The sequence below is a fragment of the Balaenoptera borealis genome (assembly GCF_965194805.1).
Source record: "Balaenoptera borealis genome assembly, chromosome: 6".
In the NCBI taxonomy this organism is placed as follows: Eukaryota; Metazoa; Chordata; class Mammalia; order Artiodactyla; family Balaenopteridae; genus Balaenoptera; species Balaenoptera borealis.
Genome location: NC_138863.1, coordinates 15031077 through 15319434, shown reverse-complemented (window position 1 = coordinate 15319434; position 288358 = coordinate 15031077). Strand labels below are relative to the sequence as shown.

General features: G+C 40.1%; 4 protein-coding genes and 2 pseudogenes across 17 annotated transcripts in view; 4 read left to right on the top strand and 2 right to left on the bottom strand.

The window, feature by feature from the left end:
* Nucleotides 1-46369, top strand: part of SGPP2 (sphingosine-1-phosphate phosphatase 2) — a 142261-nt gene extending 95892 nt beyond the window's left edge. For all 6 annotated transcript variants that reach the window (XM_082396822.1, XM_082396821.1, XM_082396817.1 and 3 more), the window contains 4 exons: nt 36294-39776; nt 39883-43227; nt 43336-44791; nt 45468-46369. In XM_082396822.1, the coding sequence (XP_082252948.1) occupies nt 36294-36845 (552 nt within the window). In that variant the 3' untranslated portion in view covers nt 36846-39776; nt 39883-43227; nt 43336-44791; nt 45468-46369. The remainder of the gene's footprint in view (nt 1-36293; nt 39777-39882; nt 43228-43335; nt 44792-45467) is intronic.
* A 1493-nt stretch (nt 46370-47862) lies between these two features.
* Nucleotides 47863-113745, bottom strand: FARSB (phenylalanyl-tRNA synthetase subunit beta). Of its 5 annotated transcripts, XM_082396811.1 has the most exons (18): nt 113607-113683; nt 112030-112065; nt 106832-106887; nt 103282-103338; nt 101258-101327; nt 100558-100673; nt 96022-96172; nt 94752-94860; nt 93740-93810; nt 92186-92247; nt 91190-91241; nt 89576-89637; nt 89095-89302; nt 88498-88578; nt 84612-84704; nt 80554-80671; nt 67980-68135; nt 47863-48144 (listed from the first exon to the last, which is right to left on the bottom strand). In XM_082396811.1, the coding sequence occupies exons 2-18, from the start codon at nt 112063-112065 to the stop codon at nt 47993-47995; spliced, it is 1650 nt and encodes a 549-aa protein (XP_082252937.1). In that variant the 5' UTR covers nt 113607-113683; the 3' UTR covers nt 47863-47992. The 5 variants fall into 5 exon arrangements, with proteins under 5 accessions (XP_082252937.1, XP_082252936.1, XP_082252938.1 ...); XM_082396810.1 differs by lacking the exon at nt 112030-112065 and having other exon boundaries at nt 103282-103436; nt 113607-113745; XM_082396812.1 differs by lacking the exon at nt 112030-112065 and having other exon boundaries at nt 113607-113744.
* An 8891-nt stretch (nt 113746-122636) lies between these two features.
* On the top strand, nt 122637-134560 carry LOC309630953 (glycerol kinase-like). Of its 2 annotated transcripts, none has more exons than XM_082396815.1 (2): nt 122637-128226; nt 129224-134560. In XM_082396815.1, the coding sequence occupies exon 2, from the start codon at nt 131604-131606 to the stop codon at nt 133257-133259; it is 1656 nt and encodes a 551-aa protein (XP_082252941.1). In that variant the 5' UTR covers nt 122637-128226; nt 129224-131603; the 3' UTR covers nt 133260-134560. The 2 variants fall into 2 exon arrangements, with proteins under 2 accessions (XP_082252941.1, XP_082252942.1); XM_082396816.1 differs by lacking the exon at nt 122637-128226 and having other exon boundaries at nt 129055-133161; nt 133249-134560.
* A 193-nt stretch (nt 134561-134753) lies between these two features.
* MOGAT1 (monoacylglycerol O-acyltransferase 1) lies at nt 134754-256213 on the top strand. 2 transcript variants are annotated; one of them, XM_082396824.1, is made up of 7 exons: nt 134754-134983; nt 151164-151342; nt 151697-151901; nt 154075-154249; nt 154806-155005; nt 162186-169447; nt 256012-256213. In XM_082396824.1, exons 1-6 carry the CDS (start codon nt 134890-134892, stop codon nt 162338-162340), a joined length of 1008 nt encoding a protein of 335 aa, XP_082252950.1. In that variant the 5' UTR covers nt 134754-134889; the 3' UTR covers nt 162341-169447; nt 256012-256213. The 2 variants fall into 2 exon arrangements, with proteins under 2 accessions (XP_082252950.1, XP_082252949.1); XM_082396823.1 differs by having other exon boundaries at nt 256004-256213.
* LOC309630961 (oligosaccharyltransferase complex subunit OSTC pseudogene) lies at nt 134997-150638 on the top strand (annotated as a pseudogene). The gene has a single exon. The product of its transcript is annotated as an oligosaccharyltransferase complex subunit OSTC pseudogene (transcript).
* Nucleotides 256214-284891: 28678 nt separating the features above from the next.
* Nucleotides 284892-288024, bottom strand: LOC309630954 (dihydrolipoyl dehydrogenase, mitochondrial pseudogene; annotated as a pseudogene). The gene has a single exon. The product of its transcript is annotated as a dihydrolipoyl dehydrogenase, mitochondrial pseudogene (transcript).
* Nucleotides 288025-288358: the final 334 nt, after the last annotated feature.

Sequence of the window (288358 nt, the reverse complement as noted above, 5' to 3'; positions counted from 1 at the left end):
TCCCCACCTCCCAGCCTCAGGCAACCACCATTCTACTGTTTCTATGAGTTTGGCTTTCTTAGATTTCACTTATAAGTGAGATCATATAGTATTTGTCTTTCTCTGTCTGACTTATTTCACTTAGCATAAATGCCTGTAAGGTCCATCAGTGTTGTTGAAAAAGGTAGGATTTCCTTCTTTATTATATATATATTTTATATATATTCATATATATATGATGGTTCTCTTTTGAATTATGCTAAGTGAAAGAAGCCAGAATCAAAAGGCTACATATTATATGATTAATTTATATTATGTCGGGAAAAGGCAAAATTATGGTGATGGAGAAGATATCAGTGGTTGCCCGGAGTTACGGTGGTGACAGGGCTTGCCTGGAAAGGACCAGCGAAAGAGTTTTGGGAGTGATGGTGCCATTGTCCATATCCTGATGCTTGTGGTTGTTACCTAAGTCTATACATTTGCCGAAACTCATAGAACTGTAAATGAAAAAAATGAATTTTAGTGTATATAAATTTAAAAATTATACTCCTAAATATAAGAAAAAGCAGAGGGGTCTGGGGAGAGAGAGGGAGAGAAATACAATTTGTAGAAAAATAAAGGCTAAAAAGACTCCAATTTTAAGGAAAAAAAACTGTAACACAAAAATCTGCTACAATATATGATTGAGTGAAAAAAGCAGGGTATTTCTCTCTGGTGCATTTTGCACAATGCTCCTGAAAACAGTTGTCCCATAAGATTCCCTGGTGAAAATAAAAGGATTCCTTAAGCAGTTTGTGACAAGTGTTCTGCCCCTCCTCAACCTAATACACGGAAGTATATAAAGGTTCTTAAACATTTGAAATCAAAGAAACCAGTGTAATGTTGCTCACCCAAGGTTCTATCCCATTTAATCCAGTCAAGGAAATTCCGAGTGCTTACTTTAAAATGCACCATAGGTCTCTGGCCAACTCTTTATTATTCCCTTGGAGATTTCTGAATTTCAAATTGTTTTCTTTTTCCTGCTTTGTATGTTTCTGGACTCCTCCCTAGCAACTATTGATGGATGCTTGATAAATGCTAATTAAACAACAGAATTTTATTTAAAAACAACAAAAGCCCAAGATTCTACATGAGAGCAGAAAATAAAATCAACTCTAGGTATGTTAAGCAAAGTGGAATTTAATACAGGAAATGTGGTGCTTACAGAATGTTGGAAGGGCTTCATGAGCAGGGAGAGCCCAAGGCTCTCCCTGTCACCCAGAAGTCGAAGTGCTGCTGGCGACTTGTCACCACCGTGCTCACGGTCTTCCCCTCTGGGCACTCACCAAACCAAATGAGCAGATGCTAGGCTGGAGCCTCTGTGACCGACTTTGTTGCCTCTAGAAAACTAGGAGCTGGATTCCCCAACCTACTGCTGCAACTCACCTTCCTGTGATGTTGCAGAATCCCAGGAACAGCAGGAGGAAGGTAGCCTCCACCTCTTTTCCGCTTTCCAAATTCTGCAAGAATACATCTAAATGGTGGAACCTGATTTCCAAAGGAGCCAAGGGAATGTAGTTTTTTATCTTTCCCACATCTCAAGTTCAGGGGGAGGCAGGAATGGACACAGGGTGCTAGTTGAAAATTTCCATTGTGCTTTGGGATCCCTTCTCCCATTGTCATCTGGTTTCCTCTAAGCATACTGTGGGAAACTCTGCTTAGGATAATTTCCTAGAAGTGGGCATCCTAGGGAAAACTATGACATTTTACCAACAGAAAAAGCAAGAATGTGAATTTCCTGACATTTGTTTCTTTTAACATTAAATACAAATATTTCTATTCCAGTAGATAAAAGGACACTTGAGAGATTTTCATTCAAAGTCCCTCAGGTCACCTAACATTTTAATGTAGAAATATCACTTTCATATCAGTAAGAGCAAGCTATAATATAAGCATATGATTGGTTATATTCATGTCTGTTTTCCCATTAGATTGTGAGTGCCTTGAGGCTAAGAATCTTATTTTCTTCACCTTTGTTTGCCCCAGAGTTCCCAACAGAGTGCCTGACAGTAAGTTCACAGTAAATGTCGAGTGGATTGTAATGGATATCATCTGTTATCTGTTCATAAATCAGTCTTTTTTATTTCTTTGTACTTTTTTTTTCTTGTATTTAATGGAATGTAAAAACCATAGTGACTTTATACTTACCATCATTCATTAAAAAAAATACAATACATGAACAAGCTATTTTTTAACAGTTGCAAATTTACATTGTTCCTTCTTCTTGACATTGTATTTCCATTTCTCTTCCCCTTCAAAATTTTAAATTAACATAATATAGTTTTACACTTAAAAGGCTCTTATTAATCATCCCATCATATGTCCCTGCAACAAAAAGATGTACATAATTTGCAAGATAATTTGTACATTCCCTTAATTATTAAACTCTGAAGCATTAACATTTTTTTCTATATTGGATTACTGTTATAATTATTTTTAGTATGCAGTTTATCAGTATATATACATATGTATATGTATATATGCATAGCAAATTTGTCTACTTATTAACTAAATGTGAAAAGTAAATTTTACTGGGAGTTGTGTTTGTGAGATGGACCGGAATGGTTCATAGTGCCATGATTCAAGGGGACAATTAAGTGTTGCAATATCTCTTTGTTTTGTGCTCCAGAGGCAGCTTAGCATGGGGAGATTTCAGCTGGGCAAGAGGCACATCCTTGTTTTGTATGATGGGAGAAGGACAGATGTGAAGCAGGGGTGGGAGATGAGAGCCACCACGATGCCAGCCTCTACTGTGGCGTGTCTAGGACCTCCCGAGGCATCACACTTCAGCCTGAAAGCACACGGGTATGACTAGGTACATAAATGTCCCCCTGGAAAGAGAGGTGCTGTATTTATTGCTTGCTTTTACATCTCATTACCTAGTAGGCTTCTTTTTTTTTTTTTTCCACACACACACACACACACACACACACACACACACACACACACTGTATTTTATTTTTACAAGAGATAAATAGACTGACACCAAGCATTGTAAATGGATGACCACAACAAAAGCAACAATGATTGCAATTACCAAACATGAAACACACTCATACTATGTCATAATATTGACATTCAGTCTAGTAATCCTCCACTGTAACAGCTCCTTTACTTTGCAGTGAAAATTGATTTGTATATTCTTTGCCTCTGAGTCCTCATGGGATTTTTTTTTTTATTCAAACAAAGTCACAAAAATTATAATCATCCTCATCAGTTCACTCAGTCCCATGTAATTAATTTTTTTTTATCTTGATCTTTTGTTAGTACTTTTATGAGTTCATCAGTTTTTCATTAGAGTTCTGAACATGCTTATTCATTCAGTTCAGCAGTACAGTCAGTTACCAGAAACCTGTACTTGTCAGAGTCTTTTCCATGAATTCCTTGAAGATGAAACCCTTTTATAGGAACATATTTGCAAAAGCATCAGAGTACACCCAGAACTGTCTGTAAATGACAAAAGACTTAAAAATGACCACAGTTAAAGATTTGATGAAAGTTCATAATAATGCAATTGACAAGGAAATTTAGTTATTTGAGATATACATTTTAAAGTAATAACTAGAATTATGACTTATAACATTATACTAGAACATATAAGATTTTTAGAAATTTCATGTAATGTCTGAAACATTTATATTAACATATTTCCATGCAAATAACCCAATGAAAGTTTAGTATTGTTTTGTTTGTTTTTTTATACTGCAGGTTCTTATTAGTCATCAATTTTATACACATCAGTGTATACATGTCAATCCCAATCGCCCAATTCAGCACACCACCATCCCCCCCCACCACAGTTTTCCCCCCTTGGTGTCCATATGTCGGTTCTCTACATCTGTGTCTCAACTTCTGCCCTGAAAACCGGCTCATCTGTACCATTTTTCTAGGTTCCACATACATGCGTTAATATACGATATTTGTTTTTCTCTTTCTGACTTACTTCACTCTGTATGGCAGTCTCTAGATCCATCCACGTCTCAACAAATGACTCAATTTCGTTCCTTTTTATGGCTGAGTAATATTCCATTGTATATATGTACCACAACTTCTTTATCCATTCATCTGTCGATGGGCATTTAGGTTGCTTCCATGACCTGGCTATTGTAAATAGTGCTGCAATGAACATTGGGGTGCATGTGTCTTTTTGAATTATGGTTTTTTCTGGGTATATGCCCAGTAGTGGGATTGCTGGATCATATGGTAATTCTGTTTTTAGTTTTTAAAGGAAACTCCATACTGTTCTCCATAGTGGCTGTATCAATTTACATTCCCACCAACAGTGCAAGAGGGTTCCCTTTTCTCCACACCCTCTCCAGCATTTGTTGTTTGTAGATTTTCTGATGATGCCCATTCTAACTGGTGTGAGGTGATACCTCATTGTAGTTTTGATTTGCATTTCTCTAATAATTAGTGATGTTGAGCAGCTTTTCATGTGCTTCTTGGCCATCTGTATGTCTTCTTTGGAGAAATGTCTATTTAGGTCTTCTGCCCATTTTTGGATTGGGTTGTTTGTTTCTTTAATATTGAGCTGAATGAGCTGTTTATATATTTTGGAGATTAATCCTTTGTCCACTGATTCGTTTGCAAATATGTTCTCCCATTCTGAGGGTTGTCTTTTCGTCTTGTTTATGGTTTCCTTTGCTGTGCAAAAGCTTTGAGGTTTCATTAGGTCCCATTTGTTTATTTTTGTTTTTATTTCCATTACTCTAGGAGGTGGATCAAAAAAGATCTTGCTGTGATTTATGTCAAAGAGTGTTCTTCCTATGTTTTCCTCTAAGAGTTTTATAGTGTCCAGTCTTACATTTAGGTCTCGAATCCATTTTGAGTTTATTTTTGTGTATGGTGTTAGGGAGTGTTCCAATTTCATTCTTTTACATGTAGCTGTCCAGTTTTCCTAGCACCACTTATTGAAGAGACTGTCTTTTCTCCATTGTATATCTTTGCCTCCTTTGTCATAGATTAGTTGACCATAGGTGTGTGGGTTTACCTCTGGGCTTTCTATCTTGTTCCATTGATCTATGTTTCTGTTTTTGTGCCAGTACCACACTGTCTTGATGACTGTAGCTTTGTAGTATAGTCTGAAGTCAGGGAGTCTGATTCCTCCAGCTCCGTTTTTTTCCCTCAAGACTGCTTTGGCTATTCGGGGTCTTTTGTGTCTCCATACAAATTTTAAGATGATTTGTTCTAGTTCCGTAAAAAATGCCATTGGTAATTTGATAGGGATTACATTGAATCTGTAGATTGCTTTGGGTGGTATAGTCATTTTCACAATATTGATTCTTCCAATCCAAGAACATGGTATATCTCTCCCTCTGTTTGTATCATCTTTAATTTCTTTCATCAGTGTCTTATAGTTTTCTGCATACAGGTCTTTTGTCTCCCTAGGTAGGTTTATTCCTAGGTATTTTATTCTTTTTGTTGCAATGGTAAAAGGGAGTGTTTCCATAATTTCTCTTTCAGATTTTTCATCATTACTGTATAGGAATGCGAGAGATTTCTGTGCATTAATTTTGTACCCTGCAACTTTACCAAATTCATTGATTAGCTCTAGTAGTTCTCTGGTGGCATTTTTAGGATTCTCTATGTATAGTATCATGTCATCTGCAAACAGTGACAGTTTTACTTCTTCTTTTCCAAATTGTATTCCTTTTATTTCCTTTTCTTCTCTGATTGCCGTGGCTAGGACTTCCAAAACTATGTTGAATAATAGTGGTGAGAGTGGACATCCTTGTCTCGTTCCTGATCTTAGAGGAAATGCTTCCAGTTTTTCACCGTTGAGAATGATGTTTGCTGTGGGTTTGTCATATATGACCTTCATTATGTTGAGGTAGCTTCCCTCTATGCCCACTTTCTGGAGAGTTTTTATCATAAATGGGTGTTGAATTTTGTCAAAAGCTTTTTCTGCATCTATTGAGATGATCATATGGTTTTTATTCTTCAGTTTGTTAATATGGTGTATCACATTGATTGATTTGCGTATATTGAAGAATCCTTGCATCCCTGGGGTAAATCCCACTTGATCGTGGTGTATGATCCTTTTAATGTGTTGTTGGATTTTGTTTGCTAGTATTTTGTTGAGGATTTTTGCATCTATATTTATCAGTGATATTGGTCTGTAATTTTCTTTTTTTGTAGTATCTTTGTCTGGTTTTGGTATCAGGGTGATGGTGGCCTCATAGAATGAGTTTGGGAGTGTTCCTTCCTCTGCAATTTTTGGGAAGAGTTTGAGAAGGATGGGTGTTAGCTCTTCTCTAAATGTTTGATAGAATTCACCTGTGAAGCCATCTGGTCCTGGACTTTTGTTTGTTGGAAGATTTGTAATCACAGTTTCAATGTCATTACTTGTGATTGGTCTGTTCATATTTGCTGTTTCTTCCTGGTTCAGTCTTGGTAGGTTATACCTTTCTAAGAATTTGTCCATTTCTTCCAGGTTGTCCATTTTATTGGCATTGAGTTGCCTGTAGTAGTCTCTTAGGATGCTTTGTATTTCTGCGGTGTCTGTTGTAACTTCTCCTTTTTCATTTCTAATTTTATTGATTTGAGTCCTCTCCCTCTTTTTCTTGATGAGTCTGGCTAATGGCTTATCAATTTTGTTTATCTTCTCAAAGAACCAGCTTTTAGTTTTATTGATCTTTGCTATTGTTTTCTTTGTTTCTATTTCATTTATTTCTGCTCTGAACTTTATGATTTCTTTCCTTCTGCTAACTTTGGGTTTTGTTTCTTCTTCTTTCTCTAGTTTCTTTAGGTGTAAAGTTAGATTGTTTATTTGAGATTTTTCTTGTTTCTTTAGGTAGGCTTGTATAGCTATAAACTTCCCTCTTAGAACTGCTTTTGCTGCATCCCATAGGTTTTGGATAATCGTGTTTTCATTGTCATTTGTCTCTAGATATTTTTTGATTTCCTCTTTGATTTCTTCAGTGATCTCTTGGTTATTTAGTAACGTATTGTTTAGCCTCCATGTGTTTGTGTTTTTTACGGTTTTTTCCCCGTAATTCATTTCTAATCTCATAGCGTTGTGGTCAGAAAAGATGCTTGATATGATTTCAATTTTCTTAAATTTACTGAGGCTTGATTTGTGACCCAAGATGTGATCTATCCTGGAGAATGTTCCATGCGCACTTGAGAAGAAAGTGTAATCTGCTGTTTTTGGATGGAATGTCCTATAAATATCAATTAAATCTATGTGGTCTATTGTGTCATTTAAAGCTTCTGTTTCCTTATTTATTTTCATTTTGCATGATCTGTCCATTGGTGTAAGTGAGGTGTTAGTCCCCCACTATTATTGTGTTACTGTCAATTTCCTCTTTTATAGCTGTTAGCAGTTACCTTATGTATTGAGGTGCTCCTATGTTTTTTTTTTTTTCAAGACATTAAATTTATTTTTTATAGGGATAAATTGGAAACAAATGTTAACAATAGCACAGTTAAATGATCACACATCCATAAGTATTTTGCAGCCACTGATATTTGCTTACGAGAAATTTTAATGACCTAGGAAACAACTCACAGAGGGAAAAACCAAAATATAAAATTCTATAGAATGGTCAAATATGCTAATAGAAAGACTAATAGCAAACAATACCAAAATGTTGACAGATCTCTCTGGATAGTGGATTACTAGTATTGAGGTGCTCCTATGTGCTCCAATACTAGCTCCTATGCTCCTATGCATATATATTTATAATTGTTATATCTTCTTCTTGGATTGATCCCTTGATAATTATGTAGTGTCCTTCCTTGTCTCTTGGAACATTCTTTATTTTAAAGTCTATTTTATCTGATAGGAGTATAGCTACTCCAGCTTTCTTTTGATTTCCATTTGCATGGAATATCTTTTCCCATCCCCTCACTTTCAGTCTGTATGTGTCCCTAGGTCTGAAGTGGGTCTCTTGTAGACAGCATATATATGGGTCTTGTTTTTGTATCCATTCAGCAAGCCTGTGTCTTTTGGGTGGAGCATTTAATCCATTGACGTTTAAGGTAATTATCGATATGTATGTTCCTATGACCATTTTCTTAATTGTTTTGGGTTTGTTTTTGTAGGTCCTTTTCTTCTCTTGTGATTCCCACTTAGAGAAGTTCCTTTAGCATTTGTTGTAGAGCTGGTTTGGTGGTGCTGAATTCTCTTAGCTTTTGCTTGTCTGTAAAGCTTTTGATTTCTCCATCAAATCTAAATGAGATCCTTGCGGGGTAGAGTAATCTTGGTTGTAGGTTCTTCCCTTTCATCACTTTAAGTATATCATGCCACTGCCTTCTGGCTTGTAGAGTTTCTGCTGAGAAATCAGCTGTTAACCTTATTGGAGTTCCCTTGTATGTTATTTGTCATTTTTCCCTTGCTGCTTTCAATAATTTTTCTTTGTCTTTAATTTTTGCCAATTTGAATACTATGTGTCTTGGCGTGTTTCTCCTTGGGTTTATCCCGTATGGGACTCGCTGTGCTTCCTGGACTTGGGTGGCTATTTCCTTTCCCATGTTAGGGAAGTTTTCGACTATAATATCTTCAAATATTTTCTCTGGTCCTTTCTCTCTCTCTTCACCTTCTGGGACCCCTATAATGCGAATGTTGTTGCGTTTAATGTTATCCCAGAGGTCTGTTAGGCTGTCTTCATTTCTTTTCATTCTTTTTTCTGTATTCTGTCTTGCAGCAGTGAATGCCACCATTCTGTCTTCCAGGTCACTTATCCGTTCTTCTGCCTCAGTTATTCTGCTATTGATTCCTTCTAGTGTAGTTTTCATTTCAGTTATTGTATTGTTCATCTCTGTTTGTTTGTTCTTTAATTCTTTTAGGTCTTTGTTAAACATTTCTTGCATCTTCTCGATCTTTGCCTCCATTCTTATTCCGAGGTCCTGGATCATCTTCACTATCATTATTCTGAATTCTTTTTCTGGAAGGTTGCCTATCTCCACTTCATTTAGTTGTGTTTCTGGGGTTTTATCTTGTTCCTTCATCTGGTACATAGCCCTCTGCCTTTTCATCTTGTCTCTCTTTCTGTGAATGTGGTTTTTGTTCCACAGGCTGCAGGGTTATAGTTTTTCTTGCTTCTGCTGTCTGCCCTCTGGTGGTTGAGGCTATCTAAGAGGCTTGATGGGAGGCTCTGGTGGTGAGTAGAGCTGACTGTTGCTGTGGTGGTCAGAGCTCAGTAAAACTTTAATCCACTTGACTGTTGATGGGTGGGGCTGGGTTCCCTCCCTGTTGGTTGTTTTGCCTGAGGCAACCCAACACTGGAGCCTACCTGGGCTCTTTGGTGGGGCTAATGACAGACTCTGGGAGGGCTCACGCCAAGGAGTATTTCCCAGAACTTCTGCTGCCAGTGTCCTTGTCCCCACGGTGAAACAGAGCCACCCCCCGCCTCTGCAGGAGACCTTCCAACACTAGCAGGTAGGTCTGGTTCAGTCTCCCCCGGGGTCACTGCTCCTTCCCCTTGGTCCCGATGCACACACTATTTTGTGTGTGCCCTCCAAGAGTGGGGTCTCTGTTTCCCCCAGTCCTGTCGAAGTCCTGCAATCAATTCCCACTAGGCTTCAAAGTCTGATTCTCTATGAATTCCTCCTCCCGTTGCCAGACCCCCAGGTTGGGAAGCGTGACGTGGGGCTCAGAACTTTCACTCCAGTGGGTGGACTCCTGTGGTGTAAGTGTTTGCCAGTCTGTGAGTCACCCACCCACCTGTTATGGGATTTGATTTTACTCTAATTGTGCTCCTCCTACCATCTCATTGTGGCTTCTCCTTTGTCTTTGGATGTGGGGTATCTTTTTTGGTGAGTTCCAGTGTCTTCCTGTCGATGATTGTCCAGCAGCTAGTTGTGATTCTGGTGTTCTCGCAAGAGGGAGTGAGAGCACGTCCTTCTACTCCGCCATCTTGGTTCCTTCTCTACCTTGCTGTTTTGATTACTATCTATTTCTTTGTACTTTATTGAGTCAGATTTGACAAGATTCAGCCATTAGTCTGAATATTGCATTCACTATAGGAGACCAGGCAAGATCACATGTCTAATATTCTTTTTCAGCATTATTTTGTTTTGCCTATAAGAATAAACTTGTGAAAAATTTAATAGAAAGTGGCATGCAAAAGTAAGTACTGCTCAGGCACGGATGCTCCATTTTGGAGCTTCTAGAACTCCCAGAGTTGAATGTGGCAGGTGTCTTGACGTGTAAAAAGGGACCCTGGAACAGTGGTCTGCAGCATGAAGCTTTGAGGCTCTTTGAGGGACCATTTCTTAGGAGAAGAGTATCTGAAGACATGCTGCTTCAATGCTTCACACATTTCATTTTATAAATGTGTTGCTGATGTAGCCAGGGGTGGAGAGGAAATTTTTCAGTTCCTAATGGACTTGAGAATTTTATAAATAGAAAACCTGCTACCTGGTTCTTGGGTATAGGTGTGTAAGTTGTACCTAGAGGATAAGGAGAGATCAGTAAGCACGTCCGAGGAATCACCACCCAGGTTACTGTAAATATAGCATTACCAGTACCTCAGAAGTCCTCATGCCCTTTACTCTGCATCTCCCCCAAGGTACCCACTCCCCAGGTCTCTGACACCATACCTTAGTTGAACTTCACATAAATGGAATTATACCGTATATTTTCTTCAGCCCTGGGCTTCTTTTACTATTTCGTTTGTCATATTCACCGATATTGTATGTCGCTTTAGTTCCTTAACTTTTATTCTTGTATAGTATTAAATTATAGAACTATATCACATTTTACATGTCTCTTTTATTACTGATGGATATTTGTGTTGTTTCCAGTTTGAGGCTATTATGAATGATGCAAAACTTTCTTTAATGTGCCTTTTAGAGCACATATGTATGTTTTACTGTTGAATATGAATGTACAAGTGAAATTGCTGGATCATAAGGTATGTTCCGTTTTCAGATGTCCAGTTGTGTTTTCTGAAGAATTGTACCAGTTTATGCTCCTACCAGTAGTATATGAGATTTCCAGTTCTCCACATCCTTGCCAACCCTTGCTAATGTTAGTCATTTTCATTTTAGCCATTCTAGTGGGTGTGTAGTAGTATCTCTGTGTGCTTTTATTTTGATTTCTCTGATGAATAATGACATTCAGCCCCTTTTCATGTTTACTGATCACCTCTTTGGCAAGGTGCCTGTTTATCTTTGACCATTTTTTATTGGATTGTCTTCTCTTTACTGATTTAGTGGTGAGTCACTTGTCAGATGTATGTATTGAGAATTTCTTTCCCCATTTTCTGCCTTGCCTTTTTATTCTATCCGTGGTATCTTTAAGTGAACAGAAGTTCTTAATTTTAACATACTCCAGTTATCAATCTTTATCTGTGTTTATAACTTTTTGTGTCCTGTTTAAGGTATTTTTGCCTACCAGAAGATTGTGAAGATATTCTCTTAGTTTGAAAAGTTTTATTATTTTGCTTTTCTTATTTAGATCTACAATCTACTTGGAATTGATTTTGTGATCCACTTTTTTTTTTTTATAGACTTTTTTTTTTTTGAAGTGTTTTTTGTTTTTTGTTTTAATTAATTAATTAATTTATTTATTTATTTATGGCTGTGTTGGGTCTTCTTTTCTGTGCGAGGGCTTTCTCCAGTTGCGGCGAGCGGGGGCCACTCTTCATCGCGGTGCGCGGGCCTCTCACTGTCTCGGCCTCTCCCGTTGCAGAGCACAGGCTCCAGACACGCAGGCTCAGTAGTTGTGGCTCACGGGCTTAGTTGCTCCGTGGCATGTGGGATCTTCCCAGACCAGGGCTCGAACCCGTGTCCCCTGCATTGGCAGGCAGATTCTTAACCACTACGCCACCAGGGAAGCCCGTGATCCACTTTTATTCTATAGGAATACCCAATATACTCAGCATTATTTATTGAAAATTTAGATTGTCTTTTTTTCACCAACTGAAATATCAACTTTGTCATAAATCAAGTGAATGTACACTCTTTATATATATTAATATGTACATACACTCTCTATTCTTTTCTGTTAGTTTACTGGTCTATCTTCATGCCAGTACTGCTCTCTTATTTATTGTAGATTTGTAATAAGTCTTTTTTTTTTTTTAAACATCTTTATTGGAGTATAATTGCTTTACAATGTTGTGTTATTTCTGCTGTATAACAAAGTGAATCAGCTATAGGTATACGTATATCTCCATATCCCTTCCCTCTTGCGTCTCCCTCCCACCCCTCTAGGTGGTCACAAAGCACTGAGCTGATCTCCCTGTGCTATGCAGCTGCTTCCCACTAGCTATCTATTTTACATTTGGTAGTGTATATATGTCAATGCTACTCTCTCACCTCGTCCGAGCTTACCCTTCCCTCTCCCCATGTCTTCAAGTCCATTCTCTACGTCTGCATCTTTATTCTTGTCCTGCCCCTAGGTTCATCAGAACCTTTTTTTTTTTTTTTTAGATTCCATATATATGTGTTAGCATACGGTATTTGTTTTTCTCTTTCTGACTTACTTCACTCTGTATGATAGACTCTAGGTCCATCCACCTCACTACAAATAACTCAATTTTGTTTCTTTTTATGGCTGAGTAATATTCCATTGTATATATATGCCACATCTTCTCTATCCATTCATCTGTTAATGGACACTTAGGTTGCTTCCATGTCCTGACTACTGTAAATAGTGCTGCAATGAACATTGTGGTACATGTCTTGTTTTGAATTAAGGTTTTCTCAAGGTATATGCCCAGTAGTACTGGGTCATATGGTAGTTCTATTTTTAGTTTTTTAAGGAACCTCCGTACTGTTCTCCATAGTGGCTGTATCAGTTTACATTCCCACTTGTAATAAGTCTTGATGTCAGCTAGTAAAAGTCCTCCAACTTTGCTCTTCAAAACTATTTTTGCTATTCTTGGCCCTTTGGATTTCCATACGAATTTTGGAATCAGCTTGTCATTTTCTCCAATGCTAGACTTTTTAAAAAAATTAATTTATTTTATTTTTATTTATTTTTGGCTGCATTGGGTCTTCATTGCTGTGCGCGGGTTTTCTCTAGTTGAGGCGAGCAGGGGCTACTATTCGTTGCAGTGCACAGATTTCTCATTACGGTGGCTTCTCTTGTTGCCGAGCGCGGGCTTCAGTAGTTGTGGCTCAAGGGCTCTAGAGCACAGACTCAGTAGTTGTAGCACACAGGCTTAGTTGCTCCCTGGCATGTGAGATCTTCTCCACAGACCAGGGCTCAAACCCATGTCCCCTGCATTGGCAGGTGGATTCTTAACCACTGTGCCACCAGGGAAGCCCCAATGCTAGACTTCTTATTGGGATTATATTGACTCTATAGATCAACTTGAGAGAATTGGCATCTATTGCAATATTGAGGTTTTCAATTCATTGGCATAGTACATTCCTCTACTTTAGTTTATCTCAGTAATGTTTTAGTTTACTGTGTAGAGGTCTTGCGTATAATATATTAGATTTATTCCTATGTGTTGGTAGGCTTGTTGCTGAAAATTGCATTTGTTTCATTTTCTAATTATTCTATTTCTAATTATCCCATATATATAAATACAATTGATTTTTGTACATTGACATATCCAGTGATTTTAGTAAATTCAGTTATTAATTCCATTAATTGCTTGTATATTCTTTTGAATTTTCGACTTAACACAATTATGCAATTGGTGAACAATGCCAAATTTACTCCTTCTCCAATATTTATTTCTTTGGTTTGCCTTATCCCATGGGCTTAGATCTCCATTATGATATTGAATAGAAATGATGATGTGGTCATCCTTGTTTCTAAACTCAGGGAGAAAGTGTTTTATATTTCATCCTTAAGGATGATGTTAACTGTAGATTTTTTTTGTTGGTACCATTTATCAGCATTAGGAAGTTTACTTTTATTCCTGATTTGCTATGAGCTTTGTGGTTTTTTTATCCTAAATGGTATTGAATTTTACTAAATGATTTTTTGCATCTCTTGAGATGATCTTATGATTTTTCTTCTTTATTTTATTAATGTTATGATTTATTCTGATTGATTTTTGAGTATTACACTAACTTTGCATTTCAGGAATAAACTCAACTTGGTCACTATATATTACCTTTTTTTATATCACTGAATTCACTTTCTCCTAACGTGATTTTTATGGACTTTTATAACTATATTCATGAATGAGATTGGTGTGTGATATTTTTTTCTTGTGGGTTTTAGTATTAAGGTTAGGCTGACATCATAAACTGATTTGGGAACTCTTTTCCTCTTTTTCTATTTTTAGAAGAATTTGTATAAGTTTTTTTTTTTTTTTTTTTTTTTTTTAATCTTTGGAAGAATTCATCAGTAGCCCAATTGGATCTGGAAGAGTTATTTTTGAGAAAAGGCTTTTAATTATATTGATATATTTCATTTATATATAAAACTATTCAAATTTTGTTTTCTCTATATGTTATGTTTTTCTAGGAATTTGTCCATTTTGTCTCAGTTGTCAAATTAATTGCCATAATGGTGTTTATAACTCTCTCTATTATCTTTGTAGGATCTGTAATGATTTCTGTTTTTTCATTCTTTTTTTTTTTTATAAATTTATTTATTTATTTTTGGCTGTGTTGGGTTTTCGTTTCTGTGCGAGGGCTTTCTCTAGTTGCGGCGAGCGGGGGCCACTCTTCATCACGGTGCGCGGGCCTCTCACTGTCGCGGCCTCTCTTGTTGCGGAGCACAGGCTCCAGACGCGCAGGCTCAGTAGTTGTGGCTCACGGGCCCAGTTTAACCACGGCATGTGGGATCTTCCCAGACCAGGGCTCTAACCGGCGTCCCCTGCAATGGCAGGCAGACTCTCAACCACTGCGCCACCAGGGAAGCCCTGTTTTTTCATTCTTGATTCTATATTCTTTGTTGATCCCTTTTATAAGGGCTTATCAATTTTAGTCTTTAAAGAGCCAACTTTTGGTTTTGTTAATTTTCTCCATTGTACATGTATTAATTTTTGTTCTTTATTATTTTCATCCTTCTTTCAGCATTACTTTGCTGTTATCTTTCTAGTATATTTGAAGTAGATTCTTAATCATTGATTTTTAGTCCTTCTTCTTTTCCAATATATCATTTAAGGCTCTACATTTACCTCTAAAAATATGTTTAGTTGCATCGTACAAGTATTAACAAATTATTTTTCATTGTCATTTATTTGAAAATATTCCCTAATTTCCCCTAAGGGTCACTTAGAAGTATATTACTTAAATTTTAAATATTTGGGAATTTTCTAATTATTGTTTTAAATTTTATTTCTAGCCTAATTTCCCTTTAATCAGAAACGGTATGCTCTATGATTTCCATTTCTTGAAATTTGTTGAGATTTACTTTATTTCCCCACATATGGTTTTATTTTGTGTAATTGCTACATATGGTGTTTTGTATGTCAGGTCATTTTTTAAATTGTACTTTTTGACGTCCTGTATCCTCATTGATTTTTTTTTTCCCTGCTTGTTCTTTGCATTGCTGAGAGAGGTATACAAAAATCACTCACTGTGGTTGTGAATTTGTCTATTTCTTCTTTTAGTCTGTCAATTTTTCCTTCACATATTTTGAAGCTATATTATTTGATACATACAATTTTTAAATGGTTGTCTCTTTGATAGGTTAGCCCTTTTACCAGTATGGAATGTCCTTTTTGTCACTAGCAATGTTTCTTGTCTCAAAGCCTACTTTGTCTAATATTAATATCCCAACACCAGCTTTGTTTTGGTGAGCATTTGCAAAGCATTTTCCATCCTTTTACTTTTTGCCTTTTCTGTATCCTAATATTTGCATTGTGATTCTTATGAGCAGTATGTAGTTGGGTTTTGTTTTTTAATTTAGTTTGACAGCTTTGCTTTTTAATTGGTGTATTTAGTCTATTGTCACTTAATATAATCTGATATATTTGGATTTAAATCTGCTATATTGCTTTGTTAACTTTTCCCCACCTGTTCTTCTTTATCTCTTTTTTTGCCTTCTTTTGTATTAATCAAGTATTTTAACTCTCTCTTTTTCCCTCCTCTATTAACTTGTTATAAAGTCTTTACAATTCTTTTAGTGGTCCCCAAGAATTACAACATGTATCCTTGATTTATGAGCATCAAATGCAAATGAGTAAATTTATCACTTCCTGGGTAGAGTGGGTTATTAAATAAAATTTAATTCTACAAATATTTAAAGCCCTCAAGGACTTATTTTTATTGTTGTATACTTAATATACATTTAAGTTCATCCACATATTTATCCTTTCTGTTGTTCCTCATTCCTTCCTACAGTTTTGTTCTTCCATCTGGTATCTCATTCCTTCTGCCTAAATTTCTCTATTCAGTGTTTCTTTTAGCATGGTTCTGCTGGTAAGGAATTTCTCAGTTTTCGTTTTACTGGAAATGTCTTTATTTCACTTTCATTTGGCTGGGTTTAGAATTCTCTACGTCATTTCCTCTGATGTCCCTGAACTGGAATCTTGCCATTTCCCTTTGCCCATGGTATACACTTAAATCAATGTAGCCAGCTTGGTCAGACTGGCAGTGAGTTTTCCAGATCTCATACCTGCCAAGCAAGGACGACTGTTTTCAAAGTTATGGATAAACCATTGGTATAAGCTTTTTGGAGGGCACTTTGTAGACTGTATTAAGATCTAAAGTGTACATTCAGAGCCTTCTAGGCTCTTAGCCCATTCCCCTAACGCATATAATTGCACAGGTGTAAAAGTAAAAATAATAGCAAACACTTATAAAGCACTTACGATCTGCTATGCACCATTCCAAGTGCTTTACATGTATTAACTACCTCATCAGGGTAATTAACAGTGACCCTATGAGGGACCCTGTTGTTATTCCAGCCTTACAGATGAGATTAACTAAACTGACCAAGGTTATACAGTTGATAAGAGACTGAACTGAGATTTAAAACTAAGCAGTCTGACTTGAGAATCCATGCTTTTTTTTTTTTTTTTAACATCTTTATTGGAGTATAATTGCTTTACAATGGTGTGTTAGTTTCTGCTTTATAACAAAGTGAATCAGTTATACATATACATATGTCCCCATATCTCTTCCCTCTTGTATCTCCCTCCCTCCCACCCTCCCTATCCCACCCCTCTAGGTGGTCACAAAGCACCAAGCTGATCTCCCTGTGCTATGCGGCTGCTTCCCACTAGCTATCTATGTTACGTTTGGTAGTGTATATATGTCCATGCCACTCTCTCATTTTGTCCCAGCTTACTCTTCCCCCTCCCCAGAATCCATGCTTTTAATTACCATTCTATAGTGCTCCTCCAGGGTGTTCATTAATGCATTTAGTAGCAAACAATGAGAATAAACGTCCACCAATCAGATGGAGTTAAGGATGGTATTTCCATAGAGTGGAATGTGACATAGCCATTAAAATAATGTAGTTCTGTAGTCACAAAAAGATGTGTATGACATATAGTCTGTGAAAAACAGGTTACAGTATGGTGCCATTAGTTGTAAAATTATGTGTGTGGGAAGAGGAGTTGGTTATGGACAGAAGGCTCAGAAGTGCATTTTTAATAGTGAGCCTGAATTGCTTTTGACAAAAACAATAAAGTTATTTTTATTTAATGGACAGACACTATATCTTATTCTTCCTCTATCCGAGTATATTTTTTGATGTGTAATAACCAGTCAAAAATAAAAGCACGTGATAACTATTGAATGAACTAATAAAGAAATATTTGAGCTCCATTATTATTTACATAAGGATTTCCTAGAAGAGAAGGAAGTTTCTAGACTTTGCTGTGATGAATGATAATTCTTCATTGACTGGGTACTTGCATTTCTTATATCTTCCCTTGCACTGTGTCTATTTTTCTTTTTTCTTTTCTTTTTTTTAAACAGAACAACACTTAATGTGGATTTTGGCAATAAAACAAATACCTGCATTTCCAATGCTTTTGTCTTTGGTCCTTTTATTGTTTAGGAATCAATTTAAAAATTCACAAACCATTGATTTCCAAAATTCCTTTTAGTCGCTGTAACCCTACCTACCAAATCTGATTAAGAAAGGGAACCAAGTTCTCCACAGAATTAATATCCATCCATCTTCTCTGTGATGCTGTTTCAAAATAAGAAATACACCTAGAAGGGTTTAGAGAGTTGAGCTGGGCTAAGTTGCCTGTGGAGAGAAATAGCAGTATCTAGCTTGCCATACAGGGCAAATGGATGGTTTATCTATCACATAAACCATCCATATAAAACTGCCTGAGAATTGGTCTCATTACCAAACTGTGCTCTGTTGGTGATCAAAATGAACACTAATTGGGGCACAGCAGACAGATGTAGAGTAGTGAATTAGCTGCCTTGCATCTTATGCTCTGAAAATCAGCTAAAAGTCTAGAACTTAATTTTAATCGCAAAATACGACTGAGGTCTGTGTTTGTGTATGTCTGTGGGAATGTTCCTTAAACCATGCTCACTGGGGAAAGGAAATAACCACTTCATGAATCATATTTTTAAATGCACACAGGGCTTCCTATAAGTGCTATAATTTATTTGATTTTTTTCCAACACTGAAACCTCCATAAAATTATTCCACATGCATAGGGTTATGGCACAGTTTGGTTTCCACACTGCACCCCTGAGCTCTCACCACGTTTGTGAAAACAAAGGGTTATGCACATACCACAGTCTTGTGCTTCACTGTATCTTGAATCCCATTTCTCCATTTTAATAGTTACGTGGTGTTACTATCTTCTCACTTGACACCCAATAACAAGGAGGTGACAATCTCTGTGATTGAGATGGTCCAGCCTCATCATAAACATTGTGTGGCCATATCAGACACACCTAGAACAGTCTGCAGAGCAAGACTGATATTTTTTAGGTCTCCAGTAATCTCCAGTTCCTCGTGTGATATAAGGGCTGCAAAAGATCCCCTCAGGGAGTTTTGTTTCTGCACAGGGAGCCAGGACTCAAGGGTTTGAGCCAACATTCCCTGGGGTCAGTGACAAAGGGCTGGGCAGAATTATTTTTCCTCTAAATGTGAGCAGTCATGTCACCAAGTCTACAAAGAATTTTCAGATCTTTCTCTAGGACCTCTTTACACTCAAATGTTTCTTCATTGGAATATCACTCAAAGATTTTCAAAAACTATACTATCACTTTTTTACAGTACTGACTCAAGTATTATATGAGTATATTATACGGTGCTCATATAATTCAGAAGGTTTTATTTTTTTAATCTTTTTTTATTTTTTGGCCCGTCTTTTTTTTTTTAATTTTTATTTAAGTATAGTTGATTTACAATGTTGTGTTAATTTCCTCTATACAGCAAAGTGACTCAGTTATACATATATATATTCTTTTTCCTATTCTTTTCCATTATGGTTTCTCACAGGATATTGAATATAGTTCTCTGTGCTCTACAGTAGGACCTTGCTGTTTATCTATCCTATATATATAATAGTTTGCCTCTGCTAATACCAAACTCCCCTTCCTTCCCTCCCTTACCCCCCATCCTCCCTCAGGTGGTTTTATTTTTTTAATGTGTATTTCAAAAAAGCACTCAGGAAGCTCTGACCTATCATATTCAGCTAGAGGAGCCTGTGCCGACCTCTGCGATTTAGCAAGGTGAAATAGTCTTTGCCATTCACAGTGTGGTCCCCTGACCAGCAGCCTCAGCACCACCTGGGAGCTTGTTAGAAATGCAGACTGGGAACTTCCCTGGTGGTCCAGCGGGTAAGACTCCGCGCTCCCAATGCAGGGGGCCAGGGTTTGATCCCTGGCCGGAGAACTAGATCCCACAAGTATGCCACAACTAAGAGTCCACATGCCGCAACTAAGAAGTCCGCATGCCGCAACTAAGAGTCTGCATGCAGCAATGCTGCAACTGAGACCTGGCTCAGCCAAAATAAATAAATTAATTAATTAAAAAAAAAAGAAATGCAGACTCTCAGGCCCCACTTGGACCTACTGAATTAGATTCTGCATTTTAAGAAGTTCCCAGTGGGCTCTAATGCAAGATGCAGTTTGAAAAGCACTGAAACAGTCTATACACAACATCCCAGCCAATATGGGGACAATGCCAATTAAATTTCAACCTGCATGGGCCTGTTCAACAATTATATTACATTTGAATATGACTTTCTTCTGTTCTCTTGTTGCTCAGAGGCCCCTCTGCCCACCCAGATTTGAGAAAAATCACTTAAATGTTTGACAGTGTCTTTTGTGTCTTCTAGCAGATTGCCCTTCCCTATACTTGTCATTCTTGCAGGCTGCTTAACAGTTGTCAAAGACAATGTTATAACCTGCCTGTGAAGCTTGTTTGATCTAATGTCATAATCCTGTTGACCTGCCAGGCCCTGTGATTCATTATAGTTAGAGCTGCTCATATTAATGTGAATTATGGGTAGGGAAACTTTGTTTCATGAAGATCTCCTGTTTGGACTTGTTAGATTTTGTGAAACCAAGACAAGCAAGTGATTATTTCCCAAATCATACTGTATATGGACTAGAGTTTAGAAATATATAGTATACCTAAATCCTTTCTAGTTAATATTGATATTGTAAAAAGCATGCAATAATATCTTATTGTATCATCACATTAAGAAACATAACACCTGCCTTATTTACTTTTTGAGCAAACCAGTGCCATTTAAAGAGAGTATACAGAGGAAAGCAACATAAAAAATGCAATTTGTTACATGGGATATGCATATTCAATCATTCAAAATAATTAGTCATATGAATAAACATTGAAATAATTACTCGCTAGAGTATAATTTTTATTTTATTTTATTTTTAAATAAATTTACTTATTTATTTATTTATTTTTGGCTGTGTTGGGTCTTTGTTGCTGTACGCAGGCTCTTCTCTAGTTGCGGTGAGTGGGGGTACTCTTCGTTGCGGTGTGCAGGATCCTCATTGTGGTGGCTTCTCGTTGCAAAGCATGGGCTCTAGGCATGCAGGCTTCAGTAGCTGTGGCATGCAGGCTCAGTAGTTGTGGCTCACAGGCTCTACAGCACAGGCTCAGTAGTTGTGGCGCACGGGCTTAGTTGTTCCGTGGCATGTGGGATCTTCCCTGACCAGGGCTCAAACCCATGTCCCCTGCATTGGCAGGCAGATTCTTAACCACTGCACCACCAGGGAGGTCCCTAGAGTATGATTTTTAAATGGTAAAATCATAACTCTTGTCCAAATATAAATGTCAAAGATTTTATTCAACTGATTTATTAATGAAGGAACTAGTCAGATATAAAGAACTAAATATTTACAGACAACTTAATAAAGAAATATTACTTAGATTGCTAGGTTATACAAAACTAGTTACTGACCTACAGGGCAACAAGCTGTTACCTTTGGGGGTCATCATTTCCACTGAACGGGAATTATTTGCATTTCTACCAAAAAAAAAAAATCTGTCAGCTAGCTTGTCACTTCACAAGGTCTGAGACCTTTAATCAATAGCAAACAGTGACAGTACCATACTGTCTTGATTACTGTAGCTTTGTAGTATAGTCTGAAGTCAGGGATCCTGATTCCTCCAGCTCTGTTTTTCTTTCTCAAGATTGCGTTCGCTATTCAGGGTCTTTTGTGTTTCCATACAAACTGTGAAAGTTTTTGTTCTAGTTCTGTGAAAAATGCCATTGGTAGTTTGATAGGGATTGCATTAAATCTGTAGATTGCTTTGGGTAGTATACTCATTTTCACAATATTGATTCTTCCAATCCAAGAACATGGTATATCTCTCCATCTGTTTGTTTCATCTTTAATTTGTTTCATCAGTGTCTTATAGTTTTCTGCATGCAGGTCTTTTGTCTCCTTAGGTAGGTTTGTCCCTAGGTATTTTATTCTTATTGTTGCAGTGGTAAATGGGAGTGTTTCCTTACTTTCTCTTTCAGATTTTTCATCATTAGTGTATAGGAATGCAAGAGACTTCTGTGCATTAATTTTGTATCCTGCTACTTTACCAAATTCATTGATTAGCTCTAGTAGTTTTCTAGTAGCATCTTTAGGATTCTCTATGTATAGTATCATGTCATGTGCAAACAGTGACAGGCACAAAAACAGAAATATAGATCAATGGAACAGGATAGAAAGCCCAGAGAGAAACCCACACACCTATGGTCAACTAATCTATGACAAAGGAGGCAAGGATATACAATGGAGAAAACACAGCCTCTTCAATAAGTGGTGCTGGGAAAACTGGACAGCTACATGTAAAAGAATGAAATTAGAACACTCCCTAACACCATAAACAAAAATAAACTCAGAATGGATTAAAGACCTAAATGTAAGGCCAGACACTATAAAACTCTTAGAGGAAAACATAGGCAGAACACTCCATGACATAAAACCCAGCAAGATCCTTTTTGACCCACCTCCTAGAGTAATGGAAATAAAAACAGAAATAAACAAATGGGACCTAATGAAACTTCAAAGCTTTTGCACAGCAAAGGAAATCATAAACAAGATGAAAAGACAACCCGCAGAATGGGAGAAAATATTTGCAAATGAAGCAACTGACAAAGGATTAATCTCCAAAATATACAAGCAGCTCATGCAGCTCAATATCAAAAAAACAAACACCCCAATCCAAAAATGGGCAGAGGACCTAAATAGACATTTCTCCAAAGAAGATATACAGATTGCCAACAAACACATGAAAGGATGCTCAACATCACTAATCATTAGAGAAATGCAAATCAAAACTACAATGAGGTATCCCCTTACACCGGTTAGAATGGCCATCATCAAAAAGTCTACAAACAATAAATGCTGGAAAGGGTGTGGAGAAAAGGGAACCCTCTTGCACTGTTGGTGGGAATGTAAAGTGATACAGCCACTATGGAGAACAGTATGGAGGTTCCTTAAAAAACTGAAAATAGAGCTACCATATGACCCAGCAATCCCACTACTGGGCATATACCCTGAGAAAACCTTAATTCAAAAAGAGTCATGTACCACAATGTTCATTGCAGCACTATTTACAATAGCCAGGACATGGAAGCACCCTAAGTGTCCATCAGCAGATGAATGGATAAAGAAGATGTGGCACATATATACAATGGAATATTATTCAGCCATGAAAAGAAACAAAATTGAGTTATTTGTAGTGAGGTGGATGGACCTAGAGCCTGTCATACAGAGTGAAGTAAGTCAGAAAGAGAAAAATACCGTATGCTAACACATATATATGGAATCTAAAAAAAAAAAAATTGGTTCTGATGAACCTAGGGGCAGGACAGGAATAAAGACGCAGATGTAGAGAATGGACTTGAGGACATGGGGAGGGGGAAGGGTAAGCTGGGACGAAGTGAGAGAGCAGCATGGACATATATCCACTACCAAATGTAAAATAGATAGCTAGTGGGAAGCAGCTGCGTTGCACAGGGAGATCAGCTCAGTGCTTTGTGACCACCTAGAGGGGTGGGAGGGAGACGCAAGAGGGAGGAGATATGGGGATATATGTATATGTAGCTGATTCACTTTGTTATAAAGCAGAAACTAACACTACATTGTAAAGCAACTATATTCCAATAATGATGTTAAAAAAAAAAAAGCAAGCAGTGAGGTGAACAAAGTATTATTCCTTCTATTATCCTCAGGCGCTTTGCCCCCAGAAGAGGTTTTCTACCTTACGTCCAAGTTGTATATAATTTTTCTTACACTTATAGAAAACCATTTTCTGTTAAAGATGTCAACATGATTTCTAATGAAGGTTTAAATAGGCTCACTTTCTAAGTGGGCATTTATTCTAATACAGCAGAAGGTGAAAGCTGGCATACCTTTTTCTACCTCCTATCTTTACTCCTGAGCTCCAGCGGGTTTTCGAAATAAGTGTAGATTTCCATGCCTAGTGATCCTTAGCCCTAGATTTGTGCTTGGATATCTGAGGTGGCTCAGAGAACAGGCAAGACAGAGCGTCCACTCAAAGAGCTGTGAATATCAGGAGATTCTGCTGCTTACACTTAAACCACGTGGCAAGGTAAATCTGCTCCCTGCTTTTGATTGATCCCTGTGGACGTTGGTGTGTTTCAATAGGAAATTAATATTTTTGAATTTAGGCATTCACTCTTTCTCCCCTATACATATGCTAATTACATAAGATGTAGGTTTCTCTCTGTAATCATTTATATTCATATTCATGAACAATGTTGCCTCCCCCTCTTACCATTTGGCTTCTATTGAATCTCATCTGCATTATTCTCAGAAATTGAATGAATTGTGAGCTAGCATGGAAAAGAATCAGTATTCTGAGTGTATTAACTAGGAAACGTTGATCTATAACTAAAAGTTATTTTCTAAAATAATTGTAGGGAGGGTTTGAGGGTTTTGGGTTTTTTTAAAGTTTGTTTTAATGTCAGGGTCTGCTTGCATTCAGAGCGTTCACTGCATCTACAAAGAAGTGGGTCTTGGCTTTTACTCTGCTCCTGGCTTCAGCTTGCTCTCTGAAGGCAGCCAAGGGCAGAGAGGGCCCTTCACATTCTCAGCAGGGGACCTGGCAGAGGGGAAGATGCCAGAATCATCGAGTTCTCGGCATAAATAGTTCCAAGATCTGAATGCATTCTTTCCGAACAATTGAATGAATGGGTTTGTTCTCCCCTTCTTTCTGGTGAGCTAACCCTGTGTTGTTTTGGTCTTTTCAATAGCATTCTTCAGTGAAGATGTTTGGAGATAGAATGTAAATTTTTCCCTGTAAACCGCATATAGGAATGTGATATAGGGTCAGAGCTCACAACTGCTGGGAGTTCTCAGGGTTAGGGCCTGCTGTTGAAATATCTAGAGATGTTTACCAAAAGGAGGAGTGTTCCTGTTTGACTCAGAATAAAAACACTATTTTATGTGTTTATATAGCATTCACTAAAATTTGTTCTGATGTTTGGGATAACTCCATTAGGATTCTTTCCTAAACACTTTAGATTGCCTGTCTTTATTATTATTTTTGGTAAAGAGGTATAATAAAGCTCAAGCTTTTATCTGTATACTAACTGTTATAACTGAAAATGAGAATAGGTACAAAAATGAAAGGCATTTAGATCTTTCTGCATTTTAACTTTAGAAAAGGTTAGGTTCATGTAATGATTTTTTTTCCCCAAATAATTTAAAAGGCTTCATTTAAACCTTGATGGTAACTTGAATTAAAGGTTTATTATGTTTCAATGTGATTTGTAGGGTAGCACTGGCAACGCATCTTATATGCTTTTATTTTACTTACTTACATCATGGAAGAATGGTATCTTGATTATCATGTAGATTCTTGGGCGTTTCATTTTTCTTTTTTGCATGATGTGAAAACTTATAAGCATTAATTATTTCCATGCTCGTCTATTTTGAAACATTCTGATTTTAACATCCTGATTTTTTGCCTTGATTGTATTTTTATTACAATAAAGGTGTTGACTAGAAAATTTAGAAAATATATGCAAAGCATGGGGAAGATAATCATCATCTGTGATATCCAAACAGATAAAAACTACTATTAATATTTTAGTCTATTTCCTTCCGATATTTTATCCATGCATGCAAGTGTATATTTATATAGAATTAGGATCATCCTTTATGTAGAGTTTGTATTCTGCTTGATATTATCACACTTATGAATACTTTGAAACCACAAAAAAAAGAGGTTGCAGAAATGTTTCTTTTCAAATGGAAAATGTTCCTGCTATGTTATTAAATAAGAAAGCAATATGTATTTTTAACTCATTTTTGGTGAAAACAACATTACACCATGCTTGATTTATGTCTTTCCAGATTCTTCCTTATTATGATGTATGCTCCATTCTTTATGCTCTTTTTGCTTATTTGTGTTTTCTGATTGTTCTGTGGTGGAGCATGTGTTAGTTACTTTTTGGACTTCATCAGTATAGGTTGAAATAACTCAACAAGAATCATCCCTATCCAAAAACATTTGTGAGTAGCTTCTTCACTGATTATTTTCTTTCTTTCTTTCTTTTTCTTGTGGGGGTGCTGTGTTGGGTCTTCGTTGCTGCACGCAGGCTTTCTCTAGTTGTGGTGAGCCGGGGCTGCTCTTCATTGCGGTGTGCGGGCTTCTCATTGCGGTGGCTTCTCTTGTTGCAGAGCACGGGCCCTAGAGCGCGCAGGCTTCAGTAGTTGAGGCACATTGGCTCAGTAGTTGTGACTTGTGGGCTCTAGAGTGCAGGCTCAGTAGTTGTGGTTCACAGTCTTAAGTTGCTCCACGGCATGTGGGATCTTCCAGGACCAGGGCTCGAACCCGTGTCCCCTGCATTGGCAGGCGGACTCTTAACCACTGTGCCACCAGGAAGTCCCTCTCTGATTATTTTCTTAGAATAAATTCCTAGGAGTGGAATAACTGGGTCTAAGTGATGAATATTTTGTGTGTGTTGTAGTCTAATTACATTCTTCTTGGAAAGGAGTTTTAAATGTGTTTTTTGCAAAGTAAAGCACACTTATTCTGCCATTTTTGCCCTCACTTCTTTTCTTTTTTTTTTTTTTTTTTTAACTTTTGGGTTGGTTTATTTATTTATTTATTTATGGCTGTGTTGGGTCTTCGTTTCTGTGCGACGGCTTTCTCTAGTTTTGGCAAGCGGGGGCCACTCTTCATCGCGGTGCGCAGGCCTCTCACTATCGCGGCCTCTCTTGTTGCGGAGCACAGGCTCCAGACGCGCAGGCTCAGTAATTGTTGCTCACGGGCCCAGCCGCTCCACGGCATGTGGAATCTTCCCAGACCAGGGCTCGAACCCGTGTCTCCTGCATTGGCAGGCAGATTCTCAACCACTGTGCCACCAGAGAAGCCCTCACTTCTTTTCTTTATCATGCTTTTTGCATCATTATCTTTTACCCATCTTCCATAGCGTTCCTACCTCCTTACAAACCACACACACTCTTCTCTCTTCCCCCCACCCCCCAAATCCACCTTTTCTGGACAGAATTATCCCAGGGCTGGCTAGTGGCTCCACACGTCTGTACTGTGCTCTGTACACTGTCCTCTGCCCCACAGCTCACCTTGGCCATTCCAGAGAACTGTGAACTCTTTTCCCTCTGGCCCCATGCACTGTGCCAAACACATGTCTGTGCAGTTCCAAAGAAATCACCTCCTCATTTAGAAGTTGCTAAAATCAAAACAGCAGATCCAATCCTGAGATGAAGATTTTGTGAGTTTTTCATTTCTGTGAATTTAGTAGCTTGAAAAAATTAGTGTAAAGAAGTTGTCCTTGAATTTTCAAGCACTCTGGTCCTTATTTTTAATTTTTTAAAAATTTATTTATTTTTATTATTTATTTTATTTTTGGCTGCGTTGGGTCGAAATTGGTGCACGTGAGCGGGGGCTACTCTTCGTTGTGCGCGGGCTTCTCATTGTGGTGGCTTCTGTTGTTGCGGAGCACGGGCTCTAGGCGCACAGGCTTCAGTAGTTGTGGCACGTGGGCTCAATAGTTGTGGCTCGCGGGCTCTAGAGTGCAGGCACAGTAGTTGTGGCGCACGGGCTTAGTTGCTCTGCGGCATGTGGGGTCTTACAGAACCAGGACCCAAACCTGTGTCCCCTGCATTGGCAGGCGGATTCTTAACCACTGCGCCACCAGGGAATCCCTGGTCCTTATTTTTTAGGAGCTGTTTAGAATAAGTTTATTATTAGAAACATAGAGCCCCAAATTAGAAAGTTCATTAGAAATGGTTCAAGTATTTTTATTATAAAAATACCTAAATTGTCTTTATTACAATGCCACCTTTTATGGCTAAAAATCCAACTGTGTGGCTAGAAGGAAAAATCTGTACAGCAGCAGCCATGTTGGCCAAAATTACTTTCGCCTCAAATGCTAGGGCTGTGGACCAAAATTGTCTCATCTCCTGATGCACTGAAGAGGAACAGAATTAGTTTATGATTAATATTCCAACCAGATGTCCGGGAATTTGGTGACTGCAGTTACAAAGGAAGACGGGGAAGGAAGGCACATTTTCTTTTATGTATGGTAACAATGGGTTTTAAATATTATGGATATTCCGGAAAGAGAAAGGCATTAAATTCTCCTAATCTGTGTAACTGAATATCTGCTACCTGTTAGGCACTGTGCTAGGAGCTTTGAGGAACAATGTCAATTTGCAAGAGAACTTCCTCCTTGCTGATCAGACTGTTATAATCAACTCAGGAGAAAAACACGTGAACACGTAACTACAGGAAAGGCAATTTAAGAGAGGGGCTTTTTGGATGGATCTAGAGACTGTTGTACAGAGTGAAGTAAGTCAGAAAGAGAAAAACAAATATCGTATATTAACGCATGTATGTAGAACCTAGAAAAATGGTACAGATGAACCGGTTTGCAGAGCAGAAATAGAGACACAGATGTAGAGGACAAACGTATGGACAACAAGGGGGGAAAGCAGCGGGAGGAGGTGTGTGTATGATAAATTGGGAGACTGGGATTGACATATATACACTAATATGTATAAAATGGATAACTAATAAGAACCTGCTGTATAAAAAAAATAAATAAAATTAAAAGAAAAAAAAAGGAGAGGGGCTTTTTGAGTGCTGTTAAGCAAGTGCCTTTACGTTCAGTTCAGGCACAGGTTATTTCCAACTGTGGAGGTACAGGAAGATATTCTGGAAAGGAAGTAGCTTTTGAGCTGAGCCTTAGATGAGCTGATAAGATCTTGATAGATAGAGATGGTTAAAATGTGCCGTACATAAAAGGAATGTAAAACTATGATAAAATTGTGCAAGGCATGTTTGGGAAAAGCAAGTAGACCTATCTGACTGGTGTGGAATGTTCAAATGGGAAAGGAGTGAGAGAAAACCCTGCAATGGTAGATTAATTAAACCCATATGAAGCAGGACTCTGAATCTGTCGAGAGGTTGGTATTTCTTTTTTTTTTTTTTTTTTATAAATTTATTTATTTATTCATTTATTTAATTTTTGGCTGCATTTGGTCTTCGCTGCTGCACGCGGGCTTTCTCTAGTTGCAGTGAGCGGGGGCTACTCTTTGTTGCGGGGCACAGGCTTCTCATTGTGGTGGCTTCTCTTGTTGCAGAGCACAGGCTCTAGGCGCGTGGGCTTCAGTAGTTGTAGCGCGCGGGCTTCAGTAGTTGTAGCACATGGGCTTCAGTAGTTGTGGCTCGCAGGCTCTAGAGCGCAGGCTCAGTAGTTGTGGCGCACGGGCTTAGTTGCTCCGCGGCATGTGGGATCTTCCCGGACCAGGGCTCGAACCCGTGTCCCTTGCATTGGCAGGCGGATTCTTAACCACTGCGCCACCAGGGAAGCCCCAGAGAGGTTGGTATTTCTCAGAGTTGTTTCTGTTTAGACTCACTACATCAGCATTATGTTGAGGTGTGAAAATGCAGGCTCCTGGGCCACACTGCAGATCAGAATCAGAGGGCAGTCCTCTGGAATCTACATCTGAATAATTGTCCTAAGTGAATTCCGCTGCACACTAAAGTTGGCCAACATTGGTTATTGAAACAGCAACCAGGAAGGCGGTGAGTGAATGCTGTGGACGGGAGACTGGCCGGCAGGCAGGGAAATGAAGCTCTGGGTGGGAGAGTGGGCGTTCAGAGGTGGGAGAGTGGGCGTTCAGGGGTGGGAGAGTGGGCGTTCAGGGGTGGGAGAGTGGGCGTTCAGGGGTGGGAGAGTGCGCGTTCAGGGGTGGGAGAGTGGGCGTTCAGGGGTGGGAGAGTGCGCGTTCAGGGGTGGGAGAGTGGGCGTTCAGGGGTGGGAGAGTGCGCGTTCAGGGGTGGGAGAGTGCGCGTTCAGGGGTGGGAGAGTGCGCGTTCAGGGGTGGGAGAGTGGGCGTTCAGGGGTGGGAGAGTGGGCGTTCAGGGGTGGGAGAGTGCGCGTTCAGGGGTGGGAGAGTGGGCGTTCAGGGGTGGGAGAGTGGGCGTTCAGGGGTGGGAGAGTGCGCGTTCAGGGGTGGGAGAGTGGGCGTTCAGAGGTGGGAGAGTGGGCGTTCAGGGGTGACAGCAGGAGCGGGAGCTTGTGGATGAAGGAGGGGGCGTCTGTGACTGCCGGTCACAGGTGGTGAGAGGGAGGAGCAGTCGTTAGGACTCTGAGCTTCTGCCACCAGGGAGCCTGGGGGGTGGGGGGCGGGTCCATCAACAGAAATACATATAATTAATGAATTTCTCTGAGCCCTACAGGGTCACTCTGAACCCCTAGTCCTCTGCAAAACTGTGTTTAACCCCTACAGAAATGGGGGGGTTAAACACAGTTCAACCCTAACAGAAATGCCCACATGAACAATGTCTTGACTTTGCAAAAGGAGCCTCACATCTGCTCAGGAACCAGTCCGAGCCCCTAGCGCCACTGTTGGCCTGTCGGACGCCATGATGTGAAGATAACATTGCTGGGTCTCTTGCTCTCTGCCCAGGCTGTGACATTGAGCAGCTTGGTCTTGCCCACTGCTCTCCAGGCCCAGCAGCTTTCTGATGTTGTCCCACCAGCTGGTCTAGGATATGCTGTTGGTGCTCTGAGTTCTGCAGTTCCTGCCCCATCAGCATCCTTCCCTGCTGATCTGCGTGTCAGCAGTAACTCTTCGGCTGCTTCACCAGGCAAAGCAGATCTGTGCCCATGACTCTAATTCAAGGGCCACAGTGGATGATACAGATGCTCTGCCTTTGTCATGGTGTCATAAAGTGCCCACATGGGGCACTGTGGCCTGGAGGTATGAGGAAGAATGGGTTCTCCCCTTTGGAGAGCCCTCTGCCAGAAGGGTCTCCAAGCAGCATTCTTTAGCTCTGTGTTTTGCAGATGGAGGCAAAATGACTCTTCCATCCTCTCTGACTTCCTCCGGGCTCAGACTCGAGTTCAGTGGGGCTGCCAGAGACACTCGGAGTGGCAGAACCTCCCCTCCCCACTGAGAAAGCAGAGGCTTGTGCTGGGTATCGAGTTCATTGTGCCTGGCCCTGCTCCTCCCCGCAAACTGTGTGTTCCTTTAAAACTCACAGAAAGACGCCCTCAGTCCTCAGCAGGTGATGCTTCGGCAGGACGGTCGCACGCCCCCATCACCACATACGCCCAATCCCCTGTGGAGGACACCACTAGACTCACCTCAGATCCCCACTTCATATGGGCAAGTGAAAGGCAGATCCTGTTTGGAAGAGGAGAGATGGAATTATTTTCACTTAATTTTTTAGAGTAGGCAGTACATTTATAGGATATAAAATCCAAAAAGGGGAATCCCCTGGTGGTCCAGTGGTTAGGACTCCACGCTTCCACTGTAGGGGGCCCGGGTTTGATCCCTGGTCAGGGAACTAAGATCCTGCAAGCTGCGTGGTGTGGCCAAAAAAAAAAGATTCAAAAGGTACACACGGGTATCCTGTGAAAAGGCTGCTTGCCAACTCCATCCCCTGCCATTCAAGTGAACCTGCTTGTGTATCAAGTAAAAATGTATCCATATATTCTACCACCGTTGTAAAAATGGAAAATGGTAGCATACTGGACACACTGTTCAGTACCGTGCGTTTTAAAATTCCACATCAGAGTCTCCTCATCCTTTTTACAGCTGCAGAGTATTCCATTGTATGAATATACCACGGTTAGATTTAACTGGCCCCTCTAGGTAGAACTCGGCATTTTTCCAGGGTCCTGCTATTACAAACAATACTACAATGGACAGCTTGTAAATACTTCCTTACAGACACGGGCGGGTGTATCTCTATGGTCAAGACCTAGAGTGAGATTGTGGGTCAGAGGTTATATGAATGTGTCATTTTTTAAAATATTGCCAGGTTCCTCCACATAAGGGTTGTGCCATTTTGCATTCATGTGATTAAGAGACAAGAGTCCCTTTGCCCCCAACTACTGTTTCATCAACAGAATACTGTCAAACGTTTGGATTTTGTTAATGCTGATAGGTGAGGGGTACATTCTCAGTGGTTTGTGGGGCAGGGGAGGGAGGGCGGGGTCACGTTGGAACCTCTGGGTGTCCAGAGCACTGGTTCACACACAGTACGCATGACACTGTTATTTAGAGAAAACAAAAGAGGCCACCAGCTTTTTTATTTTTCTTTAAAATGTCATTTTTTATTTTATTTTTTAAATGAACAAACAGTGAAATTGACTTTGCTTTGGGTGTATAGTTCTCTGGATTTTAACGCCGGGATAGATCTGAGTAACCACCACCGCAACACAGAACGGCTCCATCACCCCAAAAAAGTCCCCCATGCTCTCCCTTTGTAGTCGCACCCTCCCCCTGCCCCTAGACCCTGGCAACTACTGATCTGTTCCCCATCCCTGTAGTTCTGTCTTTTAGAGAATGTCATATAAATAGAACCACACAGCATGTAACCCTTGGAGACTGGCTTTTTCCATTCAGCATAATTTCCTGGAGATTTCATCAAAGCTGTTGCCTGCATCAGTAGTTTGTTGTTTTTTATTGCTGAGAAGTATTCCATTGTATGAAAGTAGCACAGTTTGTTTACCCCTTTAATGACACTGGGTTTTTTTTTCCAGTTCTGGGTGATTATTAATAGAACTGCTGTAAACATTTGTGTACTGATTTTTGTGTGAATGTAAATTTTAATTTCTCTTCAGCATAGCTTAATTTCCACTTCTTATTATGAGTAAATTTAGGTATATTTTATATGTTTAAGAAGCATTCATATTTCTTTTCCTATAAAGTGCTCATTTCCTTTACTCATTTTTCATTTTGGTGACTTTTATCTTAGATAAGTTGGTTTGGGGGTGCTGAAAGGACATCTGAATGAAAATGTCTAGCTTTTGGTTTAAAGAGGCAGGACTAAAGTTTGAGAGAGATGCCTGGAGACATAGTTGGGTTTTTTTGTACTTCGCTTTTTTACTTTTTTATTGTTGCATAGTATTCCACTCAATGACTATACAATAGCTTATTCGACCAATTTTTTAAAATTAATTTTTATTGGAGCATCTAAACATGGGCATTTCCACAGACTGTGTCTTCAGGCTCTGCATGGTTTTCTCTGTTGAAAAGTTTGTGTAGGTCCATGGCCTCATCTCTCCATTCTCTAACAGCGTGGCACTCAAATCTGTGTCTCCAATGTTGTACAGCAGAAACTAACACAACATAGAAACTACACAAACTATTCAACAGAGAAAAACACGCAGAGCCTGAAGACAGAATCTGTGATCTGTGAAAATGCCTGTTTAGGATCTATTAGGATCTAAAGGAGGAAACCAAGAAAGAGACTTCTTAGGGGTCAGAGAAGAGCCAAGATGGTACAGGGTAATATTAATAAAAGCTGAATATTAAAGGTCTGCTAAGTGAAGGGTGTCAGTCCACAGGGCCCAGTGTTCAGAAGGAGAAACAACATCTCTTTCCAAGAATCCAAGCAAAACCCGCACAATTTTGTCTGATTGGACTGGTGTAGGTCACGTGACCACCCCTGCACCAATCACGGTGACCAGGAGATACAGTACACTGATTGGCCTACCTAGGTCATGTGCTCCAACTCCATAATTTTCCAGAACTTCATGGGTCCCCAAGGGGAGGTATGAGGCTATTGGGTCAAAGACAGATGCTGAAGAAACAACCAGCAAATGTCTAGTAAGTGGCCTTTGAGAATGGTGTATCATCTAAGTCTAGGTTGGCAGCACTTGTGTTTCAAGGTGCAGAAGTGGAGATGACAGGTGTAGAAAATTCAAGAGTTTGGCTCAAGTTTTGGTAACCAGGAAACTTAAATGAAAGATTGCTCCTTTTTTTCCCCAAAAATAAAGTAACATCCGTGCATAATCATAGCACAGGAGAAGGTCATGGGGAGAAGGATCATGGAGACTGTGAAGCCTGAGGGATATTTGAAGAGAAGGATGATGGCGGAAGTAAGAACAGGTAAAGCCCAGGTGCCACGTGAAGGACATGCAGCGACACAAGGCTTCCCCCCACTCTTGCCCCTCTCCTATCTGTTCTCCTCACTGCAGTCAGAAACTCTTGTCATGTTGGTACCCAATGAGAGCTACGTCAGTGGCTTCATGTTGCTCCCTGGATGCAGGCTTTAGGAAGCGGACTGGACTCTAGAGCCCTGTGGGAAGTGTTTTCTACCTGTGTTTACTCTTTACTCTCCAGCCCCAAGGGACCATCGAGATCCACAGGCTTATCCCTTTCCCTCTTAAACAACAGTAATCCTCTGTCTCTCCACTAAGCCGTAAGCTCCGCCTAGGTGTGGTTGTGATTGTTTGGCTCAGACTGGATCCTCTAGCACTGTGTCTGGCATATAGCAGGTACTCACACATGGGCTGGAAGGAAGAATGGATGCCCTCTAATCTGTGAAATTTGCTGTAGCCTCAGTGTTTATTTCTAAGGTCTGATTCTCACCCATTGTTCACTCAAATCAGATGTCATTTTATTAGAAACTAAACAAGAGAAATAATGAATGAAGCTATTAGGGAGAGAAAAAAAAAAAGACCTAAGCCTTTAGAATTCTATTTTATGTTTATATGGAAAAAAAAAAAAAGAGTGGAAGGCAACATGCCAAAATATAGACAGCGTTAACTGTAGGTGGTGGAAATAAGGATCTATTTATTTTTTCTTATACTTTTCAGTGCTTTCCAGTTTTTCCACAATGCATGTGTTTTACTTTTTGGTGTTTCCCAGATTTTCCAATACATTGAGGAAAGTGTTTCAATTTTCCAATGGTAAACTTTCAAAATAATCCATGTGCAACTTTGTAACAAAACCACAGCAGAGCTCTGCATTCTCTGACTTAGATGTATTCATCTATTGGTTACATTAAGAATTCACCTTATTTGTATGGAAATATGTTAATATAAATGTTTCAGACATTACATGAAATTTCTAAAAATCTTATATTTTCTGGTATATGTTATAAGTCATAATTCTAGTTATGACTTTAAAATGTATATCTCAGAAATAACAATTTCCTTGTCAATTGCATTATCATGAACTTTCATCAAATCTTTAACCACGGTCATTTTTAAGTCTTTTGACATTTACAGACAGTTCTGGGTGTACTCTAATGCTTTTGCAAAAATGTTCCTATAAAAGGGTTTCATCTTCAAGGAATTCATGGAAAAGACTGACAAGTACAGGTTTCTGGTAACTGACTATACTGCTGAACTGAATGAATAAACATGTTCAGAACTCTAATGGAAAACTGATGAACTCATAAAAGTGCTAACAAACGATCAAGATACAAAAAAATTAATTACATGGGACTGAGTGAACTGATGAGGATGATTATAATTTTTGTGACTTTCTGTTTGAAGAAAAAAAAAAATCCCACAAGGACTCGGAAGCAAAAACTATACAAATCAATTTTCACTGCAAAGAAAAGGAGCTGTTACAGTGGAGGATTACTGGACTGAATGTCAATATTATGACGTAATATGAGTGTGTTTCGTGTTTGGTAATTGCAATCATTGTTGCTTTTGTTGTGGTCATCCATTTACAATACTTGGTGTCAGTGTATCTCTTGTAAAAATAAAATACAGTGTGTGGGTGTGAAAAAAAAAAAAAAGAATTCACCTAATGAATTTTGCTGCGAGAATGCTAAAGGAAGAAGAAAGTGGATGACATTAAGGAGTTAAAAATATTTTAAACAGGAGTTTAAGGAAAGAAGCAAGGAGGGAGGGAGAGAAAGAGGAAAAAATAGGGAAGGCAGGAGGGTCAGAGGAAGCAAGAAAGAAAACCAGAATCTAAAATGTAAAGAAGAATTGATTAAATCAAGCATGGTGCATGCACCCAGTGAAATATATACAGTATTTGAAATTCTGTCTCTGAAGACAGAGTGGTAGTACCCAGACGGGCATGGCGGAGCTTCGGCACCACCACATCTACAACGTCTTCTCAAACCACCCCAAATAAACGCGCTCCATAAGTAATGACGGTGTGCTTGCTAGGAAGGTGGCTCCCGAAGAAGCCAGCTTCCTCCTCCAGACAGCTGCAGCCCCGACCCCTGCCTGCCAGGAAAGGATGATGCCACCTCTGTGAAGATCATGACGACCCTTGTGATATACTATGAAATCAAAAATAATAGATTAAAGGGAATTACCTGGCCATCCAGTGGTTAGGACTCAGCGCTTTCACTGCCATCGCCTGGGTTTGGTCCCTCGTCGGGGAACTAAGATCCTGCAAGCTGTGTGGCGCAGCCAAAACAAAAGTTTTTTTAAAGTACAGAATTCAAAACAAAAAATAATAGATTGAAGGAACAGTATGATTATAGCTATACATTAAGAAAATAATTTATTCCAAAAGACAGAAACACTGGAAGAAAAGACATAGCACGAATAGCGTGATTGTGGTTTGTATTTTTCCTATTTTCAAATGTCTACAACTGTACCTTTTAAAAATATGTATTATAAATTAAAACAATATAAAAATTGTATTTTAAATGTCAAATCAATTATATTTGAATCAAAATTATACCTGTATACAGGGGAGCACTCGTTTGACTTACATCGTCCTTTTCTCTCCCGCAGGATGTGCTGGGTGGCATCTTGATCACCGCCATCCTCATCGTCCTCACCTACCCCGCCTGGACCCTTATCGATCTCCTGGACTCGGCCAGCCCCCTCTTCCCTGTGTGTGTCCTGGTGGTGCCATTCTTCTTGTGCTACAATTACCCCGTGTCCGATTACTACAGCCCGACCAGAGCGGACACCACCACCATTATGGCTGCTGGGGCTGGGGTGACCATAGGATTCTGGATCAACCATTTTTTCCAGCTCATGTCCAAGCCCACGGACCCTCTCCCTGTTATTCAGAACATCCCGCCCCTCACCAGGGACCTGTTAGTTTTGGGTCTGACCAAATTTACGGTGGGAATTGTGCTGCTCCTCTTGGTTCGTCAACTTGTACAAAATCTCTCGCTGCAAGTGCTGTACTCCTGGTTCAAGGTGGTCACCAGAAACAAGGAGGCCAGGCGGAGACTGGAGATCGAAGTGCCTTACAAGTTTGTCACCTACACGTCAGTTGGCATCTGTGCTACCACCTTCGTGCCAATGCTACACAGGTTTCTGGGATTACTGTGAGCCTCAAGTGGTCGGAAATTAGCTCACTGGACATGAGAGCAAGACATCAAAAAGTTGTTGAGTGGGGAAGTTTTGACAACACATTTTTCTTTAAAAAAAAAAAAAAAAAAGCCCTAAGTCACATGTCTGTTTTGCTGGTACCTGAGAGAAAGGTTGCTGCTTTATGGAAGGAAAAATGGTCTCACGGTGACCACTAGCCTGTAAGCGTAATGTTGCAGATGAAGCCAGGCAAACCCACAGCTGAGTTCTTTAAGGCGCCTCACCCTGTCCATTACTTGGACTTTGGACCAGTCCTGGGCTGGCAGGAGCTGTGGCCTGGCTTAGGAACGGCCACAAGCCCCCCTGGGTTCTGGAGAGCCTAAGGAGACGGGCATGATCCAGGAGACTGGACGTCGAGCGTTCCTTTTCAGTTGTGACCTTGCCCAGCACTGAGTCTCATTTCCAAAACTGCAATGTTGGTCCAAGAGAAAGGGTGGTGCCACGTAAAACTGCATTCCTTGGACAGGGCGACTTTCTTGTCATGATGATCACATTAGACAGTGCCTGCATGGGGGGAAAGAGCACTGGGAACCTCGCTGGGAAGCAGGAAAGGCGGGGGCAAAGCTGGCGAGGTCACGGGCAAGAGCCTGCTTTCCTTATGCATCCTGGTCTCTGTCGGGTGCATATTGAACCGGGATCCACTCCTCGTTTGTACACTTTGCAGGATTCCAGGCACCATTTCTGTCCTCTTCTGACCCATGAACCCAACTGGCTGCTCCCATCTCACCTCATCTGGGTTCCTCTGAGTGTCCTGCTCTCTCCTGCGTCAGAGTGACTTGGGACAAGCCCTCTGCTCTTCTTCAGCTTTCTTGCTTCCTTACAAACTGGGAAGCCAGTGTCGTCTGCCTGGGAAAGTGGATCAATAGAAGAACAGATGAACACAATCCTTCCTGGGGCCTGACAAAGAGGGACTAGCCCTCCCTCCCTGACACTCGTCCTCCACTTCTTAGTTACTTTTCCTAAATCTGTTTTCTCATCTGCTGAATAGAATCAGCGGCTCCCTTTCCATCTTCCCACCTCTTACCTCTTGGCAGTTTTAAGGGTAATTAATGCAAGAACGACATCAGCCTCTCTTAGGAAAACAAGCCAACAAAATACAACACCTTTAAATCTCGGGAGAGTCCTTAGACTTAGGAAGGTGGTCATTATGCAGACCACCCCCTGCAGGGGTTCCTCTTCAGTTCTTAAGAATGAGGAGGAACAGGTATCAACAGTGTTCTTAAAAGTGAGTATCAGCTTGTAATTAACAAAGTGTCTTTTGCGTGTAGTGCCTGAGCTGCTGAAGCCAATGATCTATAACCCTCGTGCATCCTCACCATGCACACACTTTGGGGGAAAATTAGCCTGCCTGGAGAGTTAGGCTCTTACCTCTGCATCCAGTGTGAAAACCGAACACCCGTTTCTCCTGATTTTGAATATGCACCCTGGCCTTTTGGTTGTGATGATCTTTAGTATTTGATTTAATGCTCCAGTTTATTGAGAAGAATAATTGTTAAGACATCCTGTTTTTCCTTCAAATTCTTCTGACATTTTTCATAGTTAGAAGGCAGGGGTCAAAATGACCTGCCGTTTACCTGTCTTTAGATCATACTCTGACCAGTAGTTGTGGCACCGTGATGGGGAGATGCCCCAGCTCATGGGCACCCCTGCCCTAGGCCGCCCCACAATGCAGTGCATGGGGCACTTCCCTGTACCTCCGTCCCCACAGGCTGCCAAACCCGAGGTCACAGTGCTAGCTGATATTTACGCAAAATGATTTTAGTTGAATTCTCTGAAGCCAGCTAGCAAAAGGATCAGCCTTTTCCACTTGTATCTTTTGAGAAGAAGGGCCATAATTATTGTCACAGCAGTGGGTGTGGGTGATTCATTTGTGTGTGTGTAAAGTTTACTGCCGTCCCTTCGTTTTAAGTCCCGACAATAGGATTGCGATCAGCTGTATTATATATTTAAGGCTGTATTTACACGATTTGGATTGAGGATGAATATGTTAGCCACAGCTCATTAAAGAAAGACCCATGGATTTGTCATGGTTGGTCGCTTTTCAAAGTCTCTTGATATAGCATCTGAAGAATAAAATGTGCATATTGGTGAGGCCAAGCTTAGTTTTTGAGCACTACAGCTCTGTGGCTTAGAAACTGGTTGGAAAAGTCCTTACCTGATTCACACTGCAGCTTGGCCAGCCCTCTTCATTCACTTCACACAGCGCTTCACTCTGTTAGACCCTCACACCCTCTCAGTCTCTCTCTCTCTCTCTCTCTCTCACACACACACACACACACACACACACATGCCCCTTCAAAGACTATGCCTTCTGTCTCTGACCTTTGGATTTTCTCTCTGGGGAAAGACTGCCCCCTGCTGGCTTGCTTCAGGCTTGGTCCAGAGCCTCTCTCTTGAGCAGGAGTCTTGAAGAGTTTCAGAATCCAGCTCACCGTGATGTATCCAATCTAAGCTTAGGACCTGCGGTCTGGCCAGTCCTGAATTTGGAAATGGTGACACCAAAGCCCTCGGGGTCGTTGGCCCCTCCAGGCAGAACGGCATGCCCTTTTCCCGCCTGTCCTCATCCTGCTCCCAGCCCACCACCTCTCTGGACCAGGGCATCCATCCTGTGACTGTCATTTTAAACAGCCATCATTTCAGGCCAGCTTTGCTCAGACTTGCACCATAACAGAATGTGCAAAAGAAAAAAAAACGCAGACGAGACCATGAACTAAAAACCCTAAACAGCTGAAATCACCCCTCAACGTGCCTGCAGATCACAGTGTAACACAGGATTTTCTTGCCCAAATAGGCGACTCATGCTTCCCGAGTGTAACCAAAGCATGTGGTGTTTCAGGGCCATATGCTCCGGGTTTCTATTTTGGAAACTTTCAGCTGTCTTGCTTATGTACCGTATGTAAATTTATTCTTTTTAAAATAAAATCATTTTTGTTTGATTAAGATTTATTAAATGCTTTAAAAGCCAGTGTTCTGCTACCTTGGAATTTTTTTTTCCTAGATCTTTTTCCCCCAGATCCTCAGGGTTCACGCGACCTGAGTTGAAAAGAGGCGACAAACATAAACAGGAGGCTGTACAATTCTCTATCGCTGTCATGATTCAGTCACGTGCAAATGTTGGTGAGCATCATAGCAGCCACAGGTGTGATGAACAGGAAGTAAGTGGTAAGACTGCATGCTCAATTCCCCTCCTTCAACTCCTTGATACTAAAGAACATCCTCTTACCATACTTAGAGATAAATGTCACTGTGTGTTGAAAGGTGAATGTTAAAAGGCGAGGCTGGGAAAGGTAAGTAAAACAGATGAGACTATGTTGTCTGCTGAGCAAAATGGACATGACCGCATTTCACATTCACATCGTTGCAACAATATGCTCTGCCTTTAAGCGTCCTTTGCTGTTTGAAATGGTGCCAAAGGCCGATGACGCTCTTATTTGCAAGGCTGAGGCTAGGACCTATTTGTACCTTGAATGCTATGTATTTCATGATACCTAATATGCTGCCTGCTTGAGGCTGGATGAGACCTCAGCTGCCCTGTGGAGTTCTCTCCAGAGAGAGGAGACTCAGGCTCAGAAAATTACAACCCAAGACCCAAAGTGTTAAGGCTGTAGGGAAAAGACAACTTTGCAGTGTGAATTGAGAAGAGGGAGAGACGAATTCCAGCTTTGAGGTCTGTGACTCAAGGGAGGCTTGTGGGAGAAGCAGTGTGTGAGCCAGGCTTAAAGAACAGATGGGGTTTGCACAGGGGTGTGATGCACAGTAGGTACGAGATGGTACTCCATGGTGAGGGCACAGCTTGCCAGAGACACTTCTCCAAAAACCTCCAGCTCTAACAAGGAGAAGACAGACCACACCCGTGCTGGTGAGTGTGTGTGGGAATAACAGTGGTGGCAGGGGTGGGATAAACGGTGAGCAAGGGGCTTTGATGTTGCAGAACCGAATCACGAGAACAGGAAGGAAGCATAAGAAGCTCTTTAGTCCATTTCCTTGCCTCCACGTGGGACCATCCAGAGGAGTTGACATCTACAGGTGATTAGTCTCCTTTCATTGTTCCTCATTCGAATATTTACCCGTGGGTGCCTTCCCCTTCTGCCGTCTCTGAACCTGTCATTCCCACGTCCTCTTGTTCATCTCTCAGCAGACGTGACGGCAGCGAGGGACTCAGTCTGTGACATTGGTGCCCATGCCTCTTCCCTCTTCTCTTTGCTCAGCTCCCTGAAGTAGTCCCATGAAACTTCATTTTAAAAACATTTTACCATGATCCTGGCTCTTTCCAGGACCCGTAAATACTCCATGTTGCTCTTTGATGATCAAGAACCAAGCCCTGTTTCTCTAGTGAGAGGTTAACCAGAACCAAGTGGAATGTGAATATAGATGTATCTCGTTTTATGGAATAGATGTTTTCCTAAAAGCTGCCTGTGTGTTGGTTGTTTAAATGTGAATTTTAAGTGCACCGAGGGATTTGCTGTTTAAAAATCATATGGCAATTTTTCATTTCTGTAAACATAAGGCTCCTTAATGGATTATTTGGGATACACCACACACGCATTGTTTTCTTCAGGTGGGGCACACCTGTAGTGCAGACTTGACTATTTACAGGATGCATATTAAGAGTGAGAGCTGAATGTGGACCATGAATAGAATGTTAAATTCTTAAAACTGTAGCCTCATGAGACAAGGGAAATCTATACGAAGCCAAAATCCTTTTTCCTCTTCCACGCCTGTCTGTATAGCATGCAAAAGCCAGCAAGACAAGCAAGGATGTAGCTGGAGTTCCGGCTGGGACGCTTCTTTGCTGCACACACTCAACACACCTGCTGGCACCTGTTAGCTGGCTCTCTCTCGCTATGACATCAGGGTCCCCTTGGTTGGAGCACAAGCCAGATTCTTTCTCAATGGAGAGGTTCAAAGGATGGCAATGCCTCTTCAATACACACAAAGCCAGCCTTAAAGCATTGGGGGTGGGGCAGGGTGACGGTACTGCCATCATGCCATCTACCTGCATCCGTGAGCCTAAATAGGAGCCAGGACTTCCTGGGCTTCCAGTCTGCAGTGTCTCGTGGGAACCAGGTGGATGACCCTGTGACAGGGGACACTGTGCACAGGGCACACTAAACACAGACCATTTCAGCCGTCTTAATTAGGTACCGATAAAAATATTTGGCTGGAAAACTATTTTTGCTGTGGGGGAATAAAACCACAGCTTAACGTAAATTCTTCATGAAGTGAGTCAATCAATTCTGCTGCTATTAAATAGGTAATAGTATTTTTAGCAGGGTATCCCTTTCTACTTTATCTCCAACATCATAGTTTTTTCATTGATAGAAACTCAAAATATCCATCTTCCACATCTCTACTTGTTCAATCTTCGCTCTGGCTTCTTAAAGATATGGGATAGAGTTATAATATGCTGGTCTATTAATTTTACCAGCTATGTAATTTTTCAGTCTTCTTTATTCATTTTTCCCCTTCCTATTGGTTGTATTTGCCACTTTCTTTGCTTGTCTGATAATTCTTTTTATTGGATGCCAGATTCTGTGAAGTTTACAGTGTCGGGTGCTGGATATTTTTTTATCACTATACATATGCTTTGTTCTAGGATGCAGTTCATTCCTTGGAAATAGTTTGATTCTTCTGGACCTTATTTTTAAGCTTTATTCGTTGAACCAGAGTAACGCTTAGTCTAGAGTTGGTCTCCCCACTACTGAGGCAAAGCCCTTCCGGGTACTCTCCCCATGGTTTCCCAGGTTTGCTAGCTCCGGCCCACCTTGTGTGGGCTCCCGGGGCGGTTCCCTCACGTCTTGTGGATGTTCCAGGTGGTCTCCTCTACCGGGGCAGTTCCCGCACGTGCATGCACTCAGTGCTCAACGGAAGACTCAAGGGCAGGGGCCTCTGCCTATCTCTCCTCAGCTCTTTCCACTTCCCTGCCAACTCTAGCCGCTTCGGCCTCTCTGGACTCCCAGCTCCACCTCCTCAACTTCTGGAGACCTCCGACCTCCACCTGGGTCCCCACCGCTGCACCACAGCCTGGACTCTCTCCAGGCCGTAAGCTGGAGAATCACAGGCCTCACCTTGTTTCTCTTCTATCTCTCGGGGAATCACTGGCCTTCGTTGCCTGATGTCTAATGTGTTGAAAACCATTGCTTTACGTATTTCATTTGGATTTGTAGATGGGTAAGCAAAGGAGGAAAATGTCCCTTGGGAAGAAGGAAGTAAAGACCACATGTATGGATCAACTAGGATGCAAGACGCTGAGCTAACGTGAAGGCTGGAGAGGAGGTCAGGCCCAGCTGATCATGCTTATTATGCTCCAGAACAAGCCCTGTCCAGGGCCTCCCCGTGACAGGTGTGGAGCCCAGTGTTTCCCACAGGTTGTCTCACCTACCCGATCTCTCTCCTCCCTACAGCACAGAGGCATCTTTCTTTCTGGCTTATTTTGCTTCATCTGCTGCAGGCTCACCGCCAGGGCTCCGCGTTTAAATGTTGTGCCCGACGCTCACAGCTAAGAGATCTCCAGTGAATCCCGTCCGTCTCTGAGTAGCCTTTCACCCCACATGTATCCAGCACCAGTGTGGATCTCTACACAGCTTTGCCTCCGTTACAACTCGTTTCTTGCTGGCCCTAAGTAGGTACTCATTTTAGGGGTGGGCAGAATGTAGGAAATTTCTTTTTCTGCCAGGTTTGGAACCAAGCAGGCACATTTCCTCAACATCCTCACTTTTCTGTCTTAAAGAAAGGGCAGATTTGCTTCGCATGTCTTACAAGTCCTATAATTCAAATGCTGGAGCAGTTCTCTCATGCCAGCGCCTCCTAACACCTGGGAGGGGTGGGGGAGGGCTTTTTCAAAATGTGTTCTAATGCAGAACATGTCATGTTCCTGATTTCCTTAAACAGAGACAATCAAGCCCAAACCTATGGATGAGGAGTGAAGAACTTGAGTGTAGGCCTCAAGTATATTTTTACTGCACTGCATGGGTCACATGAGGGAGAAGAAACAGGGCTTTAGCCATACATAATTCAATTAAGCCCTCTGCTGGAGGTGTTTGTTCAACCCACAGTCTACATGTTTACAGTCATCCTTTCTGTTTACTAGAAAGTTGAAGGTGGGCAGGAAACCTGAAAACAAAGCAGGCGGTAGTGGAAATGAAAATCACCCGGATTGTTGTCAAGTACTTGCCACGCGGCTCCTCTGCCTTTGTCCAAGGAGGCCGATTGCCCCACGTGGACTTTGCCATCCTCTACTTTTTAAAAAAATTATATACATAAAATTATTCAAGCTCCTCATAATAAGTCACAACTTAGAAGATCAGATGCCAAATGCTTTTCTTATTTAGAGGAAATATTTTGCTGAGGGCAGTTGCATTGCTTTAAGGCCACCTGTTTGCTTTTGGATAAAACAGACAAAAGAGCCAAGTCAATACCCAGCACTGGGGTCAGTGACATTTACAGGAAACACCAAGCGCAGAGGCTAACACTGAGACAAAAGATTGTGTGTGCTAAGCCATCACTGCTGAGGGCAGAAGCAGTGGTTAGGCGAGCTGGTTCCCAGTTAGGCTACTCCTAGGTAAAAGGTGATAGGAGAATGTCATATGCCCTGCATTGAGAAATCTAACGTACTGAGACTATATACTGCTCAAGAACAGAAGTCACATCTAAGAAATATCTAAGATATTCCAATGTGGTATTCAAATATCTAAGACAATACCAAATGTGGACAGTTATAGTCTTGCATCTTTAGGGATGGTTTTTCATGGTCCCTAAGCCAGTGCTATTTTAGGGGGAGGCATATGGAAGTCCACTGGAGCACTCTTTGTAATTGCAGAGCTGGAAACAACAGAAGGTTCATCAACAGAGGAACAGCTGAACAAATTATGGACATCCATGCAATAGGATTTTGTATCATTTAAAAGGTAGGTAGGTCTAAAGGTACTGGCCTGGAAAAATGGGACATATTAAGTGAAATGTCATGATATACACTATAGAAAATAGAAACCCAAACTTACTGCAAACCAGTAAGTAAAGCATGACCCAAAAACTGTGAGGATGTGTATGGGTCTGACTGTCCAAACTAAGGAAAATGTCAGAAACAACATGAACCATTAACAATGGTTAGTTACTTTAGAGGATTGCGGGAGGAAGGGTAAATTAGGTTGGGATGCTCTTTGTACAATTTTTTAAAGTAGTGAAGTTTTAATTTTTTGTGTTTTTTAGTATTTTATATATAAAAAACAAAACTGGTAAAAAAAGGAAAACCTCAACATTTGGTTAAGTAGGTAAATGACGCAAAACATTTGAGTGATCCATGGGCTCTACGTCACTCTTACTAGGTGTCACAAACCCACTTTTTAGCCATGTGACTTCTGGGCACATTATTAATCTGTCAATTGTTCTCATCCTGTAAGTCAGGGAGAATCCCTATTCTAACTCCCTCCTACAATTGTTAAACCAAGAAATTAAAATGTTGAGACAAAATCACATGTGAAAATACTTTATAAACTGAAGAGTAATGCAGGAATGTCAGGCTGTAGAAGTTATCTGTAAGCTAGAACAGGAATCAATTATATCTAATTTCTCTTTTAATACGAGGGCTCCCAGTTTTTACTACATAGGTGTGTCTTCTCCAGTAAAAGCTTTCTGGCAGGCAGTGCCCACAGACTGCTCTGGCTCCAGTTCAAATGCCTCACGGGGACGAGTGTAAGACGATCTGGCTGTGGAGCCTCCACTCATAAGCCGAAGGTTCGTTTCTCCTTCTTCTCATGTACCCGATACTGTTATTCTTCCTGCTGTTTCCTGCTTCAGAGGGCAGAAACCTCCACATGATGGATGGAGTTGATCTTTCCCCTTTCATGCTGGGATATACAGTTAGGTATCACTGGGTTTTTCATTACAAGTTGTTTCTGACCATCCAAAAATCATCCAGGTGGCTGGCTGCTAACAGAACTAATGGCTCCACCCACTTCAACAACGGCTATCACATGACTCACAAACCCTGATTTCAATCATAGCGAACTTGAAACTAGGGGAGAATGTCTCACTAATGGTAGTGGACCAGTAAGCCATCATGAGCAGACATGCCGATTCTAAAATTCATGCTCTTTTACCCTATGTGTGCATCTGCTGGTGTTCGTATTAAAATACAACATGTTGCATTAATTTTTCTCTCCCAGCTTTACTGAGATGTAACCTACATCTTGACTACCTCCTTAATTAAGGTATAGATATTTCCATCACCCCAAAGAGTTTCCTCTTAACTCTCTGCAGTCAATTTCCCTTCCACAGGCTCTAGCCAATCAATCTGCCTTTGACTTTTCTAGAACTTCATATAAATGGCATCACTTGTAGTCTTGTGTCTGGCTTCTTAGTGTAGTGTTTTGAGATTCATTCATGTTGTTTCGAGTGTCAGTAGTTTGTGTTTTTTTTTTTGGCTGAGAAGCATTCCATAGTATAGATATACTATAATTTGTTTATCCATTCATCTGTTTGAATAACACTGCTGTGAACATTTGCATAAAAATCTTTGTATGGCCATATGAGTAGAGTAAACCTAGGAGTAGAATGGCTAGATGGCAGATGTATGTTTGTTTCATGATTTAACATATTGCAAAACTATTTTCCAAAGTGGCCGTATCACTTTACATTCCCACCTGCCACACATGAAAGTTCCAGTCTCACCAACACTTGGTATAGTCAGTCTTTTTAATTTTAGCCATTTTAATTCGTGTTTATTTTTTTATTTGCATTTCCCTGATGACTAATGATGTTGAGCATCTTTTCATGTGCTTATTTCATTTATCTTCTTTTGGGAAATGTCTGTTCACATCTTTTGTCCATTTTTTAAAAGCTGGGTTGTCTTAAGTTATAAGAAATCTTTATGAATGCTGGACACAAACCTTTTGACAAGCATTATTTTTAATGGGCATATCTCACTTCATTACTGAAATGTAAGGATCAGCTTACAACGGGATTGGGAAGGAAGAGATGGCAGTCTGTACGTTCACAAATCTTGCTAAGCTGGACACTGCTGCCCTGATGCAAGGTAGTAATATAGTCTTAGTATTAGGTGCAGCAAAAGCTCCATAAACATAATTCTTGTCTATCCTTATTAGCTATTTCTATGGGGACTTACTTTGAAGTTTTACAATTTATTGTGTTTCATATCGTCTCAACAGTAACTGAGAACTTTTCTCAAAACAAACATTACACCCAGCTTTTTTCAATACATGGTACCTACTGGAGGATTCTAGATGAAGAAAGTATTAAAGTAAATTAGGAGGTTAAGACAAGGCAGACTGGCAGAAGCTTAGCTTCAGAGAAGGAGAGACCTAATACCTCCCTGTAAAATAAGACAGAAACTAGTAGCTCTATTAATTATTTAAAACCATGGTTTTATAACACTGACAACAATAAAATGTATGGCCTAGGGTAAAAGTAAGTTTTTCATTGTTTCCTAATGTTCATAGTGCACTGGTACCAGTGTGTCCCTTTTAACTCTTCTAGCTGAATGAATCTGTGCTGTGTGTCCACAAACCCCATCTCTGAGTATCACAGACAGAGTAGCCAATACCGACGCACCCTCAAATATTTTGAATACGTGTGCATTTTTCTCTCACTTTAAGATGACTTCAAAGGCTGTTAACTAATAGACCATCACTAATTCTTAAAAGTTTTCTAAAAATGCTGTTGTTTCCCAGTGATGAACATGCATCAAATGTAGAAAATAAGAACTAAAAATTCTTAGTTAACTTCGTACGTGTGCTCTAATCAGCTATCTCGTTTCATCAGGGAAAAGAACAGGATTCTGTCCTGCAGACGTGGTGGTGACGGTGAGAGGCTCTGATGTGTGGAGAGCTTCTCTGTTTCTCAGAACAGCTCCTGGTCCCCCACTGGGCTCTCATGGACAAGGCAGCTTCAAGCAGATGCCGCATTTGTGCAGTACAAGCTGGCCTGATGCGGGGATGGCAGTACCACCCACGGAGCCAGACACTGCTTTCTACTTTATTCAACATTAATGCACAAGCACAAGTGGACTGACTTACTGTGGGGACAACTAAAGGGCACCTAGGAGGAGAGAGGGACCCTCGGGGCGAGAACCACACGACAGAGACCCGTCTTCACAAAAACGGCTCAATGTTGATTTCCACGCAGGAGCAGGGCATGGTCAGCTCGAATTTGGTAATAACATCAGGATGAAGGACCCCCAGCTTCCCGATGCTCTGACCCCGGGCAAAGATCTCAGCACATCGCCCGGGGAAGAATGCAGGGCCTGAAAAACAGGGAGAGAAAAATCAACGTTTCTCCTGGCAAAAATGTCAGTAGACATTTAACATTGAAAGCTCACTAGTCTACTTTAAAAAATAACTATTCTTCTTTAAACTACTGGCCATGAAATAAGAGTGCTCCCTCACACTTTCTGGTCTTAAAAAGAAGCATTTGAGATAGCTAGTGGGAAGCAGCCACATAGCACAGGGAGATCAGCTCGGTGCTTCATGACCACCTAGAGGGATGGGATGGGGAGGGTGGGAGGGAGACGCAAGAGGGAGGGGATATGGGGATGTATGTTTATGTATAGCTGATTCACTTTGTTATACAGCAGAAACTAACACACCATTGTAAAGCAATTATACTCCAATAAAGATTTAAAAAAAAAAAAAGAAGCATTTGCTATTATACCAAGACACTCTTATAAGGAAAGAAAAGGTTAGGGGCAAATATGAAAATCAGGGCTCTGTGTTTTTTATCACAGCGGTCCAGGCAGGATGAAGAAAAGGAGGCTGAAGGAGCAGAGGTGGGAGAAGACTTAGGAAGTGTGCAGACGTGGAACTGCTCTAAAGAGGACAAAGGGAAAAATGAAATGTAAAACCAACGACTTTGCCTGGGAAGAACCTGTTTTGAAACAGGTTTTTCCATAGTAATACTTGCTGGATTAAAAGCCTACACTGAGTTCATGTACTATTCAAAACATCACTCTTTTCTACCTCATTCCACAGAGAAACGCGAGCTGCACTGTCATCGGCAGGCGTAGGCCTCGTACCAGAATGTGACCCACATTCCTGTGGGAGAGAGAACTTCCTAAGCAGTTCTGGCACATCTACTGTAAACCCGCAGCAAAGGCTAGTCCCAGAACAGGGCTGGGCTGACCTCTGATTTACTCAAGACAGGCAGAAGGTTCCCTCGCCATCTGGGTGCCAAGGCGTGGATATGGCTTACTAACCCAGTAACAGTTCTTGAGGTTTAAACAGCTAAAAACAAGCGAGCAGACAAACGTACAGGCCCACTGCATAGTCACTAAGTTACCAGTGCCGCAGGGATGCATCAACGCTCCGTACTCTACGGAGGTTAAAACCAATGCTGACTCATTTCTCTCGTCACCAGCTTGTAAAGGGATTAGGTCCACAGCTCCTGACTGATTCAACCGAAACATCTACTGGCATGAACTATAAAATGCTGAGCCACAAGCCTCCAGCCCGCCATTTCAGAGTGAGTGCATTATTTATGAAAGAGTAAACTTCTGAGTCTCTACGAATGGCTCCAAGGTCAGCATAAGGAAGAAACACAGAATTGGTGCTGTGTGTGTGTGTGTGTGTGTGTGCTACCATGACGTCAGCACCAGTCATGCCACAGAGACACAGGACGACTATACAGAAGGATGTTTTCCTGAAAAATATTTTTAATTGTCATTCTGAAATAACCCCAAAGCAACCTGGTTGAATTATAAGGTGGCCTGTTTCTCACATGCCCCCAAACTAAATAATCCTGCTTCACTATTAAAGCAAAAATTTCAATGAACTGCATTTGAAGTTCATAATTGTTTGGCTATGTGCATTAATCCACACTTGGAGAGAGGGATCAAATAAAATAATACAGAAACCATACTGCATCGATAACATATAGCCTAAGAGAGAAATGAATATTGCTAATCTGACAAAGATGGCGTGTTTTAATTCTGTCAAAATAAAAAAACCTAACTTAAAAGATAAAACCAGGCCAAAAAAAACCACATAAGTTGTACTCCCTGGCGGGCCAGTGGTTAAGACTCCGTGCTCCTAATGCAGGGGGCATGGGTTCAATGCCTGGTCGGGGAACTAAGATCCTGCATGCCGTACGGTGTGGCAAAAAAAAAAAAAAAAGACCACTGCCCCCCCCCCCCCACCAAATAAATATTCACATGACAAGTCTGTAAAAGTGTTGGTGTTAAGTGCTATAACCAAGAATCAGAGCTGAAAGGGCTGCCCAAAAGTCATTTATTCCATCACCCCTGGCACCCCTTATACAGAATTACATCTGAATAAACTAAACTATCTGAAAAAGACACCAGATTATTTTTAAAGGCCATTCAGAGAGGAAGTTTTCAAGAACTTCCCTGATAACCTTGCTATGTTTAAGAATCCTCACTGTACCAAAATCCTTCCTTTTTATCTATCTTCAAATTCCAATTTGATTGGATTCATTTTAACTGAAGCATAAAACCAAACTATTTTAGAATCTAAGCCAGATGTGCTAGCTCTGACAGTGTTAGCAAAATAAAGCCTAAGAGATAAGAACTTAGAATTTTTACTTCATAAAGCAACTTTTTGAATCAGAGCTTTTAGCAAAATCCAGTCATGTTCTTCTTCAGCTAGCAAGCATGATAATGCCAGCTGGACCTCTCTCCAGAAGTGTGCACCAAACTCTGCTGAAGCTCACTAACCGGTTAAATACTTGGTCAAACAAAAATATTAATATCATTAAATAGAATTTTCCCCCTTTCCGAAGAAAAGCAGAAAGAACTGAAATTCATATTATGCATTATTTAAAACATATCCAGGTGTGGGAACATTCTAAATGACACAAATATCAAAAGCTCTCAGCCCAGCACGGACCCGTCCCAGTCACTACAGCACCCTAAACTGCCCCGGGTCAGAGGCCCTCCCCACAGAGGAGCTGCTTCCCAGTGAAGCAGGCACCAGAGGGGTCCGTCCTCTGCCCTCTCATCCAATGCTAATGCTCCCCTTCCCATCCACAGGTGAAAATTAAGTCCAATAATGCGATTTCTGTATAAACTCCACTTTGCCGAAAACTGCACATTTTAACCCGTGATGACAATTTTAACTTTCTTGCCATTTTTCATTTTTTCATTTCTACAAGGTCTTAAGATTTTTTGATGGATGCCTCTGTTGAGTTAGAGCAAGGCTAAAGGTCTCTTCTTCAGACATAAACCGAGAGGCACACAGAAGTGCCTTCAAGTTTGTAAGGGGAACAGAGAGAAACTGTACCACTTGACTGATGTTGTATGTGAACTAGAAATACTGAAAGACAACTTTAAGTTACTAGAACATAAGCATTTCTTAGTGCTTTTTAAAAATCTTTATGGTTCAAACCAAACTTTGCAGACAGAAGTGAGTGGCTTCAAAGAAGGGCAGATGAGAAAGAGAATTGCTTCACTAACAAAAAAAAGGGAACATACCCCACTAAGGCAGCAATTAGGCCCGAGTTCAAAGATGAGAGCATCTCCTCCATCAGCAGGAGGGGAGCTCAGCACATCAATGTGATCACAATGCTCTAGTTAGGACCAAGGCAACTTAAATCAGAGTCCTTCCAGAAGTAAAAGAAGTCACATCTGAATGGAACCTAAATATGGGTCTAGGCTTAAGAAAGATCAGACCTGGATGGTAGCCAGAGGCTACTTTTATCTCATTAGCAAACAAAAATATTTCTGGAGAAGAGCAGCCCGCTGTGTCCAGAGTCATAAAGCTGCCAATTCAAGGGAAATCATGTTGCCTTGTGAATGGGAATTCTAAAATTCAAATTCTACAAAGTACCTTCTTCTTCTTTTAATCACGCATTTAGGCCCAAACAGAGTTCTGGTTTACTGTTGTACCAAGGTACATAAATACTACAATTTTCAACCTGTGCCCAAAACACTCTCCAGCAAAAAGCCTCTCAGCCCACTTTTCTACCTAGTTTCTTACACCGTTTAAACCCTCCGCTTTGCTGGTATCCGTCACAGCAAAATGGCTTCGAATGGAAAACAGACTTGGGAAAAATAGTGTCCTCTGTTGAAGTACATGCGGAAACCCAGACAAAAGAAACATCAGTTAAGCGCAAACAAGAATTTAATTTCCAGAACTTAGTGGGGTGTAAGTAAGTCCCTTAATTAAAGCTTTTGTAGCACCTCCTCAAGGTCTATAATTGTCTCTCTGTGCTCAAACGGCAGGACCGCTTTGAGGACCTCGGGGGCAATTCTTGGGCCAGTAATCCAGCACAGCACCCAGTCTTCAGCACATTTTCTGGCTAATTGACCTTCAAAGAGTTTGTGAGCTCCCTCTCTTGCTCGTTGCCAAACACCTTTCACAGTTTCTTTTTGCCCCCGTCTTTCTTTTGGAGTAATATTATAGGCCCAAAGTTTGGATACGCTTTACACATAGAGTTATTCCTATAATTCTGTGAAGCATCGGAAGTAGAAGCTTAAGGCGGTAACTGAGCAGGCCCTTAATCTGAAAGCTCCAAGGTGTTATCAAGCATAAGGCTTAATTCCTTAATCTTTAAACCCCCTGCCATTGGCTGTTTTCAACTAATTCATTTGGTATTTTATTTAATCCATCTCTAAAAATCATCCACTCATACAATTTTACTTTTCCCTTTCTTCACATTACTAATACATACTTTGGGGTTCAAATCCACATACTGTAACTGCCTTCAATCTGGTACTTCATCAAATTTTCCATAATAAAAAGAACAAAATTAAAAGGAGGGTGGGGAACACTGGAAAAGGAATGTCAGTGTATCCCATATATCACAGCCAATAATAGAAGCTATCATCATGAGCTTTAATAAAAATAACCACACGTAAGTCCCCAAATTCAGGGATGAAACACAAAATGCAGAATTATATAAATATAGTAAGCCACTGGGCCAACAGAATGTGTTTTAAATCTGTTCTAAATGCCTGATGATGCATCATGGGGTGGGAGGAAGAAATAATCACTTAATAGGCTGACTCTAGGGCTGGCATCTACCCAAACCCTATCCTTTGCTCCCCCGAGGCCCTAATTCTAATACAATTAGATACATATAAAATTATCCATTCCATGGTCCAGTAACCCATCCTAGGAAATCACACAAAGGGAAAAAAAAATAAAATAAAAGCCAGTGTTCCATTCTGGAGTGAAACTGACAGAGTAGGTGACCGGCCAAGAGTGGAATGGGGCTGCAATTATAATTTCCCACGCAGGACTTTCTTCTGGTCTCCTACCACTTTCTGAAAATGTAGTAACCATAACTCACTATGCCACCAGCACATCAACCGCACTTTCCTTTTCTAAATAATGCTAATTTAAAGGAAGAAAAAAAAAAGACAAAATATAGGGCTTAAAAAAAACCCGACCACACATTTATAACACGTGAGTGGGGTATCATTCTTAAGGGTGGTTGTTCTCTAAGTTTTAGAACCGGGAGCTTTGGAGTGCCTCAGTGGAATGAGGGAGCACCCAGGGCGGAAAAGGCACAATGCAGATAAGACATGAACGTATAAAAAGAAAAGGTTTAGGAATATGAGGAGGCAAAATTGGCATTAACTACCATGATATAAACACACATTTTTTCAGATCTTAGTACACTCCGGATTGGAAGAGAAGTTCCCTGCAAAGACCATTTAATTTGTAAATGGAGAATGAATAGTTTCCAACTGGTAATATAAAACACCCATTTTTCCCCCAGATATAGACAAGTCTTCACCTCATATCTGAAGTGAAATATTTATGGTACCTAAAGTCTTTAAAGAGAGGGGACCTAATCCCTTGAGTTTAATGGCTATCTTTCATCCCTTTCTGAAGATCAAAAGAAAGAAAAACCCCTTACACAACTTTACAGTGCTAATCCCAACACACCTGCAGACTTGGTTAACCCTTAACGTGGAGGCAACTGGACGGGAGAGGAGCGCTGGGCCCACCTACACCCACAGCACGGACTCGGACAGGGAGCCTGCGCTCACAGGAGGGAGCCCTTAGGATCTATTTTAAAGTCTCATCTTAACCATCTGTCTCTCATACACACATACTCATATTTCAAAACCTGAAGAGGATCAAGAATGTTAGGAGAGGGGCTTCCCTGGTGGCTCAGTGGCTAAGAATCCACCTGCCAATGCAGGGGACACGGGTTCGAGCCCTGGTCCGGGAAGATCCCACATGACACGGAGCAACTAAGCCCGTGCGCCACAACTACTGAGCCTGAGCTCTAGAGCCCGCGAGCCACAACTACTGAGCCCGCGTGCCACAACTACTGAAGCCCGCGCACCTAGAGTCGGTGCTCCGCAACAAGAGAAGCTACTGCAATGAGAAGCCCGCACACCACAACGAAGAGTAGCCCCCGCTCGCTGCCATTAGAGAAAGCCCACACGCAGCAACAAAGACTCAACACGGCTAAAAATAAAAACAAATAAGTAAATAAATTTATTAAAAAAAAAAAGCAATACATGCCCTGAAAGTTTATACCTAAAAAAAAAAGTTAGGAGAACTTAAACGTGATACATCTAGTTGCAATTTTAAATCCGTCTCTAATTTGTGTAAAACCAAAGGATTTTTAACTTTAGGTTAAAAAGTGCCCTGTCTATTGGCTTGTTTTGAAAATTCCTATTCCAAAATAATGCCATCATCCTACATTTGTCTGGCACTTGAATCATTTCCTCCCAAATTTTCACATTTCTTTAATGTTCACAGGACAGATACAGAATAACAACTCAAAAATAAAAGGCATGGGCCATCATCCTGCCTTCCTGGGTCAATAAAATGGGTCTTTCCTAGTCTTTCATCTGATAAAAACCCTTAAACGACAATTTCTCCAACCAAATATGAGCAATTTATTATCAATACTTTCTCCACAGTTATAGTGAAATAATAAAAACAACAATAATAAAGAGACTATTCTAGGGCTAATTAAAGGAAAGAATGGAAATGTTGAGTGTTTGAGATTGCATCTGTAATTTCACAATTAGTTAACTTACTCAATTGAGACCTTTGGCCAGCATGGAATAAACATAACCTCAAACATGTCATTATCATAGACGTGCTGTAGTTTCAGAATTAAACTTCAGCAGACAAGTAGGGAGCGTAGAAGAAAAAGAAGAGAATAATGAGATCGTGAAAACAAAGTATGCTGCTTTCTACTCATCTCCTTCCACCCCCAGTAAAGGGAGTGACTTGGTCCCAGTGCAGCCCTGGCCAAGCCCCAAGGACAGGCAAGTTACAGATGGAAAAAGTGAAGCACAAGGAGATTAGGGGACTTGCCCGAGGCAAGCAGTAGCATAGGCCGGAGAGTGAGGACTTCTGTGTGTGGCCCCAAGGCACGGAAGGCCTAGGGAATAGTGTTTGCAAACTTTTGGTCAAGCTGTCCATTTCATGTTTGCAAACCTCCTCTGGTTTAAAATTAAATAAACAAAACCTTTAAAAAAAAAAAAAAAAAAAGACTGACAACCTCTAGCCTTAGGACATAACCAAGTATGCTCTACAATATTATTAACACAACATGATACAGACAAAACCTAGAGCTTGCCAGGGAAGACAGAACTACATTTTTTAAAATCCCATATAACACAGGCATCCTTAAAGAATAAGTTCCAGATTCCTGAAACAAGACTGGAATAATCTGAAGAGATAAATAAGCACCACAGTGACACCATCTAAAAAGGCGAAGAAAAAGAGCTGCTACATTAGACCCTGCGGCAGAGACTGCTTCTGAACCATTTAAAGTCCTGCAGAATCTTAAAACTAGAAATGACCCTGGCAGTGATTCTGTCCATGCCTTTATTTCTAATATGAGAAAATGGATACCAAAGAGGTTAAGAAAACCATACAGCCAGGTAACAGCAGAGCTGAGAACCCAGTTCCTTCTTGAACCCCAGTCTGTGACTCTTTTATCCAATGCTGATTTTCTGAAGGGCAGACCTAATATCTACCCGGAGGGTACTCTGGAGAGTGACCACCCATTCCAAAATGCTGTCCCAAATTCTTATATCTGCCTCTCCCAACTACCCTGCAGTACAGACAGGACAGACATTATCATTCCCATTTTACAGATGAAGAAACTGGCATAAAGGGATTAAGTCCTAAATCACATGGGCTAACACAACAGCAGGCCCTGACCCAACACACAAGAGTTACGGTTACTACATCACAGTTGATCATGCCTCCTAGGGCTCAACAAAATGTATTCTTCCCTATCATTTTAATAAGAGTCTGTACCATCTTAACATCTGCTTTTTCAACTTAGTTTATAATTCACGTTTATCATATGCCATTATATTTATATGTCGTAGTTTGCCAAATTGTTCTTTAAGTATTTTATGTTGGAGTTGTTTCCAATTATCCACTGTTATAAATAGGGCTCCTGTAACATATATGTTACTTGTTGCTCTTTTTTGGTTTCTTCCTTTTGCCAAAGGTAGTACCACACAAGTAAAACAACGCCAATTATTGTACAGTTCAATTACATATCAAAATGTTAAACAGTGGACTTCTAGCAATGGTAGTACCAACAAACCACAAATTTAATATAAGATTATACTGATCTTATTTTGTACAACACTGATTTTTTAAAAATTTTCCTTTGCATAGTACCAATTACTTACTACCTTTTTTTTCAGTTCCACTGGTGGGGAAAAAAAAAAAAATGCATCAAAGCAGTCCAGGAAAATAATTCCAAGAGGAGATCTTTGTTCAGAGAATGCAATTCACAAACAAGTTAGGGGCCTTTAGGGATTAAGAGAATAAGCAGAAACCCTTCCCTTCTGGAAGAAGAGTGTCAAAGTGTAGTGGCTGCGAAAACAACATTGATAAAATATTTAACAGCTACTGATGAATATTGGACACATCAAAACAGGTCTCACAGAAGAGACAACAGGAAGTTCTAGAGACATTTAGAGCACGGCATTTTATCTGATATTTCTGCTCAACTGTTTACTCTTTATGGGCTGGCTTCAACATCATTCAAAAGAAATAAAATTATTGTAACTACAGTCACACGGTTTATTGTTTAAAGAAAGGCAGGTAATTAATGTCTGCCTATGTGCTAATATACTGGGCCATGTTGCTGCTTCCCGTTTCTTCTCTCACCTCTTCCAAACACGCTCTTTTCACCTTTTCACATAAGGAAGTGTGTGTGTGTGTCTGTCAGCTGGGTGTGGTTTCAGGAGATGGAGAGGTTTTTCTATTCCACTAAATTTGCCCCACCCTTTCTAAAGCTAATAACCTGACATTTTCATAAAGGGACCAAATTTTTCTCCTTTCACAATGAGAAAGAATGCCCAAAGTTAAAGCATCTCTTAAGTTCACACTGATATGTATCAACTGAACTTCAAGTCAGATGCTTTCCTGAAAAGAAAAATTTTTTAAAAAGGGCAAAATGGGAACAATGAGAGTACAGGGTCCTGAAGGGGGAGGAGTGGAAGAAGGAACAACTAAGACGCAAGGCTGCAAGGCTGCAAGTGTGGAGGGCTGGGGTCTGAAGGCGCGCTGCTGGCCTCGTATGTGGCCTATTTGGCCTAGAAGAACCCTCGGCAGGAAGACAACGTTCCTGACCCACGACCCACCAGGGCCAGCAGGTGCTCAGAGGTATTTCCAGGAGGGGGATGGGTTGCCCACGTCTCCCAAGTGACTACTGGCATTTATTTCTCAAGCAGGTGGAGATGAGGCCACAGCTACTGAACACTAATGTAAAGCAAAATAATCCATCAAGATCAAAACCACACCTGGGACCTCAATGCAGTCAGATGGTCGGCCTATCATTTATAGAAAAGCAGCAGGAATGCTTTAAATGCATGTCAATCTGTGGGATTCCTGCAATGTTGTAATATATTGAAGACTGTCTCTCTAAAGGCAGCATAACGGGGAGGGAAGAAATGTGCTGGCAGATGAAAGACACTCCAGAGAAGACAGATACCAAATGGATGTTCGATTAAGGTTCTGCCTCCCCACTGCCCCAAAGTCCATAGTAAAATATGCATTTCTAATTTTTAAACAAAGCAGACTGTGAATTAATATAATATTTTAAAAAATCAGTGCAAGCATTAGTTATTTAAGGCTTCTACAGTCTTGCCTGATAAAAAGAAATACTGGGAATATGTTGGTCAAAATGTACTTCATTTTGTAGAATATTTTCTAAGTACAAAAAGAACTGAAGATAAAGCTTAAACTGTTTCTAACAATGTTATTAGCAATAATATTGATATTTTGAAACAAAGATGGATAAATAGGTAATAACGTAAATTCATTAGGAACCAAGATTTTCAATGTAAAGAAAAAGAGCTACTATAAAGACAAACATATTAAGTAAAAATCCTCTAATCCTGAACATAAATTGGAACTATCCATATGAACTCAAGGCTTTTCTTTTAAAAAAAAACCATTTTTTTTAAAAAAGGTTTTCTTCTGCATACTAAAAAGTCCTAGAAACAATGACTCGCTCAGTAGCAATGAGCAACCTTAGCACCTAGATTGTGATCTAAATTTGACTTCCCACTACAAGGAACCAGGGCCACTTGGCAATATAGCTGATTCCAGGTCTGAGGCAGAAACAATATAAGATGAGCCCAGAAATATATTTCCTATATTATCACCCACATCCAAAAAAGCATCACCATATACAACTATTTTCTCCCTTTCATTTTAATAAGAACCTCCCTACCAATAAAAGCTTCTCAAGACTTAAAAAGTCTTCTCCTTCCCTTCCAGAATAATCCAGCCCTAAAGGGGCTGAGGAAGGAAGAAATCCTCTCACTCAAGTGTGGGCACTGGGTGTCAGAGCTAAAGGGGGCAGGGAGGGCATCCACAGGTGGGAGGGGAACAGCCCCGAGAGGGCAGTCAGAGACTGAGAGTGAGTGATGAGCAGGGCAGACACGCAGGGGACAAGATGGAGTTTAGTTACCAACAGGAGCAATGAGCAAGTAAGTGAATAAATTATGAATCATGGGAACCAGGTTTCTCACTGTTGGAGAAGTGAGGTACAAATACAGAAGGGGAGAAAACTGGAATGAACCCTAAGGTGTTGGACTGGAATGGAGGTATTGCTGTGGGCTTACGGTCTTTAAAATATGTATAGATATAGGAGTAAGTTAGTATATGTATGTGTCTATGTGCAACTAGAACCCTACATCTTGACTTTTAGACACCATTCCCCACTAAAAGGAACCAGGGTGGAGAAATGGGACAATGGAAAGATCAAGATAAGCCTTGAATATCTTCTTGTGCCCAAAGCAAGAGAGTGCTAATAATAATAAAGAATAGTAGGAACATGTTAAAAGGATACAGAAGCCAGCTTGAAGGGACTCCCACTGGCCAAAGTGAGGACAATGTGAGAATCAGAATAAATAATGGATTAAAATACACTGAATAAAACAGGAAATAATGAATCCATACTGAGATAGATAAACAAATAGGAGGACTGATTAGGAACAGAGCGTTTACATAATTTCAAAGTTCCTCCCCACAAAATGTTTATTGATGATAATGGAGAAAGGAATAACTTGACAGTAAAGAAGCCTAGTAGATACTAGTTTGATCAGGTGATTGAAGTGAACATTATCAGCTATAAGTGGAAACTGGGTGCCACTGATAGGATGCATTGAGAAGAGAGTGTTACTTCTGCAACATTCCTCCAAAGTTGCCTAACTTGAATCTAGACAACCCCAAATTGAGGGACACACTACAAAATAACTGGCCTATAATCTCCAAAAGTGTCAGGGTCATGAAAGTCAAGGAGAGACTATTCTAGAACTCTCCAGAAGGAGGCTAATGAGACATGACAGCTAAAGGCAACAAATGATTCTTTGATATAAAGGATAACTGATAAAACTTGCCCAGGGTATAAGGATTAGATGGGGTTAACATTAACGTGAATAATATATTCCTGGTTTTGACGATTATATTTTGGTTATGTAGGACAATGTCCTTGTTTGTAAGAAATACACGCTAATGTATTAAGGGGTACAGGTTGGCAATTTACTCTCAAACAGTTCAGGAAAAGTTTTTTGTCCTGCACCTGTTTTAATAAGCTTGTAACTGTTTCAAAATTTTAAAAAGTTAATAAAATGGGGTTTACATTATATGAGTTTCTTCCATCAATTCTCAAAAAAAAGGGGGAGGGCTAAAAATTATTGCCCTCGTCCTACACCTTGAAAGAAAAGGAAATACTAAATGTGAATACATCAAGGGGAAAAGCACATTTTGCAGATAGGAGCACTTATTTATCAACCCTACCTACAGATGTATTCAATATGTGTACCTCTTTTTCTCTCCACCCATCCATCCTTTTAATTCTTCTGGATTAAAGCTGAATTGACTGCTTTGAGGGTTAATACTTAGTGTACCAGAACACATCATTCTCTAGGAATTCAGAGGAGAGTGGTCGCTGCAGCACACCAGTGTACCAAAACCAGGGTGCTGCCAACGTGTAAAGCTGCTCCTCCCTGAGGAAAGCCAAACTTATATATGTAAGATCAGAATTGAGTAGTGCATTCAGACAATAACACAAAGCTACAGTAAACAAAACAGCATGGTGCTGGCACAAAAACAGACATGTGGATCAATGGAACAGCACAGAGACCCCAGAAATAAACTCACACACCTACGGTCAATTAATCTTTAAGAAAGGAGGCAAAAACATACAATGGAGAAAAGACAGTCTCTTCAATAAGTGACGCTGAGAAAACTGGACAGCTACGTTAAAAGAATTAAATTAGAACATTCTCTAACACCACATACAAAAATAAACTCAAAATGGATTAAAGACCTAAATGTAAGACTGGATACTATAAAATTCCTAGAGGAAAAGATAGGCAGAACACTCTTTGACATAAATCCCAGCAATATTTTTTGGATCCATCTCCTAGAGTAATGGAAACAAAAGCAAAAATAAACAAATGGGACCTAATCGAACTCAGAAGCTTTTGCACAGCAAAGGAAACCATAGACAAAATGAAAAGACAACCTACGGACTGGGAGAAAATATTTGCAAACAATGTGACTGACAAGGGATTAATTTCCAATATGTACAAAAAACTCATGCAACTCAATAACAACAAAAACAAAAAAATGAATAACCCAAACAAAAAATGGGCAGAAGACCTAAATAGACACTTCTCCAAAGAAGACATACAGATGGCCAACAGGCACATGAAAAGATGCTCAACATTGCTAATTAGCAGAGAAATGCAAATCAAAACTACAATGAGGTATCACCTCACACCGGTCAGAATGGCCATCATCAAAAAGTCTACAAATAATAAATGTTGGAGAGGGTGTGGAGAAAAGGGAACCCTCCTACACTGTTATACTGTGGGAATATAAATTGGTGCAGCCACTATGGAAAACAGTATGGAGGTTTCTTAAAAAACTAAAAATAGAATTACCACATAATTCAGCAATCCCACTCCTAGGCATATATCCAAAAAAGACGAAAGCTCTAATTCGAAAAGATACATGCACCCCAATGGTCACAGCAGCACTATTTACAATAGCCAAGACATGGAAGCAACCTACATGTCCCTCAACAGATGAATGGATAAAGAAGATGTGACATATAAATTCAGTAGAATAATACTCAGCCATAAAAAGAATGAAATAATGCCATTTGCAGCAACATGGATGGACCTAGAGAATATCACACTAAGTAAAGTAAGTCAGACAGAAAAAGACAAATATTATATATCACTTACATGTGGAATCTAAAAAATAGTACAAATGAACTTATTTACAAAACAGAAACAGACTCACAGACATAGAAAACAAACTTATGGTTACCAAAGGGGAAGGGGGTGGGGATAAATTGGGAGTATGGGATTAAGAGATGCACGCTACCATATATAAAATAGATAAACAACAAGGATTAACTGTATAGCACAGGGAACTATATTCAGTATCTTGTAATAAACTATAATGGAAAAGAATCGGGGGAAAAAAAACCTGAGCAGTACAAATCACCCTAAAAATCCTCTCAACTTTCAGGATTTGGGTCCTTGAAACTGGAAATGAATTTCTTTTGCATCTCTTTTTATTTGGGCCATAGCCTTTTCTGTAGAACAGCGGAAGCCAAGGTCTAGTTTGGAAGCAGGAAAAAAAGGAGTACAAGGTGTTAAATAAAAATACCTTTCTCTCTCTCTCTCTTTTGCCCAGCACATACAGTTAAATTGAAACAACTCCAAAGTACGCATTAAGTCACAGCATGCATTCTCAAAGGGGAATGAAAACTGGTTCTTGGTTGGGGAGAGGGGGGTATGAAAAAAATCTTATATTACAGTGGTTTGGAGCCCTCCAAAGATGAACCCTACTTAACAAAACTGTACTCCTTAGTATTCAGTTCGTCTCACTGGGTTGTCTTGGGCTTTACAGGAGCAGCACTGACATGGAAAACATAGCAAATGTACGCAAGATCAGCGCTCCACGACTATGGCGACAGATAGCTCTGATCCAGTGACTGCAAGACTTTGTATCAAGTGCTAAATTGCAAGGTCATGTTGAGAGATGACCTGCATGTGCCAGGAATCACCATTGGCTGCCTTGTGGACTCTGTTCATGTGTGCTCTTGAGAGCTTCCCTGCGTAGTTCAGGCTTTGAGAATTAAATAAAAACAGTTTCTAATTTAAAAAGTTATTATTCAACACATCATTAACTACATCAAGTGCTGGAAAGAAAAAACATCAGCAATATCAGACTACCAGCTAATTAAAAGTTATCTTCTCTTATCAAGGAAAAGTTAAAATTCACTAAAAATGACTTTTTAAGAAATTAATTTTTCAATTGTTTTACTTTTGCTGGAAAAGTGGGTTTTGAATGGTTTTTTTAAATTTTTGGTTACAGTTATATATTTAAATTAATTGCCAATTGGCATATATAGTTTGATGCACTACAATTTATATAAGTATGTAACATTAAAACCTATGCAGCAGATAACAAAGTTAAATGTTAGTAGTTTTTTGATTTAACTCTCTCTCTCTCTTTTTTTTTTTTTTTTTTCTGTCTGCACCGATAGGCTTGTAGGATCTCAGTTCCTCGACCAGGGACTGAACTTGGGCCACAGCAGTGAAAACCTGGAATCCTAACCACTAGGCCACCAGAACTCCCTAATTTAACTCTTAACTTAAAAATGTTTACTTATTCTTAACCCTGAATTGAATTTTAAAAATAAGGTTTACACTTTTTATGTATAAAGCAAAGCTATACATATAGTACATAATAAATATGCAGTATACCAGTGGTATTAACATTTTATGGAGGGACAATTAGGAAAAAGATCTAAAAGGTTCCTTAAGGGAGAGATAACAAAAAGAAGTTGAGAAACACTGTGTTACAAGACCTATCAGATGGGAAAGTGAGCTGACCAAGTCATTCAAGTGGGACCTGCTGTGGAACACGCACTCCAACACTGAGTACTGAAATGTCAGGTGGGTACCAAGGCACACCAAAAGCACGAGGTGGTGAGCATGAGTGGAGAGAACTTTGCCTCATACATATAAGAGAGAGTGAGGCAAGGAAGTAAAACACACTCAGGAACAATACAGGGCTACGTGAATCACGATAACTGCTGAGGCTTTAACGGGCACTGTGGACCCATGTCATCCCGCTGTTCTGACGTGTGGTGATCACTGCAGACGTGTTTAATATTGCTCTTAATAAAGCCTTCAAAGAAGGTAACAAAAACTGTAGTATTTGAAAGCTTCCCTCAAACACCGAAAAAAACCAGAGAATCAGAGGATTAAGGACATTTTTTACACAGAGTAATAAGGTCAGAAGCTTAAAAACTTCCAAACCTTTTTTCTTTTAAACGTGGTGCCTTAACAGAGTAATGTCTTTGCTGATGGTAACTAAAAACGTGGAGACACTATACAGATCCCCCTTTTTTCCAGCCTAGACTTTTGTGTAAATCAGACCATAAATGGGAACACCTTTACTCCAGCAAGCTGTTCAATACATATTCTTCTCATATATTTCCAAGCTCATGTTACACTAAAAACCAGTATGAAGGCCAGGGAGACATCACAATTTCACCCATACTTTTTAGCATCTGAAATCTTTCACAGGTGTCCTGAAAGAGGAAAAAGGTCATGACCTACAGGTCAAGTCAATGATCATTAGGTGATGCTGTAACAGAAGGTATCTAAATAACCTCTGTGGGTACATATGGTGCAGGATTAAATGTGCCTATTACTTACAAGATTATTTTTCATTTCACAAAATGAATTCTGAGCAGCATGAAAATTAGAATTGTCAAAACTCAAAGTACTAAAACTTCTGTTTTTCCATCAGGAATCTTGTCTCAGGTTAAACTGACATTTTCCATAGATTTGTGAATAAACAAAACTGAAATAGTAACAAATTCAAGGGGAAAAAATACACACTCAAGTCAATGCAGCCAATCGCACACAAAGCCTACTACCTTCCCTAAGAAATTATTTTCGCCACTGATTTGACCAGGAACCACATAACTGTTCTAAACACAAAAATGCTGTGAATTTTCCTTGCCCAGAAGTGGTTTTGAAAAGGATAAATGCATTTTAACATAATTTAGTTTGCAACAAACCACAAAAACAAAGGGGAAGAAGTCTGAAAAAAAGCGTGTACATATGCTGTAATGATCCGATCAAATGCCACTAAAACATGAGTTGTTCCAAGCGCTCAAAATGCTCTACAGTCTGTTAAAAAGTTAAACGTTCTTCTACTCAACGACTGCCCTTATTCTATCAGCAGTTCGGCATTCTACCTCACCTTGTGTTCCTAATTGCAGGGGCGCTCAGCAAATAAAAACTCTGTGAGACTAAGTGACCATGGCTTCTAATTGCGGCTGCACTCACAGGACTTGGGAGTGCTTCTCAGAGACCCACGGGCTGCAGAGGGCTGCTGTCTGCATGAGAAGCCAGGTTACACAACTCCCTGAGATCAATGTGATGATCAGTGAAATGAGTTTCCAGACTTCTCTCACAGTGGACAGGGCCAAGTTTCTCAAGAGGGAATCAAGTTCTGTTCCACTCTCTACCACCAAACAAAGCAGCACAAAAGGAAGTCAGTGGTGTTCATTAGAAAGGACAGAGAGAGATTAGGTATATCTACCAATGGACTGACATTAGCAAGACTCTCTGGTGAACAGACTTAGCTCAATTATAATGGCAAAGCCACCAGGGACTTTTAATTATTAAAAGGTAAACCATATGCCAGAGTAATAGAAGACAACTCAGTAATCAAGAATGCCAGGAAACGGTAGCTCTTAATCTGTTTCTTCTTGACTTTTTTGATACTCTGAAGACCTTTTCTTGAAGCAGAAAAAGCCTTATGCAAAATAACAATAAATCTGAGGAAATGATGTAGCTAAACACGCCCCAGCAACCAAATTCCTGTGTAGAGATTTACTTAGGAGATATATATATATATACACATATTAAATTTTAGATGAAGAACTTACACCAACTTTACTGCTGACTTATTTTGACAAGCCACTTCCTTAGGTCTTGGTTTCTTTAACCATTTAAAAAAAAGGTAATCATATTTGTCATTACATAATCAAAATAGATAATCAAAATATAATATAACATTACAATTTCTATTATGAGATCCAAAGTAAATTCAACAGGAAACACAAGATGGCCTCTGTCCTCATACAAAATCCAACACCAGTAACAATCTGGCCTAAAAAACTGAACGTAAAGATCTACAACCACATCGTAAGTGGTTACAGTTTATGAATGTATTTTCTAATTTGAAAACACACACACCCACCCACACCCACACCCACACCCACACACTCCAAGCCAAAATGATAGACATCTACATATTAGGGAAATTAAGTACTAAGTATTATATTGTTTTGGTGCTAAAATATAAAAGGATTAAAATTATAATATCATAGGTCTAGAATGATGAAAATAGAACTTAAAAAAAAGATCAACACATATGAGCTGTATCATAAAAGGTTCCGAGTGGCATAAAAGGTTCCAAGTGGAACTTTTCCAAATGCTGAATGCTGTAGCTTCTACCTTCATAAAGTTTCTTAAATCAGTCTTCTCCTTGGTATAGCCTTGGCCAACATTCAAAGTCAAGTCCTTATTCTCACTATAACACCTTTCAACCATTCTCTTCCCCTCTACTCTCCATGCCGCCCAACCTACATACTGCTGCCAGATTAATCCCTTCAAAGTACAGATCTAATCACATCACTCACTTAAGGAAAAGAAAAAAAAGCAGCAGCAGCTTCAATATTTTCCAGCTAATTAGCTACAATTCCTTATTCTAGCACTCAGGACTCTAAATGTAGTCCCAAGCTTCTTCCTCACCCTGTAGTCAAACCAAACTGCACTAGGCTATGTTTCCCATCATTTTTGCCTTTGCTCTGGTAGTTTGCCTTGCTTCCCCTGTCTCCCACCTATTCCTTCGAAGGCCTATGTCACTTTCCAGAAACTCACTAACGCTTTCCCATATGCTCTTAAGAAACCACACCATCTCGCTCTTTGGAAACTTCAAGGCACTCGCCTTACCAGCTTATTGTGAAAGCTGGTATGCAGTGGTCATTCCCCCTGTAGGTTCCTTGACAGCAGGATCTGTGTCCTGCTTATTCTGTCTTCTTGAAGCCTGTCTCATGACAGGGGAACTTAGAGGCTTCTGAGAAATATGTCTAAGGAACTTATTGAGGCAGGAGAGTCATTATATTAAGACACTGGTTTATGGTTTATAGAAGCATCATTAATATAAAAGTTATATATAAAAGTATCATATCCACAACAAATTATGCTCCAATTTACCATTTCAGCTCTCTGCAACCTTTCAAATAAGAAAAAAAATTATATCTCATATATATAGCATAATCTGTTTCAGGAAACAGATTTTTATTCAGCTAATCTCTATATGAAGTAAAATTTCTGAGAAAAGACTCTGTATAGAAGGTTAAAAAAAATGTGTCACATCAGCTTTCAGGTTGCCATTAACTTGGATGACCAGATCTTAAAGCAGAAATTCTAGAAGAGTCAACTGGTGAATGAGTAATGTAAAGCCACTATAAAGATAGGCAACTTGGTCTTGTAGAAGGAACACTGCGAGGCAGGCGCCCTGGGTTCCCCATGTGTGACCCAGCCCAACTCACTTAACTTGCCTCTCCTTGGCTCCTTCACTTGTCAAATCAAGGAACTGGACTTGATGAACTCTAAGACCCAGTTCCAACACTCTAAAATTCTATAAGCATCACACATATCTTCACTGAATGATTACTAATGAGAGATGTGGTAGAAAACGATAACTCCCTGCAATATTTAATCTTTCAATTTTATTAAAAAAAAAGATAACTCCACAAATCTTCAACCTAAAAAGGCCATATATTTAGGGTTATTGCATTTTCAAAGAAGTTTCCAAATTAAAAAAAAAAAAAATTTGAAACAAACAACAATAAAAAACCATCTCTGAGGACTAAGAAAAATAAAACTAGGGGAAAACAAAACTATGTCCCCCCAAACCTCACGCCACTACAAGTACTGCTAAATAACACTTTTAAAAAAGTGAACGTTCCAATAGAAATTTAAGATGCCAAATAAAGTTATAAAATTGTCAGGTAAACAGTGGAAATAAAGTGCTAAAATGTTTCTTTGAAGTTGTTTCTGGATCTCTTGTCTAATACTGATTCAAGCTATAGGGATATGAAAAGCAAAAATTTCAGAATTCCTCAGACAACAAGAAACTAGCATTTTAGGGGTATATATACAATTTAGTTAGCCTAACTTCCAATGTCTCTCTTTTTTCTTCTTTTGCCTTAAAGGCTTCAGGCAGGAGGCTCTGAGCACAAGTCATGAGTTTTGGTTCTCTCAGCTTCCAGTTTGGATTGTGGGTTGGCCATGGCTTGATGTTGCCAGTAACTAGGGGTTACCAGCACTCAGCTGGAACAAAAGTATACTGTGTGGCACTACAAGAGCTCTGAAAAGCATCTTCTCAAAATGCTGGAGGGAAAAAGGATATTTCTAGAAAATACTGACAATTAATTGATATGAAGCTCTATCTCTCACCTCCCCCCTAAATCAAAACCAAAAAGACTTTATCACAAATAGGGCTTCGTCTCTTCATTACGGGATCATTGACTCTAGACTCGGCTGATCTGTCTCACCTTCTGATGCTTTGATCACATATCCTCCCTTCTTTTCGCCAGGAGGCACATCAAGTAGCTGCATGATTCTGTCCAGAAGCCCATGGATTATCTCAAACCCAGGATTCTTGTTGTAATAAACAGCACAGAGATGCCTGTAGTTTCTTGCACCTACATCTGAAAAAAATAAAAGAACTGGTCACAAGGCTACACTGACCATCACTTAAGAAGCTGATTTACCCCAAAACATAAACTCAAGCAAAATCAACAAAAAAGGAAACCAATTAGAAAACATAGAACCAATCAACCTCAGAAAGACAAGATAAGATGGTTTTTCAATCATTAAATTCCCTGAGGTGTTTTTACTTGGGGGAGATGTGGAAAACCCTCAGTGCTGGCCCAGGAACAGTAAGGCTTCATTGTGGTACGAATTGGTAAAGAATTTAGCAACATTTTTCAGAGCCTTAAAATTTCATACTCTTTTATTCACAATACTATCCAAAAGAAATAATTCTAAATACAAAAATGGATTCATGTAGAAAGATATTACTTCTACATAAAGCATTATTTCCAATAGTGATAATTAGAAACAACCCAAATCGGGAAATGGCTACATAAACTACAGCACAATCACTCAGCAGAATACTACGCAGCTAAAAGGCATCTTTATGAAGATTTATCATAATAGAGCTAGAATACTTACAATAGTAAACAAAACAAAAAAAGGAGGCCACAAAGTTCAAAAAGAGTCACAGCTAAATTATATTATCTAAAGAATATACACAGGCTGGACAACTATGAAGCAAAGAAGGGAATGACTATCACAAAAGTTAGGATAGTGATTGCTCTAGGTAAAGGGAAGGTAGTTTTGATGGGGAAGGGTCTTAACTTGGATGGTTACACTAGTGTTTGCTTTATAATCTTTTTAAACTGTGTATGTCATATATACACATCACAATTAAAACATGAAAAAAAAAGCAATTTATGAAGAATCACAGCTATGTAAATATAGCCACGAGCCAAAAAACTCCATGCACAGGAAAAAGAATGTAAAGAAATATACCTGAATGTTAATAGAGGTTCTGTTTGGGCAGGAATATTTTTTTTTCCCATTTTTCCTTGATTAGTATATTTTTTCTACTTTGAAAATCAGGACAAACCTACACAATGTAATATTTTTTTAAAAATAATTGCAATAATCCAAGTGAACTCTAACGGGTGACCAGATAAACTGGTTCACCCATACAATGGAATACTACTCAGCAATAAGGGAGACTTGATAACTTAGATGAATCTCAAGGACATGAAGGTGAAAGAAGCCAGTCTTAAAAGGCAATGTAAGTGGACAAAATAAGTCCATTTATATGACATTCTGGAAAAAGCAAAACTATACCAACAGAGAACAAGATAGTGGTCGCCCGGAGTTAGATGTGGGGGAAAAAATGTGACAACGTGGGGACATGTGGGTTTTGGGGGTGACAGAACGGTTCTGTATCCGTAGTGATGGTTACAAAAATTTAAAACTCATTTTTTTTAAACATCTTTATTGGAGTATAATTGCTTTACAATGTTGTTAGTTTCTGCTGTATAATAAAGTGAATCAGCTATACATATACATATATCCCCATATCTCCTCCCTCTTGTGTCTCCCTCCCACCCTCCCTATCCCACCCCTCTACGTGGTCAAAAAGCACCGAGCTGATCTCCCTGTGCTATGCGGTTGCTTCCCACTAGCTATCTATTTTACATGTGGTAGTGGATATATGTCCATGCCACTCTCTCACTTCGTCCCAGCTTACCCTTCCCCCTCCCCGTGTCCTCAAGTCCATTCTCTACGTCTGCATCTTTATTCCTGTCCTGCCCCTAGGTTAGTCAGAATTTTTTTTTTTTTTGAGATTCCATATATATGTGTTAGCATACAGTATTTGTTTTTCTCTTTCTGACTTACTTCCTTCTGTGTGACAGACGCTAGGTCCATCCACCTCACTACAAATAACTCAATTTCGTTCCTTTTTATGGCTGAGTAATATTCCATTGTATATATGTCCCACATCTTCTTTAACCATTCATCTGTCGATGGACACTTAGGTTGCTTCCATGTCCTGGCTATTGTAAATAGTGCTGCAATGAACATTTTGGTACATGACTCTTTTTTGAATTATGGTTTTCTCAGGGTATATGCCCAGTAGTGGGATTGCTGGGTCGTACGGTAGTTCTATTTTTAGTAAAACTCATTTTTAAAGAAAGAAATGCATAGCATACAAAGACAGACTCAAATTCAGTGGAGATCATTTATCTTTTTAACAGGTAGATACACTTGTGGCCCTTTAATAAATTCTGGAGGAGACCACTGCTCTACACAAACAATGAATGAATGTTGGCTTCGTTTTGCCTTTCAAATCAGGAAAAGAGAAAGAACAAACTAATGTCTATCTGGGAGAACAAACTGAAAATAAAAAGCTGCTTCATATTAGCATGTATTGAGCAAAAGTTCTTCCACAGACTTATTCCCGTACCATAATTTGCACAAAATATAGAATGTCTTTTGCCTTTCAGATATCCAAATAAACAAATGAGTATTTTAAAACACTGTACTTTACTGCTAGTAATATAAAAGTTGGCCAATAAATAGGGTAAAAGGAAAGGGAAACTTAGTTTCCCGAACTTAGTATCTTTCTATCAGCCTATCTGTCATCTTAATTCTCAAGACAATCATGTGAGCTAGGTTTTATTGTACCTATAAAGTGGATAGGGAAAATAAGATGGGGAAACAAAAGTTCAGAAAGGTTTTGCCCAAAGTCAAGCTAACTGCCTGGAGCTAACTGTAATTAATTACACAGCTAATAAGTTACAAAACCAGGATTTGACCAGCACTGTCTAACTCTAAAATCCATGCCCTCTCTACTATACAGTAGAAATCTCTAAATCTCTAAAGGATTTAGATGAAATCTCTAAATCTCTAAAGGATTTAGATGAAAATAAACAATATAAGGGCAAGCTTATGTATGAATATATTCTTAATATAGTCAAAGATGTGCATTCTTGAAATGTTTTTGATATGATACACAGATGTTTTCATTTTCAAAAGTTTTCATATTTAAGAATTGTAGTCAAGCAACTGAAATAAATTATTTTTAGAAGTCAGTTAACTAAACTTTCTAGCCTTCAACAGTATTGTAACTCATGGGAAGTACATTCTGAGTTAAACTTTGGACTGAACATACATAGAGAAATAACTGTTCTTGCCATGTAACATTTCTTAGCACCCACTATGCTCAAAGCACTCCACTCTAGGTATCCCTAGAGGGTAGAGGTCAAAGCCAGCATAGGCCTGCACAGACTAAACCCTCAACAATTATTTTCTGAATAAATGAACAAAGCCTGGAAAGGAAGCTAAGCATACACAAAAAAAATCATTAAACAAGGCCAGGACAAGACAGTGGCCACATTCTAAGTCAGCACAAGAGCCAGCTGGTGTCGGAAAGTGAGTACTGTGCCACTGCCGCTCTCCATCATTTCCATGTGCAAGAATAAAGTAATCTGGTACCTAAAAGCTATAATCGGAGGTGTCAGAATAAAGATTAATATTAAAACCAGGCAGGCATCGAACGTCACTAAATCAACCACGTGCATTAACTAAAATGAGGGGCCTGATTGCTCCGTAGGAGCGCGTGCGCACACACGCACACGCACACACACACACACACACACTCACTCACACTCCTCTCCCCCTCCTCTCCCTCTCCCTCCCTGCTCAACCCCTCTCCCCACCCCCCTTCCCTTGAAGGGAAAAAAATGAAATGAAACAAAACTAATTTATCCCTTTCATATTACGGACTTGCTCCTGGGTATCTCTGCCATGTGGTACCCATTTGTTGGTGTCACATGCTTTCACTTTAACACACAGACACGTATTGAAACCACTTTGTAGTCCCATTTGTGCTGTGAGAGAAGGGTCCAACAGTAATGCCATCATTCAGAGAGCTTAGCAACACAAACTGGAAGCTCTATTTTGGTAACCTTTGCCTTGGAATACTTCTGTCCTGATCTCCAAATTATGTAAAACTTGCCTTTCTGATAAGAGGAGCAACATCTGGTTTAAAGACTTAGAATTAAAAAAAAAATAATTAAGTGATTTTGACGATCAGAATAATGAAGTTACAATAAAAAATACAGGACTTAAAAAAAATTACACTCCATTCAAGAAAGGTTTCAGGATGTTTACAGCACATGCATATACAATAATGAGCTATATATTTTTAAACTCAATTTTGCAGTATTTTAAGGAAAGGCCACTGACTTTTAGGGCTTTATACTAAACCCACCATAAGAATTAGATTAAATACATTATTTAGGTGCCCCCTCCCAGCTCCCACCACTGATTGGCTGGTTTTTCACATCTCTCCCAAGTGCTACCATTCCCTCTAGACTTGCTTCCTCACATCTTGCTAAGACATTCCCTCTGAATTAGCTGGATTGAATCAAAAGAGAAAATAACCACATACTCAGTTCCACCCAGAATTTCTCCTTGGAGAAACTGCTAGGCATAATAAAATTCCCACTTCCTAGTATTTTGCACTGAGAGACCATATTACATCACAGGAAGTTCACTGACTGCATGCCGCAAAATAAGAACTATTTAAATTTCATGCCAAAACTAGGGTTTGTTGGAAATGCCTCAGTTCTTTATAACTCAGTTAACAGACCTCTTGTGTCATGCCATCAAACAATTCTGCTTTTTAAATAGGCCTGCCAAGTATGTCAGCCTAAATTACCAGTGTCTTTCACAGACTTCAAAGTACTGCCCGGAGAGGCTGATGTAAACCACCCAGAGAAGGGGTGGCTGGCTACAATTCTGGAAGCTGAAAGAACATGCCAAATGATTTTATAAAAGAAGAAAAAAGGAAAAAAAGTGATATGTGATGTCCCTTAGTAAATGACTATCACATACAACTCAAATTTTTCGAACAGCCTAGTGTAGATTCTCTCTCACCAAAGTACCAATGATTAAAAAGCAAATTAGGGGTGTTAGACAATGTTATCGTAGTGGCACAGAATGCAAAAGGATAAGAGTCTTCAAGAGAAGCTTTCCATCTCTATTCTCACATTCACCGAGAAGCCCAAATGAAGATGCTAGGAGAGGGTTTCCCTGGGGCACAGTGGTTAAGAATCTGCCTGCCAATGCAGGGGACACCGGTTCGACCCCTGGTCCAGGAATATCCCACATGCCGCAGAGCAACTAAGCCCATGTGCCACAACTACTGAGCCTGCGCTCTAGAGCCCAAGAGCCACAACTACTGAGCCTGCATGCCACACCTACTGAAGCCCACGTGCCTAGAGCCTGTGCTCCACAACAACAGAAGCCACTGCAATGAGAAGCCCGCAGACTGCAACAAAGAATAGCCCCCGCTCGCCGCAACTAGAGAAAAGCCTGCATGCAGCAAAAAAGACCCAACACAGCCAAAAATAAAATAAATAAAATAAAATAAATAAATTTTAAAAAAGAAAAAAAAAGATGCTAGGAGAAACCCTACTGGGGAAACAACAGAGCTCCCAGGGCAATTGGTGGCTGATACTGAGCTTGAGAATAATAGCCTGGCCAAGCTCAGAAAAGGAAACAAATCACCTTGATTTTTAGTCTATTCCATCTAACAAATTTCTTTAATATTGGTAGCCATGAGACTAGTATAGCTAATATTACAAATTTTAGTTATCTTCAGAAGAAATTCAGAGTAGGCCCAATGATTCACAAAAGCTATGAGAATCCTGTCAAGACACAGACCTTAAAAAATTAGATCTAATATGGGAGAACAGGAACCTTTACACACTCTTGGTAGGTGTGCAAATTTGTAAAAAATCCTTTTTAGAAGAGAATTTGACAAGGTAGCAAACATTTAATATGCATACCAATGGACTGACCAATTCAATTTCTAAAAACACATATTTGTATAAGGGTACAAGGATATTCATTACAATAGACATATTTTAGCAAAAACCTGGTAACAATCTAAACAGTCGTCATAATAGTTTGAGTCAATAAATTACAGTATATCCATATAATGAGATACTATGCAGCCATTAAAAAGAATGAGGTGGACAGAATGTGTTCATAGGAAAAAAGTACAGGACAGAAAAAGCATAATCCTATTTGTATAAACACTAAAAAGAATTTACCTGTATCTGTGGCTATATATAGAAATGTGAAACATACATTCTATGCATATGCATAGAATGTCTGGCAACTAATTCTAAGAGTAGGAATTGGGAGAAGTTGGATATGTGTGTATTTTTTTTAACGTGAAAACAACAGAATTACTCTTAATACATATTTGTGAAAGTTCTTAAAGATACTACAAATACATTTTCAATTTTAAAAACAAACATAATAAAACCTAAGAACAATTTTCCTTAAAACACTTCTATATTACGGCACTGAGGTAAAGACTTTTCTTTTTTTAAATAATGCTGAAAGCCAAGAAACAAATGTGAGGAAAAATCTATGACCTTCTCAATGCATGAAGGAAAAAGTTACATCCTTGTGGGTTGGCTTTTATTTCGTTAACATAAACCTGGAATGGATTTTTATCTATTAAAAAAATACGATATTCAATGCATGACAGAGCACATTATACTCATGTTAGCAGATCTTAACTATGCGAACCAAACATACTAAAATAACTTTCTACATTAAAAATGATGGTATTCACACAGTTAAGATGCCATCACATATGTGAATGATGCTACTTCAAATACTGTTAATGTCAATGTTCCTTACACCCATATTTTTTGGATTATTAATTGGAAATTCTACATGCCAAAAATATGAAGTAGTAAAATTAAACTAATCTAGACTGATGACATAAGCTCTCTTCAGAAAGCCACATTCCACATATGGATGTGAGATAATCTTCCACTATTTAATGGCTGTAGAATTAATGGACAATTTCTCAGAGCTGAAGTATTTTACAAGCTCATAATGAAAATGCTTTCATTGAGCTTTATATCAAGCAAAGAATTATACCAAAAACTACAAAGACTGGATCCCTAGAGTTTAGCAGGTTACAAAATAAGACTGATACATGAAAGGTACAAACCGACAGCAAACAGAAGGAACAAACCAAATCATAAAAGAACAGTGAATTAGCTCTGTTCTATGCGGCCATGGTGGTCCCAGGAGGAGAAAAGAACAAGAATCTTAAATATACTAAAGTTAAAAAAAATTAACTTTAAATTTAAAAGTTTAAAAAAAATTCTAGATTTCCATATCCAAACTAGGCAAGGTAAGAAGTAGATCTTTCAGATTTAGAAAAGCTTCAGGGAGAATGAGAAATTTTAGCAACTATTTAAGCAGCAATTTGGGGGACAGAGGAAAGGTGGCTTGTTCCAGGGCTGAAGCAACGCTCTGGAGACGCAGGAACGACCTGAGCAATACAATAATTATTAAAACCCAGCAGTTTTAAAATTATTAAAATGCAGTAGTTAAAACTAAAGAGCAGTATGATTATCGGGGTTCTCTACTGATAAATGTCAAACTGACAACTGGATGATTGTATCATGCTAAATTTAAAACACCCTATATACTTGCTTTACGAAACCAAAGTAAGTCTTCCTTCTTAGGCTATCATTCCTTTTAAACTTAGATTCAACCCCATGATGCATTTTCTCCTGCCATTTTTGTGAGCTTTTAGGCATCCTCGCAGTTTCAGTGACCACTGTGGAATAAACTGTGATGGCAGAATTCAATCTGCGTTTAATAAAAAGCCAGAATGCTGGACTTTGCAAAATACAGTTGCATTTCTGGGCATGAAGACTAGAAATTCACAACTGCTCCTCTGAAGTAATTTTTTACTATTTTGTTGATAGTTTCTCCTCCACACTGAAAAGACAAACAGAACAACTGAAACCAACCAGTTACTCACACAGCAGCCCGATCTGATAGCTTCAGTACAGCCTCTACTGGACTTCCCTGCTATAATAAAGCTGAAAATTTACCCCACAGCAGAGTCTGCATTCAACTTCTCGTTCCAAAGACACCGCCACTCTGCCCAACAAAAGGGATAAATCAGCTTAGTCCCTCGAGTCATGACTAATTTTTTTAAATGTTGCAGCAACTTCAGATCTCACAATTCAATAAATGCAGTGACTGGCTCAGCCTCTAAGAACAGGACTGTGTCTGACTCAGAGTGGAAATCCTCATACTTGAGGAGGAGGGTGCCTGAGTCCCTCACCGGGCAGCCTGACAGCCTCACGACATGGATGGCCAGTCAGAAAGTCCACATTAGCATAAGAAACTGTCCGATAAGGTCAAGCACAAAAACACGAGCTAGTAGACTTTTGTCTACTCTTACAGGAACGCAGGTCAGACAGAATCTGTGGAAGGCATATTGAAATCCAGTAGAGATTCCTCTTCCATTTCCACTTTGGAAGATACACTTGCCTACACAAAACCGTGAGGCTGAGAGTGTTGGCTTTTCCTTAATGTTACGAAACAAGTTAGTGGCAGCTGTCACTCCCCTCTCTGTGCTATCAGGGCACCTTGTACACTCCCTTGGCAACCTTTTCTCTCATGTTCCAAGCAGCCCCTGGCAAAGAAAAGGAACTAAAAGATACTTTCTCCCAGTACAACAAATGAGACTGTCTTGCCATACATCTCCACCCCTTTTAAACCAGCAGTTTGAGTACTGCCCTCACTAGTGAAAATTTGGGACATTTTCATAGTCCCTAGAAAACTGCTCTGTCATTTCACTTTTGATGGTCTAGATTTTTTTTTTTTCTTCAAAATTGTTTAATTATTTAGGAGGAAATGGCTACTGTAAATCCAACAGAGAAATGGTTCCTGGTGTGAGAGACGGTAAAAACATATACGCTCAATTCACTGAAAAGAAGTGGGTGATGAATTGCTCAAAAAACATTCCTGGACTTCCCTGGTGGCGCAGTGGTTAAGAATCCGCCTGCCAATGCAGGGGACACGGGTTCGAGCCCTGGTCCGGGAAGATCCCACATGCCGCAGAGCAACTAAACCCGTGCACCACAACTACTGAGCCTGCGTGCCACAACTACTGAAGTCTGTGGGCCTAGATCCCATGCTCCACAACAAGAGAAGCCACCACAATGAGAAGCCCACGCACCACAACGAAGAGTAGCCCCCACTCGCCGCAACTAGAGAAAGCCCACGCACAGCAACGAAGACCCAATGCAGCCAAAATAAAAAATAAATAAATAAAAAATTAAAAAAAAAAAAAAAAACCCCAACATTCCTACTTTCTTAAGTAAATTCCTACATTAGTACGTTTTGGTTTTCTTTTCCTAAAAAAAAAAAAAAAAAAAAAAAAAATAGTGCACAACAGAAGAAAAACCAATTAAGTTCAAAGTTAGGATAAAAATGAGCCCCAAGTGCCTTAGCAAGGTGATATTAACCCTTTAATGGCCAGCAAAGGTTTTCAATTCATTCTCAAAGAAAATTTCCAGAGACCAAGAAGCTATGTATTGGGCCTTAGGGATTGCTAATACCCTGACAGTCAGAGCAAACACCAAACGGTGCTTATTACGTGGCTGGAACTTTTCAAAATACATTTAATTTTTACGAGTCTACTGAAATAAGTGCTATCATTATTCCCATTGCACAGATGAGGAAACTGAGGCACCAAGAAATTAAATAAATTGTCCAAAGTTAAGCAGCTGGGAAGTGGCAGAACCATGACTCAAACGCAGGCGCCCCGGCTGCAGAGCCGCGCACGGAACCGCGGTGCTGGGCTGCTTCTCCTGCAGAGCCCTTTCTGTGCACCAGACGACAGGCGGGGAGACCGCAGGTCCATCCTTAGAGTAATCCATCAGGAGAGCTTCTTCTGTTACGAAATAAAGTCCAGGCCCACCTAAACAGGAAACACACTCCACATAAACTAAAGCAAACCTATGTTTTCAAGATGGTAGACTTACTGGGTGCATCTACCTCCTCTTATTCCTCAAATCCCACTGATAGGACAGAAAACTGTAAAGAAAAACAATAAACCATGACGGTGTAAGACAACAGGCAAAAGTAATTATCAGTTAAAAATGGATTGATGTGGAAAACAGAGCAGAATAATCACAACTAAAATCAGGTATAAAAGAGGTTTGCTACAGAGATAAGAACTACTCTTCCTGATGAAACAAAGTGTAGCAGAAAGACAAGTCTTTGAATTAAAAAGTATATGGATGGGGTTTCTGGAACTATCACCAGGGTGATCTGTTAAATGACGGCCGAAAGCACTTGTATTTAAGAACAGCTCTCTTTCAACCTCCAAGCATGGGCCTTCCCAAGAAACACAGAGAAAAAGAAAACCAGCAAAGGCACCTCTACCCAGGACTGCAATACAGTAAAGTGGTGTTCCATGCCTACAGTGAAACCCTCCCTGTGGCAACTGTGGGGACCGCAGCTCGCTCCTCACCCTCACCGTCCGGGCTCTGAGCTGCCTGCTTGTGAGCGTGCCCAGCCCCGCAGGAAGCCTCTGCCACTAGGGAAGAGTCCTGTTGCTGAAACAGTATTACAGAACTTTTGAGGAAATCTCGAGTAATTAACCTAATCCTATATTTAGAAATATGAAAGGATCACCAAGGATCAAAACAACATAAAACTCAAAGAACTAGGATGAAAGGTAACAAGTCAAAGTTAATAGAAAAAACTGACATAGGAATTACAACAAATTCTCAGTTATCTATACCAATGGATGATTTGAGGCATAAGAACCCTCAAAACTATTTGCAGCTGGCACTGAAAATGTTTTCTGATTTCTATTACAGATTTATCATCCAAGGAAAATTCTACACAGAACTTTTATTCTCCAAGGATCTAAGCACTGAGACCAAAATTCTGGCCCTAGCTCTAAGTCCCTTATTTTATGCAGCCTTGAGCAAATTACCACTTTTCTGTCTTAATTTTCCAATATATTAAATGGGGACAATATTTTGTCCCATTTGCCTCAAAGAGATGTTTTAACAATCAAAAAAGAAAAAGTACCTTAAAAAATTTTGGGGTGGGGGGAAGCAAAAAGCACCATACAAATGCAAGGTGACACTGTTAACTGAAGACAGGCTGCATACTGGGAGCAGATGGAATCCAGCCTAGGCTGAAAGGTTTGCAATGGACAGTCCACAGGGCACCTTTATAGAATCTATTTCCTAAGACAGGCCGATTTACAGTCAATAGTTCTTGGCTACTTTCTAGTCGTTAGAATGACGCCATGTTGTCCTCTTCAGGAGAAACTGAGGAAAAGGCCCCCTCTTTTGTCAACGGATTCAAAAGAACACATTCTGAATTCTGCAGAGTCTGGAGTAAGACTGAATAAATACTGCTAGGACTTCAACTGTTAAATCCAGGGAATCAAAGAAACACCGCCAGTAATTTAGTCATTTGAGGGCACTGCTCACCAAGAGATACCACATATGCAGCTCGAACAGTCAGTCGGACTTATATATAAGTTGAAGACATGAAGAAGTTTGAACGAGACAGGCTTTCTTGGCAATCAGCTTTAAGGACTTACTAAATACATAATATATTTATTAAGTAACAGCTACATTCCAAATATTAGACGAAGCAACTTGCTGTACTAACAAGTCCAGACCATCCTCAAAAGAAGCAAAAACTGGTAAAACACATTTACAATCACTGGTACAACAGTAATATGAACAATCATTGTTAAACTAGAATAGTAAGATATCAAGTACGTCAAAATGATATGCATATAAATCACATGACATAAGAAAAAAAGAAATACTCCACAGTGCTTTTCAAGTTGAGGTTTTAATAGGGCTCTTCATAAATATTATTAAATTCTCTGTTAAAATTTGCTTTCTAGGGTTTCCCTGGTGGCGCAGTGGTTGAGAATCTGCCTGCTAATGCAGGGGACACGGGTTCGAGCCCTGGTCTGGGAAGATCACACATGCCGCCGGGCAACTAGGCCTGTGAGCCACAACCACTGAGCCTGCACGTCTGGAGCCTGTGCTCCGCAACAAGAGAGGCCATGATAGTGAGAGGCCCGCGCACCGCGATGAAGAGTGGCCCCCGCTCGCCGCAACTAGAAGAAGCACTAGCACAGAAACGAAGACCCAACACAGCCAAAAATAAATAAATAAATAAATAATAATTAAAGGTGCTAATAATAAAAAAAAAAAAAAAATTTGCTTTCTATTAAAAGTAAGAGATATTGCAATCAAATATCTGGCCCTTGCTTGGATTGATTCACATAAATCAGTCATGAAAATTAATCTTATGAAATAATTGGGAAAATTCAAACACTAGCTGGATATTTGATGATAAGATATAATAATGGCATTGGATTATTAAAAAAAATAGTGGTAGCCCGTACCTTTCATAAATACAAACTGAAGTGTTTGTTAATAAAATGATGTGACGTCTAAGATTTATACTAAACGAATACGAGGAAGTGGGTTGGACTATAGATGAAAGAAGTCTGGCCATGTGTGAGTTGATAACTCTTGAAGGTGGGTGCTGGAATCACAGGAGTAATTACATTATTTCCTCTATTTTTATATACAGTTGAAGTTTTCATAATAAAAAATGCTTTAAGTATACAAATCAAAGGTGACTCATTCTTACCTCTGCTAGAATCTTGTATTACAATGTCAGAGATTTCAAACAGTTTCAGAGGAAGGGGCATCTTCCGATTCGCAGCTATGGTCTTTAGGAGGCCAGGAAGAAGGGTAGTGCGTGCCACCTACAGGAGAAGACATGAAATTGCACTGACCAAATAGGAACCAGACATACTTGGTTAATCCATGGCCTCACAGGAAGACACTTTTGGAAAATGCAATGCCTAAATATCCAAGTCATTTTTAATTTTTAATTCCAGTACTTCATATCCTGCTTCATTTCACAAAGTAATTGAGGTAAATTACAAGAAATACAAATATTTAAACAGTTTTAACATGAATTAACCAAATTTTTAAAAACTAGGACCAGGGAAAAAATGTAAATGCAATTAAAATACCAGGACAATGAGAAAAACAGAACACAAATATGTAGGCACTAAAAAACCACATAGCTGCTATGGGCAGGATGTGACTACAGTTTTCAGCTTAGTAGCCAAAACAAATAGGAAAACGTCTAGTTATTTCATTCTTAATATTCATAAGAAATACAAATACACATTCCAATTCTTAAAAAAAAAAAAAAGGCAAAACTTCCCCTGCTTTTGTCTGTGAAATAAATTTCTCATTCTAAGCTGTATGAGATATGTTAGCTTTCAACACATCATGTTACCAGAAGGGTTTTATGAGCGACGGTATTACATCTGCAGTCAGACTCCAACACCATTATCTTTTGCCCAGACTCTGCATGAGCTTCCTAGGATAATATCTCTGCTTCTGGGCTTCCCTGGTGGCGCAGTGGTTAAGAATCTGCCTGCCAATGCAAGGAACATGGGTTCGAGCCCTGGTCTGGGAAGATCCCACATGCCGCGGAGCAACTAGGCCCGTGAGCCACAGCTACTGAGCCTGCGCGTCTGGAGCCTGTGCCCCGCGGCGGCAGGGGCCGCGATAGTGAGAGGCCCGCGCACCGCGATGAAGAGCGGCCCCCGCTTGTCGCAACTAGAGAAAGCCCTCGCACAGAAACAACGCCCCAACACAGCCAAAAATAAATAAATAAATTAATTAATATCTCTGCTTCTACTTTGCCACCTTATGATCTATTATTCTCCCCACAGACGTGACCCTTTAAGACCTAAATCAGATCATGGAACGCTCCTGCTCAAAAACGTCCAATGGACTTCCATCAGATTTTGAATAAAACCCATGCGCTACATGGGGCTTTATGTGAATCTGGCCCTAGCCCCCTCTCCAACCCCGACGCCTGCTGTTGCCCCGGCTTACTGCACGTGCTCCAGCCACACACCGCCATCAGGATCCCATCCCAGGCCTCCACACGTGCTCTTTCCTCTGCCTCATACATTCTTCCTCTAGATTCGTATGTAGCTATCTTACTTCCTTCAGGACTCTGCTCAAAGGTCTACATGGTCCTACATGGGCCTGCCCTGCCCACCCTGGCTAAAACAGCAGCCCCTCTTAGATCCTGCATATGTAACAAGGACTTGCTAGATTGTGTTGAGGAAAGAAGAGAACACAGGGACTTCCCTGGTGGCACAGTGGATAAGACTCCATGCTCCCAATGCAGGGGGCCCGGGTTCAATCCCTGGTCAGGGAACTAGATCTCACATGCATACCACAACTAAGGAGCGCAGGAGCCACAACTAAGGAGCCCATGTGCTGCAACTAAGAAGCCTGCCTGCTGCAACTAAGACCCAGAGCAACCAAATAAATAAATAAATATTAAAAAAAAAAAAAAGAAGAGAACACCTCTCCTACTATATTCACTCTACCAGAAAGCTGCTATTAGCCTTCAACTCAGTGCTTTCTGAAATATGGGTCACTTTCCCAACCAGCGAGAAAGTGCCCAAACCATTCACAGAACAAAACTACAATGTTAAAAAAAGCTTAACTTATTAGAATAGAAACAAGCCACTTTTGTAGATGACTTTTTTAGGTTTTTTTTCACTTTATTTTATAGATAAGATTTATTTCTTTAAAAACTCACAGCAACACAAAAAATTAAACCTGAATCGGATCAAGCTCCTAGATCTAACTCCAATTTACTGAAAATATAGGGGACCACAGGAATATAGTCAGCAAAATCCTAAATGTGAGAACCCTACAGGATAGTGACCCAGTTTCTTCCACAAAGTGAAAGGGGGAGGGGGAGAGAGGGAAAGAGATGAATGGATGGAGGAGCAACCTGTGGATTAAAAGAGACTTAAGAAGCACATCAATCAACTTTAATGTATGAACCTCATTTGAACCCCAAATCAAATAAACTATTTAAAAAAAGACACCTGAGAAAATTTGAACAATAATTGGATATTTGAGGATATTAAGGAATACTATTGCTAATTTAGGGGGATATGGTAATTTTCTGTAATTGTGTTTACAATAATTATAGTAAAATTTTACATACTTCAGTAAATAACATTTCTCTTATTTCATCCATTCTCTAGTATAACTACTACCAGAAAATAGCCCAAAGTTAAGAATTATGCAAAAGAAAGAATAAGCTTAGACAATAAATTGAGATACAAGACCATGAACAACTTACACTTATTTTAACCATAAATAAATATAAACCTGTTAGCCAGGTTTGGTAATGGTAGGACGTTATCTGTTCATAAAGGAGGAGTAAAATAGAGAATCTGTCAAATCTAAAAGACAGACTCTCATCTCTTACGTATTTAATGCAGAAATATTGAATCTTACGTGTGCTGAGCCACAGCTATTTAGAGTGACATTTAATGTGTTTCTGATTTGTTTTCCTTCCACTAGTATAAAATAGATACGATGTAAACCCTAAAGAACATAACATTACCACATTGTAAGAAATCTATCAAGCTTGAGAAATAAAACTGGGAGAAAAAGAAATACTGGAAAAAACTCAAATAAAAATCCATTAAGATTTACTGAAAAATTTCTCTATCCAAATGAATTTGAACATCTCTTATTAAAGAGAACACTTCACACGTCTTAGAAAAGCTAGTGGGCATCAGAAATCAAAATATAAAAATTATCACAATCCTTCTAAACTAGCATAAAGATTCTTCAAAGTTCTGACACTGAATATGGAGAAAGAATTTATGTATTTGATGCATATTATTAGCAATTAGCTCTTTAGTCTAGCTCTAATCTGCCACATTAGTACGTAGCTCTATACATTAAATCTAACTTTAAAAAATCTAAATATTAACATTTTTAGAACTTTTAGAATTTTTAGAACTAATCCAGACACTACTTTTACAAAAGTGAAAACCAAGATCCAAAGAAACTATCTCAAATCAGAGTTCATGTATTATTTTATCATTAACTTTCTGAAAAGCATGTCCTTCCAATTCTAAGATTCCCCTTGATTCTAGAAGACATGATCTTCTCTAAAGCCTATTTAAAAAAACACTGAAATGCATATACAAGGAAAATAGAATGAGCTTATTAGTATGAAAGAGATAAGACGATTCAAAGTCATTAATAAGCAAAGATATTATAACTCTGAAATGCTCTCTTTTGATAGTTAAGGTCCGAATCTATCATGTAAATCACTTAACGTTTACTATTAAGGGAGTATCATTCTCATTTAAATATTCCTAACCTCCACATGAAACTGCCAATAAACTAGACAATTACAATGAAAGGCACAGTCAGCATGGTCCAGAACTGGCATAACGACTTATTTCAAAGTAAAAGACTTAATGGAGGTACTGGGAACAGGTGTAGTTTCACTTATTACAAATGGGTGGAAAAGAGATGAAACCTGAAAATAGTATTAAAAAAAAAAAAATCAACTGTGAAATGGAAAGTTCAGACAAGAAAGGCTGGGCTAGGTATAGGTAGCACAAAGCAAGTTAGAACCGCCTATAAGGTTAATCAAGAAAAGATTATAAAATGTTTAAAGAATTTTTGTCAGTAATGTATGTAAGAACCAAATATAAACCTATCCAAGAAGAAATTCTAAAGAAGCTCTGTGATTTTGCCATTTGAGATAAAATAACTGAAGAGACTTTTCATAACTCATGTACTGCCTCTCAGTTTTTACCCAAATTCTTAACTACTTAAAACTCTTACCTGAAATTCAGCTGTTTTAGGATTACTTATGAGGACTGCCTTTGTTGCAGAGATATGCAAACCCAGTTTATCAGCAATATCTTCTTGGGAGCACTAAAAAATACATAAAAATAGATCAATATGGAAAAGCAATGACTAAATCCAATATAAAAGGTATTTAACGCTGTAAGAACTTTTGATGGCCTCATGGCAATGTAGATTATATAAAGTAAACTAAGAATAAGCTGAGAATAAACATATATCAATTAAATTCAGGTCCACAGCAGATGCAATTTAACATTAATAATTCTCTTACAATGAGTTCTAACCATGATGCAGAGCTAAAGTACATTTTTCACATGGAGCTGGTGGTATAACCTGTACTTGGGCCCCCCTAAGCTAGCCTCCCATTGACCTTACCAGTCTAGTCTCCTACAATCCCCTACTCATTCCCTGAATTGTACACTTTTCCCTACCTTTACCTGAAATGCCCTCCCTGCCCGACTTGCTGCCACCCCGCCCCCTGCAAGATTCTACTTAAAAGACATCTCTTCCACCACTTCCATAAAAATAACCCTAATGACTCCAGTCGGAAATTCTCTCTCCCTCCTTGGTGTTCATATGACTTTCTGTTTTGACTACTATTGTAACCTCTGCAAAATCTGTACTGACTTGTGACAGAATGGTGCGACTAAGAGCAGAATTCAAATGACCTCAACGATGTCACTTAACTTCAGTGCATATGTGCTTGATAAAGCTCTGGGTAATGAGCAAACTCCTAAGCACTCACCCACCAAAAAGAGAAAGACGCCTGTCACCCTCAAGAACCAGGATGGGAGGCAGAATTCTGAAAATAAAACTCAATGACTATGAGATACAGCAAGTCTTTATCTCAATGACTATGAGATAAAGCAAATACACTACTTGGCACAAACTAAGTGATCAAAAAATATTAATGATGATAATTAATGTCATTATTAAGAATAAACAATTATCACATATATTAATGTTAACGTTTGAAAGAGTTTAAAACTTAACATGAAAACTGATGTACCATCAGTTACTCTTTTCTATTTTCCAACATTAGGTTGGAAAATAGAAAACTGTCCTCAAGGACTAGTGGTCTGTATCTCACTTAGAAAAAAAGAACGGGTTTAGATCCATTTTATGCCAATGCCAGTTCTAATGACTTCTGCCTTGTTCTTTCAGGAAGGATTCTGAAGACACATCCAGGCACAGCAGAAAAGAGCTCCCTGCACCGCCATAGCTGCAGCAGTGGAGGATGGCAGCAGGCACGCTGGGAATAACCATTTTTTCCTCCATAACATGGAGGAGTTTTAATAACAAGATTTAGACATAATGTGACCAATTAGGAAATGCAATTTACATGATGCAATCTATTCTCAAACAGAACTAGTACTGTCTGTATCAAAGAAAAAGGCCCCACAGACACATGGCTACACAGTTAGGTATCTGAGTGACCTTGCACTTTATCATGATGACGGACCATAAGGGATAGAGGTAAGAAGCAATTTAAATCAGGTATCCTGAAGTGGCAGTAGCTGGTATACAGGATGAAATGTTTATAAGTGTTCATATTTATGTGTTTATTTTAAATAAACACATTTACGTGTTAGAAAAAATAGAATAAGTAAACGAAGCCCATAGTTTTTACAAATATTATTCTTAAATAAGGCTGAAGTAGGCTTTTAGTTTTAAAAGTGAGCTAATTTAAATGAAAATATTAAAACTGGTATGCAGATATAGCAAAAATCATGATGATGATATGTGAATTACTTACACCTGGGAAGTCAAGGGCTGGGTTTTAGGAAGAGAAGGGCTGTTACTCTTGTGCAAAACTAGATATAAGGCTCAGTGATGTTTAGGTTTGCTTAGAAAGTATGTAACTTTATAAATACCTTTCATGTTGAAATTCCTATAGGAAAACTGTTACTACAAATCTGAGACTCTCTAGCACCTAACTCTGACCCCTGCCCTGCCCCGCCCCACTGTGATAAATGTGTTGAAGTGACCTTGGACAACTGAACAGACTGTTTCTGGCACTCCTGGTGGGACAGTTCAGTCACAGGCCTGGGGTACAGATAGACCTGTGCTGGAATCCCTGGTCCACAGCCAATTGGCTGTGCGAAGTGGGACAAGTTACCTCAATTAACTGCTGTGTAAGACAGAAACACCTACTTCACAGGGCTGCACTGAGAGATGGAATCATGTACATAAAGCCCTTTGTGGAAGACAAACTCTCTCTGCAGAGTACCTACTTGTCAGGAGGCAGAGCACGTGCTCCCCCTTAGATGCGTGGGGCTACATAGTTACAAAATCAACTCCTTTGCCACTTAATATAATTATAAAAAATAGAATACATTTCTAAAAAAACAGAATACATTTCCTTATGCTATTTTTTGTATATCAGTTCACATGAAATCACTGCTGCTCCTGACTGCATATGCATGTGTGGTACATATATGAATGACATGGTACTCAAACCTAGCATTCAGTCTGACATAACAGAAAAGCACTCCTCAAGAAGTCAAAAGGCCAGATTCTGGTCACGGTTCTCCTGCTGTCTGTGTAAACTTCGCTGGGTACTTATCCTCTCTCGGCCTCCGGCTTCCTCACTGGTACAGTGCCTGGCATATAACAGATGTTCCATAAATGTTGTTGAATAAAAGATTTCTAAACCAGAAAAAGGAAGGTGTTGGGACTTCCCTGGTCGTGCAGTGGTTAAGAATCCGCCTGCCAATGCAGGGGACACGGGTTCGAGCCCTGGTCCAGGAAGATACCACATGCCGCGGAGCAACTAAGCCAGTGCGCCACAACTACTGAGCCTGCACTCTAGAGCCCGAGAGCCACAACTACTGAGCCCGTGTGCCACAACTACTGAAGCCCACGCACCTAGAGCCTGTGCTCCGCAACAAGAGAAGCCACCGCAACAAGAAGCCCGTGCACCGCAATGAAGAGTAGCCCCTGCTTGCCACAACTAGAGAAAGCCTGCGCACAGCAAAGACCCAACGCAGCCAAAAATAAATAAAATAAAATAAAATAATTAAAAAAAAAAGATTAAAGAAAAAAAAGAAAAAGGAAGGTGTTGAACTAGATCTGGAAGGTCCCTTCCAGTAGGAACATCCTGTGAATTACAAAGGCTCAATAAAGTGATGTGAGAGAGGCTACATCTCCCCACCAGCCCTCTGTGTACTGGTCGTGATTCCCACCACTGTTTTCCGTAAACACCTTAAAAGACTGAGACGTTTAGAGCTGGAATTGTGTTGCGGGGAGCTTTCCTGGTTGTTTTGGTTTTTGCCTTACATCGTTAAGCTGAAACGGACTTGAATGGTCAAGAAGTACACTGCGGGCACCACAGCACAACTCAGCAAGAGAGAGAAAGAAACTACAAATTGCAGACACATTTCGATATCTTCAAATGCTCGATCTGCTGGGGGAGGGAGATTTCTGTCTGATTTTGTAATAAAACTCATTTCCTGACTTAGGCCTTTCATGTCAGCTTTTCAACTCAAAGCAAATGTCTGTGAACATGTTCAAAGACAAAGAAACAGGCTTAACGTGGAGCAGTCCACAAGCCCTTAGCCAGGGCGGCATCTAGTGGGTACAGCCACAACCAAATTAAGACTAAAAATTCTAACTTAATAAATTTGGTTACGAACTTCATTGTGAACCCTCCACAACTACATGAAACTCTAAAATTTAGTCCTTCGTGCTTTTCTGCGACTAAAAAAAAGAAATCTTCATTTCTTTACCAGAAATTACACAATCTCAGGTAACAAAGTGTTCTTCATAACTTTTTATAAATTCATACAAGGAATCACAGAACAAGTAATTTGGAGAGTCAAAGAAAACAATCAGCAGGGCACAAAAAGCATGTACAACATACCAGAGCAAAGGTAAGTGCCTCAGTGAATCCAGCAGCTGCCATGTCATGTCTCAGGAGTTCTGTGAGTTTATTTAGGGGAAACTGGGGGGAAGAAATTATTTCACCTCAATAAAATTTCCCACTTTTTTTTTATTAAAAAAAAGAGAGAGATTTATAGAAAACTTGTCACTTAAAGGAAACCACCCTTCCATCCTAATATGCCGCTCGTCCCACCATCTCCCCACCACACCGACCCCTCCCCATCACCTCACTACCCCAACACTCCTACCCAGACGTACAAACCCCCCGCTTCTACCTCTCCCACACGCCACTTCTGCCTTCAGGCCCAGGATCAGAAAATGAATCTCCTACTTAGAGATGCAAGAAGGGCTCCAAACTCGAAACCTGTCTTTCTTCAAAGAACTAGTCATCACAGGTTTTCAACGTGCTCTAATCAATCGGGCATCTGTTTTGCATCCTCTCCACAGCAAATGCCTCTCAGAGCAGAGCATGGCCAGTACTGCTTAATTCCTATGTTCTGTTTTTCTCGAAGCCTTCCTGGCATTCAATAATCAGTTTCTAACAATAAGGAGTGTTTATTTAAGGGTGCAATCCTACTTGATTAGCTATGGTGTATGTTTTCGGGAGAGTCATCTGAATGTTGTTATATCCATAAGCAATAGCTGCATCTTCTATGATATCACAGGCGTGGATAATGTCAGCTCTGGTCGGAGGGATTTCGATTTCAATCTGATTCCCATCGCCTATGACTTCTGACTTTAAACACATCCTGGTCAGAAGCTTGGCAAGATTTTCTGGAGTTTCTCTGAAATAGGAACGTACAAACCATAAACTTCACTGGATTACTTAAAACATGTTTATATTTTGTTTTAAAATATGCTACTACCTGAAACCTGTCTTTGTGAATTCCAATAGACACCAGACATCCTAACTGATGTTCTATCGTCACTTATTACTCTGAAGGGATATCAAAATTCTCTCCAAGCATTTTTTCAGGGAAAATTAAGCAGTCATATGTGTACTTCATTCTTGAATTCTCTTCAACAGTAAATAAATAAATGAAGTTTTCAGAGCATACCTGATCCCAACTTTTTTGTTAATTAGATCAGCTCTCACCATCTCCTTTCGATAAGCCAGTTCCTTAGAGAGAAAAAGAGTTTGAGAAGCTGAAATCAGTCCTGCCAGATACAGCATTAGCCTCTTTCTAATTCAATTCATTATTGTTGTGGTTTCAATACCCTCCCAAGAAGTTGTCATTAGAGCCAGATATCAAAAATAAACTCAGTGCGCTTCAGGACATTATTTGCTACATTATATTCATATATGAACATTCTACTTGCTAGACAACTGGAACTGCTTGGAAATATTATAAAATGCCAAACATTTTTCTCTTTTACTTGGTCCATCACCATTCTCTTCAGCAAAACACTAGGTGCATTACATCATTTCTAAAATGCTTACAAATCCTGCTGAAGATTTTCAATTTCATCTCATGCAAGTAGGTGTTTATGACCAAGAATAATTCATGTGTCATACTGTACTATCCATCATACTAAATCTAAGAGTGTTATGAAGTCATTCCTTTCCTATCATTTTTTTCAGGTGGGGAAAAGCAACTATGCCCCAGTCCTGGCTATCAATCTGCTCCAGGAGAGAGCCAGGCTGGGAGTGTCTCACGAATTAGTACTCACTCTCCTTCAAACAGTACGTAACTCTACCATGTGAGATAGGAACAAACACACATAAAATCCAGGCTTTTCAGCAACGTTGGAAACATACCTATGAGTATTTCTTATCACAAAATTACTCTCAAAACTGTAACCGCCACTAGCAAAAAGGCCGTAAATTTAAAAACCTGTTTGGACTCAGGTAAGGACAATGGGCTTGCTATGCAAAACGCAATTCTCAGAGCAGAAGCATCATTATCACCTGAGTGCAGCCGCCACCATGTAAAGAAGCCCAAGCTCGCCTGCTGGATGAGAGGCACCGGGCCTGTTCACCTCACTGCCAAGACGCAGACAAGTCAGTGAGGCCACCCCAGGTCATCCAGCCGCTAGCCTACCAACCAGCTGGAGCCTAGCAGAGATTAGCCCAGCCAGTCCTGACCAGAACTACCCAGCTGACCCCCAGAATCATGACATAAACAAATGATCGTTGTTTGAAGTTAGTAAATCTTGGGGTGGTTTGTGACATAACAAAAGCTAACTGATAACAGCAATTGAAATCAATTTTTAAAAAAACTGCTACTGGGACTTCCCTGGCAGTCCAGTGGTTTGGAGGGCTGACTAACCTTAAAAGGGGTGAAACTATAAATTACCTAGGTACCTAGTTAATAAGGGAATAAACCACAGGAATTATGGCCATATAATGCTGTGGTATAATGTAGTGGGTTGGGAGTGAAGTGTGGTATAATATAGTGTGTTGGGACTGTCTAGGCTTAAATCCTAGCTCCACCAGTGAATGGTAATAGGCAAGCTATTTAACATCTCAAGGTCAAGGGCCTAATGATAGCACCCACCCTCATAGGGTTAATGTGAGGATTAAATCCATGTAATACACACAGTATAGTGCCTGGCATGTAGGTGGGTGGATGCAGACAGAAAGACCAAAAAGCACTCTATAGCTATTATTATTAACGTCACTGCTGTTGTCAAAGTCATCATCATCATCAAGTCACTTCTTCTATACTCACTGGAAAGGTATGTAATTTTCCATTAGGAAAAACTACTTCAGCTGCTTCAACCCTGAAAACAAAAATAAACCAGAAATAAAATTAAATATAAATAAAAATAAAACTTAAGGGGAAAAAGGGCCATAAATTCTAAAAATGTGTGTGGTTAACAAAACTTTCCCTTGGTCTACAACTGCAGCCTCAACACATTCAATCTATTCACGTTCCAACACTGCTGTTTTGGATTAATCCTCCCATACACAACATCACTATTCCATTTCCGGTGGCTCCCATGTCTCTTCAGGCAGCACCCACTTGATAAGTTTATCTCCCAGTCCTGCAAAGCATGCATCCTTGATGAACACCTTGCCAATACGGACACACACATTCCAGGCTTTAACAGGGTCACGCTGTTACACATTGAAAGCTGACTGATACAACCACTAAAATGCAAATCAATTTAAAAAAATAACCAACACTGCCCATACAATTTCAGTCATGCTTTCTACAGTTATACATTTATTTTGAATTATAATACTCTAGAATAAACTATGAAGCTAGTACACAGTAAGGGCCATATAGGTTTGATAAGCAATTTTTTAAATAAAAAATTAGCTTTGGAACAAATACAGTAGTCTTATTAGTATATACAGGATATATGCTTTGCTCTTATATATGATTCTCTATCTTTGTTTAGCTGTTCCTTCTGCTGTTTCTCCATGTTCAGTCTCAAATCCTTAAATACAGCTTAAATTTCATTGCCTCCATGAGGTCTACCCAGATTGCCCCAGCTAGCAGTAACTTGCCCTTAGAAACGGCCAGAACATCACTGAAACTTTTTAAGGTACTTATCACTTTTTACTTTATACATTATTTGTTCATGTCTTAGCTCCCCAAAGAGATTATATATTCTAGTTACAGGAACCACATATTTCATCTTTATATTTAGCACAAGGCCTTAGTGCTCTAACTTCAGAACAACAGGCCATCATCGATAAAGATGCCGAACGAACTTACGTAAACTGATTCTCACAATATTCACTGAACGTGGTAACAATGATATCAAGAACTATTTTTGCCTGCAAAGGAGAAAAACAAATATTATGGTAACCCATAAATATACTTTCTTCCATCAGCTGGAAATGAATTAATATTTAATATAATTTAGTCTCCAAACATCTAAAACTGTATCTGTATATATAAATTTTAAAGAAAGAAGTGGAGTAAAAACTCTTGAGCTTGAGAGGCCCTGACCTTATGTTCAGGTGTTCTGCATTTATGCGGTTCTCTGACAGTTACGATCCATGACTGAGACAAATCATCTATTTCCCCACCCCCTCCCTTGGGTTGAGCAAATTTTAAGAAAGACAGATGGCTAACTATGGCAGTAAACCTTATCAGTCTCATAAGTTTCTGCAGCCAGATGCCAGACTCCTGGCCCAAGCACTTACTAGCAGTCTGATTTTGTGCATGTTACTTAATTACTGTCTTTGTACCTTTGTTTGTTTGTTAAGTAGAGATAATAAAAGTTCCTACCTCATTTGGTTAATATAAGGATTACAAGTATGAGTGTGTGTGTGTATAAAACACATAGAGCGATGCCTGGTACATAGTGAAGGCCATATAGATTTGTTAATTTATTTTTTTAATTAAAAGAAAAAATACAGTAACCTTATTGGGATATATGCTTTGCTTTTATACATACTTCACTCATATACAAGCTTCAGAAAAGATATCCAAGGTCTGCTAATGTGCAAATTTAAAAAAAGTTTTTAACAGGAAAAGCTATATTACCCTGACAATATTTCTGAAGGCACATATGGTATATAAAAGTTATAAATGAAATATCTTACAATGATCTCCAATCCTGTAAGATGTATGTGAATGCCATTTATCTGCCCTACTTCTATACTCCAGCCTTCTGCCATTCAAGTTTACCTTTCTTAATCTGCTTAATTGCCACCTCACTCTATGGCTTACTTAACATTTGTAAAGAAAAAATATGCCATAAAAAAAAGCTTTCATAACAATCCAATCTAATATATAGTGATGAAAAGTGACTGAACGATTAGTATTCTACATATTCTAGACATCTTTGTGTGTATAAACCCTTTATCAATTTGCTAAATAAAACTTGATAGCCAGTTGGTTTTATTTTTTTTTTTTTTACCAAGTACACAAAGGTACGAAATTAGTCAGCATTCAAACTAAGCCAACTAAGATGAACACTTTATACAGATGGCATTACAATGTATATCCCATTCTCTGTTTTACAGTAATGTATTTGGCTAATTCTCTCACAAGATAACAAGTTCCTTGAAGTCAAGAACATGTAACTCATTATTAAATTCATGGCATTGGAAAGATAGTAGGTGCTCACTAAACATTTGTCAACTGAATGAAAGCACCTTAACCAAAATACAGAAGAGCTACCTCTTTCTAATTTTCTAAATGGCTAAAGTATGCCCCCACCTACAAAATAAACATATTTTAAAGTTTAGCCACATGGTCTTGGCCCAGAAGTAAAAATCTACCCTGACAGTACAAAAATAGAAAAAAAGTTTTATTTACCTTAGTAAAGTCGGTCCCTGTGCATTCAATAAATATATTTCTAGTATTTACTGTTATTTTGGAATGATTTCCTGCAACAAACACAAAACAATAATGACAAAACAATCAGTTTCAGAAACAAAAGTGCAAGAAAAAGCTCTACAAAACAGAAACTACATTTTAATTTAGAACATAATATAAGCTGACACCTCAGAGGTAAGGAGATACACAACTTTTATTCTAAGCTCCCATTATAAGTTGGAGAATAAAGATAAAATAAAAACAAGGCTTTACTGAGTGCATTCCACACGTAGGGTGCTTAACAGAAGTTGTCTCATCTCATTTTCACCACGATCTATGACAGGGCTGCAGGCAGGACAACTAAGATTCAGAGATTAAGCTCATTGAACATGATCACAGCTATTAAGCGGCAAGGCTAAGATTTGGGTTTGGATCTGGCTCACTCCGAAGCCCACTATGAGTACTAGAGTCCAAGATCTTGAGGAGGAAAAGAGTCTCCTTCCCATCATGAATCAACTGAACCCCCTTCTCACCTCCAGAAGGGCAAACATCTATGGCTTTGACATCACTAAATTTTGTAAATACGTTCAAGTTGCGTCTTCAACAAAAGCTTCAGAAAGGAGTTAAGAGGGTAAAATTCAGTTTTAAAATTTTAATTTAACTATAAAACAGCAGGCCATACAGAATTTGACTTTAAGTTTAACTAAATGAATTACCTGCTAAAACCAAAATATCAACACCCTTTGGAGGAATATAACAGAATCCAGAGACTAGCACCAGAAAATATTTATGAACTTATAAATATGTATACATTTATAAATTACATTAAAATCACCAGTAAAATACTGAAAACTGAATGAAAAGAACTATTACAATAAAATCCACAAAAGACCTGAGATTCTCAGATTGAGTCGTCTGATTGATTCAGTCAAGTCTATTGAGAATTCCACAGAAATGATAAAGAATAAGAGGGAAACAGCAAAAAACCTATGGTGCTTAAGAAATAACTCACCATTGATGACTGGAGGCATTGAAAGGACGACACCATTGCTATCATAGATAACTGGATACAGAGGTTTATTTTCAATTATATGTAAATAATGTTTAAGGTGGTTGTCAGTCTGAAAAAAAATTAAGTCAAACAAAATTAGCTTTTTATTTCTGTCACTGTAATTAGTTTACATACCTACCTAGCATAAAAAGAGGGGGGAAAATCAGAAAAACAATAAAACAGCCCCCAAAGTTTTAAATGTATAATATTTTCTAATGTAAACTAATATCTCAGAATCCTTATACAGCCTCATTTCCTACTGGGGAAAGATAAGACCGCAACCGTTTTTCAAGACTGAAAACAGACTTGCAGAGTAAGCCTGAATCACCTTAAGCAAAACACAAACCATACAAAACTATTTAGATAAATAGGAAGAAATCACTTGCAAATGAGGTCAATGATAATAGCTTTTTCCAAATGATACCCACCTCTTTTACTATTTGTTAAATGCAATTTAAAGTGACTACTGAATTCATTTTCACTGCTGGACTCTAAAGTGCTAATCATGGGAGGCAGACGCTTTTTAATAGTGCATGCTACAAAAAAGCTAGCTAAATCTCATTGTTCCTTATATTTGAATGAGTGAGTTTTAGTTATACCTAAATACGAATATTACAATGCGGTATGACCTACTTCAATGGTTCTCAATCCTGGCTGTACGTTAAAAACATCTGAGAGGATAAAAGTAATAACAGGGCTTCCCTGGTGGCGCAGTGGTTGAGTCTGCCTGTCAATGCAGGGACATGGGTTCGATCCCTGGCCTGGGAAGATCCCACATGCCGCAGAGCAACTAAGCCAGTGCGCCACAACTACTGAGCCTGTGCTCTAGAGCCCACGAGCCACAACTACTGAGCCTGCGTGCCACAACTACTGAAGCCCACGTGCCTAGAGCCCGTGGTCCACAACAAGAGAAGCCACGACAATGAGAAGCCCACACACTGCAACGAAGAGTAGCCCTCGATCACCACAACTAGAAAAGCCTGCGCACAGCAACGAAGACCCAACACAGCCATACACACATACATACATACATACATACCTAAATAAAAGTAATAATAAACAAAACTATGCCCAGACCTCACTCTAGATCAAAGGAATCAGTATCTCTGGGTTGGAGCCCAGACACTGCTATTTTTTCAAGCACTCATTTTATTGCCCTAATTAAGACTTGATTTGAGAGGAATTTCATGATTTATCCAGAACTATTACATTAACATAAAAGAACGTTTACCTTGTATATGTTCATCAGTTCACAGGCTGTATACTCCTTGGTCTTATTTAGAGGCTTGAATTTGATATCGGAAGGTTTCTTCGCAGTATAAGTAAATGGGCCTGACAATGTGTCCAAGTCATGGGTACCAATAGCAACCAAGGCTCTTTTCCTAAATGTGGAGAGACAGAGAGAAAGAGAAACAGAAAACGATTTGAATATCTCAAAGCAGAAACTCTAAAGATAACATAGAGTACAGGTTTTTTATTTTTAGACACTTCCTTAAAATAGCCTGTTACTACTATATAGCACCTTTACAACCATTAAAAATTATGAGAAATATAAATATAAAGCTACTTCAAACACATTATTTCAGCAGCTGAAGTAAATCCCTTCCACTATGTTTTCCCTAGTACTATGTTATTAGGACGTTTTCAAAGTCAACATACCCTTTACCTTCTTTTAATCTATTTCCTCTAGTGTCCTCAAGTAAACATAAATCTTTTATTAAATTAGAATAAACTACCAAAAAACTCCTGTGTTTTTTGGCTTTTCCATATTTTCCTAAATTTCCTGTCACATAGCTATATTGCTTTATTAATGGAAATTATTTAGTTTTAAGAACTGTGAATTATATTTAAAATTTAATATGTAAGGAAATTTCAAGAGCTATTAATTTCATTTGTTCTACAGTTTACCTGTAAGGGATTTAAGGTAATTTTAGGAACTTAAAGCAAGATACAAAGTAGGAGAGAAAGAAACAGAAGTAGGGATATAAAACGAAGCCAGAAACAATGTTGATACTAAATTAGAATTTCAAAGCTTACAGTCTTATCACAGAGGGTCACAAATTTGGCTCTAAGCTTTCCAAAAGACAATTCAAAAAGAGAAACCTGGTCAGAATTTATGATGTTCTAAAGAATTCTTAAAACGTGTTTTAGACTATGTGTACATATATTCGAATATGTATGCATAACCACAATTAAATATCAAATGGATAAAATAATTAGTAATCAAGGAATGTGTTAAAGTCCATATTACATGAACTATGACATAGTTTTTAAAATTTGTAAGAAACAAATTTTGGTCAACCTCAAATTAACACAACATTGTAAACCAACTATACTGAATAAAATAAATTAAAAGAAAAATTTTTTTTGGTCAAACTCCAAGACAGGTGACTAGAACTTTAATAAATATGGGTAAATTGAACAGAGTTGGTGACAAGCCTAAAGGAGATGTTACTTTACTCAATGAGTTACATGTTTATATACTAGCATAGGTAGAAATATACATGGTTCAGTAAGTTTAGATAAATTAATAATTGACAAATTCATAGGTAAGAAAGTCCATGTTTTCTTGGACATTAATATTGGTTTCTTAATCCTGAAACAGCACCTCAAAATGTCACTAAATTTCAACTTCAAACCACAAAAAAACAAATTCCGGATTAATCAAAGAGCTATGCATTTTGAAAAACAAAAGGCAAACATACATACACATACACACACACACACACACACACACTGAACCATAAAAATTATTCAAAGAAAATATAGGAGAACAATGCTTAAAACTGTGGAGTAGAACATCCCTTCTTAAGACACAAAACATAAAAGTCATATAGGAAGACTGACAAACTTGACTATATCCAAACTGTAAACTTTATACAACCAAAAGACCCCAAAAGTCAAAAGACACACTGAGAGAAAAGGTCTACAACGTAGGTACAGAAAAGGATTAATATCCCAAATATAAAAAGATATGAAAACAAAAAATAGTCAGAAATCAAGATTTTACCTATTCTACTGGCAGAAATTTTATTAAAGTCTTGCTGTGAAAAAGCAGCAGCTCAAAGAACTGGGCAGAAAATTCTGCTGCTGCCAACTGCAGAGGTCTCATCTAGCCAAATGTTTCGAGTCTGAGTCAGGCTAAGTATTCAAGACCCTTTGCCTGCAACAGAAACCACTTCTCAGAGAAAAAGAGCAAAATAAGAGCCTCTTACATAACAAAATATTCTTTATGCAATCAAAAAGCAGTGCATATGAAAACAGAGAAACATGGCATACTCCACACGAACCAACCCATAAAAACCAATGCTAAGATGACTCAGATTTTCAAATCACCACACAGATTTTTAAAACGTTACTACTACTACCAAAAAAAAAAAAAAGCCACCACAAAAAACATTCAAGAATTATGTGGAAAATATACACATAATGAACAGACGGGGAAATAACAGCCAAAAAAAGAGAAACTTTTAAAAAAGGAACCAAACAGATTCTATAGAGATGAACAATAAAATAACTGAAGTAAAAAGTTCACTGGACCCTTCCAGCCAAGATGGAGTAACAAAGACTAGATTTACACTCTTGCCTGATACAATCACAAAAGAGGCAAAACATATAAGATGACAGTTTCCATGGCTGGCACTGGAGATCAGGCTATGAAGGGCAGATGACAGACAGGAAACAGATAAGGCGAGTCCTACGACTGCCCAGCTGACTGCCTGGAAGGGTTTCAAGCCACAGGGCAGGAAACGGGGTCTGGCTAGAGCCCAGGGGACTCCCTAAGTTGAACAGACACAGCTGAGAGTCTAGGGAGACAAAGACGGCCAGAGTTCACTGCACAGAGTACTGGGGAGGACAGAGCTACTCAGACAGAGAACTCTGAGATCTGCAGAGGGGCCCCCTCAAGAATTCAGCTGAGTATTAATCAGTGTGTGCATGTGAGGAAACCAGCCAAGGCCAGGGAAAGAACCATCCAAGGCAACGGTGCTCACACAGTCTGAAAACCTCACTCTTCGTATGGCAATGGATAAACAGGAACAAGGTCTTGCCTCAGTAGTAAGGACTAACTAGCCCTCGAGAGAACACTGCATGATCAACGAAAACAGAAAAATAGAGGAAAAAAGCAGAGAAAAGTCAATGAAACCAAAAGCTGGTTCTCTGAAAACTGATACACAACGATACACACTGAAGTAACTGATGTGTACACTGATCTCTAGCTACACTGATCAAGGGGAAAAAAGAGAGAAGACACAGGAATGAAAGAGGTGATATTGATACAGATACTACAGATATTAAAGGATAATAAGGGAAGATCATGAACAACTTTTATGCCAGTAAATTTTATAATTTAAATGAAATAAATATATCTCTTGAAAAACGCAAATTAGGATTTACTGACTCTGGCACACCAGAGTATTAGGATGTGATTCATTCTCCCCTTAGAAAAAGCTCATGATTTCCAGAAATACTGCATAAAACAGAGCTTAAAGTCGAATTAAGTAAGGAAATGCCTTCCAATATAGATAAAAATTAGATTCTTCAAATGACCAGAACAGGTAACTGGGCTTAAGCACTTCCTAGCTATATCAGTGCTTGCCAGAAATCCTCTATCTTGTCCTATATTTTGAAACTATATTTAAATTCTTATTGTTTTGCTTAAGAATAACATATCTGCAAGATGACAAATAGATTATTTTTATAAAAGAACTTGGAATAAGTGTTATTCAGAATCTGAGAAAAAGTTTCTTCTACGATGTATGCAAAAATGTTTCAAGAAAAAGAAACCTCGTGAGCTTAACCACAGGTATTTTATTTTTTAAATATTTTTCACACCAGAAGAAAACGCCCAGGGTCCCCCCAACCCTGTCTCTAGACCATCCCTTACACAAAAGCCTCTTTTAGTTTCCATAGTTTACCAAATTGCAACTACTGCAATTATTAAAATATAAAAAATTTTTTCCATTTTTACTCAAGACATATATAACTGTTAATCATATCTTTGACTAGCATAACTTTACGTTTATATATTTTAGTGCCAACACAAAAAAACTTGGTATGTTAGCTAAAGGCTGACATTTCTTATCATCAGTAAATATATATTTTCTATTAGCATTTTTGAAATACTGGAATTAGTTCAAGGACTCCCATTGTTACCTTCCTCGACCTTTAGGAGTTCAGCAATTATATAGGTTTGAAGATCACCACACTAAAGGGAGCTGTATGGGAAATGATGTGTAGCAATGCCAAAGACAGAATAAGAAAATTCAGTTATTTAAAAGTCTCAAGTTTCACCTGTCGATTTATAATTATATTCACTCAAAAAATTAGATCAAGCCAAAAATTTTTGTCTATTTTTAAAATAAGTCATACTTCAAATTACCATGGTTTAATATTTAGTAGTATAATCCACTGTTAATGATTTGAACCAAAAAACAAAAACCAAAAAAATCTCTAGGACTAGATATTTCTTCTCTGTATAGTACTCAAAATATATCTTTATTTCTCCATGGATACACTATCTATAAGCAGTAACAAAGAGCTGTTTGGTGAAATTTAAACTTATTTAAATTTAAATTTAGTTAACTTTAAACTCTTGTTACTCCCACATATGATTAATTTAGAAATGCTGTGAAAAAAGTCTACAGTGGAGGAAGAAAGAAAAGAGGGAGGGAAAGAGGAAGAGAAAAGGGAAGGGGAGGGAAGGAGGAGGGACAGGAAGGAGGAGGGAGAGCGGGAGGCAAGGAAGAGAGAAGATGCCGCCACAAACCTGCAAATGTTCTGATGTAACTTCTCCTGAAGTTCAATGAAGCTGTCATATCGATCTTTAGTAAACTTTATGTTTCGGAGAACCGCTGCAACAGCGTACGGGCGTATTTTAGCTGTCTGAAATTCGTTATATCATTAGAGATGGTAAATATTAAGGCTTTTCTTTGTAATATCATCTTGTAATAGAGAGTTAGCTGTCACAAATTTTCATTCAAACAAGTGTATATTCATTCATTCAATCAACAGTAAGATATAGTGGTGATAGACAAAGTCACCGTCCTCATGCAATTTACATTTCAGCAAGATCTCTGAAAATCTACTGAATTACTGAGAAAAGAATTAACCCTTAAGTAGTTTGCTCGTAGTTAATATTTCTACCAAAATAGCCTTTCCCCAAAAGATTTTTTCTAAATTTTATTAATATACCACAATTTAAACAATTATATGCCAAATGTATTTTAAGCAAACATTTGGATGTTACTTTCCAAAATTATTCATGGAAAACAGATGCTGTGTTCCCTTTCACTTCTTGGTAAAAAACGAAATGACAATTTTTAAGAGCTAGAGGCTAAATATACATCCATTTTAGCAAGTGATCAAAGAAAACTACATTTGGCAGAAGGGTCACCTTTGTCCCACCTTATAGAGATATACACGAAAGAGATGTTTTTAAAAGAAAAATAAGAATGGATCCTTATTACCTCTTCTGTGATGATCAATTTCTGGATTTCTCCATTAGGCATTACTTGTTTATACACTGGAGCCTTTATCCTAAAATATTAAAACAAACTTGCTCATTATTAACCAAAACATTCGATAAACTAATTTATTCTGTGTATAGAAAGTACACAAAATGAACAGAACTAGGACAATGGGTTAAAGTTACAGCAAATCAAATTTGGGCTGAGTATTAAAAAAAAAAACAACCCAAAACCTAACAAACTGTCTAACATTTCTAGATGTCTAAAAATGGGCTAGGGGTTTCCCTGGTGGCGCAGTGGTTAAGAATCCGTCTGCCAATGCAGGGGACATGGGTTCGAGCCCTGGTCCGGGAGGATCCCAAGTGCCGCGGAGCACCTAAGCCCGTGCGCCACAACTACTGAGCCTGCGCTCTAGAGCCCGTGAGCCACAACTACTGAGCCTGCGTGCCTAGAGCCCGTGCTCTGCAACAAGAGAAACCACCGTGATGAGAAGCCCACGCACCACAACGAAGAGCAGCCCCCGCTCGCTGCAACTAGAGAAAGCCCATGCGCAGCAACGAAGACCCAACGCAGCCAAAAGTAAATAAATAAATAACATAAATCTGTTAAAAAAAAATAAAATAAAAATGGGCTAGGATGCCTCGTGGTAATGCGTGTCCTATCACTGGAGTCCCGGCAGAGGCTGGAAAACCTTTAACTAAGCAACTGTATAGGGGGCATTTAAACATCAGCTGAGGGGCTGGATTAAATCACCTTGAAGTTTTACTACAACCATGAGAGTTTGAGCTTCTAAGAAAAGTAGGGCTTATGACAAATACAGATGGCCTGGTCCCATCTGGACCTAATGAATCAGGATATTCAAGGGAAAGGCCTGGTAAACAGTACATTCTGGAGGGACAGTCCAGGTAATTGTTATCATCAGAAGAGGGTGGGAACTACTGTTTTAAGTCAGTGCTCTTCAAACCTCAACGTGCCCACAATCAACTGGGGAACTTGTTAAACCACATATTCTGATTCAATAGGTCTTGGGTAGAGGCTGAAATGCTGCAGTTCTAACAAGCTCCCAGGTGTTACAGATGATGCTGGTCCATGGACCACACTTTGAGTAGCAAAGGTTTTAAGTCACTTTCCTAATTCAGTCTCATCATAAAAATCATACGAGGTGCCTATTAAAAACAGAAATTCATATCAGACAGGTTTGGGAAACACACTGTAAGGGCTTATCCCTGACCCTAAACTATAAACATCTGATTGTCATGCAGAGAAGCAACTGGGTCAACCCCCAAATTTTAACCACATTAACCAAATCCCTAATTATCAACAGCCATCACTCATCCGAAGGCCTCACAGTTCCAGAGTCTAGCCCATCAGCCTGAGGCTCTTACTCTTTTGCAACTGACGAGATAATGAATAAGTAATCAAAACAAAAAATAATTATTTTTGATAGCTTTACTGTTTCACCTCTTTTTCACTTCATATGTTCATCATTTTCTATATGTATTACATGAAGAGTTGGAAGAGGACTTAAAAATATTCTTCAATATAAATTAGGAGACTGAAACTAGAAAAGTCAATTAACTTGCCCACAGCCATCACAAGATCTTCAGTTTTCCAGTTAGGAGGCTCCAATCCCAAGCTTCCTCAGAATTCTTAAGAAAACAGCACATAGTTGTGCCACCTCTACTTTTCTCCCAGCCTTTAACAAACCCAACAAACTATCTATTCCAATTGGATTACTAAAGAACTCACATGAACCCATTAAAAAGTTTTTTAAGACACCATAAAATCATTAACCACTCCAGCTTTAAAATACGCTCCCAAAATGACAGGCTATGACTCAATATTCAGGCAAATTTTCAAACGGCTACAATCTAAAGGCTCCAGTCCTCCCTCTATGCAGACCTAAAGCTGTGTACCTGTCCAACAAGTTTTTTTCTAGAAACTTAAACAGGGTTGCTGATAATGACAGGCAAAGAAAAAAGAAACCCAACTTAGCCAGGTATTTAATGAACAGATTCCCTTACCTTTCTTTGAAGACCTGAAGTCCTCGAACCAATCCTTCCAGACATAGGAGATCATATCTATTGGCAGGGACATCAATTTTGTAGAGAACAACATCAGAGGCCCCCTGTGCCTTTTCATTACCTTGTTCCTTACTTATAATTTCCTTCTCAGATGTCTAAAACAAACCCAAAAATTAAAATAAAACTAAATAAATCCAAATTCTTTTGAAAAAGTAGCCCTATAAAGTAGTAACTACATTATTCATGTTCTTTCCAGAGCAGCAGAAATCCATCTAAAGCAAAGAGTGGGCCAAATCATGCCTGCCACCTATTTTTGTAAATAAAGTGTTACTGAAACATAGCCAAGCCTATTCATTTACATTTTACCTATTGTTATTTACAAACTGCAACAGCTGAATTGTGACAGAGACTATACAGCCTTCAAAAGCTTGCTATCTGGCAGAAAAAGTTTGCCCATCCTTTATCTAAAAGAAAATGAAAACACCGAAAAGAACATAGGGCAACAACAACAAAAGTGTCAATGAGACAAAGTAAAGAGAATTCACCAAATAAAAGCTATGTTGGGAATTCCCAGGCAGTCCAGTGGTTAGGACTCTGCGCTTTCACTGCTGAGGGCCTGGGTTAGATCCCTGGTCAGGAAACTAAGCTCTCACGAGCCACAGCTCATGGCCAAACAAAAAAAAAAGAAAAAAAAATTAAAAGATATGCAACTTTTTATAAGATAATGACTCTAAAAAGCTAAATCCTACGGGCACCCAAGCCTACAAACAACAGGAGAATGAGAGTAATACTATAAAAACAAGCAAAAACATTTGGAGAGGGGACTTCCCTGGTGGTCCAGTGGCTAAGACTCCACGCTCCCAATGCAGGGGGCCCAGGTTCGATCCCTGCACAGGGAACTAGATCCCTCATGTCACAACTAAAGATTCCACATGCCGCAACTAAGACCATCAGCGCAGCCAAATAAATAAATTAATATTAAAAAAAAAAAACATTTGAGGAGATCATCAGAAGCTGTGGTGTAAATTAGAAGGGATTATAGGTATGATGGGAAGCAATCTAATGACAGTAAAAGGTACAGAGCAGCAAGAATGAAAGCAAACAAGAGGGAAAAGAGAGAAGAAATACCACTAGAATAATTTTTAATGCAGTGGCAAAAAGCTTAGACTATCTCAATAACCACACTACAGAGATTTTCTTAAAAACAACCATTGCCAAGAAGTTAAATTCTGTTCTCTATGTTTACTACAGCAGGGAACTGTATGTATACTGAAGAAATTTTCAACCAAAATGCTTAAAAGCCATATTCCAACTGTTAATGTTACCCACTAATTATCTGGAATCCTCACTTAACTGGAACTCCTGTTATTTTTACCACCAATAACCTGTTAAAATAACTGATGAATTCCTATCAAAATATGTGACGATTTTTGTTTTACATGATGCTCTCCCTCTCCCACTGCCAAAATATGAGCAGTTCAAATTATTGCCCGAAGAATTATAGTCTACACTTGCACAGCATGCAGAAGAATTCACTTTCTGTCCATAAGCACTACGTGCCCGAGCCACACCCGAGGAATCACAGAGTCCATACGACGCTGGGACCGCGCAGGGCTCACAGTGCTCACTGACTCTGGGCTCCAAGGAACACCTCCACTGGCCATCTCAAACTCAGGAGGCAAATTTTTTAAATTAGGGAAAATTTAAAAATAAAAAAAAGAAGAGGATGAAGAGGAGGAGGAAGAGGAGGGAGCAGGAGAGGAAAAAAGAAATGGGGGGGGATGGGGGAGGATATGAGAAGAGGCAGGAGGAGAAATCAGAATGTAAACAGAGTTCCATTAAAGGGGTCAATAAAATTGCTAACGTTTTAGTGAAGAAAGATAAGTCACCTCATGCGGGTGCTGGATTTCAGGGGGGACCCATATAAAGAAGGGAAGAAAATGTGCGAACCTGAGAAAAGAGGGCATCCAAACAAAAAAATGGCCTAATTCCTTTGCAAAAAAGACACAGCTGCCTAAGCCTTCTTCCATTTTCAGTATCTCAGTTCATACAAAGATCGTATGTGAAGACTGGGTTTGTCAATGCTAACAAAAATGTTATGGCAATCAATGACCACAGAAATTTCAGAGCCAGAGGGATCTATAGGGATCATACAATGCAAACCTCTTATTTCACAGATGAAAAGGAGGCCCAGAGAGGCAATGTAATTGTCCATGGTTCCACAGCTAGTAAATGTGGGAGTTCGAACTATTACTCCATTTTTCTGACATCCAGTCCAATGCTCTTAGATATCACAGAGACTCAAGCATAATTTTGAGTTCTAATAAAATTAATAACAATTTAATATAAACTACAGAAATCTCAGCTGACTTCTTAAGCATATGGATGCTCATTAATATTAAAAAAAAACTTTCTGCAACATTAGTTAAGAAGCAACAGGAAAAACAAGGCAGAACAATATAGGTTTTTGTCAGTCTAAGGTTTTTTTTTTAACCTTATTGTGTTATAAAACACTGAACAGGAGTTTCCCTGGTGGCGCAGTGGTTGAGAATCTGCCTGCCAATGCAGGGTACACGGTTCGAGCCCTGGTCTGGGAAGATCCCACATGCCGCGGAGCAACTGGGCCCGTGAGCCACAATTACAGAGCCTGCGCGTCTGGAGCCTGTGCTCCGCAACAAGAGAGGCCGCGATAGTGAGAGGCACGCGCACCGTGATGAAGAGTGGCCCCCGCTTGCCACAACTAGAGAAAGCCCTCACACAGAAACAAAGACCCAACACAGCCATAAATAAATAAATAAATAAATAAAAATTAAAATGGAGATTTCTTTAAAAAAAAAAAAACAAAAAACACTGAACAGATCAAGAAGGCTTGGGGTAAAAAATAAAACAAATTACCAGAGACATATTAAATTATCATTTTAGTTACAAGTACAGTGTCTCTAGTACATAATCATTGTTAATAATATATTTGGTAAATAAAGCTATTTTTTAAACATTTTAATCATTATACAATCAAAAGACCAGGAAAATGTTTCAAAATCATTTTTACAAGCAATTCTTCAAAAAGTAGATCATTTTACAAGATCCATGTATAGAGTAATAAATGAAGAATGAATTAACGCTGGTTAAATAGGCACGAGGGAAGGTGGGGTGGGACACAGAGGAAGTGAAGGAGGGGGAGCCAGAGGCCAAGGAGACAGCAACTCTGGCTGAAGCACAGTTTCCACTGCTCCCAGACCCCTTCCATCTGGTTATCTGCAAATGGCACCTCACTGCGTGGGAGACTGCTTTCATTCTGGGGTTACCTGAGAGGGTCTATCCACCTCCACAGCACTAGCGTGATGACTTGAGGGTACTGTATCAGAATAAGGCATGAACCCCTTTTGAGATTTTACACAAAGTAACACTCTTAGAACCAGAGCTTAGCCCCTTAACACAGAAAGCACCACAGCCCACAAATGTTCCATCTTAGTCTAACCATAAGGTAACAAAGATAAAATATAATGAACTTATACACAGAATATTAGAGAAATAAATATCCAATACATACAATTTCATCAAGTTCCAGGCCAAATTCAAAACATAGTTCATCAAATTCTTCGTCAGCTAGAAAAAAAAAAAAAAGAGAGATTGCTAACTTTAATGTTAGTACAAATGAAAATAGCATATAAACTGCATTTTTTTAACCGTCTTACACCAAGCATACTAAATATCAGGCATCAGATATCTCCATTTAAAAACAAAAAAAGCTTGACCAAAAAACATTTTTTAAGAAAACCAAAACTATTTTAAAAAGGGCTGATTCATCTAATATCAGCTACAGAATTAGGTTACCTGCACTAGGGAGTTTACATTTACTTGGAAGAAAAAAACTTGCTAAGCAGGGATCCAACGTAAAGTAGGCTCCAAATCACAGATCCAACATAAAGGAATAATGTCATATAAATCCCATCATTTAAAATTCTCTGAGGTGGCCTGACAGTTGGCTTTGGAGCCAGGTCAATCCAAGTTCGAATTCTGACTGTTCCACTTACCAGTTGAGAGCTTGGCACTTTATGTAAACTTTCTGATTCCTATGCCTCATCCATAAAGTAGCATTTTACAGCCACTTATTTGTAGCATGCAACTGTTGGAAAGATTTAAATGAGTTCATGCAGATAATGGGCCTGGCATAGCGCCCTGAAACATAGTAGGTCTGCAATAATTAATAGTTCTCTTCCTTACTTTTAAGTTATATCCTACTTTGCTTTGCTACCTGATACAGCATTGTCAGGGTTTCCTTGTTACCAAAAACTGAACACAAACCATCATTACTAGTATATTCTAGTAAGAAGCTGGTCATGAGATTCCTGTTCCTGACATTGAACTTCAATTTAACAAACATTTATTGAGCACCTACTATGTGTCGGCACTGTACTAGGTGCCAGGGCTACAGAGATAAATAAGATACAATTCTTGCCTTAACTATGCCCTACTCTAGTAAACCAGATGTGTAAATACAGTTATGGTTAAGTGCAAGGTACCGAGTTGGCACAAAGGAAGCAATCAACTCCACTGAGAGTCAGCAAAGGCTTCACAGAAAGGATGAATTCATTAGGCAGGGACTGTGCAGAATGAGATAACCGCATGGCAAATTTGGGACGTTCCATATGAATGAAGCGTGAGGTTCATGTCAGGAAGAGATATGATGAAAAACGTAGAAAGAAGTCAGCTCAAGATGCCAAGGGATTTGCCCTCTGTCCTGCCTGAGGCAACGGGGAGTTACACTAAAGGATTTCCAGCTGGAAAATAGCATGATTAGACCTGCATTTTAAAGAATGGTGGTGGACAAACTGGAGCAGAGAATCTACTGCCACAGACAAGCGAGACAGTTGGGACTTGGTTAAAGCAGCCAGCAGTGAGTCTGGGGGAGAAGGAAGAATGTGCGAAACGTCAGGGGCAGAATCCGTGAGGCTCAAGGACTGACTGGGAGGTGGGAACAGTGAGTGAGCAGGAGGTGTGGGCAATGGCTCCCAGGCCCCTGTGCGGGTGAATGGGTATCACTAGGGCAGGAAGTAACAGAGGCCCCCAGGACCCCTGCCTCCTGGTACTCACACCGTTCACGTCTCAAGCAACCACATGAGTGAGCTGGGAAGCAAACTCCAGCCCAACCAAGCCTTGAGATGACTGCAGGCCCCGCTGACAGCTTGACTGCAACCTGGTGGAAGACCCAGAGCCAGATCACCCAGCTGTGCCACTCCTCCCTCAATTCCTCTCTCAGAAGCTGTGTGAGATGATAAAGGCTTGTTGTTGTACCCTCCTAAGTACTGGAGTAATTTGTTATGTAGCAACAGAAAACTAACACAGACTTTAGTCACTGGACGTAGAGTGCTGCCATAACAAAACACGGGGAAACATGGGGAAGGCTTCACAATCAGGAGGAGGTGGGCTTTGAGAGTGTAAATGAAAACCTAAAGTGCCTTGACAAAGCTGTTAATAGAAGCCTCAGTCTCTGATAAGGATGCCGGTGACGATATGAAGGAAAGTGAGGAAGCGTTATTGGAAACTGACAGAAGGGGTATCCTTCTTACATAGAGGCAAAGTTTAGCAACACTGTTGCCTACAGTTATGGGGACTGGAGAAAAGGTACCTACTCAACCAGGTGACTTAACTAACCTTTCCAACCAGTGCTGAAAGTGTCTCCTGGTTTAGACTGTGAGAGAAGAGATAAACTAAAGGAAAGACTATTAAACAAAAAGGAGCCAGGACCTAATGGTTTTAAGAATTCTCAGCCTCCCCAGATGTAAAAAAAAAAAATGCTAAGAAATGGTTCTGAAGAACTTAGGGGCAGGACAGGAATAAAGACGGAGACGTAGAGAATGGACTTGAGGACACGGGGAGGGGGAAGGGTAAGCTGGGACAAAGTGAGAGAGTGGCATGGACATATATACACTACCAAATGTAAAATAGATAGCTAGTGGGAAGCAGCCACATAGCACAGGGAGATCAGCTCGGTGCTTTGTGACCACGTAGAGGGGTGGGATAGGGAGGGTGGGAGGGAGACGCAAGAGGGAGGGGATATGGGGATATATGTATATGTATAGCTGATTCACTTTGTTATACAGCAGAAACTAACACACCATTGTAAAGCAATTATACACCAATAAAGATGTTAAAAAAAAATGACTTCTGATCAAAGAGCAAACCCAGAGCATTTCCAGGAAACGTGGTCAAAAGATGAATCAAGGGCATGATTGTAAAATCTTAAGACGCAGTAAAATCAAAGGCACTATTCATTCAGACAAAAGGCACTACATATAAAGAAAATAAGGGTGTGCCTCACAAATTTATTCAGTCACACAACTGAGCTTAAATAAGAGCACTGGGGCTTCCCTGGTGGCGCAGTGGTTGAGAGTCTGCCTGCCAATGCAGGGGACACGGGTTCGAGCCCTGGTCTGGGAAGATCCCACATGCCGCAGAGCAACTGGGCCCGTAAGCCACAACTACTGAGCCTGTGCGTCTGGAGCCTGTGCTCCGCAACAAGGGAGGCCGCGATAGTGAGAGGCCCGTGCACTGCGATGAAGAGTGGCCCCGCTTGCCGCAACTAGAGAAAGCCCTTGCACAGAGACGAAGACCAAACGCAGCCAAAAATAAATAAGTAATTAAAAAAAAAAAAAAAAGAGCTGTATCAGCAAAAGGTACAAAACAGCTTATTTCAGAGATCTGTGGGTGGTGTGGCTTTTGACTAATGAAGTGGAAACCAGCAAAATTGACCAAAGACCCACAAAGTTAAAAAAAAAAAAATATGCAGAAACATGGCAAGCTGGAGCTGAAAGGGACAGAGACAGGACAAAATGAAGTCTTTGAGCCCCCAAAATTCTATTAGTGGGAAGTAGACCAAGAAAACTAATCAGCTGTAAAGCATGTGCTTTCTTTCACCAAAAAATAAAATAATGAGGATCACCCAGAGGGTGGAACCAAGAGCCTAGAAGGTAGGGCAGAACCATGGACAATGATCCCAGGCCTTGAGATCTGATCAAGAATATGCAACATTTGCCAGCTCAGTTTCAGAACTGCCATGGACTAATAACTCCTTTGTGTCTCCCATTTTCCCCATTTGAAGAAGAATGTCCTATGCCTGTCCTACCACTGTATGTTAGGTGCAGGTGGGGCAGATAACCCGTCTCTTTAGTCTCTCAGGCCAAGAGTAATTCTACTCAAGCAGCTGTCCTTAAGGAACTATACCCAAAGAGCCTCATCCACAACTGGACCTGATTTAGCTGATGAGACTCTGGATTCTGAGCTGCTTCTGTAATGGGATGACACTTCCTGGGGCCTTGGGAGGGCGTGTATGTGGCATGTGGGAGGAACATGAATCACTGGGGGCCAGAGGGCAGACTGTAGTAGTCAGTCCCCAAGATGGCCTCCAAGAACACCTGCCTCCTGGTATTCACACCCTTTGTAGTCTTCACCCACACGGTGCCAGAACTGGTCTGTGTGACCTAGAGAATATGACAAGGGATGGTGTATCCTTTACGAGATGTTAGTAAAAACTGTGGCTTCTATCTGGAGCACTCTCTCGACTACCTGCTCTCTTGGACCTCTCACTCTGGGACAAACAAGCCGCCATGTTGCAAGCAGTCCTATGGAGAGGTCCAGGTGGGAGGCACTGAAATCTCTGACCAAAAATCAGCAAGGAACTGAAGTCTGCCAACAAGCACTTGAGTGAACTTGGAATTGGACTCTCCAGCCCCAGTTAGGCCTTGAGATGACTAGAGTCCTGACACTTTCACTACAACCAGGTGAGAGTCAGAACCACCCAGCTAAGCCACTTCCCAATCCTTGAGCCTCAGAAACATATAACAAATGACTGTTGTTTTAAGCTGCTAAATTTGGGGGTAATTAATTATGCAGTAATAGATAACTAAATGGTTACTTACCAAATTGTACAGAATCATTAAAATATACTGAATCCTCTACTGAGTCCTAATTATCATACAATTTGTTTTATTCCTTTCAGCTGTATTTCATGCACTTAGACGGGCGAATCAACAATGAAATCATGATTAATGATTCCCTCTAACAAAATGACACACCTAAGTAACTACATCTTCAAGGTTCATGATATACACAGGTGGCTCTGGCCACATTGCCAGCAATTACACCAAGGCAGAACAGGGCCAGAATTGAAGAACAGTGAAAACAAACCAGTTAACAAAAAAACGAGTGGCAAGAGGAAAACATCTGAGCAGAAAGGCGATAAAAAAGGTAGACTAAGGAGACAAAACTGCCCCAAAGGAGCAAAATGAACAGAATAAAAGCAGCCTGAAAAATATCCTTTGCTTATCCTTGATAAGCAAATAAGTGGTGAAAGGCAATGACTGATGAAACAATGGAATTTAGGACAGACAAAAAGAAAGCCCTAGAGGGACTGAAAAAAAAGAGGGAATGGGGATAGAAAAGAGTGAATGAGACATTACCTGTAAACAAGAAAAAAAGAGGAAGACAGAAAGACAGAAAAGGGGGGAGGGGGCAAGAAACAAGCCGGATCCACGCTGCTTGCAAACGAGATGCTTTGCCAAACATGTTTTTCCAACTTTGACCTCAACCTAATTTACATTTAAAAGATTTCAAGAAAGAACATGTGAAATATAAACTAATGATAAGTATTATTTCTGACCCATGTGAAGTACACTTCAACATCAATCTTCCTGACTGAAATTTTAATGAGTCAGTAGTCCACAGATATTTATGGATAATCAAGCTTACCTGATCTCTCTCAATATGGAAAAGGGGAGGAGGCATCTAGAGAATATATTAAAACATCAGATGACAGTAAACAGGTAATAAATCATCATTTCTTAAAACCTGACTTATTTCTTACTTTCCCAGATATGGATACACAGGTGGGAACTGATCATAGATGTACTGAACAAATTTTTGCTACACACCATCTTGTGTAATTCAGGTATATCATACACAGTTAGTGAGAATATGGTTTAGAAGGATGGATAAGAAATATAAAAAAGCATAGTATGAAATAAAAAGTATAGGGAATTAGAGCCCTGTTTAGAGGACAAGAGTATTACCTCTATTTTTAGGGACTTAGGGCAGAACCCTAGGGAGAATAACACTTTAAGAACACAACTGACCCTTGAACAAGGCAGGGATCAGAGGTTCCCAGCCCTCCATCAAGTCCAGAATCTCTGTAACTTACAGTTGGCCCTCCTGGGTTCCGCATGGGAGGATTCAACAACCATGGATTATGTAGTACCTTAGTATTTACTGTTGAAAATAATTCCTTCTATTAAATGGACCCACCCAGTTCAAACCTGGATTGTTCAAGGGTCAACTGCACATAGTATCCAAAAATGCACCTTAAGAAACGTTTTAAAAAGCTAATTTTATTTTCACAGTAATATCTTATTGGAGGAAGCAGTATCTGTTAAACCGACTAGGCCTTTGTTATACTGAGCCCTAAAACCAAAAACAGCTCTCACAAACCAATTATCCCTGCTGTCACACAAGCTGATGATATGGAACATGGCAGATGTCACTTCAACTGCTACACGTATAGGGTAACTGATAATCGTACTTAATATTTCTCCCCTTTTTTTACTGGTAGTGTTTTTAAAACTGAAGAGATGAAGCGTAGCCTGAAGACTAAGCCCACCAAGTAAAGACTCCTTGTCACTCTGGGCTCAGCCCACGTTACCACCCTATCTAATGCTGTTCTTAGCACAATATCTTTTTTGTTTCCCTGCTAGCACTTAACATTATCCGAAATCATCTTATTAATATGCTGGTTTTATTATCTGCCTGCTTCATCAGAATGTGAACGTGGACCTTATGTGCCCTGTGCACCGCTGTGTTCCCAAAGCACTTAGAACAGTGCCTGGCACATAACAGGCGCTCAGTAAACGTGAATAAAAGTAAAACTAAGAAAGAAGGCCGCCCTCCCACACACACACATCCTGTTGCTCACAAATGGACTTCCCACAGCGCTCCTCTTATTGCACTTAATGAACTACACTCGGGAGGCAACCCGGAGCTTCATTCCTATTCTATCCCCTGGCATCAGACACGCAGCAGGCGCTCGATATCGCTGAATGAATGACACAGTGAGCCCAGCACGTGCGGTGATGCAATGGCACCCACAGAGACACCGGCTCCCAGAGGCTACATCGGCCCAGCAGGGCCGCCGGGGACTTTATGCCCTATCTAGAACTCGAACGCCCAAGGCCAAAACCTGCGGGGCAGCATGAACGTTGCCACGATGCCTTTTTGCAGGGGGTCCCAGACTCTGAGGAGAGGCGCAGAGCCCAGGCTACGGGACGTGAACTCACTGTAGGTCCGGCCCAGGGCTCGGAAGAGCAAATCCCGCTTCAGGCTGACAGTCGGCATGGCGAGTCCGGCCCACTGCGCCTGCGCGGCGAGCTGGCCTGGGCGCGGCTAGCTGGCCCGGGCTTGGCGACCGAGGTGTGTAGGACCCGGCTCTTTCGTACGGGCTGTCTTGAATAGCGCCAGTTTTCTTCCAAAAGCTCCGCCTCTCTTTTCTCAGCTGAAAGCAGGTAAATTGCGACCACTAACCTCAGTAAATCTAGCTTCGTTGGGTGAATAAACTATAGGGTGAAAAAGGAGACATAATTGGATAAAATGGGCTAGGATTTGATGGGCAATAAAATGAACAGCCCGCGAAAGCCCTCACGCCTCCAACACACTACGGACGGAGGACGCCAAGCTAGGGGGGCGGGGCGAGGGGCGCGTGCGTAAGGGGGCGGGACCTCGTGGTGGAGAATCCTCCTGGGAGGGGGTTAGACTGTGAGTAGGCGGGGTCTGAGGCGGCCGGCATAGAAGGAAGTGCAAAACCAAGTAGTGGGAGCGAGAGAAACTGTTAGTAGATCTGCTTTTATCTCATTCCTTGATCTCCTACGCCCTGCTACGTGTTACAACTGTGCTTTTTTAAACCTTACAGCAGTCCTACTAGGGAGGCTTTCTTAGAAACGTCTTTTTAAAAGCGGAAACAGACTGACATTTACTCGTTCTGTACTGGCAGATGCTGGGCTCAATCCTCTGCCAGCCTTAGCAGATCTCCTTCTAACAACCCTCAGTGTAATAGGCAGAATAACAACCCACAAATATATCAAGCCCTAATCCCCAGAACCTGTAAATGTTACCTTAAATGGGAACAGTATTTTCAGATTAAGTTAAAGATTTCCAGATGGAGCGACTCTTCCGGATTATCAAAATGGGCCACTAATATGTATAAAATGGATAACTAATAAGAACCTGCTGTATAAAAAAAATAAAATTCAAAAATTAAAAAAAATAAATAAATAAAACTCAAAAATTAAAAAAATTAAAAATAAAATAAAACTACCAATTCAAAGAAAAAAAAGGGGGGGCCCTAAATGCAATCACATGTATCCTTATAAGAGGAAGTTAGAGGGAGATTTGAGAAAAACAGAAGAGGGGAAGCAGTGTAACCACTGGAGCAGAGATTGAAGTGATGCAGCCACAAACCAGGGAATGCCAGCAACCACCAGAAACTGCAGAGGCAAGGAAGGATTCTCTCCTAGCCTTCTGGAGCAGCCCTGTAGTGTCTCTGGACACATTGACTTGAGCTCAATGAAACTGATTTTGGACTTCTGACCCCCGGAGCTGTGAGAGAATAAATTTCTTTGTTTTAAGCCACCAAGTTTGTGGAAATGTTACAGCAGCCATGGGGAACTAATACACCAGGGTAGGTGCTACCATTATTCTCATTTTACAAATGGTAAAACTGAGGCCCACTCTGAGTCACCCAACTCAGAAGGCAGAGCTGACACAGTTCCACGAGGGAGCGTTGCCCTTATCCTCTCTATACTGTACAGTAAGGGCCCCAAGGCCATTCAGGTGAGGGGACATAAGCTGGGAGAGATTTAGGTCTCTCTGACTGCCATTCAAGCAGTTTTTTACTATATTAGCTTCCCTCTATGGCTTCAGGCAATCCCTCCCCAGTGTGCAACATAATAGATTGGCAGAGGCCACATCAATGGCAAATATCTCCAATGCCAAATAAAATTCTCTGCTCTCAGACTGGTACTCAGTGAAAAATGAATCAATGAATAATGGACTTCCTGAATTATTGCATGCTGACCTTCTCTCCTTTGGGCACCCCAATATGTTCTGTGGCCTTTAACCTCAGTTTCCTTACCTGTAAAGTAGAGATGATAATAATGTACATCTTAGAGAATTATTGTAAGGATTAGAAATAATACTCATAAATGACAATCATAGTTCTTGTGTCTTAAGTCCTGGAAATTGGGCATTGTCATTATTGTAATCTTCCTAGTCAGTTTCTTGCTATTCTCAGACTACCCAGAGGCATTCTGTTCCCATCTCCCACCTGCCACAACTCACCCATCCTGCTTTTTATCCTTGCACATGCACAGGTACCCTGTGCCTTCTCTATGACTAGCTAAACTGTTAGGATAATCTAATGGAAAAGGTAAAACTAGGCCACAAGTACTCATCACAAATGGCATTGGCTGACAGATAAGGAAGATATTTGGAAAATGTTGAAATAGTGTATCACAAAGTGTAGATATGTGCTTCTCTTGTCTAATTTTAGAGCCAGCCTGAGAGCAGGAATGAGATGGCAGCATTTCCTAGAACCGAAAGATGGGCTGGCCAATAAACATGAAAAAAGCTCTCCACACATTAGAAATTAGGAAGATGAAAATTAAAATTATAATGAAATACATTTTTATACCCACCAGATTGGTAAAAATGTGAAAGTCTGACAAAACCAGATGTTGGCAAGAACGTGGGAGTATAAATTGATACAACCAATTTGGAAAATTATGGCCTTACCTACCTAGAAAGGCAGAGCATGTGTGTACCCTACTACCCAGCAATTAGGAACCCAGGAATATTCCCCAGAGAAACTCTTACCCATGTGCACTGGAAGACCAAATAAGAATGTTCCGTTACATTGTTCATTATAACAAAAAAGTGGAAACATCCCAATGTCTATCAATACTAAAACAGGTAAACAATTATAAATTCATACAGTGAAGCACCATACAGCTATGAGAATGAATGAACTACAGCTGCATGTATAAACTTGGACAAAAAAATAAATAAACCACAAAAGCATATATACAGTATGGTGCGATTTATATAAAAATGAAAAACAGGATAACCTAAAGAGTATATTATTTAGGCATACATAAATAGATGGTGAAACTAAAGGAAAAGGAATGAGAAACACAAAATCTGAGACTAGTCAGTTCTGAGTGGGGTGGAAGGGACGAAGCCTAGGGAGTTGAGATACCCAGAGGGTTTCAAAAATATTGGTAGTGTTCTGCTTTATCTAGTATACCTTTAAGGAAGTTAAGATGAAGTTGAGAAACGAGATGAATGTGGCCCTCTTTTTACGGGGTGAGGGAGACCAACGCTTGGTGGCCTGTAGCTGAGTAGAAACACAATCGGAATACTTCACATTTGATTTTGTTTTAAGTTTTTTTTTTCAGAAGGGGCATTTTTAAGAGTTTTATTTAAATTAGAGTCTAATTTATGATTCTTTTTCTTTATAGATTCTGGGTTTTATGTTATGTTTTAATAGGTCTTTCACCACGCCAAGTTATTTTTTTTTTAAATCACATATACTTCTTAGAGGACTTGAATGGATTCTTTTTTTTTTCTCTCCATTTAAATCTCAGATCATTCTGAGATTTGTTTTGGTTTTGAGAGACAGTGAATTAACCAGCTTTATTTTGTTTTCAAACAGCTCTCCAGTGAGCCCAACAAAATTTATAAAATAAACTTCTTTTTCCCCAGAGATTTGAAATACCTTCTTTAGCACATATTAAATTTCCATGTATATTTGGGTATATTGCTGAACTATCTATTCCATTGCTAGTACAAAACTATTTTAATTATTATAGCTTTATAATACATTTTAATATTTGAAAGTGTTCAGTGCTTTTTTTTCAAAAATTTCCTGACTATTCTCTCATGTTACTTTTTCTACATGAGCTTTGAATTCTGTCAAGTTCTGAAAAACATTCTTTTGATGTTTTACTAGGAATCAAATGTAATTTATGGGTTAATTTAGGAATTTTTCTACCCAAGATCCGCAGCCTCCATGCAAGTTTTTGAACATGTCAGGCAGTGGTCCACCTTAGAACCAACAGTTTCCTCTGTTACAATGTTTTTGCCCCCAGACTCCTGCAGGGCCAGCTTGCTCAGCTCCAACAAGTCTTCTCAGAAAGACCTATCCCTGACTATACTATTCATTATGGTTATTAGATATAAATGTCTCTCCCTGATAAAACATAAATTTCATAGAGCAGAGACTTTTGTGTACTAATATACGCCAAGAGCCTTAAACAGTGACTGGCACAGAGCAGACCCTAGATAAATATTTGAAGTTCTCTTTTAATGATAGGAATATCATATATTTATATAATTAATAATATATGATTATATATTATATATATTTTCTTTTTTAAAATAGATACTTCAATAGAAAAAAATGGGCAAAGAATAGTAACAAACAATTCAACCAATAGAAACAAAAAACAAAAAGTGAGGGCTTCCCTGGTGGCACAGTGGTTGAGAATCTGCCTGCCAATCCAGGGGACACGGGTTCGAGCCCTGGTCTGGGAAGATCCCACATGCCGCAGAGCAACTGGGCCCGTGAGCCACAACTACTGAGCCTGCGTGTCTGGAGCCTGTGCTCCGCAACAAGAGAGGCCACAATAGTGAGAGGCCTGTGCACTGCGATGAAGAGTGGCCCCCGCTCGCCGCAACTAGAGAAAGCCCTCGCACAGAAACGAAGACCCAACATAACCAAAAATAATAAATTAATTAATTAATTTAAAAAACATAGAGTTCTATTGTAAAAATAGACCAATATTCCAAAAAAAAAAAAAAAAACCAAAACGTGAGGAGGGGAGGATAAATGCAAATTAAAACAACAGTGAAAGCAGGGATATTTTCTCCAAGGAGACGGGCAAAGATTAAAGAAATTAATGATCCGCCCTCGTGCTGACAAAGATTTAGAAAGCTGCCACTCTTAGGCACACCTGTCAGGAATATAAACAGTAGCTTGACAATAAGAATCAAACTTTTACTGAGCCTGCGCATCTGGAGCCTGTGCTCCACAACAAGAGAGGCCGCGATAGTGAGAGGCCCGCACACCGCGATGAAGAGTGGCCCCCACTTGCCGCAACTAGAGAAAGCCCTCGCACAGAAACGAAGACCCAACACAGCCAAAATAAATAAATTAGTAAAAAAAAAAAAAAAAAAAAAAGAATCAAACTTTTAGATATGTATACTCTTTGATCCTGAAATTCCACTCTTGGGATTATTCTAAGGAGGTAATCAAGGAAGTATTCTTCTGTTTGTAATACAGAAAATTTGGAAACAACCTGAATGTCCAACAATGTGGGACTTGATTAAATAAATTCTGATACCTCCATACAATAGAATACCATGCAAACATTAAAAATGATACTACATTTTTTAACATGAAAAAACATCTACAACATATTACATGAAAATGAGTTACTAAACAATATACTTAAAGTGATTTTTTAAATGCATGTATGTATGTGAGTGTGAAAAAAAGTAAAACGGCTGGTATGGTATACATCAAAGTGTTAAGTGGTTATCTTTGGATGGTGAGATAATTTTTGTCATTGTACCTTTTGTATTTTACAGAATTGTAATTAGCAGGATTATTTCTATTGTGAGGAAAAACCAATCATGTATGGTTCTTCTCCTTGCCTAATAAAACGTTGGTAGACAACCTCACTCTTTCATCATCACATAGGTTGTGTAGATCCGTGGGATCCTGTTTGCTTTTGTCTGTAAAACATGTAACACAGAGAAAATTTCTGAAATGATTGGGCCACTTTCCTGTAATGCTTGTGGGTTAGGCAACAGTTGAGAAAGAGATGTTGTCAGATCTGAAATTCTTCCTACATAGATGCTGAAAATACAATGCTGTGTTTGATGACATCTCACACTAGAGCAGCAGATAGTGGCAGCCTGGTCCATCAACAGATGAATGGATAAAGAAGATGTGAGATACACACACACACACACACACACACACACACACACACATATACACACACAATGGAATACTACTCAGCCATTAAAACAATGAAATTTTGCCATTTGCAACAACACAGATGAACTTGGAAGGTATTATGCTAAGTCAGACAAAGACTGTATATCATTTATATGTGGAATCTAAAAATTAAAACAAGTGGGTAGACCTTCAAGATGGCACAGGAGTAAGACGTGTAGATCACATTCCTCCCCACAGATACATCAGAAATACATCTACATGTAGAACAACTCCTACAGAACACATACTGAATGCTGGCAGAAGACCTCAGACCTCCCAAAAGGCAAGAAACCCCCCACATACCTGGGGAGGGCAAAAGAAAAAAGAAAAAACAGAGACAAAAGAGTAGGGATAGGACCTGCACCAGTGGGAGGGAGCTGTGAAGGAGGAAAGGTTTCCACACACTAGGAGCCCCTTCGCGGGCGGAGACTGCGGGTGGCGGAGGGGGGAAGCTTCAGAGCCACGGAGGAGAGCGCAGCCACAGGGGTGCGGAGGGCAAAGCGGAGAGATTCCCGCACAGAGGATCGGCGCCGACCAGCACTCACCAGCCCGAGAGGCTTGTCTGCTCACCCGCCGGGGCGGGCGGGGCTGGGAGCTGAGGCTCCGGCTTCGGTCGGATCGCAGGGAGAGGACTGGGGTTGGCGGCGTGAACACAGCCTGAAGGGGCTAGTGCACCACAGCTAGCCAGGAGGGAGTCCGGGAAAAGGTCTGGACCTGCCGAAGAGGCAAGAGACCATTATTTCGCGGTGTGCGAGGAGAGGGGATTCAGAGCACCGCCTAAATGAACTCCGGAGATGGGCGCGAGCCGTGGCTATCAGCGCAGACCCCAGAGACGGGCATGGGATGCTAAGACCGCTGCTGCCGCCACCAAGAAGCCTGTGTGCGAGCACAGGTCACTCTCCACACCGCCCCTCCCAGGAGCCTGTGCAGCCCGCCACGGCCAGGGTCCCGGGATCCAGGGACAACTTCCCCGGGAGAATGCACGGCGCTCCGCAGGCTGGTGCAACGTCACACCGGCCTCTGCCACTGCAGGCTCGCCCGGCATCTGCACCCCTGCCTCCCCCCGGCCTGGGTGAGCCAGAGCCCCCGAAGCAGCTGCTCCTTTAACCCCGTCCTGTCTGGGTGGGAACAGACGCCCTCAGGTGACCTAAACGCAGAGGTGGGTCCAAATCCAAAGCTGAACCCCAGGAGTTGTGCAAACAAAGAAGAGAAAGGGAAATCTCCCCCAGCAGCCTCAGGAGCAGCGGATTAAACCTCCACAATCAACCTGATGTACCCAGCATCTCTGGAATACCTGAATAGACAACAAAGCATCCCAGAATTGAGGAGGTGGACTTTGGGAGCAAAGATATATATATTTTTTTCCTTTTTCTCTTTTTGTGAGTGTGTATGTGCATGCTTCTTTGTGTGATTTTGTCTGTATAGCTTTGCTTTTACCATTTGTCCTAGGGTCCTGTCTGTCCGTTTTTTGTTTTGTTTTTTTTTTGGTTTTTGGTGTTTTTTTTGGTATAGTTTTTAGCGCTTGTTATCATAGGCGGATTTGTTTGTTTTTTGGTTTGTTTGCTCTCTTCTTTCTTTCTTCTTTTTAAATTACTTTTCAATTTTTAAAATTTTTATTACTTATTTTCTATTTTAATAACTTTATTTTATATTATTTTATTTTATTTATTTATTTTTTTCTCTCTTTTCTTCTGAGCCGTGTGGCTGACAGGGTCTTGGTGCTCCAGTCGGGTGTCAGGCCTGTGCCTCTGAGGTGGGAGAACCCAGTTGAGGACATTGGTCCACCAGAGACCTCCCACTCCATGTAATATCAAACAGCGATAGCTCTCCCAGAGATTGCCATCTCAACACTAAGACCCAGCTCCACCCAATGACCAGAAAGCTACAGTGCTGGACACCCCATGCCAAACAACTAGGAAGACAGGAACACAACCCCACCCATTAGCAGAGAGCCTGCCTAAAATCATAATAAGGTCATAGACACCCCAAAACACACCACCAGACGCGGTCCTACCCACCAGAAACACAAGATCCAACCTCATCCACCAGAACACAGGTACTAGTCCCCTCCACCAGGAAGGCTACACAACCCACTGAACCAACCTTAGCCACTGGGGGCAGACACCAAAAACAACGGGAACTACCAACCTGCAGCCTGCGAAAAGGAGACCTCCAAACACAGTAAGTTAAGCAAAATGAGAAGACACAGAAACACACAGCAGATGAAGGAGCAAGGTAAAAACCCACCAGACTAAACAAATGAAGAGGAAATAGGCAGTCTACCTGAAAAAGAATTCAGAGTAATGATAGTAAAGATGATCCAAAATCTTGGAAATTGAATGCAGAAAATACAAGAAATGTTTAACAAGGACCTAGAAGAACTAAAGAACAAACAAACAATGACGAACAACACAATTAATGAAATTAAAAGTTCTCTAGAAGGAATCAATAGCAGAATAACTGAGGCAGAAGAACGGATAAGTGACCTGGAAGATAAAATAGTGGAAATAACTACCACAGAGCAGAATAAAGAAAAAAGAATGAAAAGAATTGAGGACAGTCACAGAGACCTCTGGGACAACATTAAACACACCAACATTCGAATTATAGAGGTCCCAGAAGAAGAAGAGAAAAAAAGGGACTGAGAAAATATTTGAAGAGATTATAGTTGAAAACTTCCCTAATATGGGAAAGGAAAGAGTCAATCAAGTCCTGGAAGCACAGAGAGTCCCATACGGATAAATCCAAGGAGAAACATGCCAAGACACATATTAACCAAACTATCAAAAATTAAATACAAAGAAAAAATATTAAAAGCAGCAAGGGAAAAGCAACAAATAACATACAAGGGAATCACCATAAGGTTAACAGCTGATCATTCAGCAGAAGCTCTGCAAGCCAGAAGGGAGTGTCAGGACATATTTAAAGTGATGAAAGGGAAAAACCTACAACCAAGATTACTCTACCCAGCAAGGATCTCATTCAGATTCGATGGAGAAATTAAAACCTTTACAAACAAGCAAAAGCTAAGAGAATTCAGCACCACCAAACCAGCTTTACAACAAATGCTAAAGGAACTTCTCTAGGCAGGAAACACAAGAGAAGGAAAAGACCTACAATAACAAACCCAAAACAATTAAGAAAATGGTAAGAGGAACACACCTATCAATAATTACCTGAAATGTAAATGGATTAAATGCTCCAACCAAAAGACAGACTGAATGGATACAAAAACAAGACCCATATATATGCTGTCTACAAGAGACCCACTTCAGACCTACGGACACATACTGACTGAAAGTGAGGGGATGGAAAAAGATATTCCATGCAAATGGAAATCAAAAGAAAGCTGGAGTAGCAATTCTCATATCAGATAAAATAGACTTTAAAATAAAGACTATTACAAGAGACAAAGAGGACACTACATAAAGATCAAGAGATCAATCCAAGAAGAAGATATAACAATGGTAAATACTTATGCACCCAACATAGGAGCACCTCAATACATAAGGCAAATACTAACAGCCATAAAAGGGGAAATCGACAGTAACACAATCATAGTACGGGACTTAAACACCCCACTTTCACCAAGGGACAGATCATCCAAAATGAAAATAAATAAGGAAACACAAACTTTAAATGATACATTAAGCAAGATGGACTTAATTTATATTTATAGGACATTCCATCCAAAAACAACAGAATATACTTTCTTCTCAAGTGCTCATGGAAGATTCTCCAGGATAGATCATATCTTGGGTCACAAATCAACCCTTAGTAAATTTAAGAAAATTGAAATCATATCAAGTATCTTTTCCAACCACAACGCTATGAGACTAGATATCAATTACAGGAAAAATGTGTAAAAAATTCAAACACATGGAGGCTAAACAATACAATACTTAACCAAGAGATCACTGAAGAAATCAAAGAGGAAATCAAAAAATACCTAGAAACAAATGTCAATGAAAACACGACGAAACAAAACCTATGGGATGCAGCAAAAGCCATTCTAAGAGGGAAGTTTATAGCAATACAATCCTACGTCAAGAAACAAGAAACATCTCAAATAAACGACCTCACCTTACACCTAAAGCAATTAGAGAAAGAAGAACAAAAAACCCCAAAGTTAGCAGAAGGAAAAAAATCATAAAGATCAGATCAGAAACAAATGAGAAAGAAATGAAGGAAACAATAGCAAAGATCAATAAAACTAAAAGCTGGTTCTTTGAGAAGATAAACAAAATTGACAAACCATTAGCCAGACTCATCAAGAGAAAAAGGGAGAAGACTCAAATCAATAGAATTAGAAATGAAAAAGGAGAAGTAACAACTGACTGCAGAAATACAAAGGATCGTGAGAGATTACTACAAGCAACTATATGCCAATAAAATGGACAACCTGGAAGAAATGGACAAATGCTTAGAAAAGCACAAACTTCCAAGACTGAACCAGGAAGAAATAGGAAATATAAACAGACCAATCACAAGCAATGAAATTGAGACTGTGATTAAAAATCTTCCAACAAACAAAATCCCAGGACCAGATGGCTTCACAGGAGAATTCTATCAAACATTTAGAGAAGAGCTAACACCTATCATTCTCAAACTCTTCCAAAATATTGCAGAGGGAGGAACACTCCCAAACTCATTCTACGAGACCACCATCACCCTGATACCAAAACCAGACAAAGATGTCACAAAGAGAGAAAACTACAGGCCAATATCACTGATGAACATAGATGCAAAAATCCTCAACAAAATACTAGCAAACAGAATCCACCAGCACATTAAAAGGATCATACACCATGATCAAGTGGGGTTTATCCCAGGAATGCAAGGATTCTTCAATATACACAAATCAATCAATGTGATACACCATATTAACAAATTGAAGAAGAAAAACCATATGATCATCTCAATAGATGCAGAAAAAGCTTTCAACAAACTTCAGCACCCATTTATGTTAAAAACCCTCCAGAAAGTAGGCATAGAAGGAACATACCTCAACATAATAAAGGCCATGTGTGACAAACCCACAGCCAACATCGTTCTCAATGGTGAAAAACTGAAACCATTTCCACTAAGATCAGGAACAAGACAAGGTTGCCCACTCTCACCACTATTATTCAACATAGTTTTGGAAGTTTTAGCCACAGCAATCAGAGAAGAAAAAGAAATAAAAGGAATCCAAATCGGAAAAGAAAAGTAAAGCTGTCATTGTTTTGCAGATGACATGATACTATACATAGAGAATCCTAAAGATGTTACTAGAAAACTACTAGAGCTAATCAATGAATTTGGTAAAGTAGCGGGATACAAAATTAATGCACAGAAATCTCTTGCATTCCTATACACTAATGATGAAAAATCTGAAAGAGAAATTAAGGAAACACTCCCATTTACCACTGTAACAAAGAGAATAAAATACCTAGGAATAAACCTACCTAAGGAGACAAAAGACCTGTATGCAGAAAACTATAGGACACTGATGAAAGAAATTAAAGATGATACAAACAGATGGAGAGATATACCATGTTCTTGGATTGGAAGAATCAACATTGTGAAAATGACTATACTCCCCAAAGCAATCTACAGATTCAGTGCAATCCCTATCAAACTACCACTGGCATTTTTCACAGAACTAGAACAAAAAATTTCATAATTTGTATGGAGACACAAAAGACCCCGAATAGCCAAAGCAATCTTGAGAAAGAAAAACGGAGCTGGAAGAATCAGGCTCCCAGACGTCAGACTATAATACAAAGCTACAGTAATCCAGACAGTATGGTACAGGCACAAAAACAGAAATACACATCAATGGAACAGGATAGAAATCCCAGAGATAAACCCACGCACATATGGTCACCTTATTTTTGATAAAGGAAGCAAGAATATACAATGGAGAAAAGACAGCCTCTTTAATAAGTGGTGCTGGGAAAACTGGACAGCTACATGTAAAAGAATGAAATTAGTACACTCCCTAACACCGTACGCAAAAATAAATTCAAACTGGATTACAGACCTAAATGTAAGGCCAGATACTTTAAAACTCTTAGAGGAAAACATAGGCAGAACACTCTATTACATAAATCACAGCAAGATCCTTTTTGACCCACCTCCTAGAGAAATGGAAATAAAACCAAAAATAAACAAATGGGACCTAATGAAACCTCAAAGCTTTTGCACAGCAAAGGAAACCATAAACAAGATGAAAAGACAACCCTCAGAATGGGAGAAAATATTTGCAAATGAAGCAACTGACAAAGAATTAATCTCCAAAATTTACAAGCAGATCATGCTGCTCAATATCAAAAAAACAAACAAACCGATCCAAAAATGGGTAGAAGACCTAAACAGACATTTCTGCAAAGAAGATATACTGATTGACAACAAACACATGAAAGAATGCTCAACATCACTAATCATTAGAGAAATGCAAATCAAAACTACAATGAGGGGCTTCCCTGGTGGCGCAGTGGTTGAGAATCTGCCTGCCAATGTAGGGGACACGGGTTCAAGCCCTGGTCTGGGAAGATCCCACATGCCGCGGTGCAACTAGGCCCGTGAGCCACAATTACTGAGCCTGCGCGTCTGGAGCCTGTGCTCCGCAACGGGAGAGGCCGCGATAGTGAGAGGCCCGCACACCGCAATGAAGAGTGGCCCCCACTTGTCACAACTAGAGAAATCCCTCACACAGAAACAAAGACCCAACACAGCCATAAATAAATAAATAAACAAATACTTAAAAAAAAAAAAAAGGCAAAGCCTTCCTCTAAAAAAAAAAAAGAAAACTACAATGAGGTATCACCTCATACCAGTCAGAATGGCCGTCATCAAAATATCTACAAACAATAAGTGCTGGTCTAGAGGGTGTGTAGAAAAGGGAACTCTCTTGCACTGTTGGTGGGAATGTAAATTGATACAGCCACTATGGAGAACAGTATGGAGGTTCCTTAAAAAACTAAAAATAGGACTACCATACGACCCAGCAATCCCACTACTGGGCATATACCCTGAGAAAACCATAATTCAAAAAGAGTCATGTACCACAATGTTCATTGCAGCACTATTTACCATAGCCAGGACATGGAAGCAACCTAAGTGTCCATCGACACATGAATGGATAAAGAAGATGTAGCATGTATATACAATGGAATATTACTCAGCCATAAAAAGAAACGAAATTGAGTTATTTGTAGTGAGGTGGATGGACCTAGAGACTGTCATACAGAGTGAAGTAAGTCAGAAAGAGAAAAACAGATACCATATGCTAACACATATATATGGAATCTAAAAAAAAAAAAAAACAGTTATAAAGAACCTAGGGGCAGGAGAGGAATAAAGACGCAGACATAGAGAATGGGCTTGAGGACATGGGGAGGGGGAAGGGTAAGCTGGTACGAAATGAGAGAGTGGCATGGACTTATATATACTATCAAATGTAGAATAGATAGCTAGTGGGAAGCAGCCACATAGCACAGGGAGATCAGCTTGGTGCTTTGTAACCACCTAGAGGCGTGAGATAGGGAGGGTGGGAGGGAGATGCAAGAGGGATGAGATATGGGGATACATGTATATGTATAGCTGATTCACTTCGTTATAAAGCAGAAACTAACACACCATGGTAAAACAATTATACTCCAATAAAGATGTTAAATAAATAAATAAAATAAAATGAGTGACTATAAGAAAAAAGAAACGAACTCACAGATATAGAGAACAAGTTAGCGGTTACCAGTGGGGAAGAAGGAAGGGGAGGCAACATAGGCGTAGGGGATTAAGAGGTACAAACTACTACGTATAAAATAAATAAGCTACAAGCATATATTGTACAGCACAAGGAATACAGCCAATATTTTATAATAACTATAAATGGAGTATAACCTTTAAAAATTGTGAATCACTATGTTGTACATTTGAAACTTATATAATATTGTACATCAACTATACCTCGATAAAAGAAGAAACATATGCAGAAATTCTTATTAGGGAAAAAATAATAAAGTGGTAAGCCTTTATGTCTGTAATTTCTTCTCCAAAAACAAACATTGTCCACTTCCTCATCCATAAAGTGAGGGTAGCACCTCTCCGGATGGTTTGGGGATAAAGTATGTGGAACCAATTTGAAACATGCTAAATACTTTTGAATATTAGACATTTATATTCCAGGTAACAATCCAAGTGATCTGAGACTATTAATTCGCTCCGGTATTAAGGTTAGTAAAAGTGGAGTTGCTGCTCTAAACTGAGGTGATAGATGATACAATTTACAATAACTGACTTTGTTGTAATTGCTATGTATCCAAAATGAGTTCTGTTCTGGCTGAAATCTTTTATGCGTTTCCTGTAAGTCTCCTGGGGCATTCTAATCCCTTTGTAGATTACCCTGAAATTTTTAGGACTACATTAGAGTTTGGACTTTATCTTAAAAAAGATTTTAAGCAGAGAAATGACATGATTGACTTGGTATTTTGGAAAGGTCACTTTGGGTACATTGTGGAGAAGGGATTAGGGGTGGTAGTTCAAGGGGCAAAACTCAAGGCACAGAAATCACTTAGGAGGTTGCAATAATCTAGAGGAGAAATGATAGCAGCCAGGCTGGGGAAATGGCATGTGTTGGGGAAAAAAGTAATAATAATAGATCCGAGGAATCAACAGGTCATATACCAAGTAGCCATAAACAACCAGAAAGATACAAACATGAGTGAAAGCCCATCCATTGGATTGGACCTTCTTGGAAACTGGAAGTAAATGATGGAGCCTGCTTTGCCACGCCTCCAAGGACACTGCTGTTTGAGTTGCTGACTGCTTCATTCAAGAGCCTGCCCTGGACCCAGGTTGGTTGCAGTGGGCATTCCCAGTCACTTTCCCCGAGTTTTTCCCTTGTTTGGGTTGCTGGGGCCCCAGGTAGGTTCCCAGGCCAGGTGCAAACAAAAGGGGGGAGAGGTTCATGGGAAGAGAAAGGACATTTCATAAATATTAGTGATTACCGTAATAATTTCTCAGAGTAATTGTTCATAGTGTTATAATAGTTTAAAAGAGCAGCTATGGAAGCACCTGTTTTGTAGAGCAAATAACAAATATTAACATTAACTAATGGAAAGATAATAATTGAACCTATATCAATGGAGCTTTCAAAGGGGAATGTGAAAAGAAAGCATAGTATATAGAGTCTGAGAACTTGTATGTGCCTACAGCAACAAGAAAACACAGAGGAAAGGTAAACTTTGGACCATTATCATGGTGGCTACAAAGTCTCACTCTCTTGGGAAAGACTCCTGAAACTTTGCCCAGAACAAACATACTCCAGCCCTGTCAGATTGATAACATAGTTCATTGAGAAGAAAATAAGAAAACAGAGGGGCCTGGGCAAATTTCTTGAACTTTGTTCAGAAGAGCCTTGAGAATAGAATTTCTTGAAGGACATTCCATCGAAATTACCATAGTGATGGTCCTCTATTTGACTTTAACCCGAGCCAGTCACTCTCAATGAATTATGGTAACTGTGATGGTTGGGTTCCGTGTATGTGGTGTGTGTGTGAATGAGAGAGAAATATTTATCTTTATGACTAATGCATCTTATGAAAACCAGAACAGTGACCTTTGTCCTAAACTGTCCCCTTTAAGGACTCTTAATCTAGAGAGAATGCTGTTTCCTTTTAAACTACAGTAAAATAGTAAAACGTCATCTTCTTGTTAGTAGAAGTTAGCTATGGTAAAATGCACAGGAAACAAAATAAAACAAGGAAGTGATTTTTAGTTATTCATTTCCAAGGATAGGGTTTTGTAATCTATAAGGCAATCTAAACTATCACCTTCTCATTCCTTAATTAGAGTTGAGAAGTGGAAAGAGGAATCACACTCGGTTGCCAGAATCTCAGATCTTCAAGCTGGACAGTGCTGATTTCCTATCACCATGGCCACTTCAGGACTTAACCACGGCAGAGGTGCTTTATACATTTTTGTTGAATTATTGAAAAGTTACGCATGTTTTATTCACTCATATGTACCCAAAGCCAAGCATATAGTATATGACTGGTAAATATCAATATTTGTTGACTGAATGAATAAGTAACCCCAACCCAAACCATGACAAAGTTGGTCCTCTGTATTCTTCTACCAGAGGTTCAGTGACCGGTTCCTCTGTTTCAACGTCCCCTTCCTCCCTCGTGGCATCATTTGAGGAAGAGCTTAGTATGGCAGTTACTTGCTCAGGCTCTAGAAACAGACAAGCCTATTTTCAAAAAACAGAAACTTAGTTTTACTACCTACTAGGTGAACAATTAGTTTGACCTCTAGCCTCACTATCTTTACTGGCAAAAGGAATAATAGTACCTACCCTGGAGAGTTGCTGAGAGGCTTAAATCAAACACAGCACGGAAAGCATGTAGCCCAGTACCTGGTAGATGGTAAGCACTGAGTGAAGTGGACATATCACATATAGTTTTTTAACTGCAGCCCTGTTTAAACTTTGTATTTCTCCAAATATTAGCCTACCCACCACCACCAAAAAAAAAAAAAAAAGTGGTTTTCAACCTGGGTTTTGCCGATCCCTCAGAGGTTCTGTAACTGTTTGATATCAGTTTCATTTTGCTAAAGATACACCTTGGGAAGGAGGAAGATACTGAGAAGGTGGGAGTCAGGATCCCCATTCATTTCCAACAAGAGCAGTTTCACTTTGATTTCTTTTATAAATTGGAGTTATTTGAAGATTAAAAAAAAATCCCCCTGCTAAAGTCAAAGTTTGAAACCATGATTCTACACGACATTGCTTCTGCTCATCTGTTTTAGTACAGTTGTAAAGAGATCTAGGTCTACTCCTTGCCAGTAACTGGCTGGGGTACCTTGGACAAATCCCTCATCTTCTCTGCTCTAAGCTCCCTATTCCACAAAATGTGTAGTTTGGAAAGAAAATGTGTAAGGTTCATGTTTTCCTATTAGTTTTAGTTCTAGAGATCAACAAAACTCCTACAGAAAAGTTGTTTTGAATAGCTTGTTGAATTAAAACTTTCTCACCATTTAACTCCAATAATCATTTAACTCCAATAACCTGGTACACAAATAAACATGTGTTGACTGTTAAACAAATGAGTGAATGATTTAGTTGCTAATTAAAATGGTGATGGACCCTCATGGGTCCCTGCTTTGCTTAAAGGAGCTGTGATGGGGTATGACAGTTCTTTTCTACCTGCTGAGGGCACGGGGAAAATGACAAGAGCATGAATCAGACGAGTTAACTCCAAGTGAATAGGAGTAGGACTTCTGGGTATGCTGCTTTTCTTATCTCCTAATAGATTGTGAATCCAATTAATCAATCAGTCCTGCCATTTACATCTCCCAGGCTTATGTCAAATCCATCTCTATTCTCCTTTGCTAACACAGTAGACCAAGCCACCATCCTCTACTCTCACCCTACAATAGCCTTCTTAGGGTCTCCCTACTTCCACTCTTGTTACCTCCAATCTCTTCCAATTAGGTGCTCATTCTCTATCACTGGAACTTGCATGTTTCTTTCAAGGCACTACCACACATTTGGTTTATTTTCTGTTTCTCTCACTAGACCGTGAACCCCATGAGGACAGAGACCTTTCTTATTCATCCCATCTTATTCATCCCATCTCCACTCCCCACCTAGTGCTTAGCACATACCAGCCTTTCCATAAATAATCAATGAATGAATGCGTGTGAATTCTCAAAGGCTCAGAGACCCTGTCTTAATTCACCTTTGTGCTATCAGCACTCAGGGCAATGCCCCGTGCAAAGCAGGCATTCCCTACATATTTGTTTCACGTGTGGGTCCAACTGATGAAGGGATGACTCCTTTCCACGTTTTAGACGACAAAACCGTATTTGAATCTTCACTCTGCCAGCTGTGTGACTTTGAGCCTGGCCTTCATTAACTGCCGAATGAGCTAACAGTTATTTCGCAGGGTTGCGCCAGGATAAGCTCAGGCTGGTGAAGGGCTCTGCACAATGTCTGACACGGTGTGTACTCAACGCATCCCCACTACCAGTGGGGTAAGGTGCAGGAAAGAAATCTAGAAGAATCTAGAAGAGAAGAGGGAGGGGCGGGGCGAGAAACTCCTTGCCGATACTGCGTTCTACGACCGCGCGCCGGCTGGCCCTCCCGGCTCGCCGTCCGCCCCTCCCCCGCCCGCCGCCGTCACCCGGGAAACGGGACGCTATCGCTCTCCCGCCGACCTAAGCGAGTTTCATGGCAGCCACGAAGAAAGCAGTTTTGGGGCAGTTGGTGGGAGCAGTGGACCAGGGCACAAGCTCGACGCGCTTTTTGGTTTTCAATCCAAAAACAGCCGAACTAGTTAGTCATCATCAAGTGGAAATAAAACAAGAGTTTCCGAAAGAAGGATGGGTGGAACAAGACCCTAAGGAAATCCTGCAGTCCGTCTATGAGTGTATAGAGAAAACGTGTGAGAAACTTGGACAGCTCAATATTTCCAACATAAAAGCTATTGGTATCAGTAACCAGAGGGAGACCACTGTGGTCTGGGACAAGTTAACTGGAGAACCTCTCTACAATGCTGTGGTGTGGCTTGATCTAAGAACCCAATCTACCGTTGAGAGTCTTAGTAAAAGCATTCCAGTAAATAATAACTTTGTCAAGACCAAGACAGGCCTTCCACTTAGCACTTACTTCAGTGCAGTGAAACTTCGTTGGCTCCTTGCCAACGTGAGAAAAGTTCAAAAGGCAGTTGAAGAAGATAGAGCTCTTTTTGGGACCATTGATTCATGGCTTATTTGGAGCTTGACAGGAGGAGCCAGTGGAGGCGTCCATTGTACGGATGTAACAAATGCAAGCAGGACGATGCTTTTCAACATTCATTCTTTGGAATGGGATAAAGAGCTCTGTGAATTTTTTGAAGTTCCAATGAAAATTCTTCCAAGTGTCCGGAGTTCTTCTGAGATCTATGGCCTAATGAAAGCTGGGGCCTTGGAAGGTGTGCCAATATCTGGGTGTTTGGGGGACCAATCTGCTGCATTGGTGGGACAACTGTGCTTCCAGGATGGACAAGCCAAAAACACGTATGGAACAGGCTGTTTCTTACTATGTAATACAGGCCATAAGTGTATATTTTCTGAACATGGCCTTCTGACCACAGTGGCTTACAAACTCGGCAGAGACAAACCAGTACATTATGCATTAGAAGGTTCGGTAGCTATAGCCGGTGCTGTTGTTCGCTGGCTCAGAGACAATCTTGGAATTATAAAGACCTCAGAGGAAATTGAAAAACTTGCTAAAGAAGTAGGTTCCTCTTATGGCTGCTATTTTGTCCCAGCCTTTTCAGGGCTATATGCACCTTATTGGGAGCCCAGTGCAAGAGGGATCATCTGTGGGCTCACCCAATTCACCAATAAATGCCATATTGCTTTTGCTTCATTAGAAGCTCTTTGTTTCCAAACCCGAGAGATTTTGGATGCCATGAATCGGGACTGTGGAATTCCACTCAGCCATTTGCAGGTAGACGGAGGAATGACCAAAAACAAAATTCTTATGCAGCTACAAGCAGACATTCTGTATATCCCAGTAGTGAAGCCCTTGATGCCTGAAACAACTGCCCTGGGAGCTGCCATGGCAGCAGGGGCTGCAGAAGGGGTTGGCGTTTGGAGTCTCGAGCCTGAGGATTTGTCAGCTGTCACGATGGAGCGGTTTGAACCTCAGATCAACGCCAAGGAAAGTGAAATTCGTTATTCTACATGGAAGAAAGCTGTGATGAAGTCCATGGGTTGGGTTAGCACTCAGTCTTCAGAAAACGGTGACCCTAGCATCTTCAGTAGTTTACCCTTGGGCTTTTTTATAGTGAGTAGCATGGTAATGTTAATCGGAGCAAGGTACCTCTCAGGTGTGCCATAAATAATACCAACTCATGGATTTCAAAGATGCGAGCTCTTTACCTAACAAGAGAATTCAGTGATTCTGTCTCTTAATGTGCTGACACTATTCATAGACTCTGATCTTATTTATGATCCACTTGCTGCATGACCCTCCAAGTAGACCTGTGGCTTGAAATAAAGAAAATGCGGCACACACAAAAAAAGTGATTTCTCAATTAGGAACAAAAAAAACAACCGCAAGTTTTGCATACAAAAAGTCACAAACAACTCCCCTGAACTACCCAGTGGTCGTTATTTTTATCCAACTTTCTATTAAAACGTTGAAGGAGAAAGGGGCATGGTGGGGGGATGGGTAGTCAACTCTGTTGTTTTGCCCTCTTCCAGATCCCTTCTAGCAATGACTTGACAGCTACCTGCCACTTGGTGTTGGTCAACTATACAGGAAGATTTACAAAGAAAAAGTAGTGGGCGCTCACAGCATGAGGCACAATTTAGAATCCATCCATTTATTTAACACATCATAATTGAAACCCTTCACTGACAAATCTTAGGGTAAAGACTTGAACCCTAAACACAGCCTGCAAGGATCTGGTCCTTGGCTACCATTTTTGACTCATTTCACTCCATTCTCCTCCTTGTTCCCTGAGCTCCCACTATATTGGTCTTCTTTGAGTTTCAGCCACAGGACCTTTGCACATGTGCTTCCCTTTGCTTGAATTAGAGTCACTGTTATAATTAAAGTCAAGGTCACTTCTTCTGAGACTGACCTTCCAGTCTAAGTCCTAGAACCTTCTCATTCATTTATAGTAGCGTTTCACTTTGCAATTACACACCCAATTGTGTGGCTATTTTCCTTATGTTTCTCTCCAACCCCCCCCCCCCCCCCATTATTTGTACCCTCTGAGAGCAGAATCGATGAATGACTTGGTTACTGAGTGTATTCCCAGCGCCCAGAATGGTTCCCGGCACGTGGGAGGTATTCAATAAATGTCCTTTGAATGAATAAGCGAAAGTTTTCCAGGATTCGGATAGAAATCTGAGACACAAAGATGAGGAGGCCCCAGAGTTTGGGGGTGGTGTGGGGAACACAGACCAACAAACAGATGGGTACCAAGCTCCAGAGAAGCTAACTCCTGCGCCTTCCTCCAGCTGGTGGGAGATCCTAACCCTTTCGCAGCTGCAGACACCCTCGGAGGAAGAGGTGGGTTTAAAGGCGGATGCTGAAGCCTAGCGCACAGTAATCGACCAGCTGAACAATGGTCAGAGCCCGGTGGAGATCCCAGGTCTCGGGCGAGGTTGCAGGAGCCCGCGTCGCCGAGCTCTGGCAGGCTGCCAGGTGACCCCTCTCGTCCACCCTTGTGCCCAACGCGGCGCGCTCTCCTCTGCGCCCGGGCGCGCCAGCCAATGCGCCCCGGGCGCCGCAGCTGCTCCCGAGCCCGGGCGCGTGATTGGCAGCCTCCAGCCTCAGCCCCGGCGCGCCCTCCCACCCAAGACTAAGTCCAGTCCGCGCCCACTCCGGGGCGGTCGCCGCCTCCTCTGCGCCGGGGTGCCGGGCGCTGGGCCGGCAGGCAGCGTACACCCGGCAAGCGCCGCGGAGCAGCGAGGTCCCAGGCGGCAGCGCTCGGCGCAGTCCTCGCTCCGGCCGGGCCATGAAGGTCGAGTTTGCGCCGCTCAACATCCCGCTGGCGCGGCGGCTGCAGACGGCGGCGGTGCTGCAGTGGGTCCTGTCCTTCCTTCTGCTCGGTAAGGACTCCCGGCCGCGCAAGATCCGGGCGAAACACCGCGGTGCCTGGGGCTCCGTCTCCCCCCTCCCGGACATCACTACTTCCCTTGTCAGCCAGAGCAGGCAGGTCACAGAGGGCATTTGTAGCTAATTTAGGACTCCCCTCTTTGATTCATCTTTCCACGTGAACTTTGTAGCAAGCCACTGATTGCCGACTTTATTTTCCCCTGTGCTGTTTTTCAGACTCGAGGTGTACTTTACCCACAGTAAAAGGCACAGATTTTAACTCGATGAGTTTTGACAAATGTATACATCCAAGTGTAACCACGACCCAATCGAGCTATAGGACATTGCACTTAAGCCCCTCAAAAGTAGATAAACTTGTTTCTTGAATTATCGATTCATAAATGGAAAAACAATGCCCAAGGATTTGAAACCTGATTCCTTCCTTATCCCCACCCTCATAACAAATATCTGTGTTAGCTTTTCCGTGTTTAAGATTTTCCAGATGCAGAAAGGTACCTTGCTGCAAAGAAGACTGCACCACACGTTAGGTTGGGTTGGATGGCCTCTGTCTGTAAATAATTCGACCCAGGAGAGTGTGTTCTGGCCAGTTCCCAAGTTACGCTCATATAGAAATGCACAGGAGCCAGTCACTAGATGGGGCAGGGGGCTAATCTGCGAGCTTTTTCTCTGGATGTTTGTTCTGCTCTTGGTGGGGGGGCATGGGGAGAGTCAAGGAAAAGGAGGGGGTATAAGAGGACAGGAATTACTGGGAACTTAAACTCTTCAGAAGGCTAAAGTCATTTGTGTGCTATAAGACCATGGGTTGTACACTGTCCAGGCCACAGTAATAATAAATTCATTCCACTGTAGAGGTTTACAATTTTGAAACCATTTTACATTTTGAATGCCTGGATCAGTGGTTCTCAACCCTGGCTGCACATTAAGATCACTGGAGGAATTTCTAAAAAATAAGATACCCAGGCTCTATCCCTAGAATTTTGAATTCATTTGTTTCAGAATGGAACCTGCACATCGTGATTTTTTTTTTTTTTTAATAAACTCTCCAAGTACAGCTAGAGTTTACTAAAAAAGGACATTCAAATAATTAACTCATTTAGTCCTCCTAGGCCAAACTGTTGAGACAGCATTGCACTTTGTTTTGCTCTAGGCCAAAGTACCATTGAGGTAACAACTACACTTATCTAGGGCTTCGTGTGTGTCAGGTACTGTTCTGCCAGCTGCAGCTTGGCACTTGCCATCTACCTCTACAGTTCTAAGCACCATACACTATTAACCATGTAATCTTCACAACAGCCCTATGAGGTATGGACTGTGTCTTCCTGCGCTCATTGTACAGATGAGGGAACTAAGAGGTGAAGTGAACTGTTCAAGGTCACACAGTTAGTAGGAGGTGCAGGAGCTACGTGCAAACCCAAATATTCTACCCAGAGTTCCTGCTTTAACCACTGCGCTGTCCAATTTAATGCCTTGAACCTGGAGGCTGACTTTCTTGCTCATCAGCCAGCACATCTCTGATAGCCCACTGTCCTTTCCCTCTATGGCCCTTATCATTGCTTGTATTTGTGTATGTCTGTGGTTACTTGAGAAAGGTCTCTATTGCCATCTGTAGGAGAGCAGAATTTGCCATCCCAGAATATGTCTCTTTGGTATATTAATTATTTTAAGCTGGTTATTTTCTAAGAAGCAGCAGACATGGGAAAAACTCTGAAAACCTAGTGGGAGTTACCCTTTTGTAAGAAACATTTACATTTATAAGGGAAATCTCTATTTGTAAGGGTGTCTCCCTTGCGGTACCAGGAAGAGGATGATGACCAAATCTCTAGAAACCTACCAATGAAGAAGGCAGGGACTTAAATTTGCATAAAACCTTACCCTTCCTGACTGTGCTTTTCCTGATAACCTCCCATAACTGACTCAACCCACCTTCAATATCCTTTTTTGTCTTTAGCTGAGGATGGTATTTAAGGGGAGGGTTTTGGCCATTTTGGCAAGTTACTCAGTTTTCCTGGGTCTCCCCCAGGCATACATATTATTAAAATTTTGTTTGATTTTCTCCCATTAATCTGTCTCATGTCAATTTAATTCTTAGATCAGCCAGAGGAACATAGGAGGGTAGAGGAAAATTTCTTCCTCCCTGATACATCCTAGTTCACAAGCTCAGTGAGGGAGTACCCAGCACGTGCCTGGCCCATGGAAGGCACACAATAAGTACTGGATGAATGTCTTCACTCTGTTACCCAAAAGGGAAGTGGTCCACCCCACATGTCCCTATTTGTATCAACTCTTGTATGTAAATCCCCACAGCGACCTTAGAGGTAGGGGCTAACCCCTGTACTCATTTTCCAAAGATAGAGCTTGGAGGTGTAGTAACTGCTCAAGGTCACAAGGTGGGTGGTAGAGCCTTATGTGTCACATATGAATGGACTAATGACTTAGACATGGCCCACCAGTCCTAATTTGAATCAAACTACAGTGGCTTGACAGACAATTCATTTAAATGCTCTTATTGCATGCATTTGACACTTGTGTTATTTTGTATTATCATATATTTTGGAAATTTTATTATGAAAAATTCCAAACATACAGAAAAGTAGAGAAGGGTATAAACTCCCATATACCCATTACTTGGATTTATAATTATTTTAACAATTTGCTATATTAGTTTTACCTATTTTGCAAAAATATTTTAAAGCAAATCACATTGTATTTTAATCCCAAGTACTTTAGTATGCCTATTATAAAATTGTTTTACATAATTATAGTAACATTGTCCCATGTAGCATAATCAACAGTAATTGCTTAAAATCATCTAAACCAAGTCAATATTCATATTTCCTAATATTGAGCCCCAAATACACTTTTATGTGTGACTTACTTGAATCAGGATCCAAAAAAGCCCCCTGGGTTGCATTTAGTTTTTAATTTAGAACAGTTTTTCCCCCATTTGTTTTCTTGTCAGTGAAGCATTGAAGAAGCCAGGTTATCTGTCCTGCAAGATGTGTCACCTTCAGGAGTTCTCTGATTGCTATTTTGTATGGTTAACTTGTTCCTCAATTCCCTGTATTTCTTCTAAAATGGAAGTTGGAGCTAAAGGTTTGATTAGATTTAGGTGAAACCTTTTTGCAAGTCCTTTTCCAAGGTGCTGCTGTGTGCTCATGTTGCATTATGTCAGAATGCACATAATGTCTAGCTATCCCATTATTAGTGTCTAAGAGTGGTCAGTGGGTCCAGGTAGGAAGAAATGTGAGGGGTGGTAATTGACATGCTGCAAATAAAAGTTCCCTATTGACCGTTGACCTTTCACCTAGTCTCCATTAATGATCATTGACCAAATTAACTGTTTTATTTGGGACTACAAAATGGTAATTTTCATATTCTATCATTCATTCTTCACATATTAACTAGAATTTATGTCAGGAATAATTTTTCCTCATCATCTAGGGCCATTGATTACCCTACAATTCAATTCTTACAGTAAAGGCAGGATAAACGCTTACCTATTTCTTTCCATTTTAATTATTTTAAAGTAAGGAGTTGATGTAGTATCTCCTTCCAATGGTGATAAGAGAAGTTTTATTAACTATGTATTTTAAAGTCTCTAAATCAAAATCTTGGAATGCATTTTTCTTTCCACCATCAGGAAATGAGTTTAAGCTATTAGCACTTGGGATATATTTAAAAAAAAAAAAAAAAAAAAGCAGAATGTTTCATTTAGTCATGAAATCAAATACTGTTTCCTTGAGATAAATGTTAAGTGCCTGTCTTCCAATCTTATAACAATGTATTATTTTTAGGTGTGCAACATAATGATTTGATATATGTCTATTGCAAAATGATTTCCACAGTAAGTTTAGTTAAAATCCATTACCACACATAGTTACACATTTTTTTCTCTTATGATGAGATCTTTAAGATTTACTCTCAGCAACTTTCAAATATGCAATACAGTATTAACTATAGTCACCATGCTGTACAGTACATGCCTAGGACTTATTTATCTTATAACTGGAAGTTTTTAACATTTTGATCAATTTTACTCATTTTGCCTCCCCCCCAGACCCCCCTGCATACCTCCACCTTTGGCAACCACCAATCTGTTCTCTGTATCTATGAACTTGTTCTTTTGTTTTGTTTGTTTGTCCACACATGTAAGATTATGTATTTGTCCTTCTCTGCCTCACTGATTTCACTTAGCATAAAGCCCTCAAGGTCTATCCATGTTGTCACAGATGGCAGGATTTCCTTTCCACGGCTGAATAATATTCTATTTCATATATGTAGTATATATCACATTTTCTGTATCCATTCATCTGTTGATGGACACTAGTTGTTTCCACATCTTGACTATTGTAAATAACGCTGCCGTGAACATGGCGGGGTGCAGATATCTTTTCCAGATAGTGATTTCATTTCCTTCAGTAAATGCTGGGAAGTGGAATTGCTGGATCACCTATCTTCCAATCTTAATATTCAAGAAACTGAAACATTACTTACTAGCTTGTGTGCTACCAACCTGCTAACTGAAAAGTGGAAAACTGAAAAAGAGAGAGCCAACATTTATTGACCATCTCCTATCTACAACTCCTTGTGGCAGGGATTATTAGGTTTATCTTTTTCGGTGAGAAAACTGAAGCTCAAGAGGTATGTATCTTACCTAAGACCGTGTGGTGAGACTGTGATCTTTTACTGAATGGGTCTATTTATTTACTTATTTATTTAAGCAGCCTTATTGTGACACTGTCAAACCGTTAACTGCACATATTTATTTTATTTTATTTTTTGGCTGTGCTGTGAGGCTTGTGGGATCTTAGTCCCCCGACCAGGGATTGAACAAGGGCCTTTGGCAGTGAAAGCTCAGAGTCCTAACCACTGGACTGTCAGGGAATTCCCACTGCACATATTTAATGTGTACAGTTTAAGTTGTCACATGAACACCCGAAAAAAATATTGCCACAATTAAGGTAGTGAATATAGCCATCATCCGCAAAGGTTTCTCATATCCCTTTTGTAACCCCTCCTTCCCCCATCTACAAGCATCCACTTCTTAATGTGGTTGCTGTCATTCATAATACTGGTTTGCATTTTCTAGTGTTTTATATAAATGGAGACACAGCATATGTACTCTTTTTTTTTTGGTCTGGCTTCTTTCACTGAATATAATTATTTTGAGATTCATTCTTTTGTAGGTGTATTAAGTAGTTCATAGCTTTTTTGTTTCTAAGTGGTATTCTAGTGAGTGAATATATTGCAATTTGTTTGTTCATTCATCTATTGATGAATATTTGGGTTGTAGCTATTATCAATAATACTGCCGTGAACTTCTACCTACAAGTCTTAACGAGTGTATACTTTCTTTTTTTTTTTAATTTATTTATTTTATTTATTTTTATTTTTGGCTGTGTTTTGTCCCCGTTGCTGCATGCGGGCCTCCTCCAGCTGCGGCCAGCGCGGGCTTCTCATTGCGGTGGCCTCTCCTGCCACGGAGCACGGGCTCTAGGCACGTGGGCCACAGTAGTTGTGGCTCGCGGGCTCAGTAGTTACGGCTCGCAGGCTCTAGAGCGCAGGCTCAGTAGTTGTGGCGCACGGGCCCAGTTGCTCCGTGGCATGTGGGCATCTTCCCGGACCAGGGATCGAACCCATGTCCCCTGCATTGGCAGGCGGACCCCCAACCACTGTGCCACCAGGGAAGCCCTATACTTTCTTTATTCTTGGGTAAACCTAGGAATGGAATGGTTGATCATGTTATGGTAGGAGCAGGTTTAACTTTTTAAGAAATTGCCAAACTTTCTTCCCAAGTTGTTGTACCAGTTTACATTCCCACCAGCACCATATGAGAGTTCCAGTTGCTCCATATCCTTGCCATCATTTGATATAGACAGTCCTTTTAATCTTTGCAACTTTAACAGGTGTGTAGTGGTGTCTCTCACTGTAGCTTTTGTTCACATTTCCCTGATGTCTAACGATGTTGAACATCTTTTCATGTGCTTGTTTGCCATTTGTATTTCTTTTTTTAAAAAAATCTTTCTTTTAATTTAGTCTTATTTCATTTTTTTAATATAAATTTACTTGTTTTATTTATTTATTTTTGGCTGTGTTGTGTCTTCGTTGCTGCGCACGGCATTTCTCTAGTTGTGGCGAGTGGGGGCTACTCTTTGTTGTGGTGTGCAGGCTTCTCATTGCGGTGGACTCTCTTGTTGCGGAGCATGGGCTCTAGGCACGCAGGCTTCAGTAGTTGTGGTGTGCGGGCTCTGAAGTTGTGGCTCACGGGCTTAGTTGCTCCACGGCATGTGGGATCTTGCCAGACCAGGACCCGTGTCCCCTGCATTGGCAGGCGGATTCCTAACCACTGTGCCACCAGGGAAGTCCCTGTATGGTTTCTTGGTTGAAGTACCTGTTTAAATCTTTTGCCCATTTTTGATTGGGTTGCTTGCTTTCCTATTATTGAGTTTTGAGACTTTGTGTTCTTCTGGATGTACGTCCTTTATCAGGCATACACTTTGCATAGATTTTTGTCTTCCAGTCTATGGGTTATCTTTTGTGTATCTGAAGAGCAGAAATTTTAAATTTTGGTGAAGTCTAACTTATCCATATTTTCTCTATGGATTGTGTTTTTGGTGTTATATCTAAGAAATCTTTGCTTAAGCTAAGTTCACAAAGATTTTATACGTTTTCTTCAAGTTTTATAGTTTTAGGTTCTACATATAGATCTATGATCCATTTTGGGTTCATTTTTGTATATAGTACAAGGTCCAAGTTCATTTTTTTGGCATATGTTTAATCTAATTGTTGCAGCTCTGTTGTTCAAAAGAAAAAAAAGCTGTTTTTTCTTTACTGCATTGGGCTTGTGCTTTTGTCAGAAATCAGTTGTCCATATATGTGTGGATTTATTTCTGGATTATTCTGTACCATTAATCTGTTTATCTATCTTGATGCCATTACCATGTTGTTTTGATTACTGTGACTTTATAATAATTCATGAAATCAGATAGTGTTAGTTCTCAAGCTTTGTTCTTTTCTTCAGAGTTGTTTTGACTGTTATAGGTTCTTTACATTTTCATATGCATTTCATATGCATGTCAGTTTATACTAAAAAGCCTGCTGGGGTTTTCATTGGAATTGCTTTTTGGTTGAGATTAGTTTATAGTTTAATTTGGAGAAATTTGACGTCAAAAAATGCTGACTCTTCCACTGTTGATTTTATTTATATCAGAAGTTTTCAACTTTAGAGTATATCTAAGAATCACCTGGGGACTTGTTAAAATGCAAATTCCCCAGAGATTTTGATTCTGTAGGTGTCAGGGAGGGCCCTTAAAATTGTTTTCACTTTTTATTTTGCAGTAACTTCAAAAATAATAATTATAAGATTTTTTTTGTAATTTTCTATATTTCTTCATCAAATTCCCCAAATGTTAACATTTTACCATGTTTCCTTTATCTTTCTCTCTCACACATGTATATCATCATCATCATCAAGTGAACTCTTTAAGAGTAAGTTGCAGACATGGTCTCCCTTTATCCCTAAGTACTTCCGCACATATTTCCTAATATATATCTCTTACATAACCACAGTACAATTATCCAAATCAGAAAAATAACAGTGTTTCTGTACTCTGACCTAATCCAGAGGCCCTATTCATATTTCAGCGATTGTCCTGCTGATGTCCTTTATAGCAAAGGAATCCACATGTTGTATGTAGTTACATCTTTTTAGTCTCCCTTCATCTGGAAAATTTTGAGGGAGCACATTTTAACATTCGCTCTAGTGATTCATACTAGATTCCTGGACTTGCATAAACACTACTGTGCCTCTTTTATCGTGGATTATTTCTGTGGTTTTCAGTTTGTAGGTATACAAAGTATTTGTGCTTCTTTTGTCCTTCAGCTTGTAAAGCTTTCTGAAATAGTATGAAAATGGGACTGGTTTCAACTGGATCCTTGTTATAATTTATTTGACTTCATTAGGCAAAGAAATAGGTCCAATAATGAATTCACTTTTAAACAAGAAAAATGCAGATCCTTGTACGGCAATACTTTTTAAAGGCGGTATGGAGCAGACCCACGTATGAGGAATACTAGGCTGAAAAATTCTGCAAAGTGTTCTGAGATTTGTCTTTTAGCCCCATGTTTTTTTTAGCCCTAAGAAACTCTGGGAGGCAAGTTTTCTTAAAGCAGGAATTTTAAAAATTAGAGGAATGTTATACTTACATTCTTATACTCAGCAGATGACACTGATTGATATTTTGAAATACAATGCCTCAGGAATAAAAAGGAAAAGAATGTGACGTGCTAAAGGATTTTGCTTGCCTCTCAGTTGTTTTCTTTCTCCATACTATGTTAAATGGCTAAAATAAGTATAGAAACAGTTTTCCTAGGGGGAAGAATGAAAACTTCTTGGATACAAGTGGAAAGGATACACATACAAGTTAAATATTTTAAATTATTTCTTAATTGGTCACTGGTCACTACTTAATGCAAGTAAGTAACTTCCACTAGTTTTCACAGTGTTTTTCTGGTGGAGTTTGCTCATCAGATTTAATAGAGTCATGTTAAAGATGAGAATATTCTTACATAAGTAGATTTGTTCTGCAGTGTTTAGTTTCTTTTTTTCCCTTTAGTGGAACCATTTTATTTATCTTTTTAAAATAAGTTTTGATTATAAGGTAGTTCATGCTAGTTATTAGAAAAACTGGAAACTGTAGAAGAGCTTTTAGAAGAGACTAGAAAAAAGTCCATATTCCCATCCAGAGAAAACTATTGTAAATGTTTTGGCATATTCCTTTCCTCTTGTTTACCTATTTAAAAAAATTTATTAAAATAATATATGCGCTAGAAAATAAATCAAATAATACATTGGGTTGAGCCATATGAAACTGGTGTTTTTAAAGGTCTCAAGCAGTCAGTGGTGGCTGATAGCTAACATTTATTGAGAGTTTCCTAGATGCCATTGTTACCAAACCGAGGTTCGGCTGCTCGCTGCTCGTAAGCCAGTAATTCAAGAGGCAAGTGTCAGTAGAAAGGAAAGGTGTTTTTGTCAGAAAAGCTGGCAATCTGGGAAGAAGGTGGACTCGTGTCCAGAGACCAACTCTGAAGATTCTGCTCAGCCATGATAGTCTTTAAAAGGAAAAATGGGGGCAGGAAGAAGAATCTCAGTGAATCATCAAGGCAGGAGGTTGGGTTCTCCATTGAGTGCAGACTGGCTGACTCTCTTCAGATGTTATCTTGCCCGTGTGATCTGTCTGCAGGATTGCTTAGGGGGGCTGTTGGCGGTAGAGAGCTAGTCATTTTTTAACTGCTTAATTCTTCATTTTTACTTCTTTTTATCTAGGAAAAGAATCAGCAGGTTGGGCAAAGCATGGTATGCATTCAGGAGAGCATAAGTCAGGAGTTAGTTTCAATTGCTTAGTGATCTCATTCCTATAATTAGGTTCTTGTAAGGTTAGAGGGGAACAGAAATGGGCAAACAGGAAAGGGGCAGAAGAGCTGCTTCCACCATCATACCATCATTGTTTTTGTTTTTGTTTTTGTTTTAAGTATTCTCCTTTTATTTATTTATTTGGCCACACTGCGTGGCTTGCGGGATCGAACTTGAGCCCTCGGCAGTGAAAGCGTGGAGTCCCAACCACTGGACTGCCAGGGAATTCCTGCACCATCATTGTTCTAATGGCTTTCTGTGTGTTATTTTATTTAAGTTTCACTAACCAATTATTTTTCCATATTATAAATAATACTTTATTAAATCGTAAAAAAACTGATAAAGAAGGAAAACTAAAACCTAGAACTTAAAGGAATTTTTCAACTTATATACATCAGGTCTTTGAAGAAATGCCACAGGCAAAGTGTGTTGTTAGGATTCATTTACTTTTCAAATTCTGCTAACATCCATGGAGCATTTGCCATGGGTCAAACACTACAATACATTTTCATTTGTACTCTCTTGTATTTTAAGTATCCAGGTTGAATCCCTTGAAGCCAGAACGGTTGGAGGCAGCAGAGGTAGGAAAAGTCCACGTAAGCACTGAAGGACCTTCCACCACCCAAAAGCTATAGACCTGGCCACCACTCCTTGCCAAAAGTCTTTAGTTCATGAAAAAAGGAAATTTATATCCCTGATTTTGCTGGAACACTTCCTTCTATAAAACTAGGGATACCTGAAGGCAGCTTTGAAGCTAAAAGTGGGTCATTGGATCGATCATTCCCTCTGTATGTATGAGATTGGAGATGAAGACTTTGCTGCAAATGTAGGGCTCTCTGTGAGGTCCCAACTTGTTCCCAGTCAAATAGCAGTGCTTAACTTATTATGCATTATTATCAATTACATGTATAATTCATACATTTCCCCATCTTTTTTTTCTTTATTTTATTTTATTTTTTAAAATATATTTATTTAATTTATTTTTTGGCTGCATTGGGTCTTCGTTCCTGTGCATGGGCTTTCTCTAGTTGCAGCGAGCGGGGGCTACTCTTTGTTTCAGTGCACGGGCTTCTCATTGCGGTGGCTTCTCTTGTTGTGAAGCATGGGCTCTAGGCGTGTGGGCTTCAGTAGTTGTGGCTCATGGGCTCTAGAGCGCAGGCTCAGTAGTTGTGGCACGTTGGCTTAGTAGTTTCGGTGCACGGGCTTAGTTGCTCCTCAGCATGTGGGATCTTCCCAGACCAGGGATCGTACCCGTGTCCCCTGCACTGGCAGGCGGACTCTTAACCACTGCGCCACCAGGGAAGCCCCCACCCCCGTCTTTTAATTTTGGAAATTTAGAAGTATTTAAAGAATAGTTCAGTATACATTCTTTTTACCTAGATTCACCAACTCTTAGGATTTTTCAGTGTTTGTTTTCTCTGTTTCTATAGACACACACCCAGTTTGTTGTTACTGTTGCTTTTGAACCATTTGAAAGTAAGAAATTAAGTTGTAAAAATCATTGCACTTCATTCCTCAATACTGTAGAATGTGTTTCCTGAAAACAAGGAGTTTGTGCATAATTGCAATTCCATTATCACACCCAAGAAATGTATCATTGAAACAATAATCTTATTTAATACATGGCTCATATTCAAATTTCCCTAATTGTCTTCAAATTTTCCTTTAAAACTAGACCTGTTCCTATACTTTTTATTTGTTTTTTCATCTTTTATAACACTGATATTTTTAAAACAGCCCCAGCTAATTATCTTGTAGGATGTCCCCTAGTCTGGACTTGCCTAATTATGTTCTCATGATTAGAGTCAGGTTAGACATTTTTGGCAACAAGGTCACAAAGGTGATGGGGTATATTTCCCACTTGATCGTAAGAAGAGGCAAATGTCATTTTGTCCCTTTACTGATGATGGTAAGCTTAGTGCCGATGCATACACTTTGGCTGAGCCTTTCTGACTTTCAGTACTGTTAAAGGAATGGGGCATTGCTGCACTATTCACAGTAGCCAGAAGGTGGAGACAGCCCACATGTGCATCAACAGATAAACAAATGGATAAACAAGTTGTGATCTATCCATACATGCGAATATTATTCAGCCATAAAAAGGCATGAAGTGCTGATATATGTTACAACATGGCTGAATCTCAAAAACTTGATGGTAAGTGAAAGCCTACAGAAGGTTACATATTGGATCATCGCATTTATATGAAATATCTAGAATAGGTAAATCCATCGAAAAAGAATGCAGATTGGTGCTTGCCAGGGACAGGGGAAAGGGAAATAAGGAGTAACTGTTTAATGGGTACAGAGTTTTATTTCAGAATGATCCAAGTGTTTAGGACCTAGATAAAAGTGGGAGTTGCACAACAATGTCAATGTACTAAATGCAACTGGATTGTTTTCTTTAAAATGGCTAATTTATGTTATGTGAATTTCACCTCAAAAAAAAAAAAATAGCGGGAGGCAGCTTCCTCAATGATGTAGAGAAAGTAGAAATCTATGGCAGTTAAGTGAAAATAGAGTATAAGTGATTGGGGGCTGACTTGTGGTTTCTTATCCAGAATGTACCCAAGTCAAGGAAGCTGAAATTTCGGGGAATTCCCTGGTGGTCCAGTGGTTAGGACTCTGCCCTTCCACTGCAGGGGGCACGGTTCCATCCCCGGTCGGGGGACTAAGATTCCCACACACTGTGATGCAGCCAAAGGAAAAAAAAAAAAAAAGAGCTGTTCCTGGGTGGTGCGTGGGGCTGGCGGCCGACAGCTGCCCCTGCCGCCACCAACATGGAGAGTTTGTACCGAGTCCCGTTCTTAGTGCTGGAATGTCCCAACCTGAAGCTGAAGAAGCCACCCTGGGTGCACATGCTGTCGGCCATGACGATGTACGCTCTGGTGGTGGTGTCTTACTTCCTCATCGCCTGAGGAATCGTTTAGGATGTTACTGTCGAACCTCCAGGTGTCGGCTCCATGACTGAAGAACATGGCCATCAGAGGCCAGTAGCTTTCTTGGCCTACAGAGTAAATGGACAATATATTATGGAAGGACTCCCATCCATCTTCTTGTTTACAATGGGAGGTTTAGGTTTCATAATCCTGGACCGATCCAATGCACCAAACATTCCCAAACTCAATAGATTTCTCCTTCTATTCATTGGATTCGTCTGTGTCCTACTGAGTTTTTTCGTGGCTAGAGTATTCATGAGAATGAAACTGCCGGGCTATCTGATGGGTTAGAATGCCTTTTGAGAAGAAATCGGTGGATACTGAATTTGCTCCTGTTAATGAAGTTTTAAAGGCTGTACCAGTCCTCTGATATGAAATATGGAAAAGGATGAAAAGCAGCAGAAAAGAAACATCTAGTGAAAACATAGGAAGTGTATTATAGCTTGGACTAGAATGTCTTCTTGGTATCAAAGAGACAAGCTTATCAGTATTTTTTCCTGCTGGCCTATACTGACATACCAATGATGTTAAGTGGCATTTTCTTCTTTTTTTTATTTCTTAAAGAAAATATACTTCATTTCTACAACTATAATATTGAATAAAATAATTATTTTTTACAAACCCCTTAACATTTTTTGGAGATGACATTTCTGACCTTCAGAAGTTAGTGTAAAATCAGAAAGTGAGATCCCATAAGCTGAGAACTCTGGACAGATGATCAGCTTTACCTGTGGTGCTTTGCCTTTAAACAGAGTGTGTGACAGTACATCATTTCAGATATGTATGTAAGACTGTTTCCTGAACAATAAGATGTATGAAAGGAGAAGAAATAAATAATTTTTCTAATTAAAAAAAAAAGGCAGCTGAAATTTAGGCCTTCAGTGCAACTTGGTTTATGAATCTAAACAATTTTTTTTAAAGTATCAACATTAGTTTTGAGAGCTGCACAATGTTTTGGAGTAAATTTTTTTAACTTTCTCTTCTATTTGACCTCCAGTTTAGGAGAATCGTGTTACCTTGGATTGCTTAGTGGGATAAAAATAGAAAATAGAGGTGATCTAGTCACCTAGTTTTTGTAGTGTTTTCTGCTTTCAGTCCAATTTAGGATCAAGGGATTAAAAAACTACTTTGGTCCTATTTATGATATGAAATAAATCTTTATGCAAGATTATGTTATTAGAGAAAAGTTGTTAGAAGCCCAAATATTCAAAAACAAGAGAATTTGAATTAGTACTGACAACCAATGGAATGTTGCTCAGTCATTAAAAATAACACTTGTGGAGAGGTTTTAATGCCAAATTTATAATACCAAGCAGCTAAGATGAGATAATCGTAAGTGATCAAATACAGAATAAAAAATATGTGTGATCAACTGTGTTAAAAAAACATAACCTGTTTGATGGAAGAAAAAAAAAAGACGGGAAAATTTAACAGTAGTTTTTGTTGGGTGACAGGAATATGAGTGTTATCTTGTCTGCTTCTACTTTTTGCATTCTCCAAATGTATCCTAGTAAACACAGTTATTATAAAAATGGCTCCCATTTGTCAAGCGCTTGCTCTGTGCCAGGCAGTGTAACATCTCTCTGTTTATTCCCCCAACAGTCCTTGGAGAGTGGTGCTGTTATTAGCCCATTTCACAGGTAAAGGAATCGAGGCTCAAGAAGTAAAAGACCTCACCCCAGGTCAGGAAGCTGGTTGGTGGCACATTCCAACATAAGGAGTCCAATTTCCCACCCATGTCTTAACCACTGTACATGCAAAACACATAATGAATGTTAGAGATATGCAGTGTGTATTCACCTAGAGGAATGTGGTTGGGTGAGTGGACCATTGAATTAGTAGCCGGGGGACTTTGTTTCTGGACCTACTCTTGACTCACTCTGTGATTGAAATTAAGTTAATTTGCTTTTGGTCTTAGTTTCTCCACCTTTATAGTAAAGAAAATAAAACCTTTCATGTGCCTGATTCTTTATGCTTATGAACCTGCTTATGTACTTGTAATAAACACATGTTTATGGTGTTATGACCATTAGCTGGGGATAGTTTGGTTTTCTAAAAAAAGAAAAAAAACGTGCCTGGGTTTAAGGATTAGGCAGATCCAGGTTCAAGTCCTTTGGACACTCAAACTCCCTGAGCCTCAGTTTCCACAACTGCAAAATAGGGACAGAACTCTGTACCGTGAGGGTTGCAAGGAGGAGTAAATAAGGTTGCCTGTTGCCCATGCGAGACAGTTACTACTCAGTACCTATGCCCTCCCTCCCCTGTTCCATCATAGCTCACCTGATCCAGGTTGGGGTAGAGAATAATGAGACCTATTTATGTTTCTTGTAAATGTTTTGCACATTTTAATAAAATAAAATTAATTAACAGGGGTACATTGTCAGCGCACAGACCTGGGTAGAGGGAAGCAGGTAAATCAAAATAGAGTGATCTTGGTAGGAATGAGGGCAGAGGACACTCTTTTGGCCTCACTTCTAGACTCGTGGAAACTTCCAGAATGCAAGAAAACACCCCACTGAACCGTGGAGGGCACATGCTTCCTTAACCTTTCACACCCTTTTAACTTTTAACCCACCCTGGAGAGAGCAAGTCAGTCCTCTGATGGGTTCAATTCAGTATTTGGGTTAAATCTATACTGGGAAATTTGTTGATTTATATATTTCTAGAAATATAAACATGTGTTCTGTTTTTGCCAAAAAAAAAAAAAAAAAAACCCAAATCTATACCTACATCTATAACTATAAAACAATAATAGCTCAAGGTGCTCTTACTCAGATACCATGATGGATCGTTTGGGGACAAAGCTCTTTTTAATAAAGTTGAGAATGGATAGGAGCTTGGGGGACCAAAGTCAGTACTAGATTCGAGACTGTAGCACATAATAAAGAAGAAAGAGGTAATGGCACTCCTTAAACCAGTAGTAATAGCTGGCATTTGTTGAGCACTTACTCTGTGCCACGCTTTAAGTCTTTGTGCTCCTCCCCATTGATATATTTTTCTTTTCATAAATAGTTTTTAGTATAACACATAGCACAGACATAAAAAGAAAATGTCTAGCTTAGCTTAATGTATTACTTTAAGGCAAATATTCTTGTCCCTACTGCCCAGGTCAAGTTTTATCAATTCCTGCTTCATCTATTTGAAGCTATATCATTAGGTGCTCAAACCATTAGGATTGCTCTGTCATTATGAAATGTCAAGAGAAGTGGTAGGTGAGCTAAGGCGTAGAGTCACTCCTGTGCCATTTCTATCTCTGGCAATAGACTTCCGGGAAATGACGTTTGTCATTGGAATGTGCCCTCTGCTTGGGCACATGCATGACGGCTGCTCCGTCAAGGTGAGCACTTGTAGCAGCAATTCCTCTGCGTTCCTGTCAGCGACGGTTCCTCCACGTGTCACGTCGGGGAGGTGGTGTAGGGCCGTGAGCTTTGAGAATGGACCTTGAATTTAGACAGGTCAGCCACTTACACCTCCGTGTAGCTTGGGCAATTCACTTAACCTCCCTAAGCTGCTATTTTCCCTCTTATAAAAAGAATGTTAGGAGTGCTAGGGCTGCTTCATTGATGCTGTGGCTATATGAGGATTAAATTTAAAAATATTTTTTGGTGGAATCCACAATACAGTACTTGGTATATACTAAACATCCAAGAAATGTTAGGTCATACTGTACCATTGCTGTCTTGTTACGTTACCTCACTTGCACCAAGGTTCAGTTGAACACACTTTGTCTATGTTAGATTCCCCCTACCTTGGGCCAATGATTGTACAGTACAGTGAGCAGATGCTAACTGACCCTGATTCCTGAGGTCTTCCCCTTTCTTACAGCACAGGTGTGCCTTGGAGTCATCGTGTTCCTGATCATATACAACTACTGGTTCCTCTACATCCCTTATTTGACATGGCTTTACTTTGACTGGCAAACCCCAGAGCAAGGAGGCAGGAGATCCGACTGGGTCAGAAGCTGGACCATTTGGAGGTACTTTAAGGACTATTTTCCAATTCATGTGAGTAGAATTGTTTTATATAGTATGGTTTTAAGCTGGGAAAAGAATTCAAATGTGTTTTTATCACATATTTTTCAAGCGTTTCCCTTTTTAGAGGGGGAGAGCCTGCAATTCAGCCCAAGTTACTAAATGGGGTCTAACCTAAATTGACAAAATTTAGAAGGCTGTGTATGAGGGGCTCTGGGTTCAGGAAACAGTTTAAAAATTTGGAAACAGCTCTGCCCCAGGAAATGAAAATGAGTCATGTTCTTCATTTCCTCTTGAACATAAAACTAATTCTGAGTCCTTCTGTTTCTTATTGGAAACTAATCAGGGAACATTTTGTTTTTTTATGTCAATATAAATGCACTGTAGCTCATCAAAACTTGGGATTTGAATCCAAGTCACAACTACATATTTGGGTTTCACCCCCATGGAGTGCTTGTTGCTGGAGCCTTTGGAAACTTTTGTACAAATTATTCAAACTTCAAGGAGCTGTTTCCTGGCCTTACTGCGTATCTTCATGTGCTTCCATTTTGGTTCCGGTGTCCGCTCTTCCGAGAATATCTGATGAGTAGTGGTAAGTGAAGGCAGATCACTGTTTATTTCTCTAGGGTTCTGGGTGGGCAGGACCACATAGAATGTCCCCTCCCAAACCAGCTGGGTTTACAGTTTCTTAGAGTAAAACTCTAAGGAGATGGATTTTGGAGAACTCAGGACACATAAGTGGGGTTTGAATCCGTGAGCCACATGTAGAGATAAGGTTAAAGACAACAGGGACGAAGAAGGAGCCTGTCTTAGTTCAGCTGCTATAAGAGAATACCATAGACTGGGTAGCTTGAACAATAGAAATTTATTTCTCACAGTCTGAAGGCTGGGAAGATCCTGTGTCTGGTGATGGCCCACTTGCTGGTTTGCAGATGGCCATCTTCTCATTGTATCTTCACATGGTGGAAAGAGAGAACATGCTAGCTCTGTTCCTCTTCCTATAAGAACATTAACCCTGTTCCTGGGGGCTCCACTCTCATGACCTAATTACCTCCCAAGGGCCCCACCTCCTAATACCATCCTATTGGGGGTTAGGTTTCAACATATGAATTTTGGAGGAACGTAAACATTTAGTCCCTAACAGCCCTGAGAAATGCAGCATTTAAGCATGGCCTGAAGAAGGGAAGCCTCAGGAGGAAACTGAGAAGTGTCCAGAGGCAAGTGAGGACTGCCAGGTGTCTGGAAATCACGAGGCCCTCTTTCCAGTGGAAGCAATGCCTCCAGCTCTGACTCAGGGCACGCAGAGCAGAATGGCCGTGGCTTTGAACTCAGTGAAAGCTCACACCTATTTGGGTTCAGGTTCTCTACCCTCTAACCTACCCTCCTCTGCCTCTTCTCTTCAGAGAGTCGCTGATCATTCAGAATCCTGTCCTAATTTTATATTCCCCCAGTAATAGGAACCCACAGTAAAATGAGCATGTAATTTCCTTCAGGAGACGAAGGGCCGTGTCTTGATAAAACGAACACATTCTTTTTTTTTTTTTTTAACATACAGGATAGCCCATTCTCAAGGCTCTGACCTTTATTTATTTATTTAATAAAATATTTATTTTTGGCTGCATTGGGTCTTCGTTGCTGTGCACGGGCTTTCTCTAGCTGCGGCGAGCGGGGGCTACTCTTCGTTGTGGTGCGCGGGTTTCTCATTGCAGTGGCCTCTCTTGTACGGAGCACTGGCTCTAGGTGCGTGGACTTCAGTAGTTGTGGCATGCAGGCTCAGTAGTTGTGGCGCACAGGCTTAGTTGCTCCATGGCATGTGGGATCTTCCTGGACCAGGGCTCGAACCCGTGTCCCCTGCATTGGCAGGCGGATTCTTAACCACTGCGCCACCAGGGAAGCCCCACATTCTTTTATGACTAAAAAAAGAAAACGGATAAAATCAAGAATGGAAGGAAACAATAAGACATTAAAAAGTGGTTGTCTCTGAAATATGGGTCACAGGTTGTTTGTGTTTTCATTGTTATTCTTTTCCTCCAAGAGTTCATAGTATTTTCCTCCAAGAGTACGTAGTCCATTTAAAATCTGAAAAGGAGTCTTTAAAGTTATTTTTACATGGGAAAGGCTGATATAAAGACTGAACAATTATGTAACTTATGTCTTAAATACACAATTTACCAAAGTCAAACTAGGCATTTGGGAATCACGCACAGATTTAGCAATTGTTTTAGGTTATTTGTCAGATGTCTGAATTTTTGAAACCATTTACATTATAAATCCATGTCTGAGAAATAAGAATCCATAAAGAATACCTGAAAACAGACCATTGTGTGTTCAAAAGATCCAGGGCAACTTCTTGGAGGTTATACTGTTTGGTTCTGAGCAAGGATCTGCCAGGATAATGATGAAGACTACCACATACAGCTATGCAGATTTGTGCACTGAACAGCTCCAGGGGGCACCTTTTACTTATAATGCAATATGAATGGAATCTGTAGAAATGAGCAGTACACAACCTACCTGAACAAGTGATAGACCTAGTAATAAGCAAGTGACATTTTAAAGACCTAACCCTGTCACCTGCCAGAATGTTAGATCTTATTAATGGAATCTATTACCAAAGATTCGGCTATGAAAAAATTATAAACCTGCAAACTGCTCCAAACGTAAGCAGTCTAGGAAATTCTGTGAAATATTTGCTGGTGCCATAGACTATTATGATAAGAGTGTAAAAGGGCAATTAGTTAACGCCTTTTGTTTTATTCACTAAGGGCCAGTCTCAGTTTCCAGGAGAAGCGTGTGTCACGTGCTCAGCAAGGAAGGAGGTGGAAACATCTCAGTCATCGTGCTTGGGGGTGCAGAGGAATCACTGGATGCCCATCCTGGAAAGTTCACTCTGTTCATCCGCCAGCGGAAGGGATTTGTGAAAATTGCTCTGACCCATGGGTAAGTGGCTTTTCATTTCAGGCACCTGGGTCAGGGAAGTTAACACATTATTAAACGAACACAAAGAAGGAAAGTCATTTTTCTGGCCCTTAAAGACGGAGCTCCTAATCGGCTTCCTAATGAGAGCAGATGTGGATGTTTAGGGGGAATGAAATACAACCTTCCCACTAAGGTAGCTCAATGTCATGGTGTCCAGCCATTCAACTTGTCTATAAGAGGAAAACAAAAAAGCACAAAATTTTATATGCACAGTATAAATTCCCAGCCAAATGAACAAATGAACCATGGCCAAAACCGCAGATGACAAAGGAGCTTCCTGGAACCTTGATTTTCTATAGAATAAAATTCCACAAATCACTAAGACTACTGAGGTACCTCCCCAAAGGACCTCAGGTATAAGTCAGTTTCAATGTATGGAACATGAACTTAGCGCTATAGGGAGGCTTGGGAACATCAAAGAATTGTTAGGAATCTGTTCTAAAAGTCAGCTGGGCTAAATGAAATATTTAAATCCTTTTCATTGAAAATGCTTATTCTTCCTCCTTGTTATTTGCAGTGCTTATTTGGTGCCAGTGTTTTCTTTTGGTGAAAATGAACTATTTAAACAAGTTAGCAACCCTGAAGGCTCATGGCTTCGAACTGTGCAGGAGAAACTACAGAAGATCATGGGATTTGCTTTGCCACTGTTCCACGCCAGAGGAATTTTTCAATACAATTTTGGCCTAATGCCCTATAGGAAACCCATCCACACTGTTGGTATGTACATCAAAGACTCGAGGCTTGTTAAACTGAGTAAAAAGGATTACCTTACTTTGAGCTATGTTTATTGTTACTGAAATAGCTTTGAGTAAGAACTTCCTAAAATAATAATCCTATAGGTGTTATTTGAACTTCATTTACAGTCTGCCTTTTATTTATGAAATGACTATGTTTTCCATTTGAATGGGAATCAATTATTTTAAAAATATTGCTATTGAACTGCAAATAGAATTCAATTTTAGAAATAGAATTTCTAATACTCTATGATGAATCTATTTCTCTGTACCAGCAGATTACAACATAGCAGTTCTTTGAACACGTTACATCAGAGTCTATTAATATGTGGACATTTCTGTGTAATAGATGTCTTCATCATGTTCAGTTCACATAGGCATCAGTTCATACGGCAAAAGCATTTTTTTCCCCAACTGGATACATGTATTCTAATATAGACTGATTTTATCTTTAAAAATGGCACGTGTGGGGGGATTAAAATGGGGGAGGAGGATGATGACCACATTAACCCCAAGCTCCTAATTTATCCCTTCCCCCCGTCCTTTGCCCTTTGGTAACCATAAGTCTGTGGGTCTATTTCTGTTTTGTAAATAAGTTCATTTGTATCTTTTTTTTTTTAGATTCCACATATAAGCGATATCGTATGGTATTTGTCTGTGTCTGTCTGGCTCACCTCACTTAGTATGATCATCTCTGGGTCCTTCCGTGTTTATAGCTCTGGTTTTTACTTAGTGCCTGTCAAGCGTGCATCTCTTAAAGACTCAGAACAAAAGAAAATTGCTTCAGTACATCCTTCCACTTACCCCCCCGAACGATTACATCAGAAACACCAATTCTAGTCTCCAGCATCCTCAGAATCCTGCTATTATGGGAAGCCTTTTAAAAACCAAGCTAAGAATATGCATGTTTCATAAAGACTCAGCTGCGTGCTCTTAGGGTGGTCAGGTGGGAGTCAGATGACTGAGGGCAGCCTGGTTTGTGTGAACCGGACCCTCAGACAATGTGTATTTAAAAACTTTTATTTACTTGGAGAAACACAAGTTAGGGGTAAGTTATTTACAGTTCCATAAACAAAAGCAAAAGCTGTGTATCATTCACGTGCGCCAGAGAATAAAACACAATATGGTATTGAAACCATGATCTAAGTTGCTATGCTCATTTCTATTTTAAATCAGTGCGCTTCAAACCCAGAGCTGTTTCTCTGCTGACTCCCTGACACACCCCAAGCAGAATTCAGGCAGCGTCCAGAGTGGCAAGTTATTTTGGGGTCCTTCTACTCCCCCTTCTACTTAATTAAGAGTTTGTTAACTCTACCTTGCATCGCAAGAACTCATTAAATATTAGCTGAATTCACCCTAAATCGTTACTGCATCTATAATCCTCTCACTCCCAGGTGTCCAGAGATGCTCTGATTCTCCATCCTGTAAATAGTTTTCCCCCATATCTCTCAGACCCCACTTCATCAGCAACTTCAACCAGAGCATTCATTTTTTTAAAATAGATTTATTTATTTTATTTATTTATTTTTGGGTGCGTTGGGTCTTTGTTGCTGCGCGTGGGCTTTCTCTAGTTGCGGCGAGCGGGAGCTACTCTTCATTGCGGTGCGCGGGCTTCTCATTGCGGTGGCTTCTCTTGTTGCAGAGCACGGGTTCTAAGCGCATGGGCTTCAGTAGTTGTGGCACATGGGCTTAGTTGCTCCGTGGCATGTGGGATCTTCCCGGACCAGGGATCAAACCCGTGTCCCCTGCATTGGCAGGCAGATTCTTAACCACTGCGCCACCAGGGAAGTCCCTAGAGCATTCATTGGAGTGTGAGCAAGATTCACTAAGATTCACTATGACTGTAATGGTTTTGTCTGTTAATGTCTTATTAGTTAAAATCCCTTTAAAAATGTGCTCTGGCTAATTCTAAGGTGCCATCATCAGTCTCTGCATATTTCTTACACCAGACTTTGCTAAACCATCAGGTTTCTCTGCATCCTCCATCAAAACCTTCTTTCCTCTTTCCTGAGGGTCATTCTCAATGGACATAATTTATAAAGAAGCTACCATATATTTTCTTTATGTGTCACAAATAGTATGTCATTTATATATTTTATCCGGGTTATTATCAGTTTATCCAAGTACAATAAAACATTCACATAGATTATATTTTATTACATAATAATGGAGAGAAACTGATTTCAATGTCACATCCATCATGACAACTGGGAGAGAAAAAGGAAATGAGTTTAGACTTTAAGAACAGTGTGTAAAGAGTCGCAGTTCCTTGCAAGAATGTTGGAAGGAACTAACTAAAGACTAATCTGTTGATTCACAAATGTGTCTTGAGCTCCTACCCTGTGGGCACTGAGAATATAGCAGAGAACAAATAAGGCAAAATCCCTGCCCTCCTGGAGGTCTGTGATGCAGAAACAAACAAAAAAAAGCAACATTCTTGCAAGGAACTGTGACTCTTTACATACTGTTCTTAAAGTCTAGTCTTTAGTTAGGCCTGTCTGATTATAATTGTTAAGTTTTCAGAAATAGAACAAGTACATATTAAAATTTTTTAAGATCAATTTACTATTAAGTTCAAGTCATAGAGCCAGTACAGGTGGTATGACAGAAAGTTGTTTGGGTAACAAAGTAAAATACAAGGGAAACTTGCTTTTTAAAAGAGGAAATTTCATGTGTCCTAGTATGTGTTGGATTTAAGTTTTAAAATGTAATGTTGAAAAATTTCAAATGTTCAGAAAAGTCTCATGAGTAGTAAAACGAGCTCCTGTGTGCCTTTCTCCTAGACTCACCGGTTAACATTTTTTGCTACGGTTTTTCTCTCTCTCTAATGGTATCACAAATACACCTTTTACTATTGTTATCGCTGAACTGTTTAAGTGCAAACAACATGACCATTTGTTCCTAATTACTTTTATGTCTATCTCTTAAGAACAAGATTATTCTCTTTTATAATGTCAGTACAATTCAGGAAATCGAACATCGATTAAATGCTATTAACTAGTGTACATGCCATACTCAAATTTCATCAGTTGCCACAATAACATTCTTTTTAGCTATGGGTTTTGGTGAAGGGCAGTTTTTTTTCCCATAGCAGGATCATACATTGCATTTAATTTTCACTTTCTTTAGCCTACTTTAAGCTGGAATAGGTTGCCAACTTTTGTCTTTATAGCATGAGCAGTTTTAAGGCTGATAACATGATCGAATCAATGATGTCTACAACTTACTCTCAAATGGTTCTACAAAAGTAAAAATAATGATACATGTGTATATCCATATACATATTGTGTGTGTGTGTGCACAAAAATGTTTAAAACTGGTGAGTCTAGAGGAAGAAGATGCAAGTGCTTATTGTATTATTTTTTTCTATAGGTTTGAATTTTTTTTTTTTTTGATAAAAAAATTAAGGAAGGGAATGTACCTTATTTAAATAAAACTGGTTTGGAACCACTTGAGGACAAAAGTAGTCCATTTTGTTTCAAGTCATTATTCTATCCTAATGGGAAAAAAAGCAGGCTAATGGATTTTCTGAAATAGAAAGGAAGGAAGGGGAACCTAATTTAAATTTTAATTGTAAAGTAGGGATTAAAGGAGGTAATAATAAACGAATTAGTATGGTACCCAGTATAATGTATTAAGTGCTCAGTTAATGTTCATGAGTGTGTGTGTGTGCATATGTATACACACTTATATACACACATACTTACATTGGGCATCTTCTGAGACTGCATCATAAGCCAGAGGTTTACTTGAACCCAGGTTTTGACTCTTCCCAGTCCCACTCTGCCCAGCTCTCTGCCTGGTCTCTCTCTTGTGTATGGCTATGTAGCATCTAAAGAAAGAGTAATCCCTATGTCAGACCGTTAGAGAGAGAAAACTATGCAGAATTTTCACAATTACAGAGAAATAGAACAAAGACTTCTTATTGTGAAAGATCTACTCTTTGCCTCAATGAGAAGAAAATAACTCCCATCTCCAAGCTCTTCTCCAGCTGCAAATACAATAGCTCGTGAAGCTGCTTATTCTTCATTTAGGTAAATACAACACAGCATCACAGAAATTAGAGCAAGACTGCTGTGTAAGGCAATAAAGACATAACTAATCCTGAATTGTTGGATGGAATTGAAAAGGGAACAAAGGAGCATGCCAGCTATAAAAAGCACTGAAACATAAACAAGAGCTAAGATTCCTGACTCTGCCATAAGTAGATGTTAGCCGATTTTTCCAGGGCAAGGAGTTCTACCTCCAGAGCAGCCTGATGCAGCTGGTTTTTCCTTTGTGTTATAAAAAGGGAGTCAGGCAGCAGTCTGCAACTAACCCAGTCTTATGTGGAAAACAGCTTTCTTCTCCTTGATAGTAAAAATCTCCTTTTTGTGGAGAGAGGGAACTCTGGTCTTCTAGGGCTCTGGGGACCCTTCTCAGATTTGCAAGTTTTTGTTTTGTTACCTCTGTCTGTATCCCTAAAAAGTAATTGAGAAAGGTTCTTACTCTCTAATCCAATTTTGGGTTAGTTTAGTAATGAGGGGCAGAAGTGCTGGGTTTAAATCTTCATTTCCTTTGGTTTTTGTTTGTTTGTTTGTTTTTGTGTATGTGTATGTATAGTTTAGAAACTTTCAGCATCTCAGTTTCTCTGTGGGTAAATAAGAGAAAGACAAGTATGACTGTGTTTGTCTCACAGTTTAAAGGGAAAAATCTAATGATGATAAATTCAATATATATGAGCGTGTTTGAGCTCTCTGGAAGAACTATCTGAAATATAATAAAACCATTAATAGGAAAAGAACAGGATTGGAATTAACTGTAGGATATCTCAGGAAATAAGACTCAATAATTCAGAATTCACAAGCCCTAATTGAAGTAAGCTGGGAACAACACTCTTCATCTTCTTAGACCACTGTATCTCTTTATAAATCCCCCCTCCCACCCAGAATAGTTGCACTTAACCTCTCTCCTTGGGATAATTTCACTAAGAAAACAGAAGCTATTTCTATAACACCACAAATTTGCTAGTAGATTTGCAAGTAGATTTCTCAATGAGCACGTGAATTTCTCAGTTTCTTTCCTCAGACAACAACAAAGATCAGAGCTGGGTGGAAGCTTCAAGGTCGCCTACTCTTTTATTCCATACATGTGAAAATTAAGGCCAGTGAAGAAGTTACTTACTAGCTCGGTGTACCTGCTGGTGAGCTGGCACTGGATCTGGTCTAGCCTGGTGCTTCTTGTGCAACACCAGCCCCCAATTCCACCCCATCATTTCAGCCTCTCCAAGTCTGTATTTCAACCACAACTGACATGGGAGTGCCCTGGCCATTCTGTGGTTAGGACTCAGTGCTTTCACTGCCTTGGGCCTGGGTTCAATCCCTGGTCGAGGAACTGAGATCCTGCAAGCTGTGTGGTTAAAAAAAAAAAAAAAAAAAAGTCAACCTTACTGACAGCGAGACAGTTATGTTAAATTACAAAGGACTGATGTCTGCTATGTATGTTTGACACCCAAGCTTTCAAGGAAAACTGTATAGGAGCTTCTTGAGGCTATATATGGTTAAAAACTTAGCAATTTGAGAATACTAATGTTGTGATAAGGAGATTATACATCTATACATAGGATATATAGATTATGTGTAACATTGTATATAAATAGATATAGATAGATATCTTCTTAATATATATTATAATATATGTGTGTGTGTTTGTGTGTATACATTCCCTTCTCTGTGCTCCCTTACCTCCCATACTATTGTCACACTTCCTTCTACTGTTATTTATCACTTCCTTCTTTCTCTGGTTTCTTCTTAACTAATCACCTTTTGTTACTAACATGGATCGAACCTTGGATGTAGCATGGGGAGACTCCGGGTGGGCAAAGGAAGCCCTGCGAGTGCCATTCTGTTACCTACAGCCCCATTTGACCTCATGCCCAAGCTAATCAAAGGTAGTAAGCAGTTTGCAGTTCCTTGAACATCCTGTACATTTTCAACTCTTGGCATCGGTAGCAGCATCAGGCCAGCAGAGGGCGCAATGAGTAGCAGAGAGGACTGAGGACAGCAGGAGGCGGAGCCACGTATATCTAGTCTCTCAAAATCTGACACAAGTGAGATAAAAGTTATTTATTATATAAATGCCTTAAAATACATGTAGAAATTGCTGGGTTTTAAAAAATTAATTAGTTCATTTTTAATTATACAGATTACACCAATGCCTTCTCATTGTAGAAAATTCATACAATACAGATAAAATGTAAATTCCCCCAGCTCTACCTCCCTCCCTCCAGGTAAGGGCTATCAGGGTACCTTGTAGATTTTCTTAGTGCACTAAAAGCTTATAATGCACCTAGATATAGAAATTTTTAATAAATAGGATCATACTATGTTATTTTACAACTTTTCCCCACCTACAACATTTTAGACATCTCTGTGTGTGTACACACATATATATTTCATTTTTTAAATTGAGATATAATTGCATATAACAGCTTCAAGTGTTGACTTGATATTTGTATATATTGTAAAATGATCACCACAATAAGTCACCATACACAGTTACAAAAATATTATTTAGTTTTTAAAAAAATTGCTGCGTAGGATTGCACTGAATGAATGGTCTGTGGTTTATTTAATGTTTTTTTCTATTAAGACGTTTGGCTGGTTTTGTTTTCCACCATTACGGACAGTGGAATCCTTGTGATTATGTTTTCTAGCACAGATACTTAGCAGTGAAGATATATATTCTTTTCATTTTTTTAGGATGCCATTAAACAGAGCCAGAATAGGGGACTGTTGCCTCCTGAGTTAAGATTTCCCAGACAGTGATAATAGAGCACTGTGGTCTGGCTGTCAGCTGTACCAGAGGAGCAAGCTGCTGACGTACACACACAGCGATGTCCTCTTATCTCCCAGCTGCAGCCAGCACAGTAGTTCATTTGACTCAAAGTCAAAACCACAAGCGTCCTGACAATCCAGCGTCTGCTGAGAAGGAAGGCTCTTTATTTGCTACCAAAAGAGATGGTGTGACCACGGCAGGCAGCCAGTAAAATGAAAAAGGGATGGGAGCTGGCAGGCCTGACAGATTCTGATTGGGAGATCTTTCTAGGGCTGTCCATTGGAGGTGGTAGTTTGTGGTGGAGTGGTTTTGATTTCTTACGTACGATGTATTCTCTGTTTTTGCAGTTGGCCGCCCAATCCCTGTTCATCAGACCCTGCACCCGACCCCAGAGCAGGTTGAGGAGTTGCATCAGACCTATATGGAGGAGCTAAGGAAATTATTTGAGGAGCACAAAGGGAAGTACGGTATTCCAGAAAATGAAACTCTCATTTTTAGATAACTGTCCTCTTAGAAGGATACAAGAGGGCGAGAGAATATCCCATTGAAAGAACAAATATTTTAAATAAATTAAATTTTTTCTTTGATGAAGGAATCAAATTTGCAACTGAGAAGTATTATGTATGGTGACAGAAGTTGATGTTTATCTATGGTAACTAAACATCCAGTGGGTGACTATAGGGTAAGGTTGGAGATGATTATCAGCCTTTTAATCGTCTTCCTCATTTAGGAAGGTAAAAATTATTTTACAAGTTAAGAAAAGGTTTAGAATTATTCACATGCAGGACTTCCCTGGTGACGCATTGGTTAGGGATCCACCTGCCAATGCAGGGGACACGGGTTCGAGCCCTGGTCCGGGAAGATCCCACATGCCACGGAGCAACTAAGCCCGTGCGCCACAACTACTGAGCCTGTGCTCTAGAGCCCACGAGCCACAACTACGGAGCCCGCGAGCCACAACTACTAAAGCCTGCGTGCCTAGAGCCCATGCTCCGCAACAAGAGAAGCCACTGCAATGAGAAGCTCACGCACCACAGCAAAGAGTAGCCCCTGCTCGCCACAACTAGAGAAAGCCTGTGGGCAGCAATGAAGACCCAACGCAGCCAAAAAAACCCCCAAAATTATCATGTGCTTAAAAAAAATGACAGCTTCAAAAAAAAAAATTAGACCCCTTTACTAAATATTACGATAACTTAATGTGGCGTTTTCACTGAATATGACAGCTGTTGTTCAGCACAGCTGGAACATTTACAAGACAGTGTGTAAAATAATTTGCCATGTGGAACTGGAGGACATCATTTTTTTTCTGCTTGAACAGACCATTTATTAGTGAATAATGTTATTTTTAAGACTTAGATAATTTGATCCTTTAGGTCATATCAACCAACACCTTTTTATACAATATTGCAGAATTTTAATGCCATTTTGGAAACAGAATGAATCTACCATATGGAAACCCATGTGGATGAGAGCATGTCTTCTCTTTTCTAATTATGCTTAGAAATATTCATTGTTGCCGTTTGCTTAGAAGTATGTTCATTTGCTACAGGTAAGGAGGTCTTTTGGAAGACATGCTTTGGACGGGTTTTAAGACATTGAAATTCCAAAAGGTTTTCACAGTAAAAGCAGGGGTTTTAATTGTCTTCCAATATGGCCTCTTCGAGTAAGATGAGCTCTGAGAGACAGTGCCCTCTCTGGTGAGATGTGACCAGTTCACCGTTGACTCGGGTTATATGATTCTCCCTAAACCAGAATGTCAGGTCTGAGAGAGCGGGATCCTTGTCCTTCCTGTTCGTGGATGTCTCCTTAGCACCTGGGTCAGCTCATGATACATAGTAGGCACGAAATAAGTACTTGTTGAGTGGGTGCATGGAATAAGTGCTTGTTGAATGGGTGCGTGAAATAAGTACTTGTTGAATGGGTGCATGAGATAAGTACTTGTTGAATGGGTGCATGAAATAAGTACTTGTTGAATGGGTGCATGAAATAAGTACTTGTTGAATGGTTGTATTTCTAGGTGAACACGCAAACCTTGCCATAGGTAAAGAATTTTTTAAAGCTGTACCATAGTATGAAACCTATTCTAAGAAAAGACGTACTTTCCGAAGGAGATAATGTATGTCTGATTGTCCCGTGCCAGTAATTGACAATATTGCTGGCTGGTTTGTAAGGAGCAAGTTGAGGAGGTTTCTGAGAATTAGTCACTAAGCATTAAGTAATTCTCCAATAAGTAAGAAGAATATCTAGTTTCCAGGTGATCTCCACTGCCACGTGTCTTTCTATATCTCCTCCACGCTCAGTATTTGGGGACAGCTTATATTGAGTTGTTCTAACTTATTGTTAATACGTGTTAAAACCCCTAATTTTTAAAACATCAGGCCCTGGGCTAGAGCCTGGATTGGGTGTAGCAACAGCAAAACACAGTCATGCTGGGTAATGCTGTGAGTAGGAAAGCATTTCACACACAAAAAAGGGAACCATCTCAATTGTTCTATAGAAGACTTTTAGGCCAGCATCCCTTTGGCTTCATATGGTTGAGCAGTCCAGGAGGCCACTGACCCAAGGCCTTAAAATTAGATCAGTTTTTTTGTCAAAGCAAGGAATAGGGCACATCCTATTTTATTCTCTCTCTCTTTTTTTTTTTTTCTGGCCTCTCCTTGTGGCTTGCGAGATCTTAGCTCCCCAACCAGGGGTTGAACCTGGCCTCTGGCAGTGAAAGCGCCAAGTCCTAACCGCTGGACCTCCAGAGAATTACCAGGACACATCCTATTTTAATAGATGTGGATAATTTGATGATAAATCCTTTTTGGTATTACTCAATACCGAACAAATGGAAAAGGAGCACCATTTACATAAAACTATACCCTAGCTGGTCAGGGGTAAGTCTTTCTGAGCAGAGCTGTGAGGCCCAAGTAACCACAACAACTAAAGGCCTTTAAGTATTATAAAATCCATGAACTTCATTCCGTTGGAGAAGTTTATGAAAATCTCATGACACAGTCTTTTGCGATCTCACAAGGTATGAATTTTAATCTCACACTCAGTAGTGAGGGGGCCAAGATGACCACCAACCTCCACTGGATTGTCTAGTAAGCAGTTAAAGCCCATGTGTGGAAAGCAGAGGCCCTGAAAAATGGGAAAAGTTCTGCTCTGATGAATTTATTTAGAATTATGCCATTTAAAAAATCTAGACATCAGCAACTTTAATTTTGGCATACATAAAATCTTATTTTTAGGTACGTATTAGGGAGTTGATCTCCAGAGTCTTAACCCAGCAAAGCCAGAAGTCCTTTCATAAACTCAAAGCATAGTTGTAAGTTCCATACAGTCCTACAGACTGCAAATGAATATATATATATTTTTAAAATAAATTTATTTATTTATTTATTTTTGGCTGTGTTGGGTCCTTGTTGCTGCGCAGGCTTTCTCTAGTTGCGGTGAGCAGGGGCTACTTTTCGTTGTGGTGCGCGGGCTTCTCATTGCGGTGGCTTCTCTTGTTGCGGAGCACGGGCTCTAGGCGCGTGGGCTCAGTAGTTGTGGCTTGCGGGCTCTAGAGCGCAGGCTCAGTAGTCTTGGCTCCTGGGCTTAGTTGCTCTGCGGCATGTGGGATCTTCCCGGGCCAGGGCTCCAACCCGTGTCCCCTGAATTGGCAGGCGGATTCTTAACCACTGCGCCACCAGGGAAGCCCGCAAATGAATATTTTGATAGGAATTTTTGCTACAACACAAACGTGAGCCATATATTGTATTCACTAGTATGGTTGGATGGAGATCTCCTCAACTTTAAAACTTCTCATCTAATATATAATTGCATGTAAAATTTAAACAGCAAAACAAAATAACAAGAACAACAACAACAACAAAAATAACCCCAGAACACTGGAAGAGAAACTGGGCATATTGCCTTAAGAAAATGTGCATTTATGCTATTTGATTTGGACATTTCTTTCTCCTGTTTCCTTTGCACACCAGGTGCAGGCTGAGTCATTTCCTTTGTCTTGCAGCTAGAAGTACTGAAATTGTCCCTACCCAGCTAGGTCTATGACGTTCACATTGAAGTTTGCAGTTTTGGTGCTTATGAAAGCCAGCCAGTTTTGCTCTGTCTCAAGGGGAACCAGGGCAAGGGATGCTGCTTGATTTATGCAAACCCTTCACCATGACTGTGAAAACAGTCAAAGTCTGTATAAATCAGGGATGATGAGTGAGCCTTTATTATTTGTGTAGGGTTAAAAGTAAAATCCCTACTTCCAGTAGAAGGTACATTTCTGTCAAGGGAAGCACAGGAGGTGGAATCTAGATTCAGTGCTCTTACTTCTGTAACTTTGCGTCTCTTCCAAACTACCTCACTGGTGCAGATTGCCAAATTTGTGATAAATCTGAAAACATGTTTGTGGTGCATTATCTTTGCCTTCTTTTCCTCTGAAACAGGAGAAAATGTTGATGGGATCTGTCGGTTGGTTGGTTTTTTCCAATAGCCCAAGTTTGCTAGTTCTCATATACATATGTATTTTTTCTAAGCTAGGTGATAAAATGTCTATTTGTGGGGCTGGGAAAGTTCCTTCTAGTAGAATTTGTATATGTTTTTAAAGGAGAAAAACAAGGCAGTGTCGAAATAACCAAGTAGTTGCTCCTGTTTCTCTAGGATGGTAAACACAGAAGCAGTTCTTTATATTTAAAACAAAGGGATTTCTCTAATGCCTTGTATTGGGTTGACCAAAAAGTTTGTTCCAGATTTCAGTGTCACGAAATCCCGAACGAACTTTTTGGCCAACCCAATATTTTAGTTATTTTAATTAATCCTTCCCAAACACCATCAGCTTAGTGCCTTAATATCTTATATGAGAAGGAGAAATTTTATCTCAATCCATAGATAACCCATGGGGTGATGAGTTCCTCAGCGGCAGAATCTGTGCCTTGCGTATGTTTCGATCCTGGCCCAAAGAGAGCAGACTTCTGCCATCTCTCTGTGAATGCTTGAGGCATTGACCTGGAAGTTTGATGGATGGTGCCGTGGAAGCCCAGTTTTAGAGCTAGAAGGGACTTTATAGTCTGTCAGTTATTCCTTCTGCAGATGAAGCAGTTGAACCCCAGTGAGGTTTAATACGCATTGGAACTGAGCCCATGTTCTAGATTGAACAGGAGGTACTGCTATTCTGTGACTGTTGATTAATAAACCCAGGAATCCTCCTGTAAAGCAAAAGCGTCAAAGAAGTAGAGTACGATTAAAAATACACTTAAGGCAAGGAATTTAACAACTCTGCAGCAAGCTCTGTCTTACTGGTATTAAGAACATTTTTCTTTCTTGAGATCAGTACACCGCATTGTTGACTTTTCCTTTTTGCAAGAGCTATTTTGGTGATGTGTCCTGGGCAAAGCCCAAGTTTCCAACAGCAGGCTTAGCCACCGGAGCCTTACGTATTGGAGCAGCAGGATGGGGCAAGCTGCCTCAGGCCCAGGATGGGTGACAGAGCCTGCAAACATCTTCCCTCTCAGCTGTGTTGCGATCGTTAATGCAGCCAAAGCAACCCCACTACTCAGACAGAGGTGCAAGCAGAGCTTCTATCACCTCACAGTCATCTCCAAGCCCCAGTCCATTTTGGCTTCAGCCTCTTCCAGCTGGCTTGTCACAGCTGCTTTTTTTTTTTTTTTTTTTTTAATAGCTCTTAGATTCTGGTTAAGAAGTATCTTAGGCTCTCTTGAGAATAAAGATAAATCCGACCTTCCTTGTATTCCCAAAGGAATTGGGAATTGGCGTGATTCTCTCCTATTCCATTTCCAAACCAACTTGGAGCTTAAGGTCTTGCTGGTTGGATTTCAATCCCTCTTTTATGAAGATGCAGTCATGTTGCGACAACCAGAGAAGTAACTATCCCATTCTTTTCTGCTCCCCAGGCTTCTATGTTCAAATCATCCTTTAGCCTCTGGCCTTCCACTAATTGGCTGTGTGACCTGGGCTCAGTGGCTTCCTATGTAAATAGAGTTAGGAGTGAATGATCTCCGAGGTTCCTTCTGGCTCTATCTCTGTGGTCTCTCCCTGGCCTTTTTTCTGTCATTGTGATGACATCTAGTTGGAGACACAGATTTATGTGATGACTTTTCCTTTCCCTGTACCGTCCTCATTTGATTGTGTTCCTACAAGACATGCAGTGAGTTCAAACGATTGTCTCACTTTCTTGTTATTTATAAAACACAGGTTGCTACTGAAATTTCTTCACAGTGACCTTTCATCATGGTGTTTTTAAGAAGTAATTTAAATCTCTAAGTAAAAATCAGAGAAATTTATCTCTGAGGCTTCCTCCTTTATATCATTCAAAACTAGGGCATAACAGTTTATTACTTGTTAAACTCTTTATAGGAGATGGTGAATTTTTATATTTTCTTTATTGGGTGTGTGGCTGTGTGCTTTTTAAAAGCTCTCGGTTTGTAAAGTTTTGACCAATAAATGTGTTTTCTGCCCAAGTTATAATTGTGTGGGTGTGGTGTTTCACTTGGATGGAATGCTTTTCCTTTTCTGACACCTTGACAAGGCTGAATTAACTTGGACCTGGGGATGAATACAAGCAAGAGAATTGCAGTGAAAATGTGAGCATTGCAAATTCTCCTACTGAAGAGTCAGTCCTTTAAATTCACTTGATGGGATAAAAGACAAAACAGAAAGCAGGGGCAGGGCTAACGAAAAAGTGCAGGTGTGCAGGGTGAAGCAAGAGTAGAGGACAGTGAGAGGAAACAAGTCAGGAAATTGCTGTGGTCTCATGTGGTTGGAATAAGTGTGAAACCTCTCAGATCCAGAAATATTAAAAAACTGGTCAAAAAATTTACAGGTTCTCAGTCAAGTGAATCACTGCTAGTGGGTACTGGGTTTCTTTTTGGATGATGAAAGTGTTCTAAAATCAGATTGTGGTGATGGTTGCACAACTCTGTGAATTTTCTAAAAACCTCTAAACTCTACGCTTTAAATGGGTGAATTTTATGGCATGTGAATCATGTCTCAATAAAGATATTTTATAAACTCAAGTCAATCAGACACTTGCCAAAATAAAGGAAGAAGTTTAAAAATTCTTTTGTTTAATGTGTCAAAAATGAAATGGCCTCCCTTTGATGCCAGCACTTTGAATGATAAAGCTTATACCTTGATTTTTGAGACCTGTTGGTGTTTCTGCTGTTCCTTTTCAAAATAGATGTTTTCAGTACTCTTTTAAAGTATTTTATTGGATAAAGAACACGCTGTTTTATTATGGTGTAAAATACTTTTTGACTTTCATTTTTCCCAGTATTTTATTAATACTGTAGCTGAAGACTAAGTACATATTATCATGTAAAGATAACAATCAATATTTATTGACCACCTACAATGTGCCAGATTCAGGGCTAAGTACTTTACGTTATGGCATTTAGCTCTTAAAATAGCACTATGGATTGGTACTATTTTTATCCCATAGGAAACTGGGGCTCAGAGCAGCTAAGAGCTCTAGTGGAAGCAACCCTGATGGCGGGTGGTGGAGCTCAGACATGATGCGAGGTCCTCTGGCCAGGGCCAGTGCTTTGGGTGTAGGGCTCAGGAGCCCTGGGGTGTGTGCCGTCTCTTTCAGTAACTGGCTGCGTGACTCTGGGTAAGTGACCTTGTATTCTTTACCTATCAAATGAGAAGGTGGGACATGATTGTGAAGATTCCTTGTAGGTCCACCTAGACGTGATTCTATTCTAAAACCGTCTACATTTCCAAACCACTCCCCAAACCCAGTGGGCGTGGCAGCCATTCTCGGCGCTGACAACAACTCTGGGGACCCATTGTGAGATGGAAAAATGTTGTGTTTCCATCAGAAGGACAGAGTGAGGAAGTTTCATCAATGGACTAATATTTGTTGTCAAAGTTTAAAATGTGATATGAAGAATACTTGTTTAATTAAAAGGCTTGATTTTGGGGGGAAACTGTTACTACATAGAGCATTAGCGGGGGAAAAGATCATTTTTTCAAACTGTATTTTAGTTTATTATTTTTTTAAATTGAAGTATAGTTGATTTATAGTATGTTAGTTTCAGGTGTACAGCAAAGTGATTCAGTCATATATATATTCTTTTTCAGATTCTTTTCCCTTATAAGTTATTACAAACTACTGAGTCTAGTTCCCTGTGCTATACAGTAGGTCCTTGTTGGTTATCTATTTTATATGTAGTAGTATGTGTATGATAATCCCAAACTCCTAATTTATCCCTTCCCCCCTTCCAAATTGTATTTTAAAATTCATTTTCTTTTTTTTTTTTTTTTTAACATCTTTATTGGAGTATAATTGCTTTACAATGGTGTGTTAGTTTCTGCTTTATAACAAAGTGAATCAGTTATACATATACATATGTTCCCATATCTCTTCCCTCCTGCATCTCCCTCCCTCCCGCCCTCCCTATCCCACACCTCTAGGTGGTCACAAAGCACAGAGCTGATCTCCCTGTGCTATGCGGTTGCTTCCCACTAGCTATCTATTTTACGTTTGGTAGTGTATATGTGTCCATGCCACTCTCTCTCTTTGTCACATCTTACCCTTCCCCCTCCCCATATCCTCAAGTCCATTCTCTAGGAGGTCTGTGTCTTTATTCCCATCTTGCCACTAGGTTCTTCATGACCTTTTTTTTTTTTTCCTTAGATTCCATATATATGTGTTAGCATACTGTATTTGTTTTTCTCTTTCTGACTTACTTCACTTATCGCATGTGTGTATGTATATGTGTGTTCCTAAGTACCTTTAAAAATTTTTCTCCATACAATTGCCACATGTTCCGCATTTAAGAAGAAATGTCTCCTGTTTGACGTCTCCTTGCCTGTCTTCTCCAGCTCACCAACAATATCTTTAAAAGTTCAAGATGGAAAGGAAGTTTGATCTTTAGTTTGACCTGATACTGGCATTTTACATGTGACGCTGAAATAAAGGAATGCTGTGATCTATCTTAGATTGGTTGACTCTATAAAAGCAGGATCACATAATTTGTAGTTTCAAATTCTCTTAACTTTAAAATAACATTGAATCCGTGCATATGGAGTGTAAGTCATATTAAATAATTTTAGTGGGATTTGCAGAAGAGCTTATATATTATATACCTATAGATACAGGCATTGATGTATAGCTATATATATATATTCATTACTGTTATTGAAATAATATCCAGACAAAGGAAATTTTAAATCACTCAGAAGAAAAGTAAATGTGATTCATTTGGGAACTAGCTCTACTTTTAAAGGTGGATTTGATTTATGGTATTTTGAATAATATATAGTTGATTGAACTTAGTGCGGTTATTATTACCAGTAAACATAGGAGATATGGCATAGTCACGCTACAGTGTTTCCAGAAGTTCCAACATAGTGTATTGTTTCAAACCAGGACACAAGCATATTTGCACCTGAAAAGCACTGCAGCTCCAGAGGGAGGTGTGACCTTCCCAACCAGGGAAGACCTTGATCAGACATCCCACCCACACTCCTCCCCTTTTCTATCTTCTTCTGTTATTCAGGTTTTTTTCAAAACATTGGCTTCTACTTTGTCCATAATCCAGGAAAAAGAAAAATAAGAGGAAGTGAAGGGGTAAGTTAAACTGCAAGAAGCAACCAAGAAACTTACTTTTTGCCAGAGGTCAGGTCAAGGACCATGAAAGTAGGGAAGAGTTAATAAGAAAGCAATGGGGCTGCATGAAGAGGAGGAGGTCTCATGATTCTACATTTTACGTTAAAGGACTGTTCACATTCCATTCCATGGTGTGTCCTTGTCCTGGAGGACTTTTATGTCAGTAACAGGTGACAGGAACACATCTGGTGCTGCCTGAGTGAAATGGCATCTCAGAAATGGTGCCCCAGTGAAGGAAGATCTATCTTCTGGTATCTTTCCTGGTAATGTGAAGGAGTGATTCCTACGTTAGCAGTTCACATTTTCTTAGCTCTACCAGACCACTATGATAAGGATCTTTGCTGTTTACCTGATTACTGTTATGAATCCAGTATCTCTTACCTAGACGTCTGGACAGTTGAAAATCTTAGCTGAAAGTATTTTTTTCCCCAATACTGTGCCAGGTTGACAGATGATATTAGCAACTAGCCCAAAGATCAAATAGTCAAGTGAAAACAGAAGAGTAAAATGGTGTTTAAATCTGCCTAGGCAATGTGACCATTAGAACTATGTATTTGCATGGTTAACTGTTGAGAGTTCAATGAAACAAACCATCAGGATAGTTTGGCTAAGGGTAATTTGCTGAGTTTAGATGTTTAGATGACAGAGCTTATGCAAAGCAGTGTGCCTGAGGGGTCATTTGTGGCCAGAGAAGCCCCTTTTCATAAGGATGGTACTGAACTTTTGAATTGCTCTGAAGCTGTTACCACATCATTCTGGCCTGACTTTATTGCAGGTATTATTTTCCTTTCCACATCTTGATAGGCTTAGAAACTGCCCCAGGGCCATTATTTCAAAGGAGAAATTTCTCTTCCATCCTGTCTGTGATTTCTCTTTGCTCAGGGCTCTAGTTTTTGTGAAACAGAGGCATGCAGTAACTTCCGTCTGATCCTCTCTCGGGGGTATATATGTGTTTTCTGCTAATTCACTGAGTTCCATCAGGGTTGTTCCCTGCCAGAATTATTTGGCAAGAATCCGCTGAAGAATTATTTTCAGGTTTGTTTGTAGTTACTAGATTCAATCGGAATTTCCTGCATCTCCTGGCAATTCAAAGATTTTCTTGGAGGGGCCAAGGCCCGAGCTGCAAGGTGTATTTCTACGAGTAAATGCAAGAAGTCTGGGCACAGCGTGAAGGAAGATGCTTGGGGTCCAGTTCTGAACATCTTCCCAGTCAGTCTGACAATTTTCATCCAGCACTGACTCAGTGAAAAGAGCCAAGGCACAAGACATGTGTTCTGCCCTCTACGGTGCCATAATTAGAAAGTGTGTTACAGGAGAGAGAGGGAAGCAGCTGTCACAAGATCAGCAGCAGCCCAGAGCTTTGGCCGTGTAGAGAGATGAGTTATGGCTGGGGTATCCGGGAGGAGTCATGGAGGGAACGGAATCAACTTGGGCTTGCAAAACTGAGGAAGACCTAGGTGAGCACAAAGGAGAATCTCAGGCAGAGGAGTCAGGATAGGGTGGCCAGCTTGTCACAGTTTTCCTAGCACTTTCCTGGTTTTAGCAGTGAAAGCTCCCATCCTAGGAACCCCTCAATCCCAAGCAAAGGGGGATGGTCAGCCACCGTAGGCAGGAAGGCAGAGCGAGTGGCTACCTTGACCTGTAGGAGGGATGGCAGGGAGGCTTTTTTTTTTTTTAATGCATTAGAGAGCAGCTTTTAAACCAATCTTTGGAAAAAATAATTCCAGCTTAGCTATATAGCCTATAATACTCTGAAATTTCCCAGCTACTGGGAATTCAATGTGAATGATGGGCTTAAGGCTCTGGAAGGTCACCATACATTTGAGTGAGATTTTGTCATGAGTTCCCCTTAATGCCCTCTTTTGTCCAAGTGGCCTCAAAATTAATGACAGTGAATATGCCCCAAGAGTCCGGGTCCTGTGGAGAGAGTTATTCTGTGACTGTGACCATCTTTTCTGAGCTTCAGTTTCTCTCTCTACAAGGAGAAATTATTTTCTCCCATAATGGATTTCTAAAATATTTTTAATGAATGGGTGCCTAGACCCTGGGACTTTTGAAACTCCAGGTATACTTAGAGGTCTGAAATATTAGAAAATGCCCTAATCTTTATATAGCATTTACTCCAAGCTTTTATTTTGTTTTGTTCTGCCTTGTACATGTCAAATATATAAATCTGTTATTTATAAATTTATATTTATTTTAACAATATATTTCATTTAATATAAATATATATATATTAAAATAAATCTTTTTTTAAGATTTTTTTTTTGATGTGGACCACTTTTTTTTTTTTTTTTTTATAAATTTATTTATTTATTTATTTATTTTTGGCTGTGTTGGGTCTTCGTTTCTGTGCGAGGGCTTTCTCTAGTTGTGGCAAGTGGGGGCTACTCTTAATTGCGGTGCGCGGGCCTTTCACTGTCGCGGCCTCTCTTGTTGCGGGGCACAGGCTCCAGACGCGCAGGCTCAGTAGTTGTGGCTCACAGGCCCAGTCACTCCACAGCATGTGGGATCTTCCCAGACCAGGGCTCGAACCCGTGTCTCCTGCATTGGCAGGCAGACTCTCACCCACTGCGCCACCAGGGAAGCCCTGATGTGGACCACTTTTAAAGACTTTAGTGAATTTGTTACAATATTGCTTCTGTTTTATGTTTTGTTTTTTTGGCCACGAGGCATGTGGGATCTCAGCTTCTTGACCAGGGATTGAACCTGCACCTCCTGCATTGGAAGGTGAAGTCTTAACCACTGGATTGCCAGGGAAGTCCCTCAAATAAATGTTATTTATTTACACCCTGCTCCTAGAAGGACTATAGATGGAATAGCTCTGCTAGAGATTTCATGATCTAAATGGTCACTTACGAAACTTAATAAAAAGGAGAATTGAATATAAGGATACCAAATTCCAGCTGAGTATTTACTTACAATAATAAAATTATCTCTCTTTTATAGAAGATTCACTGAGTAGTAGGAACTAGCAGTGATTGATGCTTTTACATCTTTGCCACAGTTAAATGAGCACATTTAATTTTGGAACGCAGCTTCTTAAACGTTTTATATCCTTCCCACCCCAAGTACCTTGGCAGATTTAACTCAGGCTAAAGTTGAACTCCCCTCAGTTGGAGCCTGGGATTACGTGACCAAAATCAAATTCCTAAAGAAATGGAAAGTTTCCCATGGGAAGCATCTGTCTTAAGTTATTCTTTCCCCAGTGACCATTGTTTAGACTAGGTTTAGAAAAACTATAGACTGCTTCAAATCAGTTCCAACGCCAGAGACTGAAGAAAGCATTAGATCTTTGAACAAAAAAGTAATATATCAGATAAAAATGCAGTCAACCTTGTGCTTGTGTCATCGTGGTCACAAAAATGTCACCACAGCTCCAGACATCACATCTGTGTTTAAGGCAGGAAGAAGTAGAGAGGAGTCAACTCTCTTCTTTTACTTTATTTGGATCTACACTATCTTTTCTACCATCCCTCTTGCAAACTTTCCTTGACATTTTATTGGTCAGAACTGGGTCACATGGTTTTCCCCTCCCCTTACAAATATCTCTGGGAAAGTGAGTATTGACTTTCCATTCTCTGTAGTGGGGGTCAGCAAACTTGAAGACTGAGACAATAAATATGTTAGGCTTTGCAGGCCATTTGGTCACAACTACTCACCTCTGCCATGTGATGCAAAAGCAGCCATAGATAATGTGTACATGAATTAATGTGACTGTGTTCCAATACAACTTTAGTTGTGAACAATGAATTTTGAATTTCATGTAATATTCATGAAGTATTATTCTTCTTTTGATCTTTCTTCCACCATTTAGAAGTGTGGAAATCATCCTTGGCTCCTGGGCTATACAAACACAGAACCCCAGTCCTCTGTGTGAGAGAAGGGTGTGAATGGCTTTGGAAGGCCCACCACGTGCTGCAGCAAATAGGCCCTATACCTTGAACACAGATTATTGAAAAGTGCTGACATGTTCAATCTATCAAGCAGACATTAATTTTCCTGAGATCAACAAGAAAACACCTGCTTTCATGTTCCTTGTCATGAACAAAGTGAAGTTTACCAGATTCATTTAACTCAGAAAATCTGTACTGCTGATTTCCTGGATCAGGAAACCTTATATATTTTACATATTTTGTTTTAAGTTGCCCTGTAGTGACTGCAAAACTGGATCAGACTCTACATGAGAAAACTCTAGAACAGTCTAGAACTGTAACCAGAAAATTATTGACACTATAACAAAGGCATTTGCATAATCCCTCAAAGGTCTGTTTGCATCAACTTCATACAAATTCAGAGACAAAATTACCCGAGATACTAGTTAAAACAGGAGAGTGATGTGTTAGATACACTGATCTAATGATTATTCTCTTTGAAAGTATCTCTAAAATCTTACATGTTCATTTTCTATTTTCTTTTGAACTTCATAGTTAATTTTATAATTATGTTGCGTTTGTGTATTTCTATATAAATATTTAAATATATATATGTATAATTTTAATATGAAATAATCCTAATATATATATACTATGAATAATATATAGATATATAATATATACATATCTATGTAATCTGATACTTCCTTCTTGTAAAAAGAAATGTATTGAGTTATGTAGCTGGGGAGTCTAGGGCTTCAGGCATGATTCCATATGCTCAAGTGATATCATCAGAACTAGTCTTGCATCATCTCTCCTCTCTTCTCTCCACTGTGTTGACTTCATGCTCAGACTCCCTCAGTGGTGGTAAGATGGGCACCTACAGCTGCAGGCATACATCCTACCAGCTTAGCATTCCCAGAGGAAAAAGACCTGCTCTTTTCCCTAGGATTGGGTCTCACTGAACTGACTTGGATCATGCGTTCACCCCTGAACACATCACTATGGTCAAGAGGTTGGAATATGCCGACTGGCCTGGCTTGGGCTGTGTGGTTAAGTGTCCCTCTCTAGAGCTGGGGGTGTTATGGAGCTGACTGGTTTGCCTGAACCACATGGTCAGAGAACTGAGAATAAGTGCGTCCCCAAAGGAAAATCAGAGTGAATGGATTCTGGAAAGGCAAGCAACTATCCACTACAGTAACATTAGCAGTTTACTTTTAACAAACGAATCAGGAAGACATTAAGGAGACTCAAAGAAAATGAAGGAGGAATGGGAAAGCCATGGGAATGTAAAGAAAATGTTTTATAGTGAAAGGGGGCAAGGTCAGTGGTTCATAATCTTGACAATGTATCAGAAAAGTATAGGTAGTTAAAAAAAAAAAAAGATTTCTGTGCCTTACCCCAGACTGACTGCATCAGAATCTGAGGGTGAGGTCCAAGATTCTGTATATTTTTAAACACCCCAGGCAATAGATATGCAGCTTATCCGTAGATTTGCTTTGTGAACCAGTCAATGGGATTGCATTAGAGTACAGGATAAATTGCCATAGCAAAGAGATCTCAAACTACAGAGGCCTAAATAAGAAATTAATTTCTTTCTCACAAAATAGTCTGGAGGTGAATGGTCCAGGATGCTGGGTCTATTCATTCAAAGACCCAAGTTACTTCCATTTGTTTGACCACCATCCCCTAGGGAGTTGTCCTTGTCTGCATAGGTGAAGCTGGCTGCTGCCACATCCACATTCTAGCCCAGAGGAAAAACAGCAGAGAAGCACAGAGTTGTATGCTAAGACCAAGGCTCAGAAGTACACACCTCACTTCCGCTTTTATTGTATTGGCACAGGCTGCAAGGGAAGCTGGAGAGTATAGTCCTTCTCTCATCTAAGATATAAATATATTTTTTTTCTTGTCTTTAAACACACACACTCATATATATACATAAATAGCTAAATGGGCATATGCCCAGCTAAGATTTGATACCTAAAAATGAAACATTTATTACTTTCAGTTAAACATGGTAAATTGAATGCTTGCATTAATCTTTACTCTTTCATGAAACCCTACTGACGTGAGAATAAAGAGATAAAAATAGTGAAAAGTCGAAAAGTCAAAGAGAACAGGGGGAGGAATAAGAGGAGAAAGTGATGTCAACCCTATTTTGCATAATGGAAAACAGGTGAACAAGTGATAACTGACTGGGCAGAACAGAAAAAACAGAAACTTAATGCCAGAGAGAGTTGAGGGGGAATGTCCAGTGAGAAGCAAGCTGATTCCCATTGCCGATTCTCGGAAAGGCCAAACCATGGAAGGCACCACCTATCAAAATTTGGGTGAGGGGAATTCCCTGGAGGGCCAGTGGTTAGCACTCGGCACTTTCACTGCCGTGGCCCAGGTTCAGTCCCTGGTCGGGGAACTAAGATCCTGCAAGCCACATGGCACAGCCAAAAACCAACCAACCAAACAAAAAACCACAAAAAAAGTTGGCTGTGGAGGGGACCAAAAACAGAGAGCAGTCGAAGTTCTCTTGAAGAAGCAGACTCCCAGATTCCCTGCCCTATTTCCTGCAGCTTGTCCATCGCCTACCTGAATATAGCACAAGAGCTTTGCTCTTGGAAATTCTAGAGAAACTCTGAGCTCTGGGGCGCCAAGCTCAGTGGAGGGGAATGGGGTGGTGAGGTGCCTTTAAAGCAGATTGAGTGACAATCTTCATATTGAATGGTAATTCCCACAGCCTCCTTCTCACACTAGGTTCCCATGATCCCGGGCAACCGGTTTTCTATTACCCCCAAAGGGAGACTGGAGAATTCCTCTTTGGGGAAGGCAACCAACCCAAGAAAGAAGACATATAGATTCCAGTCCTTGTGGGTCCCCATCTGCCACAATATACTGCCACAATATAATGATGCCGACCAATGAATAAACTCTATTTACACAGAGCTGCTGGTCAGCTTTTTAGTGGCAGTAATGGACATCCAAGAATCAACCGACATTTCAAGAAAGGCTTCAACAGGAGCAAATATAACAGATGAAGAACATGGGAGAGATGGAGACAGTGAAAGAACACGATAATTTATATCTTTAGAGAGATAAGAGAAAATTTTGCAACAATAAAACAAGAACAGAATGCTATGTAAAAAAGAGGATTAAGAAAAAAGATAGTGACATAACCATACAGGGATGATGGGAGGAGGAGAAAAATAGGTGCGGGAATGTATGTATGAGGAAGTCAAATTCTCCTATTGCGTAGAATAGAGCCAACAGATGGAGTCTAAATTAAAAGTCAAGAAATAGCAATTTAAGCATGTAATTTAGAATATAGATATAAACGCATAAAGAAAGCTAAATGAGTAGAAAATTATTGACTGGAAGTGGGAACTGAGGGTGGTGAAGGTGAGACAGGAGACTGCAGCTTTTTATTACAAGCCAATACTTATTTGATTTACAAAACCGTACATGTAACATTAAAATGTGTTTTAACATTTTTATTAGTTTTAATATTATTCTAAAATATTTTATATATACTTTAAAATAGCAAAAATGTTAATATCTCATTTCTTGAAGACTGCTTCCCAATAAGATGTTGAGCTATAAGTGTACCTGAAGTCTGTGTGAAGTAATTAGTGAGAAGAGCAGCACGATGGACCAGGGGGAAGAAGCAGTTTACAAGGGAGCTCATGGGCTTAAGATATGAAGGCATTTGAAAGAATCCTGAAACTATCAGGAGGAAAAGTGGGAATTCCTGTTTTAAGAAATCTGAGCAAATCATGATGAACCAAGCTGCCAAATATCAACAGGGTTGGCAGATGTTGTAGAAATTACAGATGCTCTGTTACTAAACCTTTTTGTTTGTATATTTTAATAATGGGAAGTCTGTTCAGATAATATTGGGAAATGAAGACTTGCTTTTCCCTTTGAGTTACAACCAGAAGTGCTTTGCATAGCAACAAGCCAGACACTACTAATTGGCCTCTCAAAACCCCCTCTCCCTGACTGGCATCCCAGTAAACAGGTCAGATACTTGCTTTCTCAGTCTTAGTCTCAGCTAAGAGTGCCCATGTGGCCCAGTTCTGGTCAATGACATATAAGGGAGTCTGCTTAGGGACCTCTGGGAAGTTTTGTCCTTCCTGATGAGGAGTTAGGGCATTGGGAAAGAGATTCTGCAGGCTGGCTTTGAACAGGGTGATGATGTCATTTTCCAGCTCTCTGTGGACGTCTTCCAACCACAAGGGCACAACCAAGGGAATTTCCGAAGACACCAGTCCAAAGCCCGGGCATCAACAAATCCCAAACCAATACCAGTAACTGTGTAACTCAAGTCTCCCCAAGCCAAAGTGAATCTGTCTTGCCTGTTTTTTTTTTGGGGGGGGGGGTGGACCAAAAGCATTTCTATTTTCACCATTGGTCCAAATATGTCATTGTATTACTTTCATAAATAATATTATGATCTTGGCGATTAGGCAGTTTCCCCTGTGGCAACTGAGTGAAGGAAGGCAAAATGATCCACTCACATCAATAGGATCATTCATTACATTTGTCCATTTGTATGAAAGTTCAAAACAGCTTTTCAAGAAGTAGACCTTGGGACACAGATGTTGTAGGTGTGATGAACTAATGATTCCCTCATCCTTGGGGGTTGCTTCGAGGGGACTGGAGTAGCAAGAATCTTTAGGGCTGCTGGAGCCCCTGGGGCAGTGACAGCACCCTCTGGTTGCCTTGTCCATTTACCCTCAATGCACTGTACAAATATCATCCTTTACTCTTGAGTACCATCAAGTAAAATGTGCCCGGAAGCCATGTGTTGGGACTCACTCATGGCCTTTATGTGCATTATCTCTCTCTTGGTCTTTACAGGAGCCTTCTGAAGTTATTATTAATCTCTTCCAAGTATAGAAACTGAGTCCCTGGATAAGTTAGATATTTGAGGATTAAAAAATAATCAGACATTCTACCACTAAGAAAAGAATTTTATCCTATAAAATAAGGTTTTTAAAATCCCCACTCTAGGGTTGGGTCATTTTCATCTTTATCTGTTGATTCCCATGACAGACAATCAGCAAGCATTTGCTGAGCACCTGCTATGTCCTTAAAGGCCTCAAAGAAGACTCAGTGACCTGAAGTTCCCTGAAAAGCAAGCCAGAAACAGGCAAAAATGAGAAAAGGGTTCAGCCTATTAGGTTGGTACATGGTGTGATACTGTTTTGTTTTACATGGATAAAACCTGCTTTAGGGAACTACCTGGCAGCCCAGTGGTTAGGACTCAGTGCTTGCATTGCAGGGGGCCCAGGTTTGATCCCTGGTCGGAGAGCTAAGGTCCTTCAAGCCACATGGCATGGCCAAAAAAAAAAAAAAAAAAAAAAAGGCTGCTCTAAAGTCTGAAGGACAGTGAAGTACAGGGTGTTGAATGATCAGGAGGAAGCAGTACTCCTCCCCAGGTCCTTCGACATCGGCACCCCGAAGAGAAACTGTTATACAGGAAATACAGTTTACTTCCTGCCTTCAGTCCCGTTTAAAAAATAAAATAAAAATAGATAATAGATAATGGAGGGCTTCCCTAGTAGCGCAGTGGTTAAGAATCCGCCTGCCAATGCAGGGGACACGGGTTCAAGCCCTGGTCCGAGAAGATCCCACATGCCGCGGAACAACTAAGCCCGTGCGCCACAACTGCTGAGCCCATGCTCTAGAGTCCGCAAGCTACAACTACTGAGCCTGCGAGCCACAACTACTGAAGCCCGCGCACCTAGAGCCTGTGCTCCACAGCAAGGGAAGCCACTGCAATGAGAAGTCCGTGCACCGCAGTGAAGAGTAGCCCCTGCTCGCCACAACTAGAGAAAGCCCACGCACAGCAACGAAGACCCAATGCAGCCAAAAATAAATAAATAAATTTATAAAAAAATAATAATAATAATGGAGTGCCCCCATCCACAGCCATTTGGGTGGCAGAGTCAGAATTCAGAAGTAGGTCTCCAGACTCCCTCTACAGCTGCGGAGAGAAGAGGCACACTTATTATTCCCAGCTCTCCATCCTCATGTTACCGCTTCCCTCAGAGGCGACCGTACAATAACGAACGTTCACAGTGAGAAGGGGACATGGCAGGAGGCAGCTAGCGGAGCGATGTACTGGAGGATGGTTTGCCAACCGCAGAACTGAAAGCTGAGAGAATGAGGGTGGCTCGGCCAGCTCCAATCCCTGTAATCGTGGTCGGTGAGGATGTGATGCGACCAGAGAAGCTGGGACAGAAAACAGTGGCCGCATTGTTCTGCGGGACTGAGACCGAACGTACTTCCTCACCATTTGTTTCTCTGGCCTCCTGAACTCCACTAGACGGCATTGTCCTCGCCCCCTGCCAGCTGCCGATGGTGAGAAAACGGGGAAGAGTTTGTGTGGGTGCAGCCTGGGCTCCGTCTAAGTGTGCGTGGTATTTCTTACTTGTTTCTCTAACTTCTGGGGCTCTTTGTCTGAGACTCTCAGCCCCAGGGCTACTACTGGTCAGATGTTTTATTTCCACTTGTGAACCAAGATGGTGGGGCTCTGATAAGGAATTAAAGAGGTCTGGGGAACCGGAAACCTAATAGGACCTTCTCTTTATGAGAATGAGGAAAACAAAGCCCCAAAAGGCCAAATGAATTTCCCCAAATCTCAAAACTACTTAGTGACAGAGGCAGGAAATTCTCCCTGCTTAGGAGCCTGCCACATCCTGGGTATGTGACCTTGGTCAAAAAACTCAACTTCTCTGAGCTTCATTTTTCCCACCTGTAGAGATTTTAAAAGAACATCTTCTATAGGGATGGGAGAGGAGCTGAGATTGTTCATATAAAGGGCATACTCCCCTGTCTGAGCACATAGTACATGCGGAGATGTTTGCTTTATATTATCGTTGATTCCTAGCCTGTTTCTCTCCATTCAGTTCTGTAGGTCTTCGCTGTGCTAATAGCTAACTGTAGGAATCACAGTAAAAGCAGCCCATTTGTGGAAACTCATGGAGCTATGCACCTAAAAAGTGCGAATTTTACTGTATCTAAATTATACATGAACAAACCTGAGGGTTTTTAAAAAGACATCTATTCCATTTCAACTATCAAGTCTCATTAATCACACATAACGCTGTCATTTGAAAAGGTTCTAACACAGTTATGGTGGCCAACTTAAAATATGAAGGCTAAAGTTTAGAAAGAACTGAATTTTTAAAGTACATTTATTCTAAGTGTAGTCACAATTGAGGTCAGCTTGGGTGCAATTATATTTTCCCAGAGTATTGTTTAAATATTCTAAAAGTTTCAGCAGTCAGTTAAGAAAATGTGTCCTGTGGTTAAAGACAGACAGGTTTGTTTGGGTACTTTTAAGGAAATTACTGATTTCCCCCTTGTAGTTTCTGTGTTTTTTGTTGCCCAAAGACTTCAGCAATTTCCATGAACTCCAGAAGTTATTTCTCTGAAGCTTTGTAAAGTCAGAATGTATTTTCCTGATTTCCTTTCTCCCAAGCAGACATGACTTTGCTCCTCTGGAACCTCCTGACATATGGTAGCATGTGATGGACTTATCAAGATCTATCCGACATCCTAATTACTTGTGAACATGTCTTATTTTCTCCTCCGGATGTTTAGCTTTCTGAGGTCAGGGGCTACATCTGAACGATGTTCCTGTTCCTAGTGGTGCCTAGCATCGTGCTCAATGAATGAAAAAATCAGTCATTATTGTTAACTAAGAACACAATTAAGAAGCAATGTTTTGTTTCATAGAGAACCTGAATAAATGAAAAGAATCACCAAACAAAATGCTGTTTCATTATTGTTAACGGGTAGAAGCAGAACAAAGAAGCAATGTATTGTTTCAGAGGGAACTTTAGGTCCTTGATTTAGTAAATACACAATCTTGCATTAACGTATCAATTATTTTTAAATGAATGTTCTGACTGGACCTGGAATTAGGGCGCCTGAACTGTGATCCCAGCTCTGTGACTAGTAAACCGTGGAAATTTGGCTAATCACTGGAGCCTCTGAATATGTTTCCTCCTCTGTACAATGAAGGGATTGAAGTCATTCTTAGATCATCTCCAAAGTTCCTTCCAGTTTTAGCATCCACCAAGCGTGGACCTCCCTGTCTATCTCAATGCCTCTGGCACAGTGGACCCTGAGGAAATGCTGCAGTTAATTGAGGGAGTTAGTTAAGTGGTTTCCCTTTAACATCGTTATTTTACAAACTTTTTATTTATTTTTGGCTGCGTTGGGTCTTCCTTGCTGTGCGCGGGTTTTCTCTAGTTGTGGCCAGCGAGCGGGGGCTACTCTTCGTTGTGGTGCACAGGCTTCTCATTGCGGTGGCTTCTTTTGTTGCGTAGCACAGGCTCTAGACACATGGGTTTCAGTAATTGTGGCACGCAGGCTCAGTAGTTGTGGCTCACGGGCTCTAGAGCACATGGGCTTCAGTAGTTGTGGCACACGGGCTCAGTAGCTGTGGCTCACGGGCTCTAGAGCACACGGGCTTCAGTAGTTGTGGCGCATGGGCTTAGTTGCTCTGTGGCATGGCATGTGGGATCTTCCCGGACCGGGGATCAAACCCGTGTCCTCTGCATTGGCAGGTGGATTCTAAACCACTGTGCCACCAGGGAAGTCTCTACAAACTCTTTATTGATAATATAAACTAAATCTCAGCTAAGCTCTTCTTTACATTAGCACAAATTCCAAATTGGCAGGTTCCAAATTACTAACGTTGTATTTAATTTGAGTTCTTGTCATGTTTACTCTCATACCTCTTCCATATATTACAGATTTTTTTTTTAGATAAAAGGGATATATAGAAATTAACTTGTCCAGGGATTCTGAATCTGGAGGCTCTAAACCCATGGGCTTAAGGACTCCATGAACCCCTAAAATGTAACCCTCAGAATCCTGCCACTCTTTATTCCTTTTCTTTACATTTTTAGTAAAAACACTTATCACCGCTTGAAATTGATCATGTTTTTACTTTTTCTCATTGTCTGTGCCTGAGCCTCCCATTCTGCTACACACACACACACACACACACCACTAGACTGTAAGCTCCAGGAGGGCAGTACCTTCTCCTGTCTTATTCACCACTGCACCCTAGTGTCCACAGAACAGGGCCTGGCACTCAGTAGTTGCTCAATAAACATTTGTTGACTGAATGAATGTGTAAACCCCAAATAAATGGATTCTTTGGAACCAGTCTAAATTCAATATCCCATCCCCCTAACCCACAAATCCAATTCCAAAATTGTTTTTAAAATATGTAATTTGTAAAGTTTCTGGGAGGTGGAGATATATCCCAAATACATATCAAACTTCCTAAAAATCCTCTTTACCCATCCATCTCTCCCATATCTCATATAAGGCAGGTGCTTTAAACTTTCTTCTCTTTTTCTTCCCCAAATTCCCACCCATGCTGGCTCCCTTTCTCATTGTTCTCTCCCCCTCTGCCCCCAGATCTTTTATTTTACAAATCAGTGAGCTTTAGTGTCTTCACAAGGTTGTGAAACCATTACCACTAATGTCAGAACATTTTCATCACCCCGTAAATAAGCTGGTACCCACTAGCAGTCACTTACCGTTATTCCTTCCCCTGTCCCCTGGCAACCACTAATCTACTGCCTGTGGATTTGCCTATTCTGGACGTTTTACACAAATGGGATTATACAATATGTGGCCTTTTTTTGGTCTGGCTTCTTTCACTTAGCATAATGTTTTCAAGGTTCATCCATGTCGTAGTACACATCAGTACCTCATTCCTTTTTATGGCTGAATATATCTGACTGTGTGGATATACCACTTTTTGTTTATCTATTAATGGACATTTGGGTTTTTTCTACTTTTTGGCTATTATGAATAATGTTGCTATGAATATTCATGCACAAGTTTTTCTGTGAACATGAGTTTTCAGTTCTCTTGGATATAAACCTAAGAGTAGAATTGCTGGTCATATGATAACTTTATGTTTAACTTTTTTTTTTAATTAATTAATTTATTTTTGGTTGCGTTGGGTCTTCCTTGCTGCACGCAGGCTTTCTCTAGTTGCAGTGAGCGGGGGCTACTCTTCATTGCAGGCTTCTCATTGCGGTGGCTTCTTGTTGCAGAGCATGGGCTCTAGGCACATGGGCTTCAGTAGTTGTGGCACATGGGCTCAATAGTTGTGGCTCGCAGGCTCTAGAGCGCAGGCTCACTAATCGTGGCACACGGGCTTTGTTGCTTTGCAGCATGTGGGATCTTCCTGGACCAGGGCTCGAACCTGTGTCCCCTGTATTGTCAGGTGGATTCTTAAACACTGTGCCACCAGGGAAGTCCCTATATTTAACTTCTTGAGGAATTTCCAAATTGTTTTACACACTTTTACCAGAAAAGTATGCGGCTTCCAATTTTTCCACAACCTCACCAACAGTTGGTATTGTCTTTTTTTTTTTTTTTACTCTAGCCATCCTAGTGGGTGCAAAGTAGCATCTCACTGTGGTTTTGACTTGCATTTCCTTAATGACTAATGAGACTAATGATATTGAACATCTTTTCATGATATTATTGGCAATTTGTATACCTTCATTGGGGATATGTCTATTCAAGTCTTTTGCCCATTTTAAAATTGGATTATCAGGGCTTCCCTGGTGGTGCAGTGGTTGAGAGTCCGCCTGCCAATGCAAGGGACACAGGTTCGAGCCCTGATCCAGGAAGATCCCACATGCCATGGAGCAACTAAGCCCGTGACCCACAACTGCTGAGGCCTGGCGCCTAGAGCCTGTGCTCCGCAGTGGGAGAGGCCACTGCAATGAGAGGCCTGTGCACCGCAGTGAGGGGTAGCCCCCTCTCGACGCAACTAGAGAAAGGCCCGCATGCAGCAACAAAGACCCAACGCAGCCATAAATTAAAAAAAAAAAAAAAATTGGATTATCATTTTATTGTTGAATTGTAAGAGTTCTTCATACATTCTGGATATAAGTCCCTTACTGGATATATGATTTGCAAATATTTTCTCCCATTCTGTGTGTTGTTTTTCACTTTCTTGATGATGCCATTGGAAGCACGAAGGTTTTTAATTTTGATTAAGTACACTTTATCTACCCTAGATCTATTCTTACTCACCTTCTACATTAGTGCCCTGACCCTGAGGTAAATCAATCTAGCTTCTCTTGTTACCTCTGATTCTCCTTTCTACGCATCACCCTGAACTGTATAACAAAGGCCCTCAAGAAAGTGGAACTGATACAGTATCTTCTTTAGGATGTGAAATGAAGAGGAAAGTCTGTGATCTCCTATAACTTCATATTTTTGTCCCTTTCAGCTATACAAAAATATTTAGGCACAATGTGAATTTTTCTGAAAGTATGGATCTCTAGATTTATTTCATCAGATTTTCAAAGATATCTTTAATGCCAAAAATATTAATAAATGTGCATCTAGCCTCATCCTCTTATTTTACCAGAAAATGAAAACCTAGAGCAGTTGAGTGACTTGACCAAGGTCACCAAACTTGTTAGTGACAGTTCTAGAGACACTCAGGTTTCCTTAGCTCCCTGCCCCTCCCCCATCAACACTGTCCCAGGGTATCATGCTGCCTATAGGACTCCCATATTGCAGGTGAATTCCTCTTGGAGCAGCATATCAATCCAGTACCAACATTATTTTTCTTGCAGTCAGCAAGAAATTTCTAAATGCTTGTATGGGCATCATGTTAATACTTTGGCTACAAGTTCTGTTTAGTTTAGTTAGTGATATTGTACCAATGTTGATTTCCTGCTGTTGGTAATTATACTATATTTATGTACAATGTTAATGTAAGGGGAAGCTGGGTGAATGATATATGGGAATTCTGGCATTTTTTTGGTAACTTTTCTGTAAGTCTAAAATTATCTCAAAATGTTAAAAAAGAAAAAAGAAAAAAACTTTGGCTCCATTTTTTAATTTCCAGAAATGTATATTTTAGCAATACATTCTTTATGGGATCCTAATTAAAAATATTAGCTAAAAACCAAACATAGCAAATCTTATTGAATTTACATATTTATTTTATCTTATATCATGTGCAGGTGGTGTATTTCTTTTTTATTTTTCTTTACATAAATAGTTTAATTTTTTTTTTTTGATGTTTGATATTGTCTGTGTGTTTTTTTTTTTAAACATCTTTATTAAAGTATAATTGCTTTACAATGGTGTGTTAGTTTCTGCTTTATAACAAAGTGAATCAGTTATACATATACATATGTTCCCATACCTCTTCCCTCTTGCATCTCCCTCCCTCCCACCCTCCCCATCTCACCCCTCTAGGTGGTCACAAAGCACGGAGCTGATCTCCCTGTGCTATGCGGCTGCTTCCCACTAGCTATCTATTTTACATTTGGTAGTGTATATATGTCCATGACACTCTCTCACCCTGTCACATCTCACCCCTCCCCCTCCCCATATCCTCAAGTCCATTCTCTAGTAGGTCTGTGTCTTTATTCCCGTCTTGCCACTAGGTTCTTCAAGGCCTTTTTTTTTTTCTTAGATTCCATATATATGTGTTAGCATACTGCATTTGTTTTTCTCTTTCTGACTTACTTCACTCTGTATGACAGACTCTAACTCCATCCACCTCATTACAAATACCTCCATTTCATTTCTTTATATGGCTGAGTAATATTCCATTGTATATATGTGCCACATCTTCTTTATCCATTCATCTGTCGATGGACATTTAGGTTGCTTCCATGTCCTGGCTATTGTAAATAGAGCTGCAATGAACATTTTGGTACATGACTCTTTTTGAACTATGGTTTTCTCAGGGTATATGCCCAGTAGTGGGATTGCTGGGTCGTATGGTAATTCTATTTGTAGTTTTTTCAGGAACCTCCATACTGTTCTCCATAGTGGCTGTATCAATTTACATTCCCACCAACAGTGCAAGAGTGTTCCCTTTTCTCCACACCCTCTCCAGCATTTGTTGTTTCTAGATTTTTTGATGATGGCCATTCTGACCGGTGTGAGATGATACCTCATTGTAGTTTTGATTTGCATTTCTCTAATGATTAATGATGTTGAGCATTCTTTCATGTGACTGTTGGCAATCTGTATATCTTCTCTGGAGAAATGTCTATTTAAGTCTTCTGCCCATTTTTGGATTGGGTTGTTCGTTTTTTTGTTATTGAGCTGCATGAGCTGCTTGTAAATCTTGGAGATTAATCCTTTGTCAGTTGCTTCATTTGCAAATATTTTCTGCCATTCTGAGGGTTGTCTTTTGGTCTTGTTTATGGTTTCCTTTGCTGTGCAAAAGCTTTTAAGTTTCATTAGGTCCCATCTGTTTATTTGTGTTCTTATTTCCATTTCTCTAGGAGCTGGGTCAAAAAGAATCTTGCTGTGATGTATGTCATAGAGTGTTCTGCCTATGTTTTCCTCTAAGAGTTTGATAGTGTCTGGCCTTACACTTAGGTCTTTAATCCATTTTGAGTTTATTTTTGTGCATGGTGTCAGGGAGTGTTCTAATTTCATACTTTTACATGTACCTGTCCAATTTTCCCAGCACCACTTATTGAAGAGGCTGTCTTTTCTCCACTGTATATGCTTGCCTCCTTTATCAAAGATAAGGTGACCATATGTGCGTGGGTTTATCTCTGGGCTTTCTATCCTGTTCCATTGATCTATATTTCTGTTTTTGTGCCAGTACCATACTGTCTTGATTACTGTAGCTTTGTAATATAGTCTGAAGTCAGGGAGCCTGATTCCCCCAGCTCCATTTTTCGTTCTCAAGATTGCTTTGGCTATTCGGGGTCTTTTGTGTTTCCATACAAATTGTGAAATTTTTTGTTCTAGTTCTGTGAAAAATGCCAGTGGTAGTTTGATAGGGATTGCATTGAATCTGTAGATTGCTTTGGGTAGTAGAGTCATTTTCACAATGTTGATTCTTCCAATCCAAGAACATGGTATATCTCTCCATCTATTTGTATCATCTTTAATTTCTTTCATCAGTGTCTTATAATTTTCTGCATACAGGTCTTTTGTCTCCTTAGGTAGGTTTATTCCTAGATATTTTATTCTATTTGTTGCAATGGTAAACGGGAGTGTTTTCTTAATTTCATTTTCAGATTTTTCGTCATTAGTGTATAGAAATGCAAGAGATTTCTGTGCATTAATTTTGTATCCTGCTACTTTACTAAATTCATTGATTAGCTCTAGGAGTTTTCTGGTAGCATCTTTAGGATTCTCTATGTATAGTATCATGTCATCTGCAAACAGTGACAGCTTTACATCCTCTTTTCCGATTTGGATTCCGTTTATTTCTTTTTCTTCTCTGATTGCTGTGGCTAACAATTCCAAAACTATGTTGAATAATAGTGGTGAGAGTGGGCAACCTTGTCTTGTTCCTGATCTTAGTGGAAATGGTTTCAGTTTTTCACCATTGAGGACAATGTTGGCTGTGGGTTTGTCATATATGACCTTTATTATGTTGAGGAAAGTTCCCTCTATGCCTACTTTCTGCAGGGCTTTTACCATAAATGGGTGTTGAATTTTGTCGAAAGCTTTCTCTGCATCTATTGAGATGATCATATGGTTTTTTTCCTTCAATTTGTTAATATGGTGTATCACATTGATTGATTTGCGTATATTGAAGAATCCTTGCATTCCTGGGATAAACCCCACTTGATCATGGTGTATGATCCTTTTAATGTGCTGTTGAATTCTGTTTGCTAGTATTTTGTTGAGGATTTTTGCATCTATGTTCATCAGTGATATTGGTGTGTAGTTTTCTTTTTTTGTGACATCTTTGTCTGGTTTTGGTATCAGGGTGATGGTGGCCTCGTAGAATGAGTTTGGGAGTGTTCCTCCCTCTGCTATATTTTGGAAGAGTTTGAGAAGGATAGGTGTTAGCTCTTCTCTAAATGTTTGATAGAATTCACCTGTGAAGCCATCTGGTCCTGGGCTTTTGTTTGTTGGAAGGTTTTTAATCACAGTTTCAATTTCAGTGCTTGTGATTGGTCTGTTCATATTTTCTATTTCTTCCTGGTTCAGTCTCAGCAGGTTGTGCATTTCTAAGAATCTGTCCATTTCTTCCAGGTTGTCCATTTTATTGGCATAGAGTTGCTTGTAGTAATCTCTCATGATCTTTTGTATTTCTGCAGTGTCAGTGGTTACTTCTCCTTTTTCATTTCTAATTCTATTGATTTGAGTCTTCTCCCTTTTTCTCTTGATGAGTCTGGCTAATGGTTTATCAATTTTGTTTATCTTCTCAAAGAACCAGCTTTTAGTTTCATTGATTTTTGCTATTGTTTCCTTCATTTCTTTTTCACTTATTTCTGACCTGATCTTTATGATTTCTTTCCTTCTGCTGGCTTTGGGGTTTTTTTGTTCTTCTTTCTCTAATTGCTTTAGGTGCAAGGTTAGGTTGTTTATTCGAGATGTTTCCTGTTTCTTGAGGTAGGGTTGTATTGCTATAAACTTCCCTCTTAGCACTGCTTTTGCTGCGTCCCATAGGTTTTGGGTCGTCGTGTCTCCATTGTCATTTGTTTCTAGGTAGTTTTTGATTTCCCCTTTGATTTCTTCAGTGATCACTTCGTTATTAAGTAGTGTATTGTGTAGCCTCCATGTGTTTGTATTTTTTACAGATCTTTTCCTGTAATTGATATCTAGTCTCATAGCGTTGTGGTCAGAAAAGATACTTGATACGAGTTCAATTTTCTTAAATTTACCAAGGCTTGATTTGTGACCCAAGATATGATCTATCCTGGAGAATGTTCCATAAGCACTTGAGAAAAATGTGTATTCTGTTGTTTTTGGGTGGAATGTCCTATAAATATCAATTAAGTCCATCTTGTTTAATGCATCATTTAAAGCTTGTGTTTCCTTATTTATTTTCATTTTGGATGATCTGTCCATTGGTGAAAGTGGGGTGTTAAAGTCCCCTACTATGATTGTGTTGCTGTCGATTTCCCCTTTTATGGCTGTTAGTATTTGCCTTATGTATTGAGGTGCTCCTATGTTGGGTGCATAAATATTTACAATTGTTATACCTTCCTCTTGGATCGATCCCTTGATCATTATATAGTGTCCTTCTTTGTCTCTTGTAATAGTCTTTATTTTAAAGTCTATTTTGTCTGATATGAGAATTGCTACTCCAGCCTTCTTTTGATTTCCATTTGCATGGAATATCTTTTTCCATCCCCTCACTTTCAGTCTGTATGTGTCTCTAGGTCTGAAGTGGGTCTCTTGTAGACAGCATATATATGGGTCTTGTTTTTGTATCCATTCAGCCAGTCTGTGTCTTTTGGTGGGAGCATTTAATCCATTTACATTCAAGGTAATTATCGATATGTATGTTCCTATTCCCATTTTCTTAAATGTTTTGGGTTTGTTATTGTAGGTGTTTTCCTTCTCTTGTGTTTCTTGCCTAGAGAAGTTCCTTTAGCATTTGTTGTAAAGCTGGTTGGGTGGTGCTGAACTCTCTCAGCTTTTGCTTGTCTGTAAAGGTTTTAATTTCTCCATCACATCTGAATGAGATCCTTGCTGGGTAGAGTAATCTTGGCTGTAGGTTTTTCTCCTTCCTCACTTTAAGTATATCCTGCCACTCCCTTCTGGCTTGCAGAGTTTCTGCTGAAAGATCAGCTGTTAACCTTATGGGGATTCCCTTGTGTGTTATTTGTTGTTTTTCCCTTGCTGCTTTTAATATGTTTTCTTTATATTTAATTTTTGACAGTTTGATTAATATGTGTCTTGGCATGTTTCTCCTTGGATTTATCCTGTATGGGACTCTCTGTGCTTCCAGGACTTGATTAACTATTTCCTTTCCCATATTAGGGAAATTTTCAACTATAATCTCTTCAAATATTTTCTCAGTCCCTTTTTTTTTCTCTTCTTCTTCTGGGACCCCTATAATTCGAATGTTGGTGCATTTAATGTTGTCCCAGAGGTCTCTGAGACTGTCCTCAGTTCTTTTCATTCTTTTTTCTTTATCCTGCTCTGCAGTAGTTATTTCCACCATTTTATCTTCCAGGTCACTTATCCTTTCTTCTGCCTCAGTTATTCTGCTATTGATCCCATCTAGAGTATTTTTAATTTCATTTATTGTGTTTTTCATCGTTGCTTGGTTCCTCTTTAGTTCTTCTACGTCCTTGTTAAATGTTTCTTGCATTTTGTCTATTCTATTTCCAAGATTTTGGATCATCCTTACTATCATTATTCTGAATTCTTTTTCAGGTAGACTACCTATTTCCTCTTCATTTGTTAGGTCTGGTGTGTTTTGACCCTGCTCCTTCATCTGCTGTGTGTTTTTCTGTCATCTCATTTTGCTTATCTTACTGTGTTTGGGGTCTCCTTATCACAGGCTGCAGGTTCGTAGTTCCCGTTGTTTTTGGTATCTGTCCCCAGTGGCTAAGGTTGGTTCAGTGGGTTGTGTAGGCTTCCTGGTGGAGGGAACTAGTGCCTGAGTTCTGGTGGATGAGGCTGGATCTTGTCTTTCTGGTGGGCACATCCACGTCTGGTGGTGTATTTTGGGGTGTCTGTGGCCTTATTATGATTTTAGGCAGCCTCTCTGCTAATGGATGGGGCTGTGTTCCTGTCTTGCTAGTTGTTTGGCATAGGGTGTCCAGCACTGTAGCTTGCTGGTCGTTGAGTGAAGCTGGGTCTTGATGTTGAGATGGAGATCTCTGAGAGATTTTTGCCGTTTGGTATTACGTGGAGCTGGTAGGTCTCTTGTGGACCAGTGTCCTGAAGTTGGCTCTCCCACCTCAGAGGCACAGCCCTGATGCCTGGCTGGAGCACCAAGAGCCTTTCATCCACACGGCTCAGAGTAAAAGGGAGAAAAAATAGAAAGAAAGAAAGAGGATATAATATAGTGAAGTAAAATAAAGCTATTATAAAGCAAAGGTATACAGACAAAATCTCGCCCAGAAGCATATACATATACACTCACAAAAAAAGGAAAAGGGGAAAAATTAATATATACTGCTCCCAAAGTCCACCTCCTGAATTTGGGATGATTCGTTGTCTATTCAGGTATTCAACAGATGCAGGCACATCAAGTTGTTTGTGGAGTTTTAATCCGCTGCTTCTGAGGCTGCTGGGAGAGATTTCCCTTTTTCTTCTTTGTTTGCACAGCTCCCGGGGTTCAGCTTTGGATTTGGACCCGCCTCTGCGTGTAGGTCGCCTGAGGGCGTCTGTTCTTCGCTCACACAGGACGGGGTTAAAGGAGCAGCTGCTTCGGGGGCTCTGGATCACTCAGGCCGGGGGGAGGGAGGCGTACGGAGGAGGCGGGGCGAGCCTGCGGCGTCAGAGGCGTCGTGACGTTGCAGCAGCCTGAGGCGTGCCGTGCGTTCTCCCAGGGAAGTTGTCCTTGGATCACGGGAGCCTGGCAGTGGCGAGCTGCACAGGCTACCGGGAGGGGCGGTGTGGAGAGTGACCTGTGCTCGCACACAGGCTTCTTGGTGGCGGCAGCAGCAGCCTTAGCGTCTCAGGCCCGTCTCTGGGGTCCGCGCTGATAGCCGCGGCTCGCGCCCATCTGTGGGGCTCCTTTAAGCGGCGCTCTGAATCCCCTCTCCTCGCGCACCAGGAAACAAAGAGGTAAGAAAAAGTCTCTTGCCTGTTCCGCAGCTGCAGACTTTTTCCCGGACTCCCTCCCAGCTAGCTGTGCTGCGCTAACCCCTTCAGGCTGTGTTCACGCCGCCAACCCCAGTCCTCTCCCTGCGATCCGACCGCAGCCCGAGCCTCAGCTCCCAGCCCCGCCCGCCCCGGCGGCTGAGCAGACAAGCCTCTCGGGCTGGTGAGCGCTGCTCGGCGCCGATCCTCCGTGCGGGAATCTCTCCGCTTTGCCCTCCGCACCCTTGTTGCTGCACTCTCCTCCGTGGCTCCGAAGCTTCCCCCCTCCGCCACCCGCAGTCTCCGCCCGCGAAGGGGCTCCTAGTGTGTGGAAACCTTTCCTCCTTCACGGCTCCCTCCCACTGGTGCAGGTGCCGTCCCTATTCTTTTGTCTCTGTTATTTCTTTTTTCTTTTGCCCTACCCAAGTACGGGGGGAGTTTCTTGCCTTTTGGGAGGTCTGACGTCTTCTGCCAGCGTTCAGTGGGTGTTCTGTAGGAGCAGTTCCACGTGTAGATGTATTTCTACTGTATCTGTGGGAAGGAAGGTGATCTCCGCGTCTTACTCTTCCGCCATCTTCTAAGCATCCGGTGGTGTATTTCTAACATTTAAAATTTTTAAATATTAAAGGATATGGAGTGAAAACTTTATCTCCACTTTCAGCTACAAATCTACCCAGTTCCTCTCCTTGCAATGTTTTGTGCTTTTCCAGAGATATTTTATGCACGTATAAGTGTGTATAGATATACTGGTATATCTGTATCTATCTATATCTATATATACCAGTCAAGTTTATACACAAAATTAACCATCACAGCACACACACACACACACGCACACTCCAACTTTTACACAACTGGTAGCATACTCATAAAAAGCTTTATTATATTTTGAAGTGAATTTTACGCAAACAAGGGATGTGACAATAAGGAAGTGGTTTTTTTTTTTTTTAATTTTTTATTTATTTTTACTTTTTATTTTTGGCTGTGTTCGGTCTTTGTTGCCGTGCGCGGGCTTTCTCTAGTTGCAGCGAGCAGGGGCTACTCTTCGTTGTGGTGCGCGGGCTTCTCATTGTGGTGGCTTCTCTTGTTGCAGAGCACAGGCTCTAGAGCGCGCGGGCTTCAGTAGATGTGCGTGGGCTCAGTAGTTGTGGCTCGTGGGCTCTAGCGCGCACGCTCAGTTGTTGTGGCTCACTGGCTTAGTTGCTCCGTGGCATGTGGGATCTTCCCAGACCAGGGCTTGAACCTGTGTCCCCTGCATTGGCAGGAGGATTCTTAACCACTGCGCCACCAGGGAAGCCCATAAGGAAGCATTCTTTTTGGCCTCATTCATACGACAGACTTTTAAAATATGATTTTTAAATCTAAGTCATCTGGGCATACAGTTTTATTTTTCAAATCTAGTAGAAGTGAAATATTTATGGTGAAGAATAATAGCCTTTTGATCTGTGCCCTGCACCTCCTTAGCCTGCTTCCCAGAGGCAATCACTTTTTCCTCTCTTAGTCATTTCTTCTGGTAGATACGTCTAAAACTGGTAAACAATAGGATTCTGCTGTTTTGACTCAGTTTTAGTCACTATCTGTTGGGCTCTGGTCCTTTTATTCTCCATTCCTTCATTCTCTCAACATATAAAATGATATCACTATGGTCTCAACAAGTTACACTTATGGTTTGAATAATATTTAAGCACCATTATTTCTTCTAGACTACAGCCAGATCTTGTGATCCCCTAATTATCAAAAGAAGATATTGACACCCCTAACCTTTCCTTTAGTTGTCCTCTCTCCTTCCATCTTCTGTCGTTCTCCTTTTACGCTGCCAAGGTCAATACCATTTATATTTTCTTCTGTAAACATAACTTAGTTCTCCATATATTGTCTATAGGTTGTTTCTAAAAGCTGAAAATCAGTCAGTATGTTTCAAATGGTGATGTCTATGTAAAAATTGTTCACTGCAGAATCAGCTTATTGCTCTGATTGCCTTTTCTTTCATCCACCTTTTCATCTTTCCTGGAGTTTCTAATGGTCTCTATTTTATTCTTTCTTTCTTCTATTCCTGCACTGTTTGCCTTAATCACAATCACAGTTTTTCCCCATACTTTTTCGCCAATTAGATATTCTGTTTGGGGTGTCCCTCCCCTTTTCCCCTGAAGCGTCTCCTTCCCTCCATCCTTCTGTTCCCATCAGGACTAATCAGCCAGCGGCACAGCTCTCCTTCTAAAGCCACCTTTCACCACTTTTCTTAGATGGACCCGCTATTTTTTGGATTCTATGCTTTCTTTGTTTATTCCTTCATTTTGCTGGAGCATTTCTTCAAGGACTGTTCTAAGAAAGAGTGTGATATTTACTCCCAGATTTAGCATCTATCTGACATTTCTATCACTTTCTGATCACCTCAATTGACTTTTCTCTATGAATTTGCTGAAAGTAGAAATAACACCCTAACCACCTATTACTTAGCATAAGGAATGTCTTACTTTTATTCAAAAAGAATTTGTGTAAGAGGGGCAGGCATCGCATCTCCACTGTCCAGGCCCTCAAAATATAGACACTGGGCCTTTCCTTTACTACTATGGCTCCTCCAGGTGTCAAAGTACCCCCCCTCTCTTTTTAAAAATTATTTTGTTACTGATACATTTTTCCCCAGGTATGTTTCCCAGCTCCCATTTTGCTAAGTTCTAAAGCCTCATAAATGGTTTATTTCCAGGATTATCTGTTACTTTGTTATATGGCATGTTTTCATTTTTATTCATTTCTTAATGTAATAGTCTTCCAGACCATGCCCAGGAAAGTATTTCTTTCCTCAATCAGTAAGGCACAAAGGATAGATTCTCTAGTGGAAAACACAACCCACATCTTTTCACACAACTCTCCCCCACTGCGATGCAGAAGGGACTGGAATCATTTCCTTTATTTATTTTTTTGGATAACAGTTCCTCCTCATTCCCATCACATCACTTCCTTTAATCCTGGAAGGCCGCCTCTCAAAGCGGGCCCACTGAATAAACTATCTGTTGCAATTGCTCCTCCAACTGCCAGCAATAAAGCACTTGGGAGATGAGTTTGCTATTAGCTGAATTTAAAATACCCAGACAGCATGGAATTTGCAGCTGCATTTGCAGCATGAGTCGCTGTGCAAGCTGGCATGGGAAAAAAATAGCTCAGATCATCAAGGAACAGACAGTTTAGGGGAAAGTCTATTTCCTTTTTTGGCTGAGTTTTTCCTGCCTTTTCCATCTCTTTGGACTCAGAAGCTAGGAGGTTATAATAGCACATGCCAAGGTTGCACATGCTAAAGAAATGTGAAACAAAGCTGTGAACATGAGAACAGTTGTGGATTGCAGTTTAGCACCCTCTTTCCACATTGGTTTGCTTAGTGTGTTTAATTCATAGTGACCCAGCCCAAGATTTCTCTGTCAAATTGTGACAACACCTGCAGATCTTTCCTCCAGGGATCACTGATGTTCTTTTTAATCCTTGTAGCATCCATGAACAGTAGATCATTAAGGAATGCCTACCTTTTGCATGGATGGAAATCTTGGGGCTCAGAGAAGCTAAGGGATTAACTCGAGATTTGTGTATTAGCTTCCTCATAGGGAAGCTGAGCTGATGGCAGAGTACTTATAGGGGCCAAGAATTATAATACAGGAGAAAGTCAAGATTCCTTTGCCATTTAGACTTTGAAAGCACTGGTTGGTGGCACTCTGCTGGCTTCCAACCAAGCATGGTGCTTCCTTGGCTCTTTCCTCATCCTCAGACTTTTTTTCTCTCCTGCTCTTAGACATACACCAGGGGACGTGGCAGAAAGTGCATGGACTTGGTGTCTTCTTTTATTTATTTATTTATTTATTTATTTTTATTTGTGGCTGTGTTGGGTCTTCGTTTCTGTGCGAGGGCTTTCTCTAGTTGTGGCAAGCGGGGGCCACTCTTCATCGCGGTGCACGGGCCTCTCACTATCGCGGCCTCTCTTGTTGCGGAGCACAGGCTCCAGACGTGCAGGCTCAGTAATTGTGGCTCACGGGCCTAGTTGCTCCGCGGCACGTGGGATCTTCCCAGACCAGGGTTCGAACCCGTGTCCCCTGCATTGGCAAGCAGATTCTCAACCACTGTGCCACCAGGGAAGCCCGGACTTGGTGTCTTCATTGCTCACCCACGAAGCACGTAAAGGGAACCCCTCCAAGCTTCTCCTTCTCTATCTGCAAAATGAAGATAATAACATTACAGAGTCCAAGCTCGTACTGGTCACCACACAACAGGCCAATAAATTGAGAGAGAAGGTGTTGGGGCAAGGCATAGCGACTTTATTCGGAAACCCAGCAGACGGAAGACGGTGGACTAGTGTCCCAAAGAACCATCTTCCCCAAGTTAGACTTCAGGCTTCTTTTATACTAAAAGGGGAGGGAGTAAAGTCAAACATTTCCTGGTTCTGGTCAGCCTCCAGAGGGGATATGTTCATTTCTTCCTTCCTGCAGTCATTCACAGATGGGCCTGGTCAGGATGTTTCCTGTGACCTAAACAAAGATATTTTAGCTTAATGCTGATTACATAGGAGGCAGGGTTCTCTGAGATAGGCTATTATGTATAATATAAGCTTATAGGCAACATCCCTTTAGTGATTAACTTGTCGCAAAAACAATAAAATTCAAAGGTTAAAGTAATTTGTTCTTCCCTATTACAATAAGTTCTAATTCCCAGACCTCTGTAACAACTGAGACCACACACGTAAAAGGGCTTTCTCTGGGAGCAACCAACCACACAGTAAAGTAAGTATTAACTCTCTACTCTGGATCCTTCTATTCATAAATGTGTACATAGCACATTTTGTTTATCCATTCCTCCATCAATGGACACTTGGGTGGCTTCCACCTTTTGGCTATTGTGACTAATGCTGCTATGAACATAAGTGTTCTAAAACATGAGTCCCTTTCAATTCCTTTAGGTCTATATGTAGGAGTGGAATTGCTGGATCATATGGTAATTCTAAGTCTAGAATTCCTTTTTAAGGAACCATGAAAGGTTTTCCATAGTGGCTGCATTTTACATTCCCACCTCTAGACTTTAAACAACTACTTATTTCCATTTTAGGAGAGTGTCATTTATTTCCTTGTTCATCCCCATTTTTCTTAAGAAGCACTTGTCAACTGTTGGCTCTTCAAACCATCAGAAAACCTGTTGGCCAAGCAAAGCCGAGTTTACTACACCTGTTACAGGAAGGAAGACCATGTCTTTAAAGGTTGTATTAGTGTCTCGGAAGGGGGAGGTCAGGGGAGGATGCTTACAGGGTTTTAGGCCTGGTTGTGTGACATTAAGGCAGGTCTTGGAAGCTGAGTTACTGGTTGGCACTGGGTAGGGGTTACCACACAATAGTTTTGCATTAGTGGGCACAGTGGAGCAAGGGTCCTGAAGCCAATCTTGATGAGCAAGTTGTTAGTCTTGATAAGTAAGCGCTTTTGGTTGACTCATAGTCTTCTCTCCCAGGAGCAAGTATTTATTTCCTGGAGCAAGCAGATAAGACACTTTTGCTTCTTGTTTAATGTAAGGACAATATGCCCCATTTCAGCACTGTTTAACACAGGCACAAGAAATTATGCTGGTTTCTGTTCTCATAGGTGAGGAAGGAAGAACCTTACCTTTACTTTAATATCACATAGTCACTGAGTAGGAGCGACAGCAGGAAAAGGAGAGATGTTAGAACCAGCAATGACAGAGCTGGAATGAGCAGTCAGATGGGAATTGTAGCCCCTCAGGCCAGTTCTCTGAATCTAGATCAAGTCAATTTCTGGACTCTTTGCCTGAATTCTAACTTGTGAATATTTTGTTTTCATGTTACATAAACTGTATGTTCAGGAGGAGGTTTCCGGATGTTCTCAGTCTTGTGAGCCATGGAGGTAACTGGTGTCACCTCCTTTCCTCAAACTAGCACACATACACATACGGTTTCTCTTTTCTCCCCACGTCTCCTTTAACACAACCTCCATTTAGTCAAAAATTGACAAAGAGCAGTGAGAAAAACTAGGCCAGCTTCACAACACTCCGCATTGTTTTGGGACACAGGAAAAAACAGCACGCTTGTTAGCTTTAATCTGATGTGTAGTCGCATGAGTTGTTTCAATTCTTACAATATATTTTATGTATTAAAAACCCCTACACCTTAATACAATCAGAATTTCATACAATTTATGACAAAGGTCCACAAGAATGAGCTAGATTTTGTGTTAAATATCACTTCAAAGTTCACAACAATCAGCTGAAACAATGAGTGAAAATTTACAGAAAACTTAATTCATCAGATTCCTCTTGGGAAAGCACTTTATTTATTGGAAAGAAATATTTTGATAAGCAACTTGGGTTAGGAAGGTGGGATCCCAAGGATATGATTAAGTAGAAATCACAATAATAATAGTAAACGGCCTTTTGTGGAGCCTGAGTCCTGTTAACAGGAGGCTATTTGTTTAGCTGAGCTATGAATTGGTTTTATATGTGCCAGTTTGGGAGTAGAAACAAGAGGCAAGCAGAATTTCTCTGCATAATAGAGAGAGAGAAGACCCAGCTAGGCTGGGCAATGTTGGAGGAAGGAGAGAGAGAAAAAAAAATCTCAGCCATGGTATTGTTGACTGAAAAAAACCACAACCTGAAAGTTGAGAATTATGTTTTATTTGGCGGACTTGCTGAGGACTTGAGCCCAGGAGGCAACCTCTCTGATAGCTCTGAGGGACTGGTTTGAAGATGTAAAGCGAGGAACCAGGATATAGAGGAGGTTTTGCTAAAACAACCTGGAGGTGGGAACATCAAAAAATTACTGTTAATTAAAGAAAAACAGATATCTCAAGTTAATGACTTTAGTGTTTTTCTACGGGAAAATGCAAGAGTCTGGGCTCATTGAAATCATTCTTTTGATATGCACCTTAACTATCTAGGGTCAGTATCCTGCTTTTCTCCATCCTGAATCCCCTCAGGGTGCACCACTGGGGGCAGCTGCAGCAGCTGATGTCTTGATAGCTGCAATATCCTTTGTTTACTGATACGGCAGGTAACATATTTTCATCCACAGTATATCAAAGCAGATAGAAATGAAATATCGAATATTTGCTGCAGGATGTATGATTATAAACTCGAGGCCAAGGTTTCTCACCCTCGGCCCTTTGGACATTTTAGGCCAGAGAATTCTTTGTTGATGGGGCTGTCCTGTGCACTGGAGGATGGTTAGCGCATGCCTGCCTCTAACCACTCGATACTGGCAGCATCTTCCCCCTTCCACCAGTCGTGGCAACCAAAAATGTCTCCAGACATTGCCAAACGTTCTCTGAGTAGCAAAATCACCACTGGTAGAGAAACGCTGTGTGTATCTTTAGTCAAGACTACTTTCTTGGGCTCGGTGAGGGGAGAGGGGGGAGGTCAACAGCCAGCTACTAAGATGAATGTTCTCATAATAGGAAACAGGCTTACTTTACTGGGACCCTGGATTCCTGTACTAACATTGTAGACCTGAGACATGGCCTGCACACATTCAAATTCCTAATAAACGGTCTGATACATATGGCAAAGGCAATATGAGACCGAGTTAGATCTTAGGAGGATCCCTAGTTTCTCTGTGCCCCTTGTCAACCTTGAACATTTTGATTATAGCATTTTACCTAATACCTCAATACCCACATATCTGTTTCCTTTCTAGACTGCAGGCTCTTTTATTAGCACCACTGCTCAACACAATGTCTAAAATATTCTAATCCTGAAGTCACAGACTGGCAGTCCACCGTCCTTACTTGGCCTGTGGCTATGTTTTATTTAACTCTTTTAAACATTAGAATGTTCACATTAAAATATAAATTTATAACTTTTCTAAAAGAATTAGAAGATGGTTCAACAGTAAACTAGCATTGTCACATTGCCAGGAATCCACAATTCCTGGAGCTGAGAATCAGCTTCTGCTTTAGAAGAGCTACATTCTTACCAGTTTGCATCCTCTAGGTATTGCTCCAGCCCCTTCCCTTGTCTGTATTCTGACCTGGCCCCTGAAGGTGTATGGATTCTCAGTCCCTGGTATAAGTGCCCCTTAAATGTTTACAATAAGTGGCCTTTTTTTTTTTTTTTTTAAAGTTTCATTTTATTTTTTTAATCTATGGCTGTGTTGGGTCGTCGTTTCTGTGTGAGGGCTTTCTCCAGTTGTGGCAAGCGGGGGCCACTCTTCATCGCGGTGCGCGGGCCTCTCACTACCGCGGCCTCTCTTGTTGCGGAGCGCAGGCGCCAGACGCGCAGGCTCAGTAATTGTGGCTCACGGGCCCAGCTGCTCCGCGGCATGTGGGATCTTCCCAGACCAGGGCTCGAACCCGTGTCCCCGGCATTGGCAGGCAGATTCTCAACCACTGTGCCACCAGGGAAGCCCGAATAATTGGTCTTTGATTTCCTATTAGGTATCCTAATATTTTATGGTGTAGAAAGAAAGAAACAAAGATGGCCATACAGCAGCCTGAAAACAAAGTTGAATTTATTGGTTTGCTTGACAAGAAGAGCTGCATCACTCAAATGCAAAATCAGTAGGTCTTTCTGAATAGAAACTGAAAGGGGGAGATATGTGTTGAAAAGAAAGTACAGCAAACACATACGGAGTAAAAGTCTGATGGCTCCTGAGGTGGACGGCAAACTCCTCTTTGCAATTGGTCATTGCTCAAAAGCAGGACCAGGGCTCAGAGGGAAACCACAAGGGGCTGTTCAAGCTCCAGTTAGCTTAGGACCATGCAAATCTGAATGTGTATGCTGAGGATTGGTGGAAAGTTTCCCTTTTTTTTTTTTTAAACAATGGTTAATAATAATAACTATTATTCAGACAGTTAAGTAGCTACCTTAATGGCTGAAACAAAAGGTCTCCAGGGTTTAGTTTGATCTTTAACTCTGGTACTTTCTTTCTGGATCATTAAGGATATCTTAGTGATGTTAGATGTAGGCCATTCAGTGTATTTGAATTGGGCTCCTTGAGTTCTCTTTCTGTACCTCTAGGTAATCTCTGGGCCCTTGAATTTCCCTAGTGCAACACTAGTGCATTGTACCAAGCAGATTCTCACAGCTCCCAGCTCCCAGGTCCCATCTCCACAGGGAAATTAGGCCAGGCTGGATATTTCCTGAAACAGGACTTTCATTTTCTCCAGCCAATCTGATAAATTAGTCAAACTCATGGTCATGGATTTTGGACATTAAAATAAGTTATTGCTCTATCAGTGGACCTGCTTTTAGACAACAGACATCAAACCAAGCTTCATTCCCCTTGATCTGTAATTGACAGAATGATTAAGAACCGCTTGGCATTTTAAAAGTGAATACTCAAGGCATGATAGATAGACTGAAATACTAATTAGTCAGCATGTTTACAAAGTATTTGTCTACCAGGAATCTAGTAATTTGACAGTCCTGATTTGGCCTAAGAAATTATTAGAACATCCTTCTCTGAGGAAAGAGGGAAAAGGGAACCCCTTTAAGATGTTAGTATTATAATAGTAAAGGGAATTTGATACATTTGGATAGTTTATAGCTTCTAGTGACTTATTAAATGTTTAAAAATTTCTGTCCTTATTATCACCCTCCTTTAAACTTTTTATTGTGGTAAAATATACATAACAAAAGTTTCCATTTTAACTATTTTTAAGTGTGAAGTTCAGAGGTCTAATTTATTTATTTTTAAAAAAAACTTGTTTTGCTAATTAAAAAAATCAGTGGAAAAAAAAAGTCAGTGGATGAAGGTGAGAAAGACAAATTCATTTATGTCTCTTTTCACATATGTAAATGGGGATGCAATCTATGTCACCAACTATCCTATGTCCCAAATCTTTCCCCCCAAAGTCTCGGATATTAAAGAAGGGAGGACATGGCTAAGTCTATATTCCACTGTTTTTAAGAAATAGAACTTCAATTATCCTTCTCTTTTCAAATCCAAAATGAGGTGCTTAGATTATGTAAAAATAATTAGATACTAAGATTTGGTGAGATAAAAAGTGCTCATTAAACTTGAGTGAAGAAGCTGTATCAAAACTGTTTATCAACTACTAGTTTATTAGTTTCAGTCTATTTTTCTTATTTGTATGCTTTCTAAAAATCATTAAGAATGAAAAAAAACATGTAGAGCAATGGTAAAATTTGAGTAAATGTATTCTTTATTTACTTTAAAAATTATTACTTTCTTAAAAATAAAAGCAGAAATAAGATTGAATGCACATTTTAAACTTTAAATCTTTTTTATCTTTATATAAAGCAAAGAAAGTATTTGCTTCAAATGTATTTTGGGCATTCTGTAGGGCAGGTACTTCCAAATAGTGATATAAAAAACACTGGTTTAAGGAGTTGTAGACTGATGCCACTGTTCATTGTTGGAAAGCTGCAAACTAAAACCTCTTTGTGGAAATTCCCAGTAACATCCATAGTGTAAAAGCTTCAAGAAATCCCATAATAAAGGAAAAATATTTTTCAATATTCTCACTGGTTAATATCATATGTGCTGCTGTGGCATTTGCTCTGAATTCATGAAATATTTCATTTCACTTCAGCAGCATCACTTCAGTGTCATCAAAATTAATCTTCATTGATATGCGATTTTTTTTTAAACATGTGGCAATTATTCAATTCTTTTATCTTCCCGTGTGGTATCACTATACATATTAGAAAACCGAGGCTATTAAAAGGATAGAAGAATCCCCGGAACTACACAGAGTATCATTCCGTAACATCTTTATTTTCATTTTACATTTCAGTGGCCTTTTTTTCCAAGGGAATAAATCAGATTGAAATTGATTATACCCAGGATGTCACTGACCAAAGCTCTTTGCCTGCAATCCCAGGAGCTGCCACCAGGTGGTGGTGAGCCAGTTTGGATGCACAGGCTCCCTTCCAGGGGAAGTGTGAGGGACTGACAAAGCTTAAGCAGTTTTTTTAAACTTCAAAAAAGAAAGAAAAGAAGAAAAGGAAGGAAGGAAGAAAAGGAGGGAGGGACGGATGGAGGAAGGAACCAAACTACAACAAAAATGTCAGGACAACATTATGAATTAACAAAATGCATCTATTGATAAGTTTTTTTCTAAACAGAGCTGCTAGAGACCAACTTTCTTCTCCCTCCTGGCCCGTCCCCTTCCAGTCTCCTCTGCCCCTCTCTCGGAGTTCCCAGCTCAAGGAGTGGGAACATTTTTTATGGCTGAGTGATATTCCATTGTGCATATACACTACATCTTCTTTATCCATTCCTCTGTTGATGGGCAGTTAGGTTGTTTTCATATCTTGGCAATTGTAAGTCACGCTGTGATGAACATAGGGGTGCACATATCTTTCTGAATTAGTTGTACACCTGAAACTTATATAATGTTATAAATCAGTGTTACCTCAATAAAAGTAAAAAATTAAAATAAAAAAAGGAGCAGGCACCCTCTGCTTTTCTGTCCAGAATTTTTTTCTAATTCAAAAGATTTTTGGTGTCTGTTCTATTTGTGTAGATCAAGGAAGCCTGGAAGACTTAGAAACTTAATAACCTCAGGCAGCACTCTGCCAATGAGGGAACAGAGTCTGTGGGTAAGGAGCTCAGCTTCCCCTCTCGGTGGGGCCATTCTGAGAAGCTTCTACGTGGCTCCTCAGAGGGTCCCTAAGGAGACTGAGCCCCAGATGCCCGGAGGGGAAAACTGCTCATTTATGTACCATTTATTTATTGGGCTTTGTCTCTACCCCTTCTCACTTTCCTGCTCCTTCACTAGCACTTACTGAGGTCACGTCCCCCCAAAACTTGACCTGAGTTGTCTCAGGGTCTGCTTTGACGGAACCTAAACTAGGACACTAGTACAAGTTTAACTCTGGTGTCTTTTCAGTCTTATTAGATACATAATATTAGAATCCATTTGAAATCATACGCAGATTGGTTTGCATAGACAAAGACCCACACAAACACACACACACACAAGAACTTGTGCCTGTTTTTGGTTCTGTCTGCTCTAAGTCTGACATACAAATGTTATTGACTTGCTAATTGCAATTCTTAATTTGAGCTTTGCTTCTATGTCCATTTAGTTTAAGCAGCTGGATTTCTTGGAAACCCCTTTCTTACTAGGTCTCATTATAGCTAAAAAAAAAAAGAAAAAGAAAAAGAAAAAGAACAGAAAAAAAGAACTAAATTGCACACACTAACATAGTGGCCATTGTATTATTCTGTTTATAATTTGCCTTTTTTACCTGAACCAAGACTTTTTTTCCCCTTTTAAATAGACTATTTTTAGAGCAGTTTTAGGTTCACAGCAAAATTGAGCAGCAAGTACAGAAAGTTCCCATGTCCCCTGCCCTCCATTCATGTGTGGCCTCCTCCACTATCAACCCCAAACTGTTTTTAAGTTAGTTACTTTTTGTCTTTTTGAAAGTTAAAAAATGTCTAACATCATATAGATGTTGAAAGTAGTGATCTGGTGATTTACGGACACTGCCAGCTCTGTCTTTGATCTTTTTCTTCACGTCTTTCCATTCTCAGTCCATACTCTTCTTGCGAAGGCAGGCAGAAAGATTCACAGGACCCTGTGTTACCAGGCAAGGGCTCATGTGCCCATGGTACAGAAAGCCAAACTCTGACAGTGGGTGTTTGCAGCAAAGTAAGGGTTTATTTACAGGGTGCCAAGCAGGGGCAGCTCATGCTCAAAAGACTTGCATCCCCTACTGGCTTTTAGGCAAGGGTTTTCAAAGACAGCATTAGGGGAGAGGGTTGTAGGATGCCTGATGAGTTTATGGACCTTCCTCTGATTGGCTGGAGATGAGGTAATAGGGTGAAGTTTCAGGAATCTCAATCAGCCTTATGCTTCCAACCAGTCTGGGGTCTACAGGCTTGTGGTCAGTACGTGGTCATCACCCTACACCAGGTGGGGGGGTCTTAGTTTCTGCAGAACAGCTCAAAGATATGCATCAGATTGTTATCTCTATCCCTCCAGGAGGAACTAGGAGTCCTGTGACTCTATTGTTCTAATCATTAACTGCTTGAATCTGCTCTTTGGAACTCGAAGAAGGCCTAGGAGACTAAAGCCTTTTCTCCACAAACAACAAATGGGGGACTCAGAGGGATTTTTGTACCCGGGAAGGCCCTGCAGGGTTCTGCTTGGTTTCATATACACTGGGGCTCGTCCTTATCAAGGAGGGGACTTTTCCAAAGCAGAGAATGAAGGAAGGTTGATTTTCATCAAACAATGGAAGTCTGAGAGAAAAGAAAATGACAGTCTTCTATTTTAATAAAGACTCGAAGAATGTTAAAGTAAAATTTAGTTCAAGAAGAATTAAAGTCTTCATTAAATCTTGGAGCCGTGTTAACAATTGATGTGGCAACTTGCTCCAAATAGCAGTTCCTGTGTAAAAGTCAGAGAAGTTAGAGGAAAACACACAGAAGTTTACAGCCTTTGGATTTATTTCAACACATATGGTTTAAGGCTCTTGAACGTCTATTAATAAGAGTCAGGTCTGCAACTGCTGCTTTTGTTTATGCCACAATTTTATAATGAACTCAACAAACCTTTGCTGGTTACCTGCCATATGCAGGGACACACACATCAGAAAGGATGCCTGTATTTCCTCAGTGACAAGCCCGTGATCAGTGCTCCACTGAATGTTTTGAATGTTTCCCCATTTAGTTCTCATAAGAGTAAGATGAAGAGAAGTTTTCGCCATTTTACAGGTGAGGAAAGGTGTGCAGCTGGCCTAAAATCATGTGACTTAAACAAGCAAGATTTGAACCTAAATCTATTTGACCTACATCTATTTGAGGCCAGAGCCTATTTTCCATTCCAGCTCGCCACACCACCGCTTTAACAAAGAAAGAACTTTGCCAACATGTTTTCCTAGGTAGGATCACGCTGCTTCATATTTGTTTAAAGGAATGTTATTGGGTCCCACCCCTCTCCGCTACACCAACCTGCTCTATTTCCCCTCCTGCAGCCAGCACTGCAAAAACAAACAAGGTCCTCTGAGGCCCCGGTGACTAACCCCATTTGGCCTACTGACATTTGAAATATATCTAGTTTGAACTGTGATGTGCTATAAAATACACATGGGAGTTTGAAGATTTGCTAAGAAAAAGATAATGTAAAACATCTTGTTAATAAAGTTTGTATACCGATCATGTGGTGAAATTATATTATGGGGTAAAATAAAATATTAATTCAAGTTAATGCCATCTCTTTCTTTTTACTGGTTTAATATGGCTACTAGAGAGTTTAAAATTACCCATGTGGATCACATTCTATTTCTAGAGGACAACTCAGCAGCACAGGCTGTACTTAGATCTCTTCCTTTGTTGCCTTCTTCATAGATTAAGTTGCTATTATTGGGAGTTTAGGGAGGATTTGTGAGAAGGAGGGCTGACAGCTTCTCAGCACGCCTGGGTGTTAGAGGAGACCCTAATGCCAAAGACTTAACTTGGCTAATCTGCTTGAGCTGGAATTCAGCGGCCTCGGTCATTAAAGGAGTTAAGCCCTTTAGTGAGCTTTGGCCTTTGCAAACACTACCTATCTTTTTGGATTAGATCTTACAGAATTTAAAAAAGGATGGGGGAAATGAAATCATCCAGGAACAGAACAAACATTCTCACTCTGTTTTGTCAAATGGTGGGTCCAAGTTTGATGTTTCTAAATTTGTCTTGAGTTTACCTGGATAGCAAGCTGAGAGCTATTTATTGTTTGCCTCTGCTTATAAAGGAAATGCCTATAATGGCTGTAGTCCTCTTTTCACGCTACAGTTGAAAGGGATGGAAAAGTCCATTTGCTTTGGAGAGGCTAAGAGACAGAAAGAAACCCTGCAGGGACTATCACATTACCTCCTCCGACTGGGAAAAAGATGACTGGCCCAAGATGGGATTTCAGCCCTGCGGTTAAATAAGCAAACAATCTAACCATGTCATAGCATAATGATAATACGAAAGGGGATAGATAAATCCAGGTCAATTCCCCACATCCAGCAGCTGGAGACACCGAGGTCCAGAAAGGCTGGGCTGGCTGAGATCACTTAACATAGTGACAGGGTCAGCCCTAAACCCGCAGGTGGGAGGAGTGGGACAGAACTTCACAGATAACCCAGTTCAGGGCTCTCAAGATGCTTGCTGTGTACATTAGAATCACCCGGGGATTGTTCAAAGTCTCCATGCTCAAGGCTGCCCCCTAGACCGAGGAAATAAGTCATCAGCATTTGGTAAGTTTCCCAGGTGATTCCAATATGCAGCCACTGATCTGGTTCACCCCCTGATTTTCCAGACACTGAGACCTAGAAAGGATCCGGGAACTTTGCTCAACTTCCAAGGGCTAGCAAGGGCCGAGCAGGGACAAAGTCGTTCTTTTGTGGCCCTGGATTTTGTACTTTCCTCTTCCTTCACTCTCAGTCCACTATTCTTAGGTCACATCACTTGGCTTTCCTCTGAAATGTCCTCCCTCCAGATCTATGCAGGGCTGTCTCCTTCTCGACTGGACCTCACCGTCCATGCAGCATTTCCTGGGAGAGGCCGGCCCTGACCACCTGCACCTCCTCCGGTGTCACCATTGTATCACTGTTTTTCTTCCGGGCACTTATCACTCTATGAAATGATCTCCTGCAGTGTTTGTCTTCCCCAGTAGACCACGTCTTGTCTCCTAGGCTCACAGCCCTCTTGCCAGCTCCTGCAACTGTCCCTGCCCCATTGTAAGGGATCAGTAAGTATTTGTGGACTGAATAAATGTTGAACACACGCTTAGCAGTGACATTCTCCTGGATACTGTCTTCTAAGGGTATCGTTTCAGGGGAAATATACTTCCAATTATGTAAGTTGGAGAAAATATTATTTACTCTTCAGAAATGCATTTTCCAGTGAAACTCTCCTGAATCACATCTGTTCCATCATGTGAGGCTCATCTGGGTGGACAATTTGAATATACGTCAGCTCGAAGATAGACTCTTAGGCTATTTAAAGGGACAACATTTTACCCATGATCCGAAAATGGACTTTGGTTAGATAATGGAGTGTGATTAGAATAAGAGTATCACATGACCAGATGGAAACATTTGCTTCCAATGAAGATCAAGTTATAAAGGCACTTCTCGCAATGGGAAAGGATTAACCATGTGGCAGTTAAAGAAAAAGCTTTCCAGGTGAATAGTGTTACGTACATAAAGTAATGGCAGGTGGTAGGCTACAAGATTATGGCATTCATGTATTTGTGGGCTCTCATGACCATGAATTCTATAAAATGATCCTGTAAATATTCAGAAGTTATGATCAGTTCTCAAACGCATTCATGGAGAGCTGCAATTAACATGATTCCTGTCCCCGCTGAAATCAGCACTTACTTTAGCTCTTAGTAATGTAAGGTCTAGAGCTTATTTACTCAGAAGTCTTGTTCTTAGAGTAGCAGCAGCAGCAGCACTTTAAAGCTCGTTACAGATGCAAGATCTCAGGCTCCCTACGCCAGTACCACACAATCAGAATTTGCCTTTTAACAAGATCCCCAGGAAATTCACACACACACACACACACACAAACGGTTTGAGAAGTGGTCTAGAATTAGACTCTAGACCAGTGGTTCTCACCTTGGGGAGGGGGGTGGTGTTGATTTTATTCCCCAAGGGGCATTTGGCGATGACTGGAGACATTTTTGGTTGTCATACCTGGAGATGGTGAGGGTGGGGGGGATGTTACTGGCACCTAGTGGGTAGAGCCTGGGGACGCTGCTCAACATCCTTACGCTACCCAGGACAGCCCCTCTCCCCAAAGAAGAATGATCCAGCACAAAACGTCCATAGTGCTGAGGCTGTGTAACCCTGTTCTAGACCAACAGACTTTAGAGTTTAAAATGGTAACGTTATTATTCATAATAAAGCAAATCGTAGCTTGGAAGCAATGGTCAATTAGAACTAACTACAGAATCCATGTATCTAAAACTTGAAAGATGAAGTTGATTGACAAATCAATAATAGACTCAATAGTCATGGACATAACTGATGAGTGGCTACAAAATCACATTCTATGGCCTAAGAAGCCAAGGGTTTAGTGGTAATGATATCTGAAAATAAATTAAACCCACTGTCACCAACCTCAGCATCCTCTGTGCACCTAGTTCTAGTCACAACATTGCTTCCTGCTTCTATCCAAATACTCCAGGCCCTCGTGCATCATTTACTCTGCCTGAAATGCCCTTCTCCTTTCCTTCATCTGTCGTATTCCTCCCTCTCCTACCCTGAGATGCCAGTGGTCACTGCCCTCCTCAGTGCTTTTCCTCTTCCTTCTCATGGCCCCTCTCCCCGACTCCAGGTTCTCCCCACTGGAACACACTGGTTCTAGAGCATCCGTGTCTGACTGTATCCACCCCACTTTACTGGGACCTGAATCCCACCCCCAGAGATTCTCTGTTTGTTAATCTTGGTGTGGCCTGGGTGGCGGTATTTTTCAAGCTCCTCAGCCGGGGTTGAAAACCACTGCTCACAGATACAGGTCAATCTCCTTAACTCAGTGAGGCTCTGGGACCGTCCTAACCACAGCTTCTTTTTCAGGCTCATTGGCCACCCTCAGGATCTTGATATCTCTTCACTTCCTAGCCATATTCTCAAATACGCCATGCACTTTTAAAATAAGTTATAACAGTCTGTAACAGTAACAGTCTATTTGTACAAATTTTGGAAAAAACACAGAATGATGAAGTTGAAATTGATTTGCTTCTAAATCCAAAGAAACAGGTAACCGCTGTCAGATTTCTGTATTTCCTACCAGTATTGTCATGGGCATAGTCATATACAACACCAGCCCTGTCCTACACGTGTGCCTCTGTTCATATGGCTCCTTCTGCCTGGAAGGTCCTTCCTCACCTACCATCCCTTGGCCACCCAGTGTTTGCTGCTACAAACCCCTCAATGTCCATCAGATATAAGTGCTTCTCTGTTACAGAACCTTTTCTGATCAATCTCAGGCAGACGGGATATAGTCCCTCACATCTGCGATCCTGCAGCCCTGTATCCACACCCACGGTTATGGTGCTCGTCACTGGGAGCTGGAGCGCCATCTGCAGGTCATTTTCCCCCGCAAGACTGTCAGATCTTCGAGTGTAGGAGATCATGACTTTTCCCTATGAACGCTTTTGTTTGTTTGTATTTTAATCCTGATGCATAGCACAATGCCTGGATGGGAGAGGGACTTAGTACTAACATTTATTGAATTGGTGAATTTGCTTCCATAACTGGATTTGAGGACAAGCTATACCCCTTGGTGAAACCAGTCTGGAGGGTAGCATTTCAGCAATTGGCGATGGCCTGTTTTTGTTTTCTTTTTTTAATTTTGCTTTATTCCTTTTAAGCTTAACACTATTCACTGGTCTTTGCTCCTGGGTGACTAAACAATTCTACTCTTTTAATTGAAATCAAATTGGTGGAGAGCAACCTTAATGAGTTTTTCTTCTATTCACGTCTTGTGGAATTAGGCTATGTGGGAAAGGGGTGGATGGAATTAAGATGGCACAAAGTAGCTGCTTCGGCCTTTAACATCAAGAGGAATACAGCCAAGGCTCTCCCAAGCCCCAAAGTTGACATTTGAACCAATAATATTTTAATAAATGGACTTGGCTTTACCCGGTAGTGACACTGGTCTATGCTTTCAAGATGCTCCAACATTTACAGTAGGAACACTGCAAAAGAGAGATAGGAAGACATATGAGCTTTAATATTAATACTTTGGTCAAAAGAATTACAGTTACATGCATTTTCCCATTTATTATCTGATGTATAAGGATGCGTTAGATAATAGTGATAGCAAAACCCAGTGAATTCTACATTAAAATATTTAATATTTTAAATAAAATATTTAACGTACCTAAATCATAAAGTCTTATATTTTTAAAAAGCAAATGGTAAATCACCAGGGAAGTAAAATAAATAATTCAAAGCTTCTGAAAAGAAAACACATGCTGAATTTTGAGAAAGGTGATGTCCTTACATGAACTTATTGTCATTATTGACAATCAAGATAGCAAGACTGCCCTCTAAAACCTTCCCACCAGCTTCTATTACATCTTGTTATTGCACACGCTCAGCAGTCATTGTGTTAGAACTGCTTCAATTTGTGTGCTGACAATTTGTTGGCTCATGGGGGACTCAGAGTAAAGAAAACAATGAGCCATTTCAATTACATTTCAACAAAAAATGGGACACTGCTGTTTGTTTCTCCCTCTAAGCCAAATTCCAAGAGGCAATTTGAGAATGGGGTTTGAACATCGGCAAAAGCTGATTTAGTTGTTCTACTTGGCCAGGCCTTCAGATTCTGTATTAGGTGAGGGCTGCCCCTGGGCCAATATTGATTCTAGAACTTTTTAGGAACATAACTTTGGAGGCAGACCCCTTCACTATGACTTTTTTTTTTTTTTTTTTTGGCTGCGTTGGGTCTTCGTTGCTCTTTCTTGCGGGCTTTCTCTAGTTGCAGCGAGCGGGGGCTACTCTTCGTTGCCGTGCACGGGCTTCTCATTGCGGTGGCTTCTCTTGTTGCGGAGCATGCGCTCTAGGCACACGGGCTTCAGTAGTTGACGCACGCGGGCTCAGCAGTTGCAGTGTGTGGGCTCTAGGGCAAGCAAGCTTCAGTAGTTGTGGCTCCCGGGCTTAGTTGCTCCGCGGCATGTGGGATCTTCCCGGACCAGGGCTCAATCCCGTGTCCCTGGCACTGGCAGGCGGATTCTTAACCACTGCGCCACCAGGGAAGTCCTCACTATGACCTTGAGTAAGTTACAGTACTTCACTTATCTGAGCCTCAGTTTTTTCTTAAAATAAGACATAATAATATGAACCCAAGGATGTTTGGGGATTAAATGAGATAATACACAAAAGCATTTAGCACAATGTCTGTACATAGTATGGGTTCAGTAAATGGTAGCAATTATGATAGTTCCACATCATATCCATAATAATATATTTGTAAAAGTCTTGGGTATCCTGAGTCAGGTCTGAATCTTTCCAGAGTTCACTGGATCCCCCAGAGGAGGCAGAAACTTGTCTCCTGGTTGACCCCTCTCTCATGTCTGGACTTGGGGTTCTAGAGAGACTCAGAAACAGAAAACGAACAAAAGATTAGTGGAATCTTTTCATCAGATCTCTGAAACTAAGTAATGAGATTTCACTGTTCATCAACAATAACCTTCCTTAATAATCTAGATGGTATTCTGGGATTACTTAGAATGACTTCTCCTAGATCTTCCATGTTACGGACCCTTAATAAATAAATTTCTATGTTTCCTATTGAGTCCAATTGATTGAAGTTTTTGATTGGGAATATTGGTTCTAATGCTGTACCAGAGACATTCAAAATAGTAGTGATTGTCAAATGAAGAAAAACACACGACCTAAAAGTTGCAAGTTAAGTTTTATTTGGGACCTTACTGAGGGCTATAGCCCAAGAGACAGCCTCTCATTTAGCTCTGAGGAACTGCTCTGAAGAGGTAAGGGAGTAGCCAGCATATATAGGAGTTTTTGCTGAAAAAAAAAAAAAAAAAACCCCAAAAACCATGTAGTCGAACATCAAAGATTACTACTAGTCACAAAACAGGCATCTCAAGTTAATGCTTTTCTGTGTATGGGAAGATGCAAGAGTCTGGGCTCATTGAAATTATTCCTTAGATATGCAATATTAAGTATCTAGGGCCAGTATCCAGCAAAGGATGTTTACCGTTTTTCTCCACCCTGAATTCCTCTCAGGGGGTACGTACGGTTGGGGGGCAACTGCAGTGGCTGACGGCTTGAATTTCATTCCTAGTTTAGACAGGAATAAAAGGTTGTTAGTCCACTCGATGTGCTATTCTTGGATCAGGCCCTGTTGATAACCTAAAATTCTCTGGATTGTCTGTCTTGTCTATTACGATCCAGGAAATGCTTTCCCTTGTTGCTTCTTCCCATATCTAGAGTTGCACTATTAGAATTATTTTATATAGAGTTATATATATGATCAATTGTCTCAAGACCTTTAGCCATCATTAATTTTGTCCGAGGCTTGGTTACACATTGCATAATGCAAGAGACAACAATATTATAAAATAGACAGGATATAAGTAATATAGCTAGTAACATTAATAAGGTCAAAGTACTCAGAGAGAGACAAAAACATAACAATTTGAAAACAACAAAGAGAACAAATTAAAAGAATGATTAGTATGATTAGTTGTAATCTGGTCACAGTAAGCCACCAAGTCCAGAGGGGAGCCAGTTGGAGAAGCCAAATTCTGGAGGGATCAGGTAGAGAGAAAAAGATAGATGTTTCATTTTTATTTACAAAGCTATACTTTTATCAACTTGTTGTACATCATAGTTAGCATAAGAGGAAATGTTCTCTGAAAAACAAAGATATAAAGGCCAGTAAATATTTCAGGCAAAAGGTTATAAAATTATAAATCATATTTATCAGTTCATTCAGTCCTATGTAATTAATTCCTGTTGACCTGGATGAAGCCATCAGGTTTTCCATTAGTTTTGTAATTTCTTACCCAATTCAGTGGTATGATCTAAAAGTCATCAGAAACTTATATTTGTCAAAAAGTCCTTTTTATGAATCTTCTTGAAGATCTTCATTTTATAAAAGCATCAGAGTAAAATAATGACTGTCTATAAGTGACAAAAGACTTAAAATGGCATGGTTAAAGATCTGGTTATAATGCAATTGACAAGAAATCTGGTTATTTCTGTGACATACAACATTTTAAGATAATTTTAGAATTTTATTCCATACAATTGTTTGGAAATTCTATATCATTTACCTATACAATATAACCTAAGAAGGTTTATCACCACTTATTTGACAATGTTTCCCATGTAATTTAACATATCAAGTAAACCTAATTAGTTTAATATTTCTCTTTGGGATGTTTCAGGGGCCCTTTGAAGCATCTCAAAGTTAGCTAGAGGTCAAAAGAACTCCATTTAGAATTTGACATGGGGAAGTTTGTCCAAGATATCAAAAAGTTTTACAACATTTGGTCAAATAGGATCATAGGTCACTATTCATTCAACCAAAGTGACAATAAAACATCTTAAAGGTACAGAAAGTTGCAACAGATTACTTAAAAGGAGGTAAAGAAAATTTACAATCTGTTATTGAAAGCAGATCGATAGTCCAAGAAAACTTTGTTCTCATAACACAGAAAACTAAATTCTCTAATTCCCTGGCAGTCCAGTGGTTAGGACTCCACGTTTCCACTGCAGGGAGCACAGGTTCAGTCCCTGGTCAGGGAACTAAGATCCTGCAAGCAGCATGGTCAAAAAAAAGAAAAAAAGAAAGATAACTAAATTCTAGTTTTGTACCAGCTTACTTTAAATATTAAAATTTATTTACTCAATTAAATTTTATTTTAATCTTAGGCAGTCCTGACCATGTTCAAACTTATTTCTCAGGGTTCCTTTCCCACAAAACTTCTGTAACTTCCTTTTTACTTTCAGACTTTGTCCTATGCTTTTTCTTTCTTTCTCTCTCTCCAGGACAAAATTACTTTTTCTCTTAACAAAATGTATTTTCATTCCTTGTGAGTTTTTTATTTCAGACAAAGATGTTTTTCTTGTTAATTTTAGTAGTTTTAATTACATGTATTAATTAGAATTCTTAACTTTTAAAAACCTTAATTTCTAATGAAAACTAAGAAGTAAGAAATTATGAACTGTCTTTTACGGTAGCGTTCTGTACCTTGGCAAACATAAATATTGTTTATGATTTCTAAAAAATGTGCTTTTTTTATAGAAAAAAATTTGTGTGGCACCAAATATTTTTTATTAATAGAGACATATCAAACATATAATGTACACACAGACATATAAACAGACATAACTAGAGATCTCATATCTTCACTTTAAAACTTAGTCATTGTTACCCAAAAACTGGGTTCACCTCTGAATGGGTGTTGAGCCAAAAGACACAACCAAGTCAAAGAGCTGGAGAAGAAAGAATTTTATTACTTGCAACAAGTAAGGAAAACACCGGGAATATTTCCCAAAGCAATGTGTCCCTGAACACCAAAATTGGGGAAGTTTTAAGCTAAGGGTGCATGCATATTCATGAGGGGCCTTGAGTGGTGTATGCATATTCATGAAGGGACTTAAGCAGAGGAGAATTCTGCATAGAATTGGAGCAAAGGTTAACAGAGTCCGGGCTCTAGTTGATTGAAGTCACGAGGGTCAATAAAGGTCAACATCCCCATTTCTTAAGTTTTCAGTTAGTCTGGTGGTTGAGTGCTCAAGGGGGTTGGATGCTGCAGAACAGCTCAAGAATGTGCTTCAGGTTAATCTTTACCTTCCAAACAGAACGCGGAGCCTTTATTGTCTCGATATTAAGTTATTTCCCCGGCGTGGTAATAGCTATTTGTTCTTACATTCTTTTTTTCCTTTAAAATCATTAACTACTGAGACTATTCTTCTGCAAGTGCAAGCATTGTAATCAGGCTTAGATCACAAAATGGCTTAGGTCTACGTCTGATTCTCTTCCTCCGGGGACACGCCCCCTACCCTATCTGCCTACATCATGAATCAAATATTACAATATAAACTTACTAATTTATAAATAACAGTTGGAATAAATTCAATTTATTTGCTTAGATGACTAAGGCTTTACTATTTGTGGGAAAGACTTTTAAGATTTGTATTTGTCCTTGATAAATCCTTAAGGAGGCTGTGAATCAGATTTTGGGTGAGAGAGCCTTTCCAGCAGTTTGAGTTTAAAAAGGCCTCTCCCGACCCCACGCCCTTTTTTTTTCTTTTGATTTCAGGTTGTTCTCCCTGATTGAGCTAATTTGGCTCAGTCTCAAATCATTGTGGGCTGTATTTACATTTCTGATTTGTAGAGATTTGTAAGACAAAGACAGTTGCTCTTAATTCCTCAAAGAATTGTTCTTATGCTTAAATGATTTCAAAAGATTGATTTGCTCAACTACGTTTTCTTTAATCTGTTGTTTTTATATCAGTGAGAAGATTTCCAACTAAACTGAGACCCAAATGTTCTAGGTTCTAGAACTTTAGGGTTCAATTTATCATGTCTTTGAAAGTTTGCACAAGGCATTCAACAAAGGCCCCCTTTCTTTTTTCTTCTTTTTAATTTTATTGAAATATAGTTGATTTACAATGTTGAGTTAGTTTCTGCTGTACAGCAAAGTGATTCAGTTATATATATATATATATGTATTCTTTTTCATATTCTTTTCCATTATGGTTTATTACAGGATATTGAATATAGTTCCCTGTGCTATACAGTAGGACCCTGTTGTTTATCCATTCTATATATAATAGTTTGCATCTTCTAATCCCAAACTCCCAATCCATCCCTCCCCCACCCTGCTCCCCTTGGCAACCACAACTCTCTTCTCTATATCTGTGAGTCTCTGTTTTGTAGATACGTTCACTTGTGTTATATTTTAGATTCCACATGTAAGTGGTATCATATAGTATTTGTCTTTCTCTTTTTGACTTACTTCAATTAGTATGATAATCTCTAGTTGTATCCATGTTGCTGCAAATGGCATTCTTTCTTTCTTTTTTATGGCTTGGTAGTATTCCATTGTGTGTGTGTGTGTGTGTGTGTGTGTGTGTGTGTGTGAGTGTGTGTATACCTCATCTTCTTTATCCATTCATCTGCTGATGGACATGTGGGTTGTTTCCATGTCTTGGCTATTGTACATAGTGCTGCTATGAACATAAGGGTGCATGTATCTTTTTTTTTTTTAAATAAATTTATTTATTTATTTATTTATTTATTTATTTATTTTTGGCTGTGTTGGGTCTTTGTTGCTGCGCGTGGGCTTTCTCTAGTTGCTGCGAGCGGGGGCTACTCTTCGTTGCGGTGCATGGACTCTAGGCATGTGGGCTTCATTAGTTGTGGCACGCAGGCTCAGTAGTTGTGGTTCGCAGGCTCTAGAGCACAGGCTCAGTAGTTGTGGCTCACGGGCTTAGCTGCTCCACAGCATGTGGGGTCTTCCCGGACCAGGGCTTGAACCCATGTCCCCTGCACTGGCAGGCGGATTCTCAACCACTGCGCCACCAGGGAAGCCCTATCTTTTCAAATTATAGTTTTTTTTCCCGGATATATGCCCAGAAGTGGGATTGCTGGATCATATGGCAACTCTATTTTAATTTTTATTTATTTATTTATTTATTGGCTGCACCGCACAGCATGTGGGATCTTAGTTCCCTGACCAGGGATCGAACCCTCACCCCCTGCATTGGAAGCCCAGAGCCTTAACTAATGGACCGCCAGGGAAGTCCTGCAATTCTATTTTTAGTTTTTTGAGGAAGCTCCATACTGTTTTCCATAGTGGCTGCACCAATTTGCATTCCCCCCAACAGTGTGGGAAGGTTCCCTTTTCTCCACACCCTCTCTGACATTTGTTATTTGTAGACTTTTTAATGATGGCCATTCTGACGGATGTACAAAGGCCCTCTTTCTGAGTGTAAAAGTTAAACCCACAGCAATTTACCCTAGAGGCAAAAAAACTCCATTATTGTTTTTATTAGCCACTGAATATTAGCTCCCAGTTTTTATTTTATATTCTGTGGGCTCCGGTAATCCTACTGGTTTTTCTCTGTGTGTTTAATTAATATTGCTTAAGGGACAGATTTATATGCCCTGTCTTATAATACCAGGCAGGAGAAGCATTCCCCATTGATTCATAATGTCTATCCCACAATATAATTAGGCAAAAGAGATGTAAGATGCATCTTATATAAAGCCCACTCAAATATACCAATTTTTATAAACTTTCATCTCAATTTTATCAACTCTTATACCTTTAACTTTAGCCTCCATTAAGACTCCATCAATAAGTCTTGTTCTTACAAGGAGTCCCAGAAACTTTTTTCCCCCCAGCCATTTTATCCATTTTTGTATAAAAGATTTTGGGGTCCCCAGTGAGAGGTTGAGCCAAGGGACTCAGTCCCTTTTGTCAATTTTGTCACTTGATTAATGGGCCTGTTACCTCAAATAACTGTTGGTCAGGTATCTCAGTGTAATTTTCTTCCAGCCCTTTAAACTGGAGTAAATAGAGCAGACTTGTTTAGGACCCTTTAGAGTTGGGGACCAATTGGGAGTCCTTTTGGCTCATCTAACCTTAGGTAGAATCCCATTTACAATCCAGTTATTTCTCTGAGTCCCAAATTGACACCTTAACATGTGGCCATAAGCCACACTCCCAGCGGCAGTTACCATAGAGGATCTGCCTATCCCTCTTCACCAGCTTCTCAACACCCACTGCCCGTGAAGGTGAGAGAAAAGGCCTGACCCCTGCTCTGACCTGGACACCTGTGCTGAGGTCCTCGTGCTGCCCAGGGTCATGCAGATGTCACTCGCTACCACCTGTGATGCAAAGCAGGCCAGCCCCTGCTCAGCATCTCAAAAGGTCTCTCCTGAAAGGTATTTCACCTGTTCCTAGCTCTCACATCTCTAATCGGGAGCTTCAACCACAGGCTGGGACAGAAGCAGATTCAGACTCAGTGCTTTTCCTCATTTATCCATGCCCTCCCTCTTTCCAGGGCCTCAGCTCCACATCTTCCAGGAACAGCCCTGAAAGACAATGCACACATTCATCCCAGTATGAACCAGGGACACTTCCTACTACTTCACTCTACAGCGGGCACCTAACCCTTTTTCGTATGGGGACTCTTTGGTGGTCTGGTGAAGCCTTAGACAACTCAGAAAGGCATTTCTTTTATTTTTTTATTTTTTTGCCAAGCCACATGGCTTGTGAGATCTTCGTTCCCCGACTAGGGATCGAATTTGGGCCCCGGCAGTGGAAGCATGGTGTCCTAACCAATGGACCACCAGGGAATTCCCCAGAAAAGCATCTTTTAAATGCGTAGAATAAAATACATGGGACCACAAAAGAAGACAACTGTATTAACATACAGTTACTAATACATTTTAAAAAGCAAATTGGTGGTAAGGAAATACACAGACCTTTTAATGCATAAGATAACAAGACCCTGCAGTGGGTCTAATAGCTACCGTAATTTCAAAGTGATGAGGGTAAATGTGTAGTGATATCTGCAGTAACTTAACTTGCTTTGAAAATATCTGTGATTTCTGTTAGTGACAAAGTCACAGGCACGGCTAATCCTGCTTTGGTTTGCTATCCACATTCATATTTGAAAGGTTGATGTAAATTACAGTTAGAAGTCAGTGAAAATACAGATGTTATTCTTTCCCCATTTTAGTTTATGCCCCACTCCCTCTTACTATATTAATGGAACCCCCAATTCCTTCCCCACCCCCCTTTCCCAGGTCCCATTGCCTGCTAGGCCCTCAAGCCCTTTCAAAGCTGAGAGTTTTGAAGGTATTTAAACAGGTCTGAGTGTTTGCAGGAGTTGTTCATTATTCTCGGTGTTGTACTTTCCTTCTATCCTTTTTGTGAAAAGTCACAAACTGATCTCTGTGTTTTGGGGGATTGGGGAAGGGTCTGAGTGCCTGTTGGGAGCAAAGCACATAACAGAGCAGAGTGCTTGTGCCCCTCACCCCCAGGTGAGAAGAGATCTTACAGAGGTCATCAGCAGGTGGCATGAAGAGGAGAGGAAAAGCATGAGGCATTTGTGTCTAGGCACAGGGGATGTAAATACAGTAAGTCCCCTACATACGAACGGGTTCCATTCTGAGAGTGTGTTCGTAAGTCCAATTTGTTCGTAAGTCTAGCAACGTTAGCCTAGGTACCCAACTAACAAAATCGGCTATATAATACTGTACTGTAATAGGTTTATAATACTTTTCACACAAATAATACGTACATAAAAAACAAACAGAAAAAATAAAGAAAACATTTTTAGTCTTACAATACAGTACCTTGAAAAGTACAGTAGTACAGTACAACAGCTGGCATACAGGGGCTGGCATCGAGTGAACAGGCAAGAAGAGTTACTGACTGGAGGAGGGAGAGGAGGTGGGAGATGGTAGAGCTGAAGGATCGTCAGCAATAGGAGACGGAGGGCAAGCTGCAATTTCACTCATGCCTGACGTTGATGGAATACACGTTTGCATATTTGAAAGTTTGCAGCTTGAAGGTTCATATGTAGCGGACTTACGGTACTTAGGAAAACCTTCTGGGGACCTTTCAGAGGGGGACCATTTTTTGTCCATAAATTAACAGGAGCTCTTGTCAGCATGGAAAGATAGCCTCTACACATGAACAGTGGGATTATTGATGATTTATATTTTCTTCTTTTAAGTTATCCTTATTAGTCTAAAGTTAAAATTTCTACCATGAACATGCATACATTTGTAATAATAAAGAGAAAATAATAGAGGTTACTTTTTAAATGTCTATGTTTCTTTTTCCTCATTGAAAGGCAGAATATAGTAATAGAATGAAGACAATATAAAAAAAAAAACCAAAACCTAGGGTTCTTGGTCCAAGTCTAATTTGCTCTGAGAACTTGGGCAAATCACTTACTGTAAAATGGGGTGTATAAGCTTGTTAGGGCTGCCATAACAAAATACCACAGACTGGGTGACTTAAACAACAGAAATTTATTTTCTCACAGTTGTGGAGTCTAGAAGTTCAAGATCAAGATGTTGGCAGGTTTGGTTTCTCCTGAGGCCTCTCTCCTTGGTTGGCAGATGGCCGCCTTCTTGCTGTGTCCTCACGTGACTTTTTCTCTGTGAGCTCACTTCCCTGATGTCTCTTTCTTTTCTGTTGTGTGTGTCCTAATCTCTTCTTCTTATACAGACGCCAGTTAGATTGGATTAGCGTCCACCCTAATGGCTTCAGTTTTAACTTAATTACCTCTATAAATGCCCTATCTCTGAATACAGTCATACTCTGAGATACTAGGACTTCAACATATGAAGGGGGGCAGGGCACAATTCAGCCCATTATCATGAGGATTATAATATTTGTTTTCCTGTTTCTTGGCATTTGTTGAGAGGATATACATTAGGAATATTGTAAAGGTCTAAGCTAAAGATCTAAGCATTAGGAACTGAGAACATGATACTTCATTGTGAAGTAACTGCACCTTTCCCCTAATTTGCTCTCCATCACAGCTACCTGATATAAAGGTGGATTGGCTGTGAGCCTCCCCAGTGTAAACTTGAGAGGAAACACCTGGCGAGGGGTGTACAATTGTCTGGCCTCCTGCCCACTTCATCTGGACGTGGCATTTTCTCTCAGGTCATTCTATTATCCTAGAAATTAGGATTAAAGAGAGTTGGCATCTATATTCCAGCCCAAAGATTTTTAACATTGTGTTTTGGCTATACCACTTATTCAGCATGGGTTACAGAAGAGACTCCACTGGCTCGAAAAATTGATATCTGTTATTAGCTAATACAGCAAGGCAGGACGTGGTGCCTAAAAATACTTAATGAGTGATCTGCACACTGATCAGATCCTGAGAGTTGCTGAGATGACCACTTTCATCACCCGCAGGCCAACTTTCCATCCTGTCAATGTTGTTGAGGCAAGGCAGGGTTAAGGAAGGTAGGAAGACAGGGCAGAATAAGAACCTTGATTAGTTCTATTTGCAAAGTCTAACCCATGGTTATTATTATTATTATTTTAATTAATTAATTAATTAATTTATGGCTGTGCTGGGTCTTAGTTTCTGTGCGAGGGCTTTCTCTAGTTGCGGCAAGCAGGGGCCACTCTTCATCGCGGTGCACGGGCCTCTCACTATCATGGCCTCTCTTGTTGCGGAGCACAGGCTCCAGATGCGCAGGCTCAGTAGTTGTGGCTCACGGGCCTAGTTGCTCCACGGCATGTGGGATCTTCCCAGACCAGGGCTCGAACCCGTGTCCCCTGCATTAGCAGGCAGCTTCTCATCCACTGTGCCACCAGGGAAGCCCTAACCCATGGTTATTAACAAGTCTCATAAACAAAGGGTCATGGGCCAGTGAAGATGTGACTTAATCTACCTTTAGACCAACAGGTGTGTACTTCCATTGTGGATATTCTGCCACCCTTTTTTGCTCTAGCCAGAGGACCATTGCACGCACTTGTGTGTTTGTGTGTGTGCACATGTGGACGCACTCGTGCACACTAGGGGATGGGGGACAGGAACCAGAGTTTAAGAACAAGATAAAGATGAACATAGGACTGATGGGATCATCCATCTGCAAAGCGACCCAGTTCACAGATTGTTTGAAAACGAGGAATTAATTCATTCCAGGTCTCTGTTAAGAGGCTCATCAATCTGTTGAACAAGCTTTGCTGTGTTCCTTCACTGTTTCAGGTCCCTAGACACTGGGGTTGCCAAGATGGATGGATTACAGTCCTTGGCTCCAAGAGCCTCAGACTCTAGAAACATGGACATGCAAACCACCACAACACACACGATCTCTCCAGACAGCTGAGCTCTCCTGCACCCATTCCATGTCTGAAATTTAAGGCACCTCCTAGCACTCATTTCCCATAAGCAGAAGAGCCAAGTGTTCTTCAACTTCTTCCTGCCTGAGGCCTTGCCAGGGTCTCTCAAGCTTCTCCAAGCCACATACTTTTCTACTCACTCTCTTCTTGGGCTTCATCTCTCCCCATGTGTGAAGCATGGGAAGTGGTCTTCCCCATTACAGCATCTTGCCTTGGCCCCTGTTATGGACTGAATTGTGACCTGCCCCCCCACCAACAAATCCAAATTTTGAAATACCAACCCCACAGTACCTAGAATGTAACCATATTTGGAGATAAAGTCTTTAAAGAGATAATTACGTTAAAATGTAGCCCTTAGGGTGGGGCCCTAATCCAATAGTACTGGTGTCCTTATGAAAAGAGGAAGAGACAGCAATCCACCTTTACATCAGGTATCATGATAGAGTGCAAATTATTACTTATAAAGGCCTCTGGTCACAGGGGAAAAGTACTTCACAATGAGGTATAATATTCTCAGTTCCCAGTGCTTAGATTTTTATAATTGTATAGCTTAGACCTTTACAGTATTCCTTTTTAAAATTTATTTATTTTTGGCTGCGTTGGGTCTTCATTGCTGCGTGCGGGCTTTCTCTAGTTGCGGCGAGCGGGGGCTACTCTTCGTTGTGGTGCGCAGGCTTCTCATTGCAGTGGCTTCTCTTGTTGAGGAGCAGGGGCTCTAGGCATGTGGGCTTCAGCAGTTTTGGTGCACAGGCTCAGTAGTTGTGGCTCATGGACTCTAGAGTGCAGGCTCAGTAGTTGTGGCGCACGGGCTTAGTTGCTTTGTGGCATGTGGGATCTTTGCGGACAAGGGCTCGAACCTGTGTCCCCTGCACTGGCAGGCGGATTCTTAACCACTGAGCCACCAGGGAAGTCCCCATACCTTTACAATATTCCTTATGTATATCCTCTCAACAGTGCCAGGAGAGAGGAAAACAGATATCATAATCCCCATGATTATGGGCTGAATTATGTCTTCCCCAAATTCATATGTTAAAGTCCTAACCCCTAGTACCTCAAAATGTGACTGTAATTGGAGATAGGGCCTTTACAGAGATAAAGTGAAAATGAGGCCAAGCGTGGGTCCTATACCAATCAAACTAGTGTCCTTATAAGAAGAGGTGATTAGGATACATGCAACACACAGAAGAGGAAGAAACACCAGGGAAGGGCCATTTGAGGATGCAGCAAGAAGGCAGCCATCTGCCAATCAAGGAGAGAGACCTCACTAGAAACCAAACCTCTGACACCTTGATCTTGAACTTCCAGGCCCCATAATTGTGAGAAAATAAATTTCTGTTTAAGGGTTAAGCCACTCAGTATGGTGCTTTGATATGGCCGCTCTAGAAGACTAATACAGGCTCTAACTCAGTCTTAAACCAATAAATCCCTGAACGCTGCATGGTCACCCCGTGACCTAGGCATAAATGAGCTCTATTCCTAGTCTGGGAAGCCTAGCAATAATACAGAAGAGATTGTGAACTGCGTGCATTTCCCCGTAAACACAAAATAAATGTATCTACAACTCAACTACCCCGCAGCTGGAGCCTCCAAATGCCTGTGAGCACTCCCAGCAGCACACGAACCAGGGGAAGTTTGATGGAGGGTAGGTTGGCATGTGAAGTGACAGCAGACATAAATACCTTACATTTGAAAGTCTTACAAAACCATATGCACACGTGAACATTGCTAGGGACCAAGCAGGGTCCTGGAAGGGGCCACTATAAATGAAAGTGGCTGAAGGTGAACAGTTATCTTCATGGTAAATCCACCTCTGGTTCTTCCAATGGGAAACATGGCAAGAGATCAGAGAGAGGGAGGAGAAAGAAATTGAGGTGTTTACTGCCCTAGCTTCCTCCCTGTAGGTTGCTACAGGCTGGCTAAATCCTTCAACGGAAGGTCACTGCTCCAAGTCCCAGTAACTGCTCCCTCCCTTTGCCCCTCAGGCCTAAGGCTGGATCAGTGCCCCACTAGCTATTCCTTGTGGTTTCCCTACACCATCCCTGAACCTTTAAAGTAGTCTATTCAACTCTCCTCAAGTTACCTATTTTAATTGTTCCATCTGTTTTCTCTAGGGTCTCTGGTTTAGACAGGTCTATAGAAAGTTCTGAAATGTTATTAAATGAATGAATGAATGAGCAGTACAGGAAGCATGGATGGACTCTGGTGTTGGACCAGAGTTTAAAACCAACTTAGGAGAGTAGAGTCAGGGGAATGCAGTCTATTTCCTATCAATCACCCTCATCCACCTCCTGTGACACCATGATATCCAGAAGGAGAACAAAATTTTATCAGTCAAAAGTTGAATAGATCTGCTAAAAGTATACGGAATCAGCCAAGTGAACTGAGAAATACAAGTCGTGGACTATCAAGATGGTCAGGGAGCATTGAGTAGAGTTCCCTGTGTGGTGACCTAAATGGGAAGGAAATCCAAAAAGAAGGGGATGTATGTATATGTATAGCTGATTCACTTTGTTATACAGTAGAAACTAACACAACATTGTAAAGCAACTATACTCTAATAAAAGTTAAAAAAAAAAAAAAAAAAAGGTCAGGGAGAAGACTGGAGACGTCTGGTGAGTTAGGAACCTGTCTCAAAAGTGAACATGGGGTCTGTGACCTTGAGGATGTGTAAATTTATTGTTGGGGCAGTTGTTACCATTTCCCTACCTCCCACCAACTCTCAAACTAGCCTGTTCAAGTTTTATATATTGAGGGTACACCCTACGCAGTTGCAAATATGCTTCTCTTGGTTAACAATCGTCAAGGTTACAGGCCTGAGTATTCACCTTCTTAGGCTGCTCTTGAAGAGATTTTCTTAAAGCTGTGAGCAATATTGCTAAGATTCTCTAGAGAAAGACTTTGATTTTCTTTGGTCTTTATTCTTGGTATTAATGGCAACAAAATATTATACGAAAATACACTCCCATGCTAGAAATTTTCCAGTGGAATAAAAATTGTCTCCAAAACAAGAACCAGAAATGATGCTTATGTCATCAAACCAGTGATTGCTATTGCAGAAAATATGGCTGTCAGATTTGAAGAAATGCTGATCTGCTATCAGGGAGAAAGTTGCTGTTTCAGCGTAGTCCCGTTTCTTTAGAGAAAAATTCCCTAAGTCGGCAGCTTCACACCTGTCTATTAGCCCTGCTTCCCACATACTTCAATTTTGATGTCCAGTACTGATAATGGAGATCTCTTTTAGTGCTATCATATTAATATTTCCTAACTCAGTTAACTTACATGGTATGCAGTAGACCCTGACAGCAGATGAGAAATATATTGACTTTCTGGCCAATGTGCTGAGTTTGTAAGAAATGCTTCTTTGAAGGTTATGTGTTTCCAGCTCTGTTTACAGTTGTGGAGATAGATTTTTTTCTCATTCAGTTATTAATTCAATCAAGATCTCACATTTATTCTCTTATGATTAGTAGCATTCATGATGGAAAATTGAGATTATAGGTAAAATCAAGGTAAGAAAACAGCCAAAGGTTCTCTACCCTACCCAGAAAGCTGTGACTACAATGTGCTTAGCACCATGTATTGACCATGGGTTTATGGGGTACCTCTTATAAGAGGCCTATAGGTATGTCTGTGGTCTTTCTATCACAGAAAGAGGTAGATTCTTTCATCATAGTGCTCTAAAGTATACTAATCATTTTACTCCTTAAAGATTACTGATTCCTCAAGTAAAATTGTTTCAGGTTGTGTCCAAGAATATGAGGGAGGTGAGAAATGATGACACCTGTTTTAATATGTTCTGGAAATAATTCCCCAGAGGACAAGTGAAAACCAATAAATAATTCAGCTGTTTGCTTTAGAAGATTCCTGCAAACTAATTTATCCAGGAAAACAGTTTCCCCATCTGGGAAAACAGCTCTCTTATCAGGAAATGGATTATCCACCTGTGAGAAGAGCTTGCCTATCAGGTAACAGCTTACTCATCAAAACCCATACCTTGCTGTGCCCACCTATCCTAAACTATTATGTCATAAACTATACCCAATATTGATTGGTTCCCTGTATAGAAAAGCCAGCCTTATACCACTTGAGCCCCAAGTCCCAATGCTGTCTTTGTTGAAATCCTCCTTCTGAGACACTATGAGTATTGTCAAGGTGATGTTTTTCTTTGCTATAGTAAGTTTAATAAAAATTAGCTTTGCGGGAGTTGACAGTCCACAGAATGGAGAAAAATAACCAATATTTATTGAGTATTTTTGTAGGTGCTCATTATGTGTCAGACTGATATATTTTATTATCCATTTCCTTTGCTAATGGTGTATGGGGCACATTTAAGTCAGTGCTAAGTTATGCTGCAACCCGGGCTAGGAGAAAGTAAAGTCCTAGATCTTGTTATTTATTCTGAACACTAAGATTCATAATGAAAAGCAGTGGACACTTGAAACCTTCTTTACTATGAAAGGGCTAAAAATGGCAAGACTTTAGGCCTTAAGCAAACTTTTCATTCTTTATGTGCAACTCCATGTACCTCTACAAATGTCATGTTAGCGGAAGTGGGCATGAATAATCCTTCCTTTCCACCCTCCCCTTCTGCCCAACGCTTCCCTTCTGAAGTTAGCATCTATAGCTATTACCTTTGCTCAAACAGCTAGTAGGGCCCCATAATTCTTTGCTCAGCTCTAGTGTTATGGGTTGAATTGTGCCCCTCCCCCCAAGAAAGATATGTTGAAATCCTAACCCCCATTACCTCAGAATGTGACTTTATTTGGAAATAGGATCTTTATATAGGTTATTAATTTATAATAAGGTCATTAAGGTTGGGCCCTAATCCAAAATGACTGGTGTTCTTATAAAAAGGGGAAGTTTGGATACAGAGATAGATACATAGAGAGGGAAGACACACAGAGAAGACAACCATGTGATAGGAATGATGCATCTGAAGCCATGGAATGCCAAGGATTACCGGCGGACACCAGGATCTGGAAGAGGCAAGGAAAGATTCTCCCCTAGAGTCATCAGAGAGAGCATGGCTTTGCCAAAACCATGATTTCAGACTTCTAGCTTCCAGAACTGTGAGACAACAAATTTATGTTGCTTTAAGCCACCTAGTTTTTTGGTACTTGGTTACTTTGGTAACTTTGGTACTTTGGTACTTGGTTCCTAGCAGCCCTGGGAAACTAATACACCCAAAGTCAACATTTTAAAGGAAAAATAATTACACAAAACATTTCATTATTTTCTATTGTATATTATATTTTAAACTCATTTAATGTGGTTGGAGGCAATGTTAGTGGGTAAAAAGAACTGAATGCTGGGTTTGGGTTACCTTTATAGGTCTTTTTGAAATAAACTATCTTTTCCTAAAATATGACTTTGATGTGTAACATAGACACCTGGATCTACTCTGGGCTGAGTGCTTTACATTTATGACCTACATCATTGATGCAGTTATCAATAACCTTTTCTGAAGATAGGGAAATAAGTTAAAAAATGTTAACTTGCCCAAGGTCACATAGCTGATAAATGATAAAGTCCGTCATGCCAACTAACTGCCATCTTAAAACAAAGTCCACCTTTCAACTCCACAGTTTCATTATTATAGGAACTAATTACAAGGATCAACTTACAGTAAGGGATCATCATAGGATCAATGCCCAAGGTCATGAAAGAGAAGAGCTGCTTTGGAAAATTAAGATATCAGTGACCAAGGTATTTTCTCCAACCTTTCAAAGAATAGTGTGTATATATATTTACTCTAGAAAGATTTAGATTAAAATATACTAGGTATCAGAGCCTGTGCTAGGTACTCTCATAGATAATAACTTTTAATGCTCATGCCAACAGAAAAAAATCTATTACAATATATTAATATTATAAAAGGTTCATATTAAAACAACATAAATTAAATTTTACTGACAAGCAGGGATAATTTAGAATTCTCCACCATTCTCCATTCACCGTTAGAGATGGATTTGATAAAATGTTTTCAATGTTGCATTATGGGCTTTCTCTGTAACTTTAGTCTGTCTCAGTGTTTCTCAATCTTTGATGATAGAAGAAGGATTCCTGTACAAGACTGTGCACAGCATGTCAGGCACACTATACTTTGTGAGTCACTTAATGGCTTTTCAAAGATAATTTTAATTACGCATAATTTTTGCCTTTGTGCTGACCCCGGGTTTAATGTGCAATTTCTTAGCAGTTACTGTGATTCAGCTCCAAGTTTTGTGCTGAATTTCCAGTATCCAGTATAAGAAGGACAACATGCTCATAAAAAGTTCTAGACTAGATTATGTAAAGGTTAATTTGAAGAACTCAGAAGGGGAATTAGTGCTGTCTAGGAACTAATATAATATGGATTCATTGGGAAAAGTCCTGCCACTAAACTTGACCAGGTTTCTAAGTTATTTGATAAGTAGACTGATCTGTAGGTCAAAATTTCAAATTAGTTGAAAAAAATCTTGTATCATCCTTAGGACAGAAGGTGAAATGTGGGCTGAACCACCATGATGTGAATTCATAACGCGTCGAAGGACCCTAACTAAATGGTGACTAGCTTCACCTTAGAAAGAAGTCACTGGTGGCAGGTTGAAAGAGTCTATTCTGATTTTCTTGTTGAAAATACTTAAAAGGGATTAATACGGGGTTACAAAAATATAAATTTGTCTCATTTGCAGATAATGTGATTCTGGGAGGAATAACTGATGCCCTGGATAATTTTTTTTTAACAAATATATATATATATATATTTTTTTTAAATTAATTAATTAATTAATTTTTGGCTGTGTTGGGTCTTCGTTTCTGTGCGAGGGCTTTCTCTACCTGTGGCAAGTGGGGGCCACTCTTCATCGCGGTGCGCGGGCCTCTCACTATCGCGGCCTCTCTTGTTGCGGAGCACAGGCTCCAGATGCGCAGGCTCAGTAGTTGTGGCTCACGGGCCCAGTTGCTCCACGGCATGTGGGATCTTCCCAGACCAGGGCTCGAACCTGCATTCCCTGCATTGGCAGGCAGACTCTCAACCACTGTGCCACCAGGGAAGCCCAATGCCCTGGATAATTGAATTGAAATCTGAAAAGAACTCAGTAAACTAGAACTATAAGTCAACTCAAACACCATAAAGTATACTACTGATAAATACAAATTCTGCTCAAGGATCTCCAGACCAAATACATAAGTAAAGGAAGATAAAAGGGTGGAAAAGATTTGTGGTCTTTATTTGGCTGAATTATCAACAGATAGGTAAACATAGATGATAATGCAGATTCGAGCTGCCTTAGTGATAACTTGGAACAGTGGAGATAATCTTTTGACTTCTCTGGTTTTGCTCAGGCCACCCTTTGACCAGTGATGTCATCTGGGGCAACAAAGTCTAATAGAAACGTCAATAAACTGAAACAGACCTAGAGGAGAGAAAACCAAAGAAAGGTGAGAACACTTAAGTCACGTCACATGAGGACCCAGCTGGAGATGCTTCATGAGGATAGGAGGAGAAATGACAGGTGTCTTCAAATATTTGTATGGCTGTCACCAAGAAGTATTCAGATTCATCTATATAGCCCCTATGGTGGAACCAGAGGCTATAGGGAGAAGTAGCAGGAAGGCGGATTCTGGTTCAAAATAAAAAGAGCTTTCTAGAGCTGCCAAAAATGGGACAGGCTGTCCCCTTGCCCTGAAGATTTTCATGCAAGGGTGAATGGCCCTTAGTTGAGGAAATACGGCTATCACTTGCAATTGCCTATTTAATATCCGTCCTCTAATTTTTTCCCTTTCTAACCATACCTCAGTTTTATTTGGAGGTAAATAAATGTCCCAGTTCTCACCATAGAGGGCCTTAGACCTTAGAGAAATTCCCTAAAATGCTGGAGCATTTTGGTAAGCTTTTGATTTCCTAATAAGAAAAGAGAGATATGACTGGTGGCCACCTCCCCTCTTTATTCTGCCTTGAATGAAGATGTGATGTTAAGAGCTGCAGAAGCCATCTTGAAACCATGAGGAAAAGGCCAAGAGAGTCAGGGAGAACCAGTTCTGACATCACTGAGCTGCTTACCTCCAGAAACCTTGCTGTGTGAGAAAAACACATCCTTATTTGTTTAGGCCATGGCAGTCAGATTTTTTCTGTTATTTGTAGCCAAATTCATTCCTAACTAATCCAGGAAAGTGGAAGCAAATACCAATGATAGTGGATTAGATTAATTCTAAGAGTCCCTCCAACCTTAAGGTTTTTTAGTCCATAAGCTAAGTTAATGTTCTTAATATTTTCTATATTTAACCAATAACTATCCTTCTGAGTACTCACTATGTAGATGGTAGTATACTAAGAGCATTAAAACACTCCCTTACCTGTGTATGGCACCAAAATCTCTAACTTTGTGCTGAGAATTCAACAGTACACTGGAGTCCCTCAACAATGTCATTGCAAGAAAATATGATTTTATTTGTGAAAGAGTTTTATATAGCAACTCTAATATAATTTTGTAACAGATGGCCACCGTATCACACCCAGATCTATATTTGGTTCGAATGTTCACTGCTTATGACATACTATGATTTATGCTCTTTGGCCAAGGGTCTGTGAAGATGGTTCTGGGAATTTCTAATAGATCCCACAAATTTACGTCAACGTCTCCCCTCTACACACCCCCCCTCCCCCAGAAGGTAGAGAGAATGCCACACAGAAACTACTAGGGAGAGGGCACCCTGGGGAAACAGAGGGAACCCTAAGCCAGGGGACTGTCTTAGTCAATGTCCTGCTTTGGGTCATGGGGAAGACTTCTGAGGGATGAGTCTCTAATGTCAGCACTTTGGATGGAGATCCCCATTCTCCCCACCTTGCTGAATAGCTTCCTTTGGGGATGGCATCTCCATTTCAGTGCAGGTAGACCAGCACAATCCTAGTTGGCTGAAGATCAGGAACCAACCCTCAGATTGAGGGGTCTTCTGCACACCAGTATAACCTCAGAGACATGGTGGGCAGTGAGCCAGAATTCAGGGTTTGCAGCCCCACCTCTGTGAGATGGAAGCGGTACCTGAGCAGGGATGCCAGGGTCAGCAGTAAAACTAGAGAGAGAGTCTAGCAGAGCGGAGCCAGAACTGAGGCCAACTGCGACCACAAAGAGAGACAGACCCTATCCTTGTTGTCCAAGGGAAGATGGCTGAGGAGAGGGAGCGGTTATCCTGAGGACACTGTCTTGCTGTGCCAGAAGAACTGGTTTCCCAGGCAATTTGGAGGGGGGACAGGAACCACATCCCCCTAAGAGATGGGAGAAAACCACTGGAAACATAGCCGGGAAGTCTAGTTCACATTACAGGAAATCTGGCTGTGGGCTTGAGCTGAAGAAAGCGTCCATGGTAACCCAGGTCTGAGATTTCTCAAAAGCATCAGCAGCAGGTATGGCCTTGAAAATTAGGACATTTCATATCAGGCCATTTAAAAAATATTTTTCAAAATGTGAACTGCAACCCATAGTGAATGATGAAATAAACATAGTGGGTCTCTAACAGCATTAAATAATGAGAAATAGAATAAAGCCAAATAGACTAGAAAGAAAATATCAGGGTACACCGCCTGTAGTAAAGGTAATGTGAAACTTTTATTAAAGAAAGAGAGAGAGAGAAAGTGTGTGTGCTCGTGTGTGTGTGTACACCAGATTTTGATGTTAAATATACTTCTTACTGTGACTCAGGCTCAAAAATATTTGAAAGCCACTAATTAAGAGGTTTACTGCCTAGACAAATACTTAATTTGAATAATACAGTCTTTTAGAACATTTTGTATCCTGTTTCATTTTTCTGATTAAACTGACAGGAAGTAACGTTATTCAGGGCATTGACCACTGTTAATTAAACAAATGCCTCCTGATTTTGGAATGATATGTTCTGGTTTCCTATTGCTCTTTTGGCTCCTACAAATGTTCATACTTTATTTGGTGAGAGGATTGTTTGTTCTTTTGCTGCTCTTACTTCCTTCTTTCTCACTGATAGTGATTTATTTCTCAGAACATTCTCTACCTTCATTTCCATAATTCTGATGATTAGTTCCAACATTCCTACTTTCAATCTGATATAAATTCCGTTTTTTAAAATTAGACCATCTCTTTTCTTGAAATGTTCAGGAGCCATGGTAGTGTTCTTCACTCTTCACTTTCTCACTTGCACAAGGTGAAGACTGTGCTTTATTTTTCTTAGTTTTACTAAGTGCTTGTTGAAGATATCAAGCAAGAGCACAGTTGCCAGAACCGATTGACAGATGCTGGTTCTAGAGAGGAAAGATGCTGACGAAGAGGGGAATGAAGTGGTGTGATTGGATACATGTTGTTTCTGGAGAATTATCACATACATTGAAATAATTCAAGTGTGCCTACAAAGTAATTAGAATCATACTACAAAACAAAGAGATCTCAAGGATCCTCCTAGCAGATCTGAATTTGGTCTGGAAGGAGCACTGGGAATTCCTGATTGGGTATGCCACCAATGCTACCAGAATCTCAGGTCTTTTAAAACTTAGTGTGACCTCATGGATGGGGCTGATAAGAACTGAAGTTATTTCTGATTAAAAAATCAGCAGGGGACTGACTGCAAGCTTTCATTGGACCACAAGACTCACTGGTCTCTAACGTCTATAAGGTGTCAGACTCTACCCCAGTAAGACTTTCATCTGCTGCTTTGGCCCTTGCTATGGACTGAATGTTTGTGTCTCCATCAAAATTCATATGTTGAAACCTAACTTACAAAGTGACGGTATTTGGAGGTGGGCCTTTGGGAGGCTATTAGTATATAAGGGCAGGGCCCTCATGGATAGGATTAGTGCCCTTATTAAAAAAAGACCCTAGAGAACTCCCTACTCCCTTCCACCATGTGAGAACAAAGTGAGAAGACAGCCGTCTATGAATCAGGAAGTAAGTTCTCAACAGACACAGAATCTGCCGGCACCTTGATCTTGGTTCCCAACTTCTAGAACTTTGAGAAATAAACTTCTCTTGTTTATAAGCTGGTCTACGGCATTTATTCCATTACAGAAGCCTGAACAGATTAAGACAGCCCTCATCCCTGCCCACTGATCAAGTTTGAGCTTATCTTGCCCCAGTTCTGCCCTGACCCTCTAGTACTCATGTCTTTACCTCCATCCAGTGATGGTGCCAGGTCCCACCTCTGCCACCTTTGACTTAAGTCTTATTGCCAATGTTATGCTCCCCTCTCCTGCAGCCCAGTGGATTTTGTCTTTTGCTCCACTTTGAAATTACCTGCCCACTAACTTGCCTTCTCTGCTCCCCACCATTATCATCACTAATAAATGAATATTTGGTGGTGTGCAGTAAGAAAATCCCAATAATAGCAATTGCAATATTGGTTGTTAATGCTCTGCCAGTCATCTTTTTTGCTTAAATTAGTTTGGAATTATTTTTTTTCTGATATTTGTAACCAAGAGTATCCTGATTGATAATGTATTAATTCCCATCCTGTTATAGATATTAATTAACATATTAATTCCAACTAGCTGTAGAACATATGACAATCTTTCTGGTCCTCAGTTTCCTAATCTGAAGAGTGAGGGAATTGAATTAGATGATTTCTTTTCTTTTCTTTTTTTTGGCCGTACCACGCAGTGAGTGGGATCTTAGTTCCCCAACCACGGATTGAAGCTGTGCCCCCTGCAGTGGAAGCACAGAATATTAACTGCTGAACCGCCAGGGAAATCCCCATGAATTAGATATTTCTGAGGTCTTCTTTCATATCCAAAATTATCTGAGCATACTTTTACTGGAGTTCAAAAAAGGCAAAGCAGGGACTTCCCTGGCGGTCCAGTGGTAAAGAATCTGCCTTCCAATGCAGGGGACGTGGGTTCCATCCCTGGTCAGGGAACTAAGGCCTCACATGTCGCTAGGCCACTAAGCCCGCATGCCATATCTATTGAGCTCACGGGCCTCAATGAGACAGACTGCGAGCTGCAAACTACAGAGCTCACATGTTCTGGAGCCCATGCACCACAACTAAAGAGAGAAAACCCACACTCCACAACTAGAGAGAAGCCTGCGTGCCACAACGAAGAGCCCGCGTGCTGCAACGAAAGATCCCACACGCCTCAACCAAGATCCCGCGTGCCACAACTAAGACCCAATGTGGCCAAAAAGATAGATAGATAAATAAATAAATAAATATTAAAAAAAAAAAAAGGCAAAGCAGTCAGAAAGTGATAAAAAGTCCAGAATGGGAGATCATCAAAAATATAAAATTCCAAATAATGGGAGAATTTTTTGGTAAATTATACATCTGATAAACAACTTGTATCTAGAACTTATAAAGAGCACTTACCACTCAATAATAAAAAGACAAACAACCTAATTTAGAAACTGGCAAAGGATCTGAATAGACATTTATCCAAAAGAAGATACACGAATGGTCAGTAAGCACATGAAAAGATTCGGAACATCATTAACCATCAGGGAAATGCAAATCAAAGCCACAATGAGATACCTCTTCATACCCTCTAGGATGGTTATAATCAGAAAGACAGATAATTGGGAATCTGGGAATTAAAGTAACTTGCCCCAGTAACACTGCCACGTTTTACAACTGGATGCAATGGTAATGGCAGAAGCCAGAGCTCAGAATCCTGTTCCAATCAGGGAAATGCACGTGAACTTTGTTAAGGAAGGTAGTAGTTCAAAATGTGTTTTGGTATTGTTCCATATCCTATAGACTTCATGTCCCTTTTGGCCTCCCACCTACTGAAACTGTACATTTCAGAGATTTAGGAAAAAAGGCTAATATTCAGCAAAGCAACACAATTATTTCTCAGATTTGACTATTAGAGAATTGCATCCAGAAGCAACAAGATAATAGGTTTGACTATCAGATTTGCAAGAGTGTGTGAGTGAGAAAAAGGCTCACTAAATTCCTTTATTCACTGAACTCAGTATATCAAGAACCAAGCCTGCACAGTAGAGTTTCTTCCCTAAAAATTAAAAATAAAAAAGCCGTTTTAACCTCTGATGGCTAGGAGGGTATAAGTAAGAAAAGGAGTGAAGCTCACCTCTTCTTACAAATGGAAGAAGGGAGAAAAGGGGAAAGCAAAGAAGTCAAAACAAGGATTTTCACCTCCCATTCCTTGAAGGCAACCTTGTATGTGTGTGTGAGTGTGTGTGTGTGCGTGTGTGTGTGTGAAAGAGACGACTGAGAGAGAGAAAGAAAGAGAGAGCCTCCAAGCCAGAGTTGGGTGCCATCTAAAACAGCTCTGTGATGGGGATAGGGAGGTACTCTGAGAACCTGGGGCTGAATGAACCTGAGGCACTGCTCCTGGTTCCCTCAAGGCTTTAAGTGGCACTCAGGAAAAGGAGACCTTCCTGCATACCTAGAAAAGAAGATGTGGACTTTCTGAGTGTGCAGGTGGACAGTAGAGGCCTGGGGTGAGCACAGGCAGGGACCCCAAGACTAGGGACACCAAGACCACAGGTGCCAACTGGAGGAGCCAGCAGATCATCCCCAAAGCCAAGATGGGATCAGGTGCATCTCAGCTCTCAGCTGAATAAGGAGGAGACCAGTCCAGACCTCTGCAGAGGGATCCGTGTGGACCCACCAGACACAGCTTGGGCCATGCCCTACCCACAGGTGGAGCAAAATAGAAACACACAGTAACCCCAGAGACCGCTGTGGAGAGGAGCAGAAAGGAGAAGTGTGAAAGTCCTAAAGGGACTCAGCATTTGTCTTAAGGAACTGTTTAAATTATTGAATTGGACGAAAGCATAAACATTTCCTTCTGATGTGGACTGAATTGTGTTCTCCCAAAATTCACACGTCGTAGCTCTTGTTACCAAGTCCAAGCTTGTATTGCTCACTGCACGATAGGACAATAAGTTAAGAGTTGAATTGTTGGGACAAGGAATAGGACTTTATTCAGAAAGCCAGCAGGCTGAGAAGATGGTGGACTAATGTCCCAAAGAACCATCTTCCCCGAGTTAGAATTCAGGCTTCTTTTCCACTAAAAGGGGAGGGAGTGTGGCTGGTTCTGTAGGCTTCTTGGTGCCGGAATCCTTGGTGCAGCTCTCCAGGTAGGTCTGGTCACCATGTTCCTATAAACCTCCAAGACAAATGTTATTCTCTGTTCGGCAACTTTTTACCTCTATATGAATGGAAAAGTGTTATACCTTTAAAGATCAGAGTCTTGAGAGTGGGCTATTATGTATATTTCAGGCTATAGGCAATATTGTTTTACAAAATGTGCAGAGGCGACATGACTAAGCACAGGCAACAGAGCACAAAGGTTAGAGCTAAAGGAACAGATACAATATGGAGTCAGTTTTGTTCCAGTTTTGTTCTTCTCTGTTACACTCTGACCCCAGTACTTCAGAATGTGACTGTGTCTGGAGATAGGTCCTCTAAAAGGTGATTAAGTTAAAATGAGGCTTGGCTTTTAGGGAGAGCCTTAATCCAATCTGGCTGGTGTCCTTATAAGAAGAGGATACTTGGACACACAGAGAGACAGCAGGAATGCATGTGAACAGAGGAAAGACTGTGTAAGGACACAGGGAGAAGGTGGCCATTTGCAAGCCGAGGAGAGAGGCCTCGGAAGAGACCAAACCTGTCAGCACCTTGATCTTAGACTTCCAGCCTCCAAAACTGTGAGAAAATAAATTTCTTTTGCTCAAGCCATCCAGTCTGTGGTATTTTTTATGACAGCCCTAGCAAACTGTTACACTCTTCTGCCTCATGTCTATCCAATAGGTGAAGGTCTTAGGGAAAATCAAACCACTCAATAGGAAAATAAAGAAGCTATATTTTCTTAAAGTTGATCAAATTATTTAGAAAACCTTTACTTACTAAACCAGGATATATTCAAAAGCAATCCCCCTCTCCCAAAACTATTTCTTTAACATTTCTAATTGGATTTTTAAAAATTAAGTTAGCACAATTTATTCCAAATTAATGAAGTAAACCATATTTTAATTTCAAAGTCAGCCTTACAGAATTCTGGTTTCTTTCTATCTCCCATTCAATAAAAATAAAAGCACATATTTTCCCACTTTATTTATTTTTTAAAATTTATTTATTTTATTTATTTATTTTTGTCTGCATTGGGTCTTCGTTGCTGCGTGCAGGCTTTCTCTAGTTGTGGTGAGCGGAGGCTACTCTTCGTTGCGGTGCGCGGGCTTCTCATTGTGGTGGCTTATCATTGCAGAGCATGGGCTCTAGAGCACAGGCTCAGTAGTTGTGGCACTCAGGCTCAGTTGCTCCGCGGCATTTGGGATCTTCCCGGGCCAGGGCTCGAACCCGTATTCCCTGCATTGGCAGGCTGATTCTTAACCACTGTGCCACCAGGGAAGCCCTATTTTCCCACTTTAAAGGCACCTGAAATTAACTTTAGAAATATTTCCCCACAATTGATATTTGAACGTATGTTGTTCTTTTGTTCTCTGTGGTCCACAGTTCTGTTTTATATGTCAAAATTTAAAACTGAGTCCTCAACACAAGAAAAAAATTTTCTTTCCTTTCTTTTCTTTTTATTGTATCCACATGAAGACGGAAGTTAGCTGAACGTAATGTGGTCATCATTTTGCAATATATGTAAATCAAACCATCATGCTGTATGCCTCAAGCTTATACAGGGATGTATGTCAGTTATTTCGCAATAAAACTGGAAAAAAAATGAAATAGAGACGAGGAATTTCCTCATGAATATTTCTAAACAGGGACATTATGTGAAGGGAACTGGGACAAGCGTGGCCAGTCCTCGGTCAGGACCGCTTTTCTCTTTTCAGGAGCAGGGCTTTCCCCTCCTCATTGTAAGTAGGACACTTGGTGCCTTAGCCTGTCACCTCATTCAAGCTGAATTGTGCAGAACAAAACCACTGCCTTTGACTGGGAACACGGTGCCTGGACACTGTGCACTCCCAACTGTACCCATTTCCATTTGTTGTCCGTGGAAGTTTTTGCGAAGTCTTTAACAGTTGTAGCGGATGAAACACCATTTCCTAATGTTCACAACTTCCATTTGCAATAGTTTAATTGAAAACAGACCCTTCTGACAAGTGGCAGACCAACACTGTCTGAACTTCTGAAAGGAGAAGTTTCTAAGCACTTGCGCCCTCCTCGCAGCCCACTCTGCCCACCTCTCCCAGCAGATCATATAGCCAGAAAGGGGGACCTTGGCTTTGACCAGAGGATTTTCTGGTTAGTCACAATCTCTCCTCCTTTTCCGAGCATAGAGTTGTCTGTCTCAGAGCAGAGGATGTGTGGATTCAGCACAAGCCTCCCCTGGAGATATGCAAATGCAAAGGAGGGATGACTATTTGGATGGAACTTGTCAAGTCAGTGAGGAGTCGTGGCGTGAGGGTGTTTCAAGGATGAGCAAGGCCAGGTGAAGATCTGTCAAGTCTGAGCAGGGGTGGAAAGCAGGTCACCCACAGAACACACAGGCACCTGTGTTTCTCTTCTTTTAAAATCTATTGCTCTTCCAAAAAAGATTTCCTACTAGTGGGTAAGAATCCTCAAATGCGAAAAATGTGAACCCTGTTAAAATTGCTGTGTTGCTTTTTGGAAACCCTGTTCTCTCTTTGCTTCCAAGAAAGCTCCTCTTCCTCGCCCTCCCCCTCCCTTCCCCTCCCCCTCTGTTTCCCCTTCCTCTTCTTCCCCCTCTCCTTCTCCTCCTCCTCCTTCTTCTTCATTTTCAATAAAATGTTATTTCTGGACATGGTCAAAATTCAAGAGGTATAGGGACTTCCCTGGTGGTGCAGTGGTTAAGAATCTGCCTGCCAAGGCAGGGGACACGGGTTTGATCCCTGGTCTGGGAAGATCCCACATGCTGTGGAGCAACTAAGCCTGTGCGCCACAACTGCTGAACCTGTGTGCTGCAACTACTGAAGCCTGTGCGCCTAGAGCCCGTGCTCTGCAACAAGAGAAGCCACCGCAATGAGAAGCCTGCGCATCGCATCGAAGAGTAGCCTCCGCTCGCCGCAACTAGAGAAAGCCCGCGCGCAGCAACAAAGACCCAACGCAGCCAAAAATAAATGAATAAAAATTTTTAAAAAACTGTATAAAAAGAAATACTGTATAACAGTATTTTTTAAAGTGCTGAAATACTTCCCTCAAAGCATAAAGAAAAGTACAGAAATGTTATTTAAAAAAATCCACCTTTGTGTTCAGTTCCCCCTCTGAAGACAATCACTGTTACCAGTTTCTTGTGCCTATTTCCAGAGATATTCCACATATAAGTGTATTCTGGCACGTTATTTGGAGCACTGCAAAAACAAAACAAGATTTGCAACCCAGTAAAAGACCATCCTTATTGTTCCCAAGGAGAAAGGCGTGGTCATTATGTGGAGTATGTGAGATCATGAGGCTCCCTCCTAGACTTTCTGATCCATGTAGAATTCCCTACAGGAGGATTGTCCAGCTTTTCATCCATGGATTAGAAGACACACCCCATTCCTGCTTAGGTTAGACACAATAAAATCTCTTCCAGAGTATTTCCATTTCTAAATTGCAGGGCATGAATGAGTTGATTTTTTTGCCAGCAGCTACGTGGATTTCCTCTTTGGTCTACAAATGTGAATCAATCAGTCTGTGTATTGGTCAGCTTGGGCTACCATAAAAAAATACTATAGACTGGATGCTTAAAAAACAGACATTTTCTTCTCAGTTCTGGAGGCTGGAACTATAAGATCAAGGTGCTGGCAGGTTTGGTCCCTGGTGAGACCTCTCTTCCTGGCTTGTAGATAGATGTCTGCTTTCTCCTTGTGCCCTCCCATGGACACAGCCTTTCCCCTGTGTCAGGGCAGAAGGAGAGAGAACTCTCTCGTGTCTCTTTCTCTTCTTGTAAGGGCACCAGTCTTATCAGATTAGGGCCCCATCCTTATGGGCTCATTTAACCTTAATTACTTTCTTAAAGGCTGTATCTCCAAATAGAGTCACATTGGGGCTTAGGGCTTCAACATCTGAATTTGGGGCAGGGAGACACAATTCAGTCTATAACAGTTAGCAACAGTGAGAACTATTTTATAAAATAATAACAGCTACTATTCATTTAAGTACCTACTATGTGTTGGGCAATGTACAGCATGCTCTGTGCATATTATTTATAGTTCTCAAAATAGGCGTTATTACACCCAGGGTGATACTCAAAATACTTAACAGTTGGCGTGGTTTGAGTGCTGACCAGTCCAAACGAACACTGGGTATAAACAACCAGAGTGGTTATTGTTCCAGTGCATGCAGGCTAAAGATGAGCTCCAAAGAATTCTATTGCTCAGGTAAAGAGGGGAAATTTGGAGGTTAGGTGAATTGTACAAGCTCACACGGATGGAAAATTGTGGAGCAAGGACTGGAAAACATGTCTGTCTGGCTCAACATCATGTTGCCCCTCTGCTGCCATGCCAGGAGCTATCTGTCAGAGTTCTCCATATTTCTCTGCCTCAGTGAGCCTTTGGGTGTGTTCCATCATGTCCACAACTTGATTACAGTGTCTGCCATGGAAGAGCTTGGCTTAATATCAAGGTCAATTTGCCTGCTGGCTCCTCTCTGAGCTGCCCCAGACCTTGGTGCAAGGGTCTTCCTCCCTTCCACTCTTCGGCTTATATCTGACAGAATTGCAGGGTTTATGAATCTGGGTGTCTTGAGTTTTTTTTTAAGATTTTTTTTTTGATGTGGACCATTTTTAAAGTCTTTATTGAATTTGTTACAATATTGCTTCTGTTATTTATTTATTTATTTATTTATTTATTTATTTATGGCTGTGTTGGGTCTTTGTTTCTGTGCGAGGGCTTTCTCTAGTTGCGGCAAGTGGGGGCCACTCTTCATCGCTGTGCGCGGGCCTCTCACTATCGTGGCCTCTCTTGTTGCGGAGCACAGGCTCCAGACACGCAGGCTCAGCAGTTGTGGCTCGCGGGCCTAGTTGCTCCGCGGCATGTGGGATCTTCCCAGACCAGGGCTCGAACCCGTGTCCCCTGCATTGGCAGGCAGATTCTCAACCACTGCGCCACCAGGGAAGCCTTTGCTTCTGTTTTATGTTTTGGTTTTTTGGCTGAGAGGCATGTGGGATCTTACCTCCCCAACCAGGGATCAAACCTGCACCCCCTGCATTGGAAGGTGAAGTCTTAACCACTGGACCACCAGGGAAGTCCCCTGAATCTGGGTCTTTGTACTGGGTCTAATCTGTCTTCCCCAAAAGATATATCCTTTGCTTCCTTCCATGAATTTGACCTCCACTGTCTATCAGGTGTGGGCTACTCCTGATCAAGTACAGATTACACGTTTATCTGAGCCGATATCAGGGCTTGGACTTCAGCCTGATTATCCAGCATGAAGTACCAAATACCAAATACAACACTTCCTGAGCACTCCATTTCTGGGCTAAATCTTTTCTTTGAGCTACTGCTACTTCAGTGACTAAGGATTTCCTTCATATGCCTTCCTCCCCAGTAAACTCCTCTTCGTAGTCTAAGTGCGCCTCGTTCTTTCTCCTTCTTTTGTTTTTTTCTCTTGCTCTCATATTTCCCTTTATTCTCTTCTCCTTTTTCTATTTTGCCTCTGATTTAGGGCTGTGTTCACACGTACTCATAAGCAGCCTTCACTCTTAAGGCTTAAGAACACCCCTGTCTCCTGGGTTACCAGGGGCTCTGTGTATTTGTGGGACATTCTCTGAGACCCTCCATCCGTCAGTCTGTGATATCTACAAGCAACTTGGAATTAGTCCAAGTTCAAGGCACTTTCATTAAAGATTAAAAGGCATCCTTGCTCATCCCAGACTACCATCCTTCCCCCAAATGTGACCTTGTACAAAGGAAAAAGGAAATTCTCTGTTATCCGTGAATTTTCTATGACATTCAAATTTTACCTGGATGCATCCTCTATTTCTTCAATCAAGTCTCAATGTGTACAGTATTCTCTGGTCCTACGTCCTGCTCTACTCATCGTTACTAGAATCGATATTTGCAGTATAAGCAGAACCTTGTTCTGAGGATAAATCCAAGGGTACTTAGTGCTTTGACAAATGAAAAGCCTTTTTTTTTTTTAGCTGCCCTTTGTCTGACATGCACTAAATGTTGTGTTTCCTTCTGAGTTATGTATAATGTGCAAATTCCAGGCACTCCTTGACAAGAGCTTGTAATAATAAACTGCCTCTCGACAGACTTCCCCTCCCTGAAATGTGTCCCTCCATGGCCCCAAAGTTCTTAGTCTAAGGGTGAAGCCCTGATCACTTTTCTATTTGTGCCATAAATGAGATGACGATGAACACATCAGCTTCGCCATATTGGAAAACTACCTAGTCGAGGAAGGGGTGGCGTCCATATGCCAAAACCCCCTCTATGAGGTGTGCTTTACACCCTCAGGCCCGAGAGTTGCTCTGGGAATGGACTCATTCCCACACTTGCACGGCTGTAGTCAATACCTAGAGATTAAGGGACATCTGGAAAAAGCAGTTTAGATCCTGAAACAGAAACCTCAGAAGTGGTTCCAGGCTGCTCAAGAGCTGTTGTCTGTCCCTTTGTTTGTCACTCAACAAATATTTACTGAGCACAGCCTCTGTGCCAGACCCTAGAGTGGGTTTTTTTGTTTTTTTTTCAAATCTCAACTGTTTTTATTTCGTTTAAGTAAGCAGTGGTATAAGTCTTTTTAAGTGTTTCTTTTTGGAACGGCTTATAGAAAATGGCACCCTGGGACCTTTAGCTCTATGTCCCTCAAATTTTCTTTCAAGAATCTCATCCAGGAAGTTTCTTTAAAGAAGATAATTCACCTGACCTAAATCAGGTTGATTTAGGTCAAAACAATCTGAAAACTAGATGTGCCCCAGTGGAAAGCCTCAAAACTTCTCTAGTTCCTCAAAAATGCCAATATATGCCACTCTACTATTGGTCAAGGAGGATGGCAATCCGAAGGTATCACCTGTTGATATTCCCAGATGGTGAGTGTCCAGCAGTGGGGGAAACAGGCCTGGGCACTGGCTTCGGGGAGCAGGCAGTCAGTCCTGCAGAGATGGCTCTTTGCTCCTTGCTGTGGCCTGTCACCCAGGGCACTGACGGGCAGTGGGGTGAGCTGCTGAGCCAGAGGGAGGTTGCCTTGCTTCTGCAATGCCCTGTAATCAGGCCCCGGGGAGCCTCCCATGTGGCACCTGAAACACTGTAGGTGAACCTCAGCTTTTGAAATCTGCCCTGAAGGTATCAAAGGCCTTGGCTTTTTCTGGTTGGGGAAATTTTGACAAAGATTTAACACAGGAATCTGACAAGCAGTTCCTATACCTAATGTTAAAGGGAAGACAGCCTGGGGAGAAATCAGAGATCAGTTTTCAAGAAAGTTTAATCTCGTTAGGGTGGATTTGTGACTGCTGCCAGGGTATCTGAATACTCAGCAAGTAAATGCAGATGACATTTGCTCAAGTTAATGCTACCTTGAATCAGTGTAAAAGGGTCACTGTCTTTTCCCTAAGCTCCCCAAATAATCTTTCCTGCTTCTTATCATCTTTGGCCGCAGGAGGGAAAGGCTCCCACTTGTCTTTCTTCTTTTGAACTTAGTGCCATCTGCCTTCTGCAAAGAATTGTCCTAACATTGCTTTTGAAAGGAATTATTTGAAAATTTCTAAAAACCAGAAGTTTGGGGCCTTGTTAAAAAAACAAAAACGAAACAAAACAAATACACAAAAACCTCTAGTCATTCAGTGACTCACTCTATCACTGCCATTTGTTTCCTTCAAAATCATTATCATTCTTTTTTTAAAAAATATTTATTTGTTTATTTGGCTGCTTCGGGTCTTAGTGGCCGCGTGCGGGCTCTTCTTTGCGGAAGGCGGATTCTTAACCACTGGACCACCAGGGAAGTCCCTAAAATCATTATAATTCTTAAAGACGAGAAGACTTAGAAAAAGGATGATGAATGACTTATTTTAACTCTGGTGACTAAAACACAGTAAACTTCTTGTTTCCAAGTGGCACTTAGAAACGTAATTCCTCCGTTTCTTCTTTATTATTCCAACTTTCTAGACAATATTTAAAGAATGGGTTGGGTTGGTATTCTCCTGGGTCCCATGAAAGTTCCAACCTGTCTAATGCCCAGCAAATACCTTTCAGCTGATACGCTGAGAGGTGAGTCAACGTGTTGACAGGGAACTCGGTGTTGCATCTGCTTCTGCTTGCTCCTGGTTCAAGGACCTTTGGGATCCACATGCAGCTCTGGAGGTGTAGATGTGGCCCAGGGTATAGTTCACTGGACCAAAGTTCCCCTTAACTTCACAGGTTTGCTCCTTTCAGAAATGACCTACTGTGTGACTGGAGGATACTTTAGCAGGAAGGCACTGGGCTCTACAGCGGGAATCTCTCAGAGGTACAGAATTGTGTTCAGTCTGAACCCCAATTCCAAGAGCCTCGGGTGTGAGCTGGGATTTGAGTGTTGGGCAGGATGGTCCCATGGCCTACTGAAGTCTGCTAGCATTCATCCTAGGTTCAAGGGCTCACAAAAATCTCTCAAATTTAATTGTAGTAAGCACCTTGAAGGAAGCCACATGTGTGTAACTGATTCCCTTTGCTGTACAGCAGAAACGAACACAACATTGTAAATCAACTATACTCCAATAAAAATTAATTTTAAAAAATTAATAAAGGAAGCCACATTACCAAACCCTGGAGATGAAAGCTATGCATGTCGTCAGTACATCTCTGTGTAGGTCTTTCTTGAAGTTGTTGGCAAAGCTCCGTCTATAGAAACCTTCTTCCCTGCTGCACGTTTCGGGGTTTCCCATTTCTAAATTCAGATCATCACACTGCTATACCTTAAAGTGATTTAAGGATTGATTTATTAAAATGTCACTTCATTTTATTGCCTGACCATGCAAGCATAACTTTGGAATTCATATTGCTCTACCAGATGATTGCATTTTTAATAGGGAGGACATTTCTTATTGGTTATAGGTTATTACTTGCAGGCAATTTTGTGATGACTTTCTTGAAGGTTTTTGCTGTTTAACCAAGAGAAATTAGTGATTTTCATCACTCAAGGAAGGGTTAAAAAGTTTATTTAAAGAGAAATAGTATTTTCTTAAATGTTACATCTTGAAGGGTACAATAAGCTGGTTATAATGGATCTAACCTGGCAATTCGGCCTTGTACTCTTCTCTTAGTCCTGGTGAGATGGTGGTGGGGGGGAGGGGGTGGTGCAGGTGTTGAAAGAGGAGCAGAGAGAAGGTCAAGTGCAATTCAGTGCACAGACAGCCAGATCCAACAGGACTGGGATCTAAGTCTGTTTAGACTTATCTGCATGACTCTACCCCTTGCCTCACACAATCAGCTAATCGTGCTTGGCATGTGGCTTTTATCTTCCTGAAAGAAGGTAAATCATATAGACAAACATTCATTGTACCCTTGCTATGTGACGGTCGTGTACTCAGTAAGCTCTTTAGGGAAATACCAAGGACTATAAGGCACAGTGTGTGTGCTCTTAAAGTCTTTGATTTAGCAGGAGTGAAGTTAAACGCCATTAAAGGCAGTAGTGAAGATGTCATTGGTAGCAGTTGGGGGGTGGGAGTGGGGTTGGTACCTGTCCCCTCCATAACTCCTCCTTCGGCTTCTCTTACATGTGCTCCAGTGAATGCGAATAAAGTGGTGAGTCAGTCCCGATGTACACAAGGCCCCTTCTCTCCAGTGCAGAGCTTCTCCCATAGCAGTGCTTGGGATCCAGAAACATAAGTGAGGACTCCCTCGCCTGCCTCCCGGCCTTTGAGTTGAAGGCTGGGCACATGGATCCAACTCAGTGGCCATGTCCCAGCAGTTTCAGGAAAAAGCACTGGATCTGAGAGTCTGTGGATGGACTACTTCGAAGGAAAAATGTGGCATTGTTGTTTCTTAGGCCAAACATAAATAATTAGACACATATTCTCGCTGCATTTAAATCACAGCCACTCCAAAAAATTTTAGTGAACATTTTTCCCTTAAGCCATAGAAATTTCTTTCTTTTAGAAATTATTCTTCTAGGACCCTAGGAGGTTACTGAAGAATAAGTACATTAACCAGGTAGACAAAACTGGGGTTACCGTCATGAAAAAAATGACCTTTGGATAAATTCTGTTTTCTTTTACCTAATAATTAGCTATTTCCAATGGAATGTTGGTAGTCTGGAATACAAAATACAAAGATTTTAATATGCAACTAGGAAATTTAAAACATTAAGAAACTTTTTTGCATGGTGCAACGTGAAGAAAAGAATTCTGAGAAATGCTCTCAGATATTCGTGTTTGTTTTTGTCTTAAGAATTGCCCAACTGTCAGTTGTCTTTGTCATATATCAGAATGAAAGTAAATTGATTTCTTGAAACTACTCTTAAGAAAGAACGACCAGAAATCAGTCATCAGTGTGCCACGCGTAACTGTGTAATTTATTCATGCGTGACTACCCATTTTGACGTAGAGGAATAGAAACGGGAAATTCAGTTTTGTATTAAGACCATTTGTATTAGAAATCATGACTTCTTCTCAAAGCTGTCTTCTTTTTTTTTAAAGATTTTTTTGACATGGACCATTTTTTAAAGTCTTTATTGAATTTGTTACAATATTGCTTCTGTTTTATGTTTTGGTTTTTTGGCCGCGAGACTAGGGATCGAACCCGCACCCTCTGCATTGGAAGGCGAAGTCTTAACCACTGGACCACCAGGGAATTCCCTCAAGGCTGTCTTCTGATTTGCTAGATATGTATATCTATCAGCCTACTTTTTTTTTTCTTTATAAGATTTCTTATCTGTTTTCTAAAACAGAATACCTATATTATTTCCTAGGATGATAGAAAAAATTACGCTAACTATAAAATGCAGATAACTGAAATAAAAAGCTAGATTATTCTTACTCCCCCAAAGGTAATCACTGTTAAGATTTTGATATATATCTCCCTTCTAGTCTTTTTTTTTAAACATAACAAAAATCATATTTAAAAAAAATAACATACATACTGTTTTTGCAATGTTCTTTTTAAATTTAATATTTTCCATGCCAATTTTGTCTAGAATAAATGTATCACCCTAAATGATTTTGCAAGATTCAGATTATGGGACATATTATGACATTTGGGGTGAATATCAGCAGGAAAATGTTTTGGACACAGTAACATGAAAGACATAAAGGCAGAATTAATGCTAATATTCCCTAATCTAAGAATGGTGCATTTTTCTCAGACCATGTGTGGTATAGTTTGGATAAAATAGAATGAATAAATTAAAAATGACAACAATGTCTTTGTTTTAGGGCTGCCTTTCCCTCCCTACTGGAATTAAACAGGGTACAAGTGACTTTTATATGAGGGTTGATTTTATATATTTAATTTTCTGACACTTATGATGTATCTTTTAAAATATAAAGGATGTTACTACTACTGACAATTTGTCTCAGGAAAGAACACACTTCCTGTCAGTCCTTTACCACCATTTATATTAGAATCATTTCTTTTGAATTTGTTTTTCTGTGATCTTAATATGGTGGAATAATTGGACAATTTGCTGAGTTGTGGCCTAAGAGGAATGACATGCATTGACATTTGAAGTTAGTGTTTTAAAGACAGAGAATCCAAAGGAAAATCTAGAGAAACACACACCAAAAAATAAATCCTGGGCGATTGTTCAAGAACCACTTCACTAGGGAATTGCCCTCTCTGGTTGGTTCGTCTAAGGCAATGCCATGCCTCCTACCAGCTATAGACATGCCAGGGGGCAGGGCCAGATTTTAATCTGTCTCCATTGTGGAGATGGATTAGCATCGGTTGAAGGAGCTGAAATTGTATAAATATTTTGAAATCTGTGAATTATGACTTCCTTTTGTAAGTGTGGCACAAGGCTGACTCAGCAGCTGCTGCTTCACCTTCCAAGCACCGTCTGCAGGTGAATGCGTCCCCTATGCCACTTGCCCTCATCCCCATTCCTGGTCACATCAGCAGACACGTGGATGACAATCTGTGGGTGCTGGCACCCTCACCGTGCTGTTGTGAGGGGCTTCCTTGCACACAGGTCCAGGAAATAGAATGGAGGCTGAGGGCCACCCTCTCTGGAGCTCAGGAACACGTGCTCAGTGAATCCAGCGCATCAATTCATTCACGCCCCGCACATGTCTTTGTATATTCCTGGCTGTAACTTTTACCACCATGTTGATGAGCCCAGATGCAAACAGACTTCCTATTAGAACAAACAGGCACATATTAGGGTAGTTTGATAAAGCTGGCTGCCTAGGAAAAATAAAGTGCTATGTATCTGCATAATTAAAAATATTGCCCCCAAATTAAAATATGGTGCTGCATGTGTATGTTGGCTCAACAAATCTTATCAAATTAATATCCACAGCCAAGAAGTTCAATGACAAATACATGGACACTTTGGCTTGGTCTAAACCTTCCCTGTCACTCCTCTTCCAGGTGAGAATTTGAATTAATTTCATGTCTAACTGCCCAGTGTTTCTTTATGTACAAGCAAACAGGACACATTTTTATTTTCCCCTTTTCCTACCCAAAATATTGTATGAGTTGACTGCTCTGCACTTTGCTCTTTTATTTAATATATCTTAGAGAACTTTCTGTACCAATATAAAGGGAACATTCTTATTCATTTTTAAAGCAGTTTATTGAGATATAATTCACAGATCACACAATTCACCCATCTGAAGTGCACAATTCAATAGTTTTTAATATATACACAGAACTGTGAATCCGTCATCACAATCAATTTTACAACATTTTTATTACCTCCAAATTAACCCTGTACCCTTTAGCTGTAACCCACCAACCTTCCTGCTCTGTTTCCTTGTCAAAGGCAACCAGTAATCTACTTTCTGTCTCTATACATGTCTATTCTGGACATTTCATACAATTGGAATCATACAACGTATGGTCTTTTGTGACTGGCTTCTTTCACGAAATGTAATGTTTTCAAGGTTCATCCAGGTAGTAGCACTGCTTTTTTTTTTTTTAAGCTGCATAGTGCTTTATTGTGCAGAGGTACCATGATCTGTTTAATCATTCCCTTATTAGATGCATATCTTTGCTCTTTCAAGCATTGCTGCAGTGAGTAACCTTGAACACCCGTCATTTTCTCTGTGTGCTGGCACATATGTATTACCCATTCCCAGAACTGAGCTTTTTGGAGCAGATAGTCAACACAACTGTAATTTTGCTAGATGTTGCCAACTCGCTCTATTGTACTCCCACCAGCCATGTATTAGGTCCCACCAGCCAATTCCTCACAGCCTTACCAGCAGAGCATGCTGTCAAACTCTTGAATTTTTGCCAGCCTGGTGGGTTTTTGTTTGTTTGTTTGTTTCTTAAAAAGCATCTCAGACTGTGTGGTTTTCATGTGCATTTTTCTGAATATGATTGAGATTGAGATCCATATACATTGACAAATCTTATGATATCCTTGTTTGAACTACATTTTCTTGGCTTCATCAGAGTGGTGGTTACAGCCTGTCAACTATGATAACTTGATTTCCTGCAAGTGTTTGATTTTTGCATTTTGTGACAGAGATCTGGTCATTATAGTACTGATGATTATAATAAAGGTGTATATTTTTAAGCATAAATAATTGTCTTCTTAACGTATGTCACAAGAGGACTATAATTTATTTCCAAATTAGTTTGATCTGTTTTTTGATTAATTGAATAAAAAATTCTCTTTCAACAATGATGATTACTTCGGTTGGCAACATGACTATCCTTATTATGAAACTATAATTCACATGAAATAAAAACAAAACATCTATTTATGACCAACTGAATTGCTTTATTATACGTTTGATGCCTGTCACCAGTCCCATTTGGAATGTCTCAGAAAATATAAGCTCTAGTATTTCCTAGGGGCGGGGGGAAAGCAGTTTCTCTGAATATTCTCTCCCTTTCATTAGACATTGTTTCAAGGGAGTTTTTCCATTTGAAACTAAGGTTTCTTTAAAGAGTAAGCAAGTCCATATATGTTCTGATTTATTTATGCTTAAGGGACTGAAATTCAGAGACTTTTACACAAGTTATATGCATATTTTCTAGGCAGCGAGTCATTAAAGAGAGGTAAACATTTGTCTCTCAAAGAACACTGCTAGTCCTTGAAGTTTAAGCTTCATATCTGCCTAAGGCACTCTAGGGTATCAGAACAGGACAGCAGAGATTCTCAGTGGGTGACCCTGGAAGTCCTGAAAGGAGTAATGGTGAAGGTAGGGTTACCGGGCAGGCCCTCAGGACCCTGACATTAATGCTTTCAAGGCAAAACCAGAAGCAAGGCTGTCCTAACTTGTAAATGGACTGTCCTGATGCTTCCAGAGAACCGGGCGTGACACAAGAGAGCTGGATTTGGAACAATGAATAATTGCTAGCAGGGGCCAGAATTGCTCTTGAGGGTACCACTCCCAGCATCTGCAGCAGGAAGAAGTATAAACTAAAGGTCAGACCCTCTTTGATAAGTCTCAAAAGTAACCTGGAATTCTCTGAGAAGCCACACCATTTATTATTAGGAATAACAACCACAATGACGGCCACAATAATAATACATTGATTCTACTTATTTGTGGTAGTTCTATAAAGTCACTGCAAACATTAAATTAGCAAATACTGAAGCATTGCACCTAGGTGTAATACACGGTTAGGTTCCTATGACTCTCTGGGCATACCAATCAATACATAACCTTGTTTTATGTGTGAACTCACAGCCAACAACACTAGCTCATGCCTGGAGGAAGTATATTTAACACGTGTTCAGGAAAACTGGATATCTCTCTGGCACTACACTTGGGGGCCATCTTAAACAGCAAAATCACCAACAAAAGCACAAAAATGCAAAAGACGTGGCACTAAATAGACCACTAAAATGACACTTGTTACCAGTCTGAGAGCTGACACAAGAAAGTAGCGCGTCACCTTGTTTGACTTCAGTTGAGAACAGTGTACAAAGGGTGACAGATCTTCTCTGCTCTGAGCACATCCACTAGCAGCGCGAGCACGGGGGGGTATTGATTTGGGGGTTACAATAAATTTTAGCCAGTAGGCAAATTTGCAAGTAGGAGATCTGAATAATGAGGAATGACTAACTGTAATCACTTAGAAACAAACTTCGCCCCTACCGTTGAGGAACAGCACACTAGCTGGAGAAGCAATAGAGTAGTTGAGCTGACCTGTGACACAGAGCACGTAGGTGGGGCGGAGCCACACGTGGGGTCAGCTTGGGGTCTGACGCTAACATTTTGTGAACCTCTGAACAGGTCATGGAAGTTCATTGTGCTTCCAGTTTTCTCATCAGCAAAACTGATCTACTTACTTCAAAGGGGCGTTTTGAAGCTGAAATATATATAGGAAACCCAAGGGATTAAATAAATTAGAAAAAAGAATTCAGGGGTGGTTATTTCTATTTGAGAGTAGTAGATGCCATTTTTATTTTCTTCTTTGTATCTCTCTAAATTATTTCACGATAATCTCGATTTGGTATGCATAATATTTATAATAAAAAAAAAGTTAAGGGATAATAGCACCGGTGAGAATAACATACGTTCGTATGAAACTGCTTTGAATAAAAGTACTGTTAAAGATTAAAAAGTGTCATTTTCCATGCAATAAGTCAATGGGTACAATAGGTTAGTAAACTGAAATGAAATTCCAACTAGCTCTGTCACGACTAGAAAAACAGGTCCCACCTGGTTTGTGTAGTAATCTTGTCGTAAGAGGTGTTTGGCTCAGACACCTGCCTTTATAACATTAACGGGAGCTCTCCTGCACTCTGCCTGCCTGCCTCATGGGGCTGCCAGAACCGCCCTTGTCTTATTTACATTGAAAGAAAAACAGAGGGGGTGGAAGTTGCTGGGCTATTTTCCACTGTAACAACACCTACTCTAAACCAGGGAGAAACAGAATCTAAGACAGTGTATGAAGAAGTCTGCACTACCTTTCCCCTTGATTTAGTAAGGCAATTTTTTTTTCTTTTTTTGGGTCGGGGCCACACTATGCAGCATGTGGAATCTTAGTTCCCCTACCAGGGATTGAACTCATGCCCCCTGCTGTGGAAGCTCAGAGTCTTAACCACTGGGCCACCAGGGAAGTCCAGTAACAAAATTTTTAAAATGTGACACTGGTGTATTCTTTCAGTTCCAGGAACTAACTTGACCCACTGTTTTAGAAGCACACTTCATCTTGGCGTTTTTGAACAAAGAACCAGTTTGTCTGACTCAAAAGTGCACTGCCTTCCATAAACAGATTTCTTCCTGTCCTTTTGATGTGAAATGTGATTCTTTTTCATTTTCTAATCTAAACTGTCCCTGGGTGGGACTGAGGGCAATTCCCCAGCTGTGACGCTGAGTGAGAGATGGTTGGCTCTCCATGCTAGGTAATGTGATCCTAAAATAGATTAAAGAATGAAGCCTAAGCCTTTTCGGTTTTGGCCCCTGACTTACATAAAACACAAACCTGGTTAATATATTTTATTGATTCCTAAGGAATTAAGTCCCTTGCAAAATTCAGCAAAAGCATCACAGTTGAAAGATTTAAAATCGGTTTTAAATACACCAGAATGGAAAAAAAAGTGCAGAACTAACAAGGAATGATCTATGTGGTTATTACTATTTAATAATAAGAAAAATAAAGTAATTAATGTTTACTGAAGTCAACATTGTTTTAACATTAATTCTGTTAACACACCTAAGGTACTGTGTTAGGCGGATTTAGAACATGAACTGTGTTCCATGAAGATTGTCCACATAAAAGTCTGCAGTTTCACAATAATCCTTCAAAAGGTCACTTGAGAGGAACCCAGAAATGCTAGCCAACTTAGTGAGGGAGTAGAGAAACAGCAAAAATTAGGCGTAATTAACAGCCTACATGGAATATTTTTGTACCCCAGACAAATTACTTAGAGCAATCCAGACAACATCTGTTCCTAGAGTAACAGAAAACAAACCTGACTCCATATTGGATCTATTCCTTTAGCTTTAACCCTTATGCTCTGTTGCCTGTGCTTAGTCATGAGGGCTCTGCACCTTTGTAAAAAAAAATATTGCCTGTAGCCTGAAATATACACGATAGTCCATTCTCAAGGCTCTGACCTTTAAAGGTATAACACTTTTCCATTCATATAGAGATAAAAAGTTGCAGAACAGGACCACTTATTGAAGAGGCTGTCTTTTCTCCATTGTATGTTCTTGCCTCCTTTGTCGTAAATTAGGTGACCATATGTGCATGGGTTTATCTCTGGGCTTTCTATCCTGATCTATATTTCTGTTCTTGTGCCAGTACCATACTGTCTTGATTATTGTAGCTTTGTAGTATAGTCTGAAGTCAGGGAGCCTGATTCTTCTAGCTCCGTTTTTCTTTCTCAAGATTGCTTTGGCTATTCGGGGTCTTTTGCATTTCCATACAAATTGTAAAATTTTTTGTTCTAATTCTGTGAAGAATGCCATTGGTAGTTTGATAGAGTGAAGTAAGTCAGAAAGAGAAAAACAAATACTGTATGCTAACACATATATATGGAATCTAAAAAAAAGGTACTGACAAACCTAGTGGCAGGGCAGGAATAAAGATGCAGGCATAGAGAATGGACTTGAGGACATGGGAGGTGGGGAGGGGAAGCTGGGGCAAAGTGAGAGTAGCATCGACATCTATACACTACCAAATGTAAAATAGATAGCTAGTGGGAAGCAGCCGCATAGCACAGGGAGATCAGCTCGGTGCTTTGCAAAGACCTAGAGGGGTGGGATAGGGAGGGTGGGAGGGAGGATCAAGAGGGAGGGGATATGGGGATATATGTATGCATATAGCTGATTCACTTTGTTGTACCACAGAAACTAACACAGCATCATGAAGCAATTATACTCCAATAAAGACGTATAAAAAAAAGTTGAAGAACAGAGACTAACATTTCTCTTATTGGAGGTTTATAGAAACATTGTGACCAGACCTACCTGGACAGCTGCAAGAACAAAGGATTCCAGCACCAAGAAGTCTGCAACAACCAGCCACACCCCCTCCCCTTTTAGTACAAAAGAAGCCTGAATTCTAACTCCGATTAAGATGGTTCTTTAGGACAGTAGTCCACCATCTTCTCCATCTGCTGGCTTTCTGAATAAAGTTGCTATCCTTTGCCCCAACACCTCATCTCTCAATTTATTGGCCTTTCATGAAGCGAGCAATATAAGCTTGGACTCAGTAACACTAGAACTATTCAAATGCATGAAATTTTGGTTAATCCATTCATAATTCTGTATCCTGGATTCATTATGAGGATATTGCTAGCTACAATTCTCTTTGGGGAAAAAAAAATCCATTACTATACTGCTATTAGAGAATCACTGAAAAGTGCTTACGTGAGTGAGGCAGTTAATCCTGATTCAAGAGTAGGAAATTTGATTGTGGCATTTGTGAGAATATCCTTGGAGGGAAACTGAATCTGGAACATGGCAAAGTTGACAATAAGCCTGGTGGAAACTGGCCTATTTTGACTCTCTGTTATTTCATGTAAAAAGTCTTATTTGAAAATATTTAGTACAATCTGGTACAATTTAGATATCTGAGAAGAGTTTTGAAGGTTGTTGGATTCTCAGACTGCTGGGATTCCTCGAGCAAGAGGCAAAAGAGAGAGAGACAAAGAGAGAGAGGTAAACAAGGGAAAATAAAATAAAGAATGGGCCATTGGACAAAGATTTGGTTTCATGGAACATTCAAATAAATATACAGACCAAGTATCTTTGCTGACATGTATAGAATATGCCTTTCTTTGAAAGCACAAAACATAAGCAGATATCCAGAAGAGGTAAGAGGAGGAAGAATCTTGGGTTGACTGAACTCAGAGGGATCCTTGACGTCATCGCACCAACCTTGTCATCTCATAGCCAGAGACGCTGAGCTCCAGGAACTTAGGGGAGTTGCCCAGCTGAGGCTCTTTCCTCCATGAGTCACTTCTCTTGAAATACAGCACACTAAAAACTCCAGCAGTTCATAGAATCCCTCTGTGACTAAAAGGAAGAACAGAAGAGAGTGAAGAAGGGGGAGGGGAAGATCCTTGTTCCAGGAAGAAGCCATTCTTCCTGTGGCCCAACCCAGAGCCCCTTAAACACAGTTTTGTTAAACTTCAAGCTGCCTCTTCCTCTCCCCTCTTACTCCTAGTTATCTTTGCTAATATCATTAGTTCCTGAAGTTCTCTGCCCAATTAAAAATGAAATGAGCTTGAGGCTAGAATGTAAAGAAATTTTTAAAACAGCACATGATATAACCATATCAAAGAAGAATAAATTGACTGTTTAAATTTTAATCCTAATAACTTACTGTCTTACCACAAAACATTTATGAGAGTATATAAATGCTAACCTAATAAAAATATGCTCCGTGACCTAAATGTCCCAAATATTAGTTAGCCAGAGGATGGATGCTTGCAAGCTTGGAAGAAAGATTTAGGAGTCTTGGGTTTTATCTCTAAACATGTTTGACCTTGGGCATGTCATTGTACTTTTGTTGCAGCTCCTCAGTCCATAAAAAGGATAATAAAATTACCCACCAAAGTTACCTCAAAGAAGTGTTCTGATGATTAATGAGTTGATGGTGGCTTATGCACATGAGATGGAAGAAGTGTATAAAAATATAATATCATTGTTGTTGTAATTACTGTTATTGCTCATACATGAGGAGCAAATACGGGGGCTGGCAATATGTCAGTCACAGCTAAAGAGCAATCTGCCCAAGAAAAGGAATGAGACCATTTATGAGTGGTGACTTCACTTGCACTTTATTTTCAAAGTTAATTATTTTAGTGAGAACCATCTTAACTTGAATAATTGGTACAAAGGAACATTTTCAGAACCTGATTTCCCGGGGAGGGGGGCAGGATTTGGAACATGTGGAATGTTCTTAGTAGCCAGCACTCTGACCTTTGAAGCACCCTTTGGATCTCAGTTTCCACGTCTATAAAATCCAGTTGTAGGACTGGATGATCTTTGAGTTTTCTACTAGCTCTGAGAGTTTACAATTCTTCCACTCCCAAAACCCTCAAGGCTGATCCTGCAGCTGATAAAAAAATAGAAGCCCAAAGGCAGCCATCATTGCTAGTTGCGGAAGGTTGGTGACAAAACAGCAGTACAGTGGAGAGGTTTTGAGCAAGGACTCTGGAATCAGACAGCTGTGCTGGAATTCTTGTTCTGCAACTTCATATTAGCTTGTGGGCAGGTTTCCTCCCTGGAAAGTGGAGCTCAAATAGTATTTCCTTCAGAGGGTCGTTAAGAGGGTTAACTGCAGGGGTTAGGAGAGCACCTGGTACATGGGAAATGCTCCATCCATGTCAGATCCTATCTCTGAGCTCTAGGCAGAGGTCCTCAGCACTGACATCATTTCTCAAGTACTCACTGAATGTTCATTATGCACCCACTGTGCTCCTAGCGTGGTGCCCACCACCCAGTAGATGCTCATGCACAAGTTGTTTTTTTTTTTTTTTCAAGGAAACTTTGAATTACTTTATGAATTCAAATCGTGGTTCTAAGGGTTAGGAACTGTAGTGGACCCAAACATGAAGAAAGCATTTTCGGGGGCCTGGGGCTACCCCAGATGTAATGAAAATAATTGAAGCTAGGAGAATACATTGGCGGGAAGCAGACTAGGAGGAAGAGTGGTGAATGTTTGCCTTTTTTGGCTCACCAGACTCCAACCCCTGTGCAAGGTTCGGAGAATTTCGCATTGTATCTTATCTTGGCAGAAGTGGTGCCCCATCTCCCCAGATGTTCAGATCCTCTCTCCCCTCCCTCCTCACAGCCACTGCTCAGGACAGGAGCTAACCTCAGCCAGCGGTTACTTCCATCAGGGATTTTGAATATCAAGTAATAAGGCAAAGAGGAGCTGATTGAATTCATGAGTGTTTATGGGCGGTGGGCAGCAACAATGCGATTTCCAGATTGTTTCTGCTAAAAGAACATTGTTATGTGTCCTGCCTCACAGCTCTCCGGAGCTGCCCAGGTTTCCGGACTCTTCTCCAAGTCTGATCTGCAGCCCTCCCATCGATGCTGTGAACCTCTGCTCCCTTCCAATTCATTTCCTATTAGGATTAAAAAAAGGTAAAGAAGACTGCTGGGCCTCCTGTCACCCTATTAGGGGTTCCTTATGCCAAACCATCACTACCATCACTGATGAAATGGATCAGATATGGATTGGATATTAGATGTTGTTTTTGTGACATTGCTAATTTTCTTAGGTACTTTGAATGATTTTGTGATCATGTAGGAGAACATACTTATTCTTAAGAAATGCACACTGAAGTGTCATGATACCTGAAACTGAGTTTTAAATGGGTTAGCCAAAAAACCTGCTACATATCACACATATATAACATATATACATATATATAACATATATGTGTTTGTATGTTTATGTGCGTGCATGTAAACACATTATCTGTCTATCATCTGCCTATCTATGAATTTAACTGTTGGGCAAATTGGTAAAGTATTAACAATTGATGGATCTAGGCGGGTTCATTGTACTGTTTTTTCAATATTTCTGTAGGTTTGAAAATTTTGAAAATAAAAATTGGGGGGAAAATAAAATGACAGTATATTATGAATTGAGGCATGTCTTTAGGAAAAGTCCCTATGTAACCCAGGGATTTCCCCTGATCTTGGCAGCTGGTGGATGCAGCACATTAACTGTAATAACCCACAGTGCCCAGCATGTCACTGATATTCAATGAATGAATAAGTGAGTGGACATTTCCATGGCTTTTTAGCCCATTTGCTGCCACTCAACATCAACTCCCTGCAAAGTGCCTCCCCCCAAGTATGTGGGATGGCTTTCACGTGTGCTCAGAGCCAAGGCTGGTCCTCAGACTTGTCGCCCATCCATTAATTCACTCACCTATGCGCTCTCATTTCTCTAACAAGTACTTCCTGAGTCCCTGGCATGCTCTGTACAGTAGCATGCTAAATGCCAAGATACAGTTTTGAATCAGACAGCCCCCCTCAGGGGTCTTACATTCTAATGACATCTAAACTGCTTCTTCCCTCTTCTCTTCCCCTGGACCCTATTTGCTTATACGCTGTAGCAGTCAGGGACCTTTGAGGTGACAAAGCTCCCCAAATCAATATTCATTTGGAAAATGGAGAGGTGCCTCTCTCACTCCACGTGTTAACGCTGGCTTGATATCTGTGACAGTATGTACAGTTCTTAATCATGACAGATACCATCGACTGAATGGTTTTCCATGCCAGGCACTATGCTAAATGCTTGTTTCCATGATCTCATTTAATCCTGTCCAACGAGGTAGATACAATTAGCAGCCCTTTTTAGCAGGTAAGGAAACTGAGGCATAGGAAGTTTAAAGCAGCTTGCCTAAGTTACAGGTCCAATAAATAATTAAACTGATATTTCAGGTTTAAAGCTGCCTGGCTCTATGTTGCCCCTTTGTCTCATGGAGGTTTTGCTGAAGTACCTGTTTTGGATTTAACTTACGGTCCCTCTCACCCTAACACTCCTTCCCTGTCTCTGTAAGATTGATGGTCTCTGTGGAGATGGTGCCAGACCCAGATGTGAAAAAGGGACTTCCTGCTATTCTAGGAAACATCCCTCTTCTCCTCTCCAGGGTCGAAGACTTTGCTCTTGGGTCCAGCCTCTTGGGCATGGCTCCACTGTCCCTTAGAAGCAGTTCATTCCCAGGAGGCTCCAAGCCCTTATGCAAATGGACTTCCAGCAGGCAACTCCAGTCCCGGACATCACTGCCTTGTCCTGAAGAATTACGCAACACACAGAAGTTTGAGGGGGTCTAGGTTTTCATTAATTCTAATTAGGATATCAGTGTAACACCTTCATGATTACTGAGGTAATCAAAAACAAAAACAAAAACACCTCATTCCATCTACATACACTAACTTTTTTTTTTCAGCATTATCTTCTCTGGGAATAACTAATGTATGCTTGTATGTAGTTGTTGGGATGGATGAGCAATTCCATTCACCTTCCTATACCTAGGTGCCAAAGTAGCAGTTAGCTCATGTTAGGGTTGTGACACTTTGCACTGTCTCCTCTTTCCAGCAGCACATGTATAGGTGGGTTACAGAGAGCTGTGTCGTGAGTTGGAGAAGGAAGCCTGCCCTATGCTAAGGAGTAGGTTTAATAAGCAGGTCAGCTCGCTGTCCCAGGGCAGAGGAGTAAGATCCAGAGACCAGCTTCCTTGTATCATACGTGAATGTTGTTGGAGTATATGGTCTTTGCAGATACATAAAAAGCCATGTATGCCTCAAAGTCTAACAGGCATGAAGTGTGAAACCAGCGTTATCTGTCCTCCAAGAGAAAAGGGATACAGAGAGATCGTAGTAGAATACACCAGAGGTGTGTGCATAGGAAGTTCCAGAGACCTTAAAGAAGTTAGGGAACAAGAACTCGCCCTATGTAGGATGAAGAATTAAATATTTTGGAGGGGATGGGCAAGTACCTTTCGACTAAGGTTTCTTACTGTCACGCTTCTCAAACTGAGAGCTATATGCGTGGTGGGGAGGAAGTGCATTTAGTTTAAAAACAAGTTATTAAAATATAGTGAAATAGTAAATATCAGAGTTCATAATCCATGATAAGTGTAAGTGTTGTTCTGTGAAACCTTTGTTTATACCTACATATGTGTATTTATGCTGTGGGTTGTACATACTTCTTTCTGTGGGTTGTGGTCAAAATATTTGAAAGTCACTGTTGATATCTTCAGTAATGACCCAGAATATTAATTAGTTTATATTACAAAATTATTCTCTCTTGTCCCCAAAATGACCACGGGTACAGTTTAGCTCATTTTTATTTAATTTTTAAAAAGAAAACTACAAATTTTAATTGAAATATATAAAAGGTGTAAATAAAGGGAGAGAATCCTATGTGTCCTTGAATACAAAGACTCAATAGCATTTCAAGTCTATTGCAAATTGCATTTTCATTCCTTCATAGGTAAACTTCGCTTTTTAGTTTCGTTCATTCAATCCTTCTACTAATATTTGCTCGTTACATTTAAAATTTCCAAGACATGTAGTTATTTCTTTTCTATGATATCCTTTCAAATCTTTCTGAGGATGTTAATCTGTTATGAAATCTTTTGCCTGCCTAATTAACTGTATTTCCTCAGGCGTTCATTCTTTTTTTGTTGTTGTTGAATTTGGTGCTTTTTTACAGTAGTGCTTCTCCCTAAATACTTGGAGATACTTGGTTTCCTGTTGATCTTTGTATTGAAATTTTCTGGCCACCTGCCAGTTATACCCACTGTTGTGGAGAGACTTGAGAGTGGATAGGAGAAGCCTTGTTGACAGGACAAGTCTTCCTTTAGCTTCTCTAAGTCTGGAAGCTTCCAGTGCCCATGTTGATGTGTTATTCTCCAGATATTGCCTCTCTAGCATGTGTCCACACTCAAGGTTCTGTCCACGAGCAAAAGCCCCAGCTCTCCAGATAGCCGACTCCTTCTTGCACGTACATCTTTCCAAGCCTCCACCCTCCGTGTATGCTGCTCCTTAGATCCGTTGCGTCTCTGCTGGGAGCTCCTCTGGGACTTCTCCCAACATGAAACTTTGTTTTCCTCTGATGATTAACCCACAGTGCTGACCCTTAGGGCTCTCATTCAGTAGTTCTTCAAATTTTCTGGTCCATTGAGGACACTCTTGTTTTCCAAGATGATATTGATTAATTGCTGATATTGATCAGTCTTAAAGTTTGCTCCAGCTCCCAAAACATGAAGTATGACATCAGGCATATATCTTCTGACCCAGTCTTTTAACAGTCCCTTTGAAGTTTAATATTAACTTTTCATATCTTAAATCACTACCTCTCCCAAAGAGGGTAAATAGTATGTCCATTATCAGTCCTCTCATTTTAGCAAAGCAATAAAGGGATTTTGTAATCTTTTAGCAAAGCAATTTAGGTTTTTTGCTTAGAAAAAGTAAGAGAGAGCAATCCCAAGCGTATAGAATTATTTTTTTCTTGTGGGATTACTTATATCATTGATACAGACTGGGTCACAGTTAGTGCTTTATATACATATATATCACCAAGTGAAGTGGCAAATTACAAATCCAGCACATTGGTGAATCTGTATAATAGGTTTTCATGATAGGTGTCATTTTACTTTCCACTGGAACATCAGGGCAGACACTTAAATGATGTCTTTACCAGACTTGCCTTCTATCCCCCAGTAGATAGAAACAAAGAAAGACTTGAATAAATTGGCTCAAAAGCCAAAAAAGCTTGTCTTCTGAAGGTTCAATTTCCCTGGAGTGGGGCTTGTTGCCTCCATCTTCATATTTCTGCAGTCTCTTTGCATCTTAGGTTAGTTGCACAAATTACAATCCATATCCCATTCAAGTACAAGGGCAAAGGAGCCTTCTAGGGTAGTTATTGAAGAAAAGGCTGAGTCTCTGACTAAAAGAAATGCTGACCTAGAACCAGACAAAAACTGTATTGATAGGAGACCTTTCCCCTTAATGGATGGATAAGATCAATCAACAATTGTGCACTTCCCAAAACTAAACAGGAAACTCCTTTAAGTTTCAACAGGCCTAGTTTTAAGAAATAGGAGAAAACAAGGAGACCAGAGAAACTACCAAGAAATCACTGCAGTGACTACCTGGGAATCATTACAGGAGGGATTTGGGGATATTTGCTTTCATTTTTGCTGGCACGGTGGATGAATTGGGTCTGCTTTTTCCTCTGCAGCCTTATATAACAGTCTTACTTTTTCAGGTTGAATGGCGTTCACAGTGGTTCTTAACCTCATTCTCTTCTGGCTAAAATTATGACTCATTTTATATATGCAATTGCCTTACTCTTTCATTTTTCAGTGGAGCTAAAGGGAGGGAGGGAGAGGGAGAGGGAAAACAGAGGAGAGGGCAGGTCTTTAAAGGGAAGTCTGAAAGATGGGGTGAAAGATACTAATGCTGGCAAAGAATCTGTCTGCTTGGTTTTCTGGAACTTGGCCTCCCTCCTTCTGCTTGGAATGTTGTCTCCATTCTGTCTTAGTTTAAAAATCATGTCCTCTGGGCAGCCTCACCTGACCCTCCAAACTGAACATATCCTTAACTTTCTGTCCTTATCCATCTTTATATACTCATGTCTTTGTGACCCCAACTGGACCTTAAGGTCACAAAGACAGTGTCTTTGTTTTACTCACAAGTGGTACTGCCAAGATATTAGAGAGTGCCTGGTGTGTACGGGGTGCTCAATAAACATTTGCTGAATGAGAAAATGACTTCTTCTTTCCCACCATTTACACTGAAGGTCTAATTGGGTGTGGGAGTCCGAGGGGTTGGGGAAAGTGAAGTCTTCCTGGCACTCAGTGGAATATTTTCCCTTGTCCTCTTGCCTCTATTTCAGTTTTCTTTTTCATTCACACATTCCCATCTCAAGCTTGGCTCAAAAAGTGCTAAATATGACTTCAATATTTTGCCGAAGGATTGTGTCTTGTTATTATCTGTCTAAATATATTCTTGACCCCGCATTAATATGCTGTGTAAAAAACCATAAGAATTCAGTTATAAAGCCTCTTGGATAAACTGGTTATAATTTTTATAAATTGGAAATGAAATATTAATGATGTTGTACGAGTTCAAGCTCTTATATGACTGTCATTGCAGGAAGTCATCTCTTCTGAAATCAAATCTGTGACTTAATTCTTTCTAAAAAAATATTTTGACTACTACAAATAATCAGGAAAAAATGTCATAAATCATAATAGCATATGTAATAGCATAATATGCTATTATGCTATTAATATTACATATTACATAATATGTAATAGCATAATAATCATAACAAAGGGGCCCAATTAGCTTTCAAAATAGAATTTGTCACCCTGATGAGCTAATGTTACCAAATGAGGCATCATTTTCATAAAATGTTTAAAATTAGGGGAAATAAAAATTGTATGAAGCAATTTTACCTGAAGTATTAATTAAATGTAGTAATTTAATAAGCAAGAATGTTAAAAAAATTTTAAGAATTACTCCAAATGCTAGAAAATATTAGCAATATAACATAGAATAACAGATATAGGAAACCAGAGAGAAAATTGATTAAAACTATTAAATAAACTAATTTCTAAGTTAATAATTATGTTGACAAATAAATTAGTTGTATGGATTTATTCTACTCATATATCATGTTAATAAAGTTTAATTTATCCTTTCTTCATACTTCCAACTTGTGATTAAAAATACAGTAATACTCCCTTTTAAAAATTCATGTATAGTTTTATACTGCAGGGAGAAATTTCTAGAAGCTTCTATCCAAGGTGAGTTCCCATATAAATGGATAAGAGATGTTAAATAAGTCAATTTAAACAAGTAGTACATGAAATGGTTTTATTTTAAAGGTTGTTTTATCTGATCAGAAATGTTAAACTTATAACTTATTTAGTTAAAATATTAAAACATTAGGAGGCAGAAACATTAAGGTATAAGTAACAATAGAAAGATAGCTTATATCGTTTTTATCGGAGACGAAAAAACCCAAATGTAAGATGTATTAACTTAGACCAAGTCTACATGTAGTTAAAGGTTATATGTCTACCATTGTAGCCTGGCCACAAATACAGAGGGAACAGTTGTAGTGAAGCAAACATACCCCACTTGGCCAATTATGAGTTTAGCATAATGATAGCTGTAGAGTATCTAGTACCTGCTGAGATCAGAGCTTTATATTATTTTAATTAGTGTGACTTGCTCTATCAAGTTCAAGGTTCAAATAAGGTCAAATCTCCTTTAATAACCATGTTAATCACTTGGTGCTTACTTGCCCAGATGTTCAGGAAGTCTGTTTTCTCTCTTGGGTGCCTCTACCAAGAACACCAAAGGGTTATTACACAGTCCAGCCGGGCCAGTCCTGCTTCCAAACGTCTTGCCAACAGAATCTGGAGAATCTGTTTAGTCTACTGATGGATCTTATTTTCTGAGGTTGTTGTTTCTTTGAATGCCCCTGGTTTATGCTTACATGTTCAGCCGCAGCTCCCCAAAGCACACATTCCTTGCCAGGATAAGCCATGCACTCTGCTGGAACCAGCTTTCAGTAATGGAGACCCTGATTTTGGGCCTTGGAGTCCAGGCCAGTTTGTTCCTTCCTTCTTGGCAAGATTCCCCTTGCAGACAATCTCAACCCCTTCAAGAGAATCAGAAGCCCCAAAGGATAGGAATTGTAAGTCTCTCTGTGTTCCCCCAAGCTCCCGGTTCCCTTTGCAAATTTGCCCACCTTCTCCTCAAAACCTACCACTCCAGCTTATCAGGGAGTAATGGAAGGAGCCTACTTTGATAGGTCAAAAACAAAACAATTCCAACCAAAAATTAAAATTAAAATGAAGGAGCAGTTCTTCCTTAAACCAGGGAAATATGCTTCAGATATTTTTGCTGGGTGAGAGGTGACCGACATTATTTAAATGGCAATATCTCTAGGTAAATTTTTCAACTCCAATCAGTAAAAACATATTCCAGTTTATCACTCTACTCCTTCTTGTACTAACCTTACTTTCTTCCACGCTTGTGAGTAAATTATCTCTATTTTTGGATGAAAGAACTTTTTAATGACCACTCCATAACATGTTGACAAAGAATGAGACCACCCTTACAGCTTTTTCTCAATGTTATTTTTATTTATCCATTTGTTTGTTTTTACATATGCATATAAAAGTATATATTCTTTTTTTACGTTCTCTTCCATTATAGGTTATTACAAGATGTTGAGTATAGTTCCCTGTACTATACAGTAGGTCTTTGTTGGTTATCTATTTTATATACAGTAGTGTGTATATTTTAATCCCAAACTCCTAATTTATCCCTCCCCCCCCTTTCCCCTTTAGTAACCATAAGTTTGTGTTCTATGTCTGTGAGTCTATTTCTGTTTTGTAAATAAGTTCATTTGTATCACTTTTTTAGATTCCACATATAAGCAATATCATATGATATTTATCTTTCTCTGTCTGGCTTACTTCACTTAGTATGATCATCTCTAGGTCCATCCATGTTGCCACTCCATAACACATTGACAAAGAATGGGGCCACACTTACAGCTTGAAAATATATATATTTCATGGTATATACAACCAAGAAATAACTCTTAATTTTCTATTTCTCCAAATTTAACTTCCTGTATTTTTGAAATCCTTATCCAACTTCAAATGTTCTCTCCTTGGAAGAAAATTATGAACCAAATCTAAGTTATCTGACTAAAATACAGCAAGAAATAATTTGAATTTGTTACAGATGGGTTACAATTTGATTATTTCCCTCCTGTTCAGCAAACCTTGGCGGTTTGACCATAACCAGATATAGACTTTCTATCTGAATCAAATGAAACCAAACAACCAAAAAAACCTCTTTAGTTTAGTTATCTTTCAATCAGTTTTTGAATATGATGTTTTTAGATTCTGTGTCTTTATGGTAGAGGCATTTAGATGTACTTTCTTAAAAACACATGTGTGGTTTTTATTCTTCTCTTAATACTCATGCTTGTACTATTTAATATCAGAGCTGGAATTTATTTTCTTCTATACCTTTCAACTTAAAGTCTTATTTTTGGGAACAAAGACTTTCTATTTCTGGTCATTTGTGGGGTCTCCTTTTGAATTTCAAGAGTTAAACATTGTTTGAAATTCACTTAAAATTTTTTTTCTCAGTCAAATCTAGATGTCTCCAGATTTTGATGTAATATAAAAGATTGAAATACCACACGTGTAATTTTGATTACTTTATATTCAGTTTCCAGTGATTTGTTAAGTAGAATTAATAAATTTAAAAGTTTTGTAGGAGTTCATGAAAAACCACTCAGGGTAAAACCTCTGACACTGATAACTAAGTTTATCCTGACCAAGTTCTTTTGAAATATTTAGAAGTTCATTTTCAAGGTCAGAACCCCACGTATACGGTACTCTCAGACATTGACTTCTGTTGGATTTTATGTCAAAGTTAGCCCATTTGCAACACTCCATCTAGCGTGGAGGAAAGAAGATCCTCTGCATTAATTAGGACTTTTTGCAAGTGACAGAAAAATACCTCTAACTAACTTAGACAATGAAGGGGGTTTATTGGCTCATGTAATTAAAAGTCTCAAAATAGATAGCCTTCAGACAAGGTTTGAACACCCACTTCAATCTCTTCAAGAAGGATAACATCTCTGGTTCTCCAGGGTATCTTACCATCCTTCATTGTGCCCAGCAGCTCTGATGGCAAAATGATGGCAGCATTCTAAGACCTCACATTTTCATATCATACCGTATGGCATAGCTTCACAAGCTTTGGGATTTACCATCTCTTTGACCGAAATTATTTAACTTGCCCATCCCTGAACCAATCTCTGTGGCCAAGAGAACGGAAGACATCCATAATCTTAAATTAATCAGCCACCACCCCCTTCCCAGAGATGAGATGGATCCGTTGGGCAGGGGTGAAATTCCTGCTATACCGTGCTGGCAGGAAATTGGGATCATGGATATATAAGAGGCAACCATCAGGTACCCATGACACTCTTCCTCTCCATGCTCTTTTCTTTCCCATTGCCTTTTAGTAGGAGACACATGAATGTAGGAAAAGCTACCCAAGGTGTCGGCAGCTTATCTGACTGCTTTCAGATGGGTGTCCTCCAGGGTAACCTGTCATCTCTTTCCACAAGGCAAAAAAAAATGTTTGTACTCCTTCTTGTTGATGTAATTTATTCAGCCATCAGTTCATTATTTTCTTCGTTCATTTGCTTACTCAATATGTATTTATGTGTCAGGTGTTGTGTTTTTCTTTCCATCTCTTCTTTTAGGACTGAGTGAAGGTGCTGGGCCTGGTTGAAGGAGTTAAACCCAGGTAAAGCCAGCGTACTCAGAGATGATTAGAGCAGAGGGGACAATGTTTGAGTCATATTCTTTCCTAATACGCAGGCCTCCAAGAACTTTGCTTCATGAGTTTATAACCCCACTCCCACTCTTACCTAAAAACGCCTGGAGATTTCAAGGATTGTTAATTAACTACTCAAAGATAATCCTTGGAAAACTCCTATTTTCAAACCAAGTATCTTTTAATGGTATTTTAAAATTCTTTTCTTAGATAACAAAGGCAATCACTGCCATTTATTGAACGCCTTTGAGGCAGTACTTATTCATTTTACTTACATTATTTTATTAAATCTTTACAACAAACCTCCAAGGTAGGAATTATAATTTTACCCACAAAAAAATGAAGGCATAGAGAGGCCAGGTAAATTTCTCAAGGTGGAGAGTGACAGAACCAGGATGTAAAACTGGATCTGTCCAAGGCCAAAGCCAGTATTTCTTCCATGGGTTTCTCTCCCCCATAGGTACACTGCACCCTGTTAGTAAACATCAAGTCTTATTTTCATTATTAGGTCACCCTCAACCTCATCTATCATATCAGTGTCTATTCAGTTCAATTCAGTAAGTCATTCTGAAACTGATATCTGGACCTGGAATGGACCTACGAGAACATGCAATAGAATTGCATTTTCCAGAACTCAGGTTTCCAGACCCCCAACCCAGAGTTCTTTTCTGGATCCCACAAAGGAGATGACACAGACCCCTCTTAAGCTTACACTCTAGTCGGAGAACAAGACTTACAGAAGACAACTTTACCTTGGTTGTCAAAGCAAATTGTACAAATACAGTAGAACATCAAATGGAATGCCATCAACAGTAAGAACTACAGGAGGAACCCCGAGTGCGCTCTGTTTCTGTGATCTCTTTTACTTTTCACAATTATTGGGAGAAATCATCTTTCGCCTTGCCTCATTGCTCCACATGGAGGAAATCCCATCAGAATGACATGCCTGCATTAGAATAGAGCTATCTGACTGGTGGATAGCCAGGATCCTACAGATAATGGTGCAAGTTCCTTGATTGGGTAAAATTAATCTATTTAAAATCTGCAAGGCTACAACCACTGGCGATTCATCCTCTTCCCTCTCTGCCAGACCAGTGCCAGGCAGTGACCCCAGATAAGTTCATCTGCTCAGGTGGCTGGTGCCATACTTCAGGTGATGGTGTGGGCACAGATGATTCACCAGCCCTGCCCTTTTGGCCACAGGCTTAAATCCATGTTTTCCAATCTGCTGCCACTTTCATTTCTATCTTTCTCTTGTGTCTTATTTTTCAGTTGCTCCAGAATTCCACAGGGGAAGAAAGAGGTGTTATTATTTACTGATCTCTTAAAACTCCCTAAATATAAAGCATCCACTTTCTTCTTCATTTAGAACCCAGCAACAATCATGGCTTATTCCTGAGTCAAAGGAACTCAACATAAACCTTCTTTATTAATACTATTTTAGTTTGCATTATAAATGCTCAGCAATGATTTGCCAAGATCTACCTTTTAAAAACATGTGGCTGCTTTTCCTCGGGCTCGTGGCTGTTTATTTGACTGTAGTAGGGGTCTGTGGTGGCCTATATCACAGCCCCCCACCCCTCTGATTTCAGCCACAGCAGAGGTGGAGGGTTCCTTGTGAGCTCAGACCATCCCACCTCAGGCAGATGCCCTGTATTGCTCCTTTTTCAACCTCAGAGCCCTCTCCCAAGCTAGGAGGCTCCTCACGCAACCTGCAAGCAGAGTCTGGAATTGTGGAGAGTCAGTGTTTGCAGGGGCAACCCTCAGGCAATGAAGGAGAGGAGTCCATGAGTGAATAAATGCTCTAGATGCCTGTCGTTTGCATGGACAATTCTGGGAGGCATTGGGAACACTTCTCAGGAGGTCCCAGTGGAACTGAACGCCTTTTTCCCACAGAAGTGATGGATTATACACCCTTTCATTAGCATTTCCTCTTTCCTCTCTCTGCTGTCTCACTCCTGCTTCCAGGGATTACCTGTCAATTAAACCACCTGCAGTCAAATTCTGGCTGTGCCTCTGGGGAGACCCAACATGAAGCAATGAGAAAAGAGGACATAATCTGTCCAGGAGGAGCAGACTTCTCCCCACTTGCGGTAGACGATCCCCCCAGCCTACCCGCTACACAAAACACACACCAACACACATCACCCCATGTGTGTACATACACACTCAGGGATAGGTGTGCACACACACTCACAGAGACATACACAGAGACACACATACACAGACACACACTGTGACACAAACACATACACAGACACATATACACACAGAGACAGACACACACACAGAGCAGGCCCCGGTCATTGTCTCAGGTCAGGTTTTGTGTCACTACCTAAGGATAAAAAGAGAGATCATCTCACCCTCAGAACCATGCCTCTGAACGCTGGCCTTCCTTCACAGCCTGGGCTTATCTAGCTATCTTCTTGATTTGTCTTGTTCACTACAACCAAGCAACTTGTTTGAGTGCAAGACAACATCTTATAACACTGAGAAAATGTCAAGGTCTTATTTGAGCTGAATTACAATACAGTTTCAAGTTCCTGTGACGGCTTATCCTTACTTGGAACAGTTAAACTATATATACATACATACATACATACATACATACATACATACATACATACATACATATATATATATATATATATATAAGTTTATATGTATTTGCTATCATTTGCCCATTTTAGCCAATAGGCCTTTTCTTTTAGATCCTGACTCCTAAGTTTTTCCTAGACCACCTTCGTTCTTTTGTTTGGGTTATTGCTATTGAGTTCCCCTTGGGGTTTTTGGAGGAATACAGTTTTCTTTCTACTTGGGTTCCAGGACTATTCCTTAAGGTGCAGGATAAAACAATTACTTTGGAAGCAGCTTCCCACACAGTCTTTCCTGCTGTCTCACTGTAGCCGCAGCCTAGAATCCTATTCCTTTTGTATCCCCATAGATGGTTTTTTCTCTTAGAGTCTCCGTATTTGGGGTCCTGTGACAGGTTGGGGTCCCCAGAAGCATACACTGAAATTACCATACAATACATTTTGAAGGGAATGTTCCCAACATCAACAGCTGGGGTAGGAGTAAGGAACGGGAGCAAAACTGGACAGAGGGAGAAGATGGGGTGCAGCACAGGTGCAACAAGGCCTTACCCCACAAAGAGTCCTGAAACTAGGAAGCCTCTTTGGGGTCCTTCTGAGTTGCAGCGAAAAGCTGGCCTTCAAGATATGGAAGCAACCTAAGGGTTCATCAAGAGATGAACGGATAAAGAAGATGTGGCATATATATATACACAGTGGAATACTACTCAGCCCCACAATAGAATGAAATTTTGCCATTTGCAGCAACATGGATGGATTTGGAGGGTATCATGCTTAGTGAAATAAGTCAAACAGAGAAAGACAACTACTGTATGTTATCACTTATTTGTAGAATCTAAAAAATAAAACAAACTAGTGAATATAACAAAAAAGAAACAGACACAGATACAGAGAACAAACTAGTGGTTAAGAAACAGACACAGATACAGAGAACAAACTAGTGGTTACTGGTACGGAGAAGGAAGCAGGGAGGGGCAAGATAGGGGTAGAGGATTAAGAGATACAAAGTACTATGTATGAAGTAAATAAACTAGGATATATTGTACAGCACAGGAAATATAGCCATTATTTTATAACTTTAAATGGAGTATAACCTTTAAAATTGTGATTCACTATGCTGTTCACCTGAAACTAATATAATATTGTAAATCAACTATATCTCAATTAAAAAAAAAAAAGCTGGCCTTGATTACCTCCTTGGGGACCCGTCCTTGGATGCTGGCTGCTCTGGGAAGAGATAGTGACCTTGGGCGTGGAAGGGTGACTCAGGCCAGGCAATTCCTAAAGAGAACTGACAGCTGAGGGCTGTTGGCTGCCAACATTCCCAGCAGCTGAAGAAATAGATCCTTCAGCACCAAAGGAATGGGGTAGGGATCTGGGAAGCACAGTGCAACATCCACGATTCCTCAACCCTTCTCTCCTTATTCCTTCACGAGTCATCCCTCATCCTCGAAGTCCCTGGCACTCAGCTCTGTCTAGAAACCTTCTGGGTGAAAATCAAAGATCTAAACAATGTCTTAAAAAACAACAACAAAAAGCCCTATAAAAATTGTGGCACAAAGTGGTCCAATTTCTTAAAAAGGAAAAATTGAAACATCAAATCTTTTTTTTTTTTTTGTAAATGAAGGTTTATGTTTCAAAATATATTTCTGAAACCTAAGACCTTCTTTTCCAGGTACACTAAACTTTGTGAATTCTGTAGGAAATGGAAACTTTGTTTTAAAAATAAACGTTGAAGCAATTTAAAAATAAAGAAGACCTTCCTTTTGAAATGATGCTAAAAGTTAAGCAAGCCCAGGGGCACTATGAACCAAACTTCCTAAGAGTTTAACATTTGAAAAGATTGCAATAACAGATGTCCTAGAGTATGTGGCAGGATTCTTCAGTAGTTTAGGGAATACCGAGCAGACGACTGGTTAGAAATTTACACGTTTTTTTCCTGAATTTAAAATACATTCTAAGGTCCTTCAGACATTATAAAATCACGTGCGAGCCCATTTGGAGGTTCGAACAACTCAGTATTAAGTCACTGTTACGACCTGAGTTGTATACTCCCCCAACCCCCCAAAATAAGATATATTGAAATGCTAATCCCCAGTACCTTAGAATGCAACTTTATTTGGAGATATCTTTACGGAGCTAATCAAGTTAAAACGAAGTAATTAGGGTGGTCCCTAATCCCACACTCTTGGTGTCCTCATGAAATGTGGATCTTTGGACACAGAGACAAGACACATGTAGAGGGAAGACAATGTGAAGACACGGGAAGAAAGCCATCTGCAGCCAAGGAATGCCTGAGGCACCCAGAAGCCAGGAGGGAGGACACGGAACAGATTCTCCCTCACAGCCTTCAGAGGGAACCAACCCAGCAGACACCATGATCTCAGACTTCAAGCCACCAGAACTGAGACAATGAATTTCTATTGTTTAAGCCTCTCAATGGTGGTACTTGATTACTGTAGCCCCAGGAAGCCACTCTGACGGCACCTTCTTCATTCAGCTCACACTATCGTCCATGAAGGCAGCAGAAGTTAGGTGGACTTGATCTCTGTTCAATCATTCGGGCAAGTTACTTAATTTTCTGAGCTTATTTTCTCATACGTAAAATAGGAACATTAATAATACCGACTATATTATTTTGAGAACTAAGCAAGCTAAAATAGATAAGACCCTTCTTTTCTAGGTGCATATAAATTCAAGAGCACCACATACAGCCTATTGACCATCTTCCAACAAATGTTTATAAGTCTAGTGGTGGGTAGTCTGACTCTTGTAATTTTTACGCCCCTTAGAAATTCAAGCTCAGCATCACGTCTTCTGTCCGTTAGTGCCCATTGTTAATATTGCTGTTACTTCTTATTAATTTTCAATGATCAAAGCTATAAAGTCTCCTGGAACAGAACAATGAATTATCTGTATGTACTGAGGAAGTCATAAACCAGAAAGACAACCTTAGAGCAAGCACCCAGCCTTTCTTGACATGCCACTGTGAATCAGTCTGGGGACACCATAGACTAATTAGCATTATGAGTCATGGTCAAGGAGTCACCCAGCCAGAGAGCAGCTTCCAGTCTCATTTTAGGCAGAAATGTACACGGGGCTGGGTCTTAGTTCTCCCCAACCAGGGATTGAACCCGCAGCCCCTGCAGTAGGAGTGCAGAGTTTTAACCACTGGACCACCAGGAAAGTCCCTCCATGCATTTTTTAACCAGATAATCACCCTTGGTTTGTATGGCACAGACTCTTTCAAATAATATCTCAATCTTACAAAACTACATATAGATGATCTTTGGACTATTGTTTAGATTTAACTATCTGAATTATTTTCTTGCATTGATAGAGATAAGTAAATGTTGATTAAATCACAAGATACCATTTCACACCTATTAGGATGGCTATAATAAAAAAAAAATATGGGAAATAGCAAGGGTTGGTGAGGATATGGAGATATTGGAACCCTTGTGCATTGCTGGTAGAAATGTACAGGTGCAGTGCTGTGGAAAGCAGTTTGGTAGTTTCTCAAAAGAGTTTAACATAGAATTGCTGTATGACCTAACAATTCCACTCCTAGGTATTTTCCCAAAAGAATTGAAAGCAGGGACTCAGACAGATATATGTGCACGAATCTTCACTGCAGCATCATTCACAACAGCCAAACGGATGGAAACAACCCAAGTGTACATCAACAGATGAGTGGGTAACAAAATGCCATATAGGCATACAATGGATATTTGTAAAAAGAAATGAAGTTCTTAATTATTAGAGAAATGCAGATCAAAACTACAATGAGGTATCACCTCCCACCAGTCAGAATGGCCATCATCAAAAAAATCTGCAAACAATAATTGCTGGAGAGGCTGTGGAGAAAAGTGCAACCCTCTTGCACTGTTGATGGGAATGTAAATTGATACAGCCACTATGGAGAACAGTATGGAGGTTCCTTAAAAAACTAAAAATAGAATTAACATATGACCCAGCAATCCCACTACTGGGCATATACCCAGAGATAACCATAATTCAAAAAGACACATGCACCCCAATGTTCATTGCAGCACTATTTACAATAGCCAGGACATGGAAGCAACCTAAATGCCCATCGACAGGCAAATGGATAAAGAAGATGTGGTGCATATATACAATGGAATATTACTCAGCCATAAAAAGGAACGAAACTGGGTCATTTGTAGAGATGTGGATGGATCTAGAGACTGTCATTCAGAGTGAAGTAAGTCAGAAAGAGAAAAACAAATATCATGTATTGAAGTGTATATGTGGAACCTAGAAAAATGGTACAGATGAAACAGTTTTCAGGGTAGAAATTGAGACACAGATGTAGAGAACAAACGTATGGACACCAAGGGGGGAAAGTGGCATGGGGGAGGAAGGTGGTGGTGTGATGAATTGGGAGATTGGGATTGACATATATACACTAATATGTATAAAATGGATAACTAATAAGAACCTGCTGTATAAAAAAATAAAATAAAATTCAAAAATTCAAAAAAAAAATGAAATGAAGTTCTGATACATGTTACAACATGGATAAACCTTGAAAAGGTTATAGTAAGTGAAATAAGCCAGACACAAAAGGACAAATATGTGACTCCATTTACATGAAATATTGAGAATAGGCAAATTCGTAGGCTCAAAAAGTAGATTAGAGGTTACCAGGGGCAGGGGGTGGGAGATAAAGGGAGTTAATTGCTTAATGGGTACCAGAGTTTCTATCTGGAGTGACAGTGTTAATAGATAGTGGTGATGGTTGCACAACACTGTACATGTAATTAATGTCACTGAATTACACACTTAAAAATAGCAAATCTTATGTTGTATACGTTACACTTTACTACAATAAAATAAAAAGAAAGAAAGGTCAATTACATAACCATTCTACTCTTTCCATGTGAAACCAGGGGCTCTATACACATCGATGATCCTATTTCATCCTCACACAACGTTATGAGGCAAGGATCACTGTCTCCATCTGACAATTAAGAAAACTAAGGCTCAGAGAGGGGCTCGTGGCCAAATAGCTGCTACCTGAAGAGCTGGGACTGCACTGAAGTCTGAGGGCTTCCTCGGCACTAAGTAGATGAGACATACATTTTTCTACCTATGATCTATCAAGAGGCCCAAACATAAACATCCATTCCTTCTTCACAGTGTCAGATCCAGGTTAGTAGTGGAGACAGTCCCTTTGGGCCCCATAAAGAAGCACTTCCTGCCTCTGAAGGTAAATTGAGCAGTTTTCTCAAATCCGGTTGATTATTTGTAAAGATAAGGTTTGCCTTGAAAGTGTCACTGGAATCTTTTATGTATTTGTGATCTCAGTTGTCTGGAAGACAGCCAAGGATCCAGAAGTGAGGAAAAATCACCTGCTAACAACCTATAGGAGAGCAGAAATGAAGGAAATTATGTTCAGCTGGCTATTATGCTGAGGCTGCAGCCTTTTTGCATATTTTTGCAAAGCCTTCTCTTACCCCAGCATCCAATCTGTAGCTTTAGCAGAGAGGAGCTGGCGTGGGGAGGGGAAGGAGACAGTGTTTCCAAAGAGAGTTGAAGGGGCTTTCCTGGTGGGCCAGCAGTTAAGACTCTGCGCTCCCAGTGCAGGAGGCCCGGGTTCGATCCCTGGTCAGGGAACTAGATCCCGCCTGCCACAACTAAAAATCCCATGCGCTGCGACAAAGATCCCACGTGCCCCAACTAAGACCCGGTGCAGGCAAATAAGTAAATAAATATTTAAAAAAAAAAAAAAAAAAGAGGATTGCAAATGACTCTGAAGAAGAGAATCTCCCCTTCCTGGTGAGGTGGACATCCTCACTGCTCCCTCCCATGTCTGGTCCTTTCATCTTTGTCTCCTTCTTGACTCCTCTTTATCTATTGGAATTTTAGGTGTTGGTGATGCTCATGATTCTGTCCTTCCAACTTCTCTTTCCATATTATACCCTTGCCCTGAACGACCCATACACACACATGGCTTCAGCTACGCCTGGTCCCTGATGACATCTGCTTCAGCCCTGTTGGCTCTCCTGAAATTGGGAGCCTTGTATCCATTACACATCTCCAACTGGATGTCCCTAACTGTATTTATACACTTCCTCTGAAACCTCAGTTTCTGTTGGAATGACAGCACGAAACAACCCGTCACCCAAACCAGAAACCTGGGAACCCTTCCAGACTCTCTTCTCCTCTCTCTTCTTTCCCTTCATGCTCCTTAGTTTTTCTGTCTTATCAACTCTATCTCCTGTAGGTAGTTAATCCACTCCCTCTTTTCCACCCCACAGTGGTTTTTTGTTTGTTTGTTTAACGTCTTTATTGGAGTATAATTGCTTTATAATGTTGTCTTAGTTTCTGCTGTATAACAAAGTGAATCAGCTATACGTATACATATATCCCCATATCCCCTCCCTCTTACGTCTCCCTCCCACCCTCCCTATCCCACTCCTCTAGGTAGTCACAGAGCACCAAGCTGATCTCCCTGTGCTATGCGGCTGCTTCCCACTAGCTATTTTACATTTGGTAGTATATATGTCTATGCCACTCTCTCACTTCGTCCCAGTTTCCCCTTCCCTGTCCCTGTGTCCTCAAGTCCATTCTCTACTTCTGCATCTTTATTCCTGTCCTGCCCCTAGGTTCATCAGAACCACCGTTTTTTTTTTTTTTTTTTTAAGATTCCATATATGTGTGTTAGCATATGGTATTTGTTTTTCTCTTTCTGACTTACTTCACTCTGTATGACAGACTCTAGGTCCATCCACTTCACTACAAATAACTCATTTTCGTTACCTTTTATGGCTGAGTAATATTCCATTGTATATATGTGCCACATCTTCTTTATCCATTTACCTGTCAATGGACACTTAGGTTACTTCCATGTCCTGGCTATTGTAAATAGTGCTGCAATGAACACTGTGGTACGTGACTCTTTTTGAATTATCGTTTTCTCAGGGTATATGCCGAGTAGTGGGATTGCTGGGTCGTATGGTAGTTCTATTTTCAGTTTTTTTTTTTTTTTAACATCTTTATTGGAGTATAATTGCTTTACAATGGTGTGTTAGTTTCTGCTTTATAACAACGTGAATCAGTTATGCATATACATATGTTCCCATATATTTTCAGTTTTTTAAGGAACCTCCATACTGTTCTCCATAGTGGCTGTATCAATTTACATTCCCACCAATAGTGCAAGAGGGTTCCCTTTTCTCCACACCCTCTCCAGCACTTACTGTTTGTAGATTTTTTGATGGTGGCCATTCTGACTGCTGTGAGGTGATGCCTCATTGTAGCTTTGATTTGCATTTCTCTAATGATTAGTGATGCTGAGCATCCTTTCATGTGTTTGTTGGCAATCTGTATGTCTTCTTTGGAGAAATGTCTATTTAGGTCTTCTGCCCATTTTTGGATTGGGTTGTTTGTTTTTTTGATATTGAGCTGTATGAGCTGCTTGTATATTTTGGAGATTAATCCTTTGTCAGTTGCTTCATTTGCAAATATTTTCTCCCATTCTGAGGGTTGTCTTTTCATCTTGTGTATGGTTTCCTTTGCTGTGCAAAAGATTTTAAGTTTCATTAGGTCCCATTTGTTTACTTTTGTTTTTATTTCCATTTCTCTAGGAGGTGGGTCCAAAAGGATCTTGCTGTGATTTATGTCATGGAGTGTTCTGCCTATGTTTTCCTCTAAGAGTTTTATAGTGTCTGGTCTTACATTTAGGTCTTTAATTCATTTTGAGTTTATTTTTGTGTATGGTGTTTGGGAGTGTTCTAATTTCATTCTTTTACATGTGGCTGTCCAGTTTTCCCAGCACCACTTACTGAAGTGGCTGTCTTTTCTCTATTGTATATTCTTGCTTCCTTTATCAAAGATAAGGTGACCATATGTGCGTGGGTTTATATCTGGGCTTTCTATCCTGTTCCATGGATGTATATTTCTGTTTTTGTGCCAGTACCATGCAGTCTTGATTACTGTAGCTTTGTAGTATAGTCTGAAGTCAGGGAGCCTGATTCCTCCATCTCCATTTTTCGTTCTCAAGATTGCTTTGGGGATTCGGGGTTTTTTGTGTTTCCATACCAATTGCACAGTTTTTTTGTTGTAGTTCTGTGAAAAATGCCATTGGTAGTTTGATAGGGATTGCATTGAATCTGTAGACTGCTTTGGGTAGTATAGTCATTTTCACAATGTTGATTCTTCCAATCCAAGAACATGGTATATCTCTCCATCTGTTTGTATCATCTTTAATTTCTTTCATCAGTGTCTTATAGTTTTCTGCATACAGGTCTTTTGTCTCCTTAGGTAGGTTTATTCCTAGATATTTTATCCTTTTTGTTGCAATGGTAAATGGGAGTGTTTCCTTAATCTCCCTTTCAGATTTTTCTTCATTAGTGTATAGGAATGCAAGAGATTTCTGTGCATTAATTTTGTATCCTGCAACTTTACCAAATTCATTGATTAGCTCTAGGAGTTTTCTGGTAGCATCTTTAGGATTCTCTATGTATAGTATATGTCATCTGCAAAACAATGACAGCTTTACTTCTTCTTTTCCGATTTGGATTCCTTTTATTTCTTTTTCTTCTCTGATTGCTGTGGCTAAAACTTCCAAAACTATGTTGAATAATAGTGGTGAGAGTAGGCATCCCTGTCTTCTTCCTGATTTTAGAGGAAATGGTTTCAGTTTTTCATCATTGAGAATGATGTTAGTTGTGGGTTTGTCATATATGGCCTTATTATGTTGAGGTAACTTCTCTCTATGCCTACTTTCTGGAGAGTTTTTATCATAAATGGGTGCTGAATTTTGTTGAAAGCTTTTTCTGCATCTATTGAGATGATCATGTGGTTTTTCTCCTTCAATTTGTTAATATGGTGTATCACATTGATTGATTTGCATATATTGAAGAATCCTTGCATTCCTGGGATAAACCCCATTTGCTCATGGTGTATGATCCTTTGAATGTGCTGTTGGATTCTGTTTGCTAGTATTTTGTTGAGGATTTTTGCATCTTTGTTCATCAGTGATATTGGTGTGTAGTTTTCTTTTTTTGTGACATCTTTGTCTGGTTTTGGTATCAGGGTGATGGTGACCTCGTAGAATGAGTTTGGGAGTGTTCCACCCTCTGCTCTATTTTCGAAGAGTTTGAGAAGGATAGGTGTTAGCTCTTCTCTAAATGTTTGATAGAATTCACCTGTGAAGCCATCTGGTCCTGGGCTTTTGTCTGTTGGAAGATTTTTAATCACAGTGTCAATTTCAGTGTTTTTGATGGGTCTGTTTATATTTTCTATTTCTTCCTGGTTCAGTCTCGGAAGTTTGTGCTTTTCTAAGAATTTGTCCATTTCTGCCAGATCGTCCATTTTATTGGCATATAGTTGCTTGTAGTAATCTCTCACAATCCTTTGTATTTCTGCAGTGTCAGTTGTTACTTCTCCTTTTTCGTTTCTGATTCTGTTGATTTGAGTCTTCTCCCTTTTTTCTTGATGAGTCTGGCTATTGGTTTATCAATTTTGTTTGTCTTCTCAAAGAACCAGCTTTTAGTTTTATTAATCTTTGCTATTGTTTCCTTCATTTCTTTTTCATTTATTTCTGATCTGATCTTTATGATTTCTTTCTTTCTGCTAATTTTAGTTTTTTTTTGTTCTTCTTTCTCTAATTGCTTTAGGTGTAAGGTTAGGTTATTTATTTGAGATGTTTCTTGTTTCTTGAGGTAGGATTGTATTGCTATAAACTTCCTTCTTAGAACTGCTTTTGCTGCATCCCATAGGTTTTAGGTCATCATGTTTTCATTGTTATTCATTTGTAGGTATTTTTTGATTTCCTCTTTGATTTCTTCAGTGACCTCTTGGTTATTTAGTAGTGTATTGTTTAGCCTCCATGTGTTTGTATTTTTTACAGTTTTTTTCCTGTAATTGATATCTAGTCTCATAGCATTGTGGTTGGAAAAGATACTTGATACGATTTCAATTTTCTTAAATTTACCAAGGCTTGATTTGTGACCTAAGATTTGATCTGTCCTGGAGAATGTTCCATGAGCACTTGAGAAGAAAGTGTATTCTGTTGTTTTTGGATAGAATGTCCTATAAATATCAATTAAGTCCATCTTGTTTAATGTGTCATTAAAGCTTGTGTTTCCTTATTTATTTTCATTTTGGATCACCTGTCCATTGGTGAAAGTGGGGTGTTAACGTCCCCTACTATGATTGTGTTACTGTTGATTTCCCCTTTTACGGTTGTTAGCATTTGCCTTATGTACTGTGGTGCTCCTATGTTGGGTGCATAAATATTTACAATTGTTATATCTTCTTCTTGGATTGATCCCTTGATCATTATGTAGTGTCCTTCTTTGTCTCTTGTAATAGTCTTTATTTTAAAGTCTATTTTATCTGATACGAGAATTGCTACTCCAGCTTTCTTTTGATTTCCATTTGCATGGAATACCTTTTTCCATCCCTTCACTTTCAGTCTGTATGTGTCCCTAGGTCTGCTATGGGTTTCTTGTTGACAGCATATATACAGGTCTTGTTTTTGTATCCATTCAGCCAGTCTATGTCTTTTGGTTGGAGCATTTAATCCATTTACATTTAAGGTAATTATTGACATGTATATTCCTATTACCATTTCTTAATTGTTTTGGGTTTATTTTTGTAGGTCTTTTCCTTGTCTTGTGTCTCCCACTTAGAGAAGTTCCTTTAGCATTTGTTGTAAAGCTGGTTGGGTGGTGCTGAACTCTCTCAGCTTTTGCTTGTCTGTAAAGGTTTTAATTTCTCCATCACATCTGAATGAGATCCTTGCTGGGTAGAGTAATCTTGGCTGTAGGTTTTTCTCCTTCATCACTTTAAGTATATCCTGCCACTCCCTTCTGGCTTGCAGAGTTTCTGCTGAAAGATCAGCTGTTAACCTTATGGGGATTCCCTTGTGTGTTATTTGTTGTTTTTCCCTTGCTGCTTTTAATATGTTTTCTTTATATTTAATTTTTGACAGTTTGATTAATATGTGTCTTGGCGTGTTTCTTCTTGGATTTATCCTGTATGGGACTCTCTGTGCTTCCAGGACTTGATTAACTATTTCCTTTCCCATATTAGGGAAGTTTTCAACTATAATCTCTTCAAATATTTTCTCAGTCCCTTTCTTTTTCTCTTCTTCTTCTGAGATCCCTATAATTCGAATGTTGTTGCATTTAATGTTGTCCCAGAGGTCTCTGAGACTGTCCTCAATTCTTTTCATTCTTTTTTTTTTATTCTGCTCTGTGGTAGTTATTTCCACTATTTTATCTTCCAGCTCACTTATCTGTTCTTCTGCCTCAGTTATTCTGCTATTGATTCCTTCTAGAGAATTTTTAATTTCATTTATTGGGTTGTTCATCATTGTTTGTTTGCTCTTTAGTTCTTCTACGTCCTTGTTAAATATTTCTTGTATTTTCTCCATTCTAGTTCCAAGATTTTGGATCATCTTTACTCTCATTACTCTGAATTCTTTTTCAGGTTGACTGCCTGTTTCCTCTTCATTTGTTTGGTCTGGAGGGTTTTTACCTTGCTCCTTCATCTGTTGTGTATTTCTCTGTCTTCTCATTTTGCTTAACTTACTGTGTTTGGGGTCTCCTTTTCGCAGGCTGCAGGTTTGTAGTTCCCATTGTTTTTTTGTTTCTGCCCCCATTGGGTAAGTTTGGTTCAGTGGGTTGTGTAGGCTTCCTGGTGGAGGGGACTGGTGACTATGTTCCGGTGGGTGGGGCTGGATCTCGTCTTTCTGGCGGGCAGAGCTGTGTCCAGTGGTGTGTTTTATGTTGTCTGTGAACTTAGTATGATTTTAGGCAGCCTCTCTGCTAATAGGTGGGGTTGTGTTCCTGTCTTCCTAGTTGTTTGGCATGGGGCGTCCAGCCCTTGGAGCTTGCTGACCGTTGGGTGGAGCTGTGTCTTAGCGTTGAGACAGAGGTCTCTAGGAGAGCTCTCGCTGATTGATATTACGTGGAGCTGGGAGGTCTCTGGTGGTCCAATGTCCTGAACTCGGCTCTTCCACCTCAGGGGCTCAGGCCTGACACCAGGCTGGAGCACCAAGACCCTGTCAGCCACACGGCCAGGTATGTTGGGATTTTCTTGCCTTTTGGGAAGTCTGAGGTCTTCTGCTAGCATTCAGTAGGTGTTCTGTAGGAGCTGTTCCACATGTAGATGTATTTTTGATGTATTTGTGGGGAGGAAGGTGATCTCCACGTCTTACTCCTCTGCCATCTTGAAGGTCCCCTCCACCCCACAGTGTTTTGCTTAATTCCTCCTTATCAACACCTGCCAGGACCATCCTTTATTTGACTCCCTACCTCCCGTCTTATTCCTTTGCAATCTGCCCTCCAGGGAGTGATTAAACAAACAAACAAAACCATAGTTGGTCATATTTTTCTTCTGCCTAGAAGCTTTCAATGGCTAATGTTTGCTTGCAAAATAAATTTCAAACATCCAGACTTGGCATGGCCGACAAATTCATTCGTGTTCCTTACAGCCTTGTCTCAGGCCACTTTCCTACACACACCCCGAGATGTAGTTCACTTGGCCTACTTGTAATTCCAAAAATGTGCCATGGTTTACCTTGCCTTTGTGCTCAGGTATATACTGTTTCCTCCACCTAGAGCATCCATCCACTCCCTCGTCCTCCACCTCTCTGCATAACCCTTACGTGTTCTTAGGGACTTAGCTAGACTGTCATCTTCTCTTAGAAGTATGTCCTGACTGCCCTGAGCTGACTTAGAGGCTTCTTTTTTATAGTCTCCCCTTATCAGCCTGTCTCAATATTGATTTTCTCTTATGGTACCCTTACCAGGCTAATTATCGTAGGCAGGATCTGGGTCCAGCACGTGTGTGATACATAAGAGGGATAAAAGGTATGTTGAATGAATGCTCCCTGCCTGGAAAATTATTCCTTCTCAGCCCAAGTCATAGGGGGTTTATAGATAATTCCTCCCAGCATTGACAGTAATGCTCTGAGGGCTCCCTGAGACTCCAGGGTTGGAGAGAAAAGACCAGTTGTTTGAGACCTGAAAGTCAGAGCCTGTTAGACAGACATTAGAGACATAAAAAGAACAGTAATGATAATGAAACTGGATTATTCGGTGTGGCTACTTGTCAGGGAAACTGGTAGACATCTCTTGTTGGTGACTTCTGGCAATGCTTTCCCTGTCTTTTTTTTTTTCTTTTTTTGAATATTTAAGACATGTTTATTTCCATATCTTCATTTCCCACTGTAATACATTGCTTCTCCACTTAATATATCAATTTTGTATATATACTGCCTTACTTTGGTCAACTATATAACTATACTTCAGACTGTAGACCTCAATAGAACCTTAAAAATCTAAACACAAATTCTACCTCTAACCGCCAAGACTTTGGGGATTAAAATAACTGATAGACCATCATTTTTTATTTACATCAGTTCAGTTTATACATGTTTAACTTATTCTAATGACTGTTTCCAATGTGAAAACCAAGTTTAAAATAACTTGATCACCTTGTTTCAAACACAGCTGTTCACATACCATACTCCAGCTCCACGCATGTAAGTCAATCCTGTATCAGAGATGAAAGCTACTTAGCATAAATTCAGTGAAGTTGAGCCTTTCACAAACAGCATGAAAATATGGGTTGAAGAAAACTTTCCAGGATGCTACTATAAGTAGCTTTTTTTCTGCAGTATTAACACAGTGAAATAAAATATTAAATTTATTTAAAATATAGATATGAGATTATTCCATTCTGTCCAAACCTATTAAATACCTTCCAAAAGTTTTGTAATTCAGTCCTAGAAATTCTTGGAGCTGTGAGCACTTCCTGTTCAGAAATGTTACCTCTATATAAGCTCCCAGGAAATTTCAGAAAAATATAATCTTCTAATTTAAAAGTTGATCGATTTGCCAAATGATGCAGCCACGTTTGCGTCTCTAAAAGCTTCTGATAAGGTCGGATGTGCATGACAAACTCTAGCTATATCTTCACAGGATGCTCCATATTCCAGTGCAAGAGCAGCTTCATTTATCATTTCACCAGCGCCTGGTCCTAGAATATGTGCTCCAAATACTCTGTCCGTTGATTTCTGCCCAAGTATCTTCACCATGCCATCTGTGTTAGCGTTTGTCTTAGCTCTGCTGTTAGCAGCAAATGGGAATTTCCCAACTTTGTACTCAATACCCACTTCTTTCAACTGCTCTTCTGATTTGCCAACCCAAGCAACTTCAGGGTGTGTGTAAATCACCGATGGTACACAGTTGTAGTCAATGTGCACAGCGCCACCAGCCATCCCTTCAGCACAGATAATGCCTTCATCCTCTGCTTTGGGAGCCAGCATTGGACCAGCAACCACATCGCCGATTGCAGAGATATTTGGAATTTTAGTTTGGAATCTGGTATTTACTGGAATTCTACCTCTAGGATCCAGCTCAATTCCAAGCTCCTCTAGTCCCAAATTCTTAGTAAAGTGTCGTTGACCAATGCAAACCAGGAGTACATCACAAGTGATAACTTCAGCTTTACCACCAGAAGCAGCTTCAATAGAAACATCAATTTTTCCATCTGACTTCTCAGTAGTACCAGTAACTTTGGTATTCACTTTAAATTGAAATCCTTGTTTTTGAAGGATGCGTTGAAAGTTTTTAGATATCTCCATGTCAATTCCAATTCCACCAACATGACCCAAAAACTCAACTGCTGTCACGTCTGCACCAAGTCTTTGCCAAACTGAGCCCAATTCTACACCTATTACCCCTGCACCAATGACAACCATCTTTTCTGGAACTTTTTTTAAAGACAAAGCACCTGTATATGACACTACTGTATCTTCATCAATCGTAATTCCAGGAAAAGGAGTGACTTCTGAACCTGTGGCTATAAGAATGTTCTTTGTATCAATAACTTGAGTGCTGCCATCGGCTTTCATAGTGGTGACCTGATTTTTCCCAGTTATCTTTCCATATCCGTTTACATGAGCAACCTGATTCTGTTTGAACAAGTGGGCAATTCCACCTGTTAAAGCTTTTACTGCATTACTCTTCTGCTCCATCATCTTCTCTAAATTCAAGCGAACTTCAGACATTTCAATTCCTCTAGATGCAAAATCTTTTCCATGGGCCATATGGTAATAATGAGAGTTATTCAATAAAGCCTTAGAAGGAATACAACCAACAATGTTCAAGCAAGTTCCACCGAGTGTTTCATTTTTCTCAAAGCAGGCTGCCTTGAAGCCTAACTGGGCAGTTTTAATAGCAGCAACATATCCTCCAGGACCAGAACCTATCACTGTTACATCAGCATCAATTGGTTGATCTGCATAAGTTCTCAGTGGCACCGCAGAAACTCCTTGCAGACCATGAGATGTTCGATTGAAATGGCCTCTCTTAGCCAAGGAACAGTACACACGACTCCAGCTCTGCATCTTGCCGCTGGACTTTCCTTTTCCCCAAAGCTTTCACCTCCGCTAAGCGTCTCTGCCGCCTCGCCAAGGTCTCCTCCCTTTCTTTTAATAAGAGTACCTTGGTACTACCTCCTCCACCAACCCAATCCCTGTGTTACAGGCGGGGCTGATCCCAGGCTCCCACTCCATTGGTCAGCACATGACTTGGGCCTGTCCAGTCAGAACATCCCATTCCCTTTCCCTGATCAATTGGTTCAGAGATAGGTGCATGACCCGAGCCAGACCAATGACACTAAACACAGGACTTTCTCTGGAGCTAAATAGAGACAGATTTTTTTTGTTGTTTGGTGGAAATATAAGGTAGATGTATAAGCCTGCAGTGACTGGTTGCCAGCTTGGGCTTCATATGGGAAAAGACTTGAGAATGAAGGAAGAGTTGAGAGGCAGAAAACCAGATTGCTGCTGCTGATGTTTGAGTGCCCAATCCAACTTTGCATTAAGTCAGGCCTGTTTTGTTTTGTTTTTCTGGTTACGTGATAAAATAATTTCCCCTTTTTGAGTAAGGTGATTCAATTTTGGTCTCTGTTGCTTGCAACCAAAAGATGTTTATTAGCACTGAAATCAGGGTAGTCAGCAAATCTAGAGAGAAAATGTGAATACACAGGACTCTGGCTCTGTGGTCATAGGAAAAGGACGTGTTTCCTTTCATCCAAGTCATTTTACCCAGTGACCCTCTAGGCATGTAGCGGAGGAAAGAGTACCCTGGCGGGAGTGGTGGGTCTCAAACTATGGCCCAACTAGACGGGATACATCTTTTCCCTCTTTCATTTGTACTTGTCAAAAAAAAATGTTTTTCAAAATTTCTTTTGTTTTATATTTATTTTTAAATACTAAGCAAACATGAATACATTTTTTCTTATAGAAATTAAAATATTTTAGAAAATGCAGAATGTCTTCTGACTTTTACTTGACCACTGCCCTCCAGAGGCTACCCTGTATTCGGCTTATATCCTTTAAACTGTATAACTCGGTATAGACACACATAAGAACATAGAGGTTTCTTTTGCACGGTGGCTATGTGGGGATGGTGGCTGTGATTGTGTAGGTTCTGCTCACAAATGCCCTAAGAGTGAAGTTGCATTAAAAAATCCCACCTACGGGCTTCCCTGGTGGCGCAGTGGTTGAGAATCTGCCTGCTAATGCAGAGGACACGGGTTCGAGCCCTGGTCTGGGAAGATCCCACATGCCGCGGAGCAACTGGGCCCGTGAGCCACAACTGCTGAGCCTGCGCGTCTGGAGCCTGTGCTTCGCAACAAGAGAGTCCGCGATAATGAGAGGCCCGCGCACCGCGATAAGGAGTGGCCCCCACTTGCCGCAACTGGAGAAAGCCCTCACACAGAAACGAAGACCCAACATAGCAATCAATCAATCAATCAGTAAATCTTTAAAAAAAAAAACACAC

Coding starts and splice junctions, on each gene's coding strand:
- FARSB (XM_082396810.1), bottom strand. CDS start 113,664: ATGCCGACTGTCAGCCTGAAGCGGGATTTGCTCTTCCGAGCCCTGGGC. Junction 106,888..113,606: donor AGCCCTGGGCCGGACCTACA/GTGAGTTCACGT, acceptor TTTTTTTTCTAG/CTGACGAAGAATTTGATGAA. Junction 94,861..96,021: donor AACTGATGAACATATACAAG/GTAAACGTTCTT, acceptor ATTTTTTTTCAG/ACTGACAACCACCTTAAACA.
- MOGAT1 (XM_082396824.1), top strand. CDS start 134,890: ATGAAGGTCGAGTTTGCGCCGCTCAACATCCCGCTGGCGCGGCGGCTG. Junction 151,902..154,074: donor AGAATATCTGATGAGTAGTG/GTAAGTGAAGGC, acceptor TTATTCACTAAG/GGCCAGTCTCAGTTTCCAGG. Junction 155,006..162,185: donor GAAACCCATCCACACTGTTG/GTATGTACATCA, acceptor CTGTTTTTGCAG/TTGGCCGCCCAATCCCTGTT.
- LOC309630953 (XM_082396815.1), top strand. CDS start 131,604: ATGGCAGCCACGAAGAAAGCAGTTTTGGGGCAGTTGGTGGGAGCAGTG.